The following is a 278,734-nucleotide window of genomic DNA, read 5'->3' on the forward strand; positions in this document are numbered from 1 at the left end:
TAAAGAGTACGATGCTTACAGTATTCCAACATATGTACGGTAATGAGTACGATGCTTACAGTTTTCAATATATGTACGGTAGTGAGTACGATGATCACAGTATTCCGACATATTTTCGGTAGTGAGTACGATGCTTACAGTATTCTAACATATTGTAGCGGTCAGGGTATGGTGCACTGTTTCTAGTATCACTAATATCGTCAGGCAACAGTTACAACTGTGATCACTCAGTGAAAACAAGATTATTTACTTAAAATAATCTAGAATGTGTAATTCATTTAGTTTTATATGTATATGGGTCATTACAGGCCAGTTTATCTCTTATAGAACGGTAATTCTAAATATTAACGGTAAATCGGGTCTAAATATCGGGTCTGTTGATTTCTTGGTCTGGTTGACTGGTCAACAACCAATGGAGTACCGTAAGCACTACACTCACCAACGTAACTACTTAAAATATTGTTATGAAGTATTTGTAAAATAAATCTAAACTCCTAATCCCTTAATGTATCCCTATCTAGCAAAATATTAATGTGTACAATTACTTCACAATGGCACAGATAGACAGGCCATAAAAAGATATTCTTAGCAAAATATTGTATAAGATTATAACTGTCTCTGATTTCAGGAAAGACACCGAATTCAGAAGTATCCCTTTGTCCAACTTAACTAGGGTATGCTAAGGAATAATTTGGTTAGGCAAACATAATCTTTATTTTAAAATCTCTGGGGTCCTGCACAGAAATAAATAAAAGATCTGATAAGTAGAAAACTACTCAATAATTCAGATAAGTAAATAAATTAAAAAAAGGTTTAAACTTGACAAGGAACCAGAGTTACACGGTTCAAATTGTCAGACATCATGCCAAAACCCCTAGAATTTAGCTACCAGCCTTGGAAAATCACAACTGGCATGTAGGGCAGCAACAAAGTTCCTCCACTCTTGTCTATCATTAGCAAGTTTCTGTAATGTGCCCCAAGTCTTCTTATGTTCTTTGACTTCTGCTTCAATGGTGCGTCTCCAGGTGATCTTTGGGCGTCCTCTCCTGCGCTTTCCCTCAGGTGTCCAGAATAGGGCTGTTTTTGTGTTGTCTTTTGGGTCTTTTCGCAGGACATGTCCTAACCACTTCCATCTTCGTTTCATAATGATGGTGGCCATGTCTTCTTGTTGGCATCTATTAAGGAGGTCCTGATTACTGATCTTAAGAGGCCAAAATATTCTTAGGATCCTCCTCAGACTCCTGGTGTGAAACGTTGAGAGTTTGTGTTGGTCTAACTCTGTTATCCTCCAGCACTCTGACCCATAAAGCACAAGACTGTGTAGAAATAACTTCAAAATATGCATTATAAGTGCATATCAAGAATAAAGTTTCATTAAATCATAATTACTTTAGGCAAACTCCAAAATCAGCTCTGGACAAATGAATCCAACTTGTTTACTCAAGAATCAAAACTAGCAACCTTGGGAAATCGTCGGAAAAAGGTTTTTTATACCTCTAAAAACTATCGGGGTAACGTCTAGCAACCATCTTGACGCTGGATTCACATCGGAAAATAATCCCCGATACCTAAAATTTTGACTCTATTTATCGTACATAATGTGCTCACGGAACATATAAATGTTCTATAAGTCTATTTCAATAAAAATCAACAACAGTTTAATGTAAAAAAAGTAAGAAAAACTCGTTACAACTTCGGTATATTAAAACTCTATGATTCTATTGGACATTCCCAAAACAAGGTCATGTCAGGTCATAAAAGTACAAAATTTGCATATGTAGGTGTGCGCACATGCGTATAGAACTACACACCGGAAGTCACATGCTTTCTTCAGCAGCAAACGAAAAAATGATGTACAACAGTATGTCTCATTTCGAAGAATAAGAAGTGGTTGAACACCTATTTAATAATAAGGCAGTTTAAGTGAGGATCACGGACAAGTGCCAAAACCATAAGAACGACTGCCATACTATACATTCCCGAAAAACCGGCGAACAATCGCTGGCCTCCATAACAGTAAAATTCCAGGTGAAAGGCAAATACATGTTAATCTGGCAACCTTTACAAGATGTACGGTGGTTAGTACGATGCTTACAGTATTCCAACATATTTTCGGTAGTGAGTGCGATGCTTACAGTATTCCAATATATTTTCGGTAGTGAATATTATTCTTATACAGTATTCCATCATGCGGTAATGAGTGCATTGTTTACGGTATTCCTATATATTTGCGGTAGTAATTACACTGCTCATACGGCATTCCATCATGCGGTAATAGGCACAGTGCTTACAATATTCCAACATATTTACGGTAGTTAGTACAGTGCTTACGGTATTCCATCATACGGTAATCAGTACGGTTCTTACGGTATCCCATCATAGTAACGGTAGTTTGTACAGTGCTAATAGTATTCCAACATGCGCTAGTGAGTTTGATGCTTACGGTATTCCATCATGCAGACGGTACTAGTATTTCATCATGGGTGTAGTTCCGATTACGGTGCTTACGGAATTCCAATATGCAGTAAGAGTACAGTGCTTACGGTATTTCAACGTGGTACATTGTATATTATGGATCGGATACCTTAAGAAGCTGCAGACAACCCTCTCGGAAAAAGAAAAAAAAATGCTGTTTCGGAAAAAGTGGATGATTCTACGGTACTTTGTCAGCTAGTTCAACGAAATTTTAATATATCCAAGAGTTTGAAGGTTTTAGTACTGGGTAGAACGTCTGCAGCGTTAAGAGTTTGAAGTTTTTAGTACTGGGTAGAACGTCTGCAGCGTTAAGAGTTTGAAGGTTTTAGTACTGGGTAGAACGTCTGCAGCGTTAAGAGTTTGAAGTTTTTAGTACTGGGTAGAACGTCTGCAGCGTTAAGAGTTTGAAGGTTTTAGTACTGGGTAGAACGTCTGCAGCGTTAAGAGTTTGAAGGTTTTAGTACTGGGTAGAACGTCTGCAGCGTTAAGAGTTTGAAGGTTTTAGTACTGGGTAGAACGTCTGCAGCGTTAAGAGTTTGAAGGTTTTAGTACTGGGTAGAACGTCTGCAGCGTTAAGAGTTTGAAGTTTTTAGTACTGGGTAGAACGTCTGCAGCGTTAAGAGTTTGAAGGTTTTAGTACTGGGTAGAACGTCTGCAGCGTTAAGAGTTTGAAGTTTTTAGTACTGGGTAGAACGTCTGCAGCGTTAAGAGTTTGAAGGTTTTAGTACTGGGTAGAACGTCTGCAGCGTTAAGAGTTTGAAGTTTTTAGTACTGGGTAGAACGTCTGCAGCGTTAAGAGTTTGAAGGTTTTAGTACTGGGTAGAACGTCTGCAGCGTTAAGAGTTTGAAGTTTTTAGTACTGGGTAGAACGTCTGCAGCGTTAAGAGTTTGAAGGTTTTAGTACTGGGTAGAACGTCTGCAGCGTTAAGAAGTAAAACATTATAATTCGCTATATCATCTGTTCTTAATTATTTGTGCATGTTTGTTACGTATTTGGCTCTATGACAGTAGTTTCCCCGACACTGTATGACTAGTTTTCTCCCATACTGTATGACGGTAGTTTCCCCCGATACTGTATGACAGTAGTTTTCCCTGATACTGTATGACAGTAGTTTTCTCCGATACTGATTTGAATTTATTGTGTTCTTACATATGAATGTTGTAATGTTAATTTTTTGGAAATGGTTTAGCTTATCAACGACGGATTTGAATCATTATGAGAAATTGCCAAAAATGTTAAATTTATGGTAGTGGAATGAAGTGTCTGTCCATAGAGTCCCAGTTGTTCATTTAGATTTGTTACTTTATATGTATTATTTTGACTATTTAAAATTCTTTGTTGCGTGTGTCTGTTTTCCGTTTAAAAAAGGACGTTTACTCTGCCAATGCACCTGGTCCAGGCTCCCAGTTTTTTTTTAGGAGTCAGAGTTGATCATTTCATTTTGTTACTTTGCATGTATTATTTTGCTTATTTTAAGTTTTTTGTTGTGTATGTCTGTTTTCCATCTCTGGTCTTTGTCCCTGGATTACATTCTTTCGATTTCTCCTAGAAATTTATTTTTTTTATTATGACAACTGAATTGCTAGATTACTATATATAATGTGTGAATAACGAAATATGATCAAACGCCTAGATTAAACGAGTATTCAGAACTCGTACCGCGCACGAGTTCAATCTTATTGTGGTTAGGCACGAGTGATTATTGCTATTTTCAATATAAATTTCAAATTCCATGATTGCGGATTGATATTTTTGATTTTTGTCGAAATAAGAAACACGTAAGAAGGGAAGTAATCCTAGTCTTTATTTTTACAAGAGATTTGAAGGTATATATTTGTTTCATTGGTTATCCAATTTTAATTAGAGATCATTAGATCATTGCTAATTAATTTTAGTGAGAGATCATTAGATCATTGCTAATTAATTCAGTGAGAGATCAGTAGATCATTGCTAATTAATTTAGTGAGAGATCTACATAAATCAATAATAGAATGAACTCCTTTGTCATCGTCAGGTATTGTACCATTTATCACAGAATTCAGGGTAGACGATTTTAACTCATCAATTTCAGATGTACACTGTCTTTTACATGTTGAAATTCAATGCTCAAATGTTCATAATATTGATAAAAGTGATTGTGATCGCGAAAATGAGAGGATTGTCAAATGGAACGAAAAGAAGCGATCAGATTTTGTTAATAACGTAAGGAATGATCATGAAGGCATGTTAGATGAATTAAAAGTAGAGCTTGATAATTTAGAATCAATTGGGAAGAATTCTGTAAATCAAAGTAAAATTAATAACATAGTCGAAAGAATAAGTAATTATTTTCAGACTATAGCTGTACAAACTTTCGGTGAAAATAGAAGTAAAACAATTCGGAAAGATAAGGACAAAAGTCCACCTTGGTTTAATGATAAATATAAAGAGAGGAGGAAGAAATTCCACAAAGACAGGAAGAGATGTAGTTTCTTAAAAAATTTGGAAAGCAGAAAACTAATGAAAAAGATAAGCAAAGAATATAAAAGTGAAATAAAAAAGCGTGTGATACCTTTCAGAATAAAATTGGAAATAATTTAGGAAAAACAAACAATTCTGACTCAAAGGATTTTTGGAAAATATTAAACAGCATAGACAAGAAAGAAAAAGACGAAAGCGATATTTCTGTAGATACATTGTACGATTTTTTGATAGAACTAAATGAGAAAGAAAATATAGATCAAAATGAAACTTTTTATTTTGAAAATTTTGTCAACAACTTACCAAGTGAATTGAACGAATTACTTAATGGTCCAATCACTGAGGACGAAATAGTTTAAAATATTAGGAATCTAAAAAAATGGCAAAGCCTGTGGAGTTGATGATATTCTTAATGAATATCTTAAAACACTGTTTTGGAGCTAATGCTTGTATACTTAAAGATTTTTAATTTAGTACTCGATACAGGTATTGTACCAGAACTTTGGTCACAAGGAATTATTGTACCTATTTATAAGAACAAAGGTTTGGTATCGGATCCAAATAACTATAGAAGAATTACTCTAAATTCATGCTTAGGGAAAACCTTCTCACCCATTTTGAATGAAAGACTTACTAAGTTTTCTGATGAGATTGAGCTCTTATCTGAATCACAGACTGGATTTCTAAAGGGTTATTCTACTGTTGACAACATTTTTGTGTTACACTCCCTTTTAGCTATATATTTTTCAAAAGGTAAAAAACTATTTTGCACATCTGTTGACTTTAATAAAGCATTTTACACAGTCTGGACAGATGGTCTGTGGCTAAAAGTTAAAAAATCCAATGTAACAGGGAAAATATTTTCAGTTATTTCCAATATGGATCAGAATATTAAGTCTTGTATTAGGCATCAATGTAAACTCTCTCCATTTTTTTACTGTGGAGTTGGTGTAAGACAAGGAGAAAACTTGTCGCCTTTTTTGTTCTCAATTTTTTTGAATGGTCTTGAAATCTTTTTGCAAGTACAAAATCTATATTTGATAGAAAGTTCATGCTCAGAAATGTTTGATGTGTGTGTCAAAATATTTGGGATGCTTTATGCAGATGATACAATTATAAAGTCAGAAACAAAGGAAGCTATACAAAAATCATTGGAATGTGTTTGTTAATTACTGTAAAGAATGGAAATTACAAGTTAATACTGAAAAGACAAAAGTCATTGTCTCCAGTAAAAGAAAGTGTAAACAACATTTTCAATTCCAAATATATAACAAAAATATAGAAATAGTAGAGTCGTATACATATCTAGGCACGGTTTTCAGTTACAACGGTAGTTTCACTATTGCAAGAAAGCGTCTAATAGATCAAGACCAAAAATCTCTTTTTCTCTCTATAGGAAACTAAGAAACATTCCACAGCCAATAGATTTACAGTTGAAATTATTTGATACTTTGATATCACCAATACTGTTATATTCCTCTGAGGTTTGGGGTTTTGAAAATAAGCAAAACATTGAAAAGATGTATCTTAAATTTTGTAAAATTATCCTTAAGCTGAGAAGCAGCACTCCAAATTTTATGGTTCATAGAGAGTTGGGTAGAATTCCACTTGAAATATTTGTTAAAGTAAGAATGGTTAGCTTTTGGGCAAGAACTATGCAAAAAGAACAAAAACTGTCAAATCTAATACTTCAGCTAATGATAAAATTGCATGACAATAATCCAACCAAATTTAGGTGGGTTAACTATATTTAATCTATCTTGGATGATACGGGTCTTAGTTACTTATGAAACGAACACATTCAAGTAAATATTAACTGGTTTAAGATTACAGTTAAACAGACAGTATGTGATCAGTTCTATCAATTTTGGTTTGTTACAAATGGACACCACATCTCGTGGTGAATTCTATTCCACTTTTAAACATGAATTCAGAATTGAACCATATCTTCTCAGATTGTCCCCAACTGAACGTATTCATTTGACAAAATTAAGATATTCCAACTTAAAACTAGCAATAGAAATTGGGAGGTGGTCTGGAGTCCCACGGAGTCAAAGAATATGTAATCTTTGTAAAGAAGAGGTGGGGGATGAATTTCACATATTCTTCCAGTGTAATAATCCAACGGTTAAGTATTTCAGATCTCGTTACATTCCAGTTTATTACTCAAAGCAACCGTAAATTTGGTGGGTTATTGACTATCTGTAATGTTCAATTATACAAAAGAGCGCGCTTTTTTACGAAAATTTGCTAATATCATATGAAAGATATAGATAGAGCACACAGACTTGCTCCCATTACCTACTAGAATTAATTTTTGATAATGGGAGCATACACTAGCCAGGCTGCATTTTGGATAGTGGGAACATACGCTAGCCGGGCTGCATATATTTGAAAGTGGGAGTACATGTATACACTTGTCGGACTGCATGTTTGATAGTGTGATATTCACTAGCCGGACTGTATATGTGATTGTGGGAGAATACATTAGTCGGGCTGCGTGTTTGATAGTGTGATATGCACTAGCCGGACTGCACGTTTGATAGTGAGAGATACACTAGCCGGGCTGTATATATGATTGTGGGAGCATAAATTTATCGGGCTGTGTGTTTGATAATGTGATATACACTAGCCGGACTGCACGTTTGATAGTGAGAGATACACTAGCAGGGCTGTATATGTGATTGTGGGAGCTTACACTAATCGAGGTGTATATTTGATAGTGTTTGATAAACTTACCGGGCTTTGATTGTGGGAGCATACATTAGTCGGGCTGCATGTTTGATAGGGTAGGCAAGTTCCTATATGTGGGTTGAATGACAACTGCAGATACACAAATATAACAAAACAGAGTTTATTTACGAGTTGCATATATAAGTAATGACATCACAATTATTACATGTACATCAAATAAATTAGGTGGGAAGTTAACCCCTTAAAACAACGTTTCGCTTTCAATGTTTCCCTTAGTATAGGAACTCAGGTGAAGGTCCATCATCTAGAGTTATCTCCCAATAGCAAGAGTTGTCTTTCATTAGAACATGTATCTTGTATAGAGCCAAACACTGTAAAATTATATTTTATCATATTTTTTCAACATCATATTATTGAAATATGATGTAACTTTCTTCAGTTTGATTTTTGCAAAAAAATTGTTTTTCAATTTGAAAAATGATTCTGATAGTATTTCAGGATTTCTTTGATAATGTAAGAGTTTATATTCAGATATTTACGTATTGAACGCCATGTAGAAATTAGGGCGATTTTTTTCTATGGGTGGCTCAGAAAAAAACACAATTTTTTCTTTGTTCCAATGGTATTTTAAACTCATAATGATGTCAGAACATTTGTTTTATCAAACGTCATAAATGTTCTATACATCATATTCTAGTGGATCATACCAATCTGCATCTCAACCTTTACCACTAGAAAAGTTGTGTTTTGATGTCATAAGTCTCCACCATGTTGCATAATGCGTTAAAAACAAAAGTTTAATTTATTATAATAAACAAATCTTTGGCTTCGTCGGAAATCTTCATCACATTGTTTTTTTTTCACAATTATAACAATACATATGTATCATAAAGCATTAATTTAGGGATAAAATTAATTTAATGTCTATTTATAAGGCTTTTCACAAACGCAGAGTCAAGACCGAAATTATACAGGCGGGTTGGAAGGGATCGATGCAGGACGTATCCATTATGCCGGAAATATAGAAATCTAGATGTTATTGGAGTAGATCCCTTCTTTGGCCGGTTCCGTTACCGATTTGTTAATTTTTTTACCAGTAACTATGTTAGATTTTATAAAAGCAGAAAAAAATCATTACGTTTTGTTCTACTATTTAAAATGACAGAATGAAAAGTTAATTTGCTTTCGTTTGCTAACATTAACATATTACACTTATTCGAACTTTAGACGTGGATGGTTTCATCAAAGCAAATCAGAAGAAATCCTTTCAAAAGAATTCGACTGAAAAAATTAAGTTTCGCCTAAAATCGTACGGTTTACAAAATGTACCCTACAGATTTTCGCGCCACTCTACGATTGTTAACTTTTTTACCCTTCTACCCAAAATTCTGGGTCCGGCTAGCTGTAACTCTCCATAAACGTCTAAATAAAATGCGTAGTACCCAACTGACCTAAGTTAAGTACACATGAATTTTACACAGCAACTTCCATGTGACGAACTCGGTGCTAAAGCGTTCTACAGTACCAATCTAATACCAATAGTTATTAGTTTTAGGCTGATATAAATTGCCAGGAAAAATTGGTATAATGTTTAAAAATTTCCGTGACCATAAAGGGGGCTCAAGCTGGCCTCTTAGACGGATTATAATTCATATCATAATTAGATTGAGCATAATTTAACAAGAGTCACAAAAAATCTGAAACTCTGAAATACATACGAAAAGAAAAGTAAACAGGTTAAGCAAAACGGCAGTATTTTCCTCGCTGCTGAACATATACGGACAAAAATATTATACGCTCAACGTATATTGAAGGTCTATGGAAATCTCAGTCAGATCGATACTTAAAATGATGAAACATTATCCAGGTAAATTGTATTCTTTGTCAAATGAACGTGTTACAAAAGTATTTGTAATCGTATATATTTTTTCTAGCACTACGGTTATTTAGTATCTAGTTTGCTTTCGATGACTGATTGGCAAACTGTATATATTTCGACAGGGCATCGATCTAGAGATGCGCTCTTGAATTTATATAAGATTACCAAAATCTATTTCCTTTTTAACGTTTTAAAGGAATTTTCTAAATTACCGAAAATTTCGACACCTTAATTGTTAAAATGCAATTTGTGCATAGTTTTTAAACCGTGAATCTTCGCCGGGAGGTGCTAAATCGCCATCTTGGTCTGACTCCGATTGCGTTGGAGACTGGACAGTGAATACTACACTTCCTTTCTTCTTCATACGACTTTTCTCCGGGAAAGTGAAGTTATCAGTCTCGTTTTCGTCTGTCATGGTTGACTGATCTTTGTTCTTGTTGATATCTTCTGTAGACGAGAAGACCACGTTATCTTTCAGAATTTTGAGTTGAAAAGAAGACCTTCCTGCAAAATAAAAACATAAAACATAATTTCATATGAAGGATTCCAGAAATAAAGAAGGATCTTTCCCTAATAAGTTCATCTAAGGTAAGTAACCAAATTCCTTTATCATCATTTGTAACGAAGAATATTTATTCTTAATTCATTGTGATGTGTTCATACAAGCTAAATTCAAAGTAAAACGTACATGACCTTGAAGACGTTACAGAAATCATAGTAACTTTCAATCATTGTCTGACGTTTAAGTTCAATACTATATCATTGTATGTCCATTTTTACTTCACCATGAATCAATTATGGATTCTGGTTACGTTACGACAACCAATAGAATATATTGAGTCGTAGTCATGTACAAGCGCACATTGTCAGAGCTCAAGTGTTAATTTTTGTCCTCTGGACCCTCGGACACAGGAGCCCTGACATCGTGAGGATGAGGCATGTCCACATTTCAACAGATGCAGTAGTGATTACAATTGTACAAAAGCAGAAAAAAAAAAATGATTCGGGAAGTACTGTCCATCTCCGACGGTCCATGCAAGAGCGGTAAGATTATTATTTATCTGTACCTATTGGCAATTTTTATCTGAACCCATCACCGATTTATGTATTGAGTTATTAATTTTCTTCAACGAAGCGTTGATATGATTCTGCACTGAAAGACAGACAAGAAAAACTGATTCATGAATTATATATATATAAAACAAAATTGTCTCATATCCATGGACAGTACTTATTTAGATCAGTTTATGGAGATAAAGACAGCAGGAAAATGTATCGCAGTGCAGTAAGGATTAAGTTCCTAGGAATGTACAATTGCCATAATGAATAAATATAATAAAGTAAAACAAAAACTAGATAATTACAGAAGACAAAAAATAGATAAAACTAAAAGTCACTGTGGAGTGGTCATATGGTTCTTAGAGATGAAAATAGGCAATCGGAACTCCTGAGCCTTTCTCGTAACACAAAACCTCGGAAGTACTAGGCAGAAGAATCTGTTCGGAATGTGACCGATCCGATTCTAAGGGTTCAGTTTCTTACCATTACTTTTTTTCTTAGCTCCTCGCTTCGCGCTCTATACGTGTGAGATTATTGTTCTTTCGTTATTGAACGGAAATGGCCGAGTAGTTCCGATTGGAAAATAGGAAGAAAATATATTAATGTGCACTACTAATTAAAACTGCTTGTAGATCAGATCATAAAGCAAATAGACAGAGTGCGCAGAGTTCTATAAATAGAAGTGACGACACGACAAATTAACCTTGTATACTGTTACATGTAGCACTTCCGGTACTTGAATTCGAGAGAGAATTTCGTAACGGAAGAACACTTAGTCCCGGAAGAATAACCCTTTCCTGAAGAAAAAAACATTAATATCAAATGTTTTGAACCACAATGCTTATTTTTTAAGCAAAACTTGACCGGATGTGAAAAAAAAATATGAAAAAAAAGCAAAAAAGCAAAAAAACTAAGACTGGGGAATAAAAAAAATATATGAGTCACAAAAAAGTAAATAGAAGGAAAGAAAAAGAAAAGCAAACAAACGAAAGTATAACACTAAAATAGAAAAAAAAATAAAATAAACGGCATCAGCATGACAAAACATAGCAAGACATATCTTTCAACCTATTTATCAGTCATAAAGTGACATTATATAAAAAGCTTGTGAAAGTAATAAAGAAACTCCACAACACTGAACCGGAAATTATAAACACGACTATGTTTATTTTAGAATTGACCGTAGAGGACCAATCAGGCAGCTGGATTTAAGAGAAAGCATTGAAACCAAAGTATACCGGGAAAGAAGTGTGGTAAATATGAAATTGGAGATATTATTCAAGTAAACATCCGGGATTCCACACATGCGTATAACCAGAATGGAAGCAGTACAGTTTTGGAATTCCACACAATAATAGGGGAAGTCGTGACAAAGTAATTCTCTATTGAGGAGATATGTAAGGTATGAGTATTGTATACTTGATCAAGACGTACATTCTGAAACTCTTCTTGTCCTCAAACTTTTAGTCCTTCGATGTATCTTAAAATATGAATTAAAGAGCTCGTCAGGTTAAGCCTTATTTATTGACAGTTTCGAAGACCCCTAATCTTACATACTTATGCTTTGTTTTAAGGGTTCACAACGTATCATATAAGCGACACCAAGCAGTGTGTTTCTTTCATAAAAAAAGGATACAGTCATCACTTGCGCATTGGTTTAAAAAAAAATAACAAAAAAGAGGCCACATTGATTTAAAGTAACGATTGAAATAGTAAAACAAGGATAAATACAATACGAAAAGAAACTAACCTAATAAGCGTCATGAACCTTTTTTGTAATTAAGATTAATTTTTTGTACAATGAAATTTACGTACTCCAAAACTTTGAAATTAGTACTCTTAGACTTCAAATATTGTTTAAGCTTATATCGCTTCCAGTATGTTCGATTTTCAACGTGTCATTAGTGTTACACTATTCTCTATAGTTCTCAGTTCCTCTGAGTTATACATTTGTATATTCGGTGTTTATAGAGTGATCAACCACCATTTTCACTTGACCAATCCTTCTCAAGTACTAGTATCAGGGTATAAAATATAGATCGACACTGATAGTGCTACATGTATACTGACCTGGTGCTTTGTACCTTCTCATTAGAAACAGAATATCAGCAAAAAGTACTGAAATATTAAAGCAGGTCGATGCTACAAAAACGTAAGTTGTGACGTCACAATACTTAACTCTATTATGACATCATAACTTACCACTAATTTCACACTTACGATTTTTTTGTGAAAAGGACCGCTGGAGTGCGAGGTGTGGTTTAAGCACATTTATAAAGGTACCCTCCCCTCATTTACATAATCAAACACTTCCTTGATACTCTTTTATATAGTGTTACCTTGTAATCTCTATCTTTTATTGACATCTGTCGCCGTTTCCGCCAAGGCTACAAAAATAAAAATAACGTGTCACTTGCTTAACATCAAACTTTATAGACGCACACTAATTTTCTTGATTTACTTCACATCACTCCTCGAACTGAAATACTCTGATGGAATGATAACCACTCATTGAAAAGTCCTGCACTAGTTCGTATCAAGGAGCTGGATTAGTACTGAATGTGGAATAGTTGTATGGTGTTTGAAATAGCAAATACTTCATGTGTATAGGATATTGTAACGTTTTATTCTGTATTCTTGGCTTTCATTATATGGAAGTATTTTCCACATCATAACAAAACACTCTGCATGAAAGTTTTAGAAATTATTTATAAAATTTCAACTACAGAAAAAAAAACCTTTGAAAACAGAGAAAACTGGCGATATTATATACAAAGCAAAGACATGAAATACCTTCATATATAGACATACATGTATTTTGATTTGTCACAACCTATTTAACCTTTACGATCTTTTTGAGCAATTGACCATAGGTTGTGGGGAGCAAAGATCGTACTATGTACATTTATTATACAAACTTATAATCCGATTGAGCGCTTCCAGTGTATCGTGAAAATAGTTTATAAATAAGTCATTTGAAATTTAAACTACTCAATTGTCCTATATATAACTGTACTTACAAATAAATAAATGACAATTAAAAATCCAATGTTATAAACAAGATAAATGACTGCTAATATCGTCAATACGTAAATCTCGATCCTGTCGGCAGCCTCTGATGGCAACATTGTTACAATGGCATGCCATACACATACCGTAGACAACATTATCATGGCCGCCAATAAGTATTTGTCCTATGGAAGGAAAACAGGGCGATATTAACAATCTCTTCAGTGTCATCGGAGGGTAATATTGAAAAGATACTATGAAGACAGCATGATCATTACCTAAAGTAAATTTCCCTCATTGTCACTATTAACGTAATCTCTATGTTCTACTAAATATTTGTACTTCTTTAATTTTGTTGTAATATTTATGCAAAGAACATTTTTGTTACCCCAGAAGTAGTTTCATATTACTTTATGTAACAAATCCTAGGACAGCTATTGTATATGATAAACAGATCCGTCTTTTTCAAAGTATCCTCACGATCTTTAGTATGTAAAAGGTACTAAGAAAAACTTTCTGACAGGCAAATACTCCAGATCTTTTATACCGTGGTAGACTTCTTTCAATAAAGATTCTTGAACAGGGTCATATCACTAAAACTTTAAATTCACACAAAAGTTTTATAGTCGTCATCATGAAATCATGGATCATTATGGTGTATCCATTTGCACACTGAGAACCAATTTGGGCACCGTGTCATAGTTTTCCTTTTCTCTATGCTACCGAGACGTGACATTGTATGAGCCCTTGGCGAATGTTTCTAGAAAAATAAACGAGGACGCTTTCCCTACCGGTTCATCTGTCCATGCTCCCATGTTTTAGTGGAGTCCTGGTTGCTCATTAACTTTTGTTACTTTGTACGTGTTTTTATTTTGGTTGTTTCATGTTCTTTGATGTGTGTATCAATTGTCTTGTCTGATTTTTGTCCTCGAAATATTCTTTTGATTACAATTGGAAACTTTGTTCCACTGACTACTTGTACAATTGTAAGTCATACACATACGGTAGACATCATTATTACGATGACCAATAAGTTAGAAATCGGAGGAAGGATATTTGTACTTTATTGATTGGTTATAGCATTCCTTCTCAAATTGGACTCATGTAAGTTAATTGAAAAGTTCTGTATGTTATATACCTTTAATATTGTTTTGAAAGCACGAAGACTCCCATACTCAATTACCGTTCTTAGTAAGTAAGAAATCTTAGAACCATATTTTTTTTTATTCTTACTGATATGGAAGCATTTTTTTATACCCTAATGTAAAAGTAAACTCACCATATAAGTAAGAAATCCTAGGCTAGCATTTATTTAAAACTGATATAAAAACAGGTTCCGAAATATCTTATTCAAACTGTACTCACCATATAAGTTAAGTACGAAATCCTAGGAAGGCTATTATTTACAACTGATTTGAAAGCTACAGCTGTGAGGACTAATGTGAAAGACAATTGTAGTCTATTTTGCGGTAATGTCTTTTTCACTGAGAATGTGGCGAATGCTAAACTACATATAAGGAACTGTAAAAGAAAAACCATATGTTAAATAAATGTCGATCATATAAACCATCTCCTCAAGTACTGAATTTATAAGAAGTAATGCACAGATATATACTTTAATTACTACTGGACTGAAAAGTACCCATATAGATCACAACGAATCTATTACTCCATTCAAAAGTATAACTAGAAAAGGGACATACCTATTATTTCAATTGACTTCTTTTGTGTTTATGGTGTGGGTGTTATTTAAATGATTTGATTTTGTGAATACTTGCTGCCTCACTATGAAGCTTGTTTGAGCATATTTTATTGTTCTTTGAAACAAACGTTGAATTGTACAAATGTTTATTTTGCCATCTGAGCGAGGTTTTCAGTTTGCCTTTCACTTTGCTTTGTTCTTATGTAAAAAGTCCAAGTAAGAGCTGGATTTTGGATGATACATTCGTTATTATTAGAGGCGATAAACTACGTTTTACTTTTCAAACATTGCTAAAATATAAGAATTATAAACACGTACCGTTACCATAAAAATATTCCAAACAAAATATCCGGGTCGTCGTGCTGCCCGACATTTAACAGAAAGAGCTGAACGACGGACACTATTGTCTGCTTGATCAATTACTATGTCCTTCCGGGAACACTCGGTGTGCATGTATAAATACCACTCCTGTTCATCTACGAATGACTGTCTGTTGACTACGTGGTGATCTGTTTCATCTTCGATTAGTTCTACTTCGTAAGATGGGAGCTCGGAGACAACGGTGACTGTCAGATCCTGCATAAATAAAGATGATGGCATCATTGTATAAATATAGATAAAAAATGGGCTTTAAATAAAATGTCATTAGGTGAAGATATGAAGATCATAGTTTGAATACAGTGCAGATGTCGTTTCTGAACCTGTAATTTCCTACATTTCTGAGGATATGATTGACTTACGTCATATACGTTGCAGTCGTGATGTTATTATATTGATGTATTATATGGTGTTTAATTAAGTCATTTGGTTGTATGGTGGTCATATATTTCATTAATTCTAAACATTGCTTTGCATTTGACAAACCTGATGTAGATATATTAATTGTAAAGAAGTTTGACTATGAGTTAACTACTCATAGATTTCTTTATAATTAAATAAGGAACAAAAACAAACAATTAAGTAGCAGTCTTTCTAAAAATCAGGCAGAAGGTGATTCATGCATGTCAAAAACCCACCAAATTCACTTTTATTTCTTGGTCAGAATCAGATACAGACCACATAACCAGTCTTGGTTTTTCATTTAGGAGCTGCGCTTTTGAGATAAAATTTATACAGATTGTACATGAAATAAGCACTTTGCAAGAGTTATTGTTCTTGATTCAGTTTGATTTGGTTGATTTTAGTGGGAAGTTAAAGAGTAGCTTTCTCATAAGTACAGACTTAAATACAGAAAAGACAATGGTCTTTTATAAATAAAGCATTTGTAGACCAAAAATCAGTTTGTTCCATAGGTTTTTCTACACCATGAATCACCTTACCTGAATTTAATATGGACTTGTACTTAAGTAATACAAACAATGAGGCGTTACTGAATTTACATTGTCACTTAATACACCACAATCACCAACCAAAGTGCTTGTACATGTAGATCGATGGGAGGAAGATATGTTCCAAAATCAATCTGTTCTCTGACTATGTTCAACCACAGGCTCAATCATAAAAGTGCAGATAAAATTTGTAAAAGTAATCGAGGGAACAAAATTCGAGCAGAAATCAAATGAAACATTCCATTTCAAGGAGAACTGCCGATCAGTGAAATCCGACGCACACAACAAAGAACATGGAATAACCAACATAATACGTACACATAATAATAGGATAATTAATTGGAGAGAGTGAGTAACCAAAATGTTATCACGAGTGTCGCAGAACGCCCAAATTTAACGAGTGTGTGGAACTTGTTCCGCGCACGAGTTAAATCTTCAAGCGTTCTTGGCACGAGTGATAATATTTTGGTTATTCACGATCACCAATTAATTATCCTATTTATTTTATAGATTTTCTTCATAATCTAATAATTATTCAATATGAATTTTAAATTCTGTGATTGGCGGATTGATATCAAAGGGAGAAAGCGCGAGAGTGAAAGTACCGAATTTATTTCACAGTGTGAATTATCGAAATGTGTTACACTGGGAACATTCGATAAAACACTGCTATCTATATAATAAACAATTTTATGATTAGTTCATGATGACAACTTCTGTAGTGATGACTTAAAACAACATACACTAATAGAAAAATATCATCATCCTCAATAACATGTATCGTCTACCCCGGATGTGACATAAATAGGTAAATAAATAAATAAATAAAAATGCCTTTAAATGGTTTAATTTATCGTACATCTTGGACGGACGGACGAACATAAGCTCAACGGAAAACTGTAGGATACTCTTTTAAATACGAGTATTTTAGATCAATACGAACGGACGTCTGAACAGCCTTACACCATATTGCACATTCAAAAATTTAAAAAAATTTAAAGTACAGAACGGACGAAAACTTCTAAATCATATTGATATTTTCTAATATAAAAGTAACGAAGAAACGATACTTGTGCAGATGGCGCAGCGGATATCGACCGACAAAGTTGTGACAATGCAATTTTTAAGACTGATGGAGATCTATTGATCATGATGTATGCTGCATATAGCTGACGCTGCATTAACATGCTTTACAATAGGAATTAGTGCTATAAGCATGAATGATTGATGGAATAAGAATCATTTGGGATATGTCTTTACAGAAAAAAGTCTATCACATCGATGGCCTACTTATAACAGTTTCGTTAATTGCCAACAACTCACCAAAGTGTACGATTAGTCATAACGATTCCGATTAAATGTTTTTATTAGACACCTGAGCCATTTCATATCATGCCAGAAAAGAAGAAAAAATATCCAAATTAAAAAAAAAAAAACCTGCAAAAAAGGTATATAAAAATAGAAAATGTCGATTACCCCAATAAGAAGTGTGATATATTTTACCTATCATAGATATCTATAAAACATAATCTCAAATTAGACTATTACATGTAACTCCTGTAGTGGTATTTTAAAATTAAAATTCAATGTGGATCCGGAAAAATTCGAAAGATCTTTTGGAGACAATCAGTTCAAGACTATTATCAGAACATAATAGAATTAAAACCTATGATTTTCAACACTATACTTCTATTCAGTTATAATCCCGACTTATTAACACATTATACAACATTGTTTTTCCAAAAACGATGGCACACATAGATACAAATATATTGTATATACGCGATGATTATATAGTTCTTGGTATAGAATACTCTCATACTTTGTAAGAAATAATTCCAAATCATCTTTCAAATATACAGAGGAAGATGTTTACAAACTGCTGGAATTTTTAATCGACAACATATTGGTCGACGTGTTTTTCAATAAACGGTCGGCATTCCAATGGGAACAAATTGTGCTCCTTTACTTGCTGACCTATTCCTTCACTCTTGTGAGGCTGACTTTATAGCTGATCTGATCCGAAAGAAAGAATATCGTTTGGCTAGATCTTTTAGTCTCAGTTTCCGCTATATCGATGATGTATTATCTTTAAACAATCCTAATTTCGGGGATTTGATACATTGCATCTACCCCAAAGAACTTGAGATAAAGGATACTACAGACTGAAGTCAGCCTCATATCTTGACCTACACTTAGAAATCGATGGTAAAGGAAATCTATTGAACAACTTTACGACAAACGTGATGACTTTTCATTCAAAATTGTCAAGTTTCCTTTCATCTGTGGCAACATCCCTTCAGCGCCTGCGTATGGAGTGTTCATATCACAACTCATACATTGTGCCAGAGCTTGCCGAAACTACGCAGACTTTTTGTATCGCGCTAGAACTCTAACAAATACGCTTCTGGAACAGATTTATGTTGCTACAATATTGAAGTCACTACTACAAAAGTTTTATGGTCGTCATCATGAACTCCTGGATCGTTATGGTATATCCATCTGCACCATGCAAACTGATTTATTCAACGGGTCATAGTTTTCCTTTCCTCGTTTGTCTACCCCGGACCTGACTTTTTATGAGCAACTCGGCGGGTGTTTCTAGAAAAGCAGAGGACGCTTACCCTACCGGTGCACATGGTCCATGCTCCGAGTTTTTAGTGGAGTCCGAGTAGCTCATTTGCTTCTGTGACTTTGTATATATGATTTTAGTTACTTTATGTTATTTGTTGTGTGCGTCTGTTTTCCATGTCTGGTGTTTGTCCTTTAGTTACGATTGTTTGATTACCGCTATAACCTTGGTTTCCTTGATTACTCTTTCAGGATGATAGGTAAAATCTTGACGTTTAGATGGCAAACTGATTTTTTTTGGTGTAAAATGTAAATTATATTTTTCATTGATTGACTTTGACAAAGCATGGCGATAAAAAAAAACCCCGATTTGTTTGTTGTTTAACACTGTAGCGTAGATGTTCACAGCACCTTGTAATTTCATAGCGGTTAATATGAAATGTAAACTGGTCCAAATCATAAATCATAGAGTGCAGACCAATTGGAATATATATTACAGTTTATGTATATCAACATCAATTGACTAAATTATAAGTACCCCCTAAAAAAACAAATTAAAACAAAACAAAAACAAAAACAAAAATCCCCAAAAACCAACACCAAAACAAAAACAAAACAAAATAAAACAAAACAAATAAAAAACCATACAAAACAACAACAAAAGCAAAAATCAAACATACTAATCAGAGAAACTATAAATTCATAACCCCAAATAGGAAGTGATCGGAACTTGAAATTTTTTTTAAAGTTTTGGTCGCTGTTACATCATCATATGTTTAATTCACATACCAGAATCTCAATCGATGTAATACAGTTGATGAAAAACAGCAGTTGCATTTATACTTGTATTTGTTCTGATACAATGAGTACTGATAATAAGAATTTCCGAATTAGTGCCTCTTTACGTGTCAGTTATATGGTGAGAAGTAAAGATGATTTCAACTTATTCAAGCAGCTTTTTCAAACATTATTACAGTAGAAAAAATATTTTCAAATAATTTCCTCATGAATTTTACTCAATTGAGCGAATGAGTTTTGATACAAGTTGAACTCTAACTTGAGTTCCACATGTAATTTAAACATAAAGAACTGTCATTGATTAAGTGTTATTTCACGTGACGATTTATTCACTTTCATGTATGTATATAAATCAGTACCTTATACGTCAAATGCTTCACAAGCATATCAAACAATTTTAACTATTTTGCAATTCATGACTTATCACTAACAATTTGAATGTGATATCTTTTAAGGACGTATCGGAATTGGGATTTGAAAGTCAAAAAGTCAAAACGTCAGACAGACACAAAAATGAACAGTCACTAGATCTGAACTCCTTAGAACCCTGCAGCTTGGACCAGGTGGAACGTTAGGGTGATAAAATAAATGATGCAAACGTATTTGGTTCATTTAATTATTATATAAACGCACAATTAGCTCTACATTTCATCACCTATTCCTTTTACCTCGGAAACTCATAGGTCTACCGATATTCACGAATGGATACGCCCAGAATGTTGACATTATTTATTCAAGTGTCTCTTCGTCAATGTTGAAAAAACTTCTCACGGAATTAACATTACTTTCACTATATTTAGAATTACGCAAGGTTTGTTTGTAATTCTAGAACTTAAACATCTTCGTTCGTCAACATTGCAATAAGAAACAGCTGATAACACAATATATATAAAAAAGTTGATGAATTTATTACTCGTTTCTTATCACGAATTATGTGAATTTCTTATTTAATTTTGCTTCTTCATACGTTTTTTTTCATTTTATGTTTTCTGTTGTGTGAGTCAGTTTTCCCTGTCTATTTTTAACCCTAAACTGCATGTATTTAAATATCCGACAGAATCTTCTTGATTCCCTTGATTGCTCTTTAACATGTCAGAATGTTTATCGATTCAGATTCATATTGTAGTAAATTATTGAAATAAATTCGTGTATGTGTTGAGTTGCTATTTATGTTATTAAGTGTAAGTCTCTGCAAGAATCAGGTAAAATGGGAAAAATCAGAAATATGCATAAAAAACATCTAATATGACAATACTGTTTTTTCTAAATATGATTTGTCTATGAATAATGATTGCTTTTTTTGTAAATTGTTGATTTACCGATTATGACACAATAGCGTGTAAATGCTATTTATTCACCAATAGTATACTCAGCTGCAGTAGAAGGGGTTGCGCGCTGTAAAACCTAGATGTAACCCACCATTTCGTTTGAATTGCCTGTACCAAGTCAGGACCATTGCGATGGTGTAATATGTGTAATACCTATTTTGCCAGATTTATTTTGTCTTGACTTGATTATGGATCGGACTAGTGTTTAGTGATTTTGTTGTTATACTTATTTAAAAATCCCCTTTTTTATCTCTGTATTACTGGATTTGTTCAGTAATTTTTCAATATAATATTGAAATTATAAATCAATTTACCGAAATGATATAAAAAATGTTTTTTCCATATTTCTCATAGTGCAAATATTATAATGGTGGTTTTTTTTTATACTATGTTTCACCTCTGTCTTATTTTTTTTACAGAAACTGACACTTAGAATAATATGACTATTTTACATCATAGATGATAAATGTCTAAAATGAATCTCACATTTAAGTGTTGTGAACTAATTGCCCTATTGAATGCTTAAAGGTAGTCATTTTATAGCGCAATTTTACGGAACAATGCATGTCGAGAACAATCATGGATAAAACACACATCCTTTGTAGCTTACTTTTAACAAAAAGAAAGGACTAGGAAAGCACACAAGATTTTAAAGGATAGTAGGGAAAAAACATAAAACAAGTAATGTGTTGTTATTGCCAGGTTTCAAAAAGGAATACTGGAATAAAAATTGTTTATCTTGTAGCGCATTGTCTGAAAGTTATTCCGATATGTAGTAAAATACGAATAGAATCTGACCAAACGCTCTTAGATCCATATTTTAAACAAGCAAATTTGAACTTACTCATGTATTAATTGCTAACTATAGATATTCTTACCTGAACGTCAAAAGGAAAATCATCCAGTTCCAGATTTTCCATGAATGTACCTTTAATAACCCTCTTCTCGGATATATACGCTTCGCCCTTGTCATTGTATAGTATCCTGTAACGTAACTGCTCTTTTGGATCGCCATAAGAATTCTCTATATACAATTTTGGATTCCAAATCTTTGAAAAGTCTACATTGTCCGCCTACAAAAGACAAACACAAAATTATGTTTCAAAATAAGAAATTAGATATAGAGAAAACTGGGTAAAGAAAGAAAAAAGAAAGAAAACAAAAGCAACATTGTGAGCAAAACTTACCTAAAAGAACCTCCACAAAAACTTATAATTACAGCAGTAATATAGACACCATGTAAGGAGTATGGACCAGGTGCTTACAAGTAAGATAGGCGTTCTGTTTATTTTTTAGAAAAATAATTAATTAGGCAACATCAGGTTTTAAAAATAACCTTACATCAAATGAATTTGGCCCGAAACAACCCTAGAGCAAAATGTGCAGCTCTTCACAAAACAAATGTCGATTCCTTATAAAAGAGAACTTAACTGGAAAGAGTGGAAAACCAAAATATGCCTTAGAACACAAAGCATTAACGTTCCGGTCACAGGTTGAGTCATCAAGCATTCGTGGCACAAATATTTTTTTTAATTAAAAATAACCAACCGATTATCTTATTCATTATAAAGAATTAAAGATTCAACAATTAATTGTTATTTTCAATTGTAATCGGTATTAGGATATTCCAAATCATTATTTTCGTTATTTCAGTTGACATCGACGCGACCTACTTTAATATGTTTCATTGACAAATATAATATTCTGATCGACCAAAACATTGGATTTCTACTAAATTCCTTTTATACAATAATGAAGTATACATGTTAACGACTTGCACAGCATTTCCTAAATATTCAAAACGTCCACTAGTCTCGCGTTAACATTTAAGATGTCCATATTTCTCACAAAGCTGAGATTTTATTGCCTGGAAGGGAAATCATTTCGCATATTTATGATATATTTATTCCCTATGAATAAGAATTAAATATCACGAAGACAATAAAATATCTAACAAATATTTTGGAATCGAAAGAAATTGTAAATGAACAAAAACAAGCAATATCCTCAGGGATTGGCATTGCAATGGAATAAAACAAGTAATCTCCTTTGGGACTGCCATAACATTGCATGATGTTTTGATCGTCGGCGTTATTCAATAAACACAAAGGAATATGTTTTTTGCAGACCGCATTTTGTTGACTTAGTCAGTGTTGTAGGGTAATGTCATCATGCTTAAAATATAATTTGATTTGACTGTGCCTGGTTGAATTGCAATGTATCGAAAACAATAAACCGTAATGGAAGCGGGATGTTTAGCACGCTGTATAACCAGGTTTAACCCATTATTTTCCTTTAAAATGCCTGTTCAAAGTCAGGACCATTGCGGTTATTTTAGGCCTTGCCTTCATATGGCCATTGCTTATATGGACTTTCATATTTTGATGATTCCTTTTTATATTACCCTTACTTTACTAAGAATAATAATAATAAAAAAAAAACTAACCTATTCTTATTTCATACATGACCCATGTCATACATACTTCAAATGTCTGGCCTGTTTTAAAATTATTTTGTTATAATTGATTCATACCCGTATTTTACTATATTGATATGTAGTGTAAATATAAGGGTTAAGTAGTTTTTTTCAAAATAACATTTGATTATCTTAGAGTGTTTCTTTTTAGCAATTTTTGTAATATTCTAGCCAATCGGTTATGAATTGTAAATGGTTGAAAAATGGCAATACTTCCTTCTTTTTATCATTTTTTTATCAAAATTACTGAACTGAGAGTCTACATCCGAATTACGAAAGTATGAATACCCACCTATTTCATTAACAGTATAGTTTGCTGTGTAAATTTTCGACATACAACATTCACTTTGAATATAATTTTAATGCAGAGATACGTTATTCAATTGGTGTACTCATTTTAGAATTGGTATACAAATGGATTGGCTTTACCAAAAGACAGTATATGATGGTTCCATTAAAAGTTTCTATTTTAAAAGTATTTCATAATAGTAGGCCTGAAATAATCCTAATTGACGTCGCTGCCTTAAACGTAGTTTAACAAATCTCCAATTGAAAGCTGATTTGCATATAAATTTATCCTGCTCTTTAGTCCTTTTCCCCCACTTGCATGTAAATAAGATATCGCCTTTGTCAAGATGTGCACCAAAACGTAGGGAAAACAGCTGTAAATGCACAAGTGTTCTTAAAAATAATTTTTTTGTCACAGACCAATACGAAGATTGAACAATCTAAATACACCCCACACTTTTATGTAGTTTTACGATGTTGATACAGTGTTAGAAATTCAATTTGATATGTACACAGCAAAAAACATTTCAAGTTATATTTTGAAATACATCTCCACTTTAAAGAGTGAAGAAATAATAATTTTATACCACAAATGTAATGTGACTAACGTATGTAATAGCTAATGCATCACATGTAACATATATTCACATAAAAAAGCAAAGAAAAGCCATTTACCTGAAACAAAAGCTTTAAAAACAAACAAAACAAATGGCCTTGATAAGTTGCCGTTGAAAGAAAGGGAATTCAGAATTTGAAGAAAATGTGGAATACAAATTTCATAAAATGCAAAATAGCGCAACAAAAAGTTAACGTACCGATTTGTTCTGACCATCAAGAGTCGGTTCCCGCCATTTTGCCTTTACAACGACATCTGCCGTGAACTGTTCCTTTAAAGTGTCTATTTCACCAACTTTGAAAAATTGAACGCAGATCTGTACTTTAGCCTGCAAAGGATTGTTACTCATTTTTATAAAGTACCACATAAAATGGTTATTGCAGATCACTTTCTTAGTAATGGCCTTCAGTGAGCTCATCCTGCCCCGATCAGACCCAATATGAAGCTTATCCATGACTGTATAAATAAAAACAGTTGTATGTTACAGTACTTTGGCAGATATGAACACTTTATCAATCAAGTTATTGACAGAAATATGGGTTTACACACAGTTGTATACCATATGTGGATCAAATAAAATATGGAAATTGTTTGAAAGTTATATAATTCATTGCGTAATTTTCCCTCTCCTTATTGACTTATTGGAACCGGAAAAGGTCAAGTAGAAGCCCGATCAAACACGGTCGCGGATTAATCCTGACAAATTCTCTAAATGCGTTTCGACTTTCAACTGTTGCTTTATTTTAGATGTTTAGAAATGTCAGTTTCTGTAAAGTGAATTCCGGATTTTTTCCAAGTCCTCACTTGAATATGTCAATTCTCTTTAGACTTAAATGTGAAATTCTGTTTAAGTTGACGTTAATAGCGAAGTCGTTTTCATCCAACCCCGTTGTTGCTCACTTTCAACCGTTCATGCGTAAAATATTTAACGCATGTTTCCTTTAAGCGAGAGGCAAAACAATCACTGGCTGCTTTACGTCAATCTAAGATCACATCAAGACTTATATTCATCTCCATGATATTTTCCCCAAAAATGAATATTTCAATGTCGAAAGAATGACAGAATACGTCACAAAAGTATTCGATCACGCTACCATCAACGTCACCATTACACTTAGTCAAAGAAAAATAGTCAAGAAAACTTAATTAACCAGTCTGCTTTGCTCTGATCGTAAACTTCTGTCCATTTAGCAAACTAATAAAGAATAACATTTTAAATAGAATATTACAGCTCTAAACAATAAATCCCGAGTTAGGTCATAAATGTATATTGTATCCATTATTCAAAAATACAGACGGGACATAACTCTATACCAATATTTCATATTTAAAAGCTTTTATTGGTCAAAAATATTTCTTCTCATGTTCTACAACTATTGGCAATATTAACGATAACCCCTTGCGTATATTTGAACTGGAAAATAATACACGGGGGACAACTTTGTGTTGTATGATTCCACTGATAATGGAGATCGTATATAATTTTTGTCATAAATAAATAAACAGCCCTAAATATCAAACTTGACGTTATCATACCTTCTTTTACGGTAAATGGCAAAGGATTGTCAGTCTGGGAATCGGGTCACATTTTTTTATGGGCGATCTTTTAGATTTTTACAAAGTAAAAAGTGTATGCTTCCTTATAATTCCAAATGTTTTTGCAGTTATAGGTCAACAATTAGTCTGGTAGAAATACATTTTTTAATTGGGGGAGGGGGGCTCTGACTGCGAATCGATTAGGTTTTATTGATTTGACAGGATATTGTATTACTAATCTTAGCTTGAATATTACACTGAACCAAGTTTCAAAGAAAAAAAAAGCGGAACAAGTCAAAAGTCATTGCAAATGAAATAACAACACAAATCATTCACCATCTTGTTATTTTTACTTATAAATTGATTTAATGTTTAACTGCTTAAGAATGATGACTTAAGTCAGCAGTTAGTATTTTGTACGATAGACAAAGGAACAGATATTGTGTAACGAAACAAATTCACCATCGTATTATACGAAAATATAAAACCGATAAGCAATACCACTAATTTATATATGCACACACTCATATACTTCATAGGAAAAATATCACTACGTTTTAACTTTTAAATGTGAATCTCTGAATCCTGAAATATGGTCAACGTATCTTAAATAAGACGAACATTCACACCACGTTTAAGGTGCTGAGTTCTGCATCACTTCAAACAATATTTGACACAGATAAAATTGGCATCCAATGAAGCTATTCTGAATGTTCTAGCACTATTTTAGATCTCATTTGATGAAAGCAACTTAAATCATTGGTTTGTAAACCTCATTTGTCTTTCCAATGTTTTATTTTTATTCTATAAATATGATACAATCTATGTCAAGATGTTCCGGGACAACAAGCAATTATGTTTCTGAACAAATTTGCTTGTTGCATGCCATAGTCTAATTCAATCAGATTTGAATGAGTTCACAAATTAGAAGCATTTCAAAGAAATTGATTATCGACTAAAACGAAATATTTGTGTCTGAAAAACCTATTCAGTTGATATTGTTTTTGGTGTACCAATATCCGATGTAGCCAACTGATTTTCAATGACTTTGTCTTTTCAAGAAAATAAATTATATTTAATACAATAATTGATGAAAATAAATTGACAAACATAATTACATATTTGTTTTAGAGTAATCAAGGGAACCAAGGTTAAAGCGGTAATCAAAAGAATATAATACAGGGACAAAGACCAGACATGAAAAACAAACACACACAACAAAGAACATACAGTAACTAAAATCATACATACAAAGTAACAAAAGCAAATGAGCAACTCGGACTCCACTAAAAATTGAGAGCATGGACCAGGTACACATATATGCCATTATTTGCTGGTTTTCTAAAAGTAAGGCCCCCTAATGAATTGATGTATTGGCAATGTATCATTTCCACTTCTGATACTCAATGGTCACATCCAATTTTCAGCAAATAAAACAATTAATTTAATGCCAAACCAATTCTTATGATCGAACGACATTTCTTGTTGAAATAACTGCCTTAGTTTATAGGATAAACAACAGATAAAACGATTGATATTTTCTTTAACTCAAGTATTTGAATTTATTTCTGACAGCAATTTTAAAGCTCCTTCCACATTGTCCAATTAACTAACTTCAAATAAATAGAAACCCTATTCTGAAAATAGCTGTTTCACTCGCTACGAATAGCTTTCATGGTCTGTGCTTTTCTCACTTGCATGACTATCTGTTCCAAAATACTGATAGCTTTTTGTATCAACAGATTCGTTCGTTTTTCGTTTACCCCGGACTTTACTTTTGTTAAGCAACTCGGTGGGTGTTTATATAAAATGTTTATAAAAGTAGAGGACGTTTACCCTACCGGTGCACCTGGTGGAGGATCCCGGTTAAGACCTGGAGGAGTATTCCTGTTCCGACCTGGTGGAGGATACCTGTTCCGATTTGCTCATTTACTTTTGTTCAATGTACATATAATTTTAGTTATATTATGTTCTTTGTTTTTATACCTTTGAGATACAAAAATACCATTCGTATATATTGCAAATTTGAATATGCTGTACAAGTGTTTCAAGTAGTAACCTCTTATCAACAGCATTAGAATCACATTTATTGGAAGATCTAAAATTAATTGTCTACAAGAAGTACTTAAAGGGAAAGACCACCTTTGCATGAAGTTAGACTTTTATGAAAAAATTATACCCATGTACCGATTTTTACCGATAGCTTTGGAATAGCTCGTGACCTCACTAAGTCGGTTTGATACTGATACAAGTACTGCATATGATATGTAAACAAAACATATCCCGTAAACATTTCTACGATCCTGTTCATCTAATCGCTAAACTATGCTGTCTTGTCAAGATTACGATTGCATAAATGATATAAGAAAAATATTCAAAAGGTTTTTTGACCGGTAACACCAACATTCTTCGGAAGTAGCCATTAGATCTTCCTCCGACATTCTAGTCTTCTGGCCGCAAATCCCGTTGTTCGTCCAATACAATGAAGGAGTCTGAGTTTTTGAGGTAATTTGAATTTATAAAACTACAAATTTTGATAATATAATAAAAAAGTAAAAATAATTCGAGGGTTAGGAAAAAACTGACTACTGGGTGATGAATACCCTGGGGTATTAGTCCATCAGGAGTAGCATCGAGCCAGTGATTTTTCAATACAAAAATACTAATCATACGTATTGAAATGTCGATATGATGTACAGATGCTTCAAGGAGCTAGAATAAAATATAATGGAAGATCTAAATAAAAAATTTGTATAGAAGTACTCAAAACCAAAACTATCGAAACAAGATGCCAAACTGAAACCTCAGTGCTTAGGTAATTTGAAATGTAAGTATAATGTAAGTAAAATATATATTTCAACAAGGCAGTTATCATGTCCGGTAATTTTACAACAATTTGCAAGTTTAAATAACACAATGAATTGTCGAATTTGTTGTTTAATACCACGCCAGTAGAAATTAAAAAAAAAATTTCATAGGAGCAAGAATATATAAGTTTATATGGTGGATATTTTAGCCGTTTTTCAAGTTTGAATACACACTAAATAAAGTATTTCAATTTCCTCTCGAGACTCCCCTTTCGACCAGTTTTGAGGATAAAAAAGACAAAAAGTTGTATGTGTCATAAGAGATGCACGTCTTCCCGATCACGAAGTGTTTTTACATTTTAAGGTGTCGACAGAGTGTGCCGGATAAAAAACTATTACATATTCGTTTTAGATTCATTGAAATACTAGTAATCAGAAATAGAAAACAACATAGCTGCTGATATTTACGCCTACAAATATATTGCATTAGAAGAATATAGCACTATAGACTTGTAAAGGTATATTTGCAAATGATAGAATGGAATACAATACAAACAATGATACACTTACTGGATTATAAGTAATTATCTGATTAAGGTTAGGTTCCGAATAATATCACAAACATGGCCATATTGTACAATGTATTTATTGTTTTGTTAACTTATATATAAAAAAAAAAAATATTCGGTGTCTTACTGGTATTCAAAATATTTGTACTTATTATCCTATGATATCAAAAATATAAGCTATTAATTTAATTTGATTGATTGTTTATTTATCATCTGGGCAAAATAGCTTATTTCCATGATCTAATTGTGACGTCATTAACGTCGATCGGTCGACCACAGGCCGCTATTCAAATAATTCCAAACTAAATAAGACTCTGTTGAAGAAACAATTCTATATTTGACTTTAATCAATTGTAATTTGAATTATAAGGATTGTTTTTAATTTTTACCAAGTAATGCTCGTATAACTAAATCAAAAATTGAAAACAATCCTTAAAAACTAAACAAGACAAATGATATATAAATAGGAAACCTTATAGGGACAGTATGAGAAGAAAAATTCCATACAACAATAACCAAAATTAAACACACAATTTATCGTTTTATCCACAATATAGTCTTAATATGGTTTGGAAACAGAAAATATGACATTCGTGGCAGTTAACAGCAAATCGAATAATAATTAATAATCCCTATGCAGATGAAAGTGACATTTCTTTTGAAAGTATGCAATATATTATAATCACTAGACAGCTGCATGGTTTCCATGGTATCTATATATGATTTATGTTTTGTAAAAGCAGCAGCATTTTTTTTGCTTATTCGGCGAATTTAATGTAGGACAGTTCTGAAGATAAATGGTATATTCATATGAAAATATTCATTACGCGATCAGAACGAGAGATACCTTGGCTTTTCCTTGATATTAGATTAAGAATGAATATTGATTTAGATTACAGTTTATTGTTTTAATTATCGCTTTAATTTACAGTTTGAAATAGCGATCTGTGTTTTCGTCAAGTCAAAATGTCGTATTAACACAGTAATATATCGCCAATTTATGTTAAATTTCAAAAATGTGTGCATATATCATTGACATTTTCCAATTCTTGACTTATTCTACAAGCTCCATGCAACCGCAAACGTTTGATTCCTCTCTTATTAACAGCTGCATACCGGCCTTCCGGGCGTTATTCAAATCATACGTCGATTGCCAATAATTTTTCCCGACTTTCTTAGATTCTTGCATATTCTGAGAGGGCTGGCTGCAGCGTGAATTTCGAACGTCACACGATGTTAGGAGCTTGTTAATTTTATTGGAAAATGAAAAATATCGTTAAGGCTGTTTGAATATTTCCATAATGCAAGTTTCATTTTTGCTATTTCAGTTTATTTTCCATTTTACGATGATGCAAGCATCACAATAATTAATAGATATAATGTCTTTATAATTATAGTCTTAATTGGTTATTGTTGTTTCTGTTATATGGAAGAAAGGTTTCATCAAATCAAGTTTATGATAAATCATATATTGATGACAAACTGTTCAAACAAAAATGTATTTAGAATCAGAAACCTGTCTCAACATGTTTCATAGTAATGCACGTCTACAAATTATCGATAAAAAACGAAGCGTTAGCAGTATTATGATTCAAATATATATACAATGTTCTAAACTTTAACATGTTAAACGATGGCGATCTACACATAGAATGTAGCGAACCTAACGAAGATATATTATATACAAAAAAAAAAAAAAAAAAAAAAAAAAAAAAAAAACGGAAGTGACATCAGGTGCTTTTGAAGTGTTAACATATCTTGCTTTGCTAACGGCATCCGTCAAATTCAATGTGAGTACCATCTGATAATACTTTATTAAATGACTTGACGTTGTACAATGGTTAATAACTACACATGCACATGCTACATACTACAAGGTTAATGTGTAGGTGTCCTTAAAAAGTGTAAATTTTGTAATGGCTAATCTAACAAACTTTCAACAGCATAAGTCTTTTTTAAATCAAATTTTGTAAAAGTGCATTTACAAGGTAAAATGTTAATTATTTTGTCAGTTTATTTTAACAAAAGACTAGTTTCACTTTTACAGCAATGAAAAGGGGGTAATGCACTTTGTAATGCATATCAATACATGTTTCAATCCTTTCATAATCATAATGGCATTGATAATGTTAGTAATGTTCAATAAAACGACAGATTTTTTTTCATTTATTTTTACGAACACAATTTGTACGGAAATGATGTTGTAAACTCTCCTTATACTTTTATTAACCATTATATTAGTCAGTAATGGCCACACACAAACCGATGATCGATGTATATTATGAATTTACAGTCTCTTTTATATACAAGGCATGAGAAACATCACCATATCTTCACAGTTCAACTGTCATTGACTGTTATAATGTTTTTATTGTTGTCGAACTTATCTGTATGGAAATATTAGCCCTCAACAAATGCATTGAAAACATTGTAATTTTGTAGAGATTCGATCGGTAAACTGAGAACTCAGTATTAGTAAATTACAAAATCTACATACTGTACTTTTTAGGATATCTTTTCCATTTATTTCTATATGTTGAATAGGTTTTAGGGAATTGGGATAATGGAAACGGTTAGAGGAATGAAATTGGGTAATGTGGATTTGTTTTTGGGATGGGAGAGAATAGGTTCACTGTTATGTAGTAGCTGTCTGTAATAATCATGCAGTCCGAAAAAAATGTGATGCACCCCAAAAAAAGATACATATTTTTATTTTCATAGTTCAGTTGTTTTATAGGTCTATATGATGAGATGTATAATCATTCATTCCAATCTGCCTGTTCTTAGGAGATAATCAACATTGAAAATCTAATAGATTCTATTGCATTTGAGTGCCATTTACAGAGTTATCTCCCTTAATTTTGAAATCTACAGTGCATTCTATATAATTTTTTATCTCCTAAGAACACAGGTTATAGTAAAAACCGAACATTAATTTCTGTTTACTATGGAAATTCAAACAAAATATCAAAAAATGAAAATATGTAGGCTTTTCAGTCATGAATCACATTTTGCATGATTCTTAGCTGGAGTGCTTCTTAAGTATTATTCGTAATTCATTTTAAAATATACCTAATGAAAAATACTATTTCAAATGTTCAAATATTAAAAGCCAACATGAAATTTGACCTCATCATGTAGTGATATGGCGAAAAGTATGAAAGTGCTATTTTGTGGGTATGGACAAAGTGGGAATGATGACTTCTTTATAATGTAAAGGAAGTTGTTATCATACAAGAACTGTGTTACCCACTACGTGAGTCCGATAAATAGGGGAACACTCTAGTTTATCCTTTCGGAATAAAGGTCAAGATACTATTACAATTATATCCAAGAGCTATAAATAACCGTTCACCGTGTAGACGTAGTGTAATGCTATTGTCGTTTAATCGTTGAACTTTGACTCTTCTTGCAAATGTTCATAGCAAGGTCAGTTAGTTCTTCCGTAGTTAAATGCTACACTCTGTTCTATAAAACCCTATAGCACTCAACAAAATGTTTACACTGAAGTGTACAAATAATAAACTTAAAATTGTAACTTTCTGATGATGGCGATAATTAAATCGATATGCGTAAAAATCACAATTGTTTTAATTCTGCAGAAACTTAAGTCATTTGTAAATACCAAAACAAAAAAAAAAAAAAAAAAAAAAAAAAAAAAAAACAAGGCCATTAATGTACAGAATATTTGTCTAAGCGTCTGTACTGTTGTAACTCTAATGGGATTAAACTTGAAATTAGTGAAACGTTCTGTGAAGACATTCATCATTTTACAATGATCCTTGTAGGGTAAAATTTGAAATTGTGATACATGTAAGCTTCTCCATTAATTTCACAGTGATCTTGATAGAGTGATAGAGTACGACTAGATAGAGTGAGACTTGACAGAGTAGCTCATAGGTATCAGTGTTAACAGAAGACGTGAGAAAACTGTCCAGTTACTTAAGTTTACCTTGATCATCTTAACCAGCTTCTGTTGTATGTTACAGCTACTATAAAGAGTTAACGTCTTTCTCTCCCCATTCCCCATAGTCTCACCCCAAACCCCCTATTACCCCATTTACACTGCCCCGTTCCCCAAGTCTCATTACCTATTTATATTCAACATCGTGCAATACGTGATTATTCATGTTACAAAATTATTGAATTAGTAATATTATTTACCACAATATATTACATTTATAATTAAAGATAATTTGGTATCATTATTTTTTGGCAAATTGATACCCTTTCCCCGCCTTTACCGTCTTCGTTCACTATTACTCAATTGCCCATTGCGCCATGCTTAATTCCCCATTGCCCCGTTTACTATAAAATGGGAAGTTGGCCCAATACTGGTACTGTAATATTGACAAAAGGTCTTTTCGGTCCTAAAACCCAACCAAAAGTTTAACTACCAGCCTGTAAGTAAAACTGTACGAAGCAGCATTGGTACAAAATCAATAAATTGCTCATTATCCATCCGTTCATTCAATACTTCATGTTCCATCACACTTCAAATACTCCAACAGAAGGTTTAAAAGTGATGTGCATTAAAAAGTTGGAATTCAAAAATGATGAATGGTGCAAGGAAGCAATTTGTCTCGATTATAACACGATTGTATAATAATAATGGCAGGGTGCTTTAAAATTCATTTTACCATTTTATTTAATTCTGCTTATTTGAAAAATATTTTACCATACTGCAACTGTACCGACAATAATATATTTATGCATTAGAATATGATTTAGAACAAGTGCAAACCTGGACTTTTATTAAAGATATAAAACGATTGCTAAACTTTTGAAAGAGTGTTTATAACATCCATTTAATACAATTAATCTACTATTTCATCCAAATCCATAAATATTAAAAATCCTTTTATTACCTTATTACACAATTGTAATGACAATGATTAATATCTTAACTCGTGCAGCTCATGTTAAGCATATGCCCATCAAATGCAATAATTCGTTAAATTGTCCAGTGATGCATGCCAATCTTGCAAAAATTATACATTAGAAAAACAAGTCTTCAATATCTTCCTTATATTACACATTAATTGTCGATTAAAGCTTTAATTCTGGAAACGTTTACATCTATTTATCAGATAGAGTCATTGATCGTGTAAAATCATTATGCAATAAAATGAATAACTTTCACCATAACGGTAAGTGGTAGATTGTATCGGTTGTTTGCTGTCTGTCCTATTTGTATGATAATTATACAAGCCAGAGGTAACGTAGAAGTCACCGTCTTTGGTGTTAATGTCATAACAAGGGAAATTGGAAATGATGATTGACTCGTGAAAACAACTCAATTATGGTCCTTTTAAATAACATCACACAACAATCAATGTTTGCCAAAGGACTTTTTGTGACTGAGCTGCATTGTTGTTGCTAGACATTCATTGAATTACTCTCTCTGGTAATATGACCGCTAGGTGTCGCTGGTAGAGAAGAACATGATTGCCCTTTTTGAGCACCTGATGTCACTCCCGCTTGTTTTTGGGAGTTCAATTTGCTAGTGCTATATATTTTTCTGCAACGTCTTGTTTTCCTTTTTTCGCTTTATATATTTAATGTTTTTATTCGGTTCGCCACATTATGCACGTAGATCATCCTTGTTTCATTTGCGGATCGGTGTGAAAAAAATGTTACATAATATTTCATTTTTGGTGAATCTTATATTAGCAATTTGAAGTAGTACATTACTACATTTATCCATTTATCTCAGCTACCAAAGGTAAATGAATTAAAATCATATTCATGCTCTTGGTAAAGGTCAAATAAAACAAATTAAATTACGGCAAAAATTCTACGACCCCCTTCCTTATTAAGAAATGTGACATTCTTGCAATGAAAATCGTTCTAGTTTCATTTGTTTTACCGACATTTTCAATGAAGAACATACTGAATTCAGAAGAACGGTCTGCATTTAAATGCTTACTTCCGTAATCCATTACAACTTTTAATATATATAGTTCTTTTTTTCACTTTTTATTGTTCATATTTTCAGTACTCATTTGACTGGTGGCAATTTTATGCTGCCATTTTGTGTTGAAATATACAGGATATATAATTAAAGCGGAAGGTTGACCGTGCTATAAAACCTAATTTAACGCTTACCCTACCGGTGCACCTGGTCCATGCTCCCAGTTTTTAGTGGAGTCCGAGTTGCTCATTTGCTTTTGTTACTTTGTATATATGATTGTAGTTACATTATGTTCTTTGTTGTGTATGTCTGTTTTCCATGTCGGGTCTTTGTCCCTGGATTACATTCTTTTGATTACCCTATAACCTTGGTTCCCTTGATTACTCCTTAACCCATCTTTCATTTTGAAATGCCTTTACCAAGTCAGGACCATTGCAGTAGTTTCGAACTTAGTGGTTTTTTACCCTGTTATTGCCATTTTCCTTCTAGACTATTTATGTTGTTTATTGCCTAGATTTTATCAGTTGGGTAATTGTGTTACCATTCAATTACAATGCAAAATCTTCTATTGCTTGCTTTTCCTAACACTTTTGCAATGTAGAAATAGATATTTGTCATTTTAACGGAATTGCGTCACAGAAAGATGACAATTTTCCATGCCTTTGAATGGTAGATTGGGACCCTTTCCCATGAAACCACGAAGTCACGAGAGGAGACTTACATGTCATATATAGAGTCTAAAGCCGACTTAACAAGATTAAAAACCTTAAATATGTGAACAATTATTTAATGTATATACTTTTAGACGATCCTTTTCAGATTTATGAGAAAATTATCTTTCCCTGACAAATGCTTTAAAAAAAATTCTTTGAGGATCACTTAAAGTAATATCAAGACATTTGTTAGGATCACTTAAAGTGAATTTATATACATAATGTTGCAATTGTCGTACAACTTGTACCTAGTGTACTCTAATTTGGGTTTTACTGTCACAACACGTATTAAAAATATAAGACAAAAAAGTATTTTTCGGATTTAAATCCACAAGTTTTGTTCTTCCATAATAAATTTGTATTGAGTATTCATTATTACGACATGGTTGCGTATATCATGTCCTCGGCGGGTGTTTCTAGAAAAGCAGAAGACGTTTAACCGACCGATGCACCTAGTCCTGTTGCCTATTTACATTTGCTGCACTTTATGTATTATTTTTGTCATTCTTTGTTATGTTTGTCTGTTTTCCATATATGTTGTTTGTCCCTGGATTACATTATGTTGTTTTCGCTAGAACCTTGGTTCCTTTGATTACATTTTGTAAAAATATAGAGTAATGTGTATTAGGAAAAAAAACTGTGCTGATGTCAATACTTTATTCTGTTATCTTTCGACACAATACACCCATGCTAATTTAACGCATGGCGATAAAAAAAAAATATACTAGTAAATGCACAGTAGGCTTTTTAGATGTACCTGGAAGCATACATTAATTGTTGATTGGAACATCTCAGGGGTTTGAAAAAAGACTTTTGAAATTTGATTTACTCAAATCTTGTTCCTTTAACCATTTCCACTGACACTTAATTGAAGAGACTTAGGGAGACTTAGGGAGACATAGGGATTCCTGCAAGTGGACCATTGATTTGAAACTTGCAAAAGTGCAGAACCTGCCACCCCTGAAAAAATAATCCCAGCCTATTTGTCTGAGGACATCGGCATCTACATACAACATAAAGTTATTGACTCTGTAAAACACTATGCTAGGAAATGAACAATGCTCACCATATTAGGTATTGGCGAGAGATTGTATCACACTCTTGTTAGTTATTTGTATGGTAATGAGGCAGACAGTAGTTACACAGATGTCAAGGTAAGATCATAGGTTTTGATCCCATATCATTGAAATGGCAAGGTTAATGACACTTGATGATATACAGTTTCAATGTTTTAGAGAACTACATAGAATGTTTTGCCATTTCAAAGGTCTGCTTAGGTAGTAGTTTATGTACGAATCATTCACATTCTCTTTTTGTAATTAAGTTTGCCCTGTAGGTCTATATGATGAAATGTATAATTATTCATTCCAATTTGTCTGCTTTTAGGAGATAATTCAAATTGAACAATTAATAGTTTCTATTTCATTTTAGTGTCATCATATACTGACTTATCTCTCTACTTCCTGTTTACTTTCACATTTTAAACAAAATATTAAAAAAAAATAAAAAGATGTAGGCTTTTCAACCATGAATCCCATTTTGCATCATTCCTATGTGGATTGCTACTTAATTCCTTTACCAATTTAGCATTGTATATTTTTCAAAGTACCACAGACAAACTACTTGCGTAAGCAATTTCTAGTAAAAGAGAAAGTAGAATACGTGCGTGCATATTGTTAATTTCAAAGTACAATATATTTCCTTGATATAAAATCACCAATAATAAATTCATTTATAATAAGTAAATTTTTTAACACTTGGCTAAGAAATATGGACCACCACGTTTCACTAGAAGTGAAATTTGTACTCAGATATTAAACATTATACTTTATACTGTTATGAATAGATGTTAATGGCTTTTGACAAATCTTACCTTAGAAAGTCAATTCAAAAACTATAATATCAGAAATGTAGTGTTGCTTTAAAATAAAAGTTTTTACGCATACACCAAAACATTAAAATTTTGAAAGAGGTTAACATTGGGTGACAGCTACAAATTTATTCATTTAAAACTTATTGATCATTTACTTATATAAGAATTGTCGAAGATGAAGCACTTGTCTGTTTTTTAGTTTTGTACAAAGATAAAGATATAAATCTACCCATTTTTATGCCTTCAGGTAAAAGTTGTCGATAAGAATCAGGTAATAGGGGAAACATGGCCAAAGATTCCACACTAAATTAAGAATCGGGTAATGGGGGAAACATGGCCCAAAAACCCACACTGTATTAAGAATCAGGTAATGGGGAAAACATGACCAAAAACCCACACCATATTATTAAATAAAATGTGCCAGCAAAATAAAACAAAAGCGAGATTTTGCGAACTTGTTTGTCTGGTATTCTTCTAGATTTATTGAAACGCAATAAATTTCTAAGATATACAAATACATATCGTCATTGTTTGTTTGTATATAAACAAATCCACATTTCGATAGAGTTAAACAGATCAACCGGCCGTTATTCCTTCAATTAGGCTTCCGAAATGGGTTTGTGCGACTACATGATTGAATACATCTCAATGAATTCATGGATCGATACAGTGTATCCATCTGCACCAGGATAATCCTTTTGTTCACCGTGTCATGGTTTTCCTTTCATCTTCCTTTTAACCCGGACATAACATTTTGTGAGCAACATTCAGCGTTTTTTTCATTTGCAGAGTATGACTAAAAGAATTTCAGATTTGTAGCTGTCTGACACTTATTTATTACTTTTCTACTACATGAACATTGCATAGACTTAAAGAGTCGAGCACTTTAAAAAGGGTCAAAGTCAATATTGCATACTACAAAAATAAATATATTCGTTTTCGATATTTTGGAATTGTTTGAAAGCTTTTGCAATAATCATGAGTATATCAAAGGGTGTCATCTTGATGAAAACGTTTCAAACAAATTTCGTGTTGGTTTAAAACTGAATTAAGAAAATAATAAACTGATCCAATCGAACTTTTCAGATCAAACGTACAAAGTTGTAGACATTTTTAATAAACTGAATATCTTACTAGTATATCTTTCCGAGAAAATACAGTTCAAATAAAAACAAAAACAAAAACAAAAAAAAAAAACATTGTGATTTCATTCCATGTTTAAGATCATCGATGAATTTGGAATTTCACATTTGGTTTCACCATTTGTCCAAGTAAACGCCCATTTCTAATTGATAGTGATTTATAACCGTCCGTTCGTGTATATTGCTCGCGAAAATGTGAACAAGTTGCAAGTACATTATTTACGGAAACCAAAGGACGAACTTGAGTTAGTATATATACGGGAGTAATTTAGCAAACAGACATAAGACAATCTACATAATATGTCATTACCCTGAGTAAAAATCCCCCTTTCTAATTATTGGAATTGAGTTGTTTCTTGTCTATAGGTATAAAACACGGACTACTTGTTACACAGGAAAGGAAAAACAATACCCAAGAGAAAACACTCAAATTGAATTGTCACAATACAAGTTCAAACAGAAATCTTCGACAACGTCTAACCACATGTGTACTGAAATTAAGTTGACACCTAAATAGAGAGAACGATTCTATTAAAAATTAGTTGTCATGTTAAAAAGGAGCCAAGATTTGTTTTGAACACTCAGGACAATGAAGAGTGAAAAAAAAGCATTATACCTATATAAAGAGTCTATCTGTTCTTCCGATAGTCCGTCTGTCCGTGCGTCCATTATAGATGGCTTGTCCTCTTCATAGCGCCTTTATATTTTGACGCATTCAATTTATAAACCTCAACGAATCGTGAGTAGCAATAAAAGATCGATGAAACTTTGATTTTCATAAGTCTCGATCAATGAGTCCAACTACTTGGTTGAATTGGATTTCGCGTTTCCATTTTGACTACGCGTTTAATGTGTGCCATATTGTGTATTTTTCTAAAGGAAGCATATAAGGATACGTGGGGTTTTATGAGCATGCTCACTAAAGTTCATAAAACAAAACTAAAAAAAAATACTACCATATATTTTCATCTGATATATTATTCCCTATTATTTGTTATCAGATATTTCAGATGTAGTAAACAGAAAATCAGATCGCCCCAAAACCATCAAACCAATTTTGCTGACGCATATTTTATATATACATTACAAACAGTTTTTTTATACTTTGAAACGAACTTAAAGGATACACTACTGAATTGACTACGATGTAACTACTAAATGAAGACGAGTAATGTCATGAATCACAAGTCATACAACCTTTGTGCATAAGGGTAACAACAAAAGTAAAGGAGAAGACCATGTTATGGTGCAAGTAAAAAATATCGAAACTAGTCTTTTAAATGTTCATGAAAATTAAATTGAAACAAAATGATTTCCTTTTATTAACTAATTAATCGCGATTTAAAATTATGCAATTTGAATTTCCCGCGTCTATGGGCGCCACCATAATCGGTTGAGTTGTGACGTCACGAAGTCGGTTTGTAAAGTGAAAATAAATAGGTAATTGATTACGATGTCTGAAGAATTAAAGGTTATTTACTTTTGTTTACGTGGGTATGATTATCATAAGAGCCTAACTTAATACAAAGGTGGCCTTTCCCTTTAACGACCGCAAATTCGCACATAATCAAGTCAAGTCCAAAATAAATCTAGCAAAATAGATATTTCACCACCGGAGAGGCTGGTACCGCAATGGTTCTGACTTGGTACAGGCACTTCAACCAAAGTGTCGGGTTGAATCTAGGTTTTTCATATTAGACCTTATTGGTCATTTAGACCAAGTACATTCCGGTAGTAGTTATCATGAGTACATGCCCACGCAAAAACGGAAGTCTAACAGCACCAAACACACTTAAACATGGCTTACAATGTCAGAGTTAAAACATTTGTTCTAAAATACCAGACATACTTATATATAAAACACATAAATTAAGAAATATATAGATACATGTATTTTAAATGAAAACATAGAATGTCACTGCACAATTTTAGCTTCCTTATATAATTTCTTTTAATGCTCATGAAGACCAAGTGCATTTCGGTTGACGTACCAATATTGCCAGCACCAAGATTCCTTTACACGATATACACTGCCATGATAAAAAACACACTGTAATGAATAGGTGACATTTATATATTTTAAAAAGTAATCAAGGGACCCAAGATTTCAGCAGAAATTTTATCATTATAATATAGGATAAAAACCAGACAGGGAAAAGAAACACACACAATTTAAAAACATGAAATACTAGTAACCAATATAATACGTAAAGAAACAAAAGTAAACAAGCAAATTGGACTATCTCTTACAAAGGTGTACCGGTACACACTCATCAATGTGAAAAATATGAGTATGTATATATATATATATATATATATATATATATTTACTTTTTACTCACATCAGCATTGGCAATTGAAAATTGATTATAGAAATTCATGGAACAGTCTCATATAGCTTCTCTTGGAAAAGGTTTGTACAAAGAGCATTATACTGTAATAGTTAATGAGAATAAATTTGGTTAAAGGAAAATTGCCTATATTTTACTTTTTAGTTTTATTTTAAGGAAGTTTCATTTTTCTGTTACCATTGATTTTATTACTTTTTGTAGGAACATAGAGGTGTGTTTACATTGGTCGGAGACCTTTTGGTGATCTTTGAAAGTATATATTATTGTGTTTCTAAGTTATGACTGGTGCGTTTGCTGCGTGTTTTCCTTCATATCCTTTCTTTTTTTCCATTTGAAATGCAAAGGTCAATAATAAAAACGGAAATAATAACAATATAGTTAAAAAATAGAGCTTACAACTACAATTAAGAAAGAAACAAGAAAAAAAACGCCATTGGAGAAAAAACAAATCAACAAATACAATATTTCTGCAGAAACAAATAACAGTAAAAAATTTAAAAAATAACAAAAACAAAACAAAAAAAAAAAAAAAAACAAAACAAACAAACAAACAAACAAAAACAAAAACAAACACGAAGCATGAATGAAGCATGAATGAAGCACCGTAAAATTCAAGAACATTTCCAAAATCAAGCAACCTATATCATTTCTGTTTTTGTTTAATAATAAGTAAAGCTAATTATGTTTGTTTATTTCCACTGACAATTCCCACCCTTAAGACGAGCTAACATTATCAAAAGATTGAATGTATCCTTTGACTCATAGTATGATATATGATATTAGATGTGGGTATTCTTTGTCCAGGCGGTAATGAAAACCTTGTACATACAGATAACTTAATGATGTTATTAGCAACGCTGATATTGTTGTAGCATTGATGTAGCATCCAATTTCGCCTTTGATTAGCAATGATTCTATACCGATAGCTTTATTGATATTTTAATTATATAATCAACTGTTCTAAACATGAACAAAATATGAATCTCAGCGATTCACCAAAACCTTCATAAATGATACTTGTACATGTGCAACGACATATCGATAAAAACACCGACGCGTCAGCGGTGGGATGATTAGAATACATCAAAATTTAAAGACATGACCTAAACTGTATACGCAAAGTAGTGAACCAAATAAAAATATTGCACAAAAACTAAAAATAAAAGTAAGGGAAACAAAATGTTACAAAAAAATTCTATAGCCCTAGCAGTACGAACTACCCCCCCCCAAAAAAAAAAAAAAAAAAAAAAACACTGGAAGGAACATCAGGTGCTCCGGAATGGTAAACATGTCCTGCTCCGACAGCGGCACCCGGAATAGGTTTGTTTGTTTGTTGGGGTTTAACGTCCGAGCAGCAATATTTCAGCTATATTCAGACGATGAACATGAAATTGGTGATAAAATGAACATGAAATGACGATGAAAGGAAAAAGGGATGGGACACAAGGACAATAGGACAAGAAAGGACAACAAAGAAATAATAAAAACAAGTACTATCTTTAAAAGATAGCCGACGCAGTAAAATTTTGTTTCTTTTTATGTTTCTATACCTCTTTATGATAATAACACATGGCACGCAATTTCAAATTTTCGATAGTTTTTTCGAACGCAATTTCAGAATTTCGATACAGTTTTTTTTCGAACCCCACAAAGTTAGCAGTATTTGGCCAATCGTGAACCATAATTGCGATCAGGTGTTTCCATAGAAGAGCGCCCTTAAGGTCATAGGGTAAAAAGCGAAACTATAAAATAAAAGCAATTAAACCGATTTAAAAAAGCTATTTATGCTCTTTTATAACATCGATTACCTTTTTCAGAAGAACTAGCTCCAACAATACTCCAAAATCACTGAAACTAAAATCTGCCTCGCTTTCCATCTCACAATGTTTCAAATAGTCAGCATTTCGTTTAAAGTCTGGGTTTCCTAATATGTTTAAATACTGATTCATCTCGAAAATGTGACTGTAGTACAATTACCGATGCTTTAAAACATGATTTCAACAATCAGTCACTGTAAAACCATACCAGTACGGTATGTCACTCTTTAAAAAGTCGTTTAGGATGAAAATAAATTAATTCTCATATTTTTAAGTGAGCTAAACATCACTTAATCTTTTTTGTAAAAATTAAAGATTCCAGTCCCTTAATTTGGTATGCGTTTCGTCGAAACAATATTATGTCACAAGCACATTGTGGAACTAAAGTACAGTCATGGAAGTTAAATAATCAATCCGTTTCTCATTTATGTCGGAGAGCGACTGAAAGAATACTTCAATCCAGATGATACAGGAATTTATTATTCCGCTTTTTACTAAAATGATACCTTTTCTCAATTTATCGTGGCGCGACAAATCCTTTTTAGTTAAAACAATAGTTCATTTATAGAAATTAAAGAGCATGGCAATGTTATCATATTACTCTTTATTATACCGCGCGACTGTGAAAGGTTTATAACATCAAACATCAGTGTCATAGAAAACCACGTGGTCTATCATTTTCTTCTCATATTCTTCACATTTGCTTAAACAAGACTGTCTCACACTAAACATTGCAGACTATATATGTGACAGAAAATCACTTTGATTCACAACCCACAGAAGGTCTGTCATTGTTACATTTTACAATGAATACGTAATTTTCACCAGGAGATGTAAACCTTAAACTCAGACACAAGCCCACAGTAAATATAATATATGACGGTTATGGTAGGAATAAATCGTCACCAACTGCCTCTCCCTTCGACAATATATAGACGTTCCCGATCAATACCATTATGCTTATATTTGTTAAATCCTAAACGAACTGTCATAGCAAAATAGTTTACTACAGATTTGTCACTTACTGTAACATTTTCATTTACTTTAAAAATAAGACAAGCGTCTATTTCTGAGCGTGGAGCACATAAATTATCGACCATTCCTGTTTTATCACGACTATTATTGAAGGTTTTTTTCTCTTTATGAATAATAATTTGAAGGCTTGTATTCGTTTGTATAACATGTGTTTACTAGATATTTTTAATGTTAGCGGATTTCGACTCCTATGAACGGAATATGCAAATTTGAGTTAATAAACAAATAAGAAATGAGCATGATGATGATTTTTGTTGCAGTAATACAGAATAAATCACGATTAGTTTGCGAAAAAGATGGTTAAAGTTATCAGATGTAATAATTCCCTAGTGTATTTAATGATTCCTGCCAATGAAACCATACAATGTATTTACTTTGTAAAAAAAATGACTTCATAGCTATGGATAACAATTTTTAAATACGCCTATGATGGACAGAGCTCCATAACGTATTTTAGATTGAAGTCATCACTACAGAAGTTTTATGGTCGTCATCATGAACTCGTGGATCGTTATAATGTATCTATCAGCACCATGAAAACTGATTTATTCAACGGGTCATAGTTTACCTTTCCTCGTTTGTCTACCCCGGACTTGAATTTTTATGAGCAACTCGGCGGGTGCTTCTAGAAAAGCAGAGGACGCTTACCCTACCGGTGCACCTGGTCCATGCTCCCAGTTTTTAGTGGAGTCCGAGTTGCTCATTTACTTTTGTTACTTTGTATGTATGATTTTAGTTACTTTATGTTCTTTGTTGTGTGTGTCTGTTTTCCATGTCTGGTCTTTGTCCCTGGATTACATTCTTTTGATTACCGCTATAACATTGGTTCCCTTGATTACTCTTAGACAAAACAGCTCATCCGTACGTGCGCAATCGCATACTTCATACACTCTTTATCATTATTTTTGGGGAAAATCGTCAATGAAGAGGAGAGCGCTTGTATATCCCATTGTCCGTCTGTAGGAAATACTAAAATATCATTTAAAGCACCGATATTTGACTATATTCCAAACTAATTTTTGGGATGAAATGCAGATTATTACAACATCATACAAACTGACATCAATTTAGGGGAAATTGTCAAGAAAGATCAGGGCGCTTGTATATACCCTATTATATCATTTAACACATCTTTATTTGACTGTATCCTAAGCTAATCTTTGGGATAAAATGCGGACTTTCATAAACAAAAACATGATATTTTAGCAAAATTATAGGTCTGCCATGAATTTGTATATGACATTCTTATTGCATGTGTAACACGTTCATATTTACCAGATTGTTTTACCTACTTTGGATCCCAAACTGTGACGTCAAATAAGGTATTGACAAAAAAAACCTTCGACCACCCATTTTCTATGTATTGAAAATACGTTTTTTTAACTTTGGTAAAGAGTTACGATTTAATTAACACAATCAAATGATATGTGCATCCTTCTATTAATGCATTAAACTTGATTTTATTTTTTCTTAATTAAAAGATTTGTAAAAACATCATAAGTGGAACAAAATCTCTCATCTGGTGTGCATTTTATTTCTTTAAAAAATGATTGCCATTCATTTGAATACATTTTCTAACTGTATAATTTTTCATTCAATGCTCACCGTTTTTGAACTCATTTAAAAACTTTTTGTACAACGTGATCTTCGATTTGGAAACTGAAAGTGCAGCGATCGTTTAGAGAATCCACTAATAACACATGGAACACGCGTTCCTTTACTGACCGTATAGTTAACTGGTAACATGCGGCATAGTATTATAATTATAAAATTCTACATTGTCCTTCCGTAAGTACCTATCTTTGTAAGCATCAGGTAATGCATGCCACATTATTTTTCTTAATTTAGTCTTTGTTGCCGAAAATATATTCAACACATCTAGAAAACAACCATAAAGCTAGTTAGGTTTTTTTCCTTAAATATCTGAGATATGTGCTTTTATAAAAAAGTGCAGGAAAATTTTTCGGCTATTTTTTCCATAGTGCTTTCAACTAAATCAGACCTATCAATATATCATGACATGGCAAACTTTACAATCACTTTCATCGTTATTCTGGAGGATAAAAGGTACAAGTACTTGGATAATGCAAGTACATCACAGCATTTTGTTCTTCATGTGCCACATCTTGTACACATTTTCCTCATCCTTACAAAGAAAAGTACTTAAATTAACATGAAACATTTAGTTTTAATATATTTGTCAAAGATGGCGTACAAAACAAAAACAAACAGAAAACCACACCACTTCTCTTTATACAATCTTCTTTACATCAGTTTTTTGTGTATTACTTTATCAGACGACCCGTGCTGGTCCGGGCGTCAAAAGAATAGGCAAGCAGCAGCGCTAAGCTTGTCGTAAAAGGCGAATAAACAGTGCTCAGAACCCTAGCCGGGGGCTAGGGCGCTCTGCCCACAGAGCAACTGGGATGTGTGCCCCAGGTGGTGGAATGGGGTACCGCTGGCGTATTACATGCTGGGGTTATGAGGCTATAATATGGAAAACCTGACCGTAAACCATAGTGGTGCACCGTGTTGGGGAATATGCCACGTTCCTCCCACGTAAAAATAACCCTACTGTGGCTTACTTACAATTTTGATGATTACAATATATAATCGAAAGTATCTATTATTTTGTTTATCGGTACATTTTTGATCATTTTAATGTACTTTTTACTAAAAGTCTAGTATTAAGACTACGAACTGTTGATGCATTACGTCAAAACTCTACAGAAGATCTGTTGACGTCACAATCACTCCCATTGTTTTAATGGATATTTTCGAATATCTTGTTATGTACGTGAGAAAACAATATATGTAAATAATTTTTTAGGGAAAAAGTTAAGATTACCGATAATAAATTAGTCTCAGTTCTTTTGTTATTACATAGTTGGCTTCTTTTAAATATTCCTACACTCCATTTTATGACTACGGTGCGAATCAAACTTGTTTTGAAACAATGGAGTAAAAACTTGCACTGATCTTTTGAAATTTTAGTATGCAGGAAAGTCGTTATGACAGAAGACATATCGTTTTGCCATTTGAAGATGTAAGTGTACATTTATGTAGAAACAAACTACAATAACAAATTTGAATAGATGTACTTACTGACATAGAATGTTTCCATAAGAAAGAGAACATTTACATCGAATATTCCGTTTTGCTATAAATACAGAATTCCAGTAGGAACACTTTAGGTTTTAGTTAATAGAGTGTCTTAATTACATGTACTTGTGAACAGCAAACAGTCATTATTTAAACAAACATGAAAACAAGAAAAAAAGGGACAAGAGAGCAGTCTGTATTACACTGATAGCGCAGCTTGATGTGTTGGACTCAAAATGACGTGTTGTGAAGTGGTTACACGACAAGGAATTTCATTTCCATCTACTGACATCGACATCAAAAGGCCAGACAGGAAAGCTTGATTTGGTTATAATTTCATTAGGGAATAGTGAATGGCACAATGAATAGCATACATATATTACAACAGAGGTTGCCCTTTACTGTATATATTTGGTTATTCAAGGAAATCATCAATTTATACCAGACATGGAAATAGTTATAGACTATAGGTACGAAACAGTCAATCCTCGCATTTATTCCTTCTTTTATTGTACTCAAAATGGGCATTATTCGCTTACTTTCAAATCAATAGTCGTTATTTCAAAAAGGCCTTGTAATTCGTGGCTCATTAATGGTGGAATACTGTTGGAAAAAAAGATGACGAATTTGTCTGCAGTTGTTATAAGATAGGCTCATGTATTTGTCAAATATAGCAAAGGGTTGAATAGCGGCTCATGTCTAAAGGATAGACACGGTACCTATTCATTTAACATAAGCTAAGTTCATTCGATCGTATTAATGGTTCAAAAAAGCAAAGTTTAGAATTGACTATATATAGCGAAAGTGTAAAAACTTTGATATAGCGTATACTATTTTAGTATTTACATCTACGACTAATAATTTGTGAAAAGTTCAGAATCCAACTGGATTTTAGTATGATATTGCCTTTAAGTTTACAAGGGTTACCGCTGATTTGAAACTGAGACGTAACAAACGCAATATTGTTTTTTTTAAATATATGTACCAGGTTGTTCACTGCTTTATGTCAAAATAATTGTATAAGTCTTATTCTTTCAAGTTTCTTTAGTTGCTCATTTACTTTTGTTACTTTGTATATTTGTTTTGTTATATCCGCTATATAGATGACGTGTTATCTTTAAACAATCCTAATTTCGGGGATTTGATACATCGCATCTACCCAAAAGAACTTGAGATAGAAGATACTACAGACACTGTGAAGTCAGTCTTGTTGTGTATGTCTGTTTTCCATGTCTGGTCTTTGTCCCTTGATTAATCTTTATATGTATTATATTGGTTATTTTATGTTCTTTGTTATGTATTTCTGTTTTCCATGTCTGATCATTGTCTTTGAATTACATTCTTTTGATTTGCATTAGAATCTTGGTTCCCTTGATTACTCTTAGTAACAATACAAATACAGGAGCAGTATATTAACTTGCTTTTATAATTTAATTATATCTTTAGACAAAGAAAAAAGTATATATAAAAAAGCTGTTCAGTTCGAGCATACATATTTCGCAGAATTTCCGTTTCGGGCATCTTGCTTAGTAATATGATTAGTTTACACTATTTATATGGAGTTTTTTTGTAGACTTTCGTTCAAAATTGTCATAATCCTATAAATGGCAGTATGATAACATTTATTCTTATAAGCAGTTTGTAGGTGATTCCAAATTTTAATTTGTGAATCAATCTTAAAGCATTGTTTATTGAATGATACAAATAATTTATGTAGTTTTTGATATTACAACAACATTAAATAGTTATCATTTGGAATCAAGATCTATGCTTTGAAGATGATATTCATCAGACATAGAACGTTTATTGATTTGTACGCATCCTTAATGGTATCACCACGAGACGCTTTGTAGTCATATATACTGATCTCACCATGAGAAATATAAGACGCATTGACGTTAGCGTTTTCTGGTCTCACCATAAGATGCTTTGAAGTCAACTACACTGGTCTCATCATATGACACTTGAAGTCGTCTATAGTGGACTCGCAATAAGCCGTGTTGTAAGTAAAAATGGTTATTGGCGACCAACAAAACAAGATTGATGATTTTCCAATATATCAATGCAATCGCAATGATAAAAAAAAACCATAACAATATCTTCTAAGTGAGCGTGAAATATAAAGGAAATAATACACCATTGAATTATTCTATGATATTAACGACGTCAGTAAATGATATATAAATGGCAATACATTTTACAAAAAAAATAAACACTTAAGAGTATTGAATGACTAAAATAATCTTTTGAATTTGATAAGGTGAATACTAATTTCGATTAATGCTCTAATGATGATTTTTCGTAAATAGCATAGAGGCATAGAGGATAAAAAGGTAAAAATCGTAAACAAGGCACCATATTTTTCCCAAGGAATCAATATATTATATGTATCAAGTTTCTATTTATCCATGCACATGGTTTCATAAGCCGATATAGAATCTAAACAATCGACTACAGTAGACGACCTTAGAAATGAACAGATGATTCTGCCCGATCACTTTAATTAAACTCGACAACGAAACAGTGGTCAACGTATCTGTCCAGAATTAATAAACATATTATTTTCCATTGACAATCCTCATATATCATTTATGACTTAATCACAAACATTATCATTATTGTCAGTTTGGCTTGTAGAGGAAATGAAAATTCCCATACTGTCTTTACACACATTTCGATTGAAAGTTGGGGACTAGATCGATAAAATAGTAGAGTTAAGAGAAGTGCAATAACAGGTCAAAAGTTTTGAAGAACGTTTTTGATTGAGCTTGATAAAGGATTTATGTTGTGAGCGTGATGTGTTAATTTTATTACGTTTGAGTACACGTTTATATACCAAACAAATAGTAATAAAAATAAATAGAATGAATTTTCTGTTAGATAATCGTATTAATAAAACTGTCATAGTTTGCATCTGCCATCAGTATACATGTCTTTAGTTTAAATTTTATAATTGTAATGTCATTTCTTATTTGCAGTGATTTCCCAAAGGAAAACGTCTTTTATCATGAATCTATCCCATGGCCAAATCTATAACCTGTTCAATAAAGTTCTTGTACGACAAGAACTTGGTTAAACTTCTCTTCACATACTAAAAGTTGTGTAAGCCATACAATTAAAACGAGCGAAAGAGAAACTATTTTATAGGATACAGCCATGCACGAAAAGGATACAGTGTAAAATAACCTAATCTATCCATGTGTAAATATTATGCAAATCAAATCGTGTGTTAATTGCGCGGCGCTGCGTTTCACAGGATTTATGAACAATGATTCTTCGGTATTTTTTAAAAATAATTAAGTAATAAGAATTAGATCGTCCACACATGGTTATCGTGTGTAAGTAAAAGGGGGCTTAACAATCATTGATTCCGAGAACCATAGGTAAAATGGCTATCATATTAATGCTATCGAATGTGTAAATTATAATTTTGTAGTATTTTACATTTTCACATGCACTGCGCTTTAAGTCCTGTAAAATACTAATACATGTACCTTTCTATGGAACGAAAGTTCTAATAGAACTCCAAAGTCACTAAAGCTGAAATCTCTTTGACTTTCCATCTCTATTTGTCTCAGATGGTCTGCGTTCCTTTTCAGGTCCGTATTTCCGAATATTTGTAAATATTCATTCATATTTTTACTAAACAATGCACTTTCCTAAGAAAGTTGATTTTACATTTTCTTACATGTATGCCAAAAAAGTTTTATCCATATTGTTTTGGTCAAAATATGACAATGTTAATTATTGTAATTTCGGTTCCTCAAAAGCATATTCCAGAGAGTTTATGAATCTTTCCGATATTTAAACACAATCATCAATCCGTTTGAAACAATACACCAAAGAATACTATTCACTTCAAATTTAATATGTGTTTCATAAGTTAGGTAAGAATATCAAGAAAAAAGCCGTACAGTCAAGTTTATACGTTCAAGCGCTTTATATCTCCGCATAAACTGACGATGATAGTGTCAGCATAAACTTTCGAACCCATATTTCAATGTCATATCTGAGGGAACTCATCTTACAGGAGATAATAGAGAAATCCAAAATATTATACAAGTTTCACGAAAGAATAGAACTGTTAAATGTTACAGTCATATAAATGCAAGTCAGATCAAATTACAAGATATGGCCTAATGAGGAAAATACAAATAAATTTATAACCGAATAAACCGTCTGTATGCGATGAATCCCAGATGTCATTTATCAATACGAAAAATGCTGATTCCGGGAACCTTGTAATGAAAATTTACACAAACAATGACACAATCTATATATCTGGAATATTTTCCTGCAATTATAAGCGGTGATACTTTTGCTACGGTTTTATATTAAAGATCAGTCGAATACAGTTAAAGGCACAGAAATGTCGATCAGGGGAAGTCACAAAATTCACATCAAAGAAATTACCGAACTCATAAACTCTTGACCATAGTCAAAAGGAAAAGTAAAGTGTTCATATTACAACAGGCAATGTCAAGGTAGAAACCGGAAAATGTAAGTTTGTGCTTCGGAATAAGCAACCTGTTTTTGTTATAAATTTTTACTACTTTCAACACCCTGGCCCGGCTGAACATCTTTGACGGACACCATAAAAGTAGTTTGTCATATAGGAAACTTACACTTCGTTCGATTTATAACGTACTGTAGATAATTTTATATTGTCCAATAGCAAACATAAAAAACAGACGATTTATATAAACAATCATTAAAAAATCAAATTCATTAAATTAAGAACTAAGATGACGAATACTAGACAGCACATATAAAAACAAAGGAACTTGCAATATGGACTCCTGGATTAACATTAAGTGCACCCAGAAGGGACAACATGTCGTGCTATGTCATGCGGCATGAAAGTAATATCCTGTAAGCGGCAACTTTTTTACGCTTACAGTTATCTCGCGCTACGAAAAAGATCATTTTTGTCAAATACATGTAGAACCTCGTTTCATTACATGTACCTCTTTGTGGAAGCAGACAATGCAATGAACATATTAAACATGTTTTGGCAGAATTGAGAAGAATTGGAAAGGGGTTAAAGGGCAAATAATACATTTTTAGATCTGAAAATTATATCATGTATTTATTAAAAACTCACATCACATAGAAGCTGCAAAGATTTACAGAAACATGAAATCGCATTCATTTCAATCATGTAATAAACATTTGTTGTAAATTTAGAATTGAATGATTTAATGTCAAGAGCGTAGTATGTAACTTCAATATTGATGTTTTAATGAATATTATCTCCCTAATTAATAAATAATTCATCATTGTTTAATTTCATTTTTTAAAGCAAATTTTAACAAAGGTCTATTTTTCATTCAACATTGTTGGCATTATCAACTAAGTTTTGTCTTGACGTAGCTGTCACTCTAATAATCAGGCAAAATTATGTGATTGTATCCAAATTAAGTTCAAATATTTGTATTTTTGATGCAAAGAAGAATTAGACATTTTGTTGATAAAAGTGACATACATATATATATATTTTAATACATAGCCTTAAGTAGAAGGGGTATACTTTAGTTTCCATCCCTGTTTGGCCATCTACTTCAACACACTTAATATTTTGCCAAAAGTTGAAATAATATGAAAGCCTTTTGAATATTCAAGTTGTTGATGCATTTGGCAGCAATTTTCTAGAAAGAAAAATGAAATCAATCACTCGGTGTAAGTTATACACGTTCACTCGATTTTGTAATGTTTTCATGATATGCATGGATAAAGTGCAGACTATGTTTTGTTAGCAAAATGAGCACATATTTCACATCATATTATGCAAAATTCATACTGAGTTAAAGAAATATATTTTCGGGCTAAATTTGAAGTAAGACGAACATACCCATTTCAGTTATATATAGTATGTTAGCAAATTCAGAGCTATGTTCCTGTAAAAGAAAACTGCAATACATTAAATGTTTCCGCCAATAAAAAACAAAAATGAAAAGAAACCTTTTTTAATGAAATCAATGCACCGGTACTATTGTTAAATGACAGTTTTTGGAAAAACAATAAAAAAAGACATGGGAAAATCAGAATGATGCATGCTTAAAAAGCCACTGATCTGACGATATAATCTCACACAGTGATGCTTCCACATTTTGAAGTCTATTAACTGACCTTTGCATCAATGGCTCAAAACTTTCTCAACAGAATGTTAGAAAAATGAGTTTTTCTTTTTTTGATTTTTTGTTTGTTTGTTTGTTTGTTTTGTTTTTTTTTTCTTTGCTCAATTACAGTAAATTTCAATTATATTATAACTCAATTCACCAAAGTGATATGGAAAAATCTTATCTTTTTCCCTAGAATCTGACCGTGCAAATGGTCAAATTACACTTTCAAAACGGGTGCTTTTTTCATACCATAAAAATTCCCCTGCCTGAATTTTACTGAGACTGGCACTTAATAATATTTTAGATATTTCAACAAATGAACTACCCTGCATTATTCTTATTTAGAAAAATATATATATGCCTCTATCCTGTTCATGGTTGTAACTTATTAACACCCACTAATCAATATGTCACAACCGAATGTAATTAATTGGCAGTCTCTTGTATTGCAGGAGAATAGTCCGATTTTATCAGTATTCATATCCCAACGTTTATTTGTCAAATGAGACTACATTATACAATCGCATTCCCATGAGTGTCTTCGGTTGCCAAATGTCACTGCTCTGTGCTAAAAAGTCAAGTAAAGAGTAGAAATAAGTGAAATTAATCGCCTTCAAAATTTGTTTACAAATCTAAAATTTGCTAAACGCAATATCAGCTCAACACAATACCATTAATATTTTTGTAATATTTTCGTTAGTTCGCTTTGCGTAATATTCATAAAAAATTCTCAAAGTTTAATTAAACACTCGAATCTTGATTTTTATGCGAATTATTTATCCATCGCGTGCTTAAGAAAATGAGAGATTTAGCTTAGTAAAGGACAAAGGTTAACCTACCAAGGCCTTTAGAAATGTCTCATCAAGTCAGAATCATAAACTTCCTTTGCACGCGCTTGCATTGGGGAGTGAAAGATAAACAAACCAAGCTTTAAAATACTGATATGTTAATGATACCTTGTATACATGTGCTGGGATGGTCCACCTTGCAACCCCCACTCATCAACTTCATTGTAATTTTAAGGTACCTTTATACCTCCGATTACCGAATCAAATTGTCGCCAAGGAATATGCTCGGATTCTAAACGAAGATTTTTGTCACTAAATTGTTTGAGCGTCTTAGCCGTGGTATAGAATGTGTTAAAAATCTAAACATATTTAGGCATCACCGTGTAGCACAATGTCTCAGATTTCCAATGGTTCCAATAAAGTTGCGGTAACACTTAGAATTTTGCAGTAAAATGAAAAAAATATACCCCTACCCCGCCGAAAAATCGCTCAAATTGACATAATGTTTTCAATGTTAAAAGCTCTAGAGTATTAATGCGTCAGTAAAAAATGGCTTATTTGGTATTTTCTGTTTAGTATTATCACAATTTGTTCTTCTGTTGTTCTTTTGTTGAATTTTGGCAATTTTCGTAGTCAGAATTTATCCCCCCAACAAAAAAGCGCAAAATGGGATTTTCGATTTTTTCAGTCAAAAGTCGCGTAAGTTATTGCTCAACTAAAACGTCTCAAATTTGGTGTCATTCGATAGATAATTTAATTTTCTACATAAATAAACCACAAAAAAACTAATTTTCAAAAAATATTAAAAATATTACTACTACCCTGGAAAATTAGTCTCAGTATCTAACAGAATTCTTATTCACAGCACACTGACATTGTAAAACTCATATTTTAGGCATTCATAAATGACGATAATAATGTTCCCAACATATCTGATCAATTCAGGGGCTTACATTTTAATTTTGGGGTGACAATTACTATAAAATCGGAAAAATGGGAATTTTCAGAATTTCTGAATTTTCTTCTTTATCACCCGATATTGTCTTTTTTTTCAAAATATCGTACTTTAAACAAGTTTTTGTATGGTACAGTGCATTAATATAGTGTCTTAGCTTCAAAATTAGCCCACGTAATAAATATTTGAACTTTTCAAAGTCTCGTTAGGTGAAAAATTGCCACCCCAACCCATGACAAAAATGCCTCAACATGCACTAAAATTTTATTTTTTAGCATATAAACGGTGTACAATAGACATGTTGGGTACTATTGTTTTAATAATCGATGTTTCAATGTGACAATAAAGAGTTTTTAATAAAAAGCGGAATTTTCCGATTTTTATATTTTCTCACATTTCACCTATAATTGGCAATTTCTTTCAAATACATATATAGTGTCTTAGCCTTCTAAAGAGCCCAAGTAATAAATATTAAAACTTCCAAAAGTCCACTTAGTTGAAAAATTGCCACCCTTACCCAAGAAAAAAGTACTTCAACATGAACCCAAATTTTAATTTTTAGCATATAATCAATATAAAAAACAAGTTGTGTTCTAGTGTTTTGATTATCGATGTATTCATTATATCTGATCATTTCAGGCGCGTATTTTTTCTGATTCAATATGACAATAACGAGTTTTTCATAAAAAGGGGAATTTTCATATTTTCATATTTTCTTCAAATTTCAATGGTAATTGGCATTTATTTCAAGTACCCTACTTCAAACAAGCTTTTGCATATACAAACACATCTATGTAGCATATAGGCTTTCTTATGAGCTAAGGCCATGCATACTTTAACGTATTCCAAGCCATATAGGGGAAAGAATGGTACCCCATACCCACTGAAAGTTCCGTGAAAAACCCAAATTTTGTATGTGGTAGATTAGCATTTTTTCAATAGTGTTGGATACATGTACACCTCATGAAACGTGTAACATTCCCATTTTAGCGTGCTTCGTGTGCATGTATCGTGTGCTTCATGTGCGTGTTTCGTAAGATCGTGTATCGTGCAGTGTGGGCTTCGTGTGCATGTGCGTTTTGTGTGCGCATTTCGTGCTTCGTTCTTCGTGTATCGTGCAACGTTCTTCGTGCAGCTGTTCTGTATTCTGATTGGATGATACAAATAGATCCTTTGGTAAAATGCCAAAATCAATATTCCTTTTACATTGAAAAGACAATATGTAGTCAGGAATCAATACGTGTGGGAATTAATTGGTTTCAAACATTCGAACATTATTTGTACATATAATAAAATACTGTAAATATTTGAATGGCCTTCCGGAATGATAGAGGAAAAATTTCCCGAACTATAACTGTTTATGCTTTCATGGCGATCATTCCCTAGTGGTAATAGTTTGTCTTTTGAGAATAAAAATTGAGAATACATTGCCCAAATTTACAAAAAAACTCACATTTTCATACTCCCAGACCAGTGAAAATGTTTTTGTACCATGTGTAATACAATGGACATATTTCATACCAACAATGTAATGTTATTTTTTGCAGACTAATATAGATGATATTGCATTAGTTGAAACAGCTTAATTATTTCAAAAAAGAGCTTTTCACCAATACTTTATGCAATTTGGTACTTTTATTCTCTTGGAACAAGGAAAATGTGTTTACAATGATCTATATACACCAAATATGGACATTTTTTACACATAAAGTTGTTCTATTTATTCATATCCAAAGCAATATGATTGTATGGTAAAAACACTTTGTCAACTAAATCTTTTTTAGAATTTTTCCTAGATTAAAAAAAAAAACTTTCTACATATTCATACTTCCAGACCAATGACAGTATTTTCGCTATATACGATCTATAACGAAAATTAACGTGATTTTATATCAAAACATTTATAGACATTTAGAAATGGAGTATATCGAATGTGTTTATTAAAGCATAATACACAGTAATGTAAAATTACATGTAAGATGTTAGCAATCAACACGTACCCTGTATATCATGAATAATTATTACATGTAGTTTCGTTTTGCAAGTTAGATTTCGAAATATACCAATTACTGAGAAGAATACTTCCGGCGGATACGATCGTTCCTTTATCGTGGCAACGTGTATCGTGTGGCTTTCGTGTATCGTGTGCTTCGTGTGCGTGTTACGTGGGATCGTGTTTCGTGTGCTTCGTGTGCGTGGGATTGGGAACGTTAAACGTTTCAGGAGGTGTATGTCAATCAATCATCGTAGTTGACTCTTTGAAACCTTTATATGTATAAAATAATGATAGCAAATCATGCAAAAACTGTGATATTTTAAACAAAAAATATAAAATTTACGTGCTAAAATGCGTGATAATCTGTTTTATTCTTAACTTTGCCTTTTTTAATATTTTGTCACCTTCGGGACAAAATAAAAACAAACAAACAAAGAAAAAAAAAACAAACATAATTTTGCTTGACAAAGATCTCCATAATAAATGCCAGACAGACATTGCGTACAGTTCGAGTATGCTATTAACGATCATTTTCTTTCACATTGGGGCAGATTTCAGTGGGTAGGGGTAACATTCTTTCGACCAAATGACCTGGATATTGTCTCAGCTCATACACTATTGAAAAAAAAAACGATATACCTGACAGACAAAATTGACCACATACATATTCCAATATGGATTTGCAGTTTTAAATTGAGCATCAAACTTTATCGTGAAATTCTGCAAATTTGAAAATCAGCCAATTCCTAGTAGCTGTGAAAACGGTACTTGTCAATATTTTTTTTCATATTGCAGGAAAGTCTAAGAGGTGGAAATAGTGCACAATGAAAAGAACCCAAATATTTGATGAAAACATTTTGATCACGTGATTGTGCTTGATGTTCAAAAAAAAAATAATCAAAAGATGTAAGATAATAGTAAAATGGTGTAAAATTAAAGGCAAGCATGCTTCTGTTGTGGCAAGATTTCAAAGAATTCAGATGCAATTTCCTGACAAAAATAAGAGAGAAGAGAGCTTCTTACTTTCCTATGTTGCGTAAATTTTATTGTATTTTCAAGTATGAAATGTATATACCTTTTGTTTATAACAATATACCTTAGCTTTAATCAAAAATTAATAACTGTTAATTAGTTTTACAATTTCTGTAGATTATTTCCCAACCTGTTGATGACGTAAATAGAGACTGTTTGAAATATAGGTTTTATGATCCAATAGGTTGGCATTTTAATCCATTGGATTACAGTTTATTGCTTTATTTCATTTAATTAATTTTCTTATCCGATTGTAGATATTTAGAGAGAATGTAGATGAGTTTGATCATATTTACTTTGATTTAGTTAATTTTAGTCTGAGATGAATGTATGATTTTCCAAAAAGTGCAAATCTGATTACAGAAAAGAATGATGTACCTAAAAGACCGAAAAAACGTTATTTGTTCGGTGTTTTTGTTTTTCTACACCACAAATTACTTGTACCATATGCAGTATCTGAATTTTATTTTATATGGACTGGCTCTTCACTAAGAAACACAAAACCTTCTCATCATCGAACAAGCAACACGCTCAATGCTTTTATTAGCAATGACATAAAACATTGGAAGATTAATTATATTATCTTTTTTATTTTTATATAAAAGATAAATGATCGTATTCGATTTGTCCTTTTTTTAATGTGTTATGCTGAACTAAACGGAACCATAAATGCCACCTGGCATCCTGCAAAATCGTAAAATGTATCTATTCTAATGAACAAAGCCAATGGTTCCAAATTAGGTCGATTCAAATAATAATCTTCTGGAAATAAAATGATATCAATATTATATTTAACAGCTATATTGGCTTGTTGCAGTTCTATCATGATCACATGTTTTTTGACAATCACATGGTTATCGAATTGTCATATGTAAAAATATGTTGACCATGTCATGCACGATTGCTATTATCATTAGTTATACTCCTATTTATCACATATTTCATTGAAATATTGACATCGATTTTACAAATGTAATAAACGAATTATATTCTGTATGTTATCTGCCCCAAGGAATAAATAGCATATTACCAGCCATCTCGTGAGCAAAACTGGCGTCACTTTCACACAATTGTTCAAACCGTTGTCCTGCGACGTCACAGTTGATTTGACGTAACTTTTCAGTTAAAATTGCGGATTTTGTTTTATTTAATACGACAGTAACACGTGATAAAGAGATTAATTGCCGATAAACTATCATTTGCTGTCATCATGGAGAGCGAGAAAGGTCAAATTCAAGGACAACCAAAGAATCAACAGAAAAGACCACACTTTATCCACTTGTCTTTTATGATTTGTCTCACGTAAAAAAGAAAATAGGTAAATAATTCCTTACTGATTTAAAAATATTTGATAAGAAAGATTGATACAAGACCTTTTCAATATTGCCCTTGTTTCAGCCCTAAGCTGATATCGATATCTCGGGATAAAAAAATATTAACTAAGTCACGTATTAATCTATAATAATTCTCATATGTTGCACTATTGGTGGTTAATAATGATTCTATGCTTCAAATACGCGTACTATCTCTTCACACTCGTTTTCCTAAGCAGAAACTTTCTTGAGTATTGAATACTCTTTAATATAGTATAATTCATTATTTAAGTAGCACTCCAGCTAAGAATCGTGTAAAATGTGATACATGGTTGGAACGCCTATATATTCTTATTTTTTAACTTTTTTTCATTTTTTAACTCCGTAAATAGCACTGAAATTCCATAGAAATTATTGGATTTTTGATGTTATTTATCTTCTTAGACCAGCTAGACTGGAACGAATAACTATACATTATACCACATAGATCCATAAAGCAACGTAGTAACACAAATCATAAATTTGCAGCCTTTTTTTGGTGTATTATATATTACAGAATTTGTGTGATTATAAAATAGACAGCTATTCAATAAGGCTCAGCGATATGTTACATGTATGTAATCAAATAGAGATCTAAGGTTCATAATCACCAGTTGCTGGTTATCAGAATACAATTTATTAATGGATTTCCAAAAAACGTGATTACATAACATTCAGATTGATTTACAAAATCTACAGTCTTAATTTAAATCTCTCTTCTTCATGTTCGTAAAGGTGGAATTATACAAAGTACCGAACTCCAAGTAAACATCGACCTTCCAATCTACATACATGGAATTCTTGCCATTCAAATTATTTTGTTAATATCGTGGTTGATATTCATCAAGAATAAAGTATGTTGAAAATGCATTAATTATTTTGAGATGGAAGATATACTTTTTTAATGTTTCTGATTTACATTCTTCAAAACTATATATAGCATACGAATTAAGGTAGAAACAAAATAACCGAACTCGTTATCGTTAATAACAAAAAAAATCGTAATCGTTAATAACAAAGCCAAGATGGATTAATCAAGAGAACCAAGATTCAAGCTGGAATCCAAGACAATCGATGTCTTAGCCAATCGAACTCTGAGAAAAAAAAGTCATTAGTGATGAGAATATTTTTTTCACACGGGTCAAGCGGTATGAAAATCGAAGCAAAATTAGAGAAACAAGCTTGTATGTCTAGTCAAACACCTCGCTTTCATAGCGGCCATAATAATTCAGTTGTGATTTTTTTTGCCCACAAAAGTCAAAATAGGTTAACAATTACTTAATCCAGTGTTAGAGTAAACAACTTGTCTTTTCTTTTTATATTTGTTGCGTCGTGACGGAGCAAACTGAGATAAGATCTTGATATCGACAGGAAACCTGTATTAGAGATCAGGCGCATGTTCTTGTGTCCTTGGCTAATAAGAATGACAATATCATAATGACGTTTTTTTCTCTATTTATATAATTCCTGCATAAATTATCTTTTTTAAATGTGAGATGCAAGAAAAGCTGGTTTATTTACCGCTAGAACCTTGGTTACCTTGATTACTCTTTGAGGTACGTTGATAATTTGGAAATCAAAATAAAACATCGAAGTACCAGCTTATCTCTATAGTCTGAAACAACAGTGGTCTCAGCTAGTACATAATAAATAATGACCATATTTGAGCCAAATTATACCGCAGTAGGTAAATTTCAGTAGGCTCCATGCGTTATATATTCGATTTTTTTACGGCTTGAGTCCGTCAGTCTTCCTTGCCGTTGGGTAACCACTTTCGCTTTGCAATTAGATTTGTTATTAAAAAAGCGACCCTAACAGCACATACGCAGATTAAGGTAACCAGAAGTGACATGCATACGAAGTTATCTAGGTCGATTTTTTGTCTTGCAAGACAATAAATATATTTATTAAATAAAGACACCTATTTCATGTATTTAATGCATTTTATTTGTGGATATCAAACGAAATCGTACAAGAAAAGTACAATTTAGTAGAAATAATTCAAAGCTAAGGTATGTTTGAAAAGAAACAAAAAATTACGAAAATGTCAGCTAATGCAGCTTTAAAATATGTCTTCAACACCTGATAGGTCACAGTATTAAGCAATCCATTAAGTCTATATTATTAATTTTATGCGTTAAGAATATAAGCATATCAACATCATTCACTTAGTTTGTCTTCATCTCATGGTATTTATTTTGTTATGTGTAATTTTATTTTCCAATTAATGAAAGTATCAAAGACTAGTCTATTTCATTCATGTGTTTACTATTATCATTAGACGTTCTAAAAGTACTTGACAATTAAGCTCAGAAAGAACCACTTTTCCGTTTATATCTTATAGAAAATCTCTTCAATTAAATCATAACTGTGTTCTTTTTTTAAGTTCTCGCCGTCACGATGCAATATTTACGAAGCATATTAAACAGAAATGTAAGAACAAACTAATCTGAAACCTATTTGCACTCAATCTAAGTCTTATTGTTATCATTTCATTTTGAGATTACGTCATTCAAATCAGTTTTGACGCTTTTGATTAGTTTATCATAATTTGTATGGCATTGGAAAATGAATGGCTTATTTGATTGTTTTTTTTAATAGTAAAAGTCTTGATTTTATCGACGTACGAGTCTTGTGTCATTAGAAAGAGAAGGCAAGAAAATAGTAGACTCCTCTACCACAGACAAGGTGGGGGGATTTTAAAAAAAAAAAAATTAGCTTATCGGAAAACTGATTTTTCTCTTAACTTCATAGCAATTGATGTGTTGGTAATACATAAACAGCCCTGTAAGAGGATGATTATTACGTGATGTTTTCTGTATTGGCCAAGTTTGCTGTACGAGGCTTGCTGTATTGGCCTGATGCGTAGCCAATTACCGCTGACCGGGGACCATTAACTTGGTCAAAACAAAAATCATCACGCGCTATGATAACATATCATTAATCATATGATTACATACTTATAAAAAGAACAGATATTTTGCCAATTGTACCAGTCTATAACCTATAATCTAAATAATTTCAGATATCACCAAAAGACATTCAAGAAGTGTAAAAACAATTTTAAGTAAACACGAGAAGGTCCGGACAAAAAAGTAAACACGTGAAGGTCCAGACAACAAGTAAACACTTGAAGGTCTGGACAACAAGTAAACACGTGAAGGTCCGGACAACAAGTAAACACTTGAAGGTCTGGACAACAAGTAAACCCTGGAAGGCCCCTACAACAAAAGCTCTTTAATCCACGGTAACGATGACAATTCTTCAAAATAAAACTTAGAACTAATGTAACGACACAAAGACATATTAATGATTATATCCAACATCTGTCACGTGACTGTCAGGTTTCATAGCTTATCAGACGCTAGGTAAATACATTTCGGATATGTGTTTTCCATTAAACCAATTTAAGTTTTTAATCAGCATTTTATTGTTTGATTTGGATAGGAAATCGTTGTGTCATAGAATCCTCGACTTCACACATTCGAAGCATAAAATAATATCTTATAAAGATAAAATATTTTTAATAGTAAAAAAATTATAATTGCTAATTGATAAATGTATAAAACATTATAGAACTACACAATATATGTTCAATAAGCCACCTAAATTTGGTTAAACAGTAACAAAATACTCAATCTTTAATACATATTTAACCATTCCCGGACAACTTTAAATGAAGGTCGACTAGGCGGTCCGTTCATAATTCAAATATTTAATGACTCTCTGCCATGCCAACGGAGCGCTCTTGGGATTATGACGTGTCTTAAGATAGTCTTAGGACACATTTTTTTTATAACTTAAGATATATCTTAAAATAGGTCCTAAAGTTAGGATACCTCGATAGGTGTCCAAAGATGATTTTACGATACTCCTGATATTTAGTAATAACCAGAACTATTCTATGAGAGGCAGCTCTGCTATAAATGTCAGAAAATTAACTGTACATCAAAGATAAAATTTCAAAATTCACACTAGTATTTTTAATTCGTTACTATCTATATTACCAAAAACAAAATCACCTGTTTCTTTCTCTTAATGTGTTTAAAAAGCTTCTTTAAATGATCTTTATGATGTTCTTCAGCAATATCAGATTCGCTATTCCCCATCAATATCACTTTGACCCAGTGACGTATGTCCGGTGAAGGGTATCATGGGATTACTAACTTTTCGGATTCCACCAGCTGTTTAGTATGAAAGAAATGGTGTACAATGAAAAAAAAAACATCAATAGATTAAATTTTGTTTTAAATTTGGATGAAGAAAAAAAGAAGGTTGATAATAAGTGATCTATCTAAATTTAACAAAATTACACATATACATGTATATATACGTGTGTAGGATCATCTACTTTGCCCATAAATTTTAATACGCTAATACGAGATGGATAAAGGTCTTAAAATAGTTAACACAATCGTGAAGATTCTAAAAACATATAAATAAAATCAAGCACTGAAACATGAACATACCTTAGTCTGGAAAATTGCTCAACAAACCAAAAAGCTTTTGTATGATTATTTATCAATTTGAGCCAGAAGAAGATGTATAATACTGTGCCAGGAATTCGTTGCAGCTACAATTATATCTATTGACAATTATATGTTTCACCAAGGATGTTCCTAATTAAACACAAGCACTCATGAGATTACGCCATTTTTAACGAATTCTGCATGTTAATTTTCTTTCCACCAATTAGTTACATATGGGACAAAGTTTGCATAAAACGATGACGATGAATATGGTTCTCTGAGGTTTTGTACAGCTCCGGAACCAATGAAAATTTCCATTCCACAACAAGACAGTAAAAATGTTAAACGATTGATATTTGAATAATGGTGAAATGCCAGTTTTCTAATAACGTTAACAACGCATGTAATGTGTCAAAATGGTCAAATAAGGTTCATGAACCACATCTAGCATTGACTGAGACTAATAATGAGCCACATCTTCCATTGACTGGAACTAATAATGAACCACACCTTACATTGACTGGAATTAATAATGAACCACACCTTACATTGACTGGGACTAATAATGAGCCACACTTTACATTGACTGGGACTAATGATGAACCAGAACTAAACATGATCACATATGACACTGACTTGACTATCGAATAGCCACACCTTAGATTGACTGGTACTAATAATGAGCCACATCTTCCATTGACTGGGACTATTGATGAACCACATCTTACATTGACTGGGACTAATAATGAACCACATCTTATTACATGGAGTGGAACTAACAATTAGCCACATCTGACATTGACTTGGATTAATAATAAGCCACATCTGACATTGACTTGGACTAATAATAAGCCACATCTGACATTGACTGGGACTAATAATGAGCCACATATTCAATTGACTGGGACTAATAATAAGCCACATCTGACATTGACTTGGACTAATAATGAACCACATCGTACATTGACTGGGACTAATAATGAGCCACATATTCAATTGACTGGGACTAATAATAAGCCACATCTGACATTGACTTGGACTAATAATGAACCACATCGTACATTGACTGGGACTAATAATGAACCACACCTTACATTGACTGGGACTAATAATGAGCCACACTTTACATTGACTGGGACTAATGATGAACCAGAACTAAACATGATCACATATGACACTGACTTGACTATCGAATAGCCACACCTTAGATTGACTGGTACTAATAATGAGCCACATCTTCCATTGACTGGGACTATTGATGAACCACATCTTATTACATGGACTGGAACTAACAATTAGCCACATTTGACATTGACCTGGATTAATAATAAGCCACATCTGACATTGACTTGGACTAATAATAAGCCACATCTGACATTGACTGGGACTAATAATGAGCCACATATTCAATTGACTGGGACTAATAATAAGCCACATCTGACATTGCCTTGGACTAATAATGAACCACATCGTACATTGACTGGGACTAATAATGAGCCACACCTTACATTGACTGAGACGAATAGTTAGCCACACCTTACATTGACTGGGACTAATGATGAACCAGAACTAAACATGATCACATATGACATTGACTTGACTATCGAATAGCCACACCTTAGATTAACTGGTACTAATAATGAGCCACATCTTCCATTGAGTGGGACTATTGATGAACCACATCTTACATTGACTGGGACTAATAATGAACCACATCTTACATGGACTGGAACTAACAATTAGCCACATCTGACATTGACTTGGATTAATAATAAGCCACATCTGACATTGACTTGGACTAATAATAAGCCACATCTAACATTGACTGGGACGAAAAATTAGCCACATCTGACATTGACTGGGACTAATAATTAGCCACATCTGACATTGACTTGGACTAATAATTAGCCACATCTGACATTAAATTGGACTAATAATTAGCCACATCTGACATTGAATGGGATTAATAATGAATAACGTCTGACATTGACATTTGCTTCGGACTAATGTTGAACCAGGACTAATACTGATCGCAAATGACATTGACTGGGGATATTGATGAACCATATCTTACATTGACTGGGACTAATAATTAGTCACATCTTACATTGACTGGAACTAATAATAAGCCACATCTTACATTGACTTGGAATACTAATGAACCACACCTTACATTGACTGGGACAAATGATAAACCAGAACTAAACATGATCATATATGACATTGACTTGACTATCGAATAGCCACACCTTAGATTGACTGGTACTAATAATGAGCCACATCTTCCATTGACTGGGACTATTGATGAACCACATCTTACATTGACTGGGACTAATAATGAACCACATCTTACATGGACTGGAACTAACAATTAGCCACATCTGACATTGACTTGGATTAATAATAAGCCACATCTGACATTGACTTGGACTAATAATAAGCCACACTTGACATTGACTTGGACTAATAATAAGCCACATCTGACATTGACTGGGACGAATAATTAGCCACATCTGACATTGACTTGGACTAATAATTAGCCACATCTGACATTGAATGGGATTAAAAATGAATTACGTCTGACATTGACATTTGCTTCGCACTAATGTTGAACCAGGACTAATACTGATCGCAAATGACATTGACTGAGGCTATTGATGAACCATATCTTACATTGACTGGGACTAATAATTAGTCACATCTTACATTGAATGAAACTAATAATGAGCCACAGCGTACATTGACTGGGACTACTAATAAGCCACATCTTACATTGACTGGGACTACTAATGAACAACACCTTACATTGACTGGGACTAATGATGAACTACAACTAAACATGATCACATATGACATTGATTTGACTGTCGAATAGCCACACCTTACAATGACTGGGACTAATAATGAACCACATCTTACATGGACTGGAACTAACAATTAGTCACATCTGACATTGATTGAGACTAATAATAAGCCACATCTGACATTGACTGGGACGAATAATTGGCCACATCTGACATTGACTTGGACTAATAATTAGCCACATCTAACATTGAATGAGACTAATAATGAGCCACATCTTACCCCGACTGGGATTAATAATGAGCCACAACTTACATCGACTGCGGCTAATAATTAGCCACATCTGACATTGACTGGCACTAATTATGAGCCACATCTTAAATTGACTTGGACTAACAATTAGCCACATCTGTTATTGACTTGGACTTATAATAAACCACATCTGTTATTGACTGGGACTAATAATGAGCCACATCTGACATTGACTGGGACAAATAATGAGCCACATCTGACATTGAATGATACTAATAATGAGCCACATATTCCATTGACTGGGACCAATAATAAGCCACATCTGACATTGACTTGGAGTAATAATGAACCACATCGTACATTGACTGGGACTAACAATGAGCCACACCTTACATTGACTGGGACGAATAATTAGCCACATCTTACGTTGACTTGGACAAATAATTAGCCACATCTGACATTGATTGGGACTAATAATGAACCACATCTGACATTGATGGAGACTAACAATAAGTCACATCTGACATTGACTTGGACTAGTTATGAGCCGCATCTGACATTGCATGAGACTAATAATGAGCTACATCTGACATTGACTGGGACTAATAATGAACCACATCGTACATTGACTGGGACTAATAATGAACCACATCGTACATTGACTGGGACTAATAATGAGCTACACCTTACATTGACCGGGACGAATAATTAGCCACATCTGACATTGACTTGGACTAATTATAAGCCACATCCGACATTGGATGAGACTGATAATGACCCACATCTTACGTTGATTGAGACTATTAATTAGCCACATCCGACATTGACTGGGACTAATAATGAGCCACACCTCACATTGACTGAGACGAATAATGAGCCACATCTGATATTGATTGAGATTAATAATATACCACATCTGACATTGATTGAGACTAATAATGAGCCACATCTTACATTGATTAGAACTAACATTAAGTCAAATCAGACATTGACTGGGACTAATAATGAGCTACATCGTACATTGACTGGGACTCATAATGAGCCACACCTTACATTGACTGAGACGAATAATGAGCCACATCTGACATTGATTGAGACTAATAATGTACCACATCTGACATTGATTGAGACTAATAATGAGCCACATCTTACATTGACTGGGACAAATAATGAGCCACATCTTACATTGACTGGGGCTAATAATTAGCCACATCCGATATTGACTTGGACTAATAATGAGCCACATCTTCCATTGACTGGGACTAATAATGAGTCACATTTGACATTGACTTGGACTAATAATGAGCCACATCTGACATTGAATGAGACTAATAATGAGCCACATCTGACATTGAATGAGACTAATGATGAGCCTCATCTGACATTGACTCTGATAAAGGTCTGAAAGAACCAATAGTAGGTAAACAGTAAGAAACGTGCATTTTCAAAATGTGTTTGAATTTTGATGAGATATTTGTCATAGGTGGATTAAACGATCCCACTGTTTAAATTATGTACCCCATATTCTCCTCTCACATCCCCCGTTTTCCAACCCAATTGCTCCATTCCCCATTATATCGCTGTATTCCTTATAAATCCTGTTACGTCTCATTCATCTCCTGCATGTACTATTGTATAGTTAAGAATAGAAATGTTTTACCCCATGAATAATATGATGTTCATACATAACGCAAAGCTGAGAGTATAAACATAGTTTTCCGATGTCATTCCTATTTTTCATGACATTTGTTCCTTTCCCAATTACCCATGATAAGTTTAGCCCACTAAGGTACTGTATATGCATGTTTTTATTAAGAGTATAATTTTTGTGGTGCCTGGTACCCAACTTCTGCGTTCTCTTTTGGCACATTTCAGAACGCAGTTATAACGTCATAGCATTTCCAAATAAACTTTAACTTTTACTACACACGCAATACACAGTATTTAGGTATAGCAGAGCGTGCCAAGTATCACACATACACAGCGGTTATTGCATCACAATAATGACTTCACATTCTTTTATCAAATGATGGGTTGTACATAGACATGTACATACATCAACTACTGCATATCAGTTATATGTATGTACTGTCTGGTATGTTATAAGGCTTAGCATATGAGAGAGGTACAAATAGTCAAACGGCTATAAAACGTCGGATGACATATATATACATGTAAATTTTAAAACACTTCCTATAAAACGATTTTTTTCTAAATGACGCTACAATACGAGCATTTGGTTTCTTTAGTGAGAGAAAAAAAAACGTATGAAACAAAGAAATAAAACAGTAAGTAACAGTAAGAACTTCACAAAATGCCGGGACAGAAGCCAGGAGCTCAGAGGGAAAAGGGTTGAGTAAATTGGGAGTTGGGGGCAGCAGTAACCGCTTCATGCTTAAACATCCGTACTATATCCCAGATTATTTGTAATATTGTCCTTAAACATATACACATGACAATATCGACGTCGGCCAATTATAAACGAGTTAAATCAACAAAATGAAGAAAATGGAAATATAGAACATGTAAAAGAGAAATAACCCACTAAGAGTGAAGTAATGCAGACAAAGGCAGTCTATGGGGCATCAATAACGGTGAGTTTCCAACATCTCCGACAAAACCCTGACACAAAAAGTTTCCAGTTTAGTGAATCGAACATCACAAAATACCTTAATAAATAAAGCTAGAGATTCCTATTGTAGACAGGCTTAAATGATTTGACAGGGTTAAACTAGTTTAATGGGACACCAACTGTCCACTTCCTCAAACAACAAAAAAAACCCTATAAACCTTCCATAGATTACCATACTGTATTAAATGTACATGTATATAGATTACCATACTGTATTAAATGTACATGTATATAGATGTAATAAGACTATAATTAGATATTATGACTTGACTCACAAAATTTATACACCTCAACCTACAAGGATCGAACCCTTGACCGGTCGGAGACAAGCCAGCGACGGACGATTTTGCCTTAGACGAGCCAACTAACTCACTATTTAAATTTCTCTATCTAATACAACACTGGTACTAATGTAGGCAGTCCTGCCACATAATGAGCCGGTATCTAATACGATTTTCCTTCCAATATTTTCTGAAAACCAAGGATGATTGAAAATATGTTTCCTGTAATGTTCATTTTCAGTGCAGTTCATTGAAATTATAACTCATTTACCAAAGTGATATGGATTTTCTTGTCTTTTTCGTTGATTCTGAGTGTGCAAATAGTCAAATTAAACTTTCAACATTGTGTTTTTATATGTCATGTTTCACTCACTGCCTGATTCTTACAGAGACTGACACTTAAACGTTCATGATTTAAACCAGTGTCCAATCATATTTCCATTGGATGGTATCTTTCTGGATGTATTGCTGTAGGTCGGATCCGTGTCTCAAATTTTCAAAAAGTTTTGTTGCCTTTGTTTGGGAAAGCCCTAATTTCGATGATTTATAATAAACACCCTACGTAACACCAAGCTAACTGTACATAAAATACGTTACATGTCATACCTCTTAGTGACGTCTCAAAATACAAAACACATGGGAGAGTAATCAAAGGAACCAAAATTCTAGCAGAAATCAAAATAGTATAATCCAAGGACAAGGACTAGACATGAAAACTGACACACACAACGAAGAACATAAAGTAACTAAAATAATACATACAAAGCAACAATAGTAAATGAGCAACTTGGACTCCACTAAAAACTGGGAGCATGAAACCAGGTGCACCGGTACGGAAGGCGCCCTCTGCAATTCTAGAAACACGCGCCGAGTTTCTTATAAAATGTAAAGTCCAGGGTAGACGAAAAAGTAAAAGAAAAACTATGACACGTTGAACAAATCATTTTTCATGGTGCAGATAGATGCACCGTTACGATTCACGAGTTCATGACCATAAAAGGTCTGTAGTGATGTCTTTAATCTTGTAGCAACATAACTTTGTTCCAGAATTCTGAAAACTGGGAGCATGGACCAGGCGCATCAGTAGGGTCAGCGTCCTCTGCTTTTCTAGAATCATCCGACGAATTGCTCATAAAATGTCAAGTCGAAATAGAAAGAGGAAAGGAAAACTATGACACGTTGAACAAATAGGTTTTCATGGTGCAGATGGCTACATCGTAACGATCCACGCGTTCATAATGACGATCATTAAACTTTTGTTGTGGTAACTTCAATCTTGTAATAACATAACCCTGTTCAAGAAGCCTAGCTGTAAGAAATCTAGTGCAATACAAAAAGTCTGCGTAAGTACGACAAACGTTGGCATAACGTATATATGGTGATATGAAAACTCCAAACGCAGGTGCTGAAGGAATGTTGCCACAGACAAAAGGAAAGTTGACTTCGGAATGAAAACTCATCGCGTTTGTCGTATAGATTGATAATTAGTTTTCCTTTACCATCAATTTCTAAGTGTAGGTCAACATATGAGACTGACCTCACAGTGTATGTAGTATACTTTATCTCAGGTTACTTGGGGTAGATGCAATGTATGAAATCCCCAAAACTTTGATTGTTAAACGATTATACGTCATCTATATAGCGGAAACTTAGATTAAATGATCTAGCTAAAAGATGTTCCCTCTTTTGAATCAGATCAGCTACAGTGCATTAAATCAGCCTCGTAAGAGTGAGGGAATAGGTTAGTAAGTGAAAGAAAGTAGGAAAATAGAGGAGCACAATTTTCCCCCATAGGAATGCCAATCGTTTGTTGAAAAACGCGTCCACCACACTAGATAAATACCAGTACAATACTATAATAAATACCATTATTTTGCAAACGTCTTCTTCGGTATAATTGGAAGATGATTTGGAATTCTTTTTACAAAGAGGAATCTCTATCAAGAACTATATATTTGCATCTAGGTGAACCGTCTTTTTTGGAGTAACAACGATGTATAATGTTTTTGAGTCGGGATTTTAACTGGGTATGGGCAATAGAATTATAAAGAGTTGAAAATCATAAGTTTTAATTCTATTGTATTATGATAATAATCTTGAACTCGGGGTTTCTAGAAAATCTTTCGATTTTTTCAGGATCCACATTGGTATAATACCACTACGGGAGTAAAAAGTGTCGTAGTAGGACTGGAGACCCCCTTTGACAGCTGTGCAGATCCAGCTATGTAGCGTTATTTGTGTGGTTTGTGGAGTTTAAGAATCCAGTAAATAGACAGTAGATCACAATCATCATCTTTGGTAACGATACCAAAAAGAGGAAAGTTAAGAATGTTCGTAGGTATAAAGGTGTTTTCCAAGTTTAGAATGCAACTATACCAGACCTTGCGCTTTAATCATTCTTCCATCCACAATCTATAATTGCTAAATGTACAAATAAATATAAATTCAAATCAATATTCAGACACCCCAATGGTACAGGTGATATCTATGAAACAAACGATGCTCTTTTTGCAGTATTCATACGCCGTATTTTTATGTAACAATAGTCCAGACTGTATATATAATTGTTCTTTGGAGACAACAATACTGTACACTAATCACCCTCTACAATCAACCAACTGAAGTATAATAATTCATGCTAAGTGCGAATTTCGTACGATTTCAGTGATTTTTGTCTCAAAAAGGGCAACAATTATATCTGGTTATTTGTCGCGTGCTACTGTTTCTGAATTACCAAAAAATAAGAATTGTGAATCTTTGGGTTTTTTTCACATATTTATAACTGCTACTTAATCAGGCTTGTTCACACAAAAATTGAACTTTTGTGAATTAATGGGTTTTTGGCATATTGAATCAACTCCAGCCAGATGTTTATAAAAACTGCTACTTAATCAGACTTGTTCCCACAAGAACTTTCCTATATAGCCTTTCTACATGTACATATAAATTGTATCTGTAGAATTTGGCAAAGGTCCAGTAATAGTTTGTGCATGCGACAATATATATGTTCTGAAATAAGATGTATTAATCTATCATAAACAAAATCGTGTACATGTCATGTCGACCCCTAAAATCTCAGAGCCAACTATTACAAAATTAGATTCTTAAATTGACTTGCCAATAGTGATTGTTTGTGTTTTATCTATTTCAGACAGTCAATATCTTACATGTAACTGACGTTTAGATCTGTAAAACGTTTAAATGAACATGATCTAAAGTGAACCAATAACTTAAAACCGGAAATATATGATAATGGAGATATATAACATAACTTTTTGACATCTCATGAACTAAACTAACGCCTCGACTGATACAGTAAAGGCTTTCATTGATTCTAGCATGATATAAAAAATATAACATACCTCTCGCTTACTTTTAGTGGTATTATGATAAGGCAAGATTGGCTAGTGAAATAAATGTAGAGTTAACACATGATATGTTTTACATTTAGATTTGAAAGCATGCCATGAAACGAAGGTATCATTGTGTAAGGTCACAAACTATATTCTTTTTAAATCATATTGAAACGATTGATGAAAGAAGAAGGAGACATTCTGAATGATACCCTGATACCATGAACAACATAGTTAAATCCCTTGTTAACAAATTTTCGCAGATAGATGTAATTAATCTGTGAAAGAAAGTCCAAAATTAATAATGATAAAAAACATTTCAAATCATTTTTATGACCAATTTGTTTCGTGTTTTAAATTATGATTTAAATTCAAATGAAAGATCTTCCATAGAACAACAAACACAGTTTAATTAATAGAATGCTGCAAACATGTGTCTGCTTAAAACAAGAAACAGGTGTTTCATGAGGTTTCAATATTTCCGATGTATTTGGCGAAACTGTAATTGCATCTGTTATTGTTATGCTCTTCCGATCAAACGGAAGTAAATGCACACAAAAAAAGGTTAAGAGACTGTCCATGTAGAAACTATGCAGTTTCTAAAATAACGATGACACATGGTAAACTTTGTCCCACTGATTTTTTTGTTCCAATGTAATGTTTATATCATATGTCAAATAGTACAAAGATTTTTTTCCATCGACAGTGTATGGCTTAGAAAATTATTTTACAATTCCCAAAGAAAGCAACAAAATTTTGCAAAAAATGAAAGCGCTCTTTCCCTTTTTCAATGAATTTTCAACTTTGAGAAAGGATGCAGTTGGGATTTGAAATGGGTGATTTAAAAAAACAACAAAATTTGTACCGCATACAGCCTGTTTTTTTACGTGGACATCCTCTTAAAGCGTTCTATCTTATCAAGGTTTCACATAAGCTATTTAGCGTGTATTGTTGTACAAAGACATCCAAAGTAGATATAACGGGATGTGTAAACTAGTATCGTTCACCGTCTCCTCTTAATTCTGACAATTGTTAAAATCATCCAACTTCCACTAAGTCTATAATTTTGTACTCTATAGAGATTAGCGTCATTGATCATTTAGGTATGTTCAGCTTTTTGTAAAGTAATAGACTGAAAGTTCAACCCATCAAAATCCCACAGCTTTTCAGTGCATAATCATTCCAAGTGCATACTCGTATTCTAGAACCGGCAACAACTTGATCTTTTCGACAAAATTGAAATCGGAAACAAACTCGATATAACGTATGAATCATTTTCAGAGTTAACCATTTGTAATTTGTTTAAATGAAATTAAAACTCGTTGACCATAAAGGTATACCAAGTTGGTCGTTAGTGAGTGAATTAAGTACGATGATACTGTCAAAGTAGAATTGTGTCCACATGGTTATTTCATGTATATATACAAAGGAAACTTTTTGTCAATTTACAGCTAGTTGAAATTGACTAGTTCCAAGTTCAATATAACTTTAGCTAAGCTAGTGAGTAATTTAATAGTTCTCTAGGTAGAACTCTGCCCTACATTATACCAATGTGTCCTACTTAACTACCACTGAACACCTGTGTGATCTTTTAGATACTGTCTTTTAATTTTGAATAGCTGTCAATTATGGTGGATGACAAATTTAAAGGTTAATGTCATCATAATTGACAGCTGTTAATTAAAATTGTCTAATTGATCGCACTGGTGGTTAAGTAGGACACATTGGTATAATGTAGGGCGGATTCTTAACTAGACCGCTATTTAAATTACTCATTAGCCTAGCTAAATTTGTATTGAAATTTGAACTGGTCTATTGCAACTAGCTGTAAAATTTATACGCTTTACCAAGTAAATACACTGCATATGCAATTTATATTAATATCAATGCATAATGGGTATTCACAAAATATAATTACTTAATTACATGTACGTTTAATTGGCATTTGTACATGCTTTCCATTTCCTTATAGTAGGAACGTTTCCATGTGTATAGTCATAAGCATGCAAGGTTCAAGCACGTGTAAAGTACCCCTATAAGTATTTTCTTGATCTGGAACCGGAATTGTGAATCTTCATATGGGTCTGAAAGTTACAATTAACAGGAGGAAATCTGTGAGTTACAGTTTACAAAGGACTAATCAAACAACTGGACCAACAAATGTAAAATAAAGATACATTAAAATAGTAGCAAAAGTCTCATTTTCTCCTTTTTTTTAACTCATGGGGAGAACCAATGCGCGGTTGTTCCACTGTTGTTCCCAATTGCCCTCTGTACAGTAGAAAATAACATAAATAGCCACTTTTTGACCTATTGTTTTATATACTACGTCTGCGACGAGGATTAATCAAAACCTGCCGAATTTCTAAAGACACAAGATTAAAGTACATTTACAAAAATGCATCTTGAAAATTAAAAAGGGGAAGGGCGTCACATAAGCATACATTTAAAGGTCGCCATAATGCTTGTGTTATGCTGTGAAATGTTTCATGTTACTCTGCTGGATTTGAACCTTCAACACAAACAAAGTTTTTTAGCAATAAACTTCTAGATACTTACAGCACCCACACTTATCTAATAACACTAAAATTCCTCAGTGCTCTTGCTCTCGAATATTAACGACGTGCTATTGGTTTAGGGACAGTACCCTTAACTAAAGAAATTCAGATGTTATTTGTTCCAATACACAACTCTTAAAGACTAACATCACATAAGAAAGTTTGAGAAACTTTATAATGGTTCTTACAAAAGTTTAAAATTTAAAAAAGTTAATCAACTACATCGTGTATTGGTTTCTTTTCGCATCGTTTGTTTGTTTTCAAACTTTATATTTATTGATTATTAATTTCATATTTATACTCACGGTTAAACATTTTCTCCGGTTTTTCGAACGCTTCCTTTTTGGGTAGGTTCCACCCCTCGAAGTTACGTCATTGACACTGACGCTACGACTCCGGCTTCCAGCAAAGGTTTCCGTAGAGCGCCGAAATGTTGGTTCACAATGGTCATTGTTACCGTATCCCGCATTCTTGTTGTTCATAAAACTGTATGCAATGCTCGTCATTTTGTAAACTACTCCTTCACTGAACGTTAGCATAGTAAAAAAAATCCTGGTCCATACACGCGGAAACTGTTTCCCATCATTCTCTTTCCAAAACCCCTTTTCCGGAAACCATTTCATCAAATATCTTCTCGCGAGACTTTGAAGTAATTTACAAACATTTTAAATCCTTGAAAAGCATTTAGAAAATTACCGCTTTTCCGTTGCATCAAAGCATTAAAAAAGGAAACTAAACATGCTGCTTTTTCACTATGTAAATATATTTGTGCAACCACTTTTCCTCCTTAAACAATCAATCAATTTATTGATTGAAGAAGTTCTTCAGAAGCGGTGTATTTGAACACATGCGAATAATAAACAGCACATCCATCATATATCAGTTAATAAAATACATCAGATTCTGGCTCGAATGTTACCATCAAAACCAAATTAACGCTCTTCTGAGGAATTGGTTCTAGGCAATTTTTAAACACCTTTGGAATCCGTTCCAAGAACACTTGTATAGATCATAAAGGATTGTATAAGTGCATTGTTGTTTAATTCTTAAATTATCCAGTTAATGAGCTTAAAGCCTATCCTGCTTGTACTTCAAGAATCTTTATTATCCAGCTGAAAATAAAGCAACTACACACAAATTTATAGAAATATTACAGCTTTGAAGCTCAAGTGAGAATACTATCCCTTGTTTTCCTTAATCTGCACCATTGAATTTGAAGTGAAACGTCCTTAAGGACCTAATTTATTACACTACTTTTTGTTATCCTGTATGGCGAGGGACTTCGTCTTTCAGCCTAGGACATCTAGGAACAATCTCATGAACATTGCACATGAACAAACAACTTTCTTCCGTATAAAAGCTCCATAACGTCGGTAAAAATCTGAAATATTTGTAGGCAATGCCAGTCAAATCACTGTAAATAACGTTAAAGTATGATCCCAAAAGATTTGACTATGATGCTATTTACGACACGGCATTTCACTTTCACAGTTGAAGACTAATACGATTAATACATCACAATCAACACTGCTTGGCAAAGGTTCAGGTACAGACTTCTATAGGTACAGATACTGAGATCTAACAAGTCATTGTGATACAGATGTATCTTACTTGGATCCACCGAGTCATTGTGATACATATACCTTACTTATATCCACCGAGTCATTGTGATACATATACCTTACTTATATCCACCGAGTCATTGTGATACAGATACCTTACTTATATCCACTGAGTCATTGTGATAGTGATACAGATACCTTACTGAGACCACAGAGTCATTGTGATACATATACCTTACTTATAGCCACCGAGTCATTGTGATACCTTACTGAGACCACTGAGTCATTGTGATACATACATGTATACCTTACTGTGATCCATCGAGTCATTGTACTACAGATACCTTACCGAGATCCACTGATAATCTTTATTATCCAGCTGAAAATAAAACAACTACAAATTTATAGAAATACTACAGCTTTGAAGCTCAAGTGAGAATACTATCCCTTGTTTTCCTTAATCTGCACCATTGAATTTGAAGTGAAACGTCCTTAAGGGCCTAATTTATTACACTACTTTTTGTTATCCGGTATGGCGAGGGACTTCGTCTTTCAGCCTAGGACATCTAGAAACAACCTCATGAACATTGCACGTGAACAAACGACTTTCTTCCGTATAAAAGCTCCATAACGTGATACATATACCTTACTGAGATCCATCGAGTCATTGTGATACATACATGTATACCTTACCGTGATCCATCGAGTCATTGTATTACAGATACCTTACTGAGATTCACCGAGTCATTGTGATAGAGGTATCTTACTGGGATCCACACAGTCATTGTGATACAGATACCTTACCGAGACAATTGAGTCATTGTGATACATATACATGTACCTTACTGGGACCCACCGAGTCATTGTAATACAGATACCTTACTCAAGTCCACCGAGTCATTGTGATACAGATACCTTACTGAGATCCACCGAGTCATTGTGATAGACATACCTTAGTGAGACCCACCGAGTCATTGTGAAACAGATACCATACTTAGATCATCCGAGTCATTTTGATACAGATACCTTACTGGTGGGGGATGGTTTATAGGAAATGGGGATGGTTTATAGGGGGATTGGGATGGTGTATGGGGAACGGGAATGGTATATATGGGATGGGAGATGGTTTATAGGGGATGGGGATGGTGTATAGGGGATGGGGGATGGTGTATGGGGGATTGGGGATGGTTTATAGGGGATGAGAAATAGTTTATAGCTGATGGGGTGGTGTATGGGGAATGGGAATGGTGTATAGGTTACAGACCACAATTCAACCAATGAGCATTTGGAACGTACGCAAAAATAGTCCTACGCAGAAATTACCTCTGTTCTTCATAGTGCTGTAAAAAAAGTTCTCATCTTGTTTAAAAAAAATAAACAGTTTCTGAAAGGAACAACATTTCTGTACATTTTATAGGTGCATTTTGCTTCTTGTGATGTGAAGCCTAATCTCCATAATGGTTTCTAAATATACCCCTATCTTGTGAAAACCCTGGGATTTCCCATGCCATTTATAGACCCTTCACTTCCGGTGACCAGTACTGCACGGCAAGTCTGCTAACCCCGCATGCCATTCTGAGGATTGTGAGCTGACATATGTAGAATCGTGCTGATATATAGTCCTCTGCAGGTTAAAGTCAGAGAAGCCATTGAATATTGTGAAATTAGCATAGAAGCCTATGGGAAGTGGAATTACGGATGGGGGATGGTTTATAAGGGACGGGGAATGCTGTATAGGGGATGGGGATGGCTTATAGGGGGTGAGGGATGGTTTATAGGGAACTGGGGATAGTTTATGGTGTGTAGAGGATGGGGATGGTTTATAGTAGATGGGGAACGCTCAATAGGGGATGGGGGATGGTTTATTGGGGATGGGGATGTTGTATGTGGGATGGAGATTTTGATATGAAAAAATATATCAAATTTGATTAAAAATTACGGATAAAATGCTTAAAAAAATCGAAAATATAAAATATATATAATAGTTTGATAATATGAATATTTGATAAGAAATTTGCAATGGGGATTGTATGAGAGATGGGGATTTTTCTATAATGGGAAACGGGGGAAAACCAATAGGGAATGAGGGATAGTAAATGGTATAATTAGGGAATGAGGGATAGTATATGGCATAATTGGGAAGTTTATACCGTTGAAGAGCTGTATGTATTTAAAGTGGCTATTTGTTTATCTGTGTGAACTTTTGGTTTGTATTTTACATTTTTTACTTTGTGTGTTGTGATTTTGGTTGTACACATGCACTTGTACAAATGTACACGTACAGGGGATGTCTAGTCCATGGATGTCTCCTCTTTGCACCTTTGTATTGGTCAGAGATATATAGTTGCATGAAATTTGTAACTATTTATCTATTTATAACTAGTAGAATGCATCTTTGAAAAGTTTAAAAATGACTATTTACATGGTATTATTGTGATATAACTTACAGAGTTACGGTGTATAGTTACGGTGTATAGAACCGATTTGTCCAACGTGTCATGGTTTTCCTTTCCTCTTTTGTCTATCCCACATTTGACTTTTTATGAGCAACTCGGCACGTGTTTCTAGAAAAGCAGAGGACGCTTTCCCTATCGGTGTACCTGGTTCTTGCTCCCAGTTTTTAGTGGAGTACGAGTTACTTTTGTTGCTTCCAATTCGGAAGTTAATAACAACATGGCTGACAAAAATTATGACAGGACCTAGGTGTTTGAATTCATATATATCTTCGGGAGCGTTTAAGGTTTCACCTTCCTCATTATATTACACCAAAAATAAAAACATTCTCTGGTTCCACTGAAACATATTGAACAGTCATTGTTTGACATTTCTTCCTTCAAGTATGAAAGGAATCCATTTTACATTTAAGTAGAACCTTTGTATTTATTTATAAAAAAACAACAGTATATCTACAATAAATAGTAACACAGATTTGACATCAACCCATTGAAAATAAACTAAGTGAGCGAATTGTTGTTTTATCATTTACCATATGATGATACGGTTGTTTTCATTAATTTTGCCTGACCCAAGATAACTTTTGTTTCGGAAATAGATATATTTTGTGCATTTTCTCCTTCAACTCAGCCCCTAGCCTTCCATTGTGATAATAACGTACTTCTTATTACAGAAAACTATATTTAGAATTAATGAGCTCGAACGGGAATCGATTTAACGTTTGAAATAATTTTGATGAAATCATTTCCTGCTGGCGCCTCATTGACATGGGTTTAATATAGAACATAAAGAAAACAAGAGATCTAAACAGAAATGAGAATATAACCAGCAGATCGTCTGCTTACCACAGCAGACGTTAATTGGCTTACCGCGTGCCGAAAAAGAGCAACGTGTCGTTTCGTGCGTTAAAACTAGGAACAATAATAATCGTTCATCAGATTAGATCTGAGGCGTGAAATCTCGCATGAAATAATACTGACATTCTATAAATCATGGGGTGGGTTCGTTGCATAGGATTTGTGGATGATGTAGATTTAGTTGCTACTGGAAAAATTCATATTTCAATTGAATAACTGGAGGTTGTCATTTAACATTTCAGTACTAAATATGGCCCATATCCAGGGCCAATCCCCACGGTTGCAACCACAACTTCAAGCATGCCAATACTCATAACAAACGGAAGGTTTATCAATTAAATGTGCATGTCAAACGATTTATAGCTTAAAATAAATACATGTTTAATTTTGGGTTCATCCGTACTGAAATTGCCAATTAACCAAGTTTTATCAATTTTGATTAATTATATATATATCTGCGATTTTTGATGTGTATACAAGGTCGGGAAAGGGACACTGAAATAGTCATTTTGAGTATATATTTGTTATTCCCACCAATAATGAAGAGAATCAGACAGAGTGATAGGTATAAAAAAGGAAACAAATAGTTTAATCTCGTTTTTTTCGTTTCTGGATGCTATGGATACTTTATATAATTCATTCCAGTTTAAAAGCAGATTCATGTGTCGTTTTTGGTTCGTACCCTAGTGGTTTGTTACATATGATGCACAAGATGAATCGGAAGTGGAAGAGAAGATCTGACCAGGCTATTAAAAGGCCATATGGAAACTTGCAATGTAAGGAAGTTATTGTCATACACCGCATCTACATGTATTGATCTCGAAATCTATATATATATATATATATATATATATATATATATATATATATATGTTTCGTTGGATTGAGATTGGCAATTAAGGACAATAAAACATCAGAAGTGAAATCAGGAAAACATGCTGTTAAAACTTTATCCATAACAGGAGAAATAACCATTAAGAATCAAACTGAAAACACGCGAAAGACAAACACAGTGCACAAAGAAAACTAACGGAGAACACACGGAACACACACACAAAACAGATAACAAAACAAAGTAAAACAAAAACAAAAACTAACGGAGTACACACGGAGAACAAAAATAAATAGATAAATAAATAATGAATTAGACACTGAAAAAACTCACACAGTGTACAAAGAACTGTAAAGAAAAACAAAGAAAGCTTACAGTTGGAAAATTAATGGAGTTCACGAACAACACGAACGGAGGACACATGAAAACTAAGAGAATATACAAAGACAATCAAAACTCAGAACGCATGAACACATGAACACACGGAAATCTTACAAAATACACAAAGACAAATCATAACAGAGGACAAAAAGAAAACTTGCGAGTAGATAAAGAAAATTAATGGTATACAAACGGAAAACTAACAGGGAACACACGGCAAACTAACGGAATACACAGGCGGAAAACCAGCGGTGTACATTTATTAAACTCACGGAGTACACGGACAAACTAATGGAGTAAGCAGTAAAAATTAAATTTAACCAATATTTTCGGAAAACTAACGAAGACACACGGAAATCTAACGGAAAAAGTAATCAAGGGAACCAAGGTTATAGCGGTAATCAAAAGAATGTAATCCAGGGACAAAGACCAGACATGGAAAACAGACACACACAACAAAGAACATAAAGTAACTAAAATCATACATACAAAGTAACAAAAGTAAATGAGCAACTCGGACTCCACTAAAAACTGGGAGCATGGACCAGGTGCGGAGTACACAAACAAAACTAACGGAGGACATACGAAAAACCAACAATGTGTACAAAAAACAAACAAAGAAAGTACACACGGAAAGATAACACGAAGATAACTAATGGAGTATAAAATTATGAATAAAACTCACTAAAAAATAGTGCAGTTCACGAAATACCTATCGGGGTACATAAAAAAAACCCAACGGATTACACTAAGAAAACTAAACGTGTGCAACCCGAAAACCACTGGAGTAGAAAGGCAAATGAAGGTGGTAAACATAGAAAACTATCGGAGTACGCAAATAAATTACACAAGTACAACTAACAGGGTACATAACGAAAACTGAGCGGAGAACACAGAAAATTAATCAAGTACACAAAGAAAACCAACTTTATTCACACAGAAAAAATAAAGGACTACACAAAAAAAACTAACGTTATTTACGTAGAAAAATAAAGGACTACACAAAGAAAACTGATCAAATGTCAGCGATAGACGGAATGGAGCGGCTACTAGACCTGCTTCCACCGTTGGTAAGCCAGTCAAAAGGCACACACAATACAGTTTACTATGTAAATGCATGACAATAATAGATATTTTTCTGATTTATTGACTAACTAACAATTTTGTAGTTGTAAAAAAAAAATAAAGTGTTGATCTAAATAATACATTTCATTGTTGCTAACAGATTAGTCTAAATTTTAACAGCTGTGAAACTGAAAGTTCGTTTATAATGTTTTAATCTTGCAAGACCAAATTCTTGTTCATTAGGGCAAAAATGGCTACTTGCAGAAAGTGTATGATACATAAACCCTTTTATTTTTTGCAAGTTGAATTAATTTTAAGACAAAGTAAGGCTGTTTCTTTAAACTACCAAGGCTAACAGCATACTTAACTAGGTTTATCGATGAGTGCCAAAAGGCCAATTACAGTAGATATAGCATATTTATTGTTGATTAGTAAAGTTAATTATCCACTCAATTAACGTTAATGAATCAATGATTACACTATTGGTTCTTACGTTATCTTCCTAGGGATAGTAATCGCGGGGTCAAATAAAGATCAGAGTCCTTCTGGCCTTCAGGTTGTCGATTTAATGACGGTATGCGTAACAAGTTTGAAAATTGGGCTAGTTTCTATAGGAATCAAGTAGATGAATGAAATCATCTACCTCCTGAAACACTTCTGGTCTCCCTTGATGTCACTTCACTCTATACTTATATCCCACACGATGTCGCTAAAGAAGCCTGTAGAGAAGCTTGGAACTCACGAAATTTTCCGGACCCCCAACTGACTGCCTAATTATTCTACTCACTTTAGTTTTTAAGTGTAACAACGTTACTTTCTTCGACGAACACTACCTCCAAATCAATGGTACAGCTATGAGAACGAAAATAGATCCTTCATATGCAAACATGTTCATGGGTATATTGGAAAATTTCAACATCTTTTTCCAAACCCATTTCTTCATTTCGATTGATCGATGATGTCGACATGAAATGGAATGAGTCTATACAAAATTTAGAAAATTTTATCTCGCATGCTAACAACGCTCACCCATTAATCAAAATCACTCATGTAATATTTGACACTAAAATTACATTTTTGGATACTGCTACGTCTGTAAGAGACCATGAAATGTCAATGGATCTTCACAGCAAACCCACTGATAGTTTAAGCGTATCATTCAATGGCAAGTGATTGGCCCTGGCTTATAAGTTGTCTTTTAGCATAAAATTCCCCAACATCACGGAGATATGCATTTTTCACGTGCGATGTTCGTATCCCTGTATGCCACAATGCTACTTGTACATGTATTACTAAATAATATTATTAAATCGAGCGGATATTGCATGACTGATGGGATATTATCAGACTGATCTGGTATTGACAGACAGACTTAATATTTTCAGACATTTGGGATATTATCAGACTGATTGGATATCGCCAGACTGATTGAATATTGTCAGACTGATTGAATATTGTCAGAATTATGAGATATTTTCAGACTAATGAACTTTGACCAGACTGATCAAGTATATTGTCAGCTTGATAGATTAAAATAATAATAATTCTGACTGGTAGAATTTTGTGATTCCTCGTTCGTTGATCATCCGTCCCTCACGTATTTGACTTTTCGGATATTTCATTAAAGACCACCACTAACAAAAATGTTTTCAAAATTTAACACAATGCCTGCCTTAGACTATAAAACGCAGGTCAGTTTAGGTTATGGTGTGTGTAGCACATATAGATGAGATCAGTTCTAATCTCTTTCAAAATTGTTCTAGAACTGTCAGCAGAAAAATTCTATGACATATTTAGGACAGTTCTAGAACAAGGTCTTCTGACATTTCTAGCAGAGCCGGCTCTACTGGTAGAACTGTTCTCTTAGAGCTAGCTCTACAACTAGAAGTGTTCTCGTAGAACAGGCTCTGCTAGAACTATCAGAAGAGCTGTTTCTAGTAGTGGAAGTGTTCTCGTAGAGCTGGTTCTGCTAGAACTATCGGAAGTGCTGTTTCTAGTAGTGGAAGTGTTCTGGTAGAGCTGGTTCTGCTAGAACTATCGGACTTTCTGTATCCATGTTAGTTTTATCTATGTTCAAGAGCTAGTCACTGTGTTACTTTTTGTAGTCGAGGTTTTCTAACATATAACACAAGACAATTTAAATTTGCAAAACACTGAATTGCAAATCTTGCGCCGCTTTTTCTTCAACCTACCATGTCATGTGAGTAACCATTGGATGCAGATTGGCATGGGATTTAATGAAATGCATTTTATTTTACAATTTTTGATAAAATAAACTTATAGTTTCAATTTAAAAATCATGGGATTTTTTTGGTGTCCCATGGGATTTTTTTGCTCCCATGGGATTTTTTTCTCCCATGGGATTATTTTTGTCCCATGGGATTTTTTTTTCTCCCATGGGATTATTTTTGTCCCATAGGATTTTTTGTTTGTAAATCAATACAGTTAGAAACATATAAAAATGGGTACATGTGTATGAAGAGATATTATGATAAGATACCAGAAAGTACAAATGTGTGTGTAGATTGAATAAAGCTATAGAATTTAAATAATTTTACATCTCTATTATTTATAAGCAATTAATAACCAATGCATTCTCACATTTAGTAAGTATATTTATTACTTTATTAAATTTTATAAGGAATATGCATGTTTTTAAGTATTTAATTATTCAACTTAAAAAAGAATTGAAGCTAAATTATCTTGATAAGTGTTATTTCTTGAACATGCTTTATAACAAAATATAGTTCTTTTTTTTTACATTGCAAAAGTACTGATATTGTTGATAAACTACAAAAAGATTAGTCTTTCATCACAATTCATAACCATATCCACATTCAACACAAAATTATCTGTATTTGTTTTGGCATTTTATGTCCATTCTTAAACAAAAAGTGTTAAAATTCAAAATCAACTTTATTTAATACACCCCCTTTTGTGTAAAAATTGGGTTGATTTTGTGCAAAATTTTGGCAAAAATGAGCAAATTAACGCCTAAACCTTCTTTCATAATTTTCAAGGATATGAAATAGATGTCCATGCAATTTGACAGGAATTAAATGTCTGAATCAAAGTCTAACTTATCATTTTGAACCTTATATCATGGGCAAGAACCACCGTTCATATAAACTATTCAAATCTGGCTAACATAGACATAATAAAAACACCTAATATTGTCATGAATGTAAACAGATATAAAATTACTTAAACAGAAAATGAATGCTTGATACACATTACAGCACATCAAATCATAGTAAGGTACAATAATGTATGTTCTAAGTTTTTCCTGAATCGGCAGACATTTATTAATGATTATTTAAAAAAATTAAAATCTTTTTTGCAATGGTGGGGTTTTGAAAAAAATGAATTGATTTCTTCTGATGAATAAACGTGTAACTACATTCCTATTTCAAATTTTACATGTTTGTTGCTTATGTCTAAACCCCTACAGTTTCCTCCAATTTTACCCTTCTGTGAATGAGGCTGATACATCTAAACTATTTCTTGAATGTCAACACTTTAGCTTCAGTGGGAATAATATTAGCAGTCACAAGTACATGTATGTACATATATCATATTTAGGTAGCAATGATGATTTCTTTACAACTGTACTCCAGTATCACCAAAAGAAGATTCTCAATTTCTCATTTGATGGTAATAATAGTAAAAGCTCATGTTATGTACTGAACACTTTGTAGTGATGATCTGATCATGATAGTGTTGCTCTTAAATATAATGTGAAAATTATCCTAAAATTTTGCAGGAATTTCTTGCTGTATACCAGTAGCTATTCTGACCATAGAATCCCAACCAATAATGATACCTAAAAAATAGTTAAGAACTAAAAATGTCATAGTATTGGGTAGATTTTTAATTAAAAAAAATGCAAACAAAGCACAAAAATGTGATGTCAAGGTCAATGGTAATTAACCCTAGAGCATGTAGAAGGCTATACATCTTAAAAATGCTTAACAACATGCCAATTATCAAAAACCTACCTTGAAAGATAATAAAGTAACAACCTAATGTAAACATGATTTGTGTTACTGGCTGACTAATTACTATGAGGGTGATTGGTCAGTTTCAGCAGGCAACAATCACCCCCCTCACTTTTCAAAGCCATGCAAAGCATAATCTGTAGGTCTTCAACTCTAAAAGGTTTCTTACAAATATTTATAACTTATTAATGTATTCTGATTTATATGGAACTCATTCATGTATAAAGACAGAACTTAATGTGCTAAGTTGAAAAACTAACTACATGTAATATGCTTCTTGTGCTCAATCTACCAACAGAGTGCACGACATTAATAACAATTTGAAGTAAACAGATTACCTAAAAAAACATCAAAATAATGTACAAGTAATGCTTTACCGTGCATATATAGGAATACCTGTAATTACAAGTTATCACATGTTGCTCTCACTACAGGATCCAAAACCCAATCCATCAGGTTGGTCAATGTATTAATAGTCATCTGGTATTATCAGGTTGTCCCTACAATATACAAAGCTAAAAGTACTGCATTGAATCTCTACTGATGCATTTCTTCACATATTTTTTTTTTTTAAATACCTTGAGTGGTTTTGGAGGAGCTGTGCTAACAAGGTTTTCACATTAAAAACCAATCAGTTTAATTATCTCCCTTTATGGGTCTAGTGCATATATTATATCTTTACATAAAGCCTAACTTTCCAATTTTAATAATATAAAAAAATAGATGACTTTTTAATCATTCAAACAGTATGCGTGAAAGTTTCTGATAGTCTGTTAAACGAAAAACAAAATCAAACATCTCCACTACTATTTTACGAGTTTAAGTGTGCTTTCTATTAAAATGTGCGTCATGAAAGCTTCCTGTGTATTCAAAGCAAAACTGTTTCAGCCTATTTACAATGTCATCAAGATTATGTTAAAAAATGCATACTTGTGGATGAAAAAAATTTGTTTAATTATTTAATAATCACTGAGTATTGCATGTATAAGTACTTACTGCTACAGTAAATGTGACAAATGATAATTGCCCTTTTTAATTGGTCAATATTCTTCTCTAAGAAATGTGTAAGTGTCTCTCTTTTAAATACAAGTCGTCACTTAAAGTTCTGAAAAAATAAAAATACAGCTAGACAAATTTAGTTGTACAAGTATTAAAATGCCAGCCACATGTGTAAAGATTGAGTTAAATATGGTTCTGTTGAAAAATTTCTGTTGGTATTGAACCCTCCCCCCTCCAAAAAAAAAAAAAAAAAAAAAAAAAACCAAAAAACAAATGCCAATCAACATATTTCAATCTTTGCACATAGCATATCTTATTTTAAGTTCTATTTAAGAACTTTTAAGAACTAACATGTATTAGGAACACATACTAAGCAACAAATCCAGTTAAAACTTTTTGCAGGATTGTCAGGTAGTGCCTGTGTTGTACTATAAGTAAACAAATTATCAGTCTATCCTACTGACTGAAAACTTGTGACTTGTTCTTGTAATTAATGTTCAAATGAGGTTGAACTGATTACAAATACTTTAATTCTTCTTTGACAGATAAGTAGCTATATGCTGGGCAGATCCAGAAATTTGTAAAAAGGGCTGGGTGTTCATTTTTTCACTAAATAAGTATAGCTGAAAAAATTTTCCCATTACTTATCAAGACATATTTTTAAGTACAAATATTGATTTTGCTTGCTGGTTAAATATAAATAAAAATATTGCACTTGCGAAGCAAAAATTTTCATCCGAGTCGCCCTCCCCCCCCCACACTATGTAATGTCCATTATTATTTTTATAAGTCTTGCAAAGATGGTACATATACAGTAAAGCTCACGGTGCTCGCTGATTTAGGAAATGCCTACTCCATATTATAAACTTGGTAAGGAGTGACCAGTCCCTGTAATATAAATTCCCTGACCACGGTAACTTTAATCATTAAATATTACAATTACAGTGAACCTAATTCAAAAAAGGATTCTTCAGATGCAATAAATATTCCCCCTTCAAATAAAATACTTTAAAAAAAATCTTATTTTATAATGGGTAAACACCGCACGAGAATTCAGCTGTAGTTCCCAACCTGTGACTGCGGAAGGAGGAAACTGTTTCAGGAGCAGAGTAGTCAGAGCAAATCATGCAGATTTTCTGGAGCAGTACAACTCCTAACTTACTGTAGTCGGAACTTGACGTATGCATTCATTGCTGTATTGAATTCGTTAGTTTCTGAACGACTGCAGCATCAACACTTAGGTCTCAGTATCGTATTAATTTTCCCATAGACTTCTATAGTGAAGTGCATATTTTTAGGATTTTTTTAAAAAAATATGTAAATTGATTCAATAAAACTTTCACTTATGTAGCATTTCTAAGGACATGTGAAAAAATAATTTCCCGCAAAGAAAATAGGGTGAGTCCACGAAGATCGGACAGAAAAGTAGTCTTGAACTATAAATACTGAACGATACTGGTACCCTTATCTCGCTGCTGGGACGAAGTCATAGCGGGGAATGAACCGTTTACAAAAGCGTCTTGTGTCATGCGTGATTTCGGCACCCCGTTTCGCCACTGACTGACAATACATATCTGAGGTATCCTTTCGTATAACACTTGTTGTTATATCGATGCAGGAACGCACAAGATGAGCATTCCAGTAACGTAATAAATAGTTGTACAAAAAGTTATTTCATAGCTAGAGAAGGGGTTAAATTTAGGTAAATGCTATATATAATATAAATCCTTGGGCTAACGAATGAAACTGCACTTTCTCGGGACTTTGTCTTGATTAAACATAGTACGTGTACATTTTAATACCCAGATCTAACGTAAGATGCTGGCATTTCCGTTCGTCCATAGGATGGTGCCATATCAGAAAATAACTTCCATGCAAGCGAACCTCTTTCACGGGCTGCAGTAATTCGGTTTTGTAATGTAAATTAAAGCATGGACTGTAAAATCATTGGTGACAGTTACACGCATAGACCTGTAATTAATTATAACTCCCTGTTACATGTACAGTTTTAATTCGCTAGTAAAATTATAAAAAAAAACTTATATAAATTAAAAGAAAAAAAACTCATTCACTAGTAAGCAGATCCTTTCAGTAAATATAATTATATACAAGGACTTTTATAATAGCCTATCAAAATCCTTTGGTTGTTATATTCAAAAAAGAAGTATTAAACATGATATAATTGGATTAATGTGGATAATTTCATGCGAAATTTTGGTGAAAATGAGGAAATATTATACTATGACACACCCCTTTTTTTCTAGACCCCACCCCTTTTAGAACCCACTTTCAAAATCTCGGTTAAGTTTACGTACGACACTACACAGGCCAGGTGACGAATAGAATCGCCCAGAGGTAATTTAAAAAAAAAATAATTGTTTTATGGCTCAGACAGAACAGGTGACAGGATTTACCTGTCCAATATTGCAGTAGAAGATGTTCGTTCCCTTACAGTTCTGATCATCCGTGTGTATATAGTGTACAAAAGTGCGTTCCTGTTATATACAAGAAGCTTTTACAGATGAGATGATGACAAAGATATACTAGTATATTCCAACATTACAGTAAAAATCCTTAATTGTATAATTTCAAAATCGCCTACATACATGTAGGGAAACTGAAGCTCTAAAGTTTGCCATACCTCTGGTTATAGCTACAATTCATATGAGATGCATTAAACTGTATTGTACATACGTGTAATAAGATTCACCCATTCTACTTTTCGAAACACTATACGGTGGAATCTATATGTACAATCTATACCTGGTGTACACTGAACATACTATTTTGTACAGTTCATATTGGTTACCAAGTGTCTACACGTTGAAGTTCAATGAAAGTGTACATTGCGCGTTTTTCGATTCAACGTTTGCGCCAACTGGATAAAAAACTAGTTTAATTGTCCCAACATATTTCCCCGTGGTTGAATTGCGCTTAAAAAGACTGGCACTAATTGTATCAGTCTACCTGTAAAAGGCAGTGATATCAAATATTTCATAAAAATATGAAAATAAAATAGAAGTTAGGAATGTATATATCCAAAAAATGCCAAAAAGATGCAATCTACACTTAAATAGATGTACCTTGTATTGGATCTAGTATTGAAAAATCTTTTAAATGAACATTAACTCCGCCCGGATAACTTGCCGGTCCCAAGTCTGGATGTCCCTATCATATGTAAAATCAATTTCAATTCTTCCCATGCGCGGTTGAGCCACGGTGCTTCACACGTCATACAATAAGGACACAACCAATGTCATGCCAAAAACTGTTTTAAAATATAGGAGAGTTCTTCGTGATGTCATCACTTACCTGTGATTTGGATTTGGTTGGCAAAAAATCCCTTGAGTGGCATGGGGCATCAACTTTATATCATCATAACGTTTTCGTTTTTTAAGATAATTGAAAAATTCTTTTGGTTCTCTACACTGCCAATAATACTCTTTTTATCCACGGAATTTTAAAATAAATATTCAGTAATTAGACTATGTGAGCATAAAAAATTTAAAATAATTTTTAATGATAATAGAGGTTTACATATAAATATCATTTCAAATTTATTTTTTAAGTAAAAGAGTAAAAAATTTACACACATATTCTGAATTATTTTATCTAAATGAAACATTTTACAGAACCAAGATTGGATATAGAATAACAAAGTTATAAAGTTTTGAAAATTGGGATTCTAATCATGAATTTGCTAATTGTTTATTTCGTTGTTTATTTGCCAACCAATTTGACACTTAATGATATGAAAATAAGTGAATATGACATCACTAATGTGATTGGCGAACTCTCCTACAGTGGTCCAATTTCTATTTAAAGACTCCATGAGCGAATCAATGGAATACCCAAAAAAATGTCATCCTTAAAGATCTGACAAGAATATCATAACATTATATCCCTTACAAATAAGCCTATTCAACGGTTTAGTTTACTTATTGGGCGAGTATCGAGCTTTCCGTGCTATGTGTAGAATATTACCGTAAAACAAAGGGTGAGAAACAAACATGAATATTTTTCCATAACAAATGAATAGTTATTAACAAAGTTATCGAAGTGATAAACTCTATATAAGAGTCAAAATGAAAAGTCTGCATAAAATTTAAATGATATTATCAAAGTACAACCGGAAAGTTTGCAACCATTGCAATGGTCATCGTCACTCGGTACAGGCATTTCCTTTGTACATTGAGGATTAAACCAGGTTTTATGGCGGCTGTCCTTGGTCCCCTTATAAATTGATTTTTTAATATGACATTTGTGCATAAGAAATAATCAAACAAATAGTTGCTTCACATATTTTCGATAAAAGTGAATAGAATGTATCATTTTCATAATTTTCTTGGGTAAATTTAGGGTCCTATGTCAGCTCCTATTTTGTAAATATCTTGATCTGCCACACGAAACACGTACGAAGCCATATTACGGGATGTATTTATTACCTAGATTATAAGTGCCCCCAGCTAAATCGACCACTTCCTGTATATTGTACTTAATTAACAGTAAAACGGAATATCGAGTTGTTAATACCTGTAGTAATTTTGAGTTTTACGTATACATTTTGACTGCAGATTTTGATTTTTTAAATTCATTGTAAAGATCAATTCAAATCAATATCTGTATAAGTTAAGTAAGGCAATCATGCTCACCAGTACAATGTTACAACAAACAACAGTACATATCCCAGTATTCTAACACCTGAACAGAAGTTAATATACGTTACAAATGCAAATACACAATCATAATTAAAGTAATTAAGTTAAGACTGTAAATACATGGAAAAGGAACCTACATAAATTACGCATCACCTTGAAATTTCCAGTGATTTTGAAATATATGCATGTACTATATTTTGAAAGAGGAGGGGCTTCTAAAATAATAAGGCTAGACATACTGGCGTCACAACTCGATACAAAATGAAATTCATCCTCGACACTTTTCATTGTGCACAAAGCACACTATCTATTTGACATCTCTATACCATAGTAACCCCCAGTTTCAACAAACAAGGAATGTGATGATTATCTTAGTTTACATCTATTGAGGCATTTTTTTGTAATAAGTCCGTTTTGTTAAATATTTATGCAGACTTGGTACAAATTCAACAACAAATTTGTACAAATAACACTTAGGAGAGCCCTGAAAGGTTCCGTTTAGATCAAATGTTAAGTACCAGTCAACATAAAATTCAGACACTGCTAATGGAAAAGTGATTCATGTTGGATAAAAGGTAATTCACGGTGAAGAAAAACCTACCAAACAAACGATGCTTCTGTGCAGATTTCATTTACAATCTACATTTTTGTACATACTTTTTTCTCTATTTAGCGCAACAAACAAATAAAAAACTAAGACTTGTTATGTGATCAGTAACTGTTTCTAAACAAGAAATAAAATTAAATTGGGTTGGTTTTTGACGTGCTGTCTGATTTTTAGAAAGCCTGACAAAAAAGTACTTACGATTAAAATACTAGGAGTGTGAAATGTGGTGCACGATAGAACGTTTCCATGTGTTGTTACCTTTTGGTCCGTGGTCAAATCATAACTTGTCACATTACAACATAATTCGTTTCTTTCCCCTGTATTTCCAAACTCATTGAGAAACTCTTCGCATGAGAATAAGCACGCGAGAATAAGGATTTTCACTGCTTTCAAAATCTTGGATGCAATTAATATTTTAAACTCGTTCTTTCCAAAATAGAAACAGGTTAGTATCATTCATTCCCGAGTATTCGATATTGTCGTTTACTAAACGGAAATAAACGCGAGTTCAAGGATCACTCAGTCATAACCATTTTACTGCTACAAGTGGGGCTGCATGTACTGGACAACAACAGCACGTCTCACTTCCAGATAATGTTTACTAAAACCATGTAAACATGATGGCTTTTTAAAGGGTATGGTCTGGATTAGACCCCCCCTTTTTTGTTGGATTTTTTTTCAATATTTTGCCATTTTTTGGGCAAATGTGGCAGAGTCAAACTTTATAGTTTGCATATTTTAAGCAATGATTTTTATTTATGTACTGCAATGGTAATTCTTCTACAATTGATGGAATAAATATCGAGTGAAAAATGTTACTAAAACAGTATAAGCAATGACCATTTTTGAATGCTGGAATAATACATTTTATATATGTTCCATAAGTTTATATGTGCACGCAGTAAGACAAACTAGATAGAGGTAGGTACTGTCTCACATAAGGTACAGTACAAATGTTTTTTTTTGGTTAAAATGTAGATATGGATAGTTTTGGGTTCAAACGTAACATGTTTATGTTGTTAATCTTCTGTTTTAACAATTCAGAAAGGCTTTAAATTTGAAATTAACAATATAGATATGATCATTTGAAACCATAATAGATTCAGTGCTTTTAGACCCAAATGTAGTACAGAGTTTTGATTTTAGCATTTTAAATATAAAAATACTAGTTTAGTTTTTCAACCTGTCCATCACACACTGAAGATTGGATGCAAGTTTTCATTAGTGGGAATTGGGGTGTAAGATTTCTTGTGTTTGAAGATAAATTGTGTTACGATTTGGAAATTGTATATATATGGCATATAAGTTGTACTGATTTCATTTTTTCTTCTCATGGACTTTCATCAGTGGACTTAGTACTGTCATATTTCAAAAAATTGGAATATTTTTTTGGCACCACTTTTTGCTCTTATTTCTGAACATTGATTAAAAAAAAATTGGTGACAGAATTTTAGAAGCCAGTGCAGCCCCTGTTTCAGTTACATGTTTATAACTCCATTTTACTGTCTATATACAGAATCTGAAAGTTATCTAATTTTGAAATAATGCATAATAAGTATAATTTTGTTTTGAAGGTACTCTATGTTGCTCAAGAGAGATTAGAGGATGCATGAAAGGATTCTTAGTAATGACTCGTAAAAGGTGAGTGACATATAAAGAACTTGCAAAATTAAATATTAAACCAACTATGTCTTAGGCAAGATAAACAAGCTCTAGCTAGATGTTAATTTCTGGTAAAAATCACTATTACTTGCTGTCAGGAGATATCTCTTTTTATATACAGATGCTTTTGTTATATGATTAAGCCAAAAACAAATATCTTTATTGTGTGAATATTCAATTGCAAATAGAGTTTGTCAAGTCCTATTCTAAAATTATAGTTGAACTAGACCATTATTTTTTGAGCTCTTATCTTTGCACCACTAACATATCTTGTGTTTCAAAGGTAATCAAGGGAACCAATGTAATAGCGGCAATCAAAGGAATGTAATTCAGGGACAAAGACCAGACATGGAAAACAGACATACACAACAAAGAACATAAAGTAACCAAAATCATACACACAAAGTAGCAAAAGCAAATGAGCAACTCAGAATACACTAAACTTGTTACATTTTTTGAAAGTTCAACGACAGCTTTCTCCACAATCTCTTAATTAATTTTGATTAAACTTACCCCCAGTATGTTGGACTTAACATTGAATGTTACTTATGTGCATTACAAGATAACTGCTTGAAGGATGCTTGCAATGAAAATTAATTCAACTAAATTGAAAGGTACCATATGTATTATCATGCAGAATTATTTTTCACCATTTCAGGGACCAGCCACCTGCTTGCTTCTATGGTGAATGACTAATTCAGTACAAATGTATATGCAAACTTGATAGCTTATCATATCAGGTATACACTGTTCTCCAGAATTTTTGTACTCCTGCTTTTTGAGACGGGACATATTATGGCATACTAGTGTCCGTCCATCTGTTCTTCATACTTTGCACAATAAATCAAAAGTGCTGCCACGAACTTATATAGAAAGCACTTTATCTGTGTGTCTGTTTGTCTGTTCATGTTATCTTTTAGATGTCTGACTGCAAGTAATTTCAGCTGTTGATATTGAAAATGAACATATATCAAGTAAGAAAAAATAAGATCACTTTGATTACAAATAAAATGGTATTGTAAAATATTTTATATATTTTGTTTGCATAAAGATTTTTACTTGTTTTATTCTACAGAGACGAGAAATGAAGCATGTTTCATGGGTTGAAGCTGACCAAGAAGAAAAAGAAGTGCCAAAAAGCTGATTATGGACCTGAATTTAGACTTCCATTAGAATTTTTATAATTTATTTAAATACTAAGATAAAAGTACTGCTCCTACAGCATTCTAAGTTTATATTCTTAAACAGCATATTTATAGTCAGAGTGTCTTTGAATATTTTTTTCTATTTCGTTGTTTTACATTTGTGGTTGATAAGTGAATTTTCAAAGTGATTTCATTTCAAAGCTATAAAAGATTAAAAACTTCAAAAACATCCCAAAACAATACAAAAAACCTCTTTTAGTCATTCAGCTTTTTTATTCATACTGCACAAAAGAAAAATGCACTAAGTGAATATGTAAGGCATACACTCTCTATGACTATCATTGTATTTTAACACAAGATATCCCATGGGAGAAATTAAAATCCCATGGTAGAAAAAAAGTCCCATGGGAGAAAAAAATCCCATGGGAGGAAAAAAATCCCGTGGGATACAAAAAAATCCCATGGGATAAAAAAATCCCATGAATTTTAAATTGTAACTACAAATTTATTTTAGTAAATATTGTAAAACAAAATGCATTTTATTAAAACCCATGCAAATCTGCATCCAATGGTTACTCACACGACATGGTAGGTTGAAGAAAAAGCGGCGCAAGATTTGCAATTCAGTGTTTTGCAAATTTAAATTGTCTTGTGTTATATCCAGATTCATTGTAATAACATATTTACTTTGATAACTCTGATTCTTAGGCTGAAACCTTCAACGAAGTTTGCAATTTTTAAACAAACGTTTTCTTCTCTCTTTAAAAGAACACCACTACGTCTGCATTATTTCACTTCAGAATTCATGTACAATGTAGCAAATATATATTCCCATAAGCATTTTGTTTAAAACGAAAAATTACTAATATTCTTTCACATGTATAAAGTTGGTAATTCAAGATATGGCCGTATTGTGGGATGGCATTATATGTTTAATTATCACAACGGAGGAATTGTAGGGAACGAAAGGCTACATTTTTAAATTGTTAATTGTCTCCGTGGAGATGATTATAAAGAATTGAAAGCAGATAACATGCACGAGGAAATTGAAAACGATCATCTCATTGGGTACGAGAACACAATTAATTCCCCTTGGTTTTCGTTTCAGATCTTTCATCATTCAAAACCCAAATAAAGGCTAACTTTTAATATCAGACACAATCGCACTTAAACAAGCTCTGTACAGGTCTGGTTTAAATTGATCTGGAGTGACAGTTTTAGCTTTGAAACCACTTCTTATTGTTTTCAATGTACATTTGATATGTGTAGACCACTTCATGTTTGAAGTTGATCAATTTAAGTCATTGTCAGCATCATAAAATGAGTTTTCATATGTGTACCCCTATACATGGTCTAAAAGTGCATTGACCATGGCCGCATGTATAAAAACCCAATTTTTGGCCTTAAAGCAGCTGGAACTTGAGTAAAGTGAACTTCATTGCATCAAATACACATAATATGATGCAACCAATGTAAAAAATCACAATTATATTGCATTTAAAAAAAAAATGTACTTTTTAGAGGGGCCTTATTTCCTTCGACCATTGGACATGCGAGTCATGCAATGTACCACTAATACTAAATTTGCTATAACTTATATACTTTTCAACTAATCATGATGAAACTTTGTACTTGAAGTCAAAAAAGGTTCAACTTGACATGAGTGCAGTTTTTATTCAAATTGAGCACATTTATTGATCTAATAGGTACGAGAACACAATTAATTCTCACGAATATAGTTCCAACTTTGGTAGTAGGTACCTTCCACATTTTTTCATATTTTTACTGGAAACTTATTTGCTGAAGTTTTGCCTCTAATTGGTAGAAAATAGGTTAAAATTACATGGGTTTTTTTTTCATTAATCAATTCTGACTAAAAGTTGTGATTTGGTTCAGAGGAAGAAGGTTAAAATTTAGGACTTTTAACTCAGTTCATTTGTCATGTTTACCTCTTCTCCGAATTATATGTATTAATTTCAGAAAATGATGGTAAAATGTTCTACAACTTATATATAAAATCTTGTTTGTACATATCTTTAGGCCAGAGAAGTTTTATTCAGTTTGCGCCGGTGGAATTTTTTAATCTGCTCAAATGTGTATATTGAAATGCACATGAAAATTAATTGCGGTCTCGTGCCATCGGATAAAAATCTCAAATAACGCAGAAGTGAAGCGCCGATTATTTACGATTTACGTAGAACCGTATGCGCTCACGGTATATCATTATTGTAGCATCTTCTTTAGACTGATACTGGCTGAACGGAAACCAGTCTTAAATCAGAAGAATCGGTAAACTTCATATATAGTGGCAACGATCAAATTAAAAAAAAGAATTACGATATACATTCAATATGGTTTTGATATGTAACAATAATTTCAAGAAAGTTTCGATACTATCAATGTTATTTAAAATTCACAGCATTATCTATCGTGTATTCCGGTTTTATTTTCGCGGGCTTTTCGCGCATGAATGATTTTGTCGTAAACATAGAAGAAAGTTTGATCATGCATGATGGACTTTGGTTACGTTTTATGTCAAAGTCAATTTCTAAGAAACTATGTACCCTAGGATGATGTAATGAGTTGTGGGAATATATCTTTGGGAGTCTGTCAGCATCAAGATAGATAATCAATGTAAGAAGCATTAATGTAGAACATTCAAAGCTCTACCTTCCTGCAAAATTTCATCAAAATTCATAAAGTTTGATAGAGCTGCAGCTCTTTAACTATACAAGAAGATAATCAATATAAGGAGCCATAATGTAGAGCATTGAAAAGTCTACCCACCTGCAAAATTACATCAAAATCCAAAATGTTTTGAAACATTACAGCCCTTAAAAGTTTTATTTTTTACCGAAAATTATTTACCGTATATATTTAAAATTTATATCTTTTATAATTTTTAAATAAGAAAAATATAACATTTAAGGACATTCTCGTATTCTATTTTAACGCTAAGGGACGAGTAGCATTTTGAAAAGCTAATACTTGTATAACTAATGAATGAAAAAAAGACAATAAATGAATGAATCGCTCGGCTACACGACTTAAGTAAAATTTACAATTATAAACAATAGTCAAGTCTATATAATGATATAGCAGTACTTTAGTTGGCTGTCAATTCGGTTGTTACAATGAAAAGAATGTTTAAACATATTTAAAACAATAAGCCTGTAATTATACCCTTTTGTTAAATTTAACGGTATTCTTTAAATATGAACAAACTATTTACGGAACGCACAAAAAATGAATAGTGCAGTATGGTTATCTGTTAACATCTGGATTGCTATATTTTCAATGGAACGGGATACAAACGAAGTTGTCATAGTATCTTCGGATGATACTGGACTTGCTTTCGAAAATGCCGTTTTTAGGATGTGATAAATAATTGACTTTTCTCGCGATTTGTAAGAAGTTGATAGTTATTGTATACAATGGATCAGATTTTGCATGCATTATTCTTCCTTTCAGTTACTCTATGGGTCAGATTTCCTACTGTACAATCGCTGTATTTACCATCAACATACAGAACTAACAGCCAAGGTAATTTGTTTTTATCCATAATCTCGAGGGAAGGGACATAATCAATATATGAAGCCTAATAAACAACTGTGGTTTATTTCATATCAAAGAATGAGCTATAATTTTGACTCGTTTTATAACATGTTCGTATGGTATTAATTTTTTATGCCATGATGGCTTTATCACATGATAATGCGCGGAGAATTACCACATAAATATTGTTAATCATGTCAGAGACTTCAGATGTATCGCCCTTGTAAGTGATTATATTGTGTATTACATTCTGGTCTCAGTATCGTATTAATTTTCCCATAGATTTCTATAGTGAAGTGCATGTTTTTAGGATTTTAAAACAAATATGTAAATTGATTCAATAAAACTTTCACTTATGTAGCATTTCTAAGGACATGTGAAAAAATAATTTTCCGCCAAAAAAATAGGGGGAGTCCACGAAGTTCGGACAGAAAAGTAGTCTTGGACTATAAATAGCCATTTTCTCTACTTTCACTTTCGTTTTGCACTAATCAAACCAACCTTTTCGGTGGAACATTTTTATGTTATTATGTTAGATTTTCTTTTAAAAAAGTTTGTCATCTTATAGTGTGATGTTTGCTCTATTTCATAAGTCATTGCACATATCTTTTGACAAAACATTAGTTTGAAGAGAGGCAAAAAGAAAATGCACTATATATTTATGGCATCCATGCGTATGGCGTACACCTGCTCAGGGATATGCAATGCGATACTGGTACCTTCTCATTGCTGATCTCCTCTCCTTTGTACCGGGCATTATCAAAGTTTTAGTCAATTTACCATAATTATAATGTCAAGTACATAAGCAATTTTCGATATCATGAATATTATCATTTTTTTTGTGTCTAAGTAAGAAAAAGACGGGAGAACAAATTTATTTTGTTGAATGGAAACATAAAATGTGGGGATTTAAAATTGATCCGTCGAAAAGCATGGCCGCCATTACTAAAATTAGAACATAGGGGTCGGACAGCAGTTTTTCGCATATATCTCCAAATCGTTAGTTTTATCCAAATTCTGATATAGTAAAAGTGTTCAGCATGATGGGAGCTGTATGCGGTTAAATTTTCGTTTGTATCTATTAAGCTGTGTTGGAATTATTGCCCTTTTTTTCGTTTTTTTGGCTATTTTTAATGTTATTTCTTTCCAAAATCTTCTTGTCTGACACCACTTGATCAATTGGAACCAAACTTGGTATGGATATTTCTTGGGATATTTTGCATAGAATGAATGTGGGGATATTTGATCCGTCGAAAAACATGGCTGCTGTTACTAAAAATAGAACAGAATAGAAAGTAGTTTTTCGCATATATCTCCAAAACCGTAAGGTTTATCCAATTTCTTTCAATTACTGAAATGATTCTTATCATAAACAAATATACTAAAGTCTCAAAGGATCAAAGTTGTCAGATGTCTCCTTGTAAGAGGTATTACACTTGAAAGCTGAAAAATAAAGTTATTTTTTGGTTTTTGTTTTTTTTTTCAGTTTTCAGTCAATATCTTGAAAACTATTTTGATAGAAAGAAACCTATAATTGCTGAAATGATCCTTATGATAAGTCCTACCAAAGTCTTTTTGAGTCAATTGTCAACTCCTTGTTTAGAATATTGCCCTTGAAAGGCAAAATTTAACCAGGTGAGCGATTAAGGCTTCTGGGCACCTCTTGTTATTGGATAATTTGCCATTATCATGTTTAAATCTGACAAAATGGCGAATAATTTCCTAGCATCCCCATTTTCTAGAAATCCCGGCTGGTAACTCTCCTTTTCAAAGTGTCTGGATCCGCCCCTGGTATCATATTAACTTTGTTCTAAAATATATGTATGTCGAAGTGATCCCTAACACTATGAACAAAGGCAATGTCAAAATAAAGTAATTTTGACGAAACCAGTCGAATGACAGAATCTTCAATGTCCTATTGCAATTTGCGTAAAAAACATTTTTAGAAGCGTTGGTATTAATCGCTTTAAGTATTAAGTACTTCTCCGTGTAAGAATCGGGCAAAATGTATATAAGGTGTGGCAAATGAAGAAAAAAAAAACGCTGAGATTTTATAGCATTAGCCAATTAATTATACCTGATACATGTAACCACCAGAAATAACCATCAAAGTATTTGTAAAATTTGCCTTTTAAAGATATTGATACGTCAAATTTAGTTGAAATGAACTACGAAAAAATGGCGGGAAAATTTTCCTGCACTCTTTCCGTATATAAGCAGTAAAAATATCTACGTCACAGATGCTTCAGGATAAATAGCCTTTCGATTGTTTCAGGCAAAAATGACTAAATTGGGGAAATTGATATTCCTGATTCTTAAACAGAATGGTACTTAATGACCTGGTTCTAAAGTACATGTGTTTCGAAACTTTTTTAACCAGGAAGTTTATATTTTATTATATCCGGCTAAGACCAGGCACATATTGATCTGTTTTGTTTGTATTTTGTGATAAGATTTGAGGATAGTAATCGTTAACAGCACCATATTACATCTGTCGTGTTATTTCATAGTTTAATATCTTCGTAACCTTTTAATGAATGCAGTTGTCATTTAGAAATTGAAACAGTTAAATAAGTCGTGTAATTGAATAAGGCCAAAATAATAGATTATTCTATTCGTCATAGTTATATTTTTGTTCTTCCATATCAAACGATATCATGCAATAGATGACAATAATACCGTAGCTTCTGTTCAATGGCGGATCGAGACATTATAAATTTTAGGAAAAAGGCAAAAGCAAGATTTAAGAGGGTGTCCATGCAAACTCCAAGCAGTGGGTTGTACAGGACAGATTTTGTTTTAATTTTTTTTTTCACCCATTTCATACCATAAATGCATCCTTTCTCAAAGTTGAATCTTGGTTTGATTAATTGCAATGGCTAAAGAGAAATAAATTACATAGGTAGCATTGAAATTCATTGAAAAAGGGTGATAACTCTTTAATTTTGTAGCTTCCTTAGGGAACTGTAATTTTCTGAGCCATCCATTGTCAATTAAAAAAACTTTGTACGACATTCAAGATTACATTGGAGGAAAATATTCAGTGGGATAAACTTTACCATGTGCCACCAATATCATAGGATCTGCCTGAGTTTGACATGGAAACCCTCTTAAAGGCTAGATAGTGCCATCTTCCTAGCCAAATGTGCCACATATGATAATCATATGGTGCTCGATTTATACGACAATCAAATGATAATTATATGGTAGTTTGCATATGACTGTTATATGATTATCATATGATTCTCGTATGTTAAAATAGGCTTGGAAACATACCATAATCATGCGTTATGCGTACGTAACCTAGAAACAAAAGATTATCATATCATCCACGATTCATATGATTATCATATCTTCCACGATTCATATGATTATCATATCATCCACGATTTATGTGATTATCATAATGTATATATGTTTCATTATGGTTCTAATGCATGACACTTTTGTTTGTGTAGTACATGTTGGTTTTTTTATTGATACACATGTACATACATATGGGGCTGGCTTGTTTTATCGTGTTTTTCGCATTCCTTTTTAACAATCTTGAAAAATCCTTCGTTTTATGTTTTATTACTTTATTACTTCTAAGATTTTTTGGTTTACGCACTATATAACATTAATTTATTTCAGGTCACGCCTCAGTATCTGTCGGTGCCATTACCAGGACAAAACGATCTACTACAGTCCTCCCCCAAGTGCTGTCGACAACCATCATCTACAATAACACCATTATAAAACTAAAACTTATACGGAACAATAAGATAAACACTCCAGTGTACAGATCTATAAATAGACAAATTGTTAAAACGTCCAGTCATGAAGTATGTAGTTCTTAACTTGATTCAGTCTGCTTATTCGAAATCAAATATAATATAAATTTAAGTATTGCAAATGGAAACAAGGATAAGATAAGAAAAAAATACGATTTGGAAGAAAAATCGAAAATGGAAGACCTGAGACATTGTAAGAACAAATAAACCATATAGCATTCATTGAAAGGCCAATACAACATAACAAGGCCACGTTATTTATATGAATTTTCATATATTGGTTCAATAGGCTCATCGGCGTTTGTACTAAATTGTTCTCTGTATTAACCCACTAAATTGTTCTCTGTATTAACCCACTAAATTGTTCTCCGTATTAACCCACTAAATTGCTGATTTATATGTATGTTATATAAACTAGGTTCATTGACAGCGTGTATCTTCATTCCTATAGAAAATTGCTCTGAATCAATTATGCCACATGGGAGCAGCTAAACAAATTGCACATGAATTTATTAAAGTTGTCGAACGTAAATATATCTATATATATAAATTTGCGATGCAAATTGTTGGTCGTTCCCTCCGCGGGACTCGACCTCGTACCGCTGTAACATCTATACCTATATAACAACACATTTCTCTTTTAAAATTTTAATGAAAATGAGTAAACGACAAGTAAGAACGTGGGTGACTCGTAATGGATCCAAGTGAATCCATTAACACTATTCAAAATGTCACTCGGAATCTTTACATTACAGTTCCTTCATTTTCAGATTGTTTCGGATTATAAGTTTTACCAAGACATCACTCGCCATGCCTCCTTCCATGTTGAATGTAACGACCAGTGTACGGAGCAGACGTTGGTAAGTGGGACATGGTATAATAGTATATAGTTCATGGTGCTGGCAATATCTGGACCGGTTGGTCGCTCCCAAAAATAAATATGGACCGGTTGGTTGCTCCCAGAAATATATATGGACCGGTTGGTCGCTCCCAAAAATAAATATGGACCAGTTGGTCGCTCCCAGAAATATATATGGACCGATTTGTCGCTCTCAGAAATATATATGGACCGGTTGGTCGCTCCCAGAAATATATATGGACCGGTTGGTCGCTCCCAAAAATATATATGGACCGATTGGTCGCTCACAGAAATATATATGGGCCGGTTGGTCGTTTTAAAAAAAATAGATGGACCAAATCTGTAGCTGACATATGGATCGGAAAGTAAACAGTCAAGTAAAAATCTTAAAAGTGTAATTCATAGCTGGTAACTATGGTAACTATGATAAATTCATATACATGTAATTACAATGTATTCATAGGTTTATATATAAACAAAGTCATAACTACACTCGCCTTTGAAATACATCCTACCAAGTCAGGGTTTTGAGTTTGAGGGAGCGAGGGTGGACTCAAAACCCTGACTTGGAAGGATGTTGAAATAGGACGAAGACATTTACATGTAACCAACTTCCATCATTTAACAAATGAAAAAATGACGCATAGATGTTTTTCCTTCTCTTCAAATTCTAGACAAGTACATTCGTCAATGAACGTCGGTTTCATTAGTTAGGTGCTTCATATATGTGTACCATGAATAAATATAATTTAGTTCTTATTTTTATATTTGGATTTATTGTTATAGCATGAAACTATTGGATTTTTGACAGGCTGGAAATCATGAGTTATTAATTCGTCAAATCGTCTCTAATTTTCCATGTCATTTTTTTTCAATTTCTAGACAGGTACATTTCTCTATGGTGGACGGTTTTACTTGCTTGTACCTTCAGAAGGTGAACAAAGTTCTACATCCCACAACGTCTTTAGATTAGATACCTCACATGACCTGGAAATGGCCTTTAGCAGTGACGGTTCGTACTATTTCGACTACTTATTACATCTGCCCCTACTTGAAGGCCAATTAAAGTTCGGCTTAATGAACTTTTTCCAAACCATTGCTCCCAAACCTCATCTTTAACATACCCTAAGTTCTTTATCAAATATTACGATCTCTCCCTTTATGTTGAAATCCAGTGGTGTAAGAGGGGGAGCCCTTAAATGTGAATTAAGGATCAAATATTGTTTGCGTTGCCGGAGTTCAGTTACGGGATAGTATTCGTGATTCAATTATCCAATTATGTCTAGTGTCTTCGTGTGACCATTGCGTTAGCTCCGACACTTGTTTCTCTTCGTGTTACGTCAACACACTACATCTATTATGTATGAGTTATGTAATCTTTATTCTGTCAAGTACTTGTATGGTCATATACATGTACATATCACAACTCTAAAATACATGTACTGTAGTTCTGTTTTTGTCTTTTTGTTTCTACACAGCTGAATGGAATTTAATGAAACTTCCACACAACCTTTATTACATATTACCATTGTGCATCCTCTTTGTTAGATTATGATCCAATTCAATTTGGAGGTCAGAAGGTGCATATGTTATCAAAAGGAGATTGGGGGATGTATAAGTTTCAATTTTTTCACTTTCACTTTCGTTTTAATGCGTGATTCTTAATAAATGGGTGTTCCTTTACATGCATTTTATTTCCTTGCCAAGTTTCTTATTGTTCGTCTTTATTTTACGTATATGAGGTACATGATTTAGTTTTGTATTTACTAATTATAATGTCTTTGTTTTTGTTCCAATTTATTAATGCTACACTGAATATTGACCTTGGAACACTGAGTATTGACCTTGGAACACGTACATGTACATGACGTGTTCATGCATTTATAAGTTTATCAAAGGTGTGTGGTTTTACTTAGAAAGAATGCAAAATGTTAGTAAACTATGCATTGCTTGTTTGTTTCGTGTCATTTAAGAGCTCACTTCTTTCGGATCTCTTTGGGGTTTACTTCAGGTAACAATTTTCATTGTAATGAGAAGCCGACTACTTTAGATTTTTAAATTTGAATTAAATGATTGGATTGGAAATCATTTACCGGGGTATGTTGCTATTTAAAATCAAAGTACTCATGTACTGAATCAATATATATCGATCGTTTGAATTTTTAAGCCTCAAATAATCATCAAATTACAAAGATTGGGGATAAAAGGAATACGGGGATAAAATTCAAACGTATCTAAACATAAGATTATTGTTGTAAATGGTAAATATTGATCTCTGAATTTTTTAATTTACTATTCTGATTACGAAGGGCATTACAAAAAAAACACACACACACACGCACCAAACTCATGATGCATCGTAACAGTGCGTTAGTTTGCGTAATATTCAGGTTCGATGTCAGTTTACATGGAACACCTAGGTGAATGAACCCAAAACTATCCGACATACTGCGTATTTGAATTACAAACTAATTGTTGGCCTTTCATACTTTGTAAATTTTCAAGTCGAAATTCAATTTATCGACCTCCAGGTCGAAATTGTCTGTCAAATCACTCAAACTTAAGCCACTATCATTGAAATAAATCATATCCTTATATACATGTCCCTCTCAACCAGTATCATTCCTAGGTTGATAAGATTTATAGCTCAAGTGCCAAAAGTTATCGCATAGACATCTATGTGTCATTTAGAGTGCTTAGTTTCTTAGGCACCCAAGTTCCACAGACATTTACATAAACGCCAAAGTATAAGAATATAATTTCAACAATTATGTCTTGTGCAGACAACACTAACCATGCACTTCTATTACGGTCCCGAGGCACCTGCAGTTCTATTATCTTTACATGTGCCCAATACAGCCCGATAAAATGATTATTACAGTAACCAATATCACCAGACCACAGACTGACACCATTCCCGAGGAATGCATTATCGAAATTCCTATGCCATCGTCTAAGCAAAGTTTCATCTTTCTTTGTCATCTTCGGGCCTCCTATGTCACAAGGCGGTAAACGTAACAGAATACACGATACAGTGAGCGATACATTGGGATGGTTTTGTCATATGCTACCCTTTTGTAAGACATTTGGCCAAAAAATTAGTGGCAAATAAACGCATGGAACCACTTCCTTTATATAAGTTTCTTGATCGGATCCACTGCCCCCTTTTTGTAAATATTTGGATCCGCAAGGGCCTGAATGAAATATCTGAAGACAGCGTCAGCATTCCTCTTTGTATTTCATTTCTAAGATCGATGACTATTTATAGCCTCGCGGGAGTTTTCGTTTCTAGCTAAACATCAACTGGTTTAGTATGCATCTAAAACTTAATAGACAACTTGAATATATCGACAGTGGATGACTGGTTGCATATAAATAAACAGGTACTCATAAGAGGTTAGAGGTCAACTATGTTCAATTGGATCATTGTTGATACAAGTGTACAATCCTAATCAACGTTGTTTATTGGGTTTGTTTTTTGGTATAGATAACATAGAATTAAATTTGGTATATTATACAGTGGATCTATCTATCTGCATTTGGACCTAAATGGGGTATAACAATGGGACTATTTTCCTGCGGTAGTGTGAGATAATCGCAGATGCTATCAGGCTTTACAAATCTAAAGGCTCTGGCGACTGCTATATCAATTCTGATCTTCATCTAGATTGATAAAAATACAACAAAAGACGGTATCCTCCATAAGTGTGTTGAATTCAGTGGACTATAAAAGGGAATTTCATACGACCGGATGACAACTATTTCATGTATACAACCAAACAATAAAGTTTAAAGTGAAAGTTAAACAGAAAAGACACGTATGGTTTCCGCTGACGTGCGCCATTTGGTCATCTGCGTTATTTCTATTACTTTGATGACTTAGGTGCATAAATGTATCGCATTGTCACGGTTATATTTTTCCCGTTTCACTGATGTACTGTAACTATGTATATGAGTTAACATTAAAGTCAAATCGTTACCAATCACGTGCCCTTGTCGTCTGCTGATATCCCAACAATAGCGGACAAACCTGTCAAAATCGAATTATTAACAGTGATCTCCACGTTGCCCTAAGTAACTAACTCTTTATTATTCCTACATGTATGTGTGTACATATATGTATTCAAATCCAAATAAGTAAGAATAAAATGTTTATTGAAACATTTACTGGAACGGCGGATGCCCAAACCTATAGCAGGAAAGGACGAGGGCTTTTGGATTGAAACTGTAAGATAGAAAGCAAAAAAGGAAGTTCAAATGTGAGGGGACTCTTTTGCTTTCAACTTCCTCACTAAAACGCATAAAGGTGTTCCAGATTTATGACAAGGGACGGAAAATAAAACAACAACTCACACACCACGTAAACACGTAGCCCGGGAGTGTATACAGTATAAAGCCCCTGTTCCAGCGCTTTCCCCTTGGTATGATAAAATGAGAAGAAAAAAAATGATAAAACTTTATTAAACTAATTGTCATTTTGGAGGTAAATGGGAAGAAATAATAAAAGGTAGATTATTTTTCCCATACAATGACGTACATGCATCAGTTTCGACATTTTAAAAAAAGTCTTATATGGTCTATACATTTGTTGTACTTGCTGTTATACAAAATGTATCCCCCGATTTCAGTACAGACTTGAAAGCTAAAAATCACGTCTGTCATGACGCTGTCTGTTTATAGATCATTTGTATTTAACATAACAATTTTTGCGTCCGAATCTCCTTTAGAAGCAGCACAACCGATTACTAATACGCTATTTGGCAAGGTAATTACACTACACGGCCCTATAAAGTTTAACATCCGGGTCATCTGACAATGCAATAGGTCCCCATCTATTGACAGAATGTGAATAGCATGGTTATTACAATCCATAACTATAACGTTCCCATCTGAAGTCGTTGCCAAGCCTTCCGGGTTAAATTTGTTCCATCCGGCATTAATTTCCGGATGCCCAATATAGCTCCATTGAATTTCCCCACCCGGAGACATCACTACGACTCTTCCGGTGTTGTCTGCAGTTAGATGGTCAGAAACACAAATATCGTTATTGATGTTAGTTGCAATACGGTACGGACATGAAAACAATCTCCGGTTGGAAGCATCTAATTCGAATCGGGCTTTCTCCTTTCCCGTTTTTCCTAGCTTTAAAATACCTCTGACAGATTTTTCTGTAATTGGGAAAGTCTCGGCATTCTCTTGAAATCCCACTAAAATATCATCATTGGCAGTTAAATGAATCCCTAAAGGTAAATACGGACGAAGGTTGGTCAAGTTGCGGAGCTGGCTGTCAGTTGTCAAACATTTTATGTGATGATCACCGTAAAGCGTTAAAATCACTGCGCTGTCCTTCTTGCGCTTTGAAATGTCGTAAACTTTTATGCTATCTATAGTTTCGACTAATCGCATATCATTCTCGAGCTTAACCTTTTGTAGAATCTTTTCACTTGTATTGTGTATCCAGAACGTGCCCGTGTCGTCTGCTGATATCCCAACAATAGCGGGCAATTCAGTCAAATACGAATGATTAACATTGATTTCCATGATGGCCAAAATAACTTACTCTTTACTATTCCAAGATGTGTATGAATTCAAATCCAAATAAATTGAAATATTGACTGGAACGACGGATGTCCCAACATATATAAAGTTCAAGATATGGTAGTTAGTCCATGTCTAACAACAGTACACATGAATATACTAGTTCTACGTCCCTTAATAACGTCTAGAACATTCAACTCTAACCGAATTAGTACAGTTAGGTAATCCACAGGTGGACATGCAAATATGGAAAGTATCACGCCTGCTTCTGCTAAATAACTACCATGAAATTAAAATAATTGATCTTAATACAACACGCATTGTACAATACTGTTTATATAACACTCGACAACATTGTTACTGTTTAAATACATGTTATTATTTCTCATAATTGTTTCTTATCCTCGTTTTATGGTAGACACTATAAAATACATGTACACGTCAATCTATCACAAATGTAGTTAAATGTCTTCAATAAAATCCCCTACAAAACGAAGGAAATAAATGTTCTATTTTTAAAATTATATAGTTATATAGACGGTAGGGGAATTCCATATTTGATTTAAACGATAGTAAACAACTAAACGAGGAAAAATACACACGTTGACTGACGGATGCTGATTTCTATAGTACTTTACGTTATCAGTTTGATTAAGTTTCAGGCGGTCAGATGAAGTATATTTATACCTTTATCCATTATATGCAATGAAATATGAAAAAAAAAAAAAAAAAAAAACGCTTACCATTAATACATGTGAAGTGTCTGTGCTTTATGTCCAGTGGCGGATCTGGATGGGGGTGGTGGTTGTTGGCACAACTCCCATTTATTCGAAAATTTGTAATTTTCATGTGTCAAATTGTCAAAAAATGGCAAATAATATCCTAGCACTTCCTTTTTTCTGAGGGTTCCAGACACCCCTCCTTGTTAAAATGTCTGCGTCTGCCCTTGATTTATATTGAAGGGCGAGATGAATTATACGGTTGTATTTTAAAAGGAAACGGGGTACTCTCGTCAGTCTTAATTTTCGCTTGTCCGCTACACTACACCTTCTTATCAACTATACATTATACATAACAAATACAGGAGACGCGAACAATGAAATCTGTGAAGATTAACAAGTAATCTAAAGGCTAAGACTGTTAACAAATGGACGCAACAATGACGCAAACACTCCGGTCTCTGGATAATATACACTAATTTACCAAAAGACCCAAGAATAGTTCCCAATGACCCAAATTAAGAAGTCAGATGATCAATGCCATTACAATCGTGGCGAGTTCTTTATGATTATACATGTCTGTATGTTTCTAGTAAGGAATGATAATGTTTGTAATAAAATACGTTTAAAGCACATTTTCCGAAAATGTAGCACCAACTAATAATTCATTATTATTGTTTATTCATTTCACTATAACATTCAATGATATTTAAAAACCATTTATAATGCAATGAAAGCATTTTAATCTTAAACGAATACATTTAGCATATTTCAAAACATATTATTGTTTTTGTGCTTAGTCATTTTGTTAAATTGTCGAATTGATTTTAAGCAGTGTTATGAGTATACATGTAACTACATGTACATGTATACAGTGTATTACTGTGTATCATTTTGTTCAAATTAAGTTTACAAACAGGGGCGGATCCAGGATTTTTGATGGGGGAGAGCACAGTTAAAACTTCGCCGAGCGGATCCAGGCGAAAATTTTTTTAAGGTTAAATTTTGAAATATTTTTCTAGAGTGGGTACAATGCAGATATCTTTTGTAGTAAAATTAGCGAAAAATTAAACTTTCAACCTAAATCCGCCTAAATCTACCCCTGACAACCCATGCTTTGCAAATTTTAGTTGGGGGGGAGGGAGGGGGGGATGAAATCCCTATGGATAAAACGACATTAAACGGTAAATCTTAATCTTTCTGAAAGTACATCTTTGTGTTTACGTGCACTCCCCGACCTCCCACTCCCCAAAAAAATAAAAATACTAATAAAAATAAATTAAATAAAATAAAATAAATTTTAAAAAAATCTTAGGGTCATACCATGTTGTATCCTTAGAGGCTGGACATCCCTTTCGTTTTCTTTTACAGCAAGCGTTCCTTCCAGCATTAACGTTTCCAAGTATTATCGACGAAGGAGAGCGACAGATACCTATAATGTCGAGTTAATCTTGGTGGTAGATTATTCAGTGTTCAGGTTGTAAGTAAGAGACGACCAACACTGTTACTGTACGATATCACAGGGCTTACTGTGATATTTTCTGTCTCGAATTTAAAACTGTCGTTATTCCGTATACTAAAAAAAAAAAAAACAAAACAAAACAAGACAGTATATAAAAATTCGCCAGATTTACTGAAAACAATACCCCGTTCATTCAAAGGGTCGATTGATTTCGGTTGTTGCTGAAATATAAACACAAATATTGCGCTTGCACAAAAAAAAAGTAATATCCGACATCCCATGCACCCTCTCTCCCTCCCTAAGGATAAAAATGGTCTGTGCCTTATCATACTTTTACAATCTGTAGCTGGATGGACATAAGTCAACAGAATAGAACAACAGCCATGGACAGAATAAACAGATATTATGCATTCCTTGTGAATGGGGTAGGTATTAGTTTAACGGAGCTACAATGTACCATTAATACTTATGGTGGGTGGGTGGTGTGGATGAAATACTTCGTTACATATGAATCTAAGAACTGTTGTTATCAATCTTTGACCTGATTACTGATTATTTTTCGCATTATTTTGTCCTAGACTTACCTTGACATTTTTAAATCAAATTTTAATCATGCCCTTTTGCCCTTTAGCTCATCCAACACTTTTGTATTACAGACTCCTGTTCCCTTCGTCTGAGCTTCGTCCGCCATTTACATCTAATGTTGATTCTTAAGAAATGATTGCAAAATCTGCTGGTTTTTTTTTTGGGTTAGTTTTAAGTTTATTTCGAATAGACCAACAATATGACAGTCAATTCTCATATTGGAATTTTTGTATCCAAACATGAAGTAAAGATTTCATCTCCGTCATTATATCTTTGAAATTAAAGAAGAAAATTAAGAACTAATAGATGACATTGAGGTTAAACTTTAGGAGATATATGTTAAGTTAATGTTATCGATTTTTTTTTGCGCGTAAAAGACACGGAGATGGTTTTAAAAAAGCAATAAAATGCAAATTTACACATGTTTATCATACAACCATTGTCGTTTATAGTTAGACATTAGATTCAAGAACCTACCCAGTGCCACATTTACAATTGGATTTGTGTATTCTGGAATCTACATATCAGAGGTAAGATATATCGGTTCCACGACAAACAAGTGATTTTGGGAGTTTTTATAGTAATCCTCAAAAATAACTTTTATAGGTAAAATTCAAGGGTGGCACAAATTAACCTGTGTTCATATTCATAGTCTATAATGTATTTAATCAAAGTTTTGCATACATGTTAAAGGTCCGTAAATCTGATTTTGCGGTCTTACACACGTAGTTTATAATTTGCTTCAATTAACGAAAAAAGGGTAACATACTATAGACGCTTTTGTGCTAACGTTGGGGTAGTCGGTGAGCATGCGTAGAACATGGTCAATATACACTTCCGCGAGGAAAATTCTTCTGTTCTACCCAAGCTCTACCTTGCGGAAGTGTATATTGAGCATGCTCACCAACTTACCACACAAGGGTCTATTCAATATTTACTTGTATTTGGTTATAAATACGGTTTTGTTGTTAATTTTCTTATATTTAATGGTGGAGCTCAAAATGTAAGGGTTGTAGAGCTCAAATTTTAAGGGTGGTGCAGCCCATCCTTGAAGAGCCTGTGGTGAACCTTGATCCTGAATCTTCTATCTTTCCTTCTTTGTAACCAGGAAATGTTGCTGTATTTATTTATAATTAATTTGTACAGACTTTTCTTGTTCTATTAATTTTATTGTCTCTCGGGTATTGTGAGGAGATGATGAATTAAGACATTGGTACACGTGCTTTCTCTGAATATTCATACATCTGTCCAAAGGCAAGAACTTGACTGCCTGGGTGGTTGTCTCATGAACATTTTACCATATCTTAAGGTAGATCATACCTAATATTTCTAGTACTTTCCTCAGTTTTTCTCAGGATGATCTTGAATGAGCACAAATAGAATTTTAATGTAAAAAAGAATAGGTAACCGAACTTAATTTCTAGATAATTTAGTCGTAATATAGAATTTATCATAAATTGATAAAAAAGAAACCTATCTGGCTGACATTCTCTCATATTTCAAAAAGAAAATTTGGGTGACCGAACTCTTTCTTGTAATATCAAAATGACAAAAATTCTTTTAACTTTTCCCGCCAATAACCCCCCTTTACGAGGGTTTATTTTTTATAGTTAACATTTGTTATTTTACCATACAAAGTAAAGCAAAATATTTTAAAACAATTTAATCATATTATTTTTTACATTATTTCATATATTGTTTGTTTATTATTGAATATATATAACCATAGGTCTGACCTTCCTCAAATTCACTGTGTTCTCACTTATAATCCATAAGGTAAAAAAAAAAAAACAAAACAAATCATCAAATGTGTCTGCCACGATTTAAATATTTGTTCTTCATGGCTATCAACACTAAATGAATGTCCAGTACATACAGAAAGGATTATAATTATTCTTTTAATTGACTCTCATTTGACATCTTAGCACACTCTTATCATGAGAAACTCGTCTTAATTTTTTTTTCAATAAGTAAGATTTGTGCCCGGAATTTTCTGCCTCGTTAATATCTGGAATAGTGTGTCTATAAATAATAGATAAACCCTTTTAAAGAGATCTCTTTTCAATGAAAGTAATTAGACTCAATACAAGTCGACTCGTACCTTATATGCACATTTTTTTTGGATCTTGAGAAGCTAGATACAAATGACGTGATTTGTGGTACATTTTCCTTCAAATATTGCTGTGAGACTGATCAGTTGGTTAGAAAAAAAGGTTTGAGAGGAGGTACATGTACATGTAATAATGCATTTGAATATGTCACCCGGTTTGGTTAATGTTTGACCTACACAATTTCTTTTTCTGTGTTTTTTAAAATTCAAATGTGAAATATTGATAAGAAATCCAGTGGCAGAACCCGAAATTCCGAATGGTTGCTGGGATCTGACAAACCTAAGAATGGTGCGCTCGTGTGTTTTTATTGCCATTCAAATGCTGGTTCTCTTAATTTCTCTTCCGTTGATTTTAATTTTATCTACCAATTAGTATTTGACCATATACTCCCATTTACCAGACCCGCCTACGACATACACCATACTCCAAATAACAGTGTTCTGTCTGCCAAGTTATATTTGATTTTCATTAACGACTTGATAAATAAACTAGAAAATAGTCGACAAGGTGCTCTCCTTCATCATCTTAATGACCAGTGCAAGCTGACGATATATCTCTTAACCAGTCGTTCATCGAGTCAACACATGATTAACATATGTGAAAGTTACAGCAAGAACTGGAGCTTCACTTTCTCAGCCGGGAAAAGTAGACTCTTACACTTCGGTAAACATCGGACCTGAACTCTTACGTCATAACGAACCTATTCCCAGTTCGACGTCAGCTAAACATGTAGGAATACCACTTGACTCTTCTTAGGATACCTTCAATAGAACTTCGAATCTGTACAAGAAACTACGCTCAACTGGTTTATCTGTTATACGACTTGGGATACACCACTCTGTTTTCAATCCGCTCCTTTGTGCTAAATTGATAACACAAGTGTGTTATTCAAAAGCTCTATATGGATGCGAACTTTGAGGAAAAAACTTACAAAAAACTGAATGGATTGTGTTAGAGCGTGCTCATCATTATATATGTAAAACATATATATGTGTTTACCACTTCTTGGTTGGATTAGTATTGAATCGTTTGTAAATGAGAGGAAATTGCTATTTTTGGCCGCCTTTGCAGTTTACCTGTTAGCGCTATATCCTTGCGAATTTTAACATTACGGAATAATGACAACATACACAGTGCTGGTAGTAAACAATTAGGCTTTGTTCCCGACGCCTGTCTGATTCTCTCTTGCATTATTTACAAACATTCCACAGACTGTTTGGGAAAAAAATGTGAAGGCATCAATCTACAGCACCGAACAAAGTGATTAGTTAGCAAGAATGGATAGTGACATGGACTTCGATGAGTCAAGGTCCTCCATAGCTCGATTAAACCTCATCCAGCTTGGAAAATAGCTTCCAAACACAAACACTTACGTAACCAGGCACAATTTCTTAATATCCGTATGTTGTTTAATTCGCATATCGGACAGTTTTCCTGAAATCCTCTGTGACCGCTGTTGTCTTAATTATGTTTACAAACTATGTTCCTCTTTAAACATGTCGTAGGTGTCTTTGTTTTGTAATACATGTATATCGATATACAGGTTCTTGTTTCAGAGCTTGTATGCCTTTTGTGATGAATAAAAGTGCTTAGTAAAGTGAATCCTTGCTAAGTATTATGTTCTGCAGTAGTGCAAGTATTGAATTTTGCGTGGCGTGTGTGACAGTCTTGCGCGGTATATAGCGTCAGGTATAATTTGTATGAATGTTGTGTGCGCGCGTGTGAGTACAAATGTTGTGTTCGGTGGTATGATCGAATATTTAACAGTTACTGTAATAGTTGATAATGTAGATATTTATGTGTGAATTAGTTGGTGATATGTATGTGCGAATGATAGCGTATAATATATTTTTCAATTTGTTTGTATATATGTTGTAATTTTCTATGTTACTCTCATTATGGAGGCTAAATAAAAGTACACATATACACCATACTCCAAATAACAGTTTGCCACATGATAATTCACATTTAGGTAATTTAAGGTTAAGAACACAACATTATGGATAGCTACGAAAGGAATAGTCGCTAGCCATTATACTTTTTTATTCCCCAAAAAAATAATTTCCGTGTCCTTTTTGCGGCATCAACGTTCAGGAACTTTCAAAAGCTGCCGTTTAAAATAACTGACGACGGACGAATTACAAGTCATGAAATATTTGATGTGAGCATGAATCCCACACAATTTCGATCAGCCCTTATAAGACAGAGTTTAATCGGTTTCCAGCAATTTGAACACATATATAACACAAGTGGATTTTTGTAAGGTCAGACATCGTATTTCCACGTTTTTCTTTTTTTTTCTGCCGAAAAATTAATCATTTAAAACAAATTGTATAATAATGTTTTACTTCACTTCTTGAATTGGGTTCGTGCTTTTATTCATGTAGTTTATTTTGTAAGAGAGGACAGTTTACAGGCGACTTTTAGTGGCGGCAATTTTTAATGTGTGTAGCAATAACGTGCACAACGTGAATTGTATTTTCGTATCATGTCATATTATGTCTTTTGAACAACAACCATTTTAACAAGAAAATAAACTAGTCTTTTAAAATGCTAAATGTTACATGTAAACACGTTAAACATTAATTATGCTAAAATCGGGCTCCTTTCTAGTCATCTGAGGATTCTTATTGGACTGAGAGAAATAAACTAGTAATGCCATCTGGTGAGACACAGATTGAAGCAGAAACAACATTAGCAGTTTTCAGTCATTGGATACAGAACAATACAGCTTCTCTATCCTACCCTGATCACAGCGTTCTGTTTACTAAGTAAGTTGATTATCAAAGCAAGAATAAATCTCATAAAATTGATTTCCGGTTCTGAATCTCGCTTTTAGAATCGATCCTTAACTTGATTATGTGCTTAAGACATAATGCTTTGCCAAAAGTAGAAATCTGGGTCTCAAAATTTGTTCGTGTTATAACAGACCATTGTAAAAGTAAAAACCGAAATTCCTACTGTATAAATGCGTTGAATGGTTTTAATATCCTATAGAAATCTTTATGCAGAGTATTAACAGTCTGGCATTGTGTGAACTGCATGTACATGCATATGCATTTGTCAATGAAACCTTAATTTAAAAGAGTAATCAAGGGAACCAATGTTAAGCGGTAATCAAAAGAATGTAATCCAGGGACAAAGACCAGACATGAAAAACAGACATACACAACAAAGAACATAAAGTAACTAAAATCATACATACAAAGTAACAAAAGTAAATGAGCAACTCGAACTCCACTAAAAACTGGGAGCATGGACCAGGTGCACCGGTAGGGTAAGCGTCCTCTGCTTTTCTAGAAACACCCGCCGAGTTGTTCATAAAAAGTCAAGTCCGGGGTAGACAAGCGAGGAAAGGAAAACTATGACCCGTTGAATAAATCAGTTTTCATGGTGCTGATGGATACACCATAACGATCCACGAGTTCATGATGACGACCATTAAACTTCTGTAGTGATGACTTCAATCTTGTAGCAACATAACCCTATTCCAGAAGCCTATTTGTTAGAGTTCTAGCGCGATACAAAAAGTCTGCGTAGTCCCGGCAAGCTCTGGCATAACGTATGAGTTGTGATATGAACACTCCATACGCAGGAGCCGAAGGGATGTTGCCACAGATGAAAGGAAAATTGACAATTCTGAATGAAAAGTCATCACGTTTGTCGTAAAGTTTGGTCAATAGTTTTCCTTTACCATCGATTTCTTAGTGTAGGTCAAGATATGAGGCTGACTTTACAGTGCCTGTAGTATCTTTTATCTCAAGTTCTTTTGGGTAGATGCGATGTATCAAATCCCCGAAATTAGGATTGCTTAAAGATAACACGTCATCTACATAGCGAAAACTGAGATTGAAGGATCTAGCCAAACAATATTCTTTCTTTCTGATCAGATCAGCTATAAAGTCAGCCTCATAAGAGTGAAGGAATAGGTCAGCTAGTAAAGGAGCACAATTTGTTCCCATTGGAATGCCGACTGTTTGTTGAAAAACACGTCCACCACACTGGACAAATATGTTGTCGATTAAAAATTCCAGGTGTACCATCTTTTTTGGAAAAACAACGATGTATAATGTTTTTAAGTCGGGATTTTAACTGAGTATGGGGAATAGAAGTATACAGTATCAAAGTATTAAAAGAATACCAGTAAAAAGTCTTAATAATTATTCTTAATTAACAATTTATTGTACATGTATACACTGATTTTAGGTATACATTAACGAAAAGCGGTTCTTCGTCAATATATGGTAAGTTTATCTTTCAGTTCATGTATATGCATTCACTATATATGCAATCACGTTTTTTGTATTGTATATCCGGATTTCAAAGATATAAAATGTGAATATTTTTGGTTTTGTTTTTTATATTTTCTGTAACCTTATAACGACAGTTTTTAAGATATAAGACATTGCCAAAGAACCATCGTATTTGCTTCAGTGTGTGTTGTAACTATCTAGCGACAATGAAGAGTTTAAAATCAAATCTGTCGTCGGATATGTTTTCCGGAAACTTTAATTTGCTTTGTGGCTAAACACTGGTAACCACAGAAATAGCTTCCGTAAGATACTTGTATATTGTAGAACGCTCTACTGTCATTTCTGGTATAAAGATTGGACGATACATGTGTATGTAACGTCCAATCTTAATACAGTTGTACATGTACATGTACATGTATTTGTATGGAAAATGCACTTAAATTTTTCTGTACATATAAAAGTTACTAATACAATGTAACTGTATCGCCCACCATCAATACTTCAAACATAATGAAGAATGGAGTCCTTCTAACAGTATTCAATGCGAGGTAAAGTCATAGATTGGAAGCACTGAGAGCTTGATTTCAGTCTGACAGGAAGTCACGTTTTTCGGAGCTTCTCATACAAAGTTTGGTATTTCGTATCTTCTTCACTCAAAAAGCGTTTACTATATGGTCTTCCATATAGTTATTTAAATTCAGATACTTTTTTTCGACATGCCATAGGAATATGACTTTCTGGCTTTTCGTCAATAAACGCCAAGAAGAGACAAGATGTCTAAAAAAAGCGACAAGATGGGAAAAATAGAGACAGGAAAATTTTTAAATTCATGTCTATCTATATTTTCAACTTCGTCCACTTACAGGTTTCACCTGCACCATATTATTTATTTATTAATTCAGCTATTTACATGTTCATGTACTGTGCTGCAATTTATAGGACAAGCTTATCTTGGTGCGATGTGTTCATCTTTAAGTCAATCCATTGTCAGAGACAACTTTAATTTTATCACGCAAACAGTAGCTGCTCATGAAATAGGACATAGGTAATTAGATACATGTACAAATGTACCAGTAATAGCGTTACACAGAGGGTAGCTGATCATGAAATAGTACATCGGTAATTAGATACATATATAAGTAAATGGCATAACACAGACGAAATATACGTGATGTATGTGACAATAAAACGAAGATACATGTTATTATTGTACATAACTTAAAAGAGTATGTATCAAGCGAGGATAACTTGTGTCAACAAACCAAAACACTACCGGAAACACCAAATAGGCAAAACAATTCACAGAAAATCGTTAGTTGAACGAATTCAAAACACACACACGTGCGCATAATTAATATGAAAAAAAAATGGTGGCATAGATGCTCCAGAATGTTGAATAGGTGTGGCTTCTTCCTGTTTAAGAGCTAGCTTATTCGATACAAGTCTAACAGTACACCCCAGAAGTTATACATATATGATTTAATTTTATTTGAAACAAGCCTTTTGATTGATCCAAAAAGGTTATAGAAAGTCTTGGAACTTTGGTGTCATTAACGTCGATTGGTCCGCACTCCGTGATTCTAATAATCTCCGAACAAAACAATGTTTTAACTATAAATCCATTATCAATATTTGAACTATAATCAGTTAGAACTTATAAATTATGAGGAATGTTTCTAAATTTTGAACAGGTTATTCAATAACACGGCATGGGCCAGTTTACCCTCTTCACTAACCGCTTTGCAGTTTAGTAGTGTAAAATGCCGCAAACCAGGTTATTTCGTATAACCTGTTAAAAATTAGAAACATTCCTTAACTGGTCTAATGATGTACAGTAACATTATATGGTAGGTGTGTGTTTACCTATGTTATCATTTTCATCATTCCTGAATATTATATGAAAGTGAATGTGATCTAAACAAAGTGTAGGTGCCTTGTTGTATACGTTGATACATGTCAAAATAAAACCAAATAAAAAACAATTTGAAAACGATTTAAATCAAGTCAATTGGGAAAATATAACGATTAAAAACGATATAAATGATGTTGTTTATGAATTCTCGGAGAAAATTATGAATATCGCTGAAAAAAACATATCAAACAAAATAAAGTCCATTCCCAAGATCCACCGTGGATGACTTCCCGTATAAAAAAGTTAATTCGCAGACGTAAGCGTTTACACAACAAAGCTAAACATAACAATACTATAGAATCATTGGACCGTTTTAGGGCAGCGAGAAACGAATGTGTCAACGCTGTTAAATTAGCTAAAGAAGACTATATGAACAAACAAATTGAAATACTTGAAAATCCAACTACCACTGTAAAAAATTGGTGGAAAATATTGAGGAACTTATCAGGGGCGCCTAAGAAATCCTCTAACTATCCTCCCTTATTAATAAATGACAAATTTATAGAAAATGACCGAGATAAGGCAAATAATTTCAATTTGTACTTTAGCCAACAAGCTCGAGTCGACGACTCTGAAGCGACATTACCCGACATGCCTCCAGACACTGTCCATTTACTAAGTAATATTAATATAACAGAGCAAGAAGTATTTGATCATTTGGGTGCATTAGATATATCAAAGGCAACTTGTCCAGATAATATAAGCGCCAGAATTCTAAAAATGGGCGCAAGAGAACTCTCTGTTCCCCTTGCTCGTATTTTTAATAAGTCCATACAGTCAAGTTCATTCCCAAATAGTTGGAAAATTGCCAATATTATACCAGTATTTAAGAGTGGAGATAGGGAGTTGCTGAACAACTACAGACCGATCGCTCTTCTCCCAATATTAGGTAAAGTCATGGAGAAATGCGTCTTTAAACATTTTATACTTTATAAGTAGAAATAATCTTATAACTAGTGTACAGTCTGGCTTTAAACCTGGCGACTCTACAACTAACTAACTATTACACTTAACAGAATTGTTTGGTAAAGCGTTAGATGCAGGGAAAGAAATTCGAGTAGTTTTTTGTGACATAAGCAAAGCGTTTGATCGAGTCTGGCACGAAGGTCTCATTTTCAAACTGAGAGCAATTGGCGTACGTGGTAGTCTTTTAAAATGGTTCATGAGTTATTTATCGAATATGACGCAAAAAGTTGTTATATCTGGACAGTCATCTGATAGTTTTAATATAGAAGCAGGAGTTCCCCAAGGATCAATACTTGGGCCCCTTCTATTCTTAGTATATATATAAATGACATTGTCCGTGATATATTATGCAATATAAGATTGTTTGCAGACGACACTTCATTATTTATAGTTGTTGAAAACCCATATGCAGCATCTGAATTACTTAATACTGATGTTTAGAAAATTCATCAGTGGTCTAAACGATGGCTTGTAAACTTCAATCCAAAAAAGACGGAAATTATGACCATCTCCCGTAAGACTAGTAAGCCACACCATCCCCCTATATATATGAACGATGAATTGATAAAAGAAGTCGAAACCCATAAGCATCTTGGTTTAACTGTTAGTGAAGACGGTACTTGGTGTTCACATATATACTCCTTAATAGATAAGGTTACCCCTCGTATTAATGTTCTAAGAAGTCTGAAGTTTAAATTAAAACGTAAAAATCTCCAAACCATTTACTTTAGCTTTATACGACCCATCTTGGAATATACGGACATAATTTGGGACAACATTCCTCAATATCTTGCTGATAAGCTAGAAAGTTTACAAATTGAGGTAGCCAGAATCGTTACTGGTGGAACAAAACTAGTGTCTAAGGCTAACCTTTATGAAGATACTGGTTGGAAACCACTCTCAGTAAGGCGTCAAAAGCACAAAATTCTAAAATTTCATGAAATGTTTCATAACAAAACACCCGAATATTTAAGTAGCTTAGTGCCCCGACAATTATTACAAATTCACAATTATAATACTAGACGGACTCACGACATTCAAACTGTTAATAGCAGAACGGCGTTTTATCAAAATTCATTCTTACCATCGGTTGTTCAATTGTGGAACGGACTCCCGGCTGAAGTTCGAGAAAACTGTTCCAAGCAATCTATTAGGAATCATCTTAACAAAAACATAAAATGTCCTCCTCGATACTACAACTTTGGAAAACAAACGCAAATCTCAAGTTCCTCATGCCAGACTAAGATTAAACTGCAGCGCTCTAAACGAACACTTCTTTAATCGGAATATTACTGATAATAAATTTTGTTCTTGTGGATCTGTAGAAAATAATAGACATTTCTTACTACAGTGTCCTAATTATACAGCTTTACGACAAAGAACTATAGGCACCTTTAGTAATTATAATACCAAAATTCTTCTTTTCAGTGATCCTTCGAAAAACGATCGCGAAAATGAAAATATTTTCGAACAAGTTACTGAGAGTAGACGGTTCGCTCTGTAGATGCTTAGCAACATTGCTTCACCACCCTAATATTTACGATTATGACTGCCTAGCTTTTTTACATGTAGTTAACTGCATTTATTATGTCTCCAATTGACCGGACTATAAACATAGCCATAGGTATACTTCTCACACAATCGCAGCAGTCAAAATTACTTTTTAACCTTAATTTAGCTGATTTTTGCATTGAAGTTGATATGTTCTTAATATATGATCACGATTTATTGATGTTATAATCACGTTCTATCTGATTTTTTTTCTGGGGGAGACGGATTAATATAAGGAAACTTGTTACCGAATCCCGATTTCTTATTTATGTTTTATATTCTGTGATGCATTTTCTAATAAAATATGGTTTACACTAAAATAAAACCAATGCACAATAAGCTCGGACAACAGATATTAATGAGATGAACAATGATATTCTTTTATCAAAATAGAAATAACCTACTACAAAATAACGATATTTATATTAAAATAACAATATAAACTATTTGTTTTTCTCAAATACTCATTGAAATGATTGATTGATTGATTGTTGCGATCATTTATGAAGAACCTTGAAACCCGGGCGTGCTTTGATATTACTAATCTAATGGTAACAGTCGTTTAACTAGTAAAGTTGGTCTTCTCCTTTCGTTAAATATTTGCTGATTCTAGTTTCCTACCTTAGTTATGTTTTTCTAACTTTATTTGTTGTTATTTCAGTCTAGGTGGCATACATGATGGAGACCAGAACCAGTGCAATAAAACAGCTTTCTACATAATGTCATCATCAAGTGGTGCTCAGCCCGGAGATATTGCCCGACATCCATGGATATTTTCATCGTGTTCTGTCATAGAAATGAAAACGGTTATAGACAAGCTCAATAAGTAAGTGTTTATTGGAAAAGTAAAAAGATTAACCTGAAATATAGAAGTACACTTTGTCTCCTTGATCAATGTACTCAAACAAACATTCAACGCAAATATATATGTACACATGTAACATTTCCGCTCTTCACTGATTATTTTCTAATTATTCAACAGTGTACCATCCACCATAAATTCCTAGTACCATTCACCATTGATTCCAGTATCATTCACCATTGATTCCCAGTGCCATTCACCATTGATTCCTAGTACCATTCACCATTGATTTCCAGTAACATTCACCATTGATTCCTACTAACAATCACCATTGATTCCCAGTACCATTCACCATGATTACCAGTATTATCCACCATTGACTCCCAGTATCATTCACCATTGATTCCCAGTACCATTCACCATTAATTCCCAGTACCATTTACCATTGATTCCCAGTACCATTAAATTATTATATCATGGACTATATTTCACGAAAAACGTCTTCATCCTTAAAACTATTGTTTTAACTTAATCACCATAGAATTGGAAGTTAACTCCCTAAAGGACTTTCAACGCCGTTTGGCCTTAATTTTTCAAAGTAACTTTTAAAAAAACAAAATTACAGAAACAGATACTGGCTATGTCAGCCGACTGTTCCAAATTCTATCGCATGTTCCTCAACCCGTAGAATCATTATCATATCACTGTAATGAGACGATACGATAATTAAATGTTTTCTACTCGATATTGAATATGTTGCGGTGTATATGTACATGATGTGATAATGACGTGTCAACCTTTTGAATTGCTTCAAACTTCAATCTCATATTCTATAAAGGAACTTTCATTGGCCTTCTTGGCTCTCTTAACAATTGTTTTTAACCTTTTTTCATGGATTAAATTAACGAAAAAAGTAGAAAGACACTAATACGAATAAATTCACAATTAAATTGAAATACTAAATTGTGAAAACTTGTGATCTTGTCTAGATCTAGCTTTGAGAAATCAATGTGCAGCTAACTCTAAACATGTTTTATTTATTCAGTAACAGACACAATTGTCTATTGGTCACTTCGTCACAAAACGTGATATCAACGTCACAGTACATATCTCGTCCTATTGGTCAAGAGTTTAATATCGACCAACAATGTCAGATGATATTTGGACACTCGTCATATGCTTACAGAGTCAGTAAAGTATCAAGCTTTATGAAATGTACACAGCCAAATGTACTTCATATGATAATCTCATGGTGCTCGATTCATATGATTATCATATGGTACAAATCATATGATATTCAAATGATACTTTACATCTGTACATTTGATAGTCATATGATTCTCATATGTTAAGTTTAGCTTAAAACATGAAAATTATATGTTTGTTAAACCTGAAATATATGATTACCATATGCTCGATTAATATGATGCAAACTACATGATTCTCATGTGTGGCACATTTGGCTGTGTAATGCCAACATTATTGTCATTGGAATGAATTACATGTTTTTCTTGCTTTTCTTCTTGTTTATATAAATTTTATAGTGAAAGTTCTTCCTTATCTTATATAAAGACATGAATAGACGCTATTTACAATAGAAATAAGGAAAAACCAATCCTTATTTGCAATTACGACGTAAAAGGAAAAACAACATTATATTTACAAATTGCATTATTTTAATTACTTCAATTTAACAAATGAGAAAAAAGAAGTATAAGTTAAAGCAATTTTCAAAAGAACGATTGCAATTTTGACACTCCACATGAAATACTAAATCTATTCCTCAATCATGGAGAATTTTATTTGAAAAGGCGCTAATAAGATGATCTTTAAACTTACACTTTTCTCATGACTATGTTGGGTTTAACTAAGGTTTCAATTTGCAGGTAGCATTCCGCTCTTAGAATCCTTAAAACAGTACGGACATAAACCAATCACGAGTTTCTTCTTCTATGTCTATCTTGAATAATTGCTACATGTAATTAAACGTGATTTACACTGACATCCTTCTGTACGTTGCAGGCTTCATACAAGAGAGATTTCCGCTCGATCTGTACTGGCCTCTGGTGCTCCACAGGAGGTAACCAACTGACTCTCGTTCTGCCTGCTGAAGGTACTACATGTGGTTCCCAACAGGTCAGTCATGGGTAATAACAGAGGTTTGATCGTAAATTCTCACAAAAAGAGACTGAAACTATAGTCCGCCGTATATTTCTCCCTTCGTTTAGCTTGTTTTCTCTTTGACATAGTCCCCGTTTTCACGTACTTTACTCCCTCCTTTTAACGTAAAGGCATTTTCGGTCATATGCAGTTTTATACGTATGTTATATGTCCTATTAAATGCATTTATATGCATACATGACGTTAATGAAGTCCAACCAAACAAGACCAAATTGTAGACGTGATGGCAAACACAATGTAGATAACACACTAACTTTCTACCCGATAACGTTTTGAAATGTTTTTATTTGGCACAGGCAGCCAGCGTTAAAAAAACAGGCGACTCTTACCATATCAGTGCATCTAGTGTATGTTGTTTCCTTGTCGCTTGTGTTGTGAGGTTTTAATTCCACTTTAAACATGAAGGCTGATACGAATATTTGGATGTGTCCTCTAGATACATATGAGATCAGTTCTAACCTCTCAGAGGAACTGTTAAAAGAGCCGGCTCTAGGACAGTTCTTAAAGTGTCATAGAATAGTTCTACACCCAGCTCTTATGACAGTCTTATTAGCAGAACTGGCCCTACGAGAACGGTATTACTACTAGGGCAGCACTTCTGACAAATGTGGTAAGGCTGGCTCTACGAGATCAGTTCTACTACTAGGGCTACTCATCTGACAGATGTCATATCTGTCAAGGCTGGCTGTACGAGAACAGTTCTACGTGTAAATCTGACTCTGCTAGAACTGTCAGAAGAGCTGGCTAAAGAACTGTCCGAGAACTGTTTTACATGTAAATATATCATAGAACTGTTTTGCTGACAATATAACTCAGTAACGGAATAACAATTAAGTATAAGCACTTCATAAAATATATATCCACTTATGTATAATTGTGTATAATGGTGGTGTCAAATTTCATTTAATAACACAGTTGAACATTTCATAGTCATTCTGACACAATTACATTATAGGGAAGTAACTAGTCAAGGTTGTTACACTGTCCTTATTATGGATCTGTTAAGTAGTATTCAAAAACATCGTTTATGTCTGTTTTAAAAGCCCACTAGAGCTTGTATTGTTATGTTTCATATGTACCGACTTTAAATAAAGACTTTGAACTTTGAAAAGTTTGGATTGAAAAAGGGTAGCAGACATCACCAATTTTAATGAAAAAAAAAAAAAAAAAAAAAATAAAAATATAAAACACTGATACAAAACATGCTTGCAGTAACTGAACTTATTGAACAAAGTGTATACATGATGTAATGCTTTAACAAATATTAATGTTTTTTTATTCATTCTAGTGGTGTTCTGGTTATGCGTGTGTTAGTGATCTGAATGCTCCGAGAAGTACAGGTAAACGAATACATATTATCCTGTAGTTCGTGATAAAACTACCAGTGATTGGTCGACAGACCTTATAAAAACATTTACAAAAAAAAAAAAAAAAAAAAAAAACATAAACAAAAACAAAAACAACAAACAAAACAAAAACAACAAAAAAAAAAAAACAAAACAAAAAAAAAAAAAATAATAATAAAAAAAAAAAAGAAAGCAAAAACAAAACAAATGAGCATTATTATATTCAACTAGACTGAATACCTCAGCTTGACTCAAACTATATTTATTTAGCATGATTAAACTGTAAAAATTTGTTTGTAGAAAATCATTGGAAATCATTGAAGGTCTTATCAAAATAATCATTTCAGCCATTGTAAATTGTATCCATGAAATATTTTATTTGTTTGTAATAATTTTCAAGATTTTAGATGAAAAGAAGTACGAGAAGTTTATCCATTCAAGAACAATAACTCTAATTAAGAGTAATCTTACAATTTTAAAATTAATTTTAAGCCATAGAAGAACTTAAAGTCACATTTATTTCTATTTATATCTCTTTAGTCCATTTTGGTTACGTCTACCACAGTGTTTTATATATAAAATGTTTGTTTTCAGTGCGCTTTAATTGAATTTTCATTCAACGAAGCACATTAAGAATGAATTTGAACTTATCCTTTAGAAGAGGACACTGGACGGCGGACATAAAGTGATTGTAATAGCTCACGCTGACCATCAGTCAAAGATGTAGACATGAATTTGCGACTCCGTTTACAAGATCAAATAGAAGAATGCAGATAATTCATGTCATGTCATGTTTGTCCTATTTTTAAAATTTTTATCCTATTTGTTTCAATAAATGACACCTGAATATACGTAATGTATATACGAATACATAGGCGTAACTGTCGTTCTTACAAAGCTTTGAAAAGTTTTACCATCTGACAACTTCACTTATCCTATATCAATATATTATTTTAGAAAACTGTACCCATGGTGATACTCCATTCGCCGCCATCAGTGGCAAGACTTGTATTCAGTACATTCAGGAGCAACCATGGCAATGTTACAGCGACTCTGTGTTTGATGTTTGTTGTCAGTCGTGTCTGAACAGTAGAATTCAAAACCAAGGTATCTAATCTGTGACCGATGCAGATGTGACTTATTTAATGTCGTTTTAAGTTCTATAGTCGTTAGTCATCACTTATCAGTTTGATAGTATTATATGATAATTATTTAACCATACACTTTGGATTGTGATTCATTTCTTTTTATTTGATATACCCATCAGCGTCTTTTAAATTGTTGTCATGATGAAAAGAAAAAAAAAGAAGAAAAGAATCCAAAGGCTTGCCAATAATAAGCAGTTGTAGATAGTTTACTATTATTTCACTTTGGATATTGCTTTAAAATCATATATCATGGGTTCATGGAAGTTCTATTGTTATATGTGTGTAGTATATGGTTCCAACTTTTCCCTGTTTTGTTACTTATTTTGTTATTTAGAACTTTGGTTTTTATACCTGCATTCATTTAACCTTTCTTATTATGTGATTCATTCTGTTTTTCAACAAATTATTCTATAAATAATTTTTAAAATAATTTTTGCCTGTTGTACAAATTGTAGACTGTATCTATGGTGATGTCGGTGACTGTTCTTCATTGTCTCCCAGTGACTGTTATTCTGTTGCTTTAGAACATCAATGTTGTGGATTCTGTAACAAACATAAAACTAATAAGCCTGGTAATTTGAAACGATATAATTATTTTCTTGGTGATGGTGGTGCAGTTAAGACGATTAAATAGCATTTATATAATGTTCAAATCCAGATAAAGGAAAAGAAAGACACATTTTACACATTCATATCATAGTGATGGTGGTAGATTATGCCAATATTGTTTTCTAATTTGTTTGGATTTGCGATCTATAACTGATGCTATTTACTCAATACCACTTTCCTACATTTTCAGTACATGACTCTAGCACTGAAGGTTAACATAATGTTAAACTAACAGTAAAACATTCATCAATGAATATCAAGGTTTCATTTGTGGTGAAAGAAACTAAAATAATTACAAAAAGACAAACAAACGAACAAACAAAAACAAAAATTATATAACTCTGTGATTTTTTATAATTTTGATTTTATATATTGTATGCTTATAAATTCATAATTCATGCTTGTTTTCATCATATGATATAACACTGTTAATTGAACACTATGGGAAACGGAAAGCTTCACTAAACCACACATCTTAAGCAAAAATAAAAATACGACAATTAATAAATTGCTTATATTAAATTTGTAAAATTTGTTTAGAATATTATTGTTCTTTTAAGGTTGTATGTACGGTGATCATGTAGCTGGATGCCAAAGAAATTTATGTCCATACTATGTAAATATAACACTATGTTGTTCAACGTGTAGTGATTTTTTAACTACATTATCTCCGACGACTCTCACTCCGTTATCGACGAGAACGACGAAACCGAATACTGTATGGACTTCATCAAAAACAACGCAAACAAATTCAAGAACGACCACACCTCATTCCATTATATCAGAGAAGTCGACTGCAAGTACTATAATAACTACACTACCAAGAACGGTTTTAACACAACAAACGGATTTTACACCTAAAACGTCAGTTCCAACCAACATAGGAACTTCAACATCCAAACCATCAACAATTACGACATTCCGAACAACAATACCAAAAGCAACAAAAACTACAACAAAACCAACAACGACGAATCCTCTACCAAGACCACCAACTACAACAATCATGTCAACATCTGAAACATCAAATCTTCCATTTACTACAACTAATCCTCCGTCATCAACAATTCCTCCTTCAACCACTTCTACAATTAAATCAACAATCCCCCCGTCTGCAACCTTCACTCCACCACCAACGCTTCCAACAATGAGTTCTCAACCAAGACCATCTCCAGCGACCACGTCTTCAAATAAAACAACAATCCCATCATCAACAACCTTAACTCCACCACCAACACCTACCCGAACAACAATGTCTACAACTACTCCTAGTCATTCAGACACAGCTATAACTTCAACAACTCCTCCTCCTACTGAATCACCATTTACATTTCCAAGTACAACGACGACGGTGACAAATTCAACATCAATGTCAATTGGAACAACCGAAGATGACGTGACGATAATTGACGAACCAAACAGTAAATTTCCTTCAGGAGCTGGAATTGTATCCAAAAAAGAAGGTATGGGATTCTTATCATTTTATTGATGATTTTATGATCGATGCATTCCGTTTAAATTTTCCTATATATTTTGTCCTATTGTATGAGTCACTGGGGACCTGATTGAATTTTATTCGTTTTCATTATATGAAACTGATACATTTGTATACGCTTTAAACTGTTTTAATTGAAGTTTACTTGCGTACATTTGCTATTTTTAAGACCACAAAATATAAAGAAAATACCCTTAAAATGCACAACCGTCACCATGACCTTATACTATGGATTGTACATCGTCACAATGGTTCAACACGTTAGGTGTAGTTTTATTTTACTTCCTTGGGTGCCGATGCCGCTTTGACTATCTCGGTAACCATGGTAACAGATTCAGTCCCTTCTGTCTATATGATTATTCATTGAGATTTAACTTTTTAACAAACAAACTTGAATTCTTAGTTGCAATAAAAAGAATTCCTAAACACAAACAACAATTCACAAATTGGTCACGTGGCTAGTATTTTAACCCTTGCGTTTTGTTGCCATAATATACATTTTATTTTATTTAAAAATATGATGATTACAATTTAAACACTTTCCCCCCTTTTACAGCTTCATTGGTTGTTCCTGTTGTTGTTGTCCTGTGTGGTCTAATTTTCTTATTACTGTTGTTGTTATTCTTCATTGCATACAGACGTAGTAACGAGCCAAGGGCAGCTCGGGAAACGGTAATATTTAAGTAGTTCAATGTTGCAAAGTAATAGTAGAAATAAGGGATTTTAAGCTATATACTGTTCAGTCAATGGGGCTAATCTTTAATTCATTTGATACAGTATACAGTACTTTCTAAAAATAATGATATTACTTACAACAAAGGCTCTACGAAAACTGCTATGAGTGAAAATGACTACGTACTAGAGGTTCAGAGGTCAAACATCGTTTTTTTTTTGTATTCCATATTATTCGATAGGTGTTTGCTGGTATCAATTAGTCTAATGAACAATACTTAAGACAATCCTTTGTTGACATACTTGTACCTTAAAATGAAATTGACTTAAGACGTGGTTAAAAACCTCAGTTGTTCGTAAAGTATTTCTTGAAATCATTAAAACATATATCATGTAAAAATGGCTGAAATATATAACAAAAATTAAAATTGACTTAATTTTTTTGCAGTCAATAATAGTCCACAATGAGAGAGAGTCATCAATAAAAACAAGTATTGATTGGAATTTAGTGGAACCTAGTGAACTAATATTTGATAACAATGGATACATTGATGATGTGACAGGAAAGTTAGCGTTATATTGCGTTATGTAAAATAATACACGAATGCGAAACGCAAAAAGATAAAACAAAAAAACAAAAACAAAAACAAAAACGGGTGCACTTAATGCTAATAGCATTTTGGTTATGATTTAATTTCATTTGAACTTACAACATTTTGAATATTGATTCTTTAATTCTTTGATGAAATGCCATTAGAATTAAATGACATACAATGTTTTTAATTTTAAATAGATGATACAAAGTAACCTAGTTCGTTAATACTTCTTGTGAGCCATGAAAGTGCATTATAAGTAAAGAATGTAGTGTAGATTATTTCGTATAATTTGTTAAAACATTTGAAATATTCCTTTGGTAAAAATCACAAATGAAGAAAATGGTTCTGCAATGACTTACAATGCTCCTCTCAAAAGTCCTGCTTTGTAGTATGAAGCACTGACAAAACATTTGAATATACCATTTCAGCATTGTTGATAGAGGGACAGAGATGTATCAATCTGACCCATTTGGTAATTTTATACCCAGAGAAAAAGCTCGACAGACAGGCACAAGTAGTCATATGGACGAATCGATGCCAATAACATCAGTTGGCAATATTAATGACAACATTAAAGATCTAGATATATCCTCCCATGCTTTAAGTAAACAAGTGCACGATGGTGCTGTGTGGATCCGTAAATCTGTTCCTGCATACGACAAAAGATCAAATTTAAGGAAACATGATTTAAAACTCGAAGAAACCCGACATGGACAGGAAATATTTTGTTACAAAAGGGAACCCATTGATTTCAATCGCGAAGAAGCACAAAAAGGAGGTCAATGGAATAGCAATCAACCCGGTTTTATTAGATCAGAAAGTGACACTATTTTGAAAGAATCAATTCGAGACAGCCGGTTGATGTTGAGAGATAAATGGCTTCAAGAACAACAGTTTCAGCAACTCAGCCATGATTTTGTAACATCAGAAAACCCCCAATCTCAACGACAACACATAATGCAAAGCGGAATGTTCCATGTAAAAAGTAACCGGAGAGATCGTAAATCCGTCATTCGTTATAAGAAGGATAATGAACAATTAAAAAGTACACCAAGATCCCCAAGACACATGACAAAACCATATTCTCAATCGCCTCGTCATGTGTCAAAATTGTCTCCACGATCACGTCGCTACGTGCCAAGACCATCTCCAAGATCAACTCATTTGGTAACACCACCTGTCAACCTGTCAAGTGGAAATGATCATGAGGCATACCGGAAACGGATTCTTATGTACAGAGATGACGGGGATGAATTTTTCATTGTTGGTGGAATCGGCACTACGCCACGACAGAAATACTCAAAGGGTAGTTACATGTCGGCACGCCGACGTATTAAATGAAATAATTATACATGTTAAAAAGTATAAAAATAGGAAAAAAGTACATATTAATTTTGGGCTCGACGTCGAAAAGAGCAAAAACATTCACTTAAAGTGAGTTATGCCCAGAATTATTTCAATTGATAGATAATTCGAAATTAATACAATAGCAAGAGTGTCATTTCGACATTGCAATCCGTACCAAATTATATCTGTTACTTCTACAAACCAGGTCATAAACACTAATAAATGAAAATATCTTTAATTTGGAGGCCATAACCTTGCAGATTGATTTGTATCTAGGTTTGTCTGAAAAATGGTCGGTTCGCTACATTGAGTATGTAGACCGTCTTTGTTTCGTTATGTTGCTACAAGATTGAAGACATCAATTCAGAAGTTTTATGGTCGTCACCATGAACAAGTGGATCGTTACGGTGTGTCCATCTGCACCACGAAAACTGATTTGTTCAACGTGTCATAGTTTTCTTTCCTCTTTCGTCTACTCCGGAGTTGACTTTTATGAGCAACTCGGTGAGTGTTTCTATAAAAGCAGGGGACACATACCCTACCGGTACACCTGGTCCATGCTCCCAGTTTTTACTGGAGTCCGAGTGGCTCATTTATTTTTGTTACTTTGTATGTATTATTTTGGTTATTTTATGTTTTACGTTGTATTTTGTCTGTTTTCCATTTCTGGTCTTTGTCCCTACATTACATTCTTTTGGTGTCTGCTAGAATCTTGGTTTCCTTGATTACCCTTTCACGTTCAGGCTATGTTTTTGGATTTTGACGCATTTGAATTATCCCACTGCTGACGCTTTGGTATATATTGCTGTTATCCTACTAATGCTGATAATTGAATGTATCATACGTGTTATTTATTACGTCTTATTAGTAGATGTAGAAACAAAGATGGGTGTTGTTATTGACTTGAGTACTCAAGTCTGAATTAGAAAAAATACGATAGTATTGTAATTACTACTTTACTACCGGAACGGCAAGAATTTGGTTTTACACTTCTTTAAAGTAGCCTTCTGGTTATTGTTATTGTCAGAAGAAATGAACAATAGAAAATAGATTATAGGATTCAGAAACAAGACTTAAAGTCTTATATCAATCGGTCTCCTCGTGTATCAATTTGTGCTATAACGTTTACCTTTCTGGGGTACCGGAGCACTCGATCCGTGGTCCCAGATATATGTGGAGTCCGGGTTGCTTCTTTACTTTTGTTTCATCGTACGTGCTATTATGTTACTTTCATGTTCTTTGTTTTGTGTGTCGATTTTTTCCTGTCTAGTTTTTATTCTTTGATAACCTCTCAAATCTTAGTTCTTTTGATTATTCTATCGAACATTAGAAGGTGCCGATAACAGCTTACCTAATTTTGATTGTCCAAATTTCAATAAGGACAAGACAAACCATTTAACTGATCTAAAGTGACTACTTGAGTGTTTATCTAATGTACAATTTCCCTATTTGTTTTTGACTTGCAAATAAATTTTACTAAATACTGTTAAATTTTTTCTTCCAGGAAAACCACGCATACACAGAACAGAGTTTTCAACCTTTCTATAATACCAAACCTGTTATATTTCTTATGTTCTTATTGGATATGCAATACACATTTTAGTGTAACAATAAATTAGAATTTAGAAAACAAGGTCTTGTATGATTTTTTTATCACAATAATGATGGGTAATGTTGATCAGTTTACGTGACTACACCTGTAAAGACGATACAGACGATATTGTCTATTTCTCAAGAGTTCATTTTGATACGCTTCAATTTCACAGTAGTAAAATTTATGCAATTTTCAATCAGAAGTTTTTTTTAAAGAGAAATTAAAGACTGAATAACAAATAACGACATATAAAGTAACAATAATTTGAGTAGATGTATTAAAGTAAATAAATCCAGTCAAACTATTCAATTAAAAAATAAGCACACACAAAGAGTACAATGCCACTTAAATCAACAACCATTTAGTCTACTCTCTTTCACAGGAGTACTGGTTTATAAACATAATTTGGTATTTTCCCCCTGTAATTCGTATACAGCATACTGTAATTCGCAATATCTATATACATGATATGTTTTATTCATGGGAAATATATCAGATAAAGGGTAATAACAAAATTTCCGAACAGACTTGTCGAAATCGGCGGTCAAATTTTGGTATTAACATAGGGTTTTTTACATATAAAATAAGTCCTCGTATTTAAAAGAAGTGTTCGGTATAACATGGATTGTGTCCTCATTGGATGAATTATGATGTAACGTTCTCAACCCCGCATGGGAATATTGGGATTGATGTTACATAAGATCAGGGCATACTTTATTGTAGGGTTAAAATAGTCTCGAGCTTACATGCGAGTTAACTGCTTGTAGTCCTTTATTTGTGCATTTGTGTAACGTATAATCATTTTTTAAATTTATTTTTAACTAGGGACTCGGACTTCTTGAATGATTTTAGGTATTTTTATTGTGTAATATTTTTTTTCAACAGTGGTAAATTTTAAAAAGGGGAGGATTATGATCACGTCTAAATATTTTAACCCCACCACAATTTCTGTGTCTATCCATTCAGGGATTCCTGGACTCTGTATGGCTTGTTTTATTTTCACTTTCAGTTTACTCTAGGTTGCTTGAGTACATAGAGGCAACTATTTCGTTGTACCTGTGTATAATGCTGTTTTGGGGCCTGCTGTAGCCTACTCAGTGGTGTGAGGGTTTCCTCGTCTTTCTTTTAAGACCAATATGTGGCCTTTAGCTGACATTTTTCATCCCGCTGGGGGTGTTGTCTCTCTGACAGTCTCCATATTCATTCTCATTATAAGGTGTAAAAATAACAAAAGTACAAAGAGATATCAGGATTGATTGATTGATTATTGCTGTTTATTGCCGTTTCGGCGACCAGGGCCATATCACGGCAAGAACATTTAATGCAAGGAAAATATTAAAATTAAGATCAAAGTCTCTTCATAAAATAATGAAATTAAAAAGAAGCAGCTATTTACATATAAAAAGGTACATAAAAGGTGAACCTAAGACATAAAATACATATAGAAACATAAATTCGATAAAACATTTAAAATATTGAAAAATTAAGGAAGGTATCCAATTTAGATTTTATTAAATAAACTGATGTCCCGCAAGAAATCGATGATGTTTTCAGATGAAACGGTCTTGAACAAATCAAACATATTGGCGCAGTCAAAATAATTTTGCCTGGTGTTGGCAAAATCCACACAATCTAGAAGAACATGTTTGATAGAGAAAGGGCAATCACATGGGATACACTCAGGTGGAGGATCACCAACAAGCAAATGGCCATGTGTAAATCTAGAATGTCCAATGCGGCATCTAGTCATGACCACTTGCTCTTTGCGATTGCCCGACCCGGATTGATGAACGCCTAGATCGGGTTTTATGGAATTGAGTTTGTTGTGTTCAAGACCGTCCCAACGGTCCTGCCACATCTTTAAAATATTTTCCTTATTAAAGGTTTAAAATCGGTGTATGGCAAACTAACGTCCTTTATTATTTCATTTAATGCCTTTTTGGCAACCCTGTCTACAACTGAATTCCCCTGAATACCAACATGACTGGGTACCCAGAGAAAAACAATCTCTTTATCAAATTCCCGAAGTCGATGAATAAAATACAAAATTTGTAAAATAAGAGTGTTTTTCAGTTTGTGATTCTTAATTGCCAAAAGACAGCTCAAAGAGTCAGAACAAATAATAAACTGTGACAGATTAGATTGAGTAATCAATTTAAGTGCTAACAATATGGCTCTAGCTTCAGCTGTGAATATGGAAGCGCTCGATGGCAACCGTTCAGTTACAGTTCTGTCACCATGGACAGCAGCACATGCAACGCTATCGCCATCTTTTAAGCCATCTGTATACACCGTCGAAAAATCCGGATAATTTGCTTTAATTTCAGAAAATTTTTGTTGTAAAAATAAAGGATTGGTATCGGACTTTTTATATTCACGCAGATCAAAAATGAAAGAAGGATGTGGAAGCTCCCATGGAGGGCATTTCGAAGTAACAACAGGTGTCACTGCATTGGTCTCCAGATGAATTGCTTCCAAATGAGGTTTTATTCGAATTCCAAAAGGAGGGGTTTTGCTTTCATGTTTTCGATAAATGTCGACATAAATAGGATTGACACAGTCGTAGGCAGGGCTATCTGGGTAGGCCATAAGTTTACTTACATATTGAAGACCTAATTTCAAACGTCTGTCTCCAAGGGATGGTTCATTTGCCTCGGCATAAAGGCTCTCAATAGGAGAGGTTCTGAAGGCACCAAGGCAAAGTCGCAACCCCTGGTGGTGAACAGCGTCTAAAATTTTAAGGTAAGATGTTTTGGCGGAACCATAAACAATAGATCCATAATCAAGTTTAGACCTAACCAAAGATCTATATAAATTTAATAAAATTGAGGTATCAGCACCCCAATCGGTACTGGACACCATTTTTAAAATATCTAGTGCCTTAAGACACCTAGATTTAAGTAATTTGATATGGGGAAGAAAAGAAAGTTTACTATCAAAAAGTAATCCAAGGAATTTTGTTTCTTCTACTATTTTGATTTTATTACCATAAAGAAAGAGATCTGGGTCCGGATGCAGCTTTCGCTTTCGACAAAAGTGCATACCAACAGTTTTAGATGTAGAAAACTTAAACCCATTCTCCAAAGCCCATTGCTCAATTCTTTTGAGGCAAAGTTGTAACTGCCTTTCAATATTACTCATATTTTGTCCCCTGTAGCAGATCAAAAAGTCGTCTACATACAAGGAACCGTCAATATTGTCCTTCAAAACTTGGGCTAAACTATTAATTTTAATACTGAAGAGAGTGACAGAAAGAATACTTCCCTGAGGAACACCCATTTCCTGTTCCTTCTCCTCAGAAAAAGTCGAATTTACCCTCACATTAAAATGACGATCTGACAAAAAATTAGACAAGAACAGAGGAAGTCTTCCTTTCAACCCCATATCAAATATATCTTTTAAAATACCATATTTCCACGTCGTGTCATAGGCTTTTTCTAAATCGAAAAAGACCGACACAACATGTTCTTTTTTAGCAAATGCATTTCTGATGAGCGTTTTAAACCGGACTAAATGGTCAAGAGTACTTCTGCCTTGCCTAAAACCACACTGAATATTAGTGAGTAAGTTGAGGCTTCTCAAGGAACCACACAAGGCGATCATTGACCATTCGTTCCATAGTCTTGCAGACGCAGCTTGTCAATGCGATCGGGCGATAATTTGAAGGATCCGTATGATCCTTTCCTGGTTTTGGAATAGGGACAACTGAAGCCGTTTTCCAGATGGACGGGACGTTACCAGAAGTCCATATCTCGTTCATTAACGCAAGAAGTGTATGTAGAGATGGATCAGGAAGATGTTTCAAAAGTTGATAGTGAATATTATCTAGCCCACTAGCTGTATCGTGGGCTTTAGCCAGTGACGATTTTAGTTCCTCTATAGAAAATTGAGAGTTGTAGGATTCAGCATTATTTGACTTGAAGTTTAATTTTGTCTTTTCTGCAGATGATTTAATTTTTTGAAAATCCGGTTTGTAGTTAGTTGAGGATGAATGTTTAGCGAATGTTTCAGCTAGCTTATTGGCGATATCTTTTTCGGTGGTTATAGTGGTATTACCAACTTTAAGGTGTTTCACTGAAGAATTCGAATTTTTTCCTTTTACTTTTCTAATAAAATTCCATACTTTATTGAGGGGAGTGTGAGATTTAATACTAGAAACAAAATTTTTCCAAGAGGTTCGTCTGGCTTGTTTACATGTAGGTCGAGCTTTTGCTCGAAATATTCGGAAGTTTGACAGATTTGCTGGTGTAGGGTTTTTGTCAAACCGGCGATGAGCCTTGTTGCGTTCTTCGATCGCTTTGTCGCACTCATCAGTAAACCATGGTTTACTAGGCCTGTTTGGATTTGTCGAGGTTTTAGTTATTGTTTTATTAGCAATTGATGTCAGTCTTTCATTAAATAATAAAATGGGATCTTCAACATCCTTCATCGTTTCTAATCGTAATTCGTCAAGACAGTGGGCTTCAAATGAAGCCCAATCTGCTTTCTCAAGTTTAAAACGAGGTTGACATTCCTCCGTTTTGGAGGATAAATGCTCCAAAATAACTGGAAAATGATCACTCCCGCACAAGTCATCATGAACTCGCCATGTAAACTCTGAAAGTACGAGAGGATCACAAATGCTTAAATCAATAGAAGAATACGATCCATTGCCTGAATGAAGGAACGTTGAAGATCCGTCATTAAATATGCACAAATCTTCTTGCTGAAGGAGCTCCTCAACTTTTTTACCTTTATCATTCGTATGATTACTTCCCCATAAAGGATTATGAGCATTAAAGTCACCCAAAATAATAAATGGTTTGGGCAACTGCTTAACCACATCAACTAATTTATTTCTGCACAAAATTGAATTTGGGGGAATGTAAATGGAACAAACGGTTATGGTTTTATCAAGGGATAACCGAACGGCCACTGCTTGTAGATCGGTAGTTAAAGGAACTGAACTATGTATTACTCTGTCCCTAATAAAAATGGTAGATCCACCAGCAGCTCGTTAATTTGCCTCAGCAAATGTTCTATACATTGTATATATATCCTTTCACGGAAATTTGATCCGTTTCTTTTAAATGAGTCTCCTGGAGACATAATGCAACTGGTAAAATAGACTGAACAAGAAGAGTTAATTCCAAAATATTAGCCTTTAAACCTCGACAATTCCATGGAAGTAATTTGGCCATTTTTATGGGTGACGAATGGGGGATATTTTCTCTGACTTGGATCCGCGACCACGACTCGATGACCTTCTAGTACGAGTGCCACCATTAAGGTCAATTCGAATTGACTGAGCGCGCTGCTCCTTGTATTTTTTCATGGCAACAGGATCTGTTTGGTCAATCTGATCAAGGTCGGGACCCAGCCAGTTTTCACCTGGACAAAGTCCATGATCTGTTGTTTCCATGTCAGATTCGGAATCCGAGTCCGACACCACAGGCGACACAATCTGTCGCCTAGACTTGGATTTCTCCAAGTCCTCCACACGGAAATTCCCCAACTTTTTTGGGGGTTGGACATTCTTCTGTTGAGATTTGGAAGACGATGACTGTTGTGATTATGGAGATGATTTTGAAGATGATCCGGAATTTTGGGATGACTGAGTCTGGGAACATTGGTGAGATTTCTTAGCTCTGGCCTTTTTAATTTCCTCTAAACATTTTTTGGATGGTTTCATTATTTTGGTGGATACCTCAGTGGGCAGTTTGGCAAGACCATTGATATCCTCTTTCCAACTCATGATCGTCTGCACCTCAACAGTCGAGGACAGACAAGCACGCTTTGCAACACTAGCATAAGATGTTTTGCCAGATGCAAGAAAATTGTTGGAAAGGGACCACTTCTGGCGAGCTTCACTATATGAAATTTTGTTTTCAGTTTTTATCTTTAAAATATCTTTTTCTTTCTTATAAAGAGGGCAATCTTTAGATGATGACATGTGAGCTTCCTCACAGTTTCTGCATTTCAGATCTTTTCTGCAGTCGATTCCCTCGTGTCCTTCTTCAGAGCATCGGAAACAAAACAGTTTTCCTCTACACTGGCCCTTTCCATGCCCAAACTTCTGGCATTTAAAACACCGAAGTGGGTTAGGAATATACAGACTGACAGCTGTCCTGTATGGACCAATGTAGACATGAGATGGCACTGAAGTGGAACTAAATGTTAACAGGATTGTTCTCATTGGTGTGGTTGCATCTGCACGTCGAGAAGTAAATCTTTTCACTGACTTAACGCCTTGTGATTTCAGTTCCTCACAGATCTCTTCATCAGTCAAGGCGTCGAGGTCTCGACCCCGGTATTTAAGGACACCCTGTGACTGATTTAGTGACTTGTGTGCAGATGAAACCACATCAAGGTCACCAATCCTGGTTAATTTTAACAAATTTGATGATTGGCCAGGTCTGAGGCATTCAATTAAAATTCCTGATCTTATTTTCTTTGTATCTTTAACATCACCAGCTACACCCTTGATAGTTTTCTGTATTAAAAAAGGAGAAAGGTCATTAACATTTTTGTCTTTATCTTTTGCAGAAATTACAATAAATCTTGGCCAGTTTTTATCACTTTCGTCAGAAGAATTGCAGACATCACTTTTTCGTTTTTTTGAATAAGAAACATTGGACTCCCGTTGTTTTTTGTCGCCATGTTAAGTTTTAGTAAGTTTCATCGTCTCTGTTCCCCACCCGCCACCGAGTGCCAACACGGGCGATGCTAGGACTCTACGGATTTCCAGCAGATAGCATCAGGGATTCCAGAGACGACATACTCGAACAGAGCGTATCTATCAATGGCGCATAGACAGCGTACTACTCGATTGACCCATGAGCCACCGCCTTCTTCATTTGCCATTTGTAAGCTTTTGAAAATATTTGAAACATTGGATTTAACAAAATGCCATCAGTAAAGCAGGTGGACAAATGAAGGGCATGGCGTGACCAGCCGATTGATCGAACCGGGTCCATCCGATCTCCCGTTTAGATGACCTAAGAGCCGAGTGGCATATACAGCCGTATCCTCGATCATCCAGCCATCGATGACACGGGGGTTACGTCACGACTGGAGTCTAGATACGACCTTCATCCACTAGGACCTCCTCGCCCACCAATAACTCACGGGTTGCAACTCACGGCAAACAAGTAGGTGAACCCACTTTTTATTTTAAACTCCGGGCCCACGGTCGATGATCGGATCGCTTTAGTCTGGCCTCTAACCTTTGACCTTTCCAGCATGGGTAACCCTACCAGGAGAAAAAACTCCAGCTGGCATAGCTCTTAGGATCACTGAGGCACGCAAGCCCCTCTACCACGACAAGGATAGCGATCCACAGGGGGGAGATATCAGGAAAACGTAAAGATAATTGTACCATAGATAAAATATACAAAGAACATTCGATCGAATAATCATACATTAAGCTTCTTCTCATGACTAACCACCAATCACTTATATATAAAACATTGAAATACCAAAAAGGCAAATAAGATCATTTTTTTGTGGTTTTTATTCATATTGTTCATATAACAATCCAAATACACAAGTAATTTTTGAATTGAATTGAAATGAGACTAATTAATGAAACAATGACACCTTACAAGCACACTTCAAATCTACGAACAAATGTTTTGTATTTAAGCAGTGATTTATCCTATAATTATCGATAAAATACATTTTGTCAAAATCTTTGCTCTGACCTACGATTGTTACACAGTTAAAATGTTGGGGGCACCATCATTTTCACCATGACTTCCAGTTACATCAACATCGAAATTTTCTCTAGATTATCCAGTCCATTCACGAGAATGATGTCAACATAGGTATATCACAATACAGAAAAACAACAGTAAATAAGTTAATACATTTAAAATATATTGTTTTCTACAAATGGACACACGATATGACAAACCTGTTGACAAACAATTTTTAAGAGTTATCAAGGGAACCAAGGTTATAGCGGTAATAAAAAAAAATGTAATCCAGGGACAAATACCAGACATGGAAAACAGACATACACAACAAAGAACATAAAGTAACTTAAAAACATACAAAGTCTGATAACACACGAGAACAAGTTATTAGTTAATTTGTGGAAAAGCAAATCTGTAGGCAGTGGAACAGGTTCCACATTATGTCTACTATGTACAAAACGCAGATAATATCTTGTACTTTTTGATATATTATCACTCCATGAACACACCTTATAATTTTGATCAGAAGCATTAATCACTCTTTATATAAATGAATGTCGTATACTATAAACAATTAAAATAATAAGTAACTTTAAAATAGTAATACCGAGGCACACATAGTAGCTGATTCGAACTTTTTCATTAGCATGATTCCTCTTGTATATAGAGCAAAATTCCTGCTTTTTGCAACAAATTGGCACTCGTCTGTTCGTACTTATTGTGATAACAATCATGTATTCATCGAGCTATTACTTCAATTTCACTTGCGTGGTTTCCATCATAGCTGCTAATTACTGACTTAATTGATTATCTGTTTTAAGAATGACTGGACAGATTATCGTTAAGAAACGGTACTACTTTTTATCATCAAGATATGCATACAATAAACCGTTTACTTCATAGTGCGCTACATCACTGGTTTTTGCTTTGTCTTTGAGGCATGTGATGTTGTAAAACATGTTGATTAGAAATTATTATTGTAAATTTTAAAGAAATTCTGTGGAGCACTAATGTTTAAATCGTTTGCCGAAAACAGCGTTAATTTATTTATAAATCGGATAAACATTCCAAAATATCAACAAAGAAGGTCTACCCAAAGACATTTAATTAAGCAAAACCTGACAAAAATATTTCAACCGAAAACATATACATGTACAGAGACGGTCCATATACACTTGCAAAAAACACCCCAAAAAAACCAGTAGTGACATCATGTACTTTGGAAGGGTACACATGACCCGCTCTGTCAGTCAGTGACAATTATTATATTGCAAGTAAGTAAAATTGTCAAGGGAACCAAGATTCTAGCGGAAATCAAAAGAAAGCAATCGTTCGTCATGCCGACATAAAAAATCTCTGTAGTAATGACTTTCATCTTGCAGCAAGGTAACCTAGTTGTTCCAGAAGGAAAGCATACTTATGAAAAGGCTTCTACAGTTCAAAAAGTCTTCCATGGATGAATGGAAAGTTGACATATGTAATGTGGGATGAAAAGTTGTCGCGTTTATCGTGTAGTTTGTTCTGTAGTTATCATTTTTCCTCGATCTCTAAGTGGAGGTTATGGTATTAGGCTGATTTCACAATCAAAGTAAAATAATCAAATATCATCATAATGTCGGAACATTTGATTTTGAACTTGAGATACCAAAATTAAATCATGCAAAATAAAAAAAAAAGACCTCGTATTTAGAATTTTCTTGAATATTTCTAGTTATGGAAATGGAATATATCTTTGGTAATTTGTAAGTTATCACGTATTGGTAGTGTGATCTAGCTCGTTTAACCTGCAATAGAGCCACACCACTGCAGCAAGTGTCAAGTTCGGTAGGTTGTAAATCTACACTGAATCAAATTGAATATATATTGTCTCATCTGTGAGATAAGGCTAAATAACCTTCAATCAAATTGTGATGACGATCGTAAAACCTCAGTGTTAATGACATTTGTAAAGGCTAAATGTGTCCTTAATCAGGAAGTTTATTTGACAGTATCCGTGCCCTACAGACAGCCAAAGATATCAGTATATTGCCACTGAGAAAAGAAACGGGAAGTCAATATCAATACACTTCTCATAAAGTTTTGATTTCAAACGTTCTCAGAAGGTTTAAGTGGATATGAAAACATTATTTTATTAAAGTATCCAACCATATTTAAGATTAATTTTCTTTTTTTATTTAAATAGCAAATTTAACTTGTAAAAAGATAAGTCAAGTTTTTAATTTTTTTTTGAAGATATGACTTCAAATTCTAAGTGGACAAATCTGAAAGATACCGTGCCTTGACACTCCACTTAAAACTAAAACATGATATAAAACCGTTTAAGTATGACACCATGTGGTGCAACAACACCCTGCCAACGAAACATGTTTAAGTACACACGAGCAAAGATTTCTAGGAAATAACAACCGTGGGGTTAATGCCCTATTCCAGATTGGTTTCTGTTACTGTATATTTCATTTTTTGTGCAATAGTTTATTTATTAATACTTTGTCTATGCCGCGATAACTTGGTATTTAAGCCACGTCCCCTGACTACGGAAATACTTGGAGTACAATGGAGTATCCCTTTAAACTTAAAGCATGCACGTAATTTACATATGACACTTTCAAATTTGAATCTGGAGTTTCATGAAAACAAGCTAAAGTGTTGTACAGATTGAAAGGTGAGGAATGTAATTATGCTAATCATATGCTAATTGAAATGTTGATTGTTTAAAAAAGGATCAAACTAATTACACATTAACATACATAAACGCTATGTGTAATTTTTTGCCTTTGTGCGCCTCTGTGTGTAACGAAACTAATTACGTAGCATATACTAATTCCGTCGAGATAATATCCTTTGTCTTGTCATAAATTACGTAACAACTAGATTGAAATTATCCAGTTAACAATGTTAATGGGTTTTTTTATGCATATGAACGACTGTTAAACATTACCTTGTTGCACAAAAGATAAAGCTATGCCTAAGATATAGCCAATACAACCGTCAAATTACATTGAGTTCAAAAACACACAAACATTGCATCACCATTTGTCGGTTATATGCATAAGTAATGTAATGAATCAACGTCCGTGAAAATATGTCAAAATCAAGAAAAAAGTTACTTATTTCAGCAGACTACAGCCCCATCATTTGATTCTTCGTCTTAACATTTAGTTATTTGTCCTTTCATTGTGATTTGTATGTTTTTGTCTAGTCTATTTCGACGAATTCCTTGCTATAATTATTGTCTGAAACAGTTTGTTAAGCCTGAATAAATTTAAGTCTCTTTTTGAAATTTTTAGGGAAGCTGTGGAGGACTATCGAGTATGCAAGAAAATGGATAAAGCAAGAACAAAAAGACATTGATTTGCTGTCAGAGTTTGTGAAAGCTGGATGATCTTTAATCTGGAGATGTATGCTAGTTTTAAGTATGAAATGAAGTGTCATTGCTACATCAGTTTTCAAAGTCCAAATGCATCCATAACGTTGTGTACTAAACATGAAAAAGATGTTGTTGTACCAGCAGAAAAAGACCAAAACAAAAGTGCTTTTGTCTTCAAGAAATTTGACGTCCAAAACTTATTATCACAGGTAGAAGTAGAACATAATAGAAATGAAAGACAAGACTAACACTGCTACCACACTCTCCAAAGAAGATATTGTGGTGAATTAAATATCCGTGATATCCACTTTTGTTATCTACTAAAGACGATGAATGTGTTCTTTCATTTATGTACTGGATTCCAAAACTCAACAAACTCAATACAAACAATGCTTCATAGCTAGATTTGCAAATATAATACCAAACCTTTTTTTCAAAAGTTTTAACTTCCGTACTCACAGCCGTCAAAGAGGGTCTTACCACGACATTTGTTAATCACGTAGTGGTATCCTGAAAAATATAATAATATTCTGGAAGCCCTCAATGCTAGATTATTATCAGAATTCGACAGTATCCCTCTTTATACCACTATCTCCATACTCATATAAAAATATCGACTCGAAAACGTACAAAAAAAAAAAAAAACAAACAAACAAACAAAAAAAAAAAACCGTATAACCCTTTATGTATAACCCGCTGATAGTAAAACGCTTTTTGCTGATATATGCATAAAACCAATTTTACATATACCTATACATCCAAGTAAAATGGTACATGACCAGTCTTCAAAACACAGTAAGACGATGTATTTCCGTCTGTTGTAATCCGGTGTGTCCTAAAGACAATATTGTACAATTTTAAGGCATATAATTAACAAAGTTATAAAGAACATGTTTTTCCTGTTGGAAATTGAAAAAATCAACAATTCTCAAAGACAATTTTGACAACACAAACATCATGCTACAACACAGCAAAAGCTATAATATATTTTTAAAGTTTTGTTCTGTAAATGTTATTAATGAACGCTGAATACTGCTTTAAAGCACATGGCTGAGCAATTAAAAACATTCCATAATGTGTCTACTACGTACATTGCAGTCGATTTCTCCTGCTTTCATAAATATAACCATTCCATGACAACAAGTTATAACTTTGAACAGAGGCATCAACCAATTCGAACAGTTAGAAATGTCACCAATTATTGTATATAAAAACAACACCATGAAACACTTTAACAAAATAATAATAATAAGGCATACAATATAGCTCGATGACAATTCATTCTCGTCGCGATTCCTCTTGTGGACCGAGCAAACATGTTTCTAATCACATACGGAACAGGGCAAAACATTCCTCACGGGTGGTTCGAGGGCACTTTGAGTGATTAAATCCACAATGTATCCAATCAATATTCGAAGTACCTCAAGTTAAAATGTTCAAACATTGGGTGCCAAGACATGACCAACACGATTATATCCTCCTTCATTATGGCTGTCAACGAGTAATGCAATATGTATTGAATTGAAAATATGCAGTTGATGTTGATATATGTATTCATATCAGGTTAAAAATAGAAATGGGGTTTTAGACAAAATTTATACTTTGAGAAAAGACAAATATTTACATACATATGTTGTACTTTTTAAATGAACATGCAGACATCTTACAGACTAGTCTTTAAACAGAAAACATTCATTTTTACAAGTATCGTCCAAAATACTAACATATCATTACATCAGGACAATACAGAGGCATACGCATGACTGAAACATGAACACAAGAAAAATAATTAATACAAAAACACCATCTTCAGCAATTGAGAAAAATTGTTAGTACATTATAAAAAGAAAATGGTAAATCAAGGGTACCTAGGTTCAACTGTTACAACGACTAGACTGAAAAATACACACACACAGTAAAGAAATAAAATAGTTAAAATAACACGTACAACGAAAAAAGTAAATGCACAATCCGGACTTCCTGAAAAACTGGGTATGGTAAAGGCGCATCGGTAGGGTAGGCGTCCTCAGCTTTATAAGAAATAACAACCGAGTTGTTCTTAACATTTCATATCTGCTGTTGACGAAATAGGAAAGAAAAACTATGAAATGTTGAAAATAATCGGTTTATAATGAGAAGATCGATACACCATAAAATTCAACGAGTTCATGTTGATTATTACAAAACAATTATAATGATGACTTTAATCTTGTGTCAACATACATTTTCTCCTATTCCAGAAACTTAATTGTAAGAAGACTAGCACAGTAGCGTCGAGAAACCCTTTGTGATTTAATAACTCAAAACGCAGTTACCACAATTAATACAGAAGAAAAGTTGACAATACGAAATGAGAAGTTATTGCATTTGTCTTAAAGAGTAATCAAGGGACCCAAGGTTATAGCGGTAATGAAACGAATGTAATCCAGGGACAAAGACCAGACATGGAAAACAGAAATACACAACAAAGAAATAAAGTAACTAAAATCATACATACAAAGTAACAAAAGCAAATGAGCAACTCATAAACTTTGTTTTTTTTCTTCGATATCTAGGAATAGGTAAAAATATGAGGTTGACTTTCGTGTAGAGTTGATGCGGTGTTTAAAATCGCTGAAAATAAGATTATTTAAAAACAACACGTCATCTATATAGAAACTCAGATGAAAGGATCCTGCTTAACGATGTTCTTTTTTGGATAATATTAGTTATAAAGTAAGCCTCAAATCAACGAATGAAGAGTCCAGCGAGTATTTTAAAGAACATGAAATACTCCTAGATTTTTAATGGAATCAAGGTTGGTCATTTACGTTTGTATTTTTAAGTGTTATTGTAGTAATTTCATGTGTTTTGTGCATGTGTTTTGTCCTTTGTCCTTGGAATATATGCTTAAGATACTAAATGCAAGACATACAATTTAAGTTATCTGAAGTGACTGCTTTTGTGTTTGTCTCAATGACATTTAAAAAAAATGAATTTCCCTATCAACCTATTTGTTTTTTCTTGATGATCCCTCTTGTATACAGAGGAAGAAGAATTACCTAAACTGGTGAATGTAAAATCAGCAACAAAGTAATATTTTAAGTAACATTGCTTCCCATCTTCGAAAAAAAAGACAAGAAAGACAAGACACACATGATAATATCCTCCATTATGTCATTGCATTAATTGCTCATGAGCACTCGAATACGTGACAATTTTGAAATAATCAAGCAGTAATATCTATTTATATCAGACTAAAAATAGAAATGGAATTTTAAACGAGTTCTCATTATGAAAAGAAGAACATCTGCTAGTTTAAGCGATACTTACATATTTGAAAAGAAGCTGTGCAGCTCTAAGTAATAGCGGTAAATGTATAATAAGCAGTCTGCCCCCATTTACTTCTCTGTACATCAGGTGGTGAACGATGATAACTTATTTTCCATTCCAAAAACCATAAGCGTGACTTACTTAAAATAATGATTATAATTTCAGCATACAAATTGTGAAAATATCTTTTAAAATAAGTAACGGTAACCGACAAAATTACCGAACAATATTCTGATTCATTATCAAGTCAAGTCAAAATCAATAGATATAATATCACCGGAGCAGCCACAATGGTCCTGTCTTGGTGGATTACATCGAGGTTTATGTATATTACTCTTTTAATACTTCAGTTACTATTAGTTAAAAGAAAACAAAAGGATTATCTGTTTGGTTTTGCTACATGATAAATCAAAAGTCTCCAAAGTTTGAATATTTTGAATAACCGATTCAAGATCAAAACATAAATTCAGAAGCAAATGACAAGGAATCTGAATGAAAACAAGAAAGGGGTGTTTTTATCAAAAAATATAAATGAAATAACTGTGGAAAACAACGTAAAAATAAATTATTTTTTCTCGTTTATTCCATCTGGAGAAATCATCCAAAAGCTTTCCTGAGACACCCCCTTTTACATTTTGGCCAGTTGTCATTATGTTCTATGATCGTACATTGTAATACCAATCAAATTGATACAGGGAAGATATGTAAACGTATAGAAAGGTCTGAAAAATTCCCAACGATGTTATAACTATCAAATTAGCTAGGCTAAATAGTGGTCTAGGGCGCTGGACGTTGTGCAGGCGGTGTTGCCATAGATGTCATAGCGGTACGAGTTCGAGTCCCGCAGAGGGAACGACCAAAAATTTGCATATATATATGTGTGTGTGTGTGTCCGTTTGTGGGTGTTTTGTGAAAAAGCGGATGCTTAATGTGCGCAAAAACAATCAGACTACTAGACATGTGAATACAAATAGGAATGGGACATAAACCGAGATGAGAAATGAGAAAAACGTGTAAGGACAAGATTTAATGGATCTTATTAAAACAAATGTGAGAAAAGACATCACGATACACCAACAATTTACTGTGGGTAAACTCATATGAACAGAGAGGGGATCAGTTTGAGCTTCTGAAATTCTCATCAAATTAATAACAAGAAGCTTTATATCTTATAGACGTTTGATTGAGAACTAATTATGAATCCATTTAAAAATTAAAAATTGTTAACTTTCATTTTTATGTGGTTTCCAATACATGTACATTTACACTTGTACGCATAAAGTATTGATGGTTAAAATTTTTGCAAACTTCAAACATTAAAAATCAATATGTAATGAAGTTCATTTCAAATTGGAAATTTTCAATCAATATTGATGTTTGTATTTATAGAAGGCAAAAAATTAGAAATGGATTTTAAAGCAAAATCTGCGATAAGAAGAATATGTAGTATATTTCATAACTAGGTATTATAACACACTCGTAATATATGCGTGGACATACCGTATACAAATATAAAAATCCGGCTACTTTATCAATATTTGATTTGAATAGAAGTATTAATGATAAGTACATTTACTGTTTATGAATATCCTTTCGGTCATCTTGACAAAACATGTATAGAACTCCATTAGCACTGTGATTTTGATTGCTTATTCAACTGGTTGATTGATTGTTGGGATTTTACGCCCAAGCAGCAATATGTCAGCTGTATTCAGGAGATGAACAAGAAATTGATGATAAAATTAACATGAAATGAGGATGCAATGGAAAATGGAAATAGGGAGAGGTGGGTAGGGTCGGGCAATTTAGCTTCCTGTAACGGATTCCCATGGTTCCTACTCCGAGAGAATACCACAGGAAGGTTTTTTAACGTGCAAGGAAAGTGGAATCTTTCCAAACACGTTGCACCACTATGGTTTGTGGTACGATTTTCTGTATTATGGCCTGACGACCGCAGCTAGTAACATGCCAGGGTTTCCTCATTCAGAAAATATCAAATGATCAGTGAAGGTAACAGAAAACTTTCTTTTAAGCTAAACTAGTTATCATTTTACGAAGTTTAGCGAAAAGAGTCGTCACATTCCGAGATGTTTGTATAATTTTGAATTGTTGTGACATGTATCGTTAATTTGATCCTCTATCCTACATAATAACACCAAGATGAACTGTCCTGTATTACGATACATCATGTACTAAGTTACAGCCCTAGATTAATCATACAAGGAGGAATGACCCGGCCACCGAAAGCTATATTTTATATAGCCTAGCCGACCGAGTGGTCTAGGGCGCTGTATTTGTGCAGGCGGTGTTGCCATATATGTCACAGCAGTACGAGTTCAGGTGCCGCGGAGGGAACGACCAAAAATTTGACAGTTCTAACATCGTTGGGAACTTTTCAGACCATTCTATAAGTTTGCATTATCTTCCTTGTTTCAAAAAATCTAAAATAAATTGCCAACCAGCAAACTTAATGGGCAGCGGATCGTCGTGTCATGACAATGCAGCACAAACGAAACAATTATATAAGTCTAAAGTACTGTACAACGATACCGATAAAGGTGTTAATACACTATAATAAAATTTAAAATGAGCGAAATTTTCTGTCAAGTAATTACCTTCTTCAGTGCCTTAAATACACTGAGTGTGTATGAAAGTAAATGGTCTGTGAACAAAACTCACTACCTAATCAGGTGAATACCTGTGACGTATAAAATTTTATTGACAGTTAACAAATATCTTAAATATTGTGTTATAGACACACGTTGTGTGCTGATCTTGAACACTGAACTATAAAACTAAACATATTTACATTGTAATAAGAAATTAGAAAAATAGGAGGAACTTAATATTAATTCCGTGTGGATGTGAAGCACGGAGTTCTTTTATCCAAATTCCCTCCTGCTTCACTCTGTGTAGATCGCTCCAGATCGTGTTTTGTTCCACGATAAAGATTTTTATTTTGTTGAAATCATCGAGGCAGTGGTTTGTTAATCTGAAGTGTTGACTCACTGGTAGTAAAGACCTTTTTGTTAGGTCGCTCTTGTGTCCGTTCAAGCTTGTGAAAAGGCTGTTTAGATTCACCAACAAATTGAAGGCCACAGATGGGACACTTGAGCAGAGCAAATATATTACATTAGCACTCTTGCAGCGCACGTTACAAAATATTTTGTACCGTTTCCAAGTGACTATGCTGGTGAATGATGACCAGTGGTACATTTGGTTGCAACATTTACACCTTTTGTCACCACAGGAGCGACTCTCGCCTGGGGTCAATTTGGGCTTAGATATTTCAGGCCTCACAAGCAGACTATGCAAACTGACTGGTTGTCTGAAAGCAATTATAGACAGTTTGGAAAATACTTTGGATAATGTTGAGTTCCTCTCGAAAAAGGCCCACTGCTCACAAATGTATTGTGACTGTTTTAAAGGCAAGGGTTGCATGTTAGAACACAAGGTTTTTTTTACATTTGTTCTTTCCCTTGTATTGTAACAGACTACTTCTTTGGATATTGTATTTTTTCGGAACCCTTCTAGTGGCAATCAAAATTTGTCAACCCTATAATCCTTGTGTCCCATCCCTTGTTTCATTTCATCATTATTCATGTTCATTTTATCATCCTTTCCATGTTCATCGCCTGAATATAGCTGAAATATTGCTGCTCGGGCGTTAAACCCCAACAATCAATCAATCAATCAATCAATCAATTAATCTTTGATGGTCTTGTATCTTCTTCTTAAATTGGTCCTCAGTTGACCTAAAGGTTTTTTAAGGATTCGTCATTTGAACAAATGACCATTAGCCTAGGAGCTTGACTAAATGGTATACTCTTAGTCAGGTGAGATGGGTGACAGCTCTTAGGCATAAGATATTGATGTTTGTCAGTTGGTTTGGAGTATAGGTCCGTGGAGAGCTCATCCCCTGATAAGGTGCTGGAGGTATCGACGAATGAGTAGTAAATGTTTCGTAAGTGAACTTAATTGAAAGATGTTGATTGTTGACACGTGCAATAAAATTGTTTAGTTCTTCTTCGTCGTTGTACACTTCATATCCGCGTCGTCATTAAATCTATACCAGGAAAGACGTTCAAAGTTTTCTATAAAAATGTTGGCATAAGACGGAGTCATTTTGGTTCCCAAAAAAATATCAAGGGAACCAAGGTTATAGCGGTAATCAAAAGAATGTAATCCAGGGATAAAGACCAGACATGGAAAACAGACATGCACAACAAAGAACATAAAGTAACTAAAATCATACATACAAAGTAACAAAAGTAAATGAGCAACACGGACTCCACTAAAAACTGGGAGCATGGAACAGGTGCACCGGTAGGGTAAGCGTCCTCTGCTTTTCTAGAAACACCAAAGCTTTGCCATTTATTTGTAAATAATGGTCGCCATTAAAAGTAAAACTGTTCTTTTTTAAAACAATTGTGAGTAAAGTGACTAGGCAGTCAGTAGATGGAACTTTGACCTCCCGAGAGTCCCATACTTCTCTACAAGTCTCGATAACATCAGAGTGAGGAATGTTGGTAAAGACAGATGTGACGTCCATAGTGACAAGAGTGGTGTTTGGTGGAAGGGAATTCAGAGCCTGCATCTTCTGTAAGTAATCAGTCGTATGTAAAATAAATGATGGAAGTTTTTCAACATGTGAGCGTAGTCCACGAATTCCGAAATTTTCTCTGTTGGATGGCCGTTAGCAGAGACTATATAGTCTACCTGGGTTGTTGACTTTTTGCGAGTAGGTAGAATCGACCAGTTTAAGGATTTTCAGGTTTGAGATATTCAAAAGATTTAATGTCAATGTGGTTATTTTCGTACATATTGTTTAACTCAGTTTTTATTTCGTCCGCAAAGGATTGGGTGGGGTCTGCTGTTAATTTGATATAAAAACTGTCGTCTCTTAGTTGCCGCATGGCATCATTAATGTAGCGGGGGTTGTCCATGATCACTACAGCGCTACCTTTGTCTGCAGGTTTTATTATAAAATTGGCATTGATCATTAGACCTTGAAGTGCAGCACTTTGTCCTATTATTAAATTATCGTGACTCTCTATGTCAATTTCTCTACATAGAGAGTCACAATAATGTAACAATACAAAGAGCAGCGTGTTTAGGCATCGAGTCGAGGTTCTGGTTCAAAAGAAGGTAAAATATCCCTATTCGTCATCCTTAATAATGGCCAAGTTTATTCAATGGAATTGTCGAGGTTTTAAGGCTGCTATTTTAGAATTCACTCTTCTTGTTCAGTCTATTTTGTCCAGGAGAATCATTCAAAAGAAACTGACCGAAATTTCCGTAAAGGGAAATACAACGTGCATTACATTTGCAGGAGTTAAATCTAGTAACCACCGATCTACAGACAGTGGCTGTTCGTTTATCCTTTGATCAAACTATAACTGTTTGTTCCATTTACATTGCCCCCCAATTCAATTTTCTGCATAAATAAATTGAGTTGGTAAAACAGTTACCTGAACCATTTACCATTTTGGGTGGCTTTAATGCTCATAATCCTTAATGGGGAATTAATCATACGAATGATAAAGGTAAAAAAAATGAGGAGCTCCTTCAACTAGATAATTTGTGCATTTTTAATGACGGAGTCCTTCATTCAGGCAATTGATTGTATTGTTCTATTGATTTAAACATCTGTGATCCTATCTTACCTTCAGTTTTCATGGTAAGTTCATGGAGACTTGTGTGAGAGTGATCATTTCCCAATTATTTTGGAGCATTTATCCTCCAAAACAGAGGAAAGCCAACCACGTTTCAAACTTTAAAAGCAGATTGGCCTTCATTTGAAACTCACTGTCTTGACGAATTACATTAAGACAAAAATGAAGGAAGCTGAAGATCCAATTTTATTATTTAACGAAAAACTGATATCTATTGCTAGTAAAACAGTACCAAATCCAAAACGGCCTAGTAAACCATGGTTTACTCTTCAGTGCGATAAAGCCATTGTAGAACGCAACATCGCCGATGTGATAAAAATCCTACACTAGCGAATTTATCATATTTCAGAATATTTGTCAAGCTTCAAGGTCAAAGATCATTTCAAATTTGCCTTGGCTATGTTATGGGACTTGAAAACCGTAACAGATAGACGAAAATGATAAACGTATACATGTGTATCTTGATAAGATCTTCATTCGTTATGTAGAACACTAAACGTTTCGATGCAGCGTTTTGACATTATAGCTAGAAAATTTTATACAGCCGCAATATTTTCCAACCGAATTAACATTGTTTGTGTGAAGGTGTGCGTGTTTTTGTATTATATTTTCCGGTAGTGCCTACCAATCCATTGACGGACGATTTCAGCAAATGGAAAGTATTTCTTTTTGATTAAGTTCCGAAGCCACAGTCAAAGTATTCGCCAATCATATGGCCGTCTGCATCATGAGAAGTTAAATTGAAGAAAAGAAAAACAATAATACACGAAAAGATCAGTATATTTTAAATAAATTTTATTCATAATGATGAATAATGTTACATACATATGGAAGGGCTTTAGTACATGAATTGTTTATGAAAGTATGATCTCTTTTTCTGATCAAGCCATGAGGGAAGTCACGATTGGTATTTAAAGCCCAAGCAGCAATATTTAGCTCTAATAAGGCTATGAAACCCTTTTAGGGTTTGGATATCAGAGGAAGAGCCCAACAGCAGCGCTATGCTTGTCGAAAAGCCAACTAAATAGTGCTCAGAACCTTGACCGAGGCTGGCGCTAACTAGTTTTCATTTCATCATCATGCCATGTTCACTTTATCATCCATTGCATGTAAATTGCCAGGGTATAGCTGAAATATTGCTTCCTAAACACTAACAATCAATCAATCATTCAATCAGTAATTCAATATTTGAAACATTGTTAGTACTAATAGTTTTCTTTTTGTTTTTTATGAATGAGCTGCTGGATTATAAGCTTTTTAAACCGAATTTGCTAACACAAATAATTAAACTGGTCACAAGGGTACCTCGGTGATACAGTGTACAATTTATTCCTATTGCAGGAGCTTTTCACAAACTAGTATCCCAATACATAAAAGGAAAGTCCTGATTTCTACAATTTTGCCTGCACTTACTTGTTTACCACGAATATCAGGGATTCGTGGCAAACCAGTTAATAGCAGTGCATTGTTTTATTGTGTGCACGTTAAAGAAGCCTGCCAAAACAAAGTATTGTCGCCACTTTGTTTTCTGTGAATTGCATTTTTCGGTACATGAATAGTCTTTTGCTAAATTAGTACATCCTCTTCGTTCCTTAACTGTGTGGTAGTTTTAGTCGCAGTCAGAACAATGTGAAAATAAGTTAACATTACTACTAATAGTCAATGCCTTCCATCACTTTATGTCAAATAGTAATCAATGGAATCAAGGTGATACCGGTAATCTAAAGAATGCAGGGACAAAGACCAGACATGGAAAACAGACATACACAACAAAGAACATAAAGTAACTAAAATCATACATACAAAGTAACAAAAGTAAATGAGCAACTCGTTAAATGCTAGCACTTTTGAAAGAGACGCCAAATAAACCAAAATAGAACTTCAGTTAAAAATATTCAGTTTACAAACATATCATGTATTCAACTGTTTCTATTTAGAATTTAATGATCTTTTCGCCGATTTTCTCATGAGCCTGAAGGGCAATTTGTTTTGCTGCTTGTCTAAATATATCTTTTCCACTACTTTGCGTTTCTGTTGGTTTACTTTTTACCTCTTCATTTTTCGCTGGATCAGGACAGTCTTCAAAACTTTCGACCATTTTAAAGTCATACTGCATGTATTCACTGTTTAGTTTTTTTATTTCGGCTTTTCCTTCACTTTCCACTCTTTTTTTGTTTTTCATATAGTTTTCCTCAATTTCTTGTTTTGAATTTTCTTGCTCTTGGTCCAGTTTCGTCAATTTTGCTTGTAGCTCTTCTGTCTCATGTTCCAGTTCCTTTAATTGTGTTTCTAGCCCTTCTTTGTTCTCTCGATATTTTGTTAAAATCTTTTTCTTTTCTTTGTTCTTCTTTATGCTTACATTTCGTCCTTTTTTTTCATAATCCTTTGCTCTGCTCTCATAATGTTTTTTGTAAGATTCTTTTTTTTCTTCCAATTTTTTCAGTTCCTCTTTATGGTCGATACTATTTTCGCAAACCCATACTTTATTTTTTTTCGCATACGTGATGTCTTTTGACTTCTTAATGATAATGTTTGATTGTTTTCTATGTTGGAATTCCTTTGATTCGGTGAAATGATCACCATTATCGGGAGAAGCAAAATGAAACGTTATCTGACCTTTTATAAACTTTTTTTTCTAGACTTACCACCTCGTAGAAATTAGGTTCAATGTATGCAAATACACGTGACATATCATGTTTTTCTTGAGTACAGAATTTATGGTTTTTGTTTTCATAGATTGCGGATTTCGTCACTGTTGTCCCCGATTTACACACTTCCACTTTGACCCGATAAGGACTCGCATTGGCAATTGTACATTTTGAAGTTGTGTTTCCCATCTAAAAAAATAATAATAAATTAAGACAAATGAATAAGATAATTCAATTTTCAATATTTGCATGTCACTTTATCTTCATATTATTTAAAATGCACTTCTCCCTATTTCCAGTGGCAATAAAAAATTGTCAATCCAATTATCCTTGTGTCCAATCCCATATTTAATTTCATCATTATTTCATGTCCATGGCCTAGATCAAGTTTCATTCAGTGGTGTGAATGTTTAAAGTTTAGGTTTTGAAAATCGAGGGACGCGAAATCGCACACTTACTGTCCCTTTATTTTCCCATTTTGCAAACGCCGTGGGGTTACTGAGCCTTTCCATATTTCTTGTGGAAAAGATACCTCACTATGACAATTGAATTTTTGAATGACCCGGCCAGCAAAAGCTATATTTTTTATAGCCTAGTTGGTCAAGTGGTCCAGGGCATTGGACTTCGTGTAGGCGGTATGCCATAGATGTCATAGCGGTACGAGTTCGAGTCCCGCGGATGGAACGACCAAATATTTGCTTCACAAATTTGACACTTCTAACATCTTTGGGATTTTTTAACCTTTCTATACTTATGTTATCTTCCTTGTGACTGTTTAATCCAATGGAGCAGTGTAACGAAGAGTCGTCATATGTTTAGACGTACGTATAATAATGATTTATTGGGACATGTATCGTTTATTGGATCCTCTGTCCTACATTTCAACACCTAGATGAGCTGTCCCGTATTACCATACATCGTGTACCAAGTTACAACCTTAGATTTATACTACGAGGAGGAATGCCCCGGCCAGCAATGGATATATTTTGATAGCCTAACTAGTCGAGTAGTCTAGGGCGCTGGACTTTGTGCAGGCGGTATGTCATAGATGTCACTGCAGTACGAGTTCAAGTCCCGCAGAGGGAACGACAAAAAAATGCTTTGTAAATATGACAGTTTTAAAATCGTTGGGAATTTTTCGGACCCTTCTATGCTCACGTTATCTTCCCTGTAACAGTTTGAGTGCCGCGGAGGGAACAACTAACAATTTGCTTCACAAATTGGACAGATCGAACATCATTGGGAATTACATTTATAGATCCACACTCGAAAACGTTGCCATTTCTAACTTAAGCCTTCGGTGTTGATTTATTGTACATTTATTGTCAGGGGTCGTCATGAATGGACATCGACGGAGTACTTGGTAACTCCTATTATTTTCTTGCTTACGTGTTATACGGTCATTTTTAACCACAAAAATAGTAAGAGTAAGAAGGTGAGAGATCCAATATTCTGTCCAATTCGATTGAATGCTATTTAAAATTGCTCTTCCTTTTTTTACTTTTGTGGCCTTTCTGTAGTTAAGAGCAGTAACTTGTGGGCATTATTGAAATTTCTTCGAATTAAATGTGTCAAAGATTGGTCTTGATGTGCTTTATTGTTGAGCCAAAATTTGTGTATCGAGTGCTTAAACTTGCAAACAACTGCGTAACGCTCACTCAATTGATACACTCAACAGATAGTCTCCCTCCACTGTTCACTGTTAAAAACCTGACTGCAAACCATAGTGGTGCAACATATTAAGAAAAATGCCACTTTCCTTGCACTTTTCATAACCCTACTGTGATATTCTTAATTGAGTAGGAACCATTGGGATCGGCCATAGGAGGCTAAATTACCGGACCCTACCCACCTTTCACTATTTCCAGTGGCAATCAAAATTTGTCGATCTCTTCGTCCTAGTGACCCATCCCAATCGACATTTCAAGTTCATCGCCTGCATATTGCTACTCGGGCATTAAACCCAAATAATCAATCAATCATTCAATCAATCATAACAAATCAATATTATAATAAGTCTACGAATGTGACGTATATATTCTCCACATCAGATCAAATTGATACAAGGAAGGTATTCTCAGACCTTTATATGCTTACATTGTCTTCAATGTGCTACCATACATCGTGAAATAAGTTACAACCCTAGATTTATCCTATGAGTAGGAATGACCTGGTCAGGACAGATACAGTTTTATAGCCTATCTAGTTGAGTGGACTAGCGTACTGGACTTTGTTCAGGTGGTATGCCATAAATGTCACAGCGTTACGAGTTCGGGTCCTTGCTTCACAAATTTGACACTTCTAACATCCTTAAGAATATATATATATATAAGTCTAAAGGAATCTGCCAACCAGCAAACTTAATGGGTATCGGATAGTCCAGTCATGACGATGCAGCACAAACAAAAATAATTATATAAGTCTAAAGGATTGTACAACGATACCGATAAAGGTGTTAACACATTATAATAAAGTATATAATGGGCAAAATTTTCAGTCAACAAATGACCTTCTTCAGTGCCTTAAATAAACTGAGTGTGTATGAAAGTAATTGGTCTGTGAACACAACTCACTACCTAATCAGGTGAATACCTGTGACGTATAAAATTTTTTTTACCGACAGTAATGGATATATTTTGATAGCCTAACTAGTCGAGTAGTCTAGGGCGCTGGACTTTGTGCAGGCGGTATGTCATAGATGTCACTGCAGTACGAGTTCAAGTCCCGCAGAGGGAACGACAAAAAAATGCTTTGTAAATATGACAGTTTTAAAATCGTTGGGAATTTTTCGGACCCTTCTATGCTCACGTTATCTTCCCTGTAACAGTTTGAGTGCCGCGGAGGGAACAACTAACAATTTGCTTCACAAATTGGACAGATCGAACATCATTGGGAATTACATTTATAGATCCACACTCGAAAACGTTGCCATTTCTAACTTAAGCCTTCGGTGTTGATTTATTGTACATTTATTGTCAGGGGTCGTCATGAATGGACATCGACGGAGTACTTGGTAACTCCTATTATTTTCTTGCTTACGTGTTATACGGTCATTTTTAACCACAAAAATAGTAAGAGTAAGAAGGTGAGAGATCCAATATTCTGTCCAATTCGATTGAATGCTATTTAAAATTGCTCTTCCTTTTTTTACTTTTGTGGCCTTTCTGTAGTTAAGAGCAGTAACTTGTGGGCATTATTGAAATTTCTTCGAATTAAATGTGTCAAAGATTGGTCTTGATGTGCTTTATTGTTGAGCCAAAATTTGTGTATCGAGTGCTTAAACTTGCAAACAACTGCGTAACGCTCACTCAATTGATACACTCAACAGATAGTCTCCCTCCACTGTTCACTGTTAAAAACCTGACTGCAAACCATAGTGGTGCAACATATTAAGAAAAATGCCACTTTCCTTGCACTTTTCATAACCCTACTGTGATATTCTTAATTGAGTAGGAACCATTGGGATCGGCCATAGGAGGCTAAATTACCGGACCCTACCCACCTTTCACTATTTCCAGTGGCAATCAAAATTTGTCGATCTCTTCGTCCTAGTGACCCATCCCAATCGACATTTCAAGTTCATCGCCTGCATATTGCTACTCGGGCATTAAACCCAAATAATCAATCAATCATTCAATCAATCATAACAAATCAATATTATAATAAGTCTACGAATGTGACGTATATATTCTCCACATCAGATCAAATTGATACAAGGAAGGTATTCTCAGACCTTTATATGCTTACATTGTCTTCAATGTGCTACCATACATCGTGAAATAAGTTACAACCCTAGATTTATCCTATGAGTAGGAATGACCTGGTCAGGACAGATACAGTTTTATAGCCTATCTAGTTGAGTGGACTAGCGTACTGGACTTTGTTCAGGTGGTATGCCATAAATGTCACAGCGTTACGAGTTCGGGTCCTTGCTTCACAAATTTGACACTTCTAACATCCTTAAGAATATATATATAAGTCTAAAGGAATCTGCCAACCAGCAAACTTAATGGGTATCGGATAGTCCAGTCATGACGATGCAGCACAAACAAAAATAATTATATAAGTCTAAAGGATTGTACAACGATACCGATAAAGGTGTTAACACATTATAATAAAGTATATAATGGGCAAAATTTTCAGTCAACAAATGACCTTCTTCAGTGCCTTAAATAAACTGAGTGTGTATGAAAGTAATTGGTCTGTGAACACAACTCACTACCTAATCAGGTGAATACCTGTGACGTATAAAATTTTTTTTACCGACAGTAACATAGATCTTGAACATTGTGCTATAGACACACGTTGTGTGTTGATCTTGAATACTGAACTATAAAAATAAAAAATATTTACAAATACTGTTATAAGAAACTATACAAAATAGGAAGAACTTAATGTTTTTTGTTAATTCCGTGTGGGTGTAAAACACGGAGTTCTTTTATCCAAATTCCCTCCTGCTTCACTCTGTGTAGATCGCTCCAGATCGTGTTTTGTTCCACGATGAAGATTTTCATTTTGTTGAAATCATCGAGGCAGTGGTTAGGTAATCTAAAGTGTTGACTCACTGGGAGTAAAGGCTTTTTTGTTAGGTCGCTCCTGTGTCCGTTCAAGCGCTTGTGAAAAGGCTGTTTAGATTCACCAACATATTGAAGGCCACAAATGGGACAGTGGAGCAAATATATTACATTAGCACTCTTGCAGTGCACGTTGCAAAATATTTTGTAGCGTTTCCCCGTGACTTTGTTGGTGAATGATGACGAGTGGTGCATTTGGTTGCAACATTTACACCTTTTGTCACCAGAGGAGCGACTCTCGCCTGGAGTCAAGTTGGATATTTCAGCCCTCACAAGTAGACTACGCAAACTGTCTGGCTGTCTGAAAGCAATCATAGGTGGTTCGGGAAAGACTTTGGATAATGTTGAGTTTCTCTCGACAGAGGCCCAGTGCTTACGAATGGTGTTGTGGCTGTTTTTAAGGCAGGGGTGGTATGTTAGAACACAAGGGGTTCTTTTACATTTTTTCTTTGCCTTGTATTGTAGCAGACTACTTCTTGGGATATTGTGAATTTTTTGGAACCCTTCTTTGATGGTCTTGTATCTATCTTAAGAAACTAACTACAGAATTTAATCGATTGATAGACTCATCGACGAAAGAACTCACAGTCTCTGATCATGACTTTATTAGTAAGCGTCTTGATGACATCACAAAAACTCAAAATCAGGCCCTTCATGACAAACAGAAACGTAAATTCCAACGTGATGGCATGTCACCAATAACATTCTCACCATCAGAAAAACAAGGCAAAAGACGCAACAGACATTTTAAACGAAGAAACAAACCTGACAGTCAACCATCCAACACTGTCATTAACCTTTCATCACACAACCTAACTGAAGATGAAACATCATTATTAGCTAAGGGTCTCAATTTCTGCCCAGTTCCAGGTCCTGTAAATGAAACCATCCTGATCGAGGAACTTGACAACTTCGCCAGAAGTTTGAGGATCAAAAGTACTTTGGCTCAAAAGACAGTGAGAATCAAAATGAGTGTGATTCAGACGATGAAAACAACTATCGGTTTATAAAGAAAAGTAAGTGGGTCCCTGAAAAGAGCAAAAATTTAACTTTGGAACCATTTATTGATAATGTAAAATCTGACTTAATAAGAAATGTAAGGGTCAACGTAGAGAGTCGCGATAATTTAACAATAGGGGAATGTGCTGCACTTCAAGGTCTAAGGACCAATGACAATATCATAATAAAACCTGCGGACAAAGGCAGCGCTGTAGTGATCATGGACAAATCCGCCTACATTAATGAGGCCGAGCGTCAACTTAAAGACGACCGTTTTTATATCAAATTAACAACAGACCCCACTCAATCCTTTGCGGACGAAATAAACACTGAGTTAAACAAAATGTACGATAATAACCACATTGACATTAAAACTCTTGAATATCTCAAACCTGAAAATCCTGGTCGATTCTACCTACTCCCCAAAATTCACAAAGTTAACAACCCAGGTAGACCTATAGTCTCTGCTAACGGCCATCCAACAGAGAAAATTTCGGAATTCGTTGACTTTCATCTACGTCCACATGTTGAAAAACTTCCATCATTTATAAAAGATACGACTGATTCCTTACAGAAGATGCAGGCTCTGAATCCCCTTCCACCAAACACCACACTGGTTACTATGGACGTTACATCTCTATACCAACATTTCTCACTCTGATGGTATCGAGGCTTGCAGAGAAGTATGGGACTCTCGGGAGGTCAAAGTTCCATCTACTGACTGCCTAGTCACTTTGCTCACAAAGGTTTTAAAAAAGAACAATTTAACTTTTAATGGAGACCATTACTTACAAATAAATGGCACAGCTATGGGTACCAAAATGGCTCCGTCTTATGCCAACATTTTCATGGGAAAATTTGAAAAAGAACTACTTGAATCCTCTATAGAAAAGCCTCTGTCCTGGTATAGGTTTATTGACGACGTGGATATGAAGTGGACACATGACGAAGAAGAACTAAACAATTTTATCGCTCGTGCCAACAGTCAACATCTTTCAATTAAGTTCACTCACGAAATATCTGCTACTAGCATCTCGTTCCTCGATACCTCCAGCACCTTATCGGGGGGAGAGCTCTCCACGGACCTATACTCAAAACCAACAGACACACATCAATATTTTATGCCTAAGAGCTGTCATCCATCTCACCTGACTAAGAGTATACCATTCAGTTAAGCTCTTAGGCTAAGACGTATTTGTTCAAATGACGAATCCTTAAAGAAACGTCTAGGTCAACTGAAGAACAATTTAAGAAGAAGGGGATATAGATACAAGACCACCAAAGAAGGGTTAAAAAAAATTCACAATATCCCAAGAAGTAGTCTGCTGCAATACAAGGCAAAGAAAAAATGTAAAAGAACCCCTTGTGTTCTAACATACCACCCCTGCCTTAAAAACAGCCACAACACCAATCGTAAGCACTGGGCCTCTGTCGAGAGAAACTCAACATTATCCAAAGTCTTTCCCGAACCACCTATGATTGCTTTCAGACAGCCAGACAGTTTGCGTAGTCTACTTGTGAGGGCTGAAAAATCTAAGCCCAACTTGACTCCAGGCGAGAGTCGCTCCTCTGGTGACAAAAGGTGTAAATGTTGCAACCAAATGCACCACCCGTCATCATTCACCAGCAAAGACACGGGGAAACGCTACAAAATATTTTGCAACGTGCACTGCAAGAGTGCTAATGTAATATATTTGCTCCACTGTCCCATTTGTGGCCTTCAATATGTTGGTGAATCTAAACAGCCTTTTCACAAGCGCTTGAACGGACACAGGAGCGACCTAACAAAAAAGCCTTTACTCTCAGTAAGTCAACACTTTAGATTACCTAACCACTGCCTCGATGATTTCAACAAAATGAAAATCTTCATCGTGGAACAAAACACGATCTGGAGCGATCTACACAGAGTGAAGCGGGAGGGATTTGATAAAAGAACTCCGTGTTTTACACCCACACGGAATTAACAAAAAAAAAACATTAAGTTCTTCCTATTTTGTATAGTTTCTTATAACAGTATTTGTAAATATTTTTTATTTTTATAGTTCAGTATTCAAGATCAACACACAACGTGTGTCTATAGCACAATGTTCAAGATCTTTGTTACTGTCGGTAAAAAAAAAATTTATACGTCACAGGTATTCACCTGATTAGGTAGTGAGTTGTGTTCACAGACCATTTACTTTCATACACACTCAGTTTATTTAAGGCACTGGAGAAGGTCATTTGTTGACTGAAAATTTTGCCCATTATATACTTTATTATAATGTGTTAACACCTTTATCGGTATCGTTGTACAATCCTTTAGACTTATATATATTTATAAAGGTCTGAAAAATTCCAACGATGTTAGAACTGTCAAATTTGCGAAGCAAATTTTTGGTCGTTCCCTCCGCGGGACTCGAACTCGTACCGCTGTGACATCTATGGCAACACCGCCTGCACTAAGTCCAGCGCCCAAGACCACTCGGCCAGCAAGGCTATATAAAATATAGCTTTCGCTGGCCGGGTAATTCCTCCTCGTAGGATTAATCTACGGCTGTAACTCAGTACACGATGTATGGTAGTACGGGACAGTTCATTTAGATGTTATTATGTAGGATAGAGGATCAATTAGTGGTGCATATCACAACAAATCAATATTATAAAACGTCTCAGAATGTGACGACTCTATTCGCTACAATGCTCCATCGGATAAAATTGATACAGGGAAGATAACGTAAACGTATAGAAAGGTCTGCGAAATTCCCAACGATGTTAGAACCGTCAAATTTGCGAAGCAAATTGTTGGTCGTTCCCTCCGCTGGACTCGAACTCGTGTACTAAGTTACAGCCCTAGATTAATCCTACGAGGAGGAATTACCCGGCCAGCGAAAGCTATATTTTTTATAGCCTAGCTAGTCGAGTGGTCTAGGGCGCTGGACTTAAAGCAGACGGTGCTGCCAAAGATGTCACAGCTGTACGAGTTCGAGTCCCGCAGAGGGAACGACATTACTAAGCCATAGTATATGTACATATATTAGGAACTTCACAGAGTAACAAAAATTAAATCAAATCCTTATAATTTATGGTATGTTTATACAACACTTCCTTACATTTGTAAAAATCAATTAGAAAAAGAAAACCAGGGTTTAATTTAATGTACCACATTTATCTACGTTAAGTATAATACTCATGCATACATAATCAACTTTCATAATATATGTCCGTGTCTATACATTCAAAAACCAGACTTTGTCTGATTCCTCAGCAGATACTAAGGGATTGCTAATCTGATCAAACTGAACCACTGTCTTTCCATCAATTATATCTGTCAAATGTTGAGAAAAAAATCACCCATATAGAAACTTTACCTAGAAATGAATGTTCGAATATTTTGATGATCTGGCTAAATACTAGATTGTCATTTCCGAAACGTACATACACTATATAGTCACATGTTCTTGTTGAGTTCTGGTTTTTGGTACTAAAATACACATTTCTCCTGCTTGACTTGTCGAAACGGGTTTTATAGCTGACACTCTTCACAACAGGGTCTATAGCACTTAATTTAAAATCAGTTTCAGAATATCTCTTGAGCAGCATCTGCCTCTCTTCAAAGTCTAGAAATCCTGTTTTGGACTTCTCAATCTCGGACTGTTTAATGGAATAATCAGTCAAACGTTCAGCCAAACGTGCCAATGATGACTTTCTACTTGAGACAAAAATCTAAAATGACATACAAATAAATGTTCAAATATAATATACAGATTATAAAGGTCAAATTCTGAATGTCACAAGATAGATAAAAACATTTGATAACCTTATCTACCTTCCTTTCATATAAAAAAATGTTAACAAAACTATCAATAGCATTGCAGGCATGAAAAATACTAACAATCTAAGTACTAACTGTCAGCACAAAAATACTGCAGCTTCATCGTTGGCATTGAAATAACATCCAACTATGTATTATGCTGATCACATTACTTCAAATGTCATATCTCAATTATATATTTTAAGGTTTGCTATGAAAGCTGTAGAATAAAAAAATCCATTTACCCCTATCATGGCACAAATATACTGGTCTGTTTTCCATAAATGGGAGTATAAATTTGTTTTTAAGTAATGTAGATATACTGAAGAACATTTACATACACTGTATGTGTGCATTACTGATCCTTCTTCGTGTCCATGACGAAGAAATTTGTTTTGCTATCCAACTATTGGCCCACTCCTGAGGATACAGCCAACGATCATATAAAGGCCCAAAGTCTATGAAACCTTCAGGAATATGATGCAGCAAATGTGTAGTTTAATTTAAATTAGAGGATTTTCACTATAATTACTTGCCATTGGCAATAGAATATGTGTACATGTACATATTTTATACATGCATGTACCAGTATTTAAGAAAACACAATATGCCTTTACAAGTTTGTATTCCAATTTCTAAAGAAAAACATGAAATATGAATTTCTTACATTTATTTTCATGCCATGGCAATGTAGTACATGTATTTACATACAACACTGGCATAAAGTATATTACCACAGATATTTTTGTTGTTATGAATCCTCAAATAATAGACTGTTTTGAAATTATCAAGCTTTGCATATTATTTGCTATTATGTGATTGGGCCTGGAATACATGTATCGGTAACCCCAAAAATTGATACTAGTATTCATGGATTACATTTTTAAGAAATCAACTTAAGAATGGGTGTATTTTTATGAGTTAATATTCTTAACCTCAAATTTATATTAATCAAAAACTAAGAATCCAGAAAATACCTTTACTTACAGAAAACTTGAAAAGTGCATAACTTTGCTTCTAAAATATATTTTTTACATACTTTATTTATGATATAGTATAAAGTATGATATAAAATTTAGAATTGGGATGTTTTTGAAACACAAGTGGAACCACTGTTCCTGTTTTCCTTAGATGTGACAGTCCTTGCTGTGTGAATGCTTACACTATTTTCTTACCTGTGATGTCAATGGAAAATCTCGTTCTAGTAGGGTCACTGCAGTACTTGAGTCTCTAATTAATCAAGAAAGTTCTTCTCAAACGAATGTTTGGCTGAACCAGTGTTCTGATCACACCAAACAAATTGAATAGTGTTGACTCTTGTTCTTTGCCAAGTAAATCTCTCAAGCACCATGCTGCTACATTCTTTGTGATAAACTGAAAAAATCAGTAAAAATACATGCATCATTATGAAAAATGTTATGGGAGATTTTCTGTAAAGTCTTTAATAATGTTTCTTTAAAGGAACATTAATATAAATATATATTGCCACAACTTATTAAGATCATACAACAAGGTATTTCAGTAAACCATAGAATAAATATCAAGTCACGACATTGTCTGGTAAGCTTTACAATGTAAAATTGCAGGGAAAGTTTTGACATTTGACAAAGTTCAACTTTACCTGTTGTTTTCCATGCATGGTTGTAAAAGTCCATTGTCTGATGAAGTGATCAGCTGGAGTATAATCGACACCTCTTGGGTACTTGATTTTAGAAGCTCTGTTATCAGCAATCTTCAACCTTTCCTTACTAAGTCGCCATGGGGCTTCTGGAAGTTTATCTTCTTCATGATGGGTATCAGTTTCAGTAGTTGTCATATCTGAAGAAATAGAAACCACAATCTGATTATGTGCAATAAATGATTTTGGCTTAAAAAAAGTTCATGAAGAGCTACATGGAGTGCAACATGAGATGACTTCAGCACTAGAACTATATAAGCTTTTAGGCAAGTAGGAACAATAATAGTCTTTGACATTCATTTGAAATTCATTTGAAATTCATTTAGAGTTCCATTTAAAGGGTGAGCACTACAGAAATTTGCATCCTGACTCTTTATTAAACTAAAAAATATATGTAGAAAGAAACATCTGAAACCTAATTGAAAAAAACAGGCTTTTTAAAGAGAAATCTAACTTTAAATAGTTCTCCAAATCTAAAGAAAAAACATTTTGATAACCATAAACAATATCTGAAAATCTGACAGTATAATGCAGGCATGAATCTGTCGTAAAAAATTCAATATAGGATAAAAAATCTTCAAAAAAAAATTTTTTTTCCAGAAAAAATTTAATTTCAGGTACCAGAAAAAATAATGAACCACATGATGATCGTGTAGCGGTACACTTAATTACCTTTTCTTGATTTCTGTGCAGCTTTCCATAGTAAAGGAAGGTTATCAGTCTGTTTCCTCTATTTTTAGATTGACCAACCCATGTTGAAGGAAATCTAATGTAGGTTTTCTCACATTGCCTCACTTTGATTGAGTCTGTCTTTCCACTGTCCAGGTCAAGGATATTTCCAATTACATCTGATATGGTATGCATCCCATCTGTCTGCATTTGAGAGGATCTATCAAAGTAGGGAAGTTTATGTAAAGGGTGCATGGCTTTAAATTCAGTTTCTTTCTGTAGTTTCCCTTGCTGGTTCTTGTTTGGCTTACTGTCAAATTGTCTTCTTAACTCAAGTTCTTCATCTGTTGAAAAGGGTTCTGGCTTTTCATTCCTTATCTCCGTTTTCAAAGCAAAAGAGGTAGTTTCATTTCGTATGTTTGACTCTAGTGGAAGAAATTGCCGGTTTGTGAAATGAATGACTTTGCTCATATCAGGATTTCTAACCCCAATATCTTTACAAAACATACCGGACCTAAGGGCTTCTTGTGTCCAGAACAGTGAAAGAGCTTGGAGAAGTCTGGAATATCACAAAGATACTGCAATAAAGCAATGTTAAAATGTACGGGTGATTCCTTGTAAGAGTCATAAAGTTTACACTCAAGATTTGTCAGCAGCTCGTCTACAAGTATGTTGATATGTGGATCTAATTATTTCGGTTCTTTGCGTCCATAACCAGGTACAATTTCTACCAACATCATAGAACCAAGAATATACCGCATCTCTTGTGGAAGACTGATCCATGACAGCATAATAGGCCACATTGATTTTTGAATAGCACTATTTTTATTAGGATTCATACCGTCAGTGAAAAGAGCTAAATGCACACAATGGGGTTCATCTGTATCTTTGAACACTCCAGTACTTAAATGTGTTTGGACAATATCTCCATCAGTATACCCACTCAATTTACCCTTTTGTATCAACTTCTTCGAATACAGCACTTTGGCAAGGTTTTTGTTCCAAACCACCTTCCAATCATGGCAACCAAAGTATATAGTGAAATGTCTTTTTCAGTCTATTGTTATTGTAAGTCAATGACCCATGACACACTGGACATTCACTTATCTTATCTTTAATTGAGAAAACTATACAATCATTTAAACAGCACTTATACTGATGTATTGGAATCAGAAATGGGAGGAACATGTTAACTGCTTCCTGAAATGATGATGGAAGGAGATTTGGCTTAGGCAATTCTCGTACAGGAGACATTGGGAAAGGGCTTTTTGACATTCCATTGTTTGTTGCAAGAATGAACATTTGTTCAGCAATAGCACTGTGCAATGTTCTGTTTGATCCTGAATACAGTGGTAGCTTTAATTTGTCTGTTCCCTTTCCATTTGTACCATAAGGTGTTTATTTATTTGTCGCATTTATGATGGGTCTTCTCATTTTCAGCATGCTGACTTACAAGAAGTTTCATATGTCTATAGAAAATTTTTTTGTTAACTTCTTTACCCCCGCACATACAGCAGGAACAAAGTCGGATGTCTTTTCTACCTTCCATACCATATGCAGATACCTAATGGACAAGGTTTCTGTATGTACATTCACTGAAAAAAATAAAATATTTGTTACTTAAGTGTATACATAATTGCATTGGCAGGGGTGATACCCCTTCATTTGATTGAGGACATTGTTAATTTTGAATAAAATTTATGCAAAAATGAGCTGATAATAACATGGAACATTTTTTTTTACCAGAGCAACCTTTAATAAATATCTGGATCCATCCCAGGTGATTTGCTTTATAAATTAAGGCAATGATGATAGCAATATTCAGTAATATTTAGATACTGGTAAATACATGTATATGCTACTGAATTTTTAATTAAATCATTTCCTTTAATATTATGCAAGGATCACATTGGGAAGGGGTCTTACACTTAGTCCTTTGTTTTTCCTATGAAATTTAAACCTGCAGGGTCTACAGGTTTGACCCATCATATCAAGAATTTTTTAACTGCTGAATTTTGCTGTAATGTTCTCATTTGATATCTCCTAAAATATAGGGGCATCACTGAAACAACTTAAATTAATATACATATTGTTGTATCTCAACAGATTTAAATAACTCCATTCCACTAACATGACCAAGAACTTGGCAGAATCACAATTTCATCAGTACAAGTACTTATAAAACTGCCAGAACATCATGTATACAGTGTCTGTGTATAACTGTTATTTTTATCAAAAAACTTGTTAAAAATGTTGTATTTCTCATGTAAAAAGTTACATTGTGTAAAAGTAGTTTTGTGATCCCTGTTGGAAAAAACAATTCCTGTGATCATAATGTAATAGTAAATATTGACTAATAGCAATATTGCAAATGGCTTCTTATAACGAGCTTGGAGTAAATTAACAGAATGACTTCAAAAGATGCTACCTGCATATATACAACATTGTCAGATTGGTATTAAGTTTTCAAAGAACCAACATTTTATAGGAGAATTAACCTCACCAGTCTTATAAATGCATATGTTTTATAAATCCTGATTGGTTAATTAATTTACATATAAAATCTTTTTGATGGAATTAAGTACTCATTTTAAATAGTCATTTATGTGAAACATGGATCAACAGCCGCTTTACACAGACTTGTCAAATACAGCAGTACCACGGACTACTCCGTTCAGACAGAATACAATGTGTAGTTACCAGCAGCCTTACACACCGAGACCTGCATACCCACAACAAACAGAGTACAATCATGTACTAATTCAACCTTTACCTACATCATCGGTGCTGTCACCAGGATTTTATCCAATGACTCAATTGTACCAACCACAGTGCAAACTGAACTGTTAATGTTGTGCTGCATTTGTTATGACTGATAGTTTCAAGGAGTGTCCTTGCAACTCACAGAAGACAACAGTGTCTACACAGACAGTGTTCTTCTCAACTTCCAGAAAGATGACTACTTCAATGTAAAGAGTTCAGCTTACGAAGTTTTACAGGTGAGGAATATATTTATTTGATTTACAGTTCAGAACTTCAAGTGAAAGGGGTGGAGTAATTACTTTCAACTGAAATGGGGGAAAACAATTTCACAGACAGTCTTAAACCCTAATAGAAAATGATTAAAACGTAATAATAATAATGATATAGGGGAATAACATGTACTTAGAAATAGAAATTATCTGTTTTAGTGATCAGAGGCAGCCCCACATTCATCATAAGTGGGTCAACTTGGTACAACCCTAAAAACTGAGAAAGAAATTCTTATATAAAGTATTTTGCACAAAGTTTAAACTCAAAACTGCTCCTGCCTCACCTTTATTTGCATAGCGTATACTATAATAAAAGTCTATCCTAAAATTTAAGTGTAAGCTACATGTACTTGTACAATAATTTGAATGAAACTCTTTATAATCATACAAACTATGATAATGAAACTTTCCAAAGTATTTAGAATCATGAACAAACATGTAAAGGTATAAAAATCCTGCTGCTATAAGAAATGGTAAAGTTATTGTCTTCTTTTAGAAACTTTGAAACTGTCATTACAGTTTTACCATATGCATTTTTTGATTTTCAAACACTAAGTTCTTATTTGGTTATTTTGGTCACAAACATGATTTGACGTATATAGATGACGTATTATTTTTAAACAATCCTAATTGCGGGGATTTGATACATCGCACCTACCCAAAAGAACTTGAGATAATTGATACTACAGACACTGTGAAGTCAGCCTCATATCTTGACCTACACTTAGAAATCGATGGTAAAGGAAAACTATTGACCAAACTTTACGACAAACGTGATGACTTTTCATTCAGAATTGTCAACTTTCCTTTCATCTGTGGCAACATCCCTTCGGCTCCTGCGTATGGAATGTTCATATCACAACATACGTTATGCCCGAGCTTGCCGAAACTACGCAGACTTTTTGTATCGCACTGGAACTCTAACAAATAGGCTTCTGGAACAGGGTTATGTTGCTACAAGATTGAAACGTCACTACAGAAGTTTTATGGTCGTCATCATGAACTCGTGGATCGTTATGGTGTATTCATCAGCACCATGAAAACTGATTTCTTCAACGGGTCATAGTTTTCCTTTCCTCGTTTGTCTACCCCGGACTTGACTTTTTATGAGCAACTCGGTGGGTGTTTCTAGAAAAGCAGAGGGTGGCTTACCCTACCGGTGCACCTGGTCCATGCTCCCAGTTTTTAGTGGAGTCCGAGTTGCTCATTTACTTTTGTTACTCTGTATGTATCATTTTAGTTACTTTATGTTCTTTGTTGTGTATGTCTGTTTTCCATGTCTGGTCTTTGTCCTGGAATACATTTTTTTTATTACCGCTGTACCCTTGGTTCCCTTGATTACTCTTATATGAGTTAATTCAAGTTTTTTATGTTATTAGTTTTGTGTAATTTTTTCTATCACTACCAGACTAGTACATACAATATAGCAACATAAGATGTAGCACTAGGACCAATACCACTGTTCATATATGTCAACACAGTTTTTTCATGATAACTTCAGAGAAGTATATCATGCCAGAGCAGAACATATAGTTATACATGTATTTTTACACCTATTGGCTTTTGAAGTCTGTTGAAATATTTATTTCTATACATGTATCTGAGGATCTGTGTGTATTCTAGGTGGTGTACAAAAGGTCAGAAATTGTAGTTTCATGTTTCATTAATTACGGCTATAGTTTTTTTCAAAATCAAAATGATGGCAGAACGGAACGGAGCTGAAACGATTTTTTAAACCGGAATATATTTCAAAATTCCGCTGAAAAATTACGTGCCCGCTACCCTTCCATTCCAAAAGCTCCGCCTACTCTCTATTACGGTTCAAAATGTCAACAAAACAGGGTCTCTCGTGGAAAATTATCGAAACTTCAATAATAAATGTAATTTTTGTAGCCAATTTGGTATCAGCATACAGGAAAATGGTTCCGGAATCGAACTAGGTAGGTGTGACATGCACAATATCAACTTGAAAGTCATTACAAGCGGTTTAAGGGCGATACTCCGCGGTACCGCTAAATCTCCAACATTTGTATGGCACATAGTTCGGACCCCAACCCGACATATCAATATCCAAATAAAAAAAAAGGAGGGCTGCATGGTCAGAGGAAATATGGACTACTCCAGCCTCTGTAGTCTGAGGCTACACTTAAATATTGTCCCCCCCGGGTCTAGGTATTGTAACATACTAGATAGGCTTTTGTCTGGGACTGTGGCAGTTACCTTTTTACAACTGCTTTGAACTGGATGTATAATATGGATGTATGGTTTGATTTATTTACATGATTCTACTAATATTTATTTCTATTGTGCTATGGAAAACAGACATACACAACAAAGAACATAAAGTAACTAAAATCATACATACAAAGTAACAAAAGTAAATGAGCAACTCAGACTCCACTAAAAACTGGGAGCATGGACCAGGTGCACCAGTAAGGTAAGCGTCCTCTGCTTTTCTAGAAACACCCACCGAGTTGCTCATAAAAAGTCAAGTCCGGGGTAGACAAACGAGGAAAGTAAAACAATGACCCGTTGAATGAATCAGTTTTCATGGTGCTGATGGATACACCATAACGATGTACGAGTTCATGATGACGACCATAAAACTTTTGTAGTGATGACTTCAATCTTGTAGCAACGTAACCCTGTTCCAGAAACCTATTTGTTAGAGTTCTAGCGCGATACAAAAAATCTGCGTAGTTTCGGCAAGCTCTGGCATAACGTATGAGTTGTGATATGAACACTGCATACGCAGGAGCCGAAAGGATGTTGCCACAGATGAAAGGATAGTTGACAATTCTGAATGAAAAGTCATCACTTTTGTCGTAAACTTCAACACATTAATGGTTATGAAAAATACACAAATCCAAACATACATAATATGACAATTGTAATAAAAAATATACTGAAGAACTTGAGTGGAGGTGTCTTAAACTAATGCTTTATTTAACATTTTATTTGACAAGGCTGAACATTTATTTACATGTGTACATATTCAATTAAGGCTTTGAGAATAATCAAACAGTTACTGTTTAAAATTAAAGACATATTATTTTCTGTTATAGGGTTTGTAAGTTTCGTTCTAGTTTCAGTTTCCCTTCCGGAATTTTCGATGTAGAACGTATTGAAATTCGAAGACTGATCTGCCTTTTATTGTGTACTTCCAGGAAATCAAAACGCTGCTTTACAATGCAAAATCTTCTATTTTATGCTATTCTTCACATTTTCATCCTTTGGAACTACATATTTGTCATTTTTAATCAGTATTTTTACCCAAACAATATACTTCATTTTTAATATTGAACTCAATGCTATGCTAATGACGAATCTCCATACATTTGAATGGTAGATTAGGACCCATTCTTACAAAGCCACGGAGTCACCTGACAAGACTTACATACCCTATTGAAAAGAAACTTTTGTCATTGTTTTTTTATCTTGCTGATGAGACTTTTCCTGGGTACTTAATAGACTGGACAGTGTATGGAAAAATGCATTTCATCTTCAATTTGTGACGTATTGCATAAAGTGCAAATACAGTTACTTTTGGGGATATTTTGGTAGCGTCCCCTCTCAATTGCAAGAGAGTGAGCACTAATCCTAAATTTACAAATTGTGGATCTCTCAGAGTAAATTTGCATACTTTGACCTCAGCAGGTCTACCTTTTGATTTGTGTAATTTTTTTTATGAAAGCGTAGTTTATCGTTTTCTCTTAAGCAGCTATATTGATGTTGATTAGCTTAATCGAGTATTCTTTGTTTTATATTTGATTTATTTCGTTTAATACCATGGGTATTTAATATCAGGAAATCCCATTCCAATATCCATTTCCGGATTGTTGATACCTATTTCTTATTTTGGGGGGTATTATTATTATATATCTTATTTACAAGTGTGTATTTTGAATTACATTTGTGTTCCCAAAATTTGATTACTTGTATCATTACTTTTGTTGTTAAAGGACATCTATTATGTTCTGCAAGGCATGCAACATTTGTTGCTTTGCTTTGTACTCATGAAATTTCTTTGATAAACTTTATGTGTAAGTGTTCAAATGGGTCTGTGTCTTTAAAGGTGCAATTAATTCCCCATACTTTACATACATACATAATGATGGGGTTGACTAAAGTATCAAATAGTTTTTTTCTAAGAGGGAACAAGGATTATCCAATCCTATTGATTTCTTTATCTTAAACCATGCTTTTCGACCTTTTTCCATTAGAAAGTTGATGGAAGTGTTTAAATTACCAGTGTACTTTATTGTAATTCCTAAATGGCAGTATGATTTTCTGTTTCTATGATATTTCTATTAAATGTTAATTTATTCAAATATGATTTCCCATTTGAAGTGAAAACTCTTACTTGAGATTTTTGTTTATTGACTTCCAGTTTCAAGGAAGTACAGAATTTATTCAAGATATCTAATGAATTTTGTAAGCCTTTCAGAGCTAGATAACAATTTGATGTCATCTGCATATATGAGGGAGTTTATTGATATGTCCCCAATCATGACTGGGCCTGTTAACCCTTCCTCAAGGTTGGACATAAGATCATTTATGTATAGGTTTAAAACGAATGGAACTCCAAACATACCCTTGTTTTACACCACTTTTGGAAATGAAATACATATATCTACTAAGCCCTTGATGAATTTTTAATTGACAGCTAGGTTTTTGTAAATGGAATAGATTATATTAAAAATACAAAAAGGGAAATTATATCTAAAATGTTCCCGCTCTCCATACAGTGTCAAAAGCTTTTCTTAGATCTATCAAACCTGTGAATACCTTTTTTGTTCTTAGATTTGTAAGCTTTAGTTATAGATTAAAGTGTGAAAATATGATTTCTCTTTAAAGTCTCCTTGGTTTTCATATATTAGCATAATATCATTGACAATATTCATGGTCCTATTGAGTAGCATTTTATCAAATAATTTCCCTGAATTAGAAGTCAAAGAAATTCCTCAGAAATTGGACAGGTATGATTTATCTCCTTTCGTGTGTATAAGTAGATGTAGTGTTCGTATGTAAGTTTTGGAAATTGGCCTTTCATAAAGATAAAATTAAAGACTTTTAGAATTTGTTCAAGTAGCTAATGGATGCTATATTTAATCATTACATTGGAAATGAGGTCACTAGATGTAGATTTACCATTTTTTAGGGATTTTACCAGCTTTAATTATCTCATCCCAATAAATAGTTTGTTATAAAGGTCACCAAGAGATACATGTAAGTGGATAGATATATTCATGATTGTCCCATCTATAATTTGGAAAATGCTATTTTTGAAGGGAGCAGTAATAGTAGTACATGTAGCTGCTATCTTGAATTTTGTTTAATTTAGTTCAGTTTCTAAGAGATGGTGTGATACGAAGAGCTGGGACATGATGAAACCAAACAGAAACAATTTGTTTAAAACACAAAGAAATTTAATTGAGGGGGTCTATTTCGACCCGAGGGCTTAGTTCTGACCTGGTTATTCATATTTTACCTGACATATCTATTCTATATCCATGAATTAGAATAAAATGAAAATGTTAAAATTAACTAGTTTAACATAGGTGATAAATTTATATCAATATGTAATAAAAGGCTATAGTCCTCAATGAAAAATACTTCTTTCTAATAACTAAATTATAGGTGTTGGTCATGGGAACAATTTGCTACCTATACTTTTGTTAATTGTACAGTGTACATGTATGTCATGATTTAGACGATGTTTTTTTTTCAAGAATCTACAAGTTTCCAAAATAAAGACTGCATACTCAACCATCTACAAATATTTGAAGTTTTAACAAAAATTCCGAACTAAGTTCTCTACATATACATTTTGTATTTCCCCCGTTTACTGTGCAAATTTTAATACTACTTTGTAAAGGAAAAGGAAAGAAAAATGAGCATGTAAATAACGTAAAATCATATTCTATGAACAACTTTGATCAATACTTAAGGAAAAATTTAAATTGTTATATGAATGCATCTTAGTCTTAGATAATTTCTTTCATACACTACGAAACTAGGCAGACTTTATGTATTGCGCTAGAACTCTAACAAATAGGCTTCTGGAACAGGGTTATGTTGCTACAAGATTGAAGTCATCACTACAGAAGTTTTATGGTCGTCATCATGAACTCGTGGATCGTTATGATGTATCCATCAGCACCATGAAAACTGATTTATTTAACGGGTCACAGTTTTCCTTTCCTCGTTTGTCTACCCCGGACTTGACTTTTTATGAGCAACTCGGCGGGTGTTTCTAGAAAAGCAGAGGACGCTTACCCTACAGGTGCACCCGGTCCATGCTCCATGTTTTTAGTGGAGTCAGAGTTGCTCATTTACTTTTGTTACTTTGTATGTATGATTTCAGTTACTTTATGTTCTTTGTTGTGTATGTCTGTTTTCCATGTCTGGTCTTTGTCTCTGGATTACATTTTTTTGATTACCCCTATAACCTTGGTTCCTGTGATTACTCTTAAATACTTTGAGAAATCTGTTCTGGGAAGCATTTTAATTTTAATATTTATATACACATAATAAAAACCATGTATAACAAAAGCTGTATTTGATAATAATTTTATCATCATGAAAATGAACAATTAATTAAGTACTATTGAATTAATCACTTGTTAATAAAGGGAAAAGTGATATTTATTTCAGAAATAATAAAATAAAATAGGAAGTTTATATCTATACTTTTATATACATAAAATAATAATATTCTTACCAAAAATTTTCTTCTGTCACATGCTGGCAGGTAAGTACACAATTAAAACTCAAAAGAACAAATAGCACTCCAAACATTTAGCCAGGTTTCCACTAAACAAATAATTAACTGTTGTCCAACATCCATTCAGTTCCATTGTACATGTATCAATTAAATCACCCAAACTCCTCCCTAAAGCTGTTTGTGTATAACTTAATTAACATGACTTATACACAAAGAGTTAAACTCTCCCAAGTAATATATAATGTAGCTGTGTATAATATTTTAATACACAGGCCAGTGATTCAAAACAAAACTCATATATTATGACGTGAATTAAAATATAAATTCTATAACTTATGAAATAGCATTTAAAAGTTAGATTTATATAAACTTTATATCAGATAATTATTTAGACCCCCACAAAGAGTAGTGAGAGACAATTAATGAGTGAATGAAATAAAACAAATAAAATATGAAACATGGCTAAAATGAGTATGATACATCATATTAAAATGTATGATGTTCTTGAGGATTCTATATGTTTTCAAGCATTGCAGTACATCCTAATTTTTGTCGGTGACTATTTTGATTTTCCCCCCAATATTATGAGTTTTTTTTTTCGTTAACCTATTACATAAAGCAAATTTTAAATCTGTATACAGAAAATAACGTTTTAATATGACATGCCTATCATTCTCAACATGATGATTGGGTAACTATCTGGAATACCAAAAAGTCTGGAACCATTTGAAATTTTGAGTCTGTACACAGATATACTAACCTTCTGATGTTAAGACTTATTTTCTTTTCTGTTCTTTTTTCAGTTCACCAAGAGATTGCAAGTCTTGCTGACAAAGCTTTAGGAACCCATGTATTTAGTATGAAACGGCTCAACTCAAAGTTATTTTTTTTAATATTGAAACACAAGGTGACTTGATCTCAACGGTTTTTTTACACTTGTACTACCCCCTGCAAAACAAATGTTTTGGTAGGTTTAACACAGTGGTCTGTTTGTGTCAACCTCAATAGCAACACCTGCAGAATTCCTATACTATAAATAAGAAATGAATAAGTTTAAGATTAATAACCAAAATAGAGATGTGCATTTTGTAAAGGTCTGTGCTATCAGGAAATTGTTTGATAATATTTCAATTTAATATGGTCTGGGAATGGGTTCAACACTCTCGGTTCAATAGTTTCTGTAAGGAATTACATACAAAATGATACATTTCCTTTGCATTTAATTAGGCCTAAGTCATGTTAGTAGAGCATAAGAAGTAGGCTCATTGTATAAAGAGTAATCAAGGGAACCGAAGTTATAAAAAAAACAAAACAATTCTGCTCTGTGCTTGAAATGCAATAATTATTTCATGGAATTCTTCTTTCAGGCACAGTTATCAAGGGTGTTATAGACCAACAATTTAAACAGTACCTCAGACCATGGCTCTGAAAATGCAGTTTCGAGCATCATTGAGTATATTTCTGGCCTACCTAATACTCCATCCACCAGAAGCCAAGTCCGTAAAAGATTTAGAAAGAAAACTTTCAATGCCAGAAGTTATGATACTGCAAGGTAAATATCTTTATTAATACAACATAAAAAGTAATTTTGTATAAATGTACCATCACATGAACCACAAAAGTGCAAACCGGACTTTTAAGCTATCCGTATTCGATTATATTTCGAGCTACTGTAAGCATGAAAAAGGCAATTAATCAAAATATAGTTACAATCAGAACTACTTAAACATTTCTCTGACAGGTATTTGTATCAGAGTGGCGGAACAGTTTTGATTAATGCTAATGGATAAATAGATAAATAAAGTTTCACAAAAATGAATTTCTGTATAAGTTTTAGCTTTGTAACGCTAAATTCCAGATTTAAATTGTCTGTCAAATCAATGTCAATGCCCAGTTAAATTCGGTCTGTTTTGGTGACATATGAGACATGATATATCACTATTATTGGTCAAATGTCCAGTAAAAGCAAGAATGTGTGATCTTAAATGAGTCATACAAGATTATGCCATGGCATAAGCGACAGAATGTTGGATGCTTTCGGTAACAGTTTGATTGGCTAATGTGCCAACTGCATAAAAATGTCAGTGGCTTTTCTTTGGAGGTAGGTCTTTCAAAGCATTTTGTGCCCATAAGCTAAAGCGAGAGTTCAGTTACAAAGAAGACCTTAAAAACCACAGTTTTTGAAAAAAAAGTGCATGATTTCATGCACAGACTTATCATTGATGTAACATTTGTAAACATTTATTATAAATGATTTATGTAATATGATTAATGTACATAGATATACATGTAGTTGAAACATCAAGGAGTGGTTACTCATTGCATGCAAACATAACTTAGCTACACCCATTTTTGTGGGTAAGTGGGTAATTCAGCATATTTCATCAATATATCCAGCTTAACAAGTTTAAAGGGCTAAAAATTGCTTCATTTGTCATCAGATATGAGCTAAACTGCAACATAATTGAAAATACACACAAGAAATTATGCTCTTCATGCACAAAATGGCTTTTTTGTTTGTTGAGAATGAATGAACACAAAAAGCCATAGAAAAAGACCATCTTTGTGCATTTTGATGTCATAAGATCGTACAAACAATACCTACACACTTTTAGGAACCAGCTGGGGCCATATCAAACGTTTGTATTTGTTACAAGCCATGAATTACTGTGCTTACTGAATTCAAACCTTTTCCATTTCTTTTATTGTACTAACTCTTCATTTTTATTGTGGGAAACTAGCTGCAGAACATGGTATAAGTGCAAAGAAATGCCAGTCAGCTGCAGTTAAACGCTCCCTCAAATTTCCAGAACAAAGCATCAAGCAACCTAGAGTAGAAGTTGCTCAACACCAGGAGGACAACACAGACTCTGCAGATAATGCACTAGTGTCACAAGTGCAAAGTTCTCTGTTGGCGATACAGTTTGTATCGTACGTTCAAAAAAATACCTGTGACTTCGCCAAGGTTGCAAAAGTGTGGCAAACCAAGGTGGATGTTACATACAGTAAAAAAACAATATTAATTTAGTGCCGTGGTTCCTGTCTAAGGACTCTCTACAAACAGACAGTGTGCACATAAACACATTTTTTTTTCAATTTAGGACAGACCATGGAACTGCAACAGTCTACCATGCAGAGAGTGAAGGAAAATTTAAAGACATTGTTTTAATTCCTATATATATATTCTAATGTTAATTATAATATTATCTATTGGGTCAATATGAGCTTCCACAACAATATCACTGATTAAATCTTAAGAGCATATATATGTGTTTAATGCAACTATAATCTTTTGCGCAGAGAATGATTTGAAATTAAATTTCAACAGTCATTTGAAATTAATCATGTATTGAAGTAAATGATAATAATGAAAGACTATAAAATACATGTAATATTGTTGTGTGTATTTAATCATTGATTGTACCCTCAGATAATTATCAATCATTTTTCTTATTTTCTTTCATTTCCCCCCTGTGGATCGCTATCCTTGTCGTGGTAGGGGGGCTTGCGTGCCTCAGTGATCCTAAGAGCTATACCAGCTGGAGTTTTTTCTCCTGGTAGGGTTACCCATGCTGGAAAGGTCAAAGGTTAGAGGACAGACTAAAGCGATCCGAACATCGACCGTGGGCCCGGTGTTTAAAATAAAAAGTGGGTTCACCTACTTGTTTGCCGTGAGTTGCAACCCGTGAGTTATTGGTGGGCGAGGAGGTCCTATTGGATAAAGGTCGTATCTAGACTCCAGTCGTGACGTAACCCCCGTGTCATCGATGGCTGGATGATCGAGGATACGGCTGTATATGCCACTCGGCTCTTAGGTCATCTAAACGGGAGATCGGATGGACCCGGTTCGATCAATCGGCTGGTCACGCCATGCCCTTCATTTGTCCACCTGCTTTACTGATGGCATTTTGTTAAATCCAATGTTTCAAATATTTTCAAAAGCTTACAAATGGCAAATGAAGAAGGCGGTGGCTCATGGGTAAATCAAGTAGTACGCTGTCTATGCGCCATTGATAGATACGCTCTGTTCGAGTATGTCGTCTCTGGAATCCCTGATGCTATCTGCTGGAAATCCGTAGAGTCCTAGCATCGCCCGTGTTGGCACTCGGTGGCGGGTGGGGAACAGAGACGATGAAACTTACTAAAACTTAACATGGCGACAAAAAACAACGGGGAGTCCAATGTTTCCTATTCAAAAAAACGAAAAAGTGATGTCTGCAATTCTTCTGACGAAAGTGATAAAAACTGGCCAAGATTTATTGTAATTTCTGCAAAAGATAAAGACAAAAATGTTAATGACCTTTCTCCTTTTTTAATACAGAAAACTATCAAGGGTGTAGCTGGTGATGTTAAAGATACAAAGAAAATAAGATCAGGAATTTTAATTGAATGCCTCAGACCTGGCCAATCATCAAATTTGTTAAAATTAACCAGGATTGGTGACCTTGATGTGGTTTCATCTGCACACAAGTCACTAAATCAGTCACAGGGTGTCCTTAAATACCGGGGTCGAGACCTCGACGCCTTGACTGATGAAGAGATCTGTGAGGAACTGAAATCACAAGGCGTTAAGTCAGTGAAAAGATTTACTTCTCGACGTGCAGATGCAACCACACCAATGAAAACAATCCTGTTGACATTTAGTTCCACTTCAGTGCCATCTCATGTCTACATTGGTCCATACAGGACAGCTGTCAGTCTGTATATTCCTAACCCACTTCGGTGTTTTAAATGCCAGAAGTTTGGGCATGGAAAGGGCCAGTGTAGAGGAAAACTGTTTTGTTTCCGATGCTCTGAAGAAGGACACGAGGGAATCGACTGCAGAAAAGATCTGAAATGCAGAAACTGTGAGGAAGCTCACATGTCATCATCTAAAGATTGCCCTCTTTATAAGAAAGAAAAAGATATTTTAAAGATAAAAACTGAAAACAAAATTTCATATAGTGAAGCTCGCCAGAAGTGGTCCCTTTCCAACAATTTTCTTGCATCTGGCAAAACATCTTATGCTAGTGTTGCAAAGCGTGCTTGTCTGTCCTCGACTGTTGAGGTGCACACAATCATGAGGTGGAAAGAGGATATCAATGGTCTTGCCAAACTGCCCACTGAGGTATCCACCAAAATAATGAAACCATCCAAAAAATGTTTAGAGGAAATTAAAAAGGCCAGAGCTAAGAAATCTCACCAATGTTCCCAGACTCAGTCATCCCAAAATTCCGGATCATCTTCAAAATCATCTCCATCATCACAACAGTCATCGTCTTCCAAATCTCAACAGAAGAATGTCCAACCCCCAAAAAAGTTGGGGAATTTCCGTGTGGAGGACTTGGAGAAATCCAAGTCTAGGCGACAGATTGTGTCGCCTGTGGTGTCGGACTCGGATTCTGACATGGAAACAACAGATCATGGACTTTGTCCAGGTGAAAACTGGCTGGGTCCCGACCTTGATCAGATTGACCAAACAGATCCTGTTGCCATGAAAAAATACAAGGAGCAGCGCGCTCAGTCAATTCGAATTGACCTTAATGGTGGCACTCGTACTAGAAGGTCATCGAGTCGTGGTCGCGGATCCAAGTCAGAGAAAATATCCCCCATTCGTCACCCATAAAAATGGCCAAATTACTTCAATGGAATTGTCGAGGTTTAAAGGCTAATATTTTGGAATTAACTCTTCTTGTTCAGTCTATTTTACCAGTTGCATTATGTCTCCAGGAGACTCATTTAAAAGAAACGGATCAAATTTCCGTGAAAGGATATACAATGTATAGTATATTTGCTGAGGCAAATGAACGAGCTGCTGGTGGATCTACCATTTTTATTAGGGACAGAGTAATACATAGTTCAGTTCCTTTAACTACCGATCTACAAGCAGTGGCCGTTCGGTTATCCCTTGATAAAACCATAACCGTTTGTTCCATTTACATTCCCTCAAATTCAATTTTGTGCAGAAATAAATTAGTTGATGTGGTTAAGCAGTTGCCCAAACCATTTATTATTTTGGGTGACTTTAATGCTCATAATCCTTTATGGGGAAGTAATCATACGAATGATAAAGGTAAAAAAGTTGAGGAGCTCCTTCAGCAAGAAGATTTGTGCATATTTAATGACGGATCTTCAACGTTTCTTCATTCAGGCAATGGATCGTATTCTTCTATTGATTTAAGCATTTGTGATCCTCTCGTACTTTCAGAGTTTACATGGCGAGTTCATGATGACTTGTGTGGGAGTGATCATTTTCCAATTATTTTGGAGCATTTATCCTCCAAAACGGAGGAACGTCAACCTCGTTTTAAACTTGAGAAAGCAGATTGGGCTTCATTTGAAGCCCACTGTCTTGAAGAATTACGATTAGAAACGATGAAGGATGTTGAAGATCCCATTTTATTATTTAATGACAGACTGACATCAATTGCTAATAAAACAATACCTAAAACCTCGACAAATCCAAAAAGGCCTAGTAAACCATGGTTTACTGATGAGTGCGACAAAGCGATCGAAGAACGCAACAAGGCCCATCGCCTGTTTGACAAAAATCCTACACCAGCAAATCTGTCAAACTTCCGAATATTTCGAGCAAAAGCTCGACGTACATGTAAACAAGCCAGACGAACCTCTTGGAAAAATTTTGTTTCTAGTATTAAATCTCACACTCCCCTCAATAAAGTATGGAATTTTATTAGAAAGGTAGAAGGAAAAAATTCGAATTCTTCAGTGAAACACCTTAAAGTTGGTAATGCCACTCTGGCCACCGAAAAAGATATCGCCAATAAGCTAGCTGAAACATTCGCTAAACATTCATCGTCAACTAACTACAAACCGGATTTAAAAAAAATTAAATCATCTGCAGAAAAGACAAAATTAAACTTCAAGTCAAATAATGCTGAATCCTACAACTCTCAATTTTCTATAGAGGAACTAAAATCGTCACTGGCTAAAGCCCACGATACAGCTAGTGGGCTAGATAATATTCACTATCAACTTTTGAAACATCTTCCTGATCCATCTCTGCATGCACTTCTTGCGTTGATGGGTGGGATGTGGACTTCTGGTGGCGTTCCGTCCGTCTGGAGGACGGCTTCGGTTGTCCCTGTTCCAAGGCCAGGAGAGGATCGTACGGATCCTTCAAATTATCGCCCGATCGCATTGACAAGCTGCGTCTGCAAGACTATGGAACGAATGGTCAATGATCGCCTTGTGTGGTTCCTTGAGAAGCACAACTTACTCACTAATATTCAGTGTGGTTTTAGGCAAGGCAGAAGTACTCTTGACCATTTAGTCCGGTTTGAAACGCTCATCAGAAATGCATTTGCTAAAAAAGAACATGTTGTGTCGGTCTTTTTCGATTTAGAAAAAGCCTATGACACGACGTGGAAATATGGTATTTTAAAAGATATATTTGATATGGGGTTGAAAGGAAGACTTCCTCTGTTCTTGTCTAATTTTTTGTCAGATCGTCATTTTAATGTGAGGGTAAATTCGACTTTTTCTGAGGAGAAGGAACAGGAAATGGGTGTTCCTCAGGGAAGTATTCTTTCTGTCACTCTCTTCAGTATTAAAATTAATAGTTTAGCCCAAGTTTTGAAGGACAATATTGACGGTTCCTTGTATGTAGACGACTTTTTGATCTGCTACAGGGGACAAAATATGAGTAATATTGAAAGACAGTTACAACTTTGCCTCAAAATAATTGAGAAATGGGCTTTGGAGAATGGGTTTAAGTTTTCTACATCTAAAACTGTTGGTATGCACTTTTGTCGAAAGCGAAAGCTGCATCCGGACCCAGATCTCTTTCTTTATGGTAATAAAATCAAAATAGTAGAAGAAACAAAATTCCTTGGATTACTTTTTGATAGTAAACTTTCTTTTCTTCCCCATATCAAATTACTTAAATCTAGGTGTCTTAAGGCACTAGATATTTTAAAAATGGTGTCCAGTACCGATTGGGGTGCTGATACCTCAATTTTATTAAATTTATATAGATCTTTGGTTAGGTCTAAACTTGATTATGGATCTATTGTTTATGGTTCCGCCAAAAAATCTTACCTTAAAATTTTAGACGCTGTTCACCACCAGGGGTTGCGACTTTGCCTTGGTGCCTTCAGAACCTCTCCTATTGAGAGCCTTTATGCCGAGGCAAATGAACCATCCCTTGGAGACAGACGTTTGAAATTAGGTCTTCAATATGTAAGTAAACTTATGGCCTACCCAGATAGCCCTGCCTACGACTGTGTCATTAATCCTATTTATGTCGACATTTATCGAAAACATGAAAGCAAAACCCCTCCTTTTGGAATTCGAATAAAACCACATTTGGAAGCAATTCATCTGGAGACCAATGCAGTGACACCTGTTGTTACTTCGAAATGCCCTCCATGGGAGCTTCCACACCCTTCTTTCATTTTTGATCTGCGTGAATATAAAAAGTCCGATACCAATCCTTTATTTTTACAACAAAAATTTTCTGAAATTAAAGCAAATTATCCGGATTTTTCGACGGTGTATACAGATGGCTCAAAAGATGGCGATAGCGTTGCATGTGCTGCTGTCCATGGTGACAGAACTGTAACTGAACGGTTGCCATCGAGCGCTTCCATATTCACAGCAGAAACTCGAGCCATATTGTTAGCACTTAAATTGATTACTCGGGCAATCGCAAAGAGCAAGTGGTCATGACTAGATGCCGCATTGGACATTCTAGATTTACACATGGCCATTTGCTTGTTGGTGATCCTCCACCTGAGTGTATCCCATGTGATTGCCCTTTCTCTATCAAACATGTTCTTCTAGATTGTGTGGATTTTGCCAACACCAGGCAAAATTATTTTGACTGCGCCAATATGTTTGATTTGTTCAAGACCGTTTCATCTAAAAACATCATCGATTTCTTGCGGGACATCGGTTTATTTAATAAAATCTAAATTTGATACCTTCCTTAGTTTTTCAATATTTTAAATGTTTTATCGAAGTTATGTTTCTATAAGTATTTTATGTCTTAGGTTCACCTTTTATGTACCTTTTTATATGTAAATAGCTGCTTGTTTTAATTTCATTATTTTATGAAGAGACTTTGATCTTGCTTTTAATATTCCCATTTCATTCAATGTTCTTGCCGTGATATGGCCCTAGTCGCCGAAACGGCATTAAAAGATAACAATCAATCAATCAATCATAAATTGATTACTCAATCTAATCTGTCACAGTTTATTATTTGTTCTGACTCTTTGAGCTGTCTTTTGGCAATTAAGAATCACAAACTGAAAAACACTCTTATTTTACAAATTTTGTATTTTATTCATCGACTTCGGGTATTTGATAAAGAGATTGTTTTTCTCTGGGTACCCAGTCATGTTGGTATTCAGGGGAATTCAGTTGTAGACAGGGTTGCCAAAAAGGCATTAAATGAAATAATAAAGGACGTTAGTTTGCCATACACCGATTTTAAATCTTTAATAAGGAAATATATTTTAAAGATGTGGCAGGACCGTTGGGACGGTCTTGAACACAACAAACTCAATTCCATAAAACCCGATCTAGGCGTTCATCAATCCGGGTCGGGCAATCGCAAAGAGCAAGTGGTCATGACTAGATGCCGCATTGGACATTCTAGATTTACACATGGCCATTTGCTTGTTGGTGATCCTCCACCTGAGTGTATCCCATGTGATTGCCCTTTCTCTATCAAACATGTTCTTCTAGATTGTGTGGATTTTGCCAACACCAGGCAAAATTATTTTGACTGCGCCAATATGTTTGATTTGTTCAAGACCGTTTCATCTGAAAACATCATCGATTTCTTGCGGGACATCAGTTTATTTAATAAAATCTAAATTGGATACCTTTCTTAATTTTTCAATATTTTAAATGTTTTATCGAATTTATGTTTCTATATGTATTTTATGTCTTAGGTTCACCTTTTATGTACCTTTTTATATGTAAATAGCTGCTTCTTTTTAATTTCATTATTTTATGAAGATACTTTGATCTTAATTTTAATATTTTCCTTGCATTAAATGTTCTTGCCGTGATATGGCCCTGGTCGCCGAAACGGCAATAAACAGCAATAATCAATCAATCATTCTTTCATTTCTGTTAATACTTTTTTCTCATTGTCCTTTCATCATGTTTATGAATGCATTTAAATCAATTTAAACTGAATATACCCTGACGAAAAACAAATAAATGATACAATTGGTATTTAACTACCGGTATTTAAAAATACAAGGTTTGAAAGCAGAGAATAATTTTTTGTATAGAACTTAGAAATTCTTTACACTAAAATGGAATTTTATTTACAAATAAAACTATCTAGATGTTGTTTGTTCCATTGTTGTGTGATTTTATGTAATGCTTATGTTTGCAATAATAAATAAAATGTTCTCATACTGCTATCTTTTCTTTACTTCAACATGTTCAATTTGTTACTATTTACATTTATATTAAAAGAATAAATCAAGACACACTAAAAATTAGTGAGATAAGTCGAGACTTGTTATGATTGTCGAGACTGCTTGAGACATAGATAAGTTAGTCGAGACCAGTCGAGACTTGGAATAGGTTGTCGAGACAGTTTGAGATTTATTTGAGACTGGTAAAACTGTTCGAGACTGTTCGAGACAGATTGAGACCGGTGGAAACTTGGTCGAGACAAGTCAAGACAAGATCAGACAAGTCAGGACTGGGTCAAGACAAGTCGAGACAAAGTGGAGACTTGTTGAGACTTATTGGACATGGTGAGACTCTGTTGAGACAATCCAAGTATTTTTCAGACATATTAAGAGAAGTTAGAACAAAATGTACCCTATTCAAACTTCAATGACCTAGTAGTAATATTTATACCCCCCAATAAATAAAGCAATTACAATACATGTTTTATAATCTATATTTATTATTAATTAAACTATGTGTTTGATCGCATTAGCTACGGAGGAGTTTTGTTTTTTTTAAACGAAATATGTGAAAGATTTATGCAACAATAACAGATGAACGGTCGACTTTGTAGGTTCAATAAATAAAATTTTCTTTCATCTTCGTCTTGTTTGACCGGATCACATAATTGCTGTAAATCCAAGTATTAAACTCTTCAAAAATCAATATTTCACTTCTTCAATGGAGTGAACTACACTCTCCAAACTTTATTTGTCCCTTGCGGGTCCGGGTGTTAAGGGAATAGGACCACAGCAGCGCTAAGCTTGTCGTAAGCGGCGACTATAAAGTGCTCAGAAGCCTGGCCAGGGGCTAACGCCCTCTGCACACAGAGCAACTAAGGTGTGTATCCCAGGTAGTGGAATGGGGTACCACTGGCATGTAACGTGCTGGGGTCATCAGGCCATGATACGGAAAACCAGACTGCAGACCATAGTTGTACACCGTGTTGGGAAAGATGTCATGTTCTGTGGTCGTTAAAGAACCCGTCTGTGGTTTTCTATCGGAGTAGGAACCATTGGGCTTCGCCACAGGAGGCTAAATTCCGCGACCCTATCATACCGTCCTCCAATTTCCAGTGGCAATCGAAATTTGTCGAGACCATTATCCATGTGTACCATCCCTTTTCCATTTTCATAATTATTTTATCATCCATTTCATGTTCATCGCCAGGATATAGCTGAAATATTGCTGCTCGGAAGTCAAACCCCCAACAATCAATCACCTAAACTTTATTCGCCATTTTCATAGTCCTGTTCTTTCGATTTGTACAACAATGGCAGTAATCTATTACTCCATATCTCATTAATATTATTTTATCCCCATTCAAATAACGCAATACGTACATTGTAAAATATTCTGAAACAACTGAATGTAATATGTTATCTACTTTACCTTCTTTCGATTTCCTAATTTTTCAATATGGCGTATGAATGTTTACATGACTGAAATACCTTGTTACCAAGGACTTATCAATAAAAGTGGATATATATGGCTTTGAACAAATATAAAGACTGCTGGTGTACTGGCATAGTTTTTTGTTTATATTGGTAGAGGGTAAACTTCAATACGATTGATTGATTGTTGGTGTTTATCGCCCGAGCAGCAATATTTCAGTTATATTCAGGCGATTAACATGAAATGAATGATAAAATGAACACAAAATTATGATCATATGAAAATTGGGTTGGGATAGAAAGATTCTATAAGTTAACGTTATCTTCCCTGTATCAATTTGATCCGATGGAGCAGTGTAGATAATAGAGTCGTCACATTCTGAGATGTTATATATATACACTGCTCCATCGGATCAAATTGATACAGGGAAGATAACGTAAACTTATAGAAGGGTCTGAAAAATTCCCAACGATGTTTGAACTGTCAAATTTGCGAAGCAAATTTTTGTCGTTCCCTCCGCGGGACTCGAACACGTACCGCTGTGACATCTATGGCAACACCGCCTGCACTAAGTCCAGCGCCCCCTTTTTTTTTTATCTTGATAAAATTTTATTCACAGTAAAACATCATATAAAAGAATTATTGGGCTAGTCTCCCAATAATTCACATATCACAGATCACAAATTTTTCTGAAATTACATTGACAGTATATATGAATAAGTATATTTAAAAGTCTATCACAACATTATCATCAGAGATGCGCAGAACAGGATTGTCATTCAAGTAATATTTTTGAAACAAAGAAAAGTTCTTTTTCTGTATATAATACATGTAAGCATAATTAACATGCTTTTGAAGAACAGATTTAAAATAAGAAATAATGTGCAAAACTTTCTCATCTTTCATGACTAAATTTCTTCTCTTTACAACACAAAACCTTCTAACAGATAAAGCAGTATTAACAAAATAAAAGTTAACTTTTTTATCATTCTTGAGTAGACCGAAATAACATAGAAAATTAAAGTCTAACATATTGATAAAGCTAGCTGAACTATTACACAATATATTATGTAAAAAATCTTTAAAAAAGTCATTGAATCGAGTCAAACATCTACACGAAATTATAAGATGTTCTAAGTCCTCATGCATATCGTCACAAACTGGACACAATGAATCATCAGTAATGCGACATCTCAATAACCTCTCCTTAGTAAATAAAACTCTATGAAATATTTTAAATGATAACTCAATCCAATCACTTGGTAACAATGGAAAGTTCAAAATTGTTTGGACTTTTTGAGTATCAAAATCAGAAAACATCTCACACCAATATTTGACAGCATTTGGTTCTTTTGATAATGACTTCAACAACATAGAATAAAAAAACTTTGTTGTACTAGGAAAAGAGTACTTTCTATTATTAACATTACATTCTATATTCAAAATGAGATTTCTACGAACATTTTCATTATTTTCTACTAAAATTTTACATTCATCAGGAATACATTGTTTTATACATTGTACTACCTTAATAATCTTAGCAGCAGATACCTGTGGAAACTTTTCAGAAACAATATCTTGAACAAACTCATCTCTCATGAATCCCTTTTTACATTCAAATGCTAAATCTTTCATTTTAATAATGCCTGCATCTATAAAAGTCTTGATATACAGCATATTACCATTATTAGTAATCAAAGGATTATTGAACAGAGGCAGGTCAAATACATTATTCAAATTGATATCAATTTCAATATAATCACGTATCTTTCCCCAAGCAAACAGCATACATTTATAAAAATCAGGTAAACTCTCCAACTGTCTCTGCTTAAATTCACAGAACAAAATCTCAATACCAAGTTTCATATCTTGTACTTTGGAAAAGAAATAAGTGCAAAGATGCTTCCAAACAGCACAATACTCTACATCTAACAAACGACTTAAAAATTTAAGTCTAAACGCATACATCTTATGTAAAATTTCTGGAAAGTTCAAACCTCCATCTAGTATTCTATTAATAACAACATCATAAGCAACCAAAGGTGGTTTATCATTCCACAAAAACCCGATGCACAATTTCTTTATATCTTTAGAGTATTTTTCGGGTATATTAACTACCATCAGAGTATACCAAAGCTTGCTCATTAAAAGAGTATTTATCACAGTTACTCTACCATGGATTGACAATTGTCTCATTTTCCAAAGATTCAGTATTTTTGAAATAGACTGCACTTTGGAATCCCAATTTAGATTATCACATAACTTCTTATCTTTGCCAATCCATATGCCTAAAAGCTGTAAAACCCCATCACACTCTCTTATTTTCCAAGCATCTAAATCATGAAAAATCTAAAATCTAAATCTAAGTCCAGCGCCCTAGACCACTCGGCCAGCTAGGCTATATAAAAATATAGCTTTCGCTGGCCGGGTGATTACTCCTCGTAGGATTAATCTAGGGCTGTAACTTAGTACACGATGTATGGTAGTACGGGACAGTTCATCTAGGTGTTATTATGTCGGATAGAGGATCAAATTAATGATGCATGTCACAACAAATCAATATTATACAACGTCTCAGAATGTGACGACTCAGATTCGATGGAGCAGTGTAGAGAATAGAGTCGTCTAGATTTCTAAGCACTTTTTAGTCGCCTTTTACGACAAGCTTAGCGTTGCTGCAGGCCTATTCTTTTAACACCCGGACCTGCACGGGGCGAATGGTGATATGTTTCACTAAAAATAACAGTATATGTATATATGTACGCATATAAAAGTTTGAGAGAGTCTTTTTATATTTGGTATTGCAAGATAAAAACAAAGTGATTTATTGAAGAAAAATCAACCAACTGACTGCAAAAAGGACTAAAAACGAATGATTGCACATAAATTTCTTTATTTGTCATATGTCTAGTAGAACGCTATCTTAGTTAAATATTCGAAGGGCGTTTTCCATTTTTGAACAGATTACGTAAGATATCCGTTGGCCAGGTATTATTTCTTTGCAAAGAGATAAAACTATGTGAATTAAACCTTTTTATATTGTCAAATAAATGTACATTAAATTCGATTAATAAAATATGATAGCTTATTTCGAATAATAGTGTACAAGTCAACAATAGAACAGGCAGGCTACAACATATTACAAGGGACGAAACAAATGATGTAAGAATAGTCGAATGATTTTCGGTTTTTAATTCAGTATTTTTTTTTAGGAAATATCACTAACTTTGATATTCGAATCAAATTTGTATTGACATCAATTTCTATTATGAAAATGAAAAATTAAAACCCTATCTTGCAAGAGTGATCAAGGGAACCAAGGTTATAGAGGTAATCAAAATAATGTAATCCAGGGACAAAGACCAGACATGTAAAACAGAAATACACAACAAAGAACATAAAGTAACTAAAATCATCGATTGATATAATATTCGTTAGAAGCATCCCCTAGTCGAATCGCAAAGGCACCGCTAAAGATATAATTTGGGTCGTTTTTAAACAAGAACGTAATTTTCAGCATTAACGCTGCTTGGGGTTCACTTACTGATTTTGAGAAGCAGACACGATTTATGGAACAAACAAGTTTTCGTGATTACTTGATTAAATAGGACACTTTTGTTAAATTCGAAATTTTTGTTGCACCGGACAATAAGGGAGGTAACTTACATGAACCAAATTAGATACCATAATATATTGGAGTGTTCATATCACAACTCATACGTTATGCCAGAGCTTGCCGAAACTACGCAGACTTTTTGTATCGCGCTAGAACTCTAACAAACAGGCTCCTGGAACAGGGTTATGTTGCTACGAAATTGAAGTCATAACTACAGAAGTTTCACGGTCGTCATCTTGAACTCGTGGATCGTTATGGTGTATCCATCTGCACCATGAAAACCGATTTATTCAACGACTCATAGTTTTCCTTTCTCGTTTGTTTACCCCGGACTTGACTTCTTTTTATGAGCAACTTGGCGGGTGTTTCTAGAAAAGCAGGGAATTGTTTAATATTGCCTTCCAATCGATGTAAAAGCGTCCTTCTTAATCCGTATATTTTATCTCAATATTGGATAATGTTTGAGAAAGAGTAGGCAACTGCCATTTACTACTGAACCAACATATAACTTTGTCTAAGTATAAAAGTCACAATGTTTTATCCCTTCTTGAAAGATGCTTACGCAATTTTAAAACATCCGACAACTTGTGCTTACCTCAAAAGACGACTTTTGTTTATTCATTTTATACCATTTAGGTAAAATACGGTGTAGTTCCTACAAACCTTTGTCAATGAAAATTTCAGAATGTCAATTAAAAATGTCAATTTCATGCTTTTTGAAGATTAAATTCACCATACTTTAAGTCCATGTACGTTCTTGTTATGTTTTATTTCTTACTTTATGATGGCGGATATAATGCTAAATAAACAATAATGTATAACCTTTTAACACATGATGAGAGCTGTTTTTAATTACCATTTTTAGCCACTGGTATAATGACAATTCGGTAAATTACATGTGTCTGAAAAAGGGAAGTGGCTGATTCCCATTACAATCTGGGTTACACAGAGAAAATTATTAGGATATTAGTAAAAATATTCAGGCTAAAGAATTGTTTCATGACGTTGAATGAATACCTAACAATACTTTGCATCGTTTGCTTCAAAATAGGGGTGCAAAAGCATACCAGAATGACATTTTCCAAATGTGGTGCTGCAAATGATAAATAATATAGGTACATATGATTGGTACCTAGTACGGCAACTTTATATACTCTATAGACACTCTTATGTCCGATTAGATTTAAATTTGATAATATATCAATTTTTACAAATTTACTGGACGCTTTATCTTATTTGCTATCATAGGGGTAAACCAATCAATGTGATTGATAAAAGGAATGTACTAAGGTCATTTTAGGTGTTTACTTTCATAAATGTGTCCTATTGTGTAGATCTATTTCATTTTGTAAGAAACCATTCTTGGTAATACCAATCTAGTAATATACTTAAACCAACGATATCGAGGTACAAATCACACCATAGTTCCGTTTTTGCCTCTACAAAGGATTACTTTGCTTAACTTTTAGGACCGTAAGTATTATTATACAGTAATTTGTATAGTATCATATTGAACGATCGAGTGATATGATACCAACTTTGTATTCACCGATATTCATACAATAGCCGTATATTTTTGTGAAAATACCATACCTGTGTTTCAAGTGTACTGTGAATTATTGCAATTAAAATTATAAACATATTTCTTCCATATATTTCAACTGGAACCAAATGAATTGTGTTTTTTATGAAAGATTTAATGAAGAAGTAATTCAAAACAGATCATTTCCCACACAAGTCAAGCATGTTTGACAGTTAGATATCATGTTAAGGTCCCCTGTTTTGTACTGCTTACGGTTGTTTGCTTTAATGCTGAACTATAAAAACCTTACATTTGCCTTTTTTCAAATAAGTGTTCGACTAAAGTTGCTCTACTCAAAAGATAAGCGAAGTCCTGTTCTGAAATTTCATTTCGGTCAAGGCGTGCAATATAAAAATCACCATTTGGAACGTCTCCTAATTTTCCCCAAATATATAAACAAAAGAGCAAGAAACAGTGAAAAAATAATATCGGCGGATATTGTATTTCTTATTTTTATTCATATGTACCTTTATGTATGATTGTCTTTTCTTGCATAAAAAAATAATGGTATTTCATCTTTACACATAACAGTTTATTTAAGTGCACCCACAACGCTTCTTTAATTCCATATAAGCAGTGTTTCGTATGTCACACACAGACAGGCAAAATCAGTTTAGACTTCAAGTGAACTGTATATGATTTTTAACGAATGAAGCAATTGAAACAAATGAAGATTCCTGTACTGTAAAATTAATGTAAATAGAGCTTTTGCATAAATTGCATATAAATTTTTACATTAATTCATTGTATGTCCGTGTGAATTTTATATGTAGCTTGATATATTATACACATATTATACACATGCTCATTCAACCCCAATCTATTCTATATTCAGATAATACTTTATCGTCCTTACGTACTAGTACTAAATGTAAACAATGTACCGCTTAACTGACATGAATCTTATTGTGATTGCCATATCATCAATCGGCCTATTTTCAATTTCTTCAAAAATGGTGACGAGCAATAAAGTATTGTTTTGCACCATCATCCTACATGTGCACAGGTTATTAAAGAAGGAGAACAGATAAGCCGTTAACACGTTAACAAAACCAAATGCTCGAGGAGGCCTGTTTACTTTTTTATAAAAAGCTCATGATGTCGAAATATAACAATTTATATTTACTTTTCCTTCTCATTCAGAAACAGTAAGAGGCCTTATTATCAATCACACTTTATTATTCATTTATTGCAGTTTCGAAATAAATTTTTATAGATAGTAAGTACAAAACAGAATGAATAGTATTCTCTAAAATACAGATTTGATTATAGATACAACATAGTTATATCAAATATAGCATTTAGCATTTGTAGACTGTAAAAGCGTCAGTCGATTTGTGTTGTTTCACCACGAATCACCCCTAGCATAGGCATTGTCTAAATGTTATATGGACGGGTACCTTATGTTAAAAAAAACAAATCAAATTTTCAATTTGTCGTTAATGTTTTCCTCCTTTTCTACATATTGGGTCGATTTTGTTTTTTTTATAAATAATTTGATTGTATTCATTTTGGGGCCTTTTACAGCTTGCTTTATTGTATTGGTTTTATATATCATTTAAGACATGTAGAAATTTGATTGATCGTTGCGCGCATGTGTTTTGATGGATAAATGTCACATTTGCAATCAAACCGCATCTTTTTTCTCCTTATAAATGAACATTATAGGAATATATAATAACAAATTCCATAGAAAAATGCGATTGTGTACTACCAATGTAAATTGCAAAGCAGTTAAGCATTTGAAAAATACCTAAAATATACATAAGCTATTCTTATTGGCTTTCAACAATGGCTTCCAATGTTCTGAAATTTGTTTGCAGTATAAACCTCAGTTAAAATTGAAATTGTGGAAATATCTACTTTGAGTACAGAATTTGCATATTGAACGTTTTGTTATCATTTTGAAATTTTCACTTTTAGATATAATCATTAACAAGATGCATCTAAGAAGTAAGTAAGAACTTTACAATAGAAAAAGTTTATTTTTTTTATTAATTATTTCCTTAAATTTTACGTCATAATGTAGCAGCAGACTTTTCCTCGTATTTTTTCTTCGATGTCTTTGGCAGTTTTTGATTTGGGATAAAACATGTACATAATATAATCAGACTTCTAAAAAAACATGGGTTCATTCATACTAATTGGAAAATGTTTTTTTATAGTCATGCTTAAAAGTAATAACGGTTTTTTATACTTTAGTTACAGATGTGTCATTCGTTGTCGTCTATACTGCCCTGTGTCTGCCAAACACCTCACAAGGATCGACCACAAGAGTACCTAATGGTGGTAACAAATCACATAAAACTGGATAAAAGTTGTAGGATTTAATTCAAAGATAATATAAGATACATCCCAAGACAAAAAAAAAAAAACAAACAAACAAACAAAAAAACAAAAACAAAAACAAAAAAAAACAAAAAAAAAAAAAACAAACAAAAAAAATTATAGCGATCATTTGGCTAGATTAAAACACAATATATCTAAGTATAATTTGTGCAAGAAACAAGATATTTGCCTATTAATGATCTTTCATACATATATTATTTTGATTATTAGTGGCTTAATTTGACGTGTCGTTCATGACTACTTGTTTTAATACTTATTCTGTTTACCTATTGGGTATGTTAACAGCAAATGTTATAAAGATATATGCATTTCAAGATAAGTCTTAAAAGAGGTCTAACGACCAAGTAAGGACAGGTCGCGTTAGCAAAGGCGAATATCATCGATGACCATGTATGTAATTTCCACATTATTCATTTCCACGTTAACTTCCATGTTAATCCCTTGTAATTGATACTTTGTTATCATCTATCACAACTTCAGGCAACGACACGCTCTCATCAGTTTCTGCGGGTAGTAACAGTTTATCGTCTAGGATAGTATCAACTCCGTCACCTATGATGGCATCTTCATCGACAACCACGTTGACATCGCCTTCTTCGGGAAACACCCCCTCACCACCTATAACAACATTTCATTCTTCAGAAAATACAACATTTCAACCTGCGATGACATCCACTTCAGCAAATACCACATTACAACCAACAATGACTTCTTCCTTGGGAATTACCACTTTACCACCCTCGACAGCATTTCCTTTAGGATCTACCATGTTACCACCTATAACAATATCTCCTTCCTCAGGAAAAACAAATTTACATGTACCACCTACAATGATTTCTTCTTCTAAGGAAAATACCACATTTAATCCCACAATGACATCTTCTTCCTTGGAAAATACCACATTACAACCTATGACAACACCTCCCTCTACGGAAAATACTGCGTTACAAAACACAACAGCATCTCCTTCTTCGGGAATTAGCACATTAAATCCCACGATGACATCATCGTTGGAAAATTCCTCGATACCAACAAAGACAACATCTTCTACTACCATAGCAACCACTACTATAGGACATCGGAAAATATACATATGTATGTACATGAATGTTATTTATATTCTTTTTAACTTGTAGTTTCTTGTCGTTGCGTTTTTGTCTGGAGCCCTTTGAAATTGCACGTAAGTTTTTTTTTAAATTAAAGTTTAGAATATACACCAAAACGTAACGGAAGCATCATATCAATGGGACAACTGAGAGACATGAGGGTACATGGCCAAAACTTGAAAACAGACAGAAAATAGAAACAATTTACATTCACAGATCAGCTTATATTACTAGTATAGTATAGTACTAAAATTTAAAATAATAACTTCCTCAAAAGAGAGAGGGACTGCAGTTGCTCCGGACATGTTGAAGTGCAAAGTTAGTATTTCAATAACATTGCAATAATAAACTTCATGGGTGTGATATTGTATCAATAATAATAAAACGACATTCGCCATTTGGTCGATACACATATGTGTCTGAATGTTTTTTTTTAAGAAACAGACGCAAATGTTCAAAATCGCCAAATCTGTATTACTGGACATCAGATTCCAGTTAAATGATAAAGTTTAATTTCATAAAAATTGCTCTATTGCTTTCTGTTTCATTAAAACATTTGTTTGTTTGTTTGTTTGTTTTGTGTTTGCTCTCATTTTATCTTGATTGATTGATTGTCAGGGTTAACGCCGAGAAGCCATATTCAGTCTATAAACATGAAATGGATGATAAAATTGACAAGAAATGATGATAAAATTAACAAGAAATGATGATAAAATGAAAAATGGGATGGGACACATAAGAAAATGGGGTCGACAAATTTTGATTGCCACTGGAAAGGGAGAGGTGGGAAAGATCGTGCAATTTAGCCTCCGATGGCGGAGACCACGTTTTCTACTCCGATAGAATACCACAGAATGGTTTTTCAAATAGCGATGAACGTGACATCTTTCCTAACACGTTGCATCACTATGATTTGCGGTCAGGTCTTCCGAATTGAGACCTGCAACATGTCAGGGGTAGCCCATTCCACCACCTGGGACACACAACCCAGTTGCTCAGTGGGCAAAGTACCCTTGTCCCCGGTCATTGTTCTGAGAACTATTTTATCGCCTTTTACGACAAACCTAACACTTTTGTGGGCTTATTCCTTTGACACGGGGCGATTTATCTTTGTTATGTCTCTACGTAAACTATTTGACAGTGCTTGATTTAATTACATGCAATTAGTTTAGCTTGCAAGTTTCTTATATTTGAATAGGCAATACGACATCAATGCAAATACCACATCGATATAGACCTCTTATTAATTTTTGAATGGATTCAAGTAAAAAGGCGAATGTATATATTCCTGACATTATAATGTTTGCAGTATATATATAACTGACTTTGTGTTAATGACGTCACAATACCAAATCAACTATACAAAATAACCTGGTTTGCCTAATGAGCACACCATGATTTCGTAACATGTCACCAATTCCATTCATTATACAGGATTTGGTTGAGTAAAAACAAATCACTTTAATATGAATTACTATGTTATTATTTGTCGCTATATATTTTTGCCTATCTTTCCAAATTAACATGAACATAAACTGTATGCAATTTTTGCAGATGACAGTGAAGTGAACGTCAATCTTGCAATCATTGTAAATGGAACGTTCAACAAATCGTTGGAGGATGTACAGTCCGATGCATACAAGAATTTGTCTGTCACATTTAATGTTTCCGTATGTAGTTTGTGTGAAATTTATTGTTTTAGTTCATTTTATTTTCTAGCACAAAGTGTCAGTATCTATGGATGTTCAGTTATGATTCTATTTTTTGTCAAAGTAATATTGCAATTATTGATATTTTATTCTATTAGAACACAAAATCTCTAAAACTGTACTGAATAATCATTTTTTATATATATATTTCAGTTGACAGAATATTACAACGAAATTCTTAACGGAACATTTGTGAGAATTGCAAACTTGACATTTTTGTGAGTAGTGTTTTGGGTTTCTTTTAAGACGAATCTACATTGACCACATATGTCACATTTTGTATGGGCTACTTCCCAGTTGATGGTTTTTGGAGATAGAGAAAGGTCAGAGTGTATTGGGTGGATGTTTTAAATGGGGAGTTTGGGGAAATAAGATTTAAAAGTATTAACATTTATGAAAAATATAATAAATCTTTAATTAGGGATAAAAGTTTAAATGTTGAAGAAATTTAAAAAAAAATGATAATGTAACTATTTGGTAAGAAAAATGTGATTTGAATTTGGCATGGTACATGATGTTTATTGGAGATCTGAACATTCAATTTTACATACATCTTAAACGAACAAAACTTATAGTCATAGAGAGGGATAATTAAAACTGATTTAGCATCATTTAATTTAAAACCTTTTTAAAAAAAAATTGGGGTAATAAGTACATGAATTTGAGTGAAATTTCTACATTTATTAACAAAAAACAAGGAAAACATAAATATATATATTGCTGAAGGTGTCTTTGTGGCTTGCAGTCTTGTTTTAAGTAGTAATATATGCACATTAAAATGCTATATATACAGAGCAACGAATATAAACTGAATTAAAGTATTTTATTGTTATGTTTTTTGTGTAAAATTTAGATTCGCATAACTGGAAAATAGTAAATTTTAAGTAAAAAAAAAACAACAAAAGCAGCCCTTAACTTTTTCAAATGATAATTGGGGAAGCAAATCGTCATTTGTGGTTCAAAATCACAATAACAAACACTTTTGTCTTAAAGTCTAAACATGTAGGATAAAAGTTATGATTAGGTAATACCGTCCTGTTTTTTTTTCTTCCTTTTTCGGTAATATTATTGCATTTGTATATGATATTGGTTTAGCATGGGTAGTATTGGATGTACTGCAGACGTTATTTTAAAAACCCCTAAAACATCAACAGAACGCACTGGTATAATCAACAAATTGACAAATGGAAGCTTGTTACCACAATGTATAGCAGATTTACCAGTAAATATAAATAAAACAATTGGCAGGGTGTCTATTGTCCTTGATGGTTGTAAGTATAGTTTGTCCTATTTGTTAACATATAATAAATCATTAAAGCAATGTAGATTTCAAAGTCCAGTATAATGAATATTTATCACTGTTAAAGCGAACGCTTATATGTTTATATTCATATCCATATTATGAATTCAAATTTTCCACAATTAACAAATGTCCTTCATTGTGCTATAAGAAACAACATTACACTGGATTTCATTTTCTTAAATCATGTGAAAGATGTGTAATTATGGTTATAATTACATGTGTATGGAAATTAAAAAGAAAGACAGTAAGTTGAAAAGAAACATTATATTCGTTCAACAGAAACAATGTTTTATCCGTGTGAACGTAAGACTAATACTATCAAACAATCAAATAATTTATCATAGAATAGAAAATGAAGCATTTGAGCAGTAAAGCAACTGATTAGTCTTAATATTCAGATAGTAGCCTATTCCCCACGGCACACTGTTCTCTACACGAAGAAGGAAAATGGCTTTCCAATGGCTGGCCATCCTGTATTGACAAATGTCAGAAACCGGAAAATAAGAACAGATGTGGAAATCGTGGAAGCTGTGGAACGAATTCAGCAGGGGAAGTTAAGTGTTTGTAAGTGAGATAAAATGTAGTTTAAATTGAAGAAATAATTCTCTCTAAATATGAAAAGGAACTATATTCTTAAACTCAAATGGAATTTATTCCGATGGCAGAATTTGACAAACAAAAACAAGTTAATGAAAATACAACGAAAACACGAAGTGGCATAAATCAAACAATTTCTTTTCTTTTGTTGTTGTTATATTTCATATTTAAATTTTGTTTTTATTTTAACAGTTGTAATTCAACAAAAACATCTGCGTACGAAGGTGCATTTTGTAATATATCAATTTCTAAGACAACGCCAACGCCTATTACTTCACCTCCAGAAAAATTCACAAAAACAGATATAATTGGTATGTGTGTTATCATTTAATGATAGTTTTCAAGATATAAATCAATACAAACAAAGAAATTGTTTTTTTAATTAAAAAAGGCGTTTTGTAATCCAAGATGGAAGATATTTAATCGAATCATTTCATTATCGTATAGCACATTTATGAATATTTACAGTCTCGACCTTGTTGGTGTTGTAATCATAGAAATTCCAAAAAAAAAAGATTACTTACATGCACACCTTGCAGCCATTAAGTATCAAACTATGAAAAGATACGGTTACCTATTAATCCAATACGTTACATATTTTTTTTTATCAAATCAACCGTCTCTGTAAAAGATAGCTGATACTTTAAGTGTAATCAAGAGATTCAAGATTCAAGCGAAAAGAGACACACACAACAAAGAACACATACTTACTAAAGTAGAACGCGCATTGAAACACAAGTAAATGAGCAACCCTAAATGAACAAAAAATGTTTGTTAAATTATTCACGTGAAATTAATGTGAATCTAGCTTTGCGTTATATCTAAATTCATGTAACTGACGTTAACATGAAAATCATGTTAGTTTCATTTGGAATTCATATAAAACGCATTTCATTGAACTTCATGTGACAATGAATTTTAACCTTTGAACAGAAATAAATGTTTTCTGCAAGTCTACATTCCGAAAGCGATAAAAACAACTTTTTGTCTTCTTGATGCATCACGCTCCCATTTGACATAATAAGATCTATTCTGTGTGATCTTACTGGTCATGGTTCTATTCAAAATAGGGACCTACAGATATGCGTATCTAGTATAAGGTAAAGAAACAGATGCTTTTGGGAATTAGGCACACTTAACCTTATAAACATAATTTGAGCCTAATGTTTTTGAATATTTTGTCGAGTTTGGAGATTGTGAAAGCTACGAAACAAACCATGGAACGATCCTTTCTTACATAGAAAATATTCTTAAATTGAAAATATTGTGATATCGATTATGCATTAGCAGGGAATAAAGAGAATAAAGATTATAGGACAGAATGATCTTGATTTTAAAATTTTCTCACATACGTTTACTCCACTGGAATTGAATCGGAATATCATAAGTTCCCTACTCTAATAAATAACTTTTTACACATACCTGGATGGAACAGGACATTTCAAACCGATTTAAAAAATAAACATTTCCTCCTATACATAAAATATCAACTCCAGCTTTTGTAATATAAACACGACCCATTGATCGCTAAGTCCGTACGTTCTTTATAAGTACTATGAGGACATTATGACCGTCATATAATTTGATGTACCATAATGACATTTCTCAAATGAGAAATACATTATATCAAGCCTTTCATAATTGCAAAACTCAACGAACGTGACGTGTACCGGATTTTACTTATATGCAATGTGATGGAAGCAGGATATTGTAAGTGATTCATGGAATGTATGTGTAAGTGGTTACGGTTACTTGTTGGGGTGAATTTTATACAAAATATGTTTTAATATAACATATTTCCCTGTTGTCCAGATTGTTTATATGTATCTCTGTTTCCCCCTTTTTCTACTTTAATAATGTCTGCATAGTCTGCTGACCCGACCCTGATAATCCATCTGTATTGAAACCCTTGCAGTTCAAGTTTAAAAGTTTATGAAAAGTTGTGTTACAGTCACGCTGTGGTACAAACGTCATAAATGTGTTATTTTGAAGAAATTGCTTAGACACCAAGTTTGGGTCAACAATCATCATCTCCTGACTGCCCAGAGTTGGGAGATGTTGGTCATTAATGTGTCGGTATGTCATTGCATTACTTCTAGGTTTAAGTCTTCCAGTGTTTACTTAAATTTGTGTATATACTTATTGAAGACCTTTTTGTGAGTCTGAAAGAATTAACCATACTGTATTTAGGTTTTACCCTTGTACATTTTCTGCAATTCACCACATCCGTTTTATTATCTTTTATTTTTCATTGTATTTTGTCCTTTTTACTTGGTTAATATAATTATCATGTCGCTGCTTCAATTGGACTCAATCCAAACCCTTACTGGTTAGTATATGCAATTATCAATATTATTTAAGCATTCATCCTTCGTTTTCGTTTTCAGTATGTTTTAATATACTCTGAAATTTTCTAATTTAAAATATTTTTTTCTTTTCGCAAACTTTATTTATAATCTATAATTATGTAATCCGAAGATTTCTTTTAGAAATCACAATGACAATAACACTTCAGCAATAAACGTTCTGATCGTTAGCCTATGCGCACACGTGTATACGTTGTTATGTCGCAATTTATTGATATAATTAAATGCGGAAAAATCTAATCGCATTATGACGTTATTTAGTAAGTGTATTACCTGTTATTACAACATATACAAAATTTACGTGATACAAGCATTACTTTCAAGACTTTTGAAGAAATTACACCTGTATACACACAATAGAGATCAAAATAAATGGTTTGTACAATATATTTTTTAAAATAGGCATAGCTGCAGGTTCTGGAGGAGCTTTAGTTGTGATATTTGTAATAGCTCTTGGTTGTGTATGTAGAAAATTAAACCGTACAAAGAAAGGAAAGCATCTTGATAAGTATGTAATTCATTTTTATGCCTTTTTGCAAGTTCTGTTATGTTAACAAACGATTACATGGCATAAGATCATTGTATATGAAACATTTTGTAATGTTATAGATGTATGTATATATACGAACAGTAGAAACGCACAATTTTGAGGGGTAATAATATGAATAATAAGTTCAGTTCTGCGTAAAAACCGGCGAGAGGCTTATAATGGATGATTAATGTATTCTTAATCCCAAATATTTTTATTGCAAATCACTCTGTAGGCCACATAGAAACTGTTTTAGGAAATATGATATTGTGCCTGTTTTCCATGACTGGTCTTTGACTTTGACCCTGGATTACATTCTTTTGATTACAGCTATAACCTTGTTTCCCTTGATTAGATTATTCAGGATTATACTCACTTGCAATATAGCGGCTGCTGCAGATGGAGTAGAATCAGCTTATCTTTCTTGAGCACCATACTTGATTCCTTTTTTGTAGTTTTTATTGCAAGTGCTTAAGTCTTGTTCCTCTTACCTTTATATGTTATCTTTTTCTTCGGTTCTCTTCGTGATCTGTGTAGATCATCTCTGTTTTAATTGTTCACGTTCCGGCAATGTTTTTGGATTTTGAGTTTTTTAATCATTCAGCTGCTGACGGTTCGGTATTTTTTCCCGATATTTGATAACATATAAAGATGTTATAGGCCTAGAACAACGACAATTTTTTTGAGTTGCGTTTTTGCCATTTGTTCCTTCTATATTCTAAAATGAAATTTCAAATATTCATGAAGAAGCAGTTTTGCATAAATTCATTTAGATGACAGACGAAATATGTTACGGCTTGTCATTTTCTTGGTTGGTACATTGTTTGTTTCATCCAACCCTACATTATAGCTATACTGACGATGATAAAAAAGTTTTACAAAGAGAAAACTCACGAATAGAAAACGTTCCAAATCTTCGAACAAGATACACAAATCCTTCCTATCACTCCGACCAAGAGGACATGCAGATGCAACGTTTTGGACCGGAAGGTAGAAATGCAGGTTATCACTATGATTACGAAGAGGAAAATCCATACAGAACGATTGACGAACCAGATGTTGGAAATGTGAGTAGACGTTGTTCGATAAAACACCAAGTTTGCTTTAATTCAAAGAATAACATGATTAAAGCAATATAATTTTTGTTTGATAATATTTTCTCTCATTCATTTTTCCAATTTTCGCAATTATTGACGTAATAACTAATTTGTGATCAATGCATTTTTAGAAAATATTCCATTAATTAATTTCATTTCTATTTCGTTTATATGGAGCCAAAAAAAAGTTAAAAATCCAGCCTCATACAACAAAACTGAAATAAAACTACACATATAAACAAAGTAAACAAACTGTATTAAAAGTCAACTAAATTTATTCGGAAAGCTAAGTTACACATATTTCCTGCATGACTTCAATCGTGTTGTCCGTTTCAGTCCGCTTATACTGGAAACAAATAACCAAAACGGATAATCAAATCAATATAATGGTTATGATGATGAACTCAGATTGATGAACATATCTTATTTGCATAACATTTATGTAAATCAGTGATTTTAATCTGGATATTTTGGTTAATATGGTCGTTTAGCAATATTGAAAACAAGTAAATGCAAAAAGCATGAAACATCATGCAAGGTTTAACCGATCGTAAATCTATAATTTGTTACGGTGTCTATAATTGAAGGTCGTTATTTATCAACCAAGTCGAAGACAATCCGCCGTCAGGGTGGACCAGCCTGATCGGGACACATACAGTATGATTGAATCAGAGGCATCGGTTACGAATAACTTTTAATATTTGTTATGATAGATAAAACTAAGGAAATGTTAATGTCATTAAACAATAGTACCAACGTAGGCATATTGTCAAACATTAGTTCGACATGCCAAATAATGTTTATGGAATATGCAGGATTTCTTTTCACCATGTGATCCCAACTAGAGGTATTATTTATTGTATATTATATTTTCTTGTAAAACAACTATCTATGTAATAAAATCTAATTTCATTCGAAAGGAAAACATCTGTATGGATACAGTCAGGATTTCGATTATTATCTTTTATTCCTGCATTTGTTAAACCATTTAAATATATTCAATAAGAAAGTATCTATCATTATATGAATTGTTGCCAAGACTTTTATCATCATTTGCAGGTAACAAACAAAAATGAGCGTATTTAATATAAAGAGTCATTAATGCTTCTATAACAATGCTTGAATGTAAACAATAATCAATCTAGGTGTTCATACAATATCAAACTATGTTTTTTTTTCAATAATCGACACATTACAAGTCCAAGGGCAATAGTAAGGATCAATGGAAGTCTATAATGGTACAAGGCAATGTAATATGTACTGATCATGGACACAAAACCAGTCTATTATGAAGAAAAACGCGTTTCTTGATACGTTTATTAACCCGATTTTAAAATTGTTGTTTTGTCTTGTTAGTCAACATGTCCATATCATTTTATTAATGATACATTGCTAAATACGCAATTCATTATTGAAACGTTAAAAAAAATGTTTATTATGTTAACAGGAAATCATACTTATAAACTAAAATCTATGTCCGTACACTTGTACCTTATACTGTTTACCTTTTGATGTTGCATGGCCGTGAAAATGAATGAATCAATTCCTATATGTTTCAGTACAAAATCAAAAGACCAATACTGGACCGTAATGCACCGTAAGTAACATTGATATAAACAAAATTACGTATTAATCAAATTGCTGACATTACATATACAATCGCGAATCAAATAAAACTAAATCAATTCAAATATTGACACGTTTTTTTGTTATTATATTTTTTTTTTGTTTTTGTTTATTTTCAATGTCCTTGTTTTCATGGATTGATTTGTTTTACAGTATTTCAATAAATTCAAATGAAACCATACAACTCTTTTATTGTATACTATGTATATTTAAGACATGTTTCAATATTTGTATGGCGACAAGGTTTTACTGGTAAGTTTTTTTTTTTATTTTTAGATATAACTAGATGGAGTGTACGATGAGTTTGACAACACACCGGTAAACATAGCTGCTGACTGTATACATTTTCATAGTGTGACTTTATAAAAAATATTACGAAAAAATAAATGAGCAACTTAAAAAGTATGATGTAAATGAGCTATCTTACGTTAGGGAGTACAAGAAGAGGGAACGACCAAAAATTTGCATCGCAAATTTGACAGTTCTAACATCGTTGGCCATTTTCAGACCTTTATATAAGTTTACGTTATCTTCCCTATATCGATTTGATCCGATTGAGCAATGTAGTGAATAGAGTCAAACACATTCTGAGACGTTTGTGTACATTATATATATATATATATATATATATATATATATATATATATATATATATATATATATATATATATGTGTGTGTGTGTGTGTGTGTGTGTGTGTGTGTGTGTGTATTTTAAAATATGAAAAACAACTGATCATTATATCTTTTCTTTGATCAACTTCGGTACATTAAACATCTAAACATCATTAATTAAATCTCTGAATACATTGTTTATTTCATCTAACTATAAATGTACACTAGATTTGAAACTGTTAACATTAGTCTGTATTAAATTGTTCAAATTAAGAATTAAAAAAACTATGGTGTTACTAGTTTATACATTATTATTTCTTTTTAGGATCAATTGCATTTCAATTGTACCTAAAATAAAAATATATGCACAAAACGGTATTAAAATGTACTAACATAAAATAAAAAAATATAAAGGGAACCAAGATTCGAGCAGAAATTTAAATAATGTGTTCACAAGATAAACAATAGATATTTAAAACTTATACACACAACAAAGAACATGAAATAATCAAAACAATGCGTACAAACAAACGAAAGGAAACGAGCAACCCGGATTGCACTTAAACCTCTGCTTTTCTTGCAACACACAATGAGTTCATGTCCGGGGCAGACAAAAGAGAAAAGCAGAACAAGTGAAAAAAAACCACGTACTTACGGCAAGCTCTGGCATCAGTTTGAATTTCTATATGAAAATTTCATGAGGAAGAAAAGTTGACAAAACGGAATGAGAAGTCATCGCTTTTGCCGTAAAGTCCGGGTAATAGTTTTCCTTTTCGTCCATCTCAAATTGAAAGTCAAGCTATGAAGCTGACTTCATAGTGTCTATAGTTTTCTTTATCCTTAGTTCATTTAGATATATGCAATGTGTAAAATCCCCTAAACTAGGATTGTTTATAGACAATACGTCATCCTTGTAGCGGATAATGAGATAAAATTATCTTCCTAAACTTCGTTCTTTTTTTTTGGAGCAGATCAACGATAATGAGAGCCTCACAAGAGTGAAAAATGCGTCAATCGCACTAGACAAATATGTATGTTCGATGAAATATTCAAATGTTTCGTGAGCATCATCTTTCCTTTATATGGAAATTTATCTAAAATGTATCTAAGTTAATTCTCTAAGGTGGAGTAACAGCGATGTGTAGTATTTTTGAGTTTAGGATTTCCGCTGAGGTTGGCGAAATATACTATAAACGGTTTTGAAAACCATAGTTTGCTATCTTTTTATGATAATAAAATAGCATTGAGGGTTTCCGGAAGATTTTTCAAATTAATCCACATTGAATTGATGCCACTACAAAGCATGGTATTTGGAGCATTTAGCAAGAATGAAATTATCTTTCTATCATGTTTCAATCTCCCGTAATGACGTGACCGGGATGACTAAATTTGAATGTTCAGCTTTTACCAATTCAGTAAAAAAGCTTGAAGTTCTGAATTATCTATGGGCTCTAAAGATACTTAATCGCCCAACTACCATTTTGTTTGCTAAATTCAATATTTTATTTTAAATTATATTCTCTTGATTACTGCTATAACCATGGTTCCCTTGATTACTCTTTCAAATGAGACGATGTTTGAAAGTAATGATGCTAAATAAAATTAGCGAAAAAAGTCCAAAAGGACAATTACCCTAACAATACAGTAGATTTATATGAATATTAAACCATTAAATTATCATAACATGATGAATCCTATTATCTCGTCAGCGTTTGGCTCAATCTAATAGCTATTGAAATACTTGCAAAGATACTCTCTGACCGCTATGTTGAAACGGTAAGTTCATTAATTTTAAGCAGAATACCATCATATTCTAAACAAAACATTTTTACTATATATGCAAACAGCTACTTCCTGACCCTTATGTTCAATTTTAAGTGGCCATTTTTTTCGACGAATGAAACGTCCCCACATCAGTTCTATGTAGAATACAAACATAAAACAAATATATCGAGTTTGTTTGAAATAAATGTGTTTGTATCAGAGGAGAAGAGTTTTGCAAAATTGCTAACGACGACGACAACAAATACCAAGTGATGGAAAAGACTAACATGGCACATAAATGCAATGATAAAACAATTGAATGAAAGACGTACTTCTGATTGTGGTAGCGACACCACTATGAAAGTATCGGACATAATTCACGGTATGAACAATATTCGTTGTGGAATCGATATAAAAGCAGAAGGTAAGGGAAACAAGACGTCACAAACAAACTAAATCACTAGCAATTTGAACTCCCATAAAAAACCGGGAGTGACATCAAGTCCTCCAAAAGGTTTAGCATGTCCTGCTCCGCTAGTGGCATCAATCATATTGCAAGTGAGAGTAATCCAGTAATAGTTGACTAACAGTGGTACAGCTCAGAGACACGTCTCAAACAGTTTTCACACCAGGGCGAAATTGTTCATTTTAACAAAGTGTCCTGATGTAAACGCAGTAGATACCTTGGTTATAAAGGATAAATTATCCGAAATTGACAAAAATGAGATTAAGGTCACAAAAAGTAACAATCAATTACTCGCCAATATCAATTATTTTTAGAAACTGGTGAAAATTGATATCAAAAAGCAACTAATCATGCGATAGAAATTAACATAGGGTCAAAACTTTGCTTGAAAATTTCAAAAGAAATAAAGTATATCTCTCTGAAGCCACTAACACGATAGCATGCCATTTCCAAATAAAAGATAAAATGGGTTCATTCCAAAACATTCATATTCATATTAGCCAAACACGCGTATGAATATTGGTGCACCTCGAATATGTGATATATTTGAGGAACATTATATTTATTTAAGTGTAGAATAAAACTCAAAATTAAACGTTTGATGCAAGAGCACATCCATTATTATATTAAAGTGTGCTATGTTTGAAAACAAATGAATATTTTATAAATTGTTTTCAATATCATCTGTTAGAACTACCATGTGTACGGTAACATTAGATCTGTTTGAACACAGATCAATTACCTAGTTGATTTATTGCTGTTTAAGGTAAGTATTATGTGCAAGACGAGAACACATGGCAAAAAGATCCTGCTCTGTGCAAAGCCGATACGCTGAGCCTTATTTAACGTATTATTGTACTACCGTACTTTTACACAGTTTTCTACCGATAAGAAACAAGTTAGCACTCATACTATCTTTGCAGAGAAAAGCAGAGGACGCCTACCCTACCGGTGCACCTGGTCCATGCTCCCAGTGTTTAGTGGAGTCCGAGTGGCTCATTTGCTTTTGTTACTTTGTATGTATGATTTTTGTTACTTTATGTTCTTTGTTGTTTGTGTCTGTTTTCCATGTCTGGTCTTTGTCCCTGGATTACATGCTTTTGATTACCACTATAGCATTGGTTTTCTTGATTACTCTTGCAAAAAGGCGGTGATAATAAACTTTTGGTATGACCTGACATCCGCGATACTTGCACTCGAGACGAGTATGATAAATCAAAACCACTTATGTTGTTACAAATTAGTTACAAAAAACCCGACATATTAATATATACATGCACACCATACCCTGAATATAATTTACATTATTTGACTACTTTATATTTCGCGAAATACAATGACAATTGAAGAAAGATAAAAATAACTTACGGTACGTTCCTGTCTAATGTTGGTCTCCGTATCTTATACTGGAAAACATATTAAATGGGAATGTCGTCATGGAAATCTCCAAGTCAAATACAAAATCTTCAAATACATGTAAATTACCTACTTAGACTGACCTTCGCCAATACATTTATACTTTTTTTATCAAACGATCAAACGTATCAAAATATAATTCAAGGCAAAATGATAGTTTTACGTTCAAGGTGCTAGTTTGTTCAAATTTGAAAGTAGATATTAAGTAAAGTCAGTTATTTATAAGCATTAACACACAGTTTTATTACGTTCATGATTTACTACTTTGATGCTAAAATTAAAAAAAAGCAAAAATATGAAAAACAAATTATGTGTTATATTTTATATATCCCTGAATGTTTGAACCCCAAACTATTAATAAAATAATCTTGAATCATACTTATTACAGTACAAATGATACATACCGTTGTATCTGTATCAATTATACCGAAATGGTTACTATGAGATGGAGCATGTCTGCTATTGTTGGAGTAAGATGGCTGGTAAATTGTTACCTAGGAATAAGATATCGTTTTAAGAGTATTTAATGGTTTGTTCGCTAGTTTTAATACATAATGAAAAAAATGCCATTTTAAACTTCTAAATATCTAATGTTAAATTAAAAAGATAGAATATTCAATGAAATATATAGACGGTTGATGGTGTGCATGTAATAACAAAGAAGGAAATAAAATAACAAAACGCCTTCATCACTACCATTTAAGAATAGCTTTGATTGAAACAATCACCGATGAAAAATACCCACTAAGTGGTCACCTAGACTGTAAGTGATATATATGTATATATAACGTCTCAGTATGTGACGACTCTATTCGCTACACTGCTCCATCAGATCAAATTGATACAAGGAAGATAACGTAAACGTATAGAAGGGTCTGAAAAATTCCCAACGATGCTGGAACTGTCAAATTTGCGAAACGAATATTTGGTCGTTCCCTCAGCGGGACTCGAACTCGTACTGCTGTGAAATCTATGGCAACACCGCCCGCATTAAGTCCACCGCCCTACACCACTCGTCCAGCTGGGCTATATTGATATATTTGGGGGAGATGGGTGGCTGGATTACATGAAATGCTCTTGATGAGTGGTTAGTCCTTGAAATACGTGTACAGCATATCGAATTTTGCAATACAAATGATTGGTATTTTTATGATCAATTTCACATTTTATTACATGTAATGTAAATAATTCGCAAATTATTTTTTACCTAAATCTGAAGATCTTGGGTGGAATGGAGGTTGCAAATTTAGTTTACAATACTTAAATATGAATCAAACACGTGTGTGGTATAACCGCCATGAATAAATATATCTGAAAACATTAACTTGGCATCGTCTTGTTCAGATTTTTTTGTGGCTTAAACTCTCAAGATGATTAACTTACATCTCTCAAACCAGGTTCGTCACTTTTGCGGTACGGATTTTCATCTTGCACATGTTCATGATGGTAACCACGGTTGCTTTTCATTGGAGGTTCAAAACGTTGTTGTAAAGTTCGACCATCATCGTATATTTTGTTTGTGCAATTATATCAATGATTTTTCCCATACGAGGGTTTTCTCTGTTTAATACCTCTTTGTCGTCATATGTAAAAATATATAGTGTCAAAATATGAACAAAAAATGTGTAGTTATTTTAGGTAAATAAATTCAAAAGAACACATATTTAGTTAGGATAAACAAAAACAGAAATAGGAAAAACACTTTTGGACACATTTTGTGAATAATAGAAAATAAATCATTTTCTTGTCAATGCACAAAGTGGTAGTATGGGTAACAATTAAACTCTTTATATAACAACGTTATGAATTATTGTTTATATATTTTAGGACTTTAGAAAGTTCAAAGAAATACAGATCCAAACTGTCACTGTTTTTAAGTATGTATGTACTTGTCAACATATTTTGTTTGCTTCTCTGTATTTAATGTCCAGCAGACACACATTAATGCTATAAGTAGCAACACTATCAATGCCCCTCCAGATCCTTCAGCAATACCTTAAAAGGAGAACGTGAATACAAAATGCCAATTTTCAATCTTTCAAACTAACGTTATGCAGTGAATTAATGAATATAATTTTCAATGCATACACCGTGCCGCCACTAAAATATTTTTTAAAGAGAAATAAAGGGAATCAAGGTTATAGCGGTAATCAAAAGAATGTAATCCAGGGACAAAGACCAGACATGGAAAACAGACATACACAGCAAAGACCATAAAGTAGCTAAAATCATATATACAAAGTAACAAAAGTAAATGAGCAACTCAGACTGGGAGCATGGAACAGGTGCACCGGTAGGGTAAGCGTTTTCTGCCTTTCTAGAAACACCGGCCGATTTGCTCATAAAAAGTCAAGTCCGGGTTAGACAAACGAGGAAAGGAAACTATGACCCCTTGAATAAATCAGTTTTCATGGTGCTGATGGATACACGATCCATGAGTTCATGATGACGACCATAAAACTTCTGCAGTGATGACTTTAATCTTGTAGCAACATAACCCTGTTCCAGAAGCTATTTATTAAAGTTCTAGCGCGATTCAAAAAGTCCGCGTAGTTTCCGCAAGCTCTGGCATAAAGTTTGAGTTGTGATATGAACACTCCATACCTATGTGCTGAAGGGATGTTGCCACAGATGAAAGGACAGTTTGACAATTCTGAATGAAAAATCATCAAGTTTGTCGTAAGGTTTGGTCAATAGTTTTCCTTTACCATCGATTTCTAAGTGTAGGTCAAGATATGAGGCTGCTTTCACAGTGTCTGTAGTATCCTTTATTTTATGTTCTTTTGGGTAGATGCGATGTATCAAATCCCCGACATTAGGATTGTTTAAAGATAATACGTCATCTATATAGCGGAAACTGAGATTAAAGGATCTAACTAAACGATAGTCTTTCTTTTGGATCAGATCAGTTTCACAAGAGTGAAGGAAAAGGTCAGCAAGTAAAGGAGCACAATTTGTTCCCATTGGAACGCCGACCGTTTGTTGAAAAACACGTCCATCACACTTGACAAATATATTGTCGAACAAAAATTCCAGCATTTTGTAAACACCTTCCTCTGTATATTTGGTAGATGATTTGGGATTATTCTTACAAAGTATGAGAAAGCTCTACCAAGAACTGAATATTTGTATCTAGGTGTACCATCTTTTTTTGGAAAATTAACGATGTATAATGTTGTTAAGTCGGGATTTTAACTGAGTATGGGGAATATACAGTGTTGAAAAATCATAGGTTTTAATGCTATTATATTCAGATAACAGTCTTGAACTGATTGTCTTCGAAAGATCTTTCGAATTTTTCAGGATCCACATTTAATTAATATCACTACGGGAGTAACAAGTGTTGTGGTAGGACTGCAGACCCTCTTTGACTGTTGTGAGTATAGAAGTTAAAAGTTTTGAAAGAGGTTTAGTGGTACATTTTGCAGATCCAGCTATGAAACGTAGTTTGGATGGATTCTTGTGAAGTTTAGGAATGCAGTACATAGACGGTAAATCACAATCATCGTCCTTGGTAGAAAGACCAAAAGAGGATATCACAGATTTATGGTTTTCCACAATCTCTTCTTTGGAGAGAGTGGTACATTATAGGTCTTATCATTGCTATTATTTTCTACGTCTACCTATGATAATAAACATTAGATATAAAACGTTTTGCAGACAAAAACAATGTTGTTTTGGGCTTTGTCTGCTAGTACGACAACATATTTGTCATGTATAGTAGACAATGTGTTTGCTACATCGGGGCCTTTGTAAACTGATGTAGCCTTGGCACCCATTGACCTACTTAAATCTTTCATTCGTTTTAAAATTAAAGACCTCACGTCCTTTAACACTCCTTTAACCACTCTGACAGAGAATCAATGTCTTCTTTTTCTCGTTTTATCCATTTTCTTGCAGAGTCCTCGACGGCATCCATAAGAACTTTAAAGTTAAGGTTAAGAGGAAACATATTATCAATACCAGTAAAGCCTAAAATGTTCCTAGGTCTAATTGTATTAACTTCATGAAACACCTAAACTATGTGTATTTTTGATTTTCTAAAAACTTAAATGATTCCCTGAATGAAAGCTTTTCGATGAAGGAACTAGCTGACGAAATACACATTAACTATAGAAAAAAAAAACATTTTAACGGCTTATATTGAGGGAAAAATGACATTTAATAATATTTTCAAAATGTATTAAACATTGCAGTAAAAGTCATCATTTAACTATATTATAGTGGATATCTACTACTACTATATGGACAATGGGTATAGTGGATATCTACCACTACTATATGGACAATGGGTATAGTGGATATGTCTAAGAAAGACATCGGAATGCAAAATGTCTGCTCAAGGCCACCCATAAGTTTTCTAATAGGCGACGATGAAGCCCTAACATTACTGGGCAGATTATATCTGACCCTAATTCAATATTATATAAATACTCCAGCAACATAAAGTAAACTGTTCCTACAAGAAAAAAATATTTATGTTTTAAAATTCCATGATGAGTAGTTACTGATAAAACTGTGACGGAAAAGTGTTAGGTAATCACGGAAACACAAAAACTTGGTGGATAAGGGTAAAACAATATACCACCACTCCTTATAATAATAACAAAGTATCCATGTAGAACTAGGGCTCAGATAACACCCCGTACACGCCCACTTATCAACTAAAATATGATTTTCAGGTACCCTAATACCTCATATTTACGATTTTTTTGTGGCCAAAAGATAAACTGAATGATATAACTATTTCTTGGCTAATTCATATACCTCGGTGAGGCAAAAATCCATTGTTTACGTTTTTTAGTCTTCGAACTTCTTCTTTCTACGGTACGAAGTAAATTGACATATATATGTATCACCATGTAGCCCATTTTTTATGCTTTACACCATTACAAAAATTGCGGTAACACTTAGGGTTGTTTGGTAAAATGAAAACAATGTACCCCTATCCTAGCGAAAAATATCTTAAATTTACATATTTATCCATTCCAAAACCTGTAGAGTGTTTATGCTTCCCTATGAAATTGCTTATTTGGTATTTTCGGTTAAGTATTATCACGATTTATACTTCTCGGGTTCTTTTGATGAGTTTTGGCGATTTTGGTAGTCAGTATTTATACAAAAAGGCGAAAAATGAGTGTCTGTTTTCCATGTCTGATCTTTGTGCCTGGATTACATTTTTTTGATTACCGCTATAATCTTGGTTCTCTTGATTACTCTATCACACCACTGGGTCGATACCTCTGCTGGTGGATTTTGTCCCAGAGGGTATCATAATACATTTTTTTTAAATTAATCGTTTTAACAAGAGGAATGAAAGAAAAACTGGCTCGGACGTCGCCCAGTATAAAAGGTCCGAACCTGACAGCAGATCGGACACTCTGTTGTCTTGTAAGTATGTGATGTCCCCAGATATGAATCTTAGCACACTCACATCTGTTATGGAAAGTGCCCCGACCAATTCAACTAAAAGTACCCAATCACACGTTCAGTCTGCAGACCATCTATTCCAGTACAAATATTCTGAATATTTTAAAAATATCAAACCATGTTCCATCACTTTAAACGATATATTCGACTACAACAATGACGATCCACAGTATACCATACCAAAATGGGGTATTAAAAATTGCAAAACATGCAACATTCTTATAACCGACCCTTACTTCTCCAGTTCCCTTACAAACAAAACCTTCCATACAAGAAGTCACGATGACTTAAATTGCAAATCAACAAACTTAATATATGGATTAGAATGCAACTTATGTGGTTTAATTTATGTCGGAGAAACACGGAGATTACCGCTATAGCCTTGGTTCCCTTGATTACTCTCTCATTCTGTTCATATATTCAATTCCAAATTAAAACATTTATTTCATTATCCAAAGTTTGTTTTATGTTTTGAAGCAAAAAGTCCAAACCATCCAAATTCCTTGCGCTTTTGTACTAGTTAATTTAAGATACAATTACCTGTGATGTCCTAAAAGAATCTACTAATCAGAAGGAGTGCAACAAATCAATCTGTAAAACGTAACGTCGATATAAAAAGCAAAAAAAAAAGCCTAACTTTTGTATACTTTTTATTATCGGTATTGTTTCTGAAATCAAAATATTTCAAACATGACTGATGTTATTATTTTTTTTATCTTATTACGTAAAGATCGTAGAATGAAACTATATAACAAAAACAATTATAATGATGTAACATATACTCCCAATAAATCATATGAAAAGGGAAATATTAACGGAGAATGGCCAATGGGAAAGAAAACATAGATTAGACAATGAAAACGTCGAAAAACGTATTATACGTAAAGGGATGCTGAGTAATCCGTCATTGATTTTCTTTTAAACAGTTCGTCACAAAATGCAAAAAGTAATAATTCGTCCTATGCATTTCAAATACTTCGAGCAAATCTTAACATGTGTCAGGACTTCTATAATTTATCCCCATTTTCATGCAATTTAAAGATTTACAATCAATTCTCTATTGAAAATGCATGATGTTGTATCTTATATCCTTTTCTTTTGTTAAACTGCATATAAACAGCCAAATGATATCTACAATTTTTAAATTGTTGGCTGTTAAGAATCGTGTTAATCATGAACCACTTCAAACCTTTATATTCCGCTAAAATCTTAGTTCCCTTGGTTAACCTTCCGTTTATGATCAAGATATATATATCGTCGATCTCTTTATTGTCATTTTTCTTGAATGACAGTGTGATAGGGATGAGATAATTTCTTGTTTCTGGTTTGGTCTTGGTTTTATATTTGAATTTGAAATTAACAGCGCTCGACAACCATCATTCAAATTAACCATTAACCATTTTTTAAACATTCATGTTGGGATAGCATTGGTAATTTTCTACGTCAGATTTGTATTTCGTGCAATATTTATCATACAACAAACACCATTTTAACCCTTCAATGATGCAATCAAGTTTTTGTAAACGAGACAGTGTTATGACACTTTATTATGTTTGATTGATCAGAACACAACATGAAGTTTAGATAGATACTCGCAAATGTCATTGAGGTATTGGCCATGGCTTCGACTATGTCAAAATTCTGACAAACGCTGTTTTTTTTAAATAGTCTGACTGAACGAAATTTTATTGATGCAGTTATTACATAAGACTAAATTCAAAACCTTAATTAAGAAAAAACAACAACAACAAAAACAAAAACTGAATAAAACAAAGACAAAGCAAACACAACTAAGACAAGAAAAAAATCAAAACAAAAAAATCAAAACATCCTTAATGTGTTACCAAGCGATCACAATCTATGCGTTCTAGAAGTAATTTTAAAAAATGGATATTTTGAATAGTTAAGCAATTTGATAATACGTTTTCACATGAACAAATCTGCCTTTAATAAATCTAGTCAGATTTAAGGTAAACGTTACTAGTCAACAAAATAAACGAAACAATATTTTACCGTTTGTATAGAAAAAAAAACAATGCCAAATGGATACAATATTAATCTCTAACGTTCAAAGAGATACAGCAAAATAATATTGCACCTAAGACAGTTTTGTAGCACAATAATTATCCGGAATTTCAGTTTGAAGAACTGAACATTGAAGTATTTGATTTTTTAATTGACCCGACGTTTAGTTTTTTTATGACGATCTGGTATTTCACGAATGTAGTTTTCCGCATTCAACGTGCAGTTACTCATCCACAAAAGACGTATACCAGAATCGTGACGTTTTGACGTCTTACGGCGTCTGATTCATAATATGCTGAGCCATTAAGTGTCAAACGTGTCACCAATCTTTATATTGTTATTATGTACACATAAAAATAATTTGCGACGTCAGCGTGCGCCGCCATACCTCAATCAATTTATGCTGCCTGTTCAACCTCAATTTAGAGTAACCATGGCATACAATTCTGGGTTTGGTATCCAATTTTTAAAATGGCAAATTGTTAACCTATTGCAGTAGGTCAGATATGTACACCAGCCATTGAAATTTTGTATAAATTCACTGGGTACTCGGCGACTGGACAGAAAAGGAGCATTTCGGAATTTTGTCATATTTGTTTCGGAGCAAAAGTGGATTAACAGATCGTGTGTGGTCTTGTTTACAGATGAATAAATCTTCTTTAAATTAAACATCATATAAAGAATTGAGAAATTAACCATTGTGTATCGTTTCTTCTGTTAACTAGTGCATAATCCTGAGCTACTGAGACTTCATGTCGGTTAAAGCTAAAAATGAATAAAAACAGGTTCGTATTTTCGTATTCATAAAGCAAATTCTAAAATGTAAAACTAATTCGGTTCATCCATGTTGATTACTACATCACCCTTAAGTACGTCTTTCCTTTTTTTTGTATTTGTTATTCAATTTTGTTTTTTATGTCAACCATATTGTTTCTATGAAGACACAACATTTACCACCATAACACCAGTTTTAGCACACCTCGTTAAAAAATTTGATGAAAAGTGCTACTATTTTAGTACCATAACTATCTCACAATGTTCCGAATATTATAATCAAATAAAGAATAAATGTTCGGATTCTATTCTATTAGGAGAATGGACATGGTGAAAATGTGAAAGATACCAAAGATACAACAACCCCGCCGGTGTGAAAAATTTCATCTCAAGGGCAGCATATTAAAGCAATTCAACTCTCAAGTGTATATGTAATTATCTTGCGTCTGATTGTCCTTAATGATTTTACTAGCACTGCTTAGTTCCGAAATTTTGCCTTGTTTGCTCCTTTGATTCGGAAGTATTGTAAGTTTAAATACATTTAATGTCATCTATCAACTACCAATAACTCATATTGTTAGATTCGCAAAACGCTTTCCCCGGGCTCCATATGTAAATATTGCATAGTAAAGCACTATAAAATGTTAAAAAATAACTCACCAGCATCTAATGAATAAGTAAGTAAACAAGCCTCTTATTTCGATGTGTAAATTTCGTCTACAATTATAGATGCATTTATATATCGATATACCACTAGTTGTAGGAAATGTTGACGTATTTTCATCCAAAGTCCCGTGATTTAGAAATGATATCAAACGATTCTTATTGACGTTTACTAACGTTTTGTGTATTGCTGAAGTGAAGTGGTGTGTAATGTTCACACACACACACACACACACACACACACACACACACACACACACACACACACACACACACACACACACACACACACACACACACACACACACACACACACACACACACACACACGCACGCACAAAGACAATTCGAAGAAACAAATCTAATCTTTATGAAAAGAATATGTTCATTGCAGTCCTTGACTTCTTACGAGTATTCAGTATTTTATTGTTGATGAGAGAAAACTTAATTTTATACATCTACGATGTAGGGCAAAGATAGGAATAAAACAGAAACAAACCAAAACCTAATAAAAAAAATCACACAAACAACAATAGGTTGAAATAAATAAACAGACAGCATTTAACCCACTCATGAAAACGTTGGAAACTTGGTGGATGAGAGTTCTAATAAACAATAGTAAAATCATTTCTCCCATTAACTAAACATAGGTACCGATGGACCAAAAGTGCAAACACGGTTTTTAAACATTAATACGGATGAATCGTGACATAATTTCCCGATCAGGTTAATCAACTATGAACTTTTGAGGTAAGGAGATGTAGTTTTGATTAATGGTTTTGAGAAACAGCGATTATACTAGGTACATGATAAGGCTAGTTACAGTTTGATTACTTCGCCATCACTTACCGAAGTGAATAGCGAAGTACATTCGTATGAACATCCATAATATTATTAAGATGGTGCATGAAATCATTAGAAAAAAGACAAAACAAGGAAATAATGATATATTAGTACACATGATAATCATTCTCGTAAAATATGCCAATTTTAATGATTTTCGGTAACCAAATGTTTCCTCATTTCATGTATATCATTGGCGGGTATATTTGAATCTTTGTCGTTAAATATGTATGGTGAATACATACGTATATTACGTATGGTAACATTTTGCTTATCTTTTCCTGTACGCGATTCTTCGTCATATTTTTTTTTATTAAAACTGGATATGTCTCTACGAACTTTGTTCACATCAGACTTCTTTTACATTACACAACAGACATATAAAGCTTTAGTGAGCATTTATTTGGTATGAATAAGTGTTATCTTTGATTGAGTTTGTCAATATATTTAATCAATATAAAACAAAGCAAAACAAAACACACAAGGCTATCTTTCAGATGCATACAAGCGGATGAACTTTCATAGAAGAAACGGAATAGTTGTTTTTTATCTAAACTTTGTAGTTTTACAATTCTACTTATTCAAAATTGTCAAAGCAAGCACCGAAGACGCCATTTGTATAGTCTAATGTTGTTTTTTTCCATTAAATTCAAAAATTATATCAAGGTCAGATTTTGTACATTTCTGTTGTCTTTTCAATGTGGACTAAAATTACGAAAGAAAGTCCCTTTCCCCCGCACCCTGATTGATCTCTCAGCATTATAGCTGAAAATATAGGTAGATGCTTATTCTAGATATCTTGCCTTTTTCGTTACTAATTCAAATCCAGTTCACTGAAATTGTTTTGACCAAGTATTTCTAATGCTGGTAGATTTGATAATTTTCCGATTCTTTACTATTTTTAGATAACTTTTAGTAACAGTGAGCGTTCGTTAAAATGGACATTTCATTTTGTATGTATGGTGTATGATTTGGTATTCCATACGAAGAATTAGATGACTTAGTAAGTGAACTTTATGGTCACCCACAGATTTTGTTCGCCCATATACTTTCAGGGAATGTTGGTCATTAATGTTTCCTTGTGTCGCTGTATAACTTTGCGATTATTTATATTCAAATTGCTATAGTAGTTTACCTTTTGGTCTTAAGTTCAAGTCTAGGATTGATCAAGTGGTAGTCATAGACGAAAGAACAAATCAAAATTAGGTCAGATGGAAATATAAAAAGAAATCTGAATATACAAGGCGTGTTCACGAGAAGACGCCGATGGTATTAGAATTGCGGTTAATAACAAGTTATACAATTTATTTGTACATGTAAATATAACACAAGACCAACTGATCTATGTTTTTTCAGACGAAAACAAAAACTTTACAAAGGCTACAATTAAAACATTTGGGTAATAAGGGACGCGAAACAATATAAACACGACGATTCAAAACCGTGGTATATATAACCGTGAAGCCTCAAAAATCTGGAGCATACTTCATAAATCAAGAAAACGTACTGACTATGTAAAAAACGCTGAAATTAGACAGAATTTGAGACCAGCTACTATGGAATATAAATCATCTGTAAATAAGACTTAAAATGAGTACCAACAAACAACATTTGGGAAATATTTTAACATCTTAAAAACCTTAATGAAAAAGACGACGACGATCACAAAATAATCGTACTTCGATTTAGATCATGTTGTTGATGACGTAGAAAGATTTCTTAAAAGTCAGATAACCGATGAATAAATCAGAAAAGTCACATCGACGCTGAAAAAAAAACGAACGGTAAAGTGTTCGAAACCGACGGTATATAAAACGAATATATCAAAAACACTCCCACCGATTGATGCCAATAAATATAATAAACATTTCAACATCATACTTGACACGGGTACAATACCTGACAATTGGTCTACTGGAGTAATGATAACTATTTATAAAAATGAAGGTTCGAAATGTTATCCTGAATTTGTTAGAGGTATCACATCAAACTCATGTTTTAGTAAGATTATTTTCTAATATTTTGCATAACATACCTCACCATTATGCAGAATATGGTTATAACCAAATCGCAAGCTGGCTTTCGAAAAGATTTTTCAACTGTCGACAATATTTTTATATTGTGTTCTTTAATTACTTTTTTTTTATATGGAAACAAGTTTTAGTGAACCTTCGTTTAGTTTAAATGTGCTTTCGATACTGTTTCAGGATTATGGCAAAAAATACAAAATGATTGCAAACCTTCTAATTGAGCAGTTGCATTGACTGTATATTTACAAATGACATACGGTCATTGACTAAAATTTTCTGATGTGACGTCACGAATGTTACATTGTTTTAGTTGCCAGGATGTCGTCCGCTTGGGATTAAAAACAAGTTGTTTTCTTTGCTAACAACGTCATTTTTCGTTTCAAATTTTGTTGCAGTATAAAGGAGATAACGTTTGTACTGCCTTGACAAAAATGTTGATAAACGAATTCTGCCCAAACCAGTGAAAATGCACGGTTCAGCCCTGCGTTTTCAAGCGGTTCTGAGCCTCATCCGTGAATCCGTTTTATGTCAAGTTAGTGCACTGTTATCTCTGTTTATAACTTTTGAAAATACATTGTCTTCCCCGACTACGCCTTGTTTTTCTCCGGGTAATGACCTGCTCTTAGCTGTATGTTTTATATCATCGATGATATGATGTATCGTACATTATGTTCTCTCATCCAAGCATATCGTAGAGATGTGAAGGATGAGGGGCATTATCATAATGAGCCTGAGGCTCAAGAAGGGTAGGGTATAACATAGCATATTAATTGAGCTGTGTCGCAAGACAAGCCATATCAGTCTCATTTAAAGAGGTCAAAATCATATACCATGACAGTGACCTTAGCCCGTATATAAGCCCTGTTCCACGTGTTATCTTCACTTTTTAAAGAGAGTTTGTTCCAACAGTGCAAAGACAGGGTGGGAATTAATGTAACAAGAAGAAAGAACTTAATATATATTTAAATATACAGTGTACTGATATTAGTAGCAATCGCATTGCACGATACCAGACTGTCACAATAAATATGACAAACACATGAGAAGGGTATATTGTACTCTTCTTGAGCCTCAGGCTAATTATGATAATGCCCCCCATCGTTCACATCTCTATGATCTTAGATTCGCTTTCGTTAAAGAACGGTATAATATAGCATGTTCAAAGAGTTGGAACAAACATATTAAGTATTACATAAAATGAGTTTGCTGCCAAAACAAACAAACCTTTTACTGACCAATAAAGAACCTTCTCAGAAAAATGTCACAAAATAAAAGATAACAATGTATAAGTATATAATGCAATATTGTAATCGAAAGAGTAATCAAGGGAACCAAGACTATAGCGGTAATCAAAAGAATGTAATCGAGGGACAAAGACCAGACACGGAAAACAGACATATACAACAAAGAACATAAAGTAACTAAAAGTAACAAAAGTAAATGAGTAACTCGGACTCCACTAAAAACTGGGAGTGTGGACCAGGTGCACCGGTAGGGTAAGTGTCCTCTGCTTTTCTAGAAACACCCGCCGAGTTTATCATAAAAAGTCAAGTCCGGGGAAGACAAACGAGGAAAGGAAAAACCATGACCCGTTGAATAAATCAGTTTTGATGGTACTGATGGATACACCATAACGATCCACGAGTTCATGATGACGATCATAAAACTTCTGTAGTGGTGACTTCAATCTTGTAGCAAAATAACCCTGTTACAGAAGTCTATTTACTAGAGTTCTAGCGCGATACAACAAGTCTGCGTAGTTTCGGCAAGCTCTTGCATAACGTATGAGTTGTGATATGAACACTCCATACACAGGAGCCGAAGGAATGTTGCCACAGATGAAAGGAAAGTTGACAATTCTGAATGAAAAGTCATCACGTTTGTCGTAAAGTCGTAATTTAAAAAAAATATTGTATTATGATACCCTCTGGGACAAAATCCACCAGCAGAGGTATCGACCTAGTGGTCTGATCGAGTAATCAATGGAACCAAGATTATAGCGGTAATCAAAAAAATGTAATCCAGGGACAAAGACCAGACATGGAAAACAGACATACATAACAAAGAACATAAGGTAACTAAAATCATACATACAAAGTAACAAAAGTAAATGAGCAACTCGATCCGTATACTCAAATTGAAAAATTGAAATTAATATTATTAAGGATGTTGAACATATAAACTTATTTATTGTATGATCATTTATGTAATGAGTGCAAAGACCATAGCAAGAATACCATATAGATAACTAAACTGATTAACACCAAATAACAGTACAATACTGACCAAATCAAAATATAAATTCTTAAATTATTTATTATCAGAACTGTCAAATTTTGGTCATTCCCTCCGCGTGACTCGAACTCGTACCGCTTTGACATCTATGGCAACACCGCCTGCACAAAGGCCAGCTAGGCTAAATAAAAAGTATAGCTTTCGCTGACCGGGTCATTCCTCCTCGTAGGAATAATCTAGGACTGTAACTTAGTACACAATATATGGCAGTACGGGACAGTTCATTTAGATGCTATTTAAATTTTTCAGACCTTTCTATACGTTTACATATCTTCCCTGTATCAATTTGATCCGATGTAGAAGTGTAGTGAATAGAGTCGTCACATTCTGAGATGTTTGTATAATATTGATTTGTTGTGACATGCATCATTAATTTGATCCTCTATCCTACATAAAAAAAACATTTAAATGAACTATCCCGTACTACCATACATCGTGTACTAAGTTACAGCCCTAGATTAATCCTAAGAGGAGGAATGACCCGGTCAGCGAAAGCTATATATTTTTTATATTGCCTAGCTGGCCGAGTGGTCTAGGGCGCTGGACTTTGTGCAGGCGGTGTTGCCATAGATGTCACAGCGGTACGAGTTCGAGTCGAGTCGAGAACTTAAAGAAGCATCATAATTAATCGGAAGATAAAAATTACAAGTCTACACTTATAAGTCTGAAAAATACAAGTCTAAACAAACTTAAAATCAAACACAATTTACAGTTTTTAGACCAACATCAACTAAAATATTCTTCATATCATGACCTAAAGCAATTACTTCACCCTATCAACACATATTACTATGAAATAAAAACTTGATTGTATAACTAAGTTTATATAATAATAACCAAACACATTTCACAAAAATGTGTGGCCAAGGAAATAGAAATTGATGAAAGAGTATGATCAGCAATAATGGTGTTTAGTAACACTTACACATGTTTATAAATATATACCATATCATACAAAAAAAGGTCAGATCCTGTTTATAATCTACGTTATAACGATCAAATCATAAAGATTTTATAAATATTACAATGAGCAGTAACTATACCTCAAATAACTATATAACACGATCATTTTATTTAGGGTGACTTCTGAAGACAAAAATATTTCAACTGTCTTCATATCTTATTCTCCGCTACATAGTGGGTTAAAACAGTATATTATACATACAGTATGAATTACATATATGATAAAACAAAATCTAACTGAAGCATCAAACCACGAAGCAAATATTCATGTGGATATAGTTAGAATTAAAGTCATGGTTCCATTTTTCTTGCGATCAAACGTGTTTTCATCTTTGCAGAACCGGAAAACACAAATACCACTGATAATAGAGGCTAGAAAAGAAACCATAGTTTACTTTATACATCATAATCAAAGTGAAGTGATAACTATTTACTAAATAGAAACTAGCAAAAATAATGCTGCAAAAAAAACCAGCAAGAGTTAGGTAGAACAGAATCTAAAATGACCTTAAATCCACAAACATCAAGCAAACAAAATGAAGTGAATATACTACATAGTTAACATTTCAAAATGCTATGAATATGAGACACAGGATCCCATTATAGTATTCTGGTTGTAAGATTCTTATAAATGCTGAACCAAAAGTTCCAATAAATGCCAGAAAATATCTTAAGTATGACTTATTGCAAATATGTAGGAGGCAATACCAAGAATCAAAATAAGGGTCTGTAAACAAATATAAAGATGTACTAGTTAGCAGTACAATAAGAATAATTTAAAGAAGAAGGAGCAATTTCTTCTACCTGCTTGTGTAAGGACTGCTATTAAGCCTAAAACACAATTCAAAACCTAAAGTAAAAGAAATCATTGTAGTAAAGACCAGTCTTGCTTATCAAGCTGACCAAAAAACTATGAAATATCCATTACATAGTAAGAAATTAAAAAGATTACATATCACCTCTTTGACAAACTTGTCATTTAGACAGTCTCTTCAGACGACAGATATCGTAACACATTGACTTACCCTATAACAACATTCTTCAAAATATATTGTACAGCAGATAAACTATTTGGACTCATTTAATGGAACAATGTCACAAAACTATTACTGACATAATGTAAAATGATTGGATATACATCTGAAAATATCCTGTTCAAAAGAGCTATCAGATACCAATTGCATCAGCAGTATAGAATATAATTGAAAAAGTTGGCAAAATCTATGAAAAAAACAAAACAGAAATGGGACAAGAACAAAAAAAATAGAGAAATAGATTGCAGAGAAGGAAAACTGTCCTATATACTGGTTGCGAACATATAATTACTTCAAAATCGGGGAATTCAAAATGGCAAATTCTTGATTATTTTAGTGTCAACAACTAACCACAAAACCACGTGGCAATCACGTGTTACACACTTGGTAAATTTGTTAAGTCCTAACACAGCTATTGTTGGCATTAATCTATTTAAAAATCCAAAGTAAAATATATACATGTTTTGTGTCAACAGCTTCTTATTAATCATTCTCACCGAACAATTTGGAAAAGTTATTCTATTGGCCTTTAACTACGTCTAGACAGTTTTAACCATAAAATCGAAATTAATGTAATAAAATAATATCAAAGTCCTAGACTTTGTCTGAAAAAGTGAATGTTCGTTAAGTTAACATGCTAAATTTCAATACAAAATACAGTAAATGTAAAATTTTAAAAAGGAAAACAATTATCAAATGTGCACGGCGTTCACTAAAAATAGCTTGCCTTGCGTCTCCATTAAAAACGTGAAGATAACACGTGTAAGAGGGCTCATATACGGGCCAAAGGTCACTTTCATTTTGAGCTCTTTAAACGAGACTGATATGGCTTGTCTTGCATCACAGCTCAATTTATATCCTATATTATACCCTTTTTCAACGAAGACTAATGTAAGATAATGCACTTTTACAGACATACTGTTGGCAAACATTGGAATAAATTGAGGTGAAACTATCTGGAGACATTGTAAACATCGAGAAGACAACATTTCAAACGATAGTATTATTTCATTCAGTTAAATAAGTAATTTTAACGTAAACTTTAACTATTGACCTGGTGTTTCTGTTATCTAAGTTGCTATCAATTGGTTATTTCTACAAGGGATTTTTTTTCTCTGAATAGCAACTAACTATAATGATTAAGACGCGTTGTAGATCTCTTATAATTCCAGAACAAACCAAATGTGCATGAAATACACTAGGAAATGTTTTTCCTACAAATAAATGCTTACTATGTGAATAATTGCTGTCTTTACTGTCTTGTACGGGACAATCAGATTACAGAACCTTTTACCTTTTTATCTCCTTACTTTGCGAATGGCTTCCTCTCATTTATCGACTAGATTTGCTCAACGTGTTATAGTTTTTCATTCATCTTTCGTCTACCCTTGACTTGATTTTTTATTAACAACTCGGTGGGTGTTTCAAGAAAATCAGAGGACGCTTACCCTATCGGTACACCTGGTTCATACTCCCAGTCTTTAGTGGAGTCCAAGTTGCTCATTTACTTTTTTTACTTTGTACGAATTATTTTTGGTTATTTTTATTCTCTGTTTTGTGTTTTTGTTTTCCATGTCTGGTTTCTGTCGCCTGATCACATTTCCACAAGAGTTTCGGTTCCCTTGTTAACCCTAAAAACAACTCAAACACATTCCACTGCACCATCACTTGTTAATGTATACCAGGGTAGCCACTATTCTGAGTTCTTAATTAGCTATCGTTGCCTGAAAATCAGGCACTGGATTTTCAATGAATCATCAATATATCAATGTGCTAATTTGACCACTGATTTTACCACAATTTCCAAGTGCTTGTTTTGTAACACAATAATTTGTGATGAAAGCAAGAGGTTAAGCGCTCTCTGGAATCCAGTTGAGATCACTATCGGAAATGCTTGTACAATGTCGGGCTGATTATGGTTATTTCCAGCATGTCGATGTTTTGCCTTTTGTTTCATGGTCTTTCATTCGTTTGACTATTCCTTTTGATTATTGCCTATAGTTTGTTCATTAAGTGTGTAGTTTTTGTCTTACGTACATATTATAATCATTCTGTATTTTTTTTTATTTTACTGAAAAACTTTTTTTATCGGTTTGCATGTGTCATTACCAATGAGTAAACGGTACTTCTTGTAATCCTTAGTACGAGATAATCAGCTTTAAACCGAGCACCACACTTATACATTTTTTTTCCAAAAGAGTAAAACTGCTTTTACCAGAGGCGATTGGCGATATCATGAGTACGTTTGCGATATAACAAACCACCTCACAACAACTAATGAAAATTACATCATTTACCAATATCTTTACGTAGTATGTACTATCTGGGAATGATATTGATGCTACAAATAGCCATGGTTTTCATTGCTAATGCTTGAACAAACAAATGTAGAAATACCACAAAAAGGATGCTGGTTTCAAAATTCGATGTTATAAAATAAAAACTGACAAGATTCGGGGATTGTTTAAGGATGACCATAAAAAAATTAAAGAAGACGAATGCAAAGTGATGACAACAGTTCACATACACCTAATGTCCAGATGACAGTGAAATGTGTTTTCTTCAATTAACGCCAATCATAAGATTTGATCAGGATAGCATGCACAATCCATAGAGTCAATCTTTTAAAAATAACTGCCGCAATCAATTCATAATACATTAATTATCATATTAATAATACAAATTTAAATTACTTTATTTACTTCATGTTCAAATCAGAATGAGTACAAAATAAGGTTCGGTTTACTACAGTATCAATAAAGATACTTCAATATGGACAGATTATATCTATGAATTATCTGATCATTTTCATGAATGTGTATTTTAATGGTGTTTGAACTAAAAGCTAGTACAACATGTACTTTAAATATTGAAATGAGTATCACATCACGTATATAATTCCAATACATTCTTTCTGTCGTGATTGTGTATTTTCGTTTATTTCAGTACACAACTCGGAGGCCTACTTTTGACCGTACTTTACCGTAAGTGTGAAAAGGTCATGCCAGTATATATGGACGGAGCTCAATGTGTGCCTGCATTCTAACTTTAAGCTGTACACATTATATTTGGGTTGCCTTTCTGACTGTCAATTTTACAGTTTGAAACTAGTTTGCTGTGAATTAATAGATTAAACGTATTTTTGATTCAAACTATATCCCGTAAAATCACATGTACCATAAAAAGTGCTGTGGCTCTATCATCTTTAAACCTTTTGTCTTTTTGACCTGTTATGGACGGCCTGTTGAATCTTTGTCTACGGTGCATCGCCATGTGGCTATTGGCGTAGTCTCATTTTGTGAAGGTAATGTGTTTTTTTTCTAAGAAAGCTTAATACATTTCAACACGACCAGTAATTTCCAAATTATCTTTAAATAAATAAATAAATATAAAATCGTATCTTTCGACGTATTAAAAGACAAAACAGCACCCTCGCACTTTAGAATACAAAAAAAGTAGCTCCGTCCATCATAGTCAAAGGTATAAAGTATCAAACGAGTCAATAGTCAGATAGACAGGACTAAAGAAACATTAACGTTCAATTGGTAAGTTTAAACACTGGACAAATAATTCCAACATATAAACTTATGTATAAAAGAGGACGATTCAGACAAGCCGAGAAGTAAATGCGCCCGTGATTCGAATTTTAATTTTTAGTAGATACATCGAATTTAATACATATATGAACATGAGATAATGCAAGACGATTTTTGTTCTTCAAAGAGGGTCCATAACTTATCTGAATATAATTCAGGTGGTTTACTTTATGATATAGGTGCGTTTCCTGTTTCCAATTAATTTCACTTAATAATTTAATAATTTCATTGTAATTGAGTTTTGCTTCCAATTGATAAACAATTCGGTTTTTCTTTTAGCTTTTAACAGAACAATTTTTGTTTGTTTTGTTGTAAACTCTATCAAATCTAGCAAAAAACTTGATCTACTTCAAGGAGTGTTTTATATTAATCTATCTTGATTTTGATAAGGCAAAACAAAAATCGTCTATTAAATGAATTGATGAATTCAAGTATAGGACAACTTTGAACCAGTTCGCATATTTATCAAAATGCTCTTAGCACAACACTTTGTACCACAGTAATCCGAAGTGACATCTTTTTCATTTATTAAACATAGATAATTATTGGTTTTGGTGTACTAGTTGCTATCGGTTGGCTATTTTGATAAATGCATTTGTATGACTAGATAAAGACGTCGTCATTTTCTAATGCTGATCTTAATATTAGTGGAAATTGTTGACATCTATTAAAGGTGAGTCGATATTTAAACAATTTATCGGTGTATTGCATTTTAAACATAAATTCACATTTTAATATTGTTCAGAAAGTATATTACAAGATACGTTTTATGTAACATTCGGTGTAAGAATCAGGAAATGAGTGGCACATCATTTTTTCTGCATTTGGTCTTTTAAACCTCAAACATATTAAATACGTCTGGAAAACAATTAAAAAGCAATTAAGATTTATTCTGAATCGTCTGTTACTTAGATATATATTTTTAATTCCATATTATTATTCCAATAGATTGTGAATTTATTTAAAGGTTTTCAACGGAGGTTGATCCCGTTTTTATAATACATGTTACTGGATTGTAACTTCAGTTAAAAAAAATGGAAAAAAAATATTTACCATGGTTTGTGAATGAAACTCGAGCGAGAGCAATTATAGTGCATATTTTAATATGAGAAAGTGCAAGAAGAAGAAAGACGTATTATAGAAGAATTAAATACCTGTATCATAACCGCACACCTTAACCCAAATAGTCTAATAACCTAAAAGTTTTTTCCAAAAAACTTCGTCTGGGAAATATATATTGTATGGTATTGAACTTAAAATTTCTATTTCATTTAAAGAACACACAAAAAGCAACAAACAAAAAACAAAAATCAAAAAATCAAAAGAAAAACTCATTATAATATTCATTTGTATGTTTATACTGTCGGCTATCAGTGCTTCCACAATTTCTAAGTTTAAGCTGTGTGTTTTCTATGATGATGCAAGGCGAATCTAGTTTAACCAGCTCTCTACTGACAATTGTGATTAAGAATGGTTGTTTGTATGGTCAGTTGGATCATAAATTTACTTGATTGCCTGATTTTGTTTTGACTGCGGTTGCATGTTAGGAATGAAACTGTGATGATGTTGTTTCATGTTTTTAAATCATGAATCTGATGTGAATCTTTAGCGACTTAGTTTTTGATAGGTTTCACAGATACAATTCATGTAATTATTAACTATGATTGCCTTGACGAATGTATTATATGTAATTAAATGTAAACACAAACTTTGTTTGCATTTGGATATAAACGCAAGTAACAACTATCGATCGGTCTGTTCGTCTGTACCCTAGACTATATTTATTTTCAATATTTTACTTAAAAAAAATTATTGCTTTACTTAAACGAGTTTAAGTTTAGCAACACGTGTCAGAAGAAGGGAGGCAAATGTAATAGTTATGTAAACAATTGACAAGTTTTAAATGTGTATTCTGTACATAAACATTTAATGACGCAAGACTTATTTAGTTAATAGTTGTTAAACCAGTTGTCTACTGACAGATGTCATTTAGACAGGCATTGGGATAAAGTATCGCTCGGCCAGTACGCCTGCACCCTTGGTCACGTCACAATATTGTTAAATTTGCTTATTTTCGCTACAAATCTGTTTTATTGGTTTGCATGCATTGCCGTTAGTGATTAAAACAACTGCACCAGCGTGTAAAATCCATTTGAAAGGGTCGTGCAATTCCATTGTAATACATTAAACGTTTAAAATATCACGCACAATTAAACAAAATTTATTAGCAACCGTGGTCGGGTCCACCGATCAGATCACTTGAAATTGAAGATTAGAGGAAACACAGAATTTGAGAAAAGTTTCAATTTTTTTTTATAAAACCCAGGCGTGGACTGCAATAAACTCTTGGAGCGTGGACCAGGAACAACGGTAGGGTACGATCCTCTGTTTTTTACATAAAATATTCGCCAATCTGTTTGAAAATATAATGCATGAAATAATAGGTAGTGGAAAACAGTTATTCGGTGCAAAAATCGGTCCTTATGGTGCAAATAGGTGCAAGTTATCTATAGACATTTTACATTCAATCCTTCAATTCAATTAAATTTCTGTCAATTTATGATACCACACAGGTTACATTTTATCACATAACTTATTTCCAAAGATATAATGGAATGCTATAAAGATTAAAGGAAATTTAAATCTTACGTTTTGTTTGTAGATTGAAGTTCATGTTGACGTACAAAATGAATATTAAAGGCAAGTACCTATCAAAGAGTCATTTTTTTTACACCATATTAGTGATAACTGGTAATTTATACATATAATAAATATCATTTTTTACTGTAAACAAATTGTGTTTAAAACAGGTGAAAAACATTGAGCACATAAAAATTAAGTCATCGCAAGTGAACGCTCTTTATATTATAATACGTTGTGCAACAGTTAAACAGGTCATATCGTACAAATACTAAATTTTTTTTCGTTCTTAACGTGACTCGTTATCATCTCTATATGAACCTAACATAATATAGTTTTGTCTCAGTGACTTAATAATTGTGAATCCTTAAAAGAGATCTTAAATCGACCAACACTCCAAACATAAAATGAACTGTATAGAGCCTGACCTGCTACATCGATTTATTATACAAACATAACTTAAATCCAAGTAATAAAGCACTATCTCTCGTTTTTGCTTTTTTAACCAACGAAGATCCTTTTTTTAAAACTGATGTCCACTTTGAAACAAAGGTTATTAATTCCTAGGAAAGGTGAGTATATCTACGGTTTACTCTTAACTTAACGTTTACATATTTTAGAACTCAATATTTTATAGGACTTACATGTTTGATGATCTGGTTTGTATATGCATCCCATATTGCACATGTCAATTCAGGAACGACTAGGAGTACAACAGGCCCAAGCTCATTGTCGACAACAGGTATTAATATTAACACTATTAACACAGAGAATTCTGTAATGTATTACCAATGCTTTCGAATAATGAAGGTTTTGCCTTGGACAGACCTTCAAAACTTTGCACATCTGGTAATTTCAATACTTCACTTAAATGAAATAGTCATAAAATGTCGAAGTAAAACAAGATGTTCGTGCAAATGCAAACAAAAAGCAATGACATATTCACATTATATTGTTACGATGGATTCGTATAGCTTCTGTTACTTCTAAACAGGTTCAAACAAATACCAAACAAATAAAAATGATTCTAAGGTAATTAGGAAACTTATTTTTGTCTATCCCTAAATGTAGAGTGAGAATGAGAAAAATTATAATTTTAGGTATTCTATTGCAGGAGGAATTTCCTTCTCAACCTAAAGCTAAAATGTCATACTCCAAAGTTAATATTATTTTTCTAAAGCATGAAAAGAGTATTTACGCATCACGTTTTATCTTCTAGGTCTTTGTGATTGTTCTTTAAACTATACAAAAATGCCTTCAACACCGTCGGTAAGAACTACCAATCCAGTTTCAACTAAATCGACCACGACACCTACAACTACCACAACACATACTACTACCAAAACACCTACTACTACCACGACACCTATAACTACCACAACATCTACTACTACCACAAAACCTTCTACTGCAACGACACCAACAACAATCAAAACATTTGCTAATACCATGACACCTACAACTACCAAAACACTTATAACTACCACGACATCTGCAACCACCACAACACCTACTACTACAACGACACCTACAACTACAACGACACCTACAACTACAACTCCTACTACATCGACATCTGCTACTACTACACCACATCCGAATACAGCAACACCTAAAACGACGAGTATAACTACATCTAAAATTACTAATACAATCACAACAACACCAACAACGACATCGACACCGACAAGTACAACCACACCGACAACGATAGCCACATCCACAACTTCAACCACATCTACTACTACCAAGACACCTTCATCTACCACAACACTTACAACTACCACAACAACAAATACTACCACGACACCTGATACTACCACTACACCTCCTACTACCACAACACCTACTATTAAAATGACGACCATAATTACCACAACACCTACAACTACCATGACCCTTACAACTAACAAAACATCTACTTCTACAAACACAACAACTACCACAACACCTACCACTACAACGACGACAACAATTACCACAACACCTGCTACCACCACACCTACAACTATTACAACACCTACTACAATCAAAACACCTACTACTAACACGACACCTACAACTACTATGACTCCAACTACAACGACATCTGCTACTACAAAGACAACAACTTTCAAAACACCTGCTAGTACCATGACATCAACAACTACAACGACACTTGCTACTACCACAACACCTACAAATACCAAAACATCTATCACAACAACGACACCAACAACTACCACAACACCTGCTACTAATACAACATCTACAACTACCACGACACCTATAACTACAACGACACATGCATCTACCACAACACCTACTACTACCACAACACCTACAACTACTACAACACCTACAACTACTACAACACACACTACTACCATGACCCCAACAAATACCACATCTGCAACTACCACAACACATACTACTACCACGACACCTACAACTACCACGACACCTAAAACTATCACAACACCTACTACTATCACAACACTTACAACTACAACCACAACACCTATAACTAACACAACATCTACTACTACCAAAACACCTACTACTACCACGACACCTATAACTACCATAAAGCCTGCTTCTACCACAACACCTACTACTATCACAACACTTACAACTACAACCACGACACCTATAACTAACACAACATCTACTACTACCACAACACCTTCTACTACAACGACACAAACAACAATCAAAACATCTGCTAATACCATGACACCTACAACTACCAAAACACTTACAACAACCACGACATCAGCAACCACCACAACACCTACTACTACAACGACACCTACAACTACAACGACACTTACAACTACAACTCCTACTACATCGACATCTGCTACTACTACACCACATCCGAATACAACAACACCTAAAAGGACGAGCATATCCACATCTAAAATTACTAATACAATAACAACAACACCTACAACGACATCGACACCGACAACGACAACCATATCCACAACTTCAACCACACCTACTACTACCAAGATACCTTCATCTACCACAACACTTACAACTACCACAACACCAACTACTACCACGACACCTGCTACTACCACTACACCTGCTACTACCACGACATCTACTACTTCCACAACACCTACTATTACAACGACGACAACAATTACCACAACACCTACAACTACCACGACCCTTACAACTAACAAAACATCTACTACTACAAAGACAACAACTACCACAACACCTACTACTACAACGACGACAACAATTACCACAACACCTGTTACCACCACACCTACAACTACCACAACACCTACTACAACCAAAACATCTACTACTAACACGACACCTACAACTACTATGACTTTAACTACAACGACATCTGCTAGTACAAAGACAACAACTTTCACCACACCTGCTAGTACCAAGACACCAACAACTACAACGACACTTGCTACTACCACAACACCTACAACTACCATAATACCTTTCACAACAACGACACCATCAACTACCACAACACCTGCTACTACCACAACACCTACAACTACCACGACACCTATAACTACAACGAAACATGCATCTACCCCAACGCCTACTGCTACCACAACACCTACAACTACCAAAACAAACACTACTACCAAGACCCCAACAAATACCACATCTGCAACTACCACAACACATACTACTACCACGACACCTAAAACTACCACGACACCTACAACTACCACAACACCTACTATTAACAAAACACCTACTACTACCACGACACCTATAACTACCATAAAGCCTGCTTCTACTACAAAACCTACACCTACCACATCACCTACAACTACAACGACTCCTATAACTACCACAACATCTACTACTACCACAACACCTACTACTACTACAACGACACAAACAACAATCAAAACATCTGCTAATACCATGACACCTACAACTACCACGACATCTGCAACCACCACAACACCTACTACTACAACGACACCTACAACTACAACGACACCTACAACCACAACTCCTACTACATCGACATCTGCTACTACTACACCACATTCGAATACAACAACACCTAAATGGACGAGCATATCTACATCTAAAATTACTAATACAATAACAACAACACCTACAACGATATCGACACCGACAAGTACCACCACACCGACAACGACAACCATATCCACAACTTCAACCACACCTACTACTACCACGACACCTTCATCTACCACAACACTTACAACTACCACAACACCAACTACTACCACAACACCTACTACTACAATGACCACAATAATTACCACAACACCTACTACTACCACAACCCTTACAACTAACAAAATATCTACTACAACAAAGACAACAACTACCACAACACCTACTACTACAACGACGACAACAATTACCACAACACCTGCTACCAACACACCTACAACTACCACAACACCTACTACAACCAAAACACCTACTACTAACACGACACCTACAGCTACTATGACTCTAACTACAACGACATCTGCTACTACAAAGACAACAACTTTCACAACACCTGCTAGTACCAAGAAACCAACAACTACAACGACACTTGCTACTACCACAACACCTACAACTACCATCACACCTATCACAACAACGACACCATCAACTACCACAACACCTGCTACTACCACAACCCCTACAACTACCACGACACCTATAACTACAACGACACCTGCATCTACCACAACACCTACTACTACAACCACACCAAAAACAACCACAAGACCTTCTACTACCACAATGCCTACAACTACCACCACACACACTACTACCATGACCCCAACAAATACCACATCTGCAACTACCACACCACATACTACCACGACACCTACAACTACCACAAGACCTTCAATTACCAAAACACATACAATTACCACGACATCTGCAACTACCACAACACCTTCATCTACCACAACACCTACTACTACCACGACACCTTCATCTACCACGACACCTACTACTACCACGACACCTGCAACTACCACAACACCTACTACTACCACAACACGTACAACTACTACAACACACACTAGTACCATGACCCCAACAAATACCACGCCATCTGCTACTACGACAATACCTTCTACTACAACGACACCAACAAATGCAACACCTGCTACTACAACGACACCTGCTACTACCACAACACCTGCTACTACCACGACACCTGCTACTACCACAACACCTACTACTACAATGACGACAACAATTACCTCAGATATAAAAAAATCGAAAAGGAAAAAGAAGGCTAACGTTTCACGGGATGTAGATTATAACGACCCTGAAGATATGGTTGAAAATCTAGTTTTCAATGATTACTGTTACCAAGTTTGTAATAACAACTTAACAAGCAAAGAGTATGTTAAAACAACTCACAGCACGACAACACCGAAGCATCGAGTAATAAAACTTGGTAAGATTATATCTCTGTTATAATGTGTTTTAATCAAACCAATTTACTAGAGTGCACTGCAATACACAGACAAAAGTGTCATACATGAGAATCATATAGTTTGCATCATATGATTATCATATAAATCGAACAACATATAATAATCATATGTTTCGGTTTATATATGACAATCGCATGATTATCATATGATAATCATATGTTTTCACAAACATATGATTGTAATATGTTTTCAAGCCAAAATTAACATATGGGAATCATATGTTAAATATCGTATGATTGTCATATGATTACCATATAATTATCATATGAATCGAGCAACGTGTTGCACATTTTGCTGTGTATATAATAGACACAAAATGTATTTAGGTTTTTATTTTATTTATCCATGAACTCGTGGATCGTACGATGTATCCATCTGCATCATGAAAACTGATTTGTTCATCGTGTCATAGTTTTCGTTTCCTCTTTCGTCTACCCCGGGCTTGACGTTTTATGAGCAACTCGGCGGATATTTCTAGAAATGCAGAGGACGCTTACCCTACCGGTGCACCTTGTCCATGCTCCCAGTTTTTATTTTGTATGGGTTATTTTAGTTACTTAATGTTCTTTGTTGTAAGTGTCTGCAAAAGGCTTTGTAAATAAATAATAAAAAGTTGTTATATCGTGTGTGATTCTTTTATAAGATATCCATCTATTTTGTTACTTATGAATTACCTATATAAGGAAGAACACAAATACTAAATATATAAAATCTAGGTAGTGGTCAAAAGGAAGAATTGTCAAAATGAGAAGTCCACATGACAAGGGTGAATATCAAGGAAAAATTACAAAAATAGCTTTCATTACTTTTTCTAAAGCACAAATGAACAATTCCAAGATCCTTTGATATCTACAGTTATTTCCTCTTTTTGTCAATTTTGAAATGAGTTCGGAGAGTGTTTGTTATATTTGTTTACAGATGGCAGGGAAATAAGTATTATACGTCGTATAGTTGTAAGTGCTTCTTATAATGAACAGTTCGGAAATAAAGCATCTGATAATTACGGGACGATGGTGACGACATTTAACTCATCGGTAGGTAATTAATAGGCCTTTAAACTTATCAAAATTTACAGAAAGAACAGTTTTCCGGACATTTTTTTTTCCAAACGCTTGCAGATATTGACATGATTTTTGGTATATTAGTTCACCATGGTTAATGACAGGTAAAGTTTACGTTTCGTACCGGTCCGATGAACGAGAGAGTAATTTCTTTACTTTTACATAGTATACACATTTTGAAACTTTCTATAAATGCACAATTTGAACTATACATGTTGTTAAAAAGGCAATTAGCAAGCGAAATGACTTAACTTTGAATGGCGTCAGCGTTTTGGTGTTCATTCATATTGTTACGAAATCTGAGTTATTTTTTTATTTGTTAAATAAACTTTGAATGTATTTTTATTTTGATCATAATTGTCACTAGTTTTCTTGATTTCAGTTTGTTTTAGCATTGTTTTCATTTTAGTTAACAAGGCACTACAAAAGCATCCTAAATGGGACATTTCTGAGTGTTAGCAGCATTGCTTTTTCGTGAGTGTATGATTTTTAACATTTAGTAGAAATAATATAATACGCCATGTTGTAAAAACACATGGGCAAAACAAAAACAATGATTTGTTGGTTATTTCTAAATCTATGTACAGAATACTTTACGTATACTTAAATTGATTCATACAATATGCAATATTAGAAATCGTTTTATGCATGTACATCTTCATTTTCAATAACGATAAAGGTGTAGTCAAGCAAAAATCAGTGCGATGAGACGAAATAATATATTTTTGAGATATAATTCAGCAATAATTTAGGGTAACATTACCGAAAGTCAGTTGGTCCTTATGTTCACTATAAACATAATCACAATCCAGTGTTTGTGCTACAGTGAAATATTTCTACCTTTATAAATAAAGGTGGTAAAATATAAATTTAAAGAATCAGATAAAACATCACAAACAATTTTATTTCTCCAGCTTCGTTTCATATCTACTTTTCGAAGTTAATATGAACATAAGCGACTCGTATTTTGAACCTCCATCTTATTTTGTTAGATATGGATCTATACTTGTAACTAGAATATACTTATTACATTCCCACTAATTTTAAGCCAGCAGATGTACGGTCGAACTTTTAATTTTCCATGAAATCATGATATTTGCCATCGCGTGTCATTCTTCAAACAACAAAATATTTGTATAATAGTTTTATTACCACAACATGACAGACAGATAAAACGATAACATAACAAGAATAGAATAGGTATGGTGTATATGTCAAATAGAAATCAACTCCACCAGAATGTAAATGTCAGGCCAAGGCCACTTATTATATACAAACTCTCATACAATAAGGTATGCTGCAGCTGGTCACAAAACATCCTTTCCTCGTATGTCTACCCGGACTTGACTTTTTTTATGAGCAACTCGGCTGGTGTTTCTCGAAAAACAGAGGACGCTTACCCTACCGGTGCACCTGGTTCATGCTCCCAGTTTTTATTGGAGTCTGAGTTGCTCATTTGCTTTTGTTACTTTGTATGTATGATTTTAGTTACTTTATGTTCTTTGTTATGTATGTCTGTTTACCATGTCTGGTCTTTGTCCCTGGATTGCATTCTTGTGATTACCGCTATAACCTTGGTTCTCTTGATTACTCTTTCCATAGTCTCGGCAGTGTTTGATTCATCCTTTGATAATTTATTTTACCAGTAATATTGTCATAAATTTATGACGGCCGTAATTACGACATTAACGAATGGACAATCCATGTATAGTTTCCTATGGCCATTGTGATCTAACAGTTAATATATTATTATTTAAAACTAAAAAGAAGTCACTTAATTGCCAAAGCCGCAGCTTATTGTATTGATTAACTTTTGACACTTTAATTGGTTGTTTGCGTATTGACTTTCTATTGATAATTCTGTGCCTTTGTATCATTAATCAGTGATAACTTGCAGTGTGCGTTTGACACTAACATTTTTTAATTTTTATTTATTTATTTATTTATTTATTTATTTATTATTATTGTTTTTTGTGAATTGCATGCTTGCACAGTATTGATTTATATTCTTTGATATGACATATACTCTACGGTCATTTATACAAATCATTATATAAACAAGATCATGAATTAAGAATTATAACCCACATGCTGTTATCGTATATGTTTTTTATAGTAGACTTAGTATAATTTAATACTTGATTGCATTGAATGATACGACCCTTACACAAAACGAAGTTTCTAAACAAAATTGTGGAAACCATGATTTTAACGGTTAAAAATATATTTTCGCGTTTTTAAATCGCAAAAATAGCAAACATTAGTACACCACGAAAATTAATACGTTTACTGTATTTCTTTTTATGTTTCAGCGAAGGCAGTATTAAATGTGACCATCGTCTGAATTTAAAATCTCCTACTTCAAGAAAAGAAGCAAACTTTATTTACCAAACTCTGGAAAATAAAAACAACACATTGTTAAAAGTTTCAATATGGAATGTAAAACAAAATGAAACATTTATTGAAAATGCAAATCTCTTGAATGGTAAAGTATTTCTACATGTACTGCATTAATACGTTTATTAACATTTTTTACACAAACATAAAACATGGAAGCCAATTCCTTGCTAGTCTCCGGCTTTTAAGAGAACATATATTTTTATTTCCATATGTTTTCACTGCTAACAAAACTGTACCATGCTTTATTAATCTTTAGAACAATAATTCTATGATTACACGAAACGTGATTTAAACTCCTGAAACACATTTAACGCAATAGAAGATCAGTAAATCTTAGGAACAGACTTGTTGCAGTAGCCTTAAAGAGTCGGACGACCATATTTGTCACATTCCTTTTTAGGTTTTTTTTTCTAAAAATATGGTTTGCATAACTATATAAGCTATTTAAAGATTTCTTGCTATTTTAAACGAACAGTAAATAAATAAAAAAAAAGATAACATTATAATGATAAATATCAAATCATACAGGTTATCGGCAAAAAGGTACGAAGCGTAAGATTTATGACATTTCAGGTTTATTTGATTTCTTTTCTATGCATATTCCACAGTTATTAATACTCCTATATGTATTTCTATAGTCGATGATTTCATTCCAAAGTCACTATGTTCACTCCATGAGGTTGGACGCTGGCTAAAGGACGGTACAGCTTCGTGTGTAGATAAGTGTGATATACAGATAAATAAACAGAAATGTGGGCTACACGGAACATGCTTTACTAACACAAATGGAGAAGTTAAGTGCAAGTTAGTAATAATAACGATTATAAGAACATTACGATATATATCGCAGTTATTTTTCAGGAAGTGCTATTGATTCATTAGCATACATTCAAGTTGATGATCAAATAATATTATTTTTGAGCATTTGCAGTATTACTCAAGCAAAAAGTGGCTGAAGAAATAAATAAGTCGTACTAAAATGTATCAGTCATCATCAATAAACATAAAATCATTTCAATCTTTTTGGTCACATTTAAAATGTTTTTCAAGGGACTCATATTGAATCGATCAAATACATAACGAAAAATAAAGATAGAAGCGTCAATAATTAAACAAAATAAAGATACATTAATGACCAGGTACATTGCATTGAGGTGAAAACGGTAATCTACATTTTACCGCACCAAACAAAATTGATTATATTGGTCAGTCTTGTAATGCTTATTCCTGATCAAAACATGGAGGCTAAAAAATATAGTGCGCTCTCTTTTTGTCATGTCCAGTTTATTTATATTTATTTTTATCATTTTTTGCAAACGATCTTAATTTTCTATCCACAGTACATGGTAAATATCAAGCTATAACACTATAATCTTGTTTCGGTAAAGGAAAACATCTGATAAAAATATACCACTAACGCGATGATATTTCATTCCGTATTGTTAATTTTCAATTTTTCGTCCATTTATGGCAATATCCTTCAGCATCTGCTAATAGAATTTCATATCAGAATTCATACATTATGCCAGAGCTTGTCGTAACTACGCAGATTGACTTTTTGTATCACGCTGCTAGTCTTCTTACAATTAGGCTTTGTTAACAGGGTTATGCTGCTACAAGATTGAAGTCATCATTACAAGTGTTTGGTGATTGTCATCATGAACTTGTAGACCGTTACGGTGTATCCATCTGTAACATGAAAACTGATTTGTTTAACGTCTCATACTTGTCGTTTCCCCTTTCGTCTACCCTGGACTTGTATGAGCAACTCAGCGGGTGTTTTTAGGATAGAGAGGAGGCCTACTCTACCGGTGCATCCGGTCCATGCTCCAAGTTGTTTAGTGGAGTCCAAGTTGCTCATTTACATTTGTACTTTGTATGTATTATTTTGGCTATTTTTTTTGTCTTGTTTTGTGTGTTTCTCTTTGTCATATCTGGTCTTTTTCTCTTGCTTACAATCTTTTGATATCCGCTAGCAACTTGGTTCCATCGACTGTTCATTGAAAAAAAAGCTTGTTTATGTCGATCAGTACTTCAAAAAAGGGGTCTATTTGATGAACTCAAAATAAAACTGAAACTAGAAAAAAAAAGTATTTTTTAGTTCAACCTGTTCTAGTGTTCCAGTGTTCGCGCCTTTTTCTTATAACTACACCAAACGTAATTTTTGACATTTCCTTCATGGAAAGTCATGGTCAAAAGTTACACAAGCAAAATTATTTCACATGATTTTCACACGAATTTCACATGATTCTCACCTGAATTGTGTAAATAAACTAAGTGACAGAGTTCAAGTGAAATTCGGGTGAATGGAGCCTTGACGTTCCAAAAAACAATTAGTTACACTATATACACAGGAAATTTTGTAATTAAACTATTTTTCTAACAACGGTAACACGTATATTTTTTATGCTTCTAGCCTGGCTACAACAGCTGTTACTATCACGAAGACCGGAATCATTGGTATAGTTTTCAGTTGATGTATATTTCATTATTATTGATTTTAATGTATATTTTTAACTATGGATAATTATGATTGAACCTTTATTTGGTAAAAACAACTTTTGCACAATGAGTACATAAAAGCTTTTAAACTTTTTTTTAAGACAGTACCATTAACGATTGCCCTTCTGTCACAATGGCTATGCTGTATCTGTGAAGTCAGCCTCATATCTTGACCTACACTTAGAAATTGATGGTAAGGGAAAACTATTGACCAAACTTTACGACAAACATGATGATTTTTCATTCAGAATTGTCAACTTTCTTTTCATCTGTGGCAACATCCCTTCGGCTCCTGCGTATGGAGTGTTCATATCACAACTCATACGTTATGCCAGAGCTTGCCCAAACTACGCATACTTTTTGTATCCCGCTAGAACTCTAACGAATAGGCTTCTGGAACAGGGTTATGTTGCTACAAGATTGAATTCATCACTACAGAAGTTTTATGGTCGTCATGAACTCGTGGATCGTTTTGGTGTATCCATCAGCACCATGAGAACTGATTTATTCAACGGGTCATAGTTTTCCTTTCCTCGTTTGTCTACCCTGGACTTGACTTTTTATGAGCAACTCGGTGGGTGTTTCTAGAAAAGCAGAGGACGCTTACCCTACCGGTGCACCTGGTCCATGCTCCTAGTTTTTTGTGGAGTCCGTGTTGCTCATTTACTTTTGTTACTTTGTATGTATGATTTTGGTTGCTTTATGTTCTTTGTTGTGTGTGTCTGTTTTCCATGTCTGGTCTTTGTCCCTGGAATGCATTCTTTTGATTACCGCTATAACCTTGGTTCCCTTGATTACTCCTTTTAACCTATAAGTTTAGTGACCGGATGTACAGAAAAAGAAAGCTTTGATTTTGAAAACATCATAATAAGACTACTGTGAATCTAAACCAAAAAATGAAACCCATTTTATGTACAAAGTAAAGTATCTTTTGCTTATGTAAAGCATATTTTGCAATTTAAAAAACACATATCGGTATATACGTATTAAAGTTTAATTCATTCAACTATATTATGTAGGCATAGCTGCAGGTTCTGGAGGAACATTGGTTGTAATATTACTGACAGCTCTTGTTTGTGTATATAAAAAATTAAAACTACTAAAGAAAATCGACTATCATGACAGGTACAATTTTTAAATTAATTTTAGTGCATTCAAAACCAGATTTTTTTGGTGCAATACTTTATTCTTAATTTATATGCTAATAATTTCGTAGATCTCAATACATTTGAAACATTTCAGTCATTGCAAATATAATAAGGGTTTTGCGGATTCCAAATTTCAAGGAAATTTGGCATGTACAGAAAATATGTAATACTTGACCCTTGTCGTGCTGCGCCCGGACCTATGCGGGATTGGCCCTGGTTCCGCTTTTTTGGTTCTGGCAGTGTTAATCCTAGTTTAGCAAAGCACAATTTCTGCTTATCTGCAAGCATTTTAAAATGAGTCTATCTGATATAGAGTTTGTTAAAGAATAATGACTTGAGACCTGAAAAAAGTGGTCATGAGTTTCCGCTTCCCAAAAAAAGTAGGATTTTTTAGGGAGTAGGGGTTCATGGCTCGGCCCACTATTGAGTGTTACGAACTGTATTGGACTCAGTTGCCTTCTTTGGGTTCAGGCTGTCGGATGAATGTGCTTTGGTTCCTGTTTTGTTCCTGTTGCATCCCAGATGTAGAAAAAAGTCCAGAAGTCGAGTGGCAGTCCCATTTGATCCCTTTGGCGCACTCACCCACCCACCACCTCGTCACCCCATCCAACCCAACCCGTGGTCACCCATCTTTATCTTATATATAACTATCAGCATCGCTACCATTGTGCAACTGATTTGGGCATAATTTGCATAAGTTTGCAAAATATCGAAATCTAGACTTTTTTTCTAGAAATTCTCAATACAGAGAGTTAACAGGTGAATTCGAAAAAAGGACAATTTCTTGGTACTAAATTTTCTGTTTCATTCCTTTTAGTAGAGCATCTAGATGATATAGACACGCTGAGACGGATTTAAAGTACATTTCTGAAAAAATGGCATATAGCCAAAAGTGCATTTAGAAATACCAAATTACCTCCAGTTTTGTTACAGATAAATGCATAATCTAGAATGAACATGTTTTCGTTTGACTTTAATGCACCTACTAATGTCCATGTTTAATATGAATTTATAGAACAAAAACTGCTTTGAGTCTAAAACAAAACATTTGACATTTGATTTGTTTATATATTTACTTTAGCAATACAGATGATAAGGGAAAGGTTTCACTGCGAGATGATTACCGCATCGAAACCTTTCCAGACCTTCGTCCAGGGTATCCTAATTTAGCCTATCACTCTGACCATGGTGACAAGCATATACCACGTTCCGAAGCTGAAGGCGGAAATGCAGGTCATCACAGTAGCTACCTGTTGGACGAGAGTCAATATAGAAAGAATGTCGAGCCAAATGTAAGAAGTGTTAGAATACGTTATGAAATGATGGACGAAAATAGTATATACGCCGTTGTTACCAATATATTTGATGTCCTTTTGATGTTTTTTAGAAGTAATCTTTGTAAGAATCATGAAAAATCGGTGATACATCTCAAAAACGGCAACATATATTTTTTTTATTTTTGTAATTAAGATGTTTAATTGGTCTGTATTATGAAATTTGTAATTATTCTTTCCAATCTGTCTGCTCTTAGAAGATAAAAAAACATTGAAAATTAAATAAGCAAATAGCTCATGGACCAACCGGTCCATATATTGCATTTTGGCCCGAAGTAGCATGAACTATTTGCTATATTATACTTTTTTAGATATAGTTTACTTAAGATCATTTATATGAAGAAAAGAGAAACATAGACAACGCTTTAAATTATGACGTCCATAGGCGGTCCATATGATTTCTTACCGGTCCATATGGCATTATATGGACCGGCAGTTTTATCTAAGAAAGTAAACAAAATCGTAAAAGTGTAATATCAAATTATACTATATTTGAGTTTTATTTACAGAGTTATCTCTCTTAATTTTGAAAACTTATGTGCATTCTATATAATTTCTAAACACGCGGGTAACATAAGAAAAGACGAAAATGTTATTGTTTGTTTACTTTGGCGACTCAAACAACATATCAAAAATTGAAATATGTAGCCTTTTCACCCATGAATCACATTTTGCATGATTCTTGGCTTAAGTGCGTCTTAAAACCTCTATTTTTGTCATAACGCCTTACATAACTATGACGATACTTACTATTTTGTACATTTTGTACAATTAATGCGAGATTCGTTTAACCATGATTTTATTATGCATACCAAATAATGTTATAATAAGACAAAAACTTCGAAATAAAACATGAACGTGAGTATACAGCAACAAGATGACATATATTTATATCGATATATATTTATATTGATATCAACATAAATTGCATACAGATCAGAAATTGTTGGTAAAACATAGGGTCTACAGGGAATAATACAAATAACATGAATACATTTAATAATGTATAAACTAACGTAGACGTGTGTTACTGCTTATATTATATGAAACGACATTGTGAAATGAGAACAAGTCAATATAAAATAAGTGACTGTGACATCACAGACAGTATAAAAAATGTAAAAGTAGTCAATATGACTTAATTACAGAATGTTGTATGTACTAGAACACAGTTAATTTTCACACAGAGTTTAAAATAGATTTTTTTAATCCAATCAAATGAAATTTTAGGAACTGAGTAAACAGTCTTACCTAACCTGAACACACAGACCCCTCATATGTGACCTTTTTCTACCTCACCAAGTCACAAACTATATGTATTTTTGTACTTCAACACATCTATGAAAATAATTCCAATATTACGCATTGATTTGTACAAAAATAAGAAATTCTTAAGGTAAGGTTGTCTAAATAATTTAAAAAAATACCCTATTAGAATAGGAACTATATTCGTAAACAACAAAAAGATCTGCCCTCAGCAGGTAAGTGTGATCCCGTGCCTATTAGTAGATAATAAAACGGTATAAATTCTTTCGTGCTTTCCATATATCGTGAGCTATCTTTTTTTTCTATGTTAAATGACCTTCTCACCTTATTTGAATTCAATTTCATGTAAACAGGACAATCATCTTGCAAGGTTCCTTGTAATTTATTAGAATTGACTAGAGTGGTATAAGTTTGTTGAATTATATGAAATGGTCACACTAAAACAGGACTATAACATTTTATCGCAAATGTAGTCCAACATTATCACACCAAAACATTTGTTGTTTAAATGCTTGTTTGCTTTGTGATAGGGAGTAATTAACCAGCCAACCAACCAGATGGATCTCAGTCTTCATCTTCATGGCATTATTGGTTTAAAGACCTCGGTAATATTTATTATACGTTGTGTTCCTCACTGTCTTTCATTGTTCTGGTTAACATCCACTGTATTTATACATATAAACTTGAGAAAAAATGGATAATAAATTTTGAATATTCAAAGTCCAAGAATTGTAATGATTTACATTTACTGAACTACAAAGAGTGGTATGTAAATTATTTGAGTTTATTTGTGCTTATTATGAAACATTTTAATCTATCGAGAGATTGCACCTGTTTACTCATGATTAACCGTATCTCTCAAGTAACTATTCAATATAACTGTTATTTGATTTTTTTTTTCAGTTCAAAATCCGGAGACCAGTGTTTGGCAGCAATCTTTCGTAAGTGTAGTGTATCCCTGTAATACATGTAATATAATGTCGATTGTGATATTCATTTGTTTCCTATAGAAAGTATATAGTTAATGCAAAACACATGAACTTTTTGAATAATTACATCAAAATAAATACCGCGAATGATTTCTTTTTTTTTTTTTTAGTTTGTAAGAAGATTCTTTAATGTAAAGGAATAAAAACCACTACAAGTAAGGGCCATGTCGAATTTGGCATTCAGCTTTCACTTTCATTGTTAGAATTGGTAACAGACATTTATAATTTTTTTTGTATAAAAAATGCTAGCAATTTTCAGTTTTCTTCATTACAAAACAATGTCAAAAGGTATATTTTGAACACGACGAAACTGTCAAATGTGCACTTTTATGCTGTGATCTTGGATATTTCTTTGTTTCGTACATAATCCTTTTCTAGTTCATTATAGAATATATAGGATATGACACAGCGACGCTCTTGTTGTGAACCTCAAAAAATAAATATTTCTCTTAATACTAGAAGCAACAATTAATGGCAAGAAACAACAACTGTTCTTCAGCTTAACTTTAGCTTATAAGTGTTTCAAATGTCTCCCAGAATAAAGAATACATCACTAACATTATTTTTGTTTTCTTCAATAAGGAAGATTGACCAATTATAAATGTGTTATTATCACAATAACTACCATCTTGTACACGACTATTTATATTTGTACATACCACTAGTAGAACAATATAGACATCGATGAAACGGACAGTACTTCCGAAAACACAGCAACAGAACAATAAATAGAATTTTTTTTTAACAATGCAATGACAATACAGTCAAATATAATATAAATAATTAATGTTAATGTGTATTGTTTTGTTTCTTGATCATTCTAATTTTGTAGTGGCAATTTTTTTTTTTTTGGATAAGAGTGTCTAAATATGAAACTGGCAATATTTTTCTGCATCACGTATCGTAATTAGCTAATCAGTTTTAATTTGTATTAGAAATCATAATGCCTACAAACAATAATTATACTTGTGTTTTATTGAAATCCGCATTTTGATTTGTTTGATATATTTAATTAATCGGCGTTATATATATAGATACATTATACAACTTTAATTTTTATGTGCAAGATTTATGTGATGAAAATAAAAATCTCTTCTTTTATTCGTTACCAAAAACTTAAATAATATCCTTATAAACAGTCATACAATGCCCATCCTAACAAACGCACAACTAAATCCCTTTAAACCACACCTGTGTCATCCTGCTACGCGAGGGAAATGATCGTGAACAGATCGATAATGTATGTCAAATACTGTAGCTTGATCGTGAAAGATGGGGGTTGAAAACCATTAACAATCATTTTGACAAGCCTCTTCGATAGGTTTATAAAAGTGTAATCGTCGAAAAAGTATCAAAATATTTGATCATAATCCTTAACTTGCGGTTATGTGCGATCAAGCCGCAATATTTTACATGTCCTATACATCTCTCAACGATCACTTTTCTTGCTTGATATTGTGACAGGTAGAGACAATTTATTATTTCATTATCTTATTTATTATAGAATAAAATGACATCATAAATACAAGTTAAATCTTATGTGGATTGTGCAAATGCAAAGATATACAGTGATGTATATCTTCTGGTGATTTTATCGTTTGTAACAGTGTACAAACTCTTATTTTTTCTACCATGTTTACCAAACTTTCATGCGCAAAGCTAATGTATTTTCGATTTAAATTTTTATGTTCTGATTTTGCCCGAGTTTTATGACAAAAAATGAGATTTTGAGATATAATCTTAATTTGCATATGAAGGCGTGCTATGATACATGTATATCACGCCTTGTTATAGTGTATATCTTATAAAGAGCATTTTTGATTCGTGTCACTGAAAGTCACTGCATTTTATTGAAAATGAAAGCTAACTTACAGTGTTTAGAATTAGAAGTAAACATGTACGGCGTTTCCACCACATATACGTTTAAAAGGCCTCTAGAAAAATAATATTTCAGAGTATTTGCGATTTATGAAAAGAAGTACAAAAGTACGTCTACAACTTTTTTATTCATAGTTTTGTTTTTCTGGTTGGTTTAAACAGAACATTAAATAAGACTTTGCATACGTGTTCCAACATACATTTTAAGACCGGTTACGCTCTTAGCTGATACCTACATCTTGTTTCTGTATATACATATCCTTAACACAATCATAGTTTACTGCAGTTTACTGTTGTTACATTTTCCTATTCTGATGTACAGATTGAACATTTGTCACTTCAATGATTTTTACACAAAAAAAATGATATTTTGTATCACAAAATATAAAGTTAAGAGAGAATAGGAACTTAAATACATTACACAAGTATGCGTTTTTCTTACGTGGACTTATTGCTCATTAGACATCATGGTATCTAGGGCAGCAACAAAGGTGCCCTAATTCTGCTTGTTATTGTGCATTTTCGGCAAGCTCCTCAAAAAGTTCTCTCCTTTCTTTTCAATGGTAGGTTGCCACATTATGGTGGGTCTTTTTCCGCCGCCTTCCATTAGGTGCCCCAAAAATTGCTTTTGTTTCCTTTATATTACCATAAAAAAATGGAGACATTGGATAAAGTTGTTTTCCCATTTTATTTCATAAAGTATTCATATGATCTGAGTAAATCAAGAGAAGCATTTATTTTTACACTCTTCAGTGTGGAATATGAGTCTACTTACAACTTGTATTTGGAAGAAGGAGGGCTTGTGTAAAAAACGTATTCAGTCATAATGTGTAAATATAAGAGCGTTGCAGATGGAATTATGTTGTCACACGTTGTTTATAAGAAATTAACTTTTTTCCTCCCCAATGAAAAATCACTGTATACATTTAAAGAAGAACTCAAAACATATTTCTTTATTTTTTTATTATCATATTATTTACTGTTTTCTACGGTATTGCCTTTTGTTTTTTTAAAGTACGCTATACTAAGAAAATAGCCTTGTTATGCTTTTATTTGACTCTTAACTCTGATATACAGTGACATATTCTTATTTATTTTTAGTAATTGTTTATACCTTCTTATAGCAGCTGCTGTCAGTTTTTAATAGGCAAGATTGTGGGGTTTTAAGTTTTGTCTTTTAAAACTTTCTTTTTTTTAATCGATTTCTTTTTTTTAAATTTGTTCAAGTCTTTTTATCTTAATTTATTACTAGTTTCTCTAATTTATGTATAATTTGTGTATATTTATAATACGTGTGTATGTAAAGTGCTTAGAACATTTGTATTGTTATATATCTTGTTTTTAAAATGCCTTTGAATAATACTTTTATGACGTTGCTGGTCAGATTTATAATTCACGAGCTCGTACAGAAGTATGATACATCTTGATGAAAATTATCATATGTTGCACCAACACAATTGTTTATTTCGTGTGTCCATTCATAAATACACTTTTCAGGTGTTGTGAAGTACTTAAATTAAATGGCAAATTTTGCTTGTCTGTACATCAAGGGTCCCTTTACTTTTGCTGTTTGATATTCCTATGTTCTCCACAGTTTTACAGAATCACAGTGTGTAAACATTGGTTTTATCACAGGCTAGCTAACTTTTTGCATACTCTGTCACTGCTTTTTTGTATTTGTTTGATAATTTGATATTTCATTCACTTGTTTTTCATGGTCAGGTTTGTATGTTATGTTTACAAATATGGTTAAACTTTGCATACACTGATTATGATCTTATATGGAGTAATTAGCAGTACAATTTTAATATAATAACTCACTATTGGTTGTCACAGTTGTGTGATATTTATTATTTTGACGTTGACCTTGTTTAAGCTTTATGGCTTAGTGCATGTGTACTATTGTAATAAGATATTACAGTATTTTTGGTAGACAAACACTTATTTTAAGCAAAGTGTTTACATTTGTGGTGTGATTTATTCAACTGTTTATCTTGAGATGATATGTCATTTTATTTTATTAGTATTATTTTGTTTTTGTTTTGACGACTAGATTATTTGAGACTTGTTTGAGTGTGTGTGTGTGTGTGTGTGTGTGTGTGTGTGTGTGTGTTACCGATTGTGCTTGTGTGCTTGTAGTATTCCCGGACTTATACATCAGGTCTACCTTTTGTTTATACTTGTATTATTTTTGGTCATTTTGTACTTTGAGTTGATGGTTAGTTGTATTGGTGATTGCACAGTTGGGTTTACACGTTGACTGGTAGGGACTGTACTTAAATGTTGACGACATTATTCTGATATTCATGTTCGAATATGCATTGAGATTACATTTACATTTCATGCTTATAATTTTTTTTTGTATGAAAATATGTGGCATGATTATCAATATTGCTAGATCAAAGTAAAATTACACGTTTATTAATATTTAATCATACTTGTAATTGAATCTATATATATTTTGTAAATCTGCAAGTACTTCATTCGTGTAACAAGATCGCAGACGTTGCCGAGATATGATGGTTTGATTAAAATTTTGGAGACAATGAAAGTTGATCCATCCAATTCTAATTAAATGGCTAAAACATATTTGCAAGAGCGAGGTAAAAATACTACATACAAAGCAACAAAAGTAAATGAACATGGACCATGTGTACCAGTAGTGTCAGCGTACTCTGCTTGTCTAGAAACACCCGAGTTACTCATGAAAGTCAAGTACCGGATAGACAAAAGAGGATAGAACTATGATACATTGAACAAGTAATCAGGAGAATCAAGGTTATAGCGGCAATCAAAAGAATGAATCCAGGGACAAAGACCAAACATAGAAAACAGATCTAAACAACGAAGTACATAAAGTAACCAAATTCATACATAAAAAAACCAAAAGCAAATGAGCAACTCGGACTCCACTAAAAACTGGGAGCATGGACCAGGTGCATCGGTAGGGTAAGCGTCCTCTGCTTTTCTAGAAACACCCATCGAGTTTCTCATAAAAGGTCAAGTCTGGGGTAGACGAAAGAGGGAAGGAAAACTATGACACGTTGAACAAATCAGTCTTCATGGCGCAAATGAATACACCGTAATGATCGATGAGTTCATGATGACGACCATAAAACTTTTGTAGTGATGACTTCAATCTTGTAGTAACATAACCCTGCTCCAGAAGCGAAGCGTATTTGTTAGAGTTTTAGCGCAATACAAGAGGTCTACGTAGTCTCGGTAAGCTATGGCATAATGTATGAGTTGTGATATAAACATTCCATACGCAGGAGAAAGGAGAGTTGATAATTTGAAGTCATCACGTTTGTCGTAATGTTTGGTCAATAGTTTTCCTTTACCATCGATTTCACGTCTAGGTTAAGATATGAGGCTGATTTCACTGTAGTATCCTTTATCTCAAGTTTTTTGTGGTATATGCGATGTATTAAATCCCCGAAATTAGAATTGTTTTAAGATAATACGTCATCTATATAGCGGAAACTGAGATTAAAGGATATAGCCAAACGATAGATATTCTTTCTTTCGGATCAGATCAGCTATAAAGTCATCCTCATAAGAGTAACGGAATAGGTCAGCAAGTAAAGGGGCACAATTTGTTCCCATTGGAATGCCGACCGTTTGTTGGAAAGCACGTCCAACACACTGAACAAATATGTTGTCGAATAAAAGTTCCAGCATTTTGTAAACATTATTTCTTACAAAGTATGAGGAATCTCTACCAAGAAACATATATTTGTATCTAAGTGTACCATCTTTTTTGAAAAAAAACAACGATGTATAATGTTTTTAAGTCGGCATTTTAACTGAGTATGTTGAATAGAAGTATACAGTGTTGAAAAATTATAGGTTTTAATGCTATTATATTTGGGTAATAATGAGAATACTATTAAATTCATACTATTAACATCAACTTCTGAATCAAAGTATCAACTTATGATATTCATCCCTAATACTTAGTTAATCGAAAAAATCAATCAAATTATGTATACACAATTTAATGTATTTAATTCAAAAATGCGGATGGTTAAACTATCTGACATCATATCGAATTTGCACTACTTGAATAAAATTGGTAATGGTGTATTCAATTTGTCTTATCGGCAATCATGTTCTCTTTTTTCATTTGCCCGAACTTGTACTGAGAAACAAAAGATAAAAAAACTAAAAATGTCACAGCCATTGACGAATAAAACAGCGAAAGAAATACAGCAAAATATTGCTTGTTCAGAACGTGTCATCAATAGGCATTCCAAACCATAGCGCGAATAAAAACAAGACGATGAGAAATGATGTCGAGCTTATAATATACAATGAGTATTTACTGTTATTTTTACAAACGTTTGGATATAAGTAGGTTCTTCGTTTACAAAATGAATAATTTTAGTAAAATAATATGTATTGTACAATTTTCTGAGTAAAAGTATTAAAAATAAGCATTTAATCAAAAGAAATGGAAATGTTTAAAAATATTTTATATTTTTGTTGTGGATCTAGACGTATTTGTATTTATATTTGGAGTATAAAGAGAATGGATATGGTGAGTATGTCAAAAAGATAACAACGCCACCAGGATGCAAATACGAAGTATACTGATATTGAGTGCAGAATTTGGCCAGGGTTAATTAGCCTATTGAAGTATGCTTCTTTGGCTTCTTAATAACTGTGAAACAGTATATAAAAGCTTCTGGAAGGATGCCACTCCCATCAATTGGTAATTTTAATACATTTATATCATTTTAAATAGTCAAGCGACTACTTTTCACGATGTTTTTATTCGTATGATATATTTATATGTTATATCAACTTCAAGATAAAGTATTCAGGCGTTTTCAAGTATATATTTAGCATTGATGCATCATGGTGACTGTTATTGTCTTACTTTAATTTGTCTATTTCGTGTAACTGTCCATTATTTCAGCATTATTTAATTTACTAACATCACGGTGCTTTGCTGAATTAAATAATATTCCCTAGGAGTGAATTGTCTTGATAAGACCACTTTATCACTGTTGTAGGGGAGTCAAATCATTCATTGTTATTATTGCTAGACTTTTATAACGTTTTACTTACTTGCAATCCAGGAACAAAGACCAGACATGGAGAAAAGGCAATTACAACAACAACAAAAAAACATAAAGTAACTTGTATGTAAATAAACTTACTTTAATGATAAATAATACAAACAAAGTAACAAAGGTAAATGAGTAACTTGGACTCCACTAAAACCCTGGAGTATGGACCAGGTACACAGGTAGTGTGAGCGTCCTCTGCTTGTCTAGAAACACCCGCCGAGTTGCTCATGACAGTGAAGTGCCGAAAGGGGATAAGAAAACTATGATACGTTGAATAAATCAGTTTTCATGGTGCAGATGGATACACCGTAACAATCCACGAGTTCATGATGACGACCATAAAACTTCTGTATTGATGACTTCAATCTTGTTGCAACATTACCCTGTTCCAGAAGCCTAATTGTAAGAAGTCTAGCGCGATACAAACAGTTCGTGCAGTTACGGCAAGCTTTTGCATAAAGTATTAGTTGCAATATGAAAACCCCTTAAAATGAGGGATGCAGCTGGAATGGTAGTGCATATTTATTTTCCGGAGCACCTAATGTCAGTCAATTTTTGTGGGAGGATATATTGCAGGTATTTTAGTTTTTTTTCTTTTTTTTTTGTATTGTTTACTTTATATTCTCTTTCCATGTACTCTTTTTTCATTCAGTTTGCTACATTGTTTACGCAGATCGTCTTTACTTCCTTCTTTCACGCTCAGGTCATAAACTGGGATTTTGACGTATTTGCAGTACGCATTTGTTGACGCTTATTTTTTATATCGATATTTGACTTTGTTTGGGATATGTACTTTATTGGCCATCAACCGAAATAACCGTCTACAAATTTCAAAAATGAAGAGTAAAATCAATGTCAATTGATTGTTTTATTCTGCTGAATGATAAATACACATTGGGATTTAACCATTATTTGGTTATATCAACAAATACGGACGCTTAATTGAATTTTTGTTATGTGTTTATGTGGTTACATCGGCTTTGAGCGATCATTCGTTCTCTTGTATGAATGATTATTATTGTAGACGAATTAATAAATATATTACCATTAGTTCATTTGGAGCCAATTAAAATCATGTATATGTTGTTAAATCGTACAATTAAAATAATGTGAAATCCTTAAAAGCGTTAATACTTTTCCCACTCGCATAGTTTTTTTTTTATACTTTTTAGTAGTAATGGTTGTACTGTATGTACTTGCAGATTAAAGAAAAACAATCTATTGTTGAAAAAAAATATCTAATTATTATGAATTATTTGAATGAATCAAACCTGAATAATACAGCGGGAATAGACATAGGCAGTTATAAAACAAACAGCTGAATCTACGAGTTATTTCAGTTTTAGTTGAAATTATCCTATGAAAACAAAATTCAATGTATGCTTCAGCAATCTCTTTTTTGTGAACAAGACACTTACTGTCGTTTTGCAAATTTGGTTCATTACAAAAAAATAACATATGGTACATTTAAAAACATAACCGTTAAATATCACAGAACCTTAACTAAATGTGCTTTCATTTAAAAAGAATATTATATTTTAAGTTTGTGTATTTCACTATTATAATTCAAAACATCGTTTTATGAATAATAAATTCAAATTAAGATAGATCTTTGCATTTGATTGAAGACGTGTCTTCTTAGTGTCATATTCTAAGCTGCCATTGTTCTTTCAGCAAATCCTCCAACAGAAACGAGTGACGTCGATCATCATGAACAGTGCAACTAAACATATCTTTAACAAAAATCAAGCATGGTCGTTACAAATAAGAAAGAAATATCACATTTAAGCAGCGTTTTAATTGAAATTTAATCATAGAAAGGACACAATAATCGTCACAGAGAATAAAGCCGTTACATCGAAGAACAAACCAGCACAAAAGTAATTTTTTAGGGAAAAAAGTAAATGGTTCGTATTCTACAAGCTTAAAAAAGTTTCACTGTAAATGTACCTTCTCCCACAGTTATCCTTATATTTATAATCTTCTTTCTCGTGTATCCCTTGCTTGACATAAGGTGAGCTTTTCCGCGGGTGTTTTTAAAGGCAGGATAAGCTTATGCTACCCATACCCCTGGTCTGTTCTATGCTCCCATATTTTCGTAGAGTCCAGATAACTTACTAACTTTTGCTTTTACGACTTATTTTGCTCATTTCTTTTCTCTGTATTTTTTAATGATAATTTTTATCATTTGATTATATTCTGAATATGCAATTTCCCTTGATTTTCCTTTAAAAGAAAGCACGAGTTCTTGGGATCATCTGTTAAAGTGTCAATTTTGTAATTCAAATTGCTAAATATCTAAATTACTTACGGTACGTTACGGTCTAATATAGGTCTTCTGATTTTGTACTGAAAAAAACTAACCCTTTTATTATCAAGTGTAATATAAAATGTTGCTTATAATTCTGCAGGATATTCTGAAGAACACTTGGAAAGAACAATAACGTTTGCGTATTGGCATCAATGTGGGTAAGATACAACAACGACAACATACTATGTCACTTAAATATCTTATAAAAAAGAGGCAAATGATAGGTATCATATAAATGACTGTACGGAACGCAACCAGTGCTGTTTGTTTGTTTTTTTTTTTTTCAAAAAATGCTTTTCGGAATTTGGATCAATTTCAAACTACGTTATTAGATTGATTGATTGATTGTTGGGGTTTAACGCCTGAGCAGCAATATTTCGGCTATATTCAGGCGATAAACATGAAAGGGATGATAAAATGAATATGAAATGATGATGATGAAATGAAAAATAGGGACGGGACACAAGGATAATAGGGTCGACAAATTTTAATTGCCACAAGAAATAGAGAGGAATGGATAGGGTCGGGCAATTTATCCTCCTGTGGCGGAGCGCAAAGGTTCCTATTCCTATCGAATACCACAGCAGGGTTTTTTAACGTGCGAGGAACGTGTAATCTTTCCCAACACGGTGCATCACTATGGTTTGCGGTCAGGTTTTCCGTATTATAGCCTGACAACCCCAGCATGTAAGACGCCAGGGGTACCCCATTCCACCACCTGGGTCACACAACCCAGTTGCTCTGTGGGCACAGCGGGTAGCACCCCAGCTAGGTTTCCGAACACTATTTACCCGGCTTTTACGACAAGATTAACGCTGCTGCAGGCCTATTTTTTGGACACCCGGACCTGCACGGGGCTATGTATTAGATAGGAGGCGTTTATGAAAAAAGTGAAATATAACTACATATTGTTCTTTAAGAACACGTTACTGTTAATATTATTGATAACTGATACAAAACAGTGGACACCCTGTCTAATTTCATTTTTGTCACCTATTGGAGATAGTGTCAAAAGGTGAATAAACATAAGTTACCGATCATGGAAAATGTATAATTAAAAATGTGCATTAGTTACCGATGACCCGGGTTCTATCATACTGTATGGGTTACGTCCAGATTGGTCCATCCTGGTGGATTGTCCTAAACTTGGTTGATAAATAACTACCTGTAATAACATTCACAATGTTCATACATAAAAGAAAAATACAGGAAGACAGAAACTGTATAATTTTAATTTTGACTTATTTTAACTATTATTATAACAACAAGATGTCACGCTATATTATGTTAAGAACATCCCCAATTGGACTTTTACGGTAAACAGGGAGAAGATAGACCAACAACCTGGAAAGGCAAGGCCCGATAATAGTCATCAAGCAAACTAATATACCAATTATCTAAGCATATACATCTATTTTCCGCCGGACTCTTATAACATCTTCTCTCTCTCTCTCTCTCTCTCTCTCTTCGCTTTACTATTACCAAATTCATCTAAAACAATGCTAAACATGAGCGTACCTATGAAATCAAATAGATATAATGTATTAATATATTCAAAATATCATGTATGAGGTAATTACCAATGTCAATGACCTGATATCCGTAATTATAATACTTGAGATAGATTTTAAGATATATCGCTACATGTACGACATTGTTTGTACTTGAATATATTACAAGGACACCAGATATATATATCGTATTGACAGATCGTCCTTCTAATACAAAGGAAGACGATCTGTCAATAATATATGATAACAAGTATTGGATATAATTCAAAAATAGTACCTAATTGTGATTAGTTTAAATTAAAATCACAAGTGGTGGATAATGTTTGTTGTACATGACATAATTTGTTAAGTTAGATAAATGTTGAAACAGTTAGGTCCGAGCAATACGTTCAATGTCACAACCAGTCACCGTTTTAATTTGTTTTGTTGAAAATAGTTTATCGTATTTCGATTAAACAAAACTACTTTCGCATCAACACTGAAATTGATTGATTGAAACTTTGTTTGTTCACAAAACATGACTCACATTTCCTACATCCGGCTCGTCTATCTTTCTGTATGGATTCGAGTCCTTTTCGTAGTTATAGTGATGCCCTGCATTCCTGCCATCAGGTTCAAAACGTTGCATCTGCATGTCACCCTGGTAAGAATTATAGGCTGAATTAGGGTAGACTGGTTGAAGGTTTGGTACGTTTTCAATTTGTGAGTTTTCACGTTGTAAAACTTCTTTGATATCATCAGTATAACTGTGCAACGTCAGGATATAAATACAGTGATTAAAATTTCCAAAACTAAACACACACAAAAATATAAAACAAAGCAATGACTATCACTGTATCTAGGATAAATTAACGCTAACGTTATATTTCTTTCAATTATTAATACTTTAGGCGTACTTAGGTCACGATACGTTGTCATAATTTAATAAGCAACATAGCAAAGAGGTATCCAAATTAATCATTCAGAATGACCAATTGTAATGTGCGAAATAGACCGTATAGGTGTTTTACCAATATACGTATAAGTATTATAACGTGATATAGACGATCCATGTACGCAATGTAGACAGCAGAATACAACTACACATGAAACTCTAAGAGAAGTATAAGAAGAAGACACCACACGAAGACTAATGACTTGTAATATGAACACCAACAAAAAACGAGAGTGACATAAGCGACATCTCTCATACTGCAAGAAGGTAAAATTCGGAATTCTTCCGTCGTGATAATACTAACGAAGCCTGAAAAGCTTTGACTTTATCGTAAGAAAAGTATTGAAAAATATCATCATAGTATCATCATGTTTGTCATAATTATATAAGGGTTCGATTTCAAATGTCCCGTTACATCTATGTGAAGATTAAGTTCTGGGTATCAGCAGAGCTTGTATTAATTTTTCCTTTACTTCAAGTTTATGTTGGTAGGTTAAAGGAATCAGGATATTGCAGTGACAAAACAGTCATTTACACAAAGAACATTGAAATAAAAGGATTACGTTAGTTACTATTCTTGTTAGAATTACTTCTAGTAAACACTTAAATCAACAGGAAAATAAAAAGACATCGGTCAAGAATTGCACACAATATGGTAAAATCTATTGGAACAATTTGAATCAGTGAGTATACATTGTAAATGTATAAAAAAAATTGGTGAATAAGATCAAGTGAAACTTTGGTTAGTGTCATTTACAAGTACAGCTTTTTAATATATTTACAAAGAGTAATCTACATGATCAAGGGAACCACGATAGTGGAAATCAAAAGAATGTAACCCAAGGACAAAGACCAGACATAGAAAACATACAAAGTAACAAAAGTAAATGAGCAACTAGGACTCCACTAAAACAGGGAGCATGGACCAGGTGCACCAGAAGGGTAACTGTCCTCTACTTTTCGAGAAACGAGCTGCTCATAAAAGGCACTGGGTAGACGAAAGAGGAAAGGAAAATTATGACAGGCTGATCTAATTTCTTGTTGTATGGTACTGATGGATATACCATAACGATCTACGAGTTCATTATGACAAAATAAAAAGGTAGAAATACCTAATTTAAAAAATCGTTTCTGTCAATTATACAAAAGATACCTAAATTTCAAGAACAATCCAATATAAACAAGAAATGGTTCATTATTTTGCACTACAAAAATGTACAAAGGTATCGTTAAGAATGTAGTTACTGGGCAAAGGTTAAAGTTCATTCGGAATATTTGACCAACTATGTTCAATGTAACGTATTTCGCACATAGACATGATGTTGTTAAGTTATGACGATATGTTTTTCATGAATATCTGACATTGTCTTAATCATGGCATTGTTAAAAAAGAGTGGCGGGTTTAAGAAGTTATGGATGTTTTAAGACTTCGATTTCATTCATATTACACATTTTGAAAGTTTTTGTTTTGTTTTGTTTTTTTTAAGTTTGTTTCAAACTGGTATTAAAAAACTTGCGGTGATTTGGATATTGAACAAGACTATCTTGCAATGATGTTTAAGCAGGTTTTAGGTTTTAAAATATATATTCAACACGGTGGAAATATTTACTCTTCCAAAAATTAGTTGAAACTTATATTAATTATGTCCGAATATTTTCATATTATTACCAATTTTTTTTTTATTTTCATTTGAAACTTAAATCTAGCTTTATGAAACTATCAGCCTTTACAAACCTCATAAACTTACGTAGTATTATCTGTGAATATTAATCTATTCATTTCATTGATATATTTGAGATAGTGCTTCATAGGGTTCCAAAGGCTAGTTGATGTATGAAGAAGGTTTGAAATTTATGATTATGTAATCAATGCTACTTATCAATATGTCATGTATGGTATACATATAAGGCTGTGCATTTAAATAAAATTCTATCTATCTATCTATCTATCTATCTATCTATCTATCTATCTATTTTTTTAACGAAATCTGTCTTTTATACGCCTGTTTATAATTTTTAATGCCAATTAGAGGAAGAACAAGGTCAAGTGGACACTCGAACTTGTCAACGCATCACAATATTTTGTAGCAAAAATGGGCTTAAATCTTTTTCAGACGTGGAATTCCATTGCACAAAAAAATGTACAAAGTGTATGCCCTGAAATATACTCAAGAGGTATGCATAGTAGTAGAATTTTTACCTTTATCATCGAAGTAAATAGATATACTTACTTGTGTATATAATCCCTTTTCTTTGCAAGTTTTAGTTTTCTACACACACATACAAGAGCTATGAGTAATATTAAAACTATAGCTCCCCCTGAGCCTGCAGCTATACCTAAATATAATAATTTCATTCTGATTTTTCCTGATGTTAGTTTAAAGTGTAAATACAGTTTTGAAACTTAATAACAGCAATTTAATGTAACTTTATTTTGTGTTTCGCTGAATATATCAAAATTACTTTATATTCATTTATTTTTTACACCTAAAAATTCAAGACTTACTCCGTTCATGTTTACTTAGAAGTGAAAACGAAGGGAAATAACTCTAACTCGAATTGTTATATGTTTTTTGCCTGATTAATTTGTTGGTATAGGTAAATATAATAGATATATTGATTTTCTATGTTTTGATTATCATTATTATCATGTGTGTCAGTTTGCACAGACATTTACTAGTTAGTTTGGAAAACTTTACTCCGAAAAAGACCTACCATAATATTATTTAAAAAATGTTCTGGAAACTCGCACAATACCTTAGATAAATCATATCAGAATATTTTCATATTGTTTCCGAATTGTTTTTTTTTTATTTCAGTATCAAACGGTACCTTAAATCGAGCTTTTTGAAACTATCAGTTTTTACAAACCCCATATTTACGTATCATCATCTATGAATATTTATATATTTATTGTTCTGATATATCTGAGATATTTATAATTGATATAGCTTCATAAGCCTCTAAAGGCTGTTTGATGTGAGTAAAATGTTTTAAATTTAAAGAATGATTATTCGTGTAGGTTAACTCTTAAGAACATTTATCTTAACACCATAGTTATTAGGTATTTAAATCAAAAACAAGAGTTTATTATAAAATATATAACTCATTACACAACTAACTGATACCTAAAATATCGGTCTTTGTGAATTTTTCAGCAGGAATAGGTGTTTTTGTTGTTGGTAATGGTGATGTATCGCATTGGTCATGTACGTATTTAATCGTTGCATCAGTTGTACATCTGTTAAAAATAAACACAGTAAATAAGAGGTCAAATATCACATGCGTACTTATTGTTTTAAAGCAGTCCTAAAAAGGTTTAGGGTTTTTTGTTAAAAACGTCCATTGCTTTAATACAAATCTTGCAATAAAAAAAAATAATAGATAACCTCATCACTATAACAATCTAAAGACCACGGTCACCAGTGTGTGCCAAAAAGCACTGCCTTTAATCGATTTAAACTTTCCTAAAGCCTGTAAACAATGAACTTACATGTTTTTGTCAGAAATTTTGAATAAAGGCCGTTCTACAAGCAATTTCATGTTTTAACATGATCGTTAAATTTTATATGATAGACAATAAAAAAGTTGTGATTGTAAATTTCCATTCCTGTATTATAATATTTCACAATAATGTTTGACCGATAGCTTTTTATTACGAGACTTAAACATTTCATATGTGTTTGTTTTTTTTTTTTACAAAATCAACAATACTTTAATTCATACATTATCAGGAGGTATATATACAGAATGTGAATTGTCCCCCTCAAACTGTCTAACATGATTGCCCTACTTTGCATAAAATCTAAAATCAATAACAAAAAACTGATTGTGTAACAGAACTCCTCACAAGAAATAGTGAAATATTACATTTCCTTTGATTGTGTATTTTCATATCAAGCTCAGCTTGATTTTCATAACCTATCAGCTAATCGATATGTAATGCTTCGATTTGCAACACATATATGATATATAAGATCATAATTAAATACAAAAATCAGTAGTCTAATTCGTCTACTTACACACAATGGACTTTTCCATCGTTGTCAGAAAAGCAGTGTCCATTTGATCCACATTTGTCCTTATTTTCGTGTTGTTCACATTTGTCCACACATGAAGGCGTTTTAGGAGAGACCCATTTAAAGACTTCGTGAGGTGAACAAACTGTCTTAGGAATTAGATCACTGACTGTAAAATTATCGATGACACTGCCATAATTGACATAAAAACCGGAGTATGGATAAGAGTTAGAATTGTGGCTAAATGTAATGTTGTCCCGAACATTTGTACCGGTATGTGAAAGTGTTTCGTCAGGTTACTGCATGTTTTATTGTTCTTTTACTTCAAAATTTAATTGTAAAAGTTGTAAGCAAATACAAGAATGTATTTATACGGAACTTGAAACTTCAAAAGAAAATAATATCTATTTAGTTATAGACGGTCAGTCGTTATTTGACGTCAAAACGAAGTTGATATAAAATACATGACGGGAAAAATGAGTAAATATGATTTAAATAATTTTTACATTAAAAAATATCCTACATTTCAGGTCCAAACAGCATCTGTGCCGATGGCATTCAGAATTTAAAATTTGAATTAGGAATTATTAAATACTATGTTGTTTTAACCCATCAATGACTAAGGAATCAAAAATGTTGTTGAAATTGATAAATGATGCTATCTTTGTATACATTAGGAGCTTCTTGAGATATGAATTACAACATTTTGTCATACATGTTGAACATTACCATTCAAAATATTTAAACTCGCAGCAATTGTTTTCGCTGTTTCCACAGTAAAATCTGAAATGTTCGTTGGTAATAAAGTTTGGTTCGCCAGTGCCTGAACTATGTTTTGTGCTTTCAGTTCTGTTGTAGGTGTATGTAATATCAATGCATGGTGACATTTAATAGAGCCATTCCTGGAACATAACAAGTATGGGCTATTTTAGTATTAAATGTTTCAACCATTTGAAAGGTTGTATGAGTGATTTCAAGCGGTATTTGATTTTTCGTATTTCCTTTGACATATGAATAGATAATACTAATAGTAAACAGATTTTTTGTACCACAGAACGCTGAAAGCATTATTCAAATCTACAAAATACAGCTTTGACCATTAATGTCTAGCGTAGATATAGCAAGAACAAATTTTATCACCAGATATCGGATGCTTTAAACGTCGGTATTTTACTAAATAGGTCAGTTTAACAATAGATATAGGTTATACAAACAACTTATACTTTAATATTGTCATGATGGTAGTCAAAAATGTTTGACTTGATGACTTACAACCTATGGTAACATAATAATGCATTTACGCAATTTATAGAGTTCAAAGGAGTACAAGTACTATACAAATTTAAACGTTCAGTGTTTAAACTCTTTATCAGGAGCGGAAGGAATGTGTTTAATGCAGATGAATAAAACATTACGATACATATTGGAGAAGCCATAGCAGTTACCGTGAACTGGTCAGATTATCTGCCATTGTTATGGATAAATGATAATGTTTGAACTTACTCAAATGTTATGTTGCTAATTCTAACAAATGAATGGGGAAGTAGTTCGCTGTAGTGGAGTGTCAACTATAAAATAATATAAATGTCACATTTAATTCTACGATCAAATAAAAATAAGTGTATTTTACCATAAGATATCAGAGTAACTTGTGTGAGCTTTAGAAACACTAGGATCAGTGACGAAACATTTTTGTATCATTAATTCAGCGTATCGATTAAAATGTTATTGATTGTTTAGATGAAATTAGATTATTATCGGAGTACCATTAAAGGAATCTGAACCTATCTCTCAAACAACAAAATGCGACGTGTAGGCCTCAGTGAATTATTTCTACTTCTTTAAATGAACATTGAAGATTAAGTTTTAATAAACAAACAAAAATTTATTACACCACATTCGTTTCATATTACCTTAAATTTTCTATTGTTTGCGATTATCAAATGAATAAGTTTCAAAGGAAATAACTGCTAAAATACATACAGAATCATTAAATATCTGTGATACACGTTTATATTCGTTGGATGTTGTATTTTCCAGACTTTTATTGAAAGTATCATTAACAATAACGACACGTTTAACGTCTACAGTACTGCCCTCTGTAAAACACAAATCTTGATATTACAGATCGATTTAGCTATGAATCAACTTATAACATTTGAATCAATTTGAAGTATCAATTGAACAAAGATAAATACCAAGTACCACTTTAAAGTAAACACAATAATTATATTTTGACTAAAAGGGTGGTCCTGGAGAAATTGGTGGATACCGTTGTCCTTGTGTTCAAGAGAACATCATGAGTATGTACTTCAACCTGGTGATTTATGTTATATTTCAGAATTAAAAAAAACATAATAACATTAATAAGAAAAACAGTACGATAATCGAAAACATATAAACGTTTAAAAGGTATGAACCAGACAGTTTTGATAATATGGGTGGCACATGGTAAATTCTATTCTCTAAATGTGTTCCAATGAACTGTTTGGTCAAATTAGTATGTCAAACAGTATAAAGATTTTTTAAATCGACCATGGATGGCTTAGAGAATGATTTTAGAATTCCCTAACAAAGCAACCATATTTTGTACAAAATAAAGAGTTATCTCTCTTTTTTCAATGAATTTCAATGTTTATTGATTTGACTAATCTATTCCAGTGTTGCACTGAATCAAACACCAACATTTAAACGAAATTGTCATGTACTACTCACTGCCTGTTTTTTTTTTATTGTGCTGCTATTTGTTTTAATTTTTTTTTGTTTTAATAGACATCCTCTTTATTTCAAAGATATATTGAAAACATGTAAATATGAGGTTAATGACGACTCGATTCAATGCAAAAATTGTTTCATACCTAGATTTATTTTTCGATGTCTTTGTGTTGTTGTGGTCTGAATAGTGGATACCTCAGCTGAAACTGTTGTGTTGTTTGAAGGTAATGTAGTTAAACGTGTGGAAGTTAATGGGTTGTCGGTTGTAAGTACAATAGCACTAGCTGAACTGTGTTTAGTTGAATTAATTGAAGCTGAAGTAACTGTAGTTGGTGTGTCCTTAGTTGAAGTTACAGCAGCTGACGTTTTCTCGGTTGAAATAACTGCGGCTGACGTTTCCTCAGTTGAAATAACTGCCGCTGACGTTTTCTCGGTTGAAATAACTGCAGCTGACGTTTCCTCAGTCGAAGTTACTGCCGCTGACGTTTCCTCAGTTGAAATAACTGCAGCTGACGTTTCCTCAGTCGAAGGTACTGCAGCTGACGTGTCCTCAGTTGAAATAACTGCGGCTGACGTTTCCTCAGTTGAAATAACTGCAGCTGACGTTTCCTCACTTGAAGTTACTGCAGCTGACATTTCCTCAGTTGAATTTTCTGTAGATGATGTGTAGTTACTTGAAGTAACTGTGTCATTAGAATTGAGATCTGTAGTAAACATGATAAAAAACACATAAACGTTTATTGTATTCGGCACAACTCAATGTATATTAAATTGTCCGATCTTTGAATATAAAACTTGACATACATACCAGTATTATAGTCTTAATTTTTCTAATGTAAAAACGTAATGTCCTTTTAAATTGATATGTATGTAGAAAAATATGGAGTTGTCTAAAAAGTGATGTTGTCCTGGATTAATTGAAATTTTAAACGGAACTAGACAATGTTATTTTATTGCAAAACAAGGGTAACAACAAAATTACTGAACACTAATCCATAATCAAGTCAACTCTAAATTAAATCTGGCAAAACAGATATTACACCACATGAGCAGCTGGTACCCGAATGTTCCCGACATAATACAGACATTTCAAAGCAAGTAAATTTGTAAATGTAAAAATGAACATGTATAACCATTAAATGTCAATGATTCTGATATAATTATACTTTACCCACCTAAAGATGTGGTATGAGTTTCATTAGTATGTATCGTTTCTGTTGAAGTACAAGATACATGCATAACACAGGTTGTCAAGACATGGCAGGCGACCAGAAATAAAAGACCTAAAAAACAGATTTGCTTTAAGAATCAGAAAAAAAATTTTCTTTGGTTTTCTCACAATAGAGATTCATCATATTTCATTGCAAGTTGTAAACACTGACAGATTTTTTCTACTTACAACAAGTGAAACAGGTGGTTCAAAATGATAAATACCGTTGCTGCCTATATCAATCTGAATTTTAATTTCAATTCGAAGTGATATAGAAAACCGAATCGTTTGTGAATTGACCATTCTAATGTGTGATTTGCTTGTTCATAGTATTATGACTTTATGATTTGATACATGTAATTAACTTTGACACCGGGAAATATGATATTTCTATTATTTGTTTATAAATGGTTAAATACAGCATCGACTTAGAGGAACCTTAAAGTGACTACATTGATACCTAATTAAAAATGAGTACTAAATGAATATTGTTATGGTGTTTTGATAAGTGCTTGAACGAGTTGAAGTCAATCAAAAGGATTACATTCCTGTACAAAACAGTAAGACACATGGTTGTACGTTGTATGCGTCTGCTAAAACCTAAAGTATATGGATTTGACATTGATTCTGGCTCTTTATAACATTCTTTGTATTATACCATATTACAGCATTATCCTATGTTTGTCTGTTGTTTCAGTATTATATTCTAAAGCAATTATATTTTCCTTATATGTTCTTGATAATTGATGAATCAAGATGGACGGGGATATCCCAAAAATATCAAACCATGACTATTATATCAGTGACACGGAACTCATATCTATCAAAAAAGCAAATTGATATTTTCAAAAGACATGGATGAAATTGCGTTTTTCGATACTTACCTTTAACATCCATGTCGTATTACAATGTGACCGGTAATCTGCAAACAGAATACGAATTTTACTTTGATTTTTTTTGTAAACTTGCTATGACTGAATAAGGAGAGAAATGTGTTAAAAAGAGAAATCGAGGGAACCAAGATTTGAGTGAAAATCAAAAGAATATCTTTCAAGGACAAAATATAGAAAGGGAATGGACACACACCAAAGAACATGAAATAAACAAAATAACACACACAAAGCAACCGAAGTAAATGCACAAACCCGGACGTCACTAAATAAACGAGTTGCATAAGAAATGTCACTTCCGATGAAGAAGAAAGGGAAAAGGAAAACTATAACATAGTTAACGAATCGGTGCAGATGGATACACCACGAGTTTATGATGACGACCATAAAACGTTTATAATAGTGACTTTGATCTTGTAGCAACAAAAGTAATCGTTCCCCACTTAATAAGAACAATATATAACGAGCGTATGTATGGAGTAGATGTCGAAAAGACAACAACGCCACCCAGATGGAAATGTCACCACAAGACCTATAAATGGTTTTCAATAAACGATGAGGAAACCCGCACACCGCGAGCAGGCTGCAAATGGCCTCAAAATATCATTATATACAGGTTCAGCAAAAACGTTGCCCCTATATATTCAAGTAACATAAAAATCTACTAAAGGTGAAAACGAAACAAAACAAACAGGGACCAGGAAATCCTGACTTATTACAGACGCAAAAATACGCACCTAAAACAAACTTGTTACACCTTAACTCAATGCGTAAAAATACCACAAAAAACATAACCTTTATTATTTTGAAAATTATCTCAATACGGTATTGATAAGGTCAACATTTGTAGATTAAGGACCCACTGAAAACTTGTGGTATTTACAAACAGATGATATACTGACTTGATGTTTGTGCTTTAGAACTAAACGTTATGAAACTAAATACAAATAATTTATGGATTGTGACGAGGTTATGCTTTGTTTCGTTTCTTTAGCTACAAAGCTTTGTATGATTATTATCTCCAGAATTACTTGGTCAAAAATTAAACAAAAACGGTATTCAATTTTTTTCTATAAAAGTAGGTTCCAGTCCAAATTGCAATTCTTAATTAAAACGTTATTTTTTTTAATCGAATACTGCTCACGACAATACAGAATAGAAAGTATCTTAACTAGTATTTTCAATATAGACAATATATACAATGTCATATAGTTTATACACTTAAAAGTATGTTGTTATATGAGCCGTTTGGAATTTAAACAGTTTGAATTGAAATCCGTATTTTTTTAGAATAAAACGAACATGCTGTCATTTAACATTATTACACTTCTATTCAAATGAAATTTTGGTTAACTCCTTGTATGTCTTCATATACAATCACATTTACAATTTTAAATAATGTATATTATTTGTATGAAGAAAATATAAATTATTAGCTATTAACTTATATTAAAACTATTTATCAAAAACATCATATTTGTGCACTTACATTCAGAGAAGATGACTATTACTTTCGAATAATATCCATTGAAAGCACAGCACTTCAAATTGAAAGTAACGATTAAAACGTATTGTATTTGTTTAATGGATCGAATATCGTTTAAAATATGTCTTGCAAACACATTTAGGGTATTCGTTTTCAAATCCACCAAAAATCAGCACGAGAAAATAACCACACCTTAAATGACTATAATACACTACAGTTTTATCAGAAACATATTGATAAAACCAGGTGATATCAAATAAGATAGCAATATTCAATAATTGACTAGTAAGGACAAATTTATAAATGATCAAATTGAAATACTATCGAAGAAAAGGTTGTCTACCCGGTGGTTCAATGTGTTTTTTAACATTTGCTAATTTTGAAAATTTGGTACAAGCATTTTATAAGTAGTCAAAATGTTCAAATGTATGGTGAAGATTTTGTCCGCATTTGACTGGAACATTGTTATTTGTTAATACAGACGAAACAAAATATCATTTCACTTTTTTTCTACCCTTCCAATTCAGAGTAGATGCTTTGTAGCATTGTTACTTTGTAAATTCTAGGTATTATGCGGGATTCTACATATTTCTAAAACTTACTGAAATGAAATATTCAAGTTATAGAACCACCCTTATTCTTACTGGAAATTACTTTCAAGATCAATCACCAAATTCTGACCAAATCTATATTACTAACGGTAATATCTCATCCATCTATTGAACATTATGGAAAACATAAAATCTGAAGCAAACAATATTCAAGTACAGTTTGACCGTAACAGCTAGAATGTTTGTAACTTTTAAATGAAAAAAAAAACATCATTCATTAAATATGTTATATCAATGAATTGGCGATATAGTGACGTGATTAATATATTAGCAAACCAAAACTATTAAAAAGATAAAATCTTGAAATTATCATTACAATTAATTTCGAAAGACGGTGTATGTCAATAGGCGATAAACGTCATTGCGAATATTGGTATTTTCAACGCAATTAAAAATTGAACAAAATGATGACAATAAACAAAACACTTTCAAAAACAAAATGGCAGACGACATGTTGTGCAGCCTGCCTTATATGCATTTTAACATATATGCTAATTAAATAAAATGTCTTTAGACCATTTCTATTTTACTGTTTTCTTATTTGTTTTATTTTTGAAACTTTAATCCATGCACATATTTGGTGTAAAAGACCACTTAGGAAAATCGCATTGAAATATTTGTATCTCTTTGTTAAAATATAATAGATTGATAACAGTTGGCAAAATTCCGCGGAGGTTATCTCTTCAATGCAGTGAAACGCCCTAGTAATATTGAATTTAGATAAATTATGACCGCGACCGATCAGGAAGAAGGACCATATTCTTAACACACAATTTAATGGTTTGTTTTGAATTTAATATGAAAATTCAATGAATATACGAAACATATCATACATAAAACAGAAGGCATATAAAAAAAGGCATATTTTGAAGTCACTTAGAATCTATGACAGTAGCTTCTTAGAAAGGATATTTAAAAAGTCGTTTCTATGTGATTCCGTTCTTCATTGAGACAAACTACTGTATATCTTATAGATGTTTTTCCTCTTTTATCAGAAATGAATATTTACGAGCAACACGTCTTACCATTTTGAAACACCCGCGTTCACCTCGGGTTACATGTTCTAGATTGTCCAAATATCAGTTTCCTTTGAAATCTGAAAGTAATATGTTATCAAGTTAAAGTAGCTTGACTTTTGCTATAGTATTTTTTTTGTAAAAGGAATGGAAAGCAGGCATTGAACTAAACCGAAAATATAATATAAATTACATATTCGACCCAAATGTTACAATTAAACAAATTAAATCGAATACAATACTTATAACCCTTGTTTAACCTTTCTGTTTTTATCATATCAAAAAGAAGGGCTATTGTGAAATGTGAAAAAAGGAACAAAATCCGATGCAATAAATACCTTCAGAAGCCAACAAAGGCCTTCAACAAGTTCATAGTTACCTCTTTTAGCGTAACTCGAGAAAGCGCTTAAAAGAATGAAAAATCCACAGTAAGACATTGATGATATTGACTTCTAGTCAAACTAAAAAGTCACTGACGACACAATGATATGTTAACATATCTCGACATATGTCGTAAAGTTTGGTCAATAGTTTTCCTTTACCATCGATTTTTAAGTGTAGGTCAAGATATGAGGCTGACTTCACAGTGTCTGTAATATCCTTTATTCCAAGTTCTTTTGGGTAGATGCGATATATCAAATCCCCGAAATTAGTATTGTTTAAAGATAATACGTCATCTATATAGCGGAAACTGAGATTAAAGGATCTAGCCAAACGATATTCTTTCTTTCTGATCAGATCAGCTATAAAGTCAGCCTCATAAGAGTGAAGGAATAGGTCAGCAAGTAAAGGAGCACAATTTGTTCCCATTGGAATGCCGACCGTTTGTTGAAAAACACCTCCACTACACTGGACAAATATGTTGTGGATTAAAAATTCCAGCATTTTGTAAATATCTTCCTTTGTATATTTGGAAGATGATTTGGAATTATTTCTTACAAAGTATGAGGAATCTCTACCAAGAACTATATATTTGTATCTAGGTGTACCAATTTTTTTGGAAAAACAACGACGTATCATGTTTTAAGTAGGGATTTTAACTGAGTATGGGGAATAGAAGTATAGAGTGTTGAAAAATCTTGGGGTTTAATGCTATTATATTCTGATAATAGTCTTTTTTTCAGGATCCACATTGAATTAATTCCACTGTGGGAGTAACAAGTGATGTGGTAGGGCTGCAGACCCTCTGCAGGACAGCTGTGAGTATAAAAGTTCAAAAGTTTTGAAAGAGGTTTGGTGGTACATTTTGCATATCCAGCTATGTAACGTTGTTTGTATGGATTTTTGTGGAATTTAGGAATCAAGTACATAGAGTTATCACAGTCATCATCTCTGGTAGAGAGACCAAAAGAGGATAGCACAGATTTATGGTTTTCCACAATTTCTTCTTTGGTTAGTGTAGTAGCAGTATAGGTCTTATCACCTCTATTATTTCTACATCTACCTCTGATAATAAATATTGGATGTAAAACGTTTTGCAGACAAAAATACTGTGGTTTTGGGCTTTGTCTGCTGGTATGACAACATATTTGTCATGTATAGTAGACAATGTTTTTGCTACATCAGGGTCCTTGAAAACTAAAGTAGCATTGGCACTCATTGACCTTCTTAAAACTTTCATTCGTCTCAAAATTAAAGGCCTCACGGCCTAATGTCTTCTTGTTCTCGTTTTATCCATTTTCTTGCGTAGTCCTTTATCACGGCATGCATAAGAACTTTATAATTCCAATTTATTGAGCGCGGTTCACGGTACTTAGGACCTTTAAAAAGGATATTACGCAAAGATTCGTTTTCGATTATCTCCCCTAACGACGTGAATTTGAACGGAAAGTTTTTGAACGAACAGTCAGGTGTTTTAGCCTTGAAGTCCACAATCTCGAGGTTTTGCAATACCCTTTTATAATTGAAAATTTAGGATACAATGGGTGAAGTATAGGAATATGAAATAATTGGTATGGATTTGTCTTTGAAATATGGGGGAATTTTGTTGGTAACATTTTTGTGATGGAGGATGTTGGCCATATTAATTGCATCTATACATTTGTTGACAAAGTGGTTTAAAGAGTCTGTGGAAGCCAATATCCAAACGATGGCAACAAGTCTGTATAATGAAGAGGTAGATTCAGAAACAGGAGTGTCAAGACAAGTTTTGTAAAGGGAGTGCAGTAGAGTGAGAGGTATAGAATAGAGGTATATAATAGAGTTTGGTTCTAATGTGATGTAGTCCAAGAAGTTTTTGTATGAAAGAAAGGTGGCCATCTACCGAGACATTATGTAACATAGGTGATGTATAGTGGCGATGGCCATGACTTCTTTCCCGTCTTGGATTTTTGTCAAGTAAAAAAACGACTAACGATACTTTGGCGTAGCAAATTTTTTTGTGACCACTTTTCAGATAAGGTCGGAGATCCGAAACCTTTGGGTACACTGTGATTATACACAATAGGACAGAATCAAATATGATGCCTCCTTTCAAGAAATGGATAGATTAGTCCGCCCCTTCCCATGCCCTCAACAAAATCATATTTTCGGTCAGTTATACAAATGGTATCGCAGTGGTATGTATATTCGTAATGAAAGAAAACGAGTTGACTTAAGTGAATAAATTCATCATCAAATAAAAGCTTATATGGTATCATTAACTTCAATATTTAAAGTTAATTAGAGCTTTATTTATTTCCGTTTTGTTTGTTGGGGTTTTACGTCCGAGCAGCAACATTTCAGTTATATTCAGACAATGAACACGAAATGGATGATAAAATGAACATGAAATGAAAAAAAAAGGATGGGTCACAAGGATAATAGGGTCGACAAATTTTGATTGCCACTTTGAAAAAGGGGGCATGGGTAGGGTTGGGCAATTTAGCCTCCTGTGGCGGAGCGCAAAGGTTCCTACTCCTTTCGAATACCACAGCAGGGTTCTTTAACGTGCGAGGAACGTTGCATCTTTCCCAAAACGGTTCACCACTATGGTTTGCGGTCAGGTTTTCCGTATTACAGCCTGACAACCCCAGCATGTAACACGCCAGGGGTACCCCATTCCACCACCTGGGGCACACATCCCAGTTGCTCTGTGGGCAGAGCGCCT

The 278,734-nt window shown here is 33.5% G+C and overlaps 5 protein-coding genes, 2 long non-coding RNA genes and 2 pseudogenes across 23 annotated transcripts; 5 read left to right on the forward strand and 4 right to left on the reverse strand.

Annotated features, from left to right (window-relative positions):
* Positions 1–7,774: 7,774 nt before the first annotated feature.
* On the reverse strand, positions 7,775–77,726 carry LOC148599183 (uncharacterized). 5 transcript variants are annotated; one of them, XM_088557893.1, is made up of 10 exons: positions 64,258–64,373; positions 63,811–63,972; positions 24,884–25,012; positions 22,183–22,377; positions 15,598–15,855; positions 14,943–15,098; positions 13,589–13,762; positions 12,908–12,955; positions 12,003–12,048; positions 7,775–10,013 (listed from the first exon to the last, which is right to left on the reverse strand). In XM_088557893.1, coding segments are annotated over exons 2-10 (1,095 nt in total). In that variant the 5' UTR covers positions 63,898–63,972; positions 64,258–64,373; the 3' UTR covers positions 7,775–10,011. The 5 variants fall into 5 exon arrangements, with proteins under 5 accessions (XP_088414019.1, XP_088414020.1, XP_088414017.1 ...); XM_088557894.1 differs by lacking the exon at positions 12,003–12,048; XM_088557890.1 differs by lacking the exons at positions 63,811–63,972; positions 64,258–64,373 and adding an exon at positions 76,441–77,726 and having other exon boundaries at positions 9,878–10,013.
* Positions 77,727–86,148: 8,422 nt separating this feature from the next.
* Positions 86,149–91,864, reverse strand: LOC148599184 (uncharacterized). Of its 3 annotated transcripts, none has more exons than XR_015918086.1 (3): positions 91,367–91,864; positions 87,681–87,784; positions 86,149–87,109 (listed from the first exon to the last, which is right to left on the reverse strand). It is a non-coding gene; the product is annotated as an uncharacterized LOC148599184 (long non-coding RNA). The 3 variants fall into 3 exon arrangements; XR_015918087.1 differs by lacking the exon at positions 91,367–91,864 and adding an exon at positions 89,446–89,492; XR_015918085.1 differs by lacking the exon at positions 91,367–91,864 and adding an exon at positions 88,281–88,563.
* A 1,970-nt stretch (positions 91,865–93,834) lies between these two features.
* On the forward strand, positions 93,835–96,432 carry LOC148599185 (uncharacterized). Its single transcript, XR_015917936.1, has 4 exons — positions 93,835–93,993; positions 95,123–95,189; positions 95,869–95,950; positions 96,286–96,432. It is a non-coding gene; the product is annotated as an uncharacterized LOC148599185 (long non-coding RNA).
* A 2,511-nt stretch (positions 96,433–98,943) lies between these two features.
* LOC148599186 (uncharacterized) lies at positions 98,944–135,468 on the forward strand. The gene is made up of 22 exons (XM_088558445.1): positions 98,944–98,989; positions 99,827–99,898; positions 103,544–103,734; positions 104,454–104,543; positions 105,425–105,554; positions 112,171–112,279; positions 112,608–112,686; positions 113,299–113,376; positions 117,571–117,728; positions 119,164–119,201; positions 120,150–120,255; positions 124,301–124,465; positions 125,487–125,628; positions 126,464–126,577; positions 127,911–127,962; positions 128,926–129,075; positions 129,572–129,688; positions 130,286–131,188; positions 131,777–131,892; positions 132,341–132,459; positions 132,917–133,794; positions 135,340–135,468. The coding sequence occupies exons 5-22, from the start codon at positions 105,536–105,538 to the stop codon at positions 135,381–135,383; spliced, it is 3,387 nt and encodes a 1,128-aa protein (XP_088414571.1). The 5' UTR covers positions 98,944–98,989; positions 99,827–99,898; positions 103,544–103,734; positions 104,454–104,543; positions 105,425–105,535; the 3' UTR covers positions 135,384–135,468.
* A 20,813-nt stretch (positions 135,469–156,281) lies between these two features.
* On the reverse strand, positions 156,282–171,218 carry LOC148599187 (uncharacterized; annotated as a pseudogene). The gene is made up of 5 exons (XR_015917655.1): positions 169,824–171,218; positions 169,095–169,340; positions 168,649–168,847; positions 167,031–167,385; positions 156,282–158,296 (listed from the first exon to the last, which is right to left on the reverse strand). The product of XR_015917655.1 is annotated as an uncharacterized LOC148599187 (transcript).
* Positions 171,219–172,353: 1,135 nt separating this feature from the next.
* Positions 172,354–182,768, forward strand: LOC148599188 (uncharacterized; annotated as a pseudogene).
* Positions 182,769–195,816: 13,048 nt separating this feature from the next.
* LOC148599189 (uncharacterized) lies at positions 195,817–210,193 on the forward strand. Of its 3 annotated transcripts, none has more exons than XM_088557591.1 (14): positions 195,817–196,485; positions 198,518–198,547; positions 198,797–198,880; positions 199,424–200,038; positions 201,604–201,719; positions 201,912–201,976; positions 202,854–203,029; positions 203,460–203,625; positions 203,851–203,969; positions 206,427–206,532; positions 207,404–207,620; positions 208,238–208,330; positions 209,210–209,247; positions 209,553–210,193. In XM_088557591.1, the coding sequence occupies exons 2-14, from the start codon at positions 198,535–198,537 to the stop codon at positions 209,560–209,562; spliced, it is 1,818 nt and encodes a 605-aa protein (XP_088413717.1). In that variant the 5' UTR covers positions 195,817–196,485; positions 198,518–198,534; the 3' UTR covers positions 209,563–210,193. The 3 variants fall into 3 exon arrangements, with proteins under 3 accessions (XP_088413717.1, XP_088413715.1, XP_088413714.1); XM_088557589.1 differs by having other exon boundaries at positions 195,818–196,485; positions 198,797–198,883; XM_088557588.1 differs by having other exon boundaries at positions 195,820–196,485; positions 198,797–198,914.
* A 23,455-nt stretch (positions 210,194–233,648) lies between these two features.
* On the forward strand, positions 233,649–253,091 carry LOC148599190 (uncharacterized). 7 transcript variants are annotated; one of them, XM_088557644.1, is made up of 14 exons: positions 233,652–233,861; positions 235,851–235,888; positions 236,466–236,570; positions 237,048–241,250; positions 242,209–242,324; positions 242,761–242,825; positions 244,664–244,836; positions 245,390–245,555; positions 247,168–247,211; positions 248,273–248,378; positions 249,483–249,693; positions 251,532–251,606; positions 251,905–251,942; positions 252,369–253,091. In XM_088557644.1, exons 2-14 carry the CDS (start codon positions 235,861–235,863, stop codon positions 252,376–252,378), a joined length of 5,340 nt encoding a protein of 1,779 aa, XP_088413770.1. In that variant the 5' UTR covers positions 233,652–233,861; positions 235,851–235,860; the 3' UTR covers positions 252,379–253,091. The 7 variants fall into 7 exon arrangements, 5 of the variants coding, with proteins under 5 accessions (XP_088413771.1, XP_088413770.1, XP_088413767.1 ...); XM_088557641.1 differs by having other exon boundaries at positions 252,379–253,091; XM_088557642.1 differs by having other exon boundaries at positions 252,450–253,091.
* A 6,705-nt stretch (positions 253,092–259,796) lies between these two features.
* Positions 259,797–274,250, reverse strand: LOC148599191 (uncharacterized). 2 transcript variants are annotated; one of them, XM_088558093.1, is made up of 14 exons: positions 274,023–274,249; positions 272,528–272,565; positions 271,609–271,716; positions 270,577–271,137; positions 269,702–269,817; positions 269,222–269,286; positions 268,448–268,620; positions 267,722–267,887; positions 266,828–266,940; positions 265,931–266,036; positions 263,292–263,511; positions 262,330–262,419; positions 261,255–261,292; positions 259,797–260,676 (listed from the first exon to the last, which is right to left on the reverse strand). In XM_088558093.1, exons 2-14 carry the CDS (start codon positions 272,538–272,540, stop codon positions 260,667–260,669), a joined length of 1,779 nt encoding a protein of 592 aa, XP_088414219.1. In that variant the 5' UTR covers positions 272,541–272,565; positions 274,023–274,249; the 3' UTR covers positions 259,797–260,666. The 2 variants fall into 2 exon arrangements, with proteins under 2 accessions (XP_088414219.1, XP_088414220.1); XM_088558094.1 differs by lacking the exons at positions 268,448–268,620; positions 269,222–269,286; positions 269,702–269,817 and having other exon boundaries at positions 274,023–274,250.
* Between the last annotated feature and the right edge of the window lie 4,484 nt (positions 274,251–278,734).

This window comes from Perna viridis, chromosome 13 (assembly GCF_037379345.1).
Source record: "Perna viridis isolate PV_CMFRI_1.1 ecotype Kerala chromosome 13, ASM3737934v1, whole genome shotgun sequence".
Taxonomy (NCBI): Eukaryota; Metazoa; Mollusca; class Bivalvia; order Mytilida; family Mytilidae; genus Perna; species Perna viridis.

What these genes read in the sequence shown, in the direction of transcription:
- LOC148599183 (XM_088557890.1), bottom strand. Translation starts at nt 76,758, where the DNA reads ATGAAATGGTTTCCGGAAAAGGGGTTTTGGAAAGAGAATGATGGGAAA. An exon ending in ATTTTCCTTTTGACGTTCAG is followed by an intron (nt 15,856 to 22,182) that starts GTAAGAATATCT and finishes TTATTTATGCAG; the next exon opens with GATCTGACAGTCACCGTTGT. An exon ending in TAATTGTCATTTATTTATTT is followed by an intron (nt 12,956 to 13,588) that starts GTAAGTACAGTT and finishes TTATTTTTGTAG; the next exon opens with CCTTGGCGGAAACGGCGACA.
- LOC148599186 (XM_088558445.1), top strand. An exon ending in GCTCATGAAATAGGACATAG is followed by an intron (nt 120,256 to 124,300) that starts GTAATTAGATAC and finishes TTGTTATTTCAG; the next exon opens with TCTAGGTGGCATACATGATG. An exon ending in ACGACAGAAATACTCAAAGG is followed by an intron (nt 133,795 to 135,339) that starts GTAGTTACATGT and finishes TTTTTCTTCCAG; the next exon opens with GAAAACCACGCATACACAGA.
- LOC148599189 (XM_088557588.1), top strand. Translation starts at nt 198,803, where the DNA reads ATGTGTCATTCGTTGTCGTCTATACTGCCCTGTGTCTGCCAAACACCT. An exon ending in ACATCGGAAAATATACATAT is followed by an intron (nt 200,039 to 201,603) that starts GTATGTACATGA and finishes CAATTTTTGCAG; the next exon opens with ATGACAGTGAAGTGAACGTC. An exon ending in TGATTGAATCAGAGGCATCG is followed by an intron (nt 208,331 to 209,209) that starts GTTACGAATAAC and finishes TATATGTTTCAG; the next exon opens with TACAAAATCAAAAGACCAAT.
- LOC148599190 (XM_088557641.1), top strand. Translation starts at nt 235,861, where the DNA reads ATGTTGACGTACAAAATGAATATTAAAG. An exon ending in GTTAGCAGCATTGCTTTTTC is followed by an intron (nt 242,826 to 244,663) that starts GTGAGTGTATGA and finishes TTTATGTTTCAG; the next exon opens with CGAAGGCAGTATTAAATGTG. An exon ending in AATGGAGAAGTTAAGTGCAA is followed by an intron (nt 245,556 to 247,167) that starts GTTAGTAATAAT and finishes TTATGCTTCTAG; the next exon opens with CCTGGCTACAACAGCTGTTA.
- LOC148599191 (XM_088558093.1), bottom strand. An exon ending in ATTAGCAACATAACATTTGA is followed by an intron (nt 268,621 to 269,221) that starts GTAAGTTCAAAC and finishes GTTATGTTCCAG; the next exon opens with GAATGGCTCTATTAAATGTC. An exon ending in CACAAAGACCGATATTTTAG is followed by an intron (nt 266,037 to 266,827) that starts GTATCAGTTAGT and finishes TATTATATTTAG; the next exon opens with GTATAGCTGCAGGCTCAGGG.